Source organism: Lampetra planeri, chromosome 30, assembly GCF_965212315.1.
Source record: "Lampetra planeri chromosome 30, kcLamPlan1.2.h2, whole genome shotgun sequence".
NCBI classification, from domain to species: Eukaryota; Metazoa; Chordata; class Hyperoartia; order Petromyzontiformes; family Petromyzontidae; genus Lampetra; species Lampetra planeri.
The window spans coordinates 6548159-6777337 of record NC_136136.1 but is presented as its reverse complement, the minus strand read 5'-3'; the positions used below and the strand labels follow the sequence as shown (position 1 = coordinate 6777337).

The following is a 229179-nucleotide window of genomic DNA, read 5'->3' as shown; positions in this document are numbered from 1 at the left end:
CCTATTACAGATTTCCTTCGCTGTGTGCGGGTTCAGTTTATGTATATCTCGCGTATGTGAGGCTAAAATTGAAATACAAAATTCACTATGTGCGTTTTGCATTCACCAATATGCGGCACTGCGGTCGGGCGTGGGACAACGTTGTGCTGTGTGCACCATGTGCGTGCTCCCCTCTCTGCCCCCATCCTCTCCTCCTCCCCCACCCCGCGCCTCCTCCCCCTCGCTAGCCCCCCTCCCCCCTCTCCTCCGCCCCTCTCCTATCTTCTCCCCCAGCCGCGCCTCCCCCCCCTCCCCTAGCCCCCCCCTCTCCCCTCCTCTCATCCCTCTCCTCCCCCCGCCCTCCACTCCTCACCCCCTCTCCTCCCCCCTCTCCCCCTCCCCTCCCCCCTCGCCCTCCCCCCCTCCTCCACCACCCTCGCCCCCCCCCTCTCCACCCCCGCCTCCCCCTCCCTCGCCCCGCCCCCTCCTCCCTCGCCCCTCCCTCGCCCCCCCTCCCTCCTTCCCCCCTCCCTCCCCCTCCCTCTTCCCCCTCCCCCCCTCCTCCCACACCCTCGCCCCCCCCTTCTCCACCCCGCCTCCCCCTCCCTCGCCCCTCCCCCCTCCTCCCTCGCCCCTCCCCCCTCCCCCCTCGCCCCTCCCTCGCCCCCCTCCCCGTTCCCCCTCCGCCCCCCCCTCCCCGTTCCCCCTCCCTCCCCCCTCCCTCTTCCCCCTCCCCCTCCTCCCACACCCTCGTCCCTCCCTCTCGAGTTTTGGCGGGAAGGCGCGAAGATGGCGATGAGCGAGGCGAGCGGAGCGGCTGCGGTGGCGGCTGCGGCGCGCACTGTGGCGGCGGCCTTCAAGATGCACGGCCTCATGCTCCGCAGGCGCGTTCCTCTCCCCATTCCTCACCCCTCACTGCTCATCCCTCACTGCTCATCCCTAGCACTCTTCCTTCCCCGTCGTTGTCACCGTTTCGCCCTCGTCTTCTCGCCGTTCAAACTCCCCAGTGCGCTAGTGCTGTATAACGCAACCTGCTTGTAACGCGTGTCTGTGTGTGTGTGTCAGTGTGTGTGTGGCTCAAATGAGATGTGTGGCTCGCAAAGTTGTCTGTGTTGGGCTCACGGACACGTGCGGCTTACTTAAGTTGTCTTTGGTTTGTGTCTCGCTGAGATGTAGGTGTCTGACTCACTCAAATGTCTGGCTCTTTGAGCTGTGTGTGGCCCACTAAGTTGTCTTGTGTGTGAGTTATTGAGTTGTTCATGTGGCTCACTGAGTCGTCTCTGTGGCTCACTGAGTTGTCTGTGGCTCACTGAGTCGTCTGTGTGTGGCTCACTCAGGTGTCTGTTGTCAACCTGTAACTCAGATATCTGTGCGGCTTAGATGTGTATCTCACTAAGGGGCCGTCCATAAATGACGTCACGCACCTAGGCGGGGGGGTCAAGACATTTGTGACGAGGGGGGGGGGGTTGAGAAATGTGACGTCACATCAAAATGCGCAACTTTAAATAAATATAGACAACACGTTCTACTTAATTAAATAGACTTTTTAATAAATGTTTTCTCCTACAACATCAGAGTGCAGCGCCGCATTAAATACGCACTACAATGACAATAGTTTCAAGTTTGAAGCATGTTTTTTTTGGGGGGGGGGGGGCAGAGCTTTGTGACGTCATATTTGAGGGGGGGTCTGACTTTTTGTGACGCCGTGTGACAATGGGGTGGGGTGGGGGGGGGTCAAAAAATCGTCATTTATGGACGACCCCTAAGATGTAGTTGTCTGGTCCACTGAAATTTCGGCTTCAATGAGTTGGGTGTGTCATTGAGGTGTTGGTGTATGGTGAGGAGCGGTGGCGCAGTGGTTAGCGTGCTGTGCTATGAACCCGACGATCAGAGCTCGATTCCCGCTCATGCCCAACACCAGTGATAATTATCTGAACCGGTCCTGGGCCTCCTCTAGGTCGAATCAGCCTCAAATGAATACCTGGTATAGTGTGTAAACGTTGCCACTTGGGAGACGAAGGTGACCGGACGAGGTGATGGCCACCACCCCTTCGTGTGCCGTGCTGGCCTTCATAGGCGCTCACTAACAGCACTTGCCCCAACAGGCTGTGCTTGCTATACGGGGGGGGGGGGGGGTGGGGGTTTTTGTCTTGGTGTGTGGCTCACCAAGATGTCTGGATGTGTGTCTCACTGGGATGTAGGTGTAACTCACTGAGATGTCTGGCTGTGCGGCTCACTGAATTGACTCTCTGCGTGTGTCACTGAGGTGTAAGTGTCTGGCCCACTGAGGTGCCTGGCTCATCGAGATATCCGGGTGTGTGTGACTCAGTGAGGCACGGAAGTTCCTGAGCAATGCCCTGGCAGGAATGGGCTCAGTGGAGTTGGAGAACATGCTGGAGCAGGTGGTGGACGCGGTGCAGAGACAACCACGTATGTGTCGCTCCTCCTCATCGAACCCTGGACTCTTTCCCATCACAGCACCTCCCATGTGGAGCAAATTGCAACTTTCCTGAGCTTATGCCACTTTAAAAACTGTTCATCAGGAAACATTTTTTTACAATGTAGTTTTTAGTATCCACTCTCTCTGGCCTCGCTGTGTGCTGTGAAGAAGGGCCATTACCCAAAACGTCACCTATTATATATGTATTCATTAGTGTTATTGATTAATGTGTTGGGATTTGTGTGACGAGTGACCCTGTATTTGTGCGTTCCAGTGGCGTCCAGCATGGTGGAGCTCGCAGTGGTGGAGGCAGCTGTGCAGGAATGCAGATCATCGAGCCCAGAAGAATCGTAAGAAGCCTCCGCATGTACTGTTTACGTCTTCCACAGCGGCAAGCACCGGCATCACGCTTTGGTGCAGCAGTTCTGAACCCGTCTGTCGCACCACTCCAGGGGGAGGGTTTGAAAGTCTCACAGCCTCTGATGCCTTACTAACCACGTTGACTAGAGCCGTGAACATGTGATCTCTGTGTATGGCAGCCTCAGTAACCTGCTGGGCGGAAGGTGGGGGGTGGGTTTGGGGGACCAGTTGTCTTGATTGGGGAGGGTGGGGGCGCTACCATTCCAAAAGGTTGAGAACCACTGCTTTCGTGGTGGAGAATTGAGGAGGCCTTTGCCCAGCAGTTGAAAGTTACAGGTTGACAACAATGCAATTAAGTGGTTCACCTTCTTTATTCGTTGATTTATGCCGATATTTTTGTGGCACTCATTAAAAAGGCTCAAATTGTTGGTCTTTATGGTTGTCTTTAGTTTTACAGATGTCAAGAACCAGATTTTCTGTTTTTCAGAGAGAATGTTCTTAACATCATCAGTGCATTCGATATCCCGAGGTTCATCTACAACCACGAGAGGAAAAAGTTGATACCGTGAGTAGAGTAGCTAGTTCCTTTGTATTCCTTTGTACCTTTCCTATGCATAAATGTTTTCAACACTCCTCACAATTCGACCATCTACCTGCTGGAATTTAATACCCTATTTCGCCAGTTTCTTACGTGCCAATATGACTACTTGTTGTAGAAAAATGTTCAGTAGACATGTTTCATGCTTTTATACTCAACATTCCTGCATGGCGATACAATGTTAAACATAGCATTGGATATAGATTTGAAGCTTCGTGACTGCAGGAATCCATACTCTTTGGTTCTTTTGGTAAAGTCACGTAGGTATAAAATAAATCACGACGTTTCGGGCGCAACACAAGCGTCCATCAGGTGGTGATGATGATGGACGCTTGTGTTGCGCCCGAAACGTCGTGATGTATTTTATTTTATACCTACGTGACTTTACCGAAAGAACCAAAGAGTATAGCATTGGATATTCATGATTCAATCTATGCCTCATGCAAATTGCGTCGTGTTTTATGTTAAAGCAGCATTTATCATTGTCCTGTGAGTTACATGGGTGTACGCATATGTGCATCCCCACAGGCTGGCCATGACGAACCACCCTCCGCCATGCCTCATAGCCTCCCCTCGAGACAAAGCTGCAGTTTTCCGGGAGCGATACGCCATCCTGCAGCAGGTGACCTCAGTAACAGTCGCTCATTGCTGCATCATTAATCCTCTGAGGCTGTAGTTTACATTCAACTGCAGTAGTCTTTATCACACAAATTTCTGTATGCTGAATGGAATCGGTGATCCAAGTCATTACTTGGATCTGCTCCACCGTCGCATGAATAGAGGCTCTGTGCTGTCCAATGTCGCAGCGGACCCACCGGCATGACCTCTTCACCCCTCCTGTGGTCGGATCAGTCACAGAGGAAGGACGCAACAAGTTTCAGGTGAACTGCTTGAAATCCATCTTTGTACATAGTTTCATGGGATCTGCTTGTGTAACTGCAGTGAAGCAAGAAACACTGAACGTTTAGACTACTGCAGCAAGTGAATTGGTACTCCTAATGTTTTAATACCAAATGGTGCATTGACAAAAAAATAACAGTTTTGCAACAGCCAGAATCCAAATCCTTGTATTGAAAGTAATTGAAATAATGTATGTAAGGTCGTTTACAAGTTGGTCACTGTGTGCCTGCATTGCAGATATGCACCTCTGTACATGAATGACATTGCTTCTCCATAAGAGGTTTTTGGGTTAGATCGCGTAAATATATAAATGTGTCGTTAATGCCCGCCACCACCCGACACAGCCAACTAGTAAGGGTTGGCACTTAAACAGAATATGCCAATTCGTCACTAGTACAGCACAATCTGAGTACGACGTTACTCCAGTAATTAGTTGTAATTACTGGCGAAACGTCGTACTCAGATTGTAGGTTGTGGGATCGCTCTCCAACACACCGGTGTGCTGCACTAGTGACGAATTGGCCACGTTCTGTTTACGTGACAACCCTTACTAGTTGGCTGTGTCGGGTGGTGGCGGGTTTTAACGACACGTTTATATATTTACGCAATCTAACCCAAAAACCTCTATTATGGATGATATTGGTTGCGAAAGCCTACGTGTTAAACTGACATAGCTTCTGTTGTGTACTTGTACGATGCATGTGTGTGTTGCAGCTGAAAACAGTGGAGTTTCTTCAGGGCAGCACTGCCCAGTTGGGAGAGGTCATTGTGCTGGGAATGCTGACCCAGCTCAAAGAGGTTAGTGGTCAAAAGTTGACATCACAGCTGTATCGAGTCCATGTTATTCCGTGGCTCAGTTACTAGTAATTTACGTCTGAAATATTATGTACGTTACAAATTGCATTCTTATTGGTTGAAAGTATAAACCACCCCAGCTACTTTCTCCTCTTTCATTTTACAGGGGAAGTATTACCTGGAAGACCCCACTGGGACTGTGCAGCTTGATCTAAAGAATGCCATATCCTTTTAAAAAATGTAGCCAGTAACGACCCATAAAACTGTTGATGCATAGTCACCCATATTAATTTTAAGCATTCATCTTTGATGATGAATGCTTTATGGTGCCGCGTACTTGAAAGTGCAATTATGTAATTGTTATATTTGCCAGCTAAAGCAAGGATTTGATGTTATCGTTTTGTCACCGCAATAAGACTTGACGTATCACACCAGTTCCACAATGGGCTCTACACGGAGTCCTGCTTTGTGTTGGCTGAGGGTAAGTTCCTTCTTCCTGCCAATCAGAAACTGCACAATCCATTGCAAACTACTGCATTACTATGATGTGTATTTTTCCATTGGAACATTGTCAAATGTTATTAAATCCTTATTGAAGGTACGTGATGTTTTAATACGTGTGCCCTTCAGGTTGGTACGAGGATGAGGTGTTTCACGTCAACGCGGTTGGCTTCCCTCCCACGGAAGCGGCAAAGATATCCAGGTGTGGGAATGGTTGCCACCAGTGTGGGCATGACGTTACGTTTGTGATACGTTCAAGATTTGGATCGGATGAAATTATCACATACTCGATTTAAAGCTTTCGTGACTGCAGGGATTCATCTTCTTGGTTCTTTCGGTAAAGTCATATTTCAGACGCTGTCTTTCCGACAGACCTGTTCTTCACCTAAGGACGGCTGCTTGCGTTGTGGCCGAAACATCGTGAGAATTATTTTATTATGTTTTATTTTTATTATTTTATTCTTTCCCTTCTACGTGACTTTACCGAAAGAACCAAGAAGATGATATCACACACTCCTCGAGATGTATCTTCACCACTACCTGATGTGTGTGTGTCTGCAGGACGTACTTTGGAGATGTGAACCTGTTTGGGGGGCCGTCGCTCACGAGTGTGAAGGCCTCGGCAGTGCTGGCCAACATCGAGGAGCGCAATACTGACGCCATGTTTGTGTTCGTCTCCGACGTGTGGCTCGACCGCACGGACGTCCTTGATCGGCTGAGGCTCATGTTTACTGGTAGGACAGCCCTCGCAACGTGTGGAGAACAGAGCTACAGCAGAAAGCTCTCGGCAGGGCGGCACTTATCCTATTCTCTGGATTATAAGATGGTTTGGAGAGGAAGACACGTCCCAAACTTTAGGAACATTTTTAAATAAAACTTTTATAATCAGGAGAATATAGTATTACGGAGAGCCATCTTCCCGAACGTGCTATCAGATGCAGGCAGTGTGCGCAGCGGCTTTTAATATGAACAAAAAATATTGGTTATCACAAAAAGCTGGCTCTCGTGGGGTATACTCGAGTGACAGTTGTCTTTTGGAAGATTATTCTGAATAGCTGGTGGTATTCTGTGCTCGGGGTAGTAATGTATTGATATAGAGAACCGTCTGAATGAGATTAACATACATATTTGGCAAGACACAATGTCGTCTACAAATTACAAGATGCACACCCCCAAGTTTTTCTTTAAAATACATATAAAAAAATGTATGATCTCGGAGAGTGCCGTACATTTCATAGTCTTCATTGTTATTCATATAAAATATAGTAACTTGTGTAGTTCCTCTGCTAAGGGTTGAATCTACATTGTTGACCATACACAGTTACTGCACATTATTGAATGTTGTATATTGAAAACTATTCTTTGTGCAATCGTAATGCGGCAATTCCAATTGACTAAGTACACTTTTAGCATATCTTGGTGTTGTTTACACTCGAGTCGGATGTACTTTTGTCAAAGTATATCAGCATCTTCATGATGGTGGGGTGTACATTACAGCGGTGACATAATGGAGAGTGATGCCACGGTGGTAATATTATGTTGACTCATCTTGCTGTGTAGACATGCAATTATTGTTTAATTCACTCGACTTGTGTCTTCACTTTCATGCAGGATACTCGGGTGCTCCACCCACTTGCTTCATATTCTGTGGAAACTTCAGCTCGGCTCCTTATGGCCGCAACCATACGTCTGTGCTTATAGGTAGTGCACACTTGTCCAGTATCATTCCCATTGGTAGCACATTCACTTTAACAACGGACCCAAGGGTAAAGCACACACGCATCCAACATCAGATTGGCAGATAATGCACGTCCACGATCATACCCACGGGTAGTGTACATATGTCCAACAACAGACCTTTTTAATATCAAGACTTGGGGTGACACCATGGAAAATATATTGTCTAGGTTCAGCTGACAAAGGTCCTCACTCTGTATTGGCATTGTGCATGAACACACAGCACATACATAGCCACTGAAAGCTACACGTATACACCTACCAAAGCAGATTGATTCTAACTCATTTTTGCCCTGCCCTTCACGTGATGTTCTTTTCTTAACAGATTCGCTGAAATGTTTAGCCGACATCATTTGTGAGTTTCCCTCCATTCTTGAAAGGTAAATCAAACTAATGTGTTGAGTAAGAATTCTCCTAAGTGGCTCGAGTGCCTAGGTTTAATCGTAAGTAAACTAATTACTTAATGCACATGGGCTGGGGGCGCCTGTTTGTCTTGATGTGCAACGTGCCATCTTATAGTAGGTCCGTTCCAACAAACATTTCCCCAGCAGCTTAGCCAGAACAGAGTGGAGCTTGCTTCCTGTGCCCGTGGTATTTTTTTTCAATGAAATGTTTTTACTTGAGCATATTTATCAATATATGTACAAGCAAATATATACGTGCATGCATGCTTTGTTTGTGTGTGTGCAGCAGCCGATTCGTGTTTGTTCCAGGACCAGAAGATCCAGGGCCCGGAGCTATTCTGCCAAGGTACTACTAATGGCACAAGCAACAAGCTTGCCGCCTTGTACAGTGTGCAAGGACTTTAATGAGGTGCTTCTTGGTGCAAGGCTTAATTGGAGGTTTGGGATTGAGCATTATAGTTAAGTTTAAAGAGTTAAGTTTAAATATATAGTTGATTGGGTAAAGTGATGGGAGTTATGGATGGATTTATGAATGCAGACATTACTATGTATGGGTAACATTTAAATTTTTTTTATGAAGGTCTCCGCTTGCCGATCACATTACGGCAGAGTTCAGAAGACGCGTGCCCTCCGCCATCTTTGCCACAAACCCTTGCAGGTGACAACCACTCCCAGTCACACCACAACTCTTGCAAAATTCACCACACTCATTCACATGTGTCCTCACCCTTAGAATGCGTAGTTGGCAGGTGTTCAGTTCAAGCGGGTATGCACGTGTGGTCTCACAGGCTGCAGTACTGCACACAGGAGGTGGTGATATTCCGAGAGGATCTGGTAAACAAGATGTGCCGGAACTGCGTGCGCTTTCCAAATCCTGGCACGGATATCCCCACCCACGTGCGTAACTTTGTCTTTCACCTTTCAATCTATGACCTCCAATCCCTGATCATGATCTTCACACTTAATTGTATTAGCTGTCTGTTGCATTATTTCAATAATGAAATTTCTGACATTTAATTCCTCTTTGCAATGCGTTGCAGTATCTTTGCGACCTTCACGTTTATAATCATTATCTCAGGTCTCCCTTGCAAAGTAAATGTGCTCTCTCAGTGGGCCCTCTCCTGATTGCAGTATTTTTTTGTGTTTGGGTGTCCTTGTTGTAGTTTGTGAAGACACTGGTGAGCCAGGGCCACCTGTCATCATTGCCACTGTTTGTCAGCCCTGTGTTCTGGGGCTACGACTATACCCTGTCCCTCTACCCGCTTCCTGACCTGCTCGTGTGTGCCGACAAGTACGACCCCTTCAGCATCACCAACACCGAGTGCATGTGCATCAACCCGGTATGCTGCCCTATCCACACCCATGGCCACATGGATTTACTTTGGCAAAATATGAATTCCTCTTCATAACCCATATGTGTAATGTGCATTCCAGGGCTCCTTCCCTCGGAGTGAATTCAGCTTTAAAGTTTACTACCCATCCAGCCGGACTGTGGAGGACAGGTGAGAGCTGCAATTATGATACACCTGCCACCTTGCATGCAGTTAACATGTTTGATTGATTTATATGCCACAAATACAGCGGTAGTACTCGCCCCTTGATGGCCATATTTTTAAAAGTATGTTTGCCTTTAAACACAATCCACGTGACATGAGAGAAGAGATAAATAAGAGATATATATGTCGTAGAAATATAGACAAAAATATCCATGAAATAAGAGAACAGTTGTAGAAAAGACTGATAAAATAAATGTATTGGCCTTTGTTGCTTAGCTTATGTTTCTTAGTATTTGAATGTCCTTTGTATGTGATCCCCTATTTTCTCATAAATCCAGGACCTCTTGAGTTACTTGGGGCCCTCGGTTTTTGCTTGGCATGATTATGTCAAGCACCACCGCTGCACATAGGAAATTGAAAATGTCCACTTGTACTATAAAGAATGCTTGTACTCACTGTATGGTGCGTGTGCTCCTCTGTTTTTTGCAGTAAACTACAAGATATGTAGATAAAGCAACAAGGGAGGAGGGAGCATCATGAGGAAACAGAATCGCAACTCCGAATTGCACTGCTGTTGTGTGGACCTGAGCTGTCCCTTGTCCTCAAAAAGCAGTCACTCGTTCTGCATAGCTGTACTTCCACACCTACGATTAGCGCGGTTGGCTGTGTACCAGAGGTCGCAATCGGGTACCCAATACCCGTACCCTACCCGATACCCGGCTACCCATACCCGGCCAGGTATCGGGTGTAGGGTACGGGGTTCCCGTTTGCGACCCTGGTGCGGCCGGGTACGGGTAAGGAATCAAAACCCGTTTGCGACCTCTGCTGTGTACGGTGCGAAATAAGTTCTACATACATATTGTAGGTGGCGCACATTAACATAAAACAGATGCATTTAAATTCACATTTCCAGGATGTGGAAGAATCTGGTAAAAATGAAACCCATACTGCAAGCTGCCAAACACAAGAAAGATTTTGGAAATTAATTTAATATATTATATGGGATGTGCTGCTAAAGCGTACATACATATATTAATATTGAATAAATACATCAAGCCCACACATGTAAACTGTTAATGATTTTCTGGTGTTCTCTATATGCTCTGTATAGATGCTCCTGTAATTTGGTTATTTTTGCATTGTTTTTATTTGCTTAATTTGTTAACTTAATTGTATTTTGCAATCTTGGTGCCCTTTACTTGCACCTGGTTAAATAAATATGCTTAAACCTGTAAAACGCTGCTCGTCTTATAATAATGCGTTGACTCCATATTTGCTGAAGACACCGGTTGAAACTTCATGTTTACTCAAATATGTGGAGCCCAGTTTGAAAGGATCACAATTTTGCCGTCAGCCAGACCTTGTCAGATTACTCAATTCCCAACATCCATTGCTTGTGCTTTGGGTCGATGGCTTCTGTTTGCACTTTGTTGAGTTCGCATTGGTAGTCATGAGGCCGCACTTTGGCTGTTCCACAAGTTCTGCTGCGAAAGAGGGCGAGTCCAATCAGACTCTGGTCCAGGCACTACTTCCTGCAGCCCCCCACACTTTGTGTTCACTTGGGCCATGTGGGACACCCTATTCCCTCTTTTCCACTGCAAGTAAGCTAAGCAGCTGAGAAAGTGCCAGCTTATTTTCCCACGGCAAAACCCAAGTCGTGCAGCTCATGTCAGATGCACTGAATGTGTCGCGATGAAGTTGTGATGTTATGTCCTTGCAGTCTACTGACTGCGTTATTTTCCGCACCCATAGCCCTGCTTAGCCGTAATGTCTCGGGAAGCCAAAGTGTCATGTTTTGGTTCTACAAATACTGAGAGCCCCGCGCCGGCTCGGATATGCCAACTAAGAAAGTCCCTGCGACATCACGAAGAAGGGCCCGATATCTCGCCGGCGAGGAGGGAATAATCGAGGCGAGGCGAGGTGGTGCGATTCTCTTGGCTCAGACAGAGCGCCCAGTCACGGGGGTCAGCCCACCCCCCGTTGAGCCGGGGCCGTACGGCGGCCGCCTCGTTCCTCGAACGGATGGAGAGCGCGGCGGGGAAGAGAGCGCCCTCCATCTGTCGCAAAACGCGCATGGCGTGCGCCCTCTCCTGCTGCACGCCGCACGAGTCGCGGTGGTGGTGCATCCCGCAGCCGCCGCCCGTGTGCAGGACGCGAGGCAGCCGCGTGGCCAGCACCAGCATGGCCCCGCGCGGGACGCAGTCGACGCTGGCGAGCTGCACGCTCCAGTCCCAGTTGTAGTCGTCGCAGGTGCAGAATGCGCGGCCGCACCGCGACAGCTTCTCGTAGCCCGTGCGCATCACGGCCATCCCCGTGTTGTGGCGGCTCGAGTGCCACGGGGCCACGTCCACCGCCTCTGTCCCTGCTGCCGCCGCTGCCGCCCCCCCGACCGCGGGCCCGAGCACGCCCAGGCTCAGCAGGTCGCAGTCGGCGCAGTTGAGGCGGCGCACCTCGCCCATGGACGCGAGTAGGGCCAGGGCGTCGGGCAGCACGAAGTGGTCCTCCTCCAGCAGCAGCACGGGCCCCGGGTGGCCCCGCAGCATCCGTAAGCCACGCCACACGAAGTGCAACTTCCACCACCAGTGGTGCTTTGCCTGCGTGAAGGCCGCCTCTCGGTAGTGGCCGAAGCGGTCAGGGGTCGCGGCGTTGGTGCAGCCCAGGCGCTGCGCTTCGAGAGGACTCGCGTTCCGGGGGCAGTCGCGCGGGTCCGGGCCCGGGAAGGAGGCCGCGTGGAGCTGCGCGCTGAACGGGTAAAAGATCTGCAGCACCTGGCAGAAGCGCACCCCGCGCACCACCGCGTCCACCTCCTCCGACACCTCGTCGTGGCTGAAAACGAGCAGCGCCGTCTCGATGCCCCGAACGGCGCCGAGCGACTCGACGAGCAGGCGCAGGTGCGCGGCGCGGGAGTGGACCTGCACAACCACGACGGGCCCGCCGGGCCGCCACGTCAGGGCGCGACCCGCGTTGCGCGGCCTCTGCTCCGCGTTCATCCGCAGCACCAGGCGACGAATAGCGGCGGCGGGGTCCGGGCTACGGGGAGATTCCTCGGGCGCCACCGGGGCCACGGGGCCCGGCGGGAACGCGGGGGCCTCGGGGCCCTCGGGGCCTCGTTCGACGCGGAGCTCGGGTCGGAGTCGCGCCCTCAGCAGTAACAGCAGCAGCAGCAGCAGCAACGAGGCCCCAGAGGCCACGCGGGCCCACAGCACGGAGACGCGCATGGCCACATGAGGCCGCGCGCTGCCTCTCCCCCCAATAGCCCCCCACCAATAGCACCCCCCTAATAGCCCCTCCCCCATAATAGCCCCTCCCCCCTAATAGCCCCTCCCCCCTAATAGCCCCTCCCCCCTAATAGCCCCTCCCCCCTAATAGCCCCTCCCCCCCAATAGCCCCTCCCCCCTCCAATAGCCCCTCCCCCCCAATAGCCCCTCCCTCACAGCCCGTTACCCCTTCCCCTACCTAAGGCCCCCGCCTCCCATAATGCAATCGGAATGCGGAAGTTGTGCCTTGGCTACTTCTGACCCCACGACCCGGAAGCGCTGTAGCGCGAGGGAGAGCAGCCGTACCGTGAGTCTCGCGTCCCGGGCACGAGGGGGGCACGAGGGGGGCTCGAGGGGGGTTCCAGGGGGGTATTGAAAGTCGCGATGGCTCAGGAGGGAGTACTGGAGCATGTTGTACCCGGGAAGCGGTGGTGGAGTTGTTGGCTAACTGCGTGGTGAATCTGGACCCCCTCCCCCCTTCCGCTCCCCGCGCCCGACCAACTCCCCCCGAGTTGGATTCCCGGCCAGGAGACGCCAGTGGCGAGCGATGTCATAACCCGACCTGGGTGAAGTATGGTCCACTTCACCAGTTCGCACTGACCCCTACGACCGACACGGTGAGGGGAGTACTTGATCCAGCGGTGGATTTACAAAGGGCTATAGAGACATCGAGAGTATGTAGGCGTTGGAGACTATTATGGGGGCGTGTTGTTTTATCGCGGAGAATTAGCGAGCATTGCGTTAGTGGTGTGGGGGGCATTCGGGAGGACCAGGGGGTATACTCTCTCGAGCGCTTGTCTCGTCCCCTCAATCGGCGTCGCATCAATCGTGAAATCCTCGCGGTAACCTCCTCCCACCCCTCCCGTGTCAGGGGGACGCAGCGTGCGCTCTCGTGGGGGTTCGGTTCGCGTCGCGGTGGAGCTCTCAAAGTTGTTCTGTAACCTCCACCCTTCCCCCACGACTCGTGTAGGACTGGAGCTGCCTCGGTCGCCATGTGCGACAGCCAGGGCCTCCGGGCTTCTGGGCCGGCGGGGGAGCTGGAGCACGTGGGGCTGCTGTCTGCGCACCTGGGCGTGCTGTGCGGCCGCGACGAGTACAGCGACGTGGTGTTCGTGGTGGACGGGACGCGCTTCCCCGCGCACCGCGTGCTCCTAGCCGCGCGTTGCCACTACTTCAGGTTCGGGGCCAGCCGAGCCGAAAAGTTAAACAGCAATCCCCAACCCTTCCATCTCTCCCCCCCCCGCCTTGACCACCGTGCATGGCCCGTTAACGTCGGTCTCTTACTCCCGAAACCAATGCTGATTGGGGGCGCCAATGAGCCGGTACACCTGCGATGGCAAACGCTACCGGTTTCCACCGTGAGCAGTATGTTCCATGAGCAGACACCTGAGCGTATGTGGTGTATGTTTTGTTGACGCATTTCGCCGTTTATATTGCGTGAATGTTCATTATCTTTCAAAATCATATCCTATATTAACCTCCCAATTTTCTCGAAAAGAGCGACTACATTGACCTTGCTATCATACATTTTTGTGATCTAGACGTAGTATTCTTTAAAAAAACATTAGCATTTGCCTCCCCGGTTGGTACTGATAAGTCATTTTGGGCCATTGCCTCAAAAGACCACGCTCCCCGTAGTCAAAATGAATGCAATACACCTGTGTGAGTGCTATACACGAACATTACTGCAAGGTTATTGGTCTATGATAGATGGACCTGTCCCCTTATCCAGGCCCCGTGCACGAGTAACCCCATCGCTCAGCCCAGCCTGTGCATGTTGTGTAGCTTGTGGGGGCGTCGGTGCTAACACTGAGCAGTGACATGCGCACCCTGCAAAGGCATCATGCGCTTCTCTGCACCCCTGCGTGCCTCGCTGCGAGCAGAGCACTACTTTACGGCGGCATGAAGGAGTCTCAGCCCGAGGCGGAGGTGCGCCTGGACGACACCACAGCAGAGGCGTTCGCCGTGCTGCTGCGCTACATCTACAGCGGCCGCGTGTCGCTGGGTGATCTGCGGGAGGAGTGCCTGCTGGACCTGCTGAGCCTGGCGCACCGCCTGGGCTTCCCGGAGCTCGAGAACGCGCTGTCAACCTACCTGTGCTCGGTGCTGAGCGTGAGCAATGTGTGCACCGTGTATGACGTGGCCAGCCTCTACTCGCTGTCCACGCTGTGCAACACCTGCGAGGCGTTCGCTGACAAGCATGCGGCCGGCGTGCTGCAGAGCGACGGCTTCTTCTCACTCTCCAAGGTCAGCGGCCTCCGTCGTCGTCATTCGTCGGCTCAATAGAAGGCTCCGTTCGATTGCGAGTCCAGACCACTGCTCTTCAGCTCACCTTTAGAGCCTGCCGTGGCCCCACATGGTCTGCCTCCTCACAGAACCTCACCGTCGCTGTTTGTGCCCAGGGCGCGCTGCTCAGGATTTTGTCGCGGGACTCATTTGCGGCGCCAGAGAGAGACATCTTCAGCGCCGTCGTCGCCTGGTGCGTGTGAGCAGACCACAGCTGTCCTTCCCTGCTTCATTTACACATTGCGGTTTGAGATTTACCTTGAGGTTTTCCGCAAACATGTGCGTAGTGCAGGTGTTGTTGTTGTGGAGTTTGCTGAGAGAGCCTCTGAAAAATAAGGTGTGGATTTGGTAAGAACACCAACTTGGGGGCCTCTGCATGCATGTTCCACCAGGTTTAAATTAATATAAATTAGTACCAGCTAAGCCAACAGTCGTACCGATGTATTTATGGTTAATTCGAGTGAAGTATTTGATTACTTGCAAACATTTTAAATGGCTATCGCATAATTTACTGTAATTGGTCATGTAAATAAATTGGAAGCAAATACATGTATGCCACCTTAGGTGGTACCGACAAGCAAAGCGTCTGGTCTGGGTTCATGGACAACATGGCTCTCGTGTGTTTTATTATTTACACATTGCCTGCAACAATTAGTGATGGGGTGATAATCAAAGACTTTCCAAAATTAAAGTTACCCCGAAGATTGATTTATTATTATGTAACGATAGTAAGAGAGTTAGCGCATTCGCGAAGTCTAAGCAGCGCGCGCTGCGCAGGTGCGGGCACAACCCTGGGGAGGATGCTCGCGAGGCCGTCGCTGCCGTGCGGCTGCCGCTCATGAACCTGTCTGAGCTGCTGGACCGCGTGCGGCCCTCGGGCCTGCTCTCGCCAGACGCCATCCTGGATGCCATCAAGGCGCGCTCGCAGGGACGCGACTCGGAGCTCAACTATCGTGGAGTACTGCGTGAGTCGCCAACCCCATCAACCCCCCATTAAATCAAATAATTAGTACATTTGGTATTCACACCAATGTTATTGCGCGAAGATATCACGAAGGGGATGTTTTACGTACGAGGGTGTGGTGTCACAAGACTCCAGTTTGAATGAGGCTACAGTTCTTGCAGTGGGGGGGGGGGGAGGTTGCATAAAAATGCAGCAAAACAAACTTGCTATTCAGTGCCATTCAGTGGCCAACTCACTGGGGCCAGAGGAAGTTTTTGTTCTTCCAAGTAAACCTCGGCATGTTGTATTTGAGGAACCACTCTAGGAGGGTGCAGATCACACACAGAACGTGACAGGATTTGGAGTGCTGAGGATGGTTGAGTTTCAAGTTTTTGTTAGCGGTGGTCATTTTCTCAACTCGGGTTGTAACAGATGCTCACCGAGGTTGTCGTTGCCCAGTGGCTGAGGAGAATGTGGCGACACTGCGGCATGGGGCCGTGGTGACGCAAGGAGAGCTAAAGGCGGCGCTGCTGGACGGCGACACCACAACGTACGATCTGGATCGCGGTTTCTCCCGTCACCCCATCGAGCCGGACACCTCACGGGGCGGCGCCATCACCGTGCGGCTTGGCACGCCCGCCATCCTCAACCACATCCGTATGCTCCTCTGGGACCGAGACTCGAGGTGGGTTGAGCATGCATGGTGTGGGGGTGCGCGTACTACAACTGCAGGGACACGTTGGGCACACACACACAAACGCACCGCCACGGTTGAGTTAAAACTAAAAGTGATCTTGTGTCTGGCAGATCGTACTCCTACTACATTGAGGTCTCGATGGACGAGCAGGACTGGGTACGCGTGGTCGACCACTCCCGTCACTTCTGTCGCTCTTGGCAGCTGCTGTACTTCCCGGCGCGCGTGTGTCGGTGAGTAACTCCTCCACTCACCTTTGAATGCAGCATGACACTTGCTGTGTCCTGTATTTTCCAGACTGGTATTTTTAAGCAAATGTTGGGCGGGTGTGCATCTTATAATCTGGTAGGTGTGTGTGACCAGATTTGTATAACTTTATTGACACCTGGCACAAATATGGCGGATGTCTTATTTTCCGGAGTATCTTATAATCTGGTGAATATCATCATTGTGGTCACAGCGTCCACGGGTAATCATTAGGCCTCGTTGAGTGTGGGTTTGTGTGTCCGGTGCTGAAGGTCTGTGGTATTGTGTGGGGAGCGGTAGTGTAGCGGTTAGTGCGCTGCGCTGCGAACCTGGCAACCCAGGTTCGATTCCCGCTCATGGCCAACACCAGTGACGATTATCTGAATCGGTCCTGGGCGTCCCCTAGGTCGACTCAGCTTCAAATGAGTACATGGTGTGATGTATTAACATCGACACTTTGGAGACAAAGGCCACCGGGCGTGGTGTTGGCCACCCACCCCCTCCTGTGCCGTGTCGGCCTTCGGTTCTCGCTCACAGTACTTGCCCCAACAGTCTGTTACGGCTATACGGGGGATCTTTCTCTTGTCTTTGTAGGTTCCTAAGGATTGTGGGTACCCACAACACGGTGAACCGGGTCTTCCACGTGGTGGCATTTGAGTGCATGTTTACGAACCGCCCCTTTGTGCTGGACGGTGGCCTTGTCGGTAAGTGGTTCTTCTCACCGTTCCCCTTGCTGTTTTGTTAAGCTGAATGCTGGAGTTGAGTAACATTAGTGGTGTGGCATTGCTATATTAGAGTTGCGTTTGCTGTAATGGTGTCGTGATGCTGTGATATAAAGGCAGTCACTGGATACTGCATTTCAAGCGGGGATGTATGCATTTATATCAACTCTATGCTACCTGCCTGTCTACCGTGGGATCCCCTTGCATGCTTGCGTGTGTAGTTCCCCAGGAGAATGTGGCTACGATCGTGGCCAGTGCCAGCGTAATCGAGGGGGTGAGCCGCAGCCGCAACGCTCTGCTCAACGGGGACACGCGCCACTACGACTGGGACTGTGGCTACACGTGCCACCAGCTTGGCTCCGGGGCCATTGTGGTGCAGCTGGCCCAGCCCTACATCATTGGCTCAATGCGGTGTGTGCAGGCAGTGTCTGCTGGTGGGGTGTGTGTGGCTGACGTGTGGGCATTGCGTGTGGGTTGTGTGTGTGTGCGGTTGGTGTGGGTTGTCGCCTAGCAGTTAGTGTGTTAAACTACGAACCCGGCGACCTGAGTTAGATTCCTGCTCAAGGCCAACACCAGTGACGATTCTCTGAACCAATCCTCGCCCTCCCTTAGGTGGAATCGGCCTCAAATGAGTGCCTGGTGTGGTGTGTAAACATCGCCACTAGGAAGACAAAAGTGGCCGAGTGTGGTACTGCCCACCCACCTCCCCTGTGCCGGCCTTAATAGGTGCTCACGAACAACACTTGTTCCATCAGTCTCTTTTTGGTGTGTGCAGGAATAATGTGCAGGCAACGTGTGCGAGTGGTGAATAGGCAGTGTGTGTAGGCGGTGTGTGGGTAGGGTTGTGTGGTATTGATGATGTGTTACCCGTTACTTTGTTACAGTTGGCCATAGTTACATTGTGCGAGTCCATTTCTACATAACCCATACATGTGTTGATAACATGTGGCTCTTCGTGCTGGCTGCAGGCTGCTGCTCTGGGATTGTGATGATCGAAGTTACAGCTTCTACGTGGAGGTATCGACCGAGCAACAGACCTGGCACCGTGTGGCTGACCGTACCAAGCAGGCGTGCAGGTAACTAGCACGGTGCCAGCACATAACACGGTTCGGGCGCTCTCTCTTGAGAGTGTTCTCTAGCTTACCCGCCAGTCACTGCAGGTACTTTCCCAGGATGCTTCCAGCATTCTTTGTTTTTAGCACTCCCACCTCTGCTTCCACCTGCTAGAAAACTCCAAACGTAACACGTACTCACTAATGCTGTTAATTCTTTACTTAAAGCTTTCGTGACTGCAGGAATTCATACTCTTTTGGTCTTTCAAAAGACACAAAAAGAATGCTGTTAATGTTGTTGCATTGCTAAGACTGAATTGCTCAGGCTTATCTGGTGAAATATTTCTTGTTTTAATTTGTTACTCTTTTTTTGCTCGTGTGCCTTTAGGTCATGGCAAACCATTACCTTTGACAAACGTCCGGTGTCATTCATCCGTATTGTGGGCACCCACAACACTGCCAATGAGGTAATGGTACAGCTGCTCCGTGTAGGAATTTACACTCGCGTTAATACCCTTGTTTCTGTGATGTATCTGCCTCATGTTTTAACAATGGTCATATTGTTTTGTTTACGACCACTATCTTTTCAGTCGTTTTTTTAGAGTAATCATGCCTCTTGTATGCCTTGCTGCGTGTGGTACGCCCGCCGCACCACGTGTCTGTGTCGTGCGTACGTGTGTGTGTGTGGGGCTTCGGGCAGGTATTCCACTGCGTGCACTTTGAGTGCCCTGCAAGCGTCGGTCCCTACGAGGAGGATGGAGTGGGTGACAACTCGGAACACACTGGCGAAGCGGAAGGGTTGAGGGGTTCTTTGGGGAGGGTGCGGGGAGGCGACGGCGGCGCGCAGGGCTTGCCCAACGTGTACTCGGCCCAGCCGGCGCTTCTACCGGACACTTCTCCTCCTGGAGGTCCCGCAGCCCCTGCCCATCCGGCCGCAGATTTAAGCGTATTGGCCAGCTCGGTCTTGCCTGGGGCAGCGCAGGTGGAGAGCAGCGGGGGCAGCCGTCCTTCCTCCCCACTGGGGCATGCCGGGCACCCTGGGCCCCCGGCCTCACTGTCGGGGTCTTCCCAGGCCGGCTCGTCTCACTCGGCACCGTCACGGCGCTGGCGCTACTGAGCAGATGTCCCTGCCTCGCGGTGGCTCGCGCCCACGGTTGGGGAACACGTTGGGCACTTTTAGTCGCTCGCGGGTCAAGTCCAAAGGAAGACGATTATGAAATGAAATATTGTCTGCATGCATTCCTCCTGCATGGTTTCCCCGTTTGCATTCGAATGAAACAGCGTCTCGAATGGTCACCACAGAGTACATATCATTCAGTCAGTATTCTACTACAGAGAAAGCATAAGAATGTTAATATATTTGTTACCCTGAGCATCGCTACCTGAATTTTAGGACGCTGGTAAGCGGATTTGCCTGTCCCTCGGGTTGGCAGCCACGGCAGGTGTGCTTCTCTAGGTTCACGTGCGGTGATTGCGGTTCCCCATGAACGTTGTGGAAAGCCACTCCAAAAGTTTGCACAAGTCCTGCTTTGTTTTATGTTTGGAGTTTAAAGCATAGGCTGAAGGCTGGCCTTTAGAGGTTTGTGTAAACTGTAAAAAAGAAGTGTGAACTATAAAGGTGTTCTTGTGAAGAAGTATAAAAGAGGTTCATGTAGAATATAAAGTCCTCTAGCTGAGCTCGCCGTGTGGCTAGTCTCGCACGACCTGATGCTGCCTCTCCCGGCAGTGGTGGTTCTGCTTGTGCAGGAACACCTTGTGTTGCACAGTGTAAGGTGTGCTGTAGTTTCATAAACGTAATGTCCTCGTCAAAGTTGATATTTTACCATAATTCCCATATCTGTTCAATGTGAATATATAAATGAGGACTGCTTTGAAGAGGTGTGTGCTGTTTGAATCTTTGCTTTAATTAAACAAAAGAGTTGTGTGAATTGTGTGTGTGTGTGTGCACAAGGAGAAATTCACTCCCCTGAAGTTGCTGACAGAGCTCAATGTACATGGGGATTTACAGATGTGACAACCATTCCTCAAAACACGAAAACCCGTGTCAATGTTTTGGGTGGAAGAACACGGGAGACTGCATGGACAGTAGCGAAGTGAGGCCCATCTGCCCCAGCCCTCGACTTTCAAACCTTGTCTGTGCTGATGCGAAGAGGGAGGGGTAATCGACGGAATCTCGGGTGCTGAGTGTACTGGGAAAGCCGGTTTTGGGAGAGAGACCCAGACCCAGCGGACGCGACTGCCACCGCTGCTACTGAGCTGATTGAGGTTACTTTTTTACTGGTAGGAACCTGGTTACACCAGCCCACAGGGGATTATTATGTCCGTCGTGCATCCAAAAATGGGAGGGGTGGAGAGGGGAGGGTGGGGAGGGGCTGGGTGGGTGGGAGGGGTGGGGCTGGGTGGGGAGGGGCTGGGTGGGGAGGGGCTGGGAGGGGCGGGGCTGGGAGAGGCGGGGCTGGGTGGGGAGGGGCGAGGCTGGGAGGGGCTGGGTGGGGCGGGGCTGGGTGGGGAGGGGCTGGGTGGGGAGGGGCTGGGTGGGGAGGGGCGGGGCTGGGTGGGGAGGGGCTGGGTGGGGAGGGGCTGGGTGGGGAGGGGCGGGGCTGGGTGGGGAGGGGCGGGCCTGGGTGGGGAGGGGCTGGTCACCCCGTGGTCACCTTATAAAACTCAACGTTTAACCTACTCACGCCGGCTTGTGCGCGCCCTCACAGTCGGGCATATTTTCGGAATACACCACGCCGCCGTTGACCCTGGCCATTGACCGAGCAACCCAACGTTACTACCAGCTCCCTCCGCAGGAATGTGTTTTATCCATGGAGAGTTGTCGGTTCCTGCTGCATTGGGGTTTTAAGATTTATTCTGCCAAGTTATGAGTGCTTATACAAGTTGGAGCAAACTGGACCCCCCAGACCGCTCCTTATCCCCACCCCCACTTTACCAACTGGCATTGACTAGCATGGTGAAGTATGGTCAAACCTCCATGACACATGCAGTGTCGGGTGATCTTCATCCAGCAGCAGATTTACAAAGGGCTGTACACTATTACGAAAGTACAGACTCATGATGTGAGAAAAGTTTGCATGATCACCCTTTGCTCGGAGTAGCCCGTTGCGAGGGGTAACCCTGCTGCTAAGGGTAACGGGTTGCTAGGGGTAACCCGTTAAAAGGTTAACCCTTTTGAGGGGTAAAACGTCACCTTGGGTAACCCGTTGCCAAAAGGTAACCCGATTTAAAGCTTTCGTGACTGCAGGGATTCATATTCTTGGTTCTTTTGGTAAAGTCACGTAGAAAGGAAATAATAAAATAAAACAATTAAATTCTCACGACGTTTCGATTGCAACACAAGCAATCATCATCCGTTGTGAAACCCACAGCAAGAACATTTTTGTGATTTTTTTTTTAAAACCGCCACGTTTTTTTAAATAAAAAAAATTCCACTTGAAAAAAATATTCTTGCCGTGGTTTTCACACCTGATGATGATTTTATTGTTTCCCTTCTACGTGACTTTACCGAAAGATCCAAGAATATAAAAAGGTAACCCGTTAAGCTTGTAATAACTCGTTACTAGGGGTAACGGGCGTCCGCACGTCACCAGTTGCTATGGGCAACAGGCGCTGCTTCGAGTGGCGCGGCGGCACAGCACCGCGCGCGTGATGACGTCACGGGTCAAAGGCCGCGGGTCAGAGGTCGCGGGAGGCGCCGTTCCAGCCGCACGTAGCGGAGCGAGGAACTATCCCCTCAACAATCCTCACAACAACAACAACAACGACGACGACAACAAGCGGATCAATTAGCCCCTCTGTCGGAGCGAGCGAGCGTGATGGCGGACAGGGGAGACGACAAGAAATTCGCCGAGATCCCGAAGGAGTCTGTGCGCGCCATGGCCGAGGCCGTGGGGCTCGCGGGCCTCAGCGAGGCGGCGGCCGCGGCGCTTGCCGAGGACGCGGGCTACCGCGTGCGGGAGGCGGCGCAGGTAACGCGGGCACGCGGCAAAGACAAAGACCTCCCGTGTAGCCTCTAACAGGCTGTAGGGGCAAGTGCTGGCCAACACCACGCTCGGCCCGCTTTGTCTCCCTAGTGGCGACGTTTACACACCGCAGCAGGTACTTATTTGAGGCTGAGTCGACCTAGGGGAGGCCCAGGACCGGTTCAGATAAGCGTCACCGGTGTTGCCTGTTGAGCGGGAATCGAATTCGGGTGGTTGGGTTCGTAACGCAACGCGCTAACCACTACACCACCGCTCCCCAGACACTGACTGGCACGCACTGGTAGACGTGGGCTTGCACACCTTTTGCCGACCGTGTACCCCTGCCTATGCTTGCAACGCAATGTTCCATCGTGTACAGCGTCTAAATACGATTGGGTCTCACTCACCACGTTGTGCAGAGAACGCTTTTCGTGCAGTTGTCAGGTGTTTAGCACGCGGAATGCACGCGTGGTGTCGTAATGATGATACAATACTCCCGTTTAGCGGGCGGTGGTTGGATTGCACATCGCCTGTAATCCGCCTGTAAGCGCTGCGGAGGCAGCAGCAAGAGGGTTTGTGGATCACCGCGCAAATGTTGTGAAGGTCCCTTCCCCGTGGGCGTCGATGGAGTGCAGTACAGCAAGTGGACTTATCACTGTATGTTTCCATCTGTACGGGGCTAGAGTGTTGCCCCCTCGCACCGCGTGGGTTAGCGCTGGGTGCTCCGGTTTCCTTCCACTTCTATAAGCACTCGTTAATTTGCTGGAAAGCCAAGAATTGCATCAGACGTGTACAAATAAATTATCCAGTAGAGGAATAGAAGTGGTAGCCTTCCGTAGTGTTTGAATGAATCGGTGACGTTTGCATGGTATTGAATTTACCCTTGGGGACGAACATATGAGGTCGAAAAGGGAGCCCCCCCTCTCTCCTATTGCCTTGTGCATTTCGTTTGAGATTGATAATTAAAATGTACCGTTGCACGTGTGTGCGGTTACATCACTTTGCGTTTCAGAAAAGTTGCCAGTTCATGAAGCACGGGAAACGCAAGAAATTGTTGGTGGAGGATTTCAATCGTGCACTTCGGTGGAGCAATGTGGAGGTATGACCACGACACGTTAGAAAGCGTCATAATGGTTGCCAAAACCTTCATGCAATGCGTGCTTAATGAAATTCTCTTGACACTCGAGACGAGCATGGGACGAATGGAGGTGTGTGGGTTCGGTGCGATTGTTTTTCGCAGGCGGTGTGCGGGTTCGGTTCGTCTGAGCCCATGCCCTTCCGCTGTGCACGAGAGGGAGAGGTGTTCTTTGTGGAGGATCGTGAGGTGGCTCTTGCGGAGCTGGTTCTGACCCCACGCCCACCCTTCCCCTGCGCTCCGAAGCACATGCACGGTCAGGATGGGCTCATAGTGTGATCCGTGGTCGCTGTTTATTTCTTTAAATGACTGCTCGCGTCTGTAATTTTCCTCCAATATATTTGCCTAGCATTGGTATGCCCTAACTGGTTTTGCTCTGTTGTGTATTTTCTTGGTTGTGTTTCTTATCATATTTGTTTGATATGGGAAGTTGGCCATGTGTTTTTCATAAATTATCGGTATACTGGTGTTGTTTTTGATGATTGCTTCTGTTATTACTCTTTTTTTTATTGCAGTGCATTCTCTCAATTTTGACTTCAAAAGTCAACAGTGCTTATCCACAGGTGAGAGTCATCAAGAGGCTGATTAGTTTCCTTTTCAAACATAACGTAGTTCAGTGGCTGATTCCATCTATGAATTCACACGTAGCGTACACCACATTGTCAGGCATGGATACGGCTTGTGCGTGTGATTGTATTCGTTTGAACAGCACATGCATTTCCTGGCATTTTACTCTCACTTAAATTTTGATATTAAGTATACTGCGGTGATTTAGTTTTTGCATGCACATTTACAAACCACCATTTATGCTCTGAGGAAAGTTTTGCCTGAGTCCACGAAGCCGTGGCTTCATGCTGTGCCCATTTCCCGATGGTGACGTTGCTGCGTCTCCTGCAGTGTCTGGTGGCCTGTGCGACGACATGAGCCAATACTATCAGCAAGCTGCACGGGCCATCCTGGGCTCCGACTTGCCGCTCATGAAGGTCTGAAGCATCTGCTCCTAACCCTAACCCTTCAACTTTGTAATTCTGACCGAATGAAACTTGTACCTTGAGGCATAAGATCCACAATCTCCCTATAATACCCTACACTCATTCGTAATCATAATTGCCACCAACAGCTGGTATTATGTCCGGCCTTACACATTGTAGCCTGGAACTAGTTTATCTTCATTAAGCGGAATTTACAGTGGTTATACACTCACCACTCTGACATTTGCAATTTATACCAAGTGACGTCATAGTCCTATGATATTAACTATAAAACAACTTAAGTGCGGTCTTCTGGGTTGGGCTGCGTGGAGAGTATTTCATCTGTCAAGATTTTGCCTCATGCTGCTGCGGGCATCTTCAATTCCACTCCTGAAGATGCCTGCTGCAGCGTAATGTCTCGTTGGTTACATATTTTACACACGTGTTCCGTGTCAGTTTTAACACCAATGTATTTTGTGGTTCCGAAGTGGTTATCAGTGCTTAGGGGCATCTTTTTTTTTACTGAACTTTTCAATGGTTTATTTTGTAGATTGCACTGCAGGACCTGCAGAAAAACCCGAAGATTGCAGCACTTCTGCCTTATTTTGTCAACTTTGTCAATAGCGTAAGTATGACGAAAATTGAATGAATGTTTTTAAGTAATATCATAGATTATTAAAATACACTGACGTGTATGTACATAGTTTTATACAGTCGATTAAAACTAGTAAATGTATAACTCCTCCAAATGGAGTGAGATTTATTTTTTAAACTCCGAGCGCAAGCACAAATCCAAAAAATGGAAAAGAAAAGTTTATTTATTTTTCCAAAAGCACACACGGCCGAGTGCCGGAAGCTCCATGCATTGCTTGCGCTCCGTGGACGTGCGCAGGTCAAGTCTGTTTCCCATGACCTGGAGCAGCTGAACCGGCTGATGTTCGTGGCGCGGGGACTTGTGCTGAACCCGTGCGTCTACCTGGGCGCGCACACGCAGAGCCTCGTGTGCAGCGTCATGTACTGCATCTTGGAGCCTCTTGCCGCCTCCATCAACCCCCTCAACGACCACTGGGCCCTGCGAGACCTCGCCGCGCACCTGCTTGCGCACATCATCGCGTAAGAACCGCACTTGCGCACGTCACGCTGCTCTTGTCCCACTCCGGTGCGGTGTATGCTGCGTGCTGTGTTATTAGCTTCGGAATGATGGTATGATGTGGTTGGTGTGTGCGGCGTGCAGGCTGTACAGAGATGTAGTGGTATGCGTGTGTGTGTGCGTGCGTGTGGGAGCGGTAGTGTAGCGGTTAGCGCGCTGCGCTATGAACCCGGTGACCCGGGTTCGATTCCCGCTCACGGCCAGCACCAGTGGCGATTATTTGAACTGGTCCTGGACCTCCCCTAGGTCGACTTAGCCTAAAATGAGTACTTGGTGTGGTGTGTAAACATCACCACTAGGGGAGACAAGGGCGGTCGGGCGTGGTGCTGGCCACCCACCCCCTGGTGTACTGTTCCAGCCTTCATTGGTGCTCGCTAACAGCACTTGCCCCTACAGTCTGTTAATGCTATACTGGGGATCTTTGTCTTTTTGTCTTTGGTGTGCAGGCTGTATGGAGACGTGGTGGCAGGCCTGTACCACCAGGTGTTGCTCACACTGCAGAAGGTCCTTGTTGACCCTGTGCGCCCTCTCTGCTCACATTACGGAGCCGTCGTGGGGCTCAGTGCCCTTGGATGGAAGGTAATTTCTCATGCTCTGATGAATCTACCTGGTCATTATACACAAATGTTTCAGTGCTATACCTCCGATACAAGCACGTACTTCAGGAGAACACGTGCCGCCACGTGATCCCACGACGGAATCTACACGTAATTTTGGAAAGTAGCGGTGTTGGTCGTGTTCAGGTTGTGATAGTTACGAGAATAGATTGTATTATTGTAATCGGTTGTAATGTAATGTAAACACTTATTTAAGCAGCACAAAATCGTGCAAAAAATATTTCTTAATGTGCATTGCTGCCTCGTTGCACTGTGCTCATTAAATTGATATTAAGGTATCTCTTAAAGTGGTGGTTGAACTCGAGGTGTTTGTTCTTGAGTTTGTCCGGTTAGGCATTGCTCCACCCGACAGGGCCCGCATTTTGATTAGCGCAGTCGACTGTAGTTCATAGTCGGGCTCGTGGAACAACAAGATCGCCACCACGAGCAGCAGATCACGAGCGTTTCCGGTCATTGGCAGACAGGCGGGTGTAGCTCCCAACAAGCAGCGGGAAGGTGCCACACCATCAAGGCACTTGTAGACGATTAAGCAGAGTTTATACTCGGTATGTCTCTGTTACGCATGTTGCTGTTGATGTGAATTCACTGGTATACACAATACACGGTTCATATGATGTTTGTACGGCGGTACAACGTGCCTTCGGTGCATGGTGACACGGGCATCTATCGTCCTTGTGTAGGCGGTGGAGAGGGTGTTATTGCCTCACCTGCACACCTACTGGTCCAACCTGCAGCCGGTGCTAGATGACTGCTCTGTCTCCAATGGTCAGGTGAAGGCCGATGCTCACAAGGTCTACGGAGCCATCATGGTGAGCTCTGCCGTGAAAGAAAAGCACTGACTGCAAAGATAAAAATTCCCCATATCGCCGTAACAGACTGTTAGGGCAAGCACTGTTAGTGGGCACCTATGAAGACCAACATGGTACGGGAGTGGGTGGGTGGCCAACACCATGCTTGGCCGCCTTTGTTTCCCCAGTGATAATGTTTACACACCACACCAGGTACTCATTTGAAGCTGAGTCAACCTAATGGATGTTCAGGATCGGTTCAAATATTGGTAACTGTTGTGAGCAGGAATCAAACTTGGATCACCGGGTTTGTAGTGCAGTCTGCTAAACACTACACTACTGCATTCCACCTTGCCAACCGCATGGTACGTAGCCAACCGCAGCACCCACTCCTGTGCCGCAAGGTTGGCTACGTACAGTGCGAAAGCAGTTCAACATACGCACATACATGTCCACTTACTGCATCTCATATATCAGCATGTTCCTGCTTTGTCTTGAATGTTAATTGTAAGATTTAATTGTATACAATTCTCCGCTCAGAAAACCCTGCTTGATTTCTGACAGTTTTTTTAATTAAATTTATATTTTTGTTATCTCTGGTGGCCAGACATTATGCACTGAAAATATAAATAGTGTATTCATAATTAAATTTGCATGTTTTATTTCTGATATTAGTTATCCATAAACAGTAGGGCAATTAGACCAATTCCTTAACAGTACTTGATTCTATCGTGATCAAAACTGTGGTGACAGCTGGACCACTTGTGAAAGCAATTATACATTGCAAGTTGTATTTATAAGGCATCTAAATGCAACTAGCGCACAATGCTGTACCGTCACAGTGGGCATGTTTCTTTTTTAGAACGAGGCAAAGTCAGTCATAGGCAGAGGAAAAAGTATTGTACGAGACCAAGCCACCATCACCTCTTGTGATCCTGTGATGTAATAATCCATCATTGTTCCATCTCCTCAGTGGACATCCTCTTGGACATGTTCCATTCCTGGGCTGCCACTAATTATTTTTGACCATTAGCGACATGTCCTGGCCCAGCCAACTCTTCACAACAGTGTGCATGATGTCATTAGCCTGTGTACATTATGTCACCCATCTGTTCCTCATTCTGGCTCTCAATGCAATTCCAAGTGTGCATCTCTCCGTACTTTATTTTTGTTCCCTATTTCTTTATTGTTAATGACCGCGTTTCTGAATCATGACTTGAAAAAAAAATCCCTGCGTGGATTTAGTGATGATTCGAGTTTCTGTCACGTTCAGGTCGCGGTGGAGAAGCTTGTGAAAAACAAGGTGGCTTTGTGTGAAGCGAGCGAACTGTCATGCGGGAGGGCCGCGACGGCGTGTGAGGTGTCGCCGTGCCAGAGTCCTGTCCCCAGCCTTCAGCCTGACTTCACGTTCGGGCCGGCGAGCCACCTGCTGGGGCGTGGCGGGGGAGGTGGGGGAGAGGGCCTCCTCCCAGCCAGCCTGCCTGCTCACGGTGGCACAGCATCCCTTCCTGCGCTCTACACGCAGCTTTACCACTTGTTTGGCGACGGCCTGGCGCTGCGTTTCGGCACTGGAGCCAGTTCTTCGGTGCCACTGGGCGACGACGGTTTAGTGGAAGAAGCCGCAGCTGCGCAAAAAGCGAGCTGCATGGCTTCTTGTGAAGGTGATAAGGGAAAAAAGAAGATTCTGCTCAATCTATGCTTGCAGGAGATGGCCCGAGAACGTGATGGAGGAAAACTCGAGCCTTCCAAGTCGCCTCCGTTCAGACCAAATATACTACGCAAATCAAAGTCTGGGACGCGGCAGCGGCAAGAGAAGGGAGGCCGGATGCGTGCTGCTTATGGCGTGCGGGATGTGTTTGAACAGCCTCTCCGGCCAATCTACCCTCAGCAAAGGCTACACGTTAAAATAGCTGGAAACCTCGTGTCAGTGAGTGGACGGGGAAGAGTGTTCATGTCAGATTTTCCACCCCACATTGCAAAACAGAGCTCCAAGTATGGCCAGAAACTTTCAGCCATTGGACGATTAAATAGGCCAGTCAAGAAGGCTTGCAGGTCTGATTTCTCCCTTTGGATTCCGTTGTAAGGAGGCTCCGACAAGACGCGTTTCAGTTGTTTGAAGAGAGGCGTGTGAAGAGGATGTAGAGAAGAATAAAGCAGCTCTGGCAGAGATGACACTAATGTTTACTACCCACTTACATTCTGCGGTGATGACTGCAGTGCTTGAAGAAATGCACACTGGCTGCGCGAAAGTGGGGTGACCTGATAAACATGACTTATCCTGCGCTAAATGGGCTGCTGCTGCTGCCTTGATGGGTCATCTTCATATCACATCGATCTTTTCAAAGGCTACTGGGGTAAAGCATATCCGAAATGTCATGGGCACCTAATATTCTACAGTTGATACGTTTATAAATTTGATGTTTACATATTTGACCTTTTTTGAAGTACAGTATGCATACTTGGACACGTGCGGTTTGTGTATTTACTTTCCGTGTGTAATGTGTGAGTGGCACACGACACAAACATTTGAATGTACATACCTTGGTTTTTTTGCCTACTCAATAAACCAACAGAGCAAAGGTCTATAAAGGTCGCTACAGGTGGTAGGGTACGTACAGAGGATGCGGTACGTGGTGGTGGTTCTTTCACAAGCTTGTTTGCTCGTCCTATGATGGAAGCTGTCATTCTTTCATATGGCTGGTGTAGATGCAGAGCAGCAGCAACAACGACAATTTCACATTTAGGTGGTCAAGTCAGATAATCGCGTCAGGAGCAACGGAGTTTATCGCTGTAATGTCTCCTTCGTATTTGTGGATCCGGCATTGCGTCGTTATATAGGGTTGGCTGTTGATGCCTCCTAACATTGTAACGTGGGGGATCGAGCTTTCTTGTTCTGTCCACGGGCCATCATCTGCAGAGGAGACGCTGCTTTTAGGTCGCATTATTTTCCTAGAATAGCACCACATTGAAAATCCTGGTGTAAATTGAACCCTACGAACCCCCGTGGTGAAGTATAGTCAAATCATTTACATGAATTCAAGATTTGAAGGTTTTTTTGGTAAAGTCGCGTAGGTAAAATAATAATAATAAATGAAAACAGCTCAATAAAATCACGACGTTTCGGAGGCAACACAAGTCTCCGTCTTCAGGTGGGACCGTCACAGCCAAATTTACTGTATCAAGTGAAGAGAAATCCAAGAGACAAGATCTTATATACGAGTTAAGGGGAGGGGGGAGGAGCTTATCTAAATGTGGCAGTCAGGGACTGGGAGGGTGGGGGGCAGGGCTAGAAGGGAAGGTGGGCGGGGCTAGAAGGGGAAGGTGGGCGGGGCTAGAAGGGAAGGTGGGCGGGGCTAGAAGGGAAGGTGGGCGGGGCTAGAAGGGAAGGTGGGCGGGGCTAGAAGGGAAGGTGGGCGGGGCTAGAAGGGAGGGTCCAAGTGAAGAACCTCCACAGGGGTTATGGCCGATGTCTGCCAAAATAGCAGCACTGTTAAACGCTGGGGATGTCAACAACTCGGTAAAATAGACTAGTTCCTGTCATTTACATGACAGGTACTACATGACCCGTAGAGTGTGGGGGGCGGGGGGGGTTACTCATCCATCCAGCAGTGGATTAACATAAACAGCTACGACCATTTATAATGGAATACAAAATACATATGCAGACAATACACGTTTGTCTTTCCACATAAAACATAGTTTGTTTACAAACCTATTTTTTTAATACAAATGTAGTGCAGTAGCGCTGGCTGCTGTATATAAAGTGTAACTACAAGATACGGCAGAACATACGTCAAGAGACGACGGTACATACGGGATATCTGGGCAAAGTTCATGGAGGGGGGGGGCATCTGGAAGCCCCGGGAACGTGCTGGTAGGATCCAGAAGGGGGGGCGTGGTGAGCGCGGATCAAGGCCACGCCGGGAGGATAAGAGGGGGGCCCCCTGAGCAAGAGCTCGGGGCTAGACAGCATGCCGACTGTTTAGTTAGTGCCGCCGACAACAGACGGTCGTGCCTGTTGAGATGTATATATTAATACAGGGAAGAACAATGTTCCACACTGCCCACCAGGGATTATTTAGCTGTCTGTCTGACTGACTGTCTGTCGTGCATAAATAAATATATAATACACACAGCTCTTTGATTGGTGGAGACCTTACAAACAGCTCTTTGATTGGTGGAGACCTACTGCCGGGTACGGAGAGGGGAGGTGCCTAAGGGAGGAGGGTTAGGGGAGGGGCCTAAGGAAGGGGGGAGTCAGCAGAGGGGCCTGAGGGGGGGGGGTTCAGGGGAGGGGCCTCTGAGGGGGGGGTCAGCGGAGGGGCCTAAGGTAAGGGGGGTCAGGGGAGGGGCCTGAGGATATGGAGGGGGTGGTCAGGGGAGGGACCTAAGGGAAAGGGGGTCAGGGGAGGGGCCTAAGGGGGGAGGGGCCTAAGGGAGGGGGGGGGGCGATAGTTAACGGGGCTGTCTGCCTAGCTACCTAAAGTCAAGTTATCTTTTATACATACAGGTAGGAACAACAGGTTCCACACTGCCCACCAGGGATTATTTGTCTGTCTGTCGTGCACGAATGCACTGTCCAACCAAGTTCCTACCTGCCCACTCCGAAGGAACGTGTTTCAAGTCAAGAATGTATATAACAGTGTGCACCCACGTAGGGTGCGTGTCGTCCCCATCGTGAGTAAAGAATAGAGATGCCTCCAGGTATTGCTGTCTCCGATCTGCGTCACCACACCAAACTTGTGTTTTGTTTACACATCCCATCAGCTACCACCGGCATTCGGGGAGTGCATTGCAATTTCAAGATTAAGCCTACGCTGTGACGTCATCACGTGTTTCCGTCAAGTTCAAGTTCAAGTTCATTTATTAGGTATAGCCCTGTGAGCCATTCAGCTCTTGAATCGGGTGCAACCGCAACAAACAAAAAACAAAAACATGAACAAAAAAACATCTTAAAGTGAATATGTGACTAAGTGCAAACAGAAAATCCAAGAAAAGACAGCAAAATATTGCAGAAAAAACACCGTACACCAACGCTGTGTGCAAAAATCCCAGTGGGATGCAAGTCAAACAACAACAACCACAAGACAGCTTAAATTAAGGCCATCAGTCTAACTCTGTACTACAACAAACAAACATGGCTAAACCAATACACTTTTCGAAATCACCAAAATAAAGCCATGAAAGCAATGAAAAAGCAATCATAGGAACTGTGACAGAATTTTCACAATAAATGGCATAAACAACATGTACTACCAAAACCCTGCAGCCATAGCTGGCTGCATGAGTCACTCCACCTTTAAGATCAGCACACTAAATCAAAACACAGGTCATACTTTGTAGCGATCATCCGGAGCGAAACATTTTATTTTAGGTCACTGAATAGCACTGGCAGCTAGGGGTGTACAACTCCTCTAGAGCAGTTTTGAGTGAAGATCTCATAGGTAGTGACTCAAGTTTCAATTTATTGGCAACAGCATTCCAGACCCTGGGGGCATCAATAGCAAAGGCCCTTCCTCCAGTATATGTACGGCAATAGGGAATATTAAGCTGGTAAATGAGTGTAGACCTTAGGTCAAATTTGTTCTTTGAAACAGAGATGAGATCCAGCAGGTAATCTGCAGATTCTTTTGCAAGTACATCATCTCGGGCCGCGAGCGGATGGCGTCACTCCACGGGATTCTTTCACTCGCGATGACGTCACACCAGAGGCAGTGGCGGGGGGGGGTGTCCCCCGCGAGGTAACGGCACGCCAGAGTAGGGGGGGGGGTCCCCTGCGTGGTGACGTAACGCTCAAAGCGGGGGGGGGGTTTACCCCACCGCGCGGTGACGTCACGCCAAAGTCGGGTCCTCTGCGTGGTGACGTAACGCTCAAAGGGGGCGGTTATCCCCCGCGCGGTGACGTCACGCCAGAGTCGGGGGTGGGTTCCTCTGCGTGGTGACGTCCGACCAGGAGGCGGAGGGGGGTGACGTCACACCAGGAGGCAGAGGGGGAGGAGTCCCCCAGGATGATGACGTCACACCAAAAGGGGGGGGGGGAGTCCCCCCGCGTGGTGACGTCACACCAGGAGGCGGCGGGGGGGGGGTCCCCCCGCGTGGTGACGTCACACCATGGCGCCGCTCATCTACTTCTGCGGCAGCGTTCGTGGCGGGCGAGGGGACGCGGCGCTGTACGCGGCCCTCATCGGGCACCTGCAGAGCCACGGCCGCGTGCTCACGGCTCACGTCGGCTGCCAGGAGCTGGGGGCGAGCGGTGAGAGGCCGGAGCGACGCGGTGGATTTGATGGTGGCGCTTTGGACTCGGGAGGTGCATCTAGCCTGGCACGAGGCGCCCGCCGCCACTTTGTGTGGGCGAACGGCGGCTGCTGTTGGTGCATCATTGCGTTTTGTGAGAAGGGCGGGCGGTCAGTCCAATGTACTCTACCGCACTTTTTAAGTGTTCAGTCAGTGAAGTGTTGGGTTCTACGTGTGAACTTACACGCCGTGGAATGTATCAAGAAGCGTTTGCGAGCTGCATCGAGCGTAGCACGCCTTAACGTGTAGAGGCCCGCAGAGCTTTGGCAGTGTTGTTGACATGTTTTTAGTCTTTTGTATTAGGTCCATTGTATAAGAAATCGGTCAACTAATTAAATTGTTACAGTAGTTATTTGCTGTGCCGTTATCCTTCGCAGTGGATTTTATTTGAAAATATTTCACCAGGATAAGCCGTTGTGTGAGATAACTAATGTACATTGTTGCAAGTGGCCAGAATCACGCTCACCTGGTCTTGCTTGTGCATTTTGGTGTAAGCCAAAATCAGAATAGGTTTCCCCCTTTTTTTTCTGGCAACAAAACAGGTGTTGAGATGTTAAAACACCAAACTGAAACCTTTTACAAGGAATCACGTCTGCATTAACCACAATACTTGTGGTCAGAATGCAAACAAAAAACATACTCTGATAATATATGCAGTCATCTTCTTGGTTCTTTCGGTAAAGTCACGTAGAAGGGAAGTAATAAAATAATAAAAATAAAACATAATACAATTATTTTATTTGCATTATTTTATTATGTTTTATTTTTATTATTTTATTACTTCCCTTCTACGTGACTTTACCGAAAGAACCAAGAAGATGAATCCCTGCAGTCACGAAAGCTGTAAATCGAAATATAATATATGCAGTCTTTGAAACTGATTGGTCCACACAAGAGACAGCTTTCTTTTGAGCCTAGTCTCAGACGGTGTTAGACCAGAGGTCTCATGATGTAGCTGCCCACCCCGGGCTCTCATTACTCTGATAGTGCTTGTCATTGTGCTGTACGCCTTTTGGCGTCCTCTGGTCGAACACTGTTTGAGACGAGGCTCAAAAGAAAGCTGTCTCTGGTGTGGACCAATCAGTTTCAAAGACAATGCATATATTATCAGAGTACATTTTTTTTGCATTCTGACCACAAGTATTGTGGTTAATGCAGACATGATTCCTTGTAAAAGGTTTCAGTTTGGTGTTATAACATCTCAACACCTATTCTTGGTTCGTTCGGTAAAGTCACGTAGAACGGAAATAATAAAAATAAAACAATAAAATTCTCACGATGTTTCGATTGCAACACAAGCAATTATCATCAGGTGTGAAAACCACAGCAATAACATTAGAAAATTTTCTTGCTGTGGTTTTCACAGAATTGTTTTTATTTTTATTATTTTCCTTCTACGTGACTTTACCGAAAGAACCAAGAATATGAATCCATACAGTCACGAAAGCTTTAAATCGAAAAATCTCAACACCTGTTTTGTTGCCAGAAAAAAAGGGGAAAACCTATTCTCATATTTTGGTACTGACAAAGGAGGTCCCATGATCCAGAACCAGAATCTTTATTTTTCGTGGAGAAATCCGAAGGGCTATGAAGATCTAATTTTCTCCACATATGTCCAGTCCTAAACCGTGTGTCTTGGTGACGATGCTGATGTGCAGGGGAGGCGAATCTGGACGAAGCCTACATCTACAGGCGCGACATGGAGTGGCTTGAACAAGCAGACGGTAAGCTGGATGGAGCCAGTGGCGCCGTGTTGACTGTAATGTCACCTAGCTCCGAAAGAACGTCTATGAACAGAGTGGAACAGAGTAGAACAGCCTGGACGTCCAGAGTAAACGCCTCGTTCAAGACGACAAACATCGGTTCCCCCGGTTCTGACGTTTTCTCGAAGATAACGACGGCACCACCAACGTCAACTCCCATCGTTGTTTTTGTTGTTGCAATATGTTTATACGGTTTCTACATTATTTGCATAGGAAAGATGGGTTAATTAACGTAAGATTTTGAATTTTTAAGGACAGTTTTGTGTCTAGAATTTCAGACCAGTAACGTGCTTTTGTAAAATACGTTTTCCCGCTAACGATAGTGACGTCGCCTCAAGGCATGTCACATCTCCTTTGGCAGGAAATGCGCACACGTGATGTCGTATGAGCACAAGTAAAAACTGAGATCGTGCGAAATTTCAGATTGGATTTGTATTGGATTAATCTGAAAAATCTGGACGGAATCCCTTATCGCTTTACTGCACTTCGCAATAGGATTCATCCCACGATATCCGCAGAATCGGTGACTGATGCTTGCGTGATCGTGTGGTGGTTGAAGTTGTTGTTGCAGAAGTGACGCAGCCATCCCTTGGAGTTGGGTACGAGATTGGCCGCGCTGTCGCCATGAAGAAGAACATTCTTTGCTTGTTCCGACCATCTTCCGGGTGGGGTAAGACATCCGATGTTTGCTTTAACTATTCAACGAGGCATCGGCTCTTCCCCCGTTCAAGGCCTATCTCACAGGTCGCCTCTTGTATATTGATGCCATGCCTCCATCATTATCCCTTGCACATAATTGCCCCCGGCTAAATTTAGCATCCATTGCTGAACATTTTACTCGTATAAGCTTTGTGCCATAGTCGTTACATGCACCTCCGTTGCTTTCCTCATATTTGTCGTTTACTCTGCATTCTGCGCATTGGGAGGTAGCTTATGCACTAAGACCGAGTGCTCTAAACACATTTCTACGTGTTTGAAACCAATTGGTTTTGTGGCCTGCACTGTTATTGTTACCGTGGCTATTTCTCATCATCTACTGATGTGATGTTGGGAGGTAGCCCATTTAAACACTTAATTCCAACGGCACTAGTTTTGCTTGGCTTGCGTCAATACTCACCCGTCTCACCACTCATACCCATCAGCAACTCGCTTGACAATCACCACGTGATTAGTTCGTGGTGTCTGGCAAGTTAGCTCTGCACGACAAACATGACCTGAGTAAATTTTGACAGCCCATCCTATGGATGGATTCATATGCAATGAATACCTCATTCATTGCATACGTTGGCCCCATCCCCCTATCAATCGGCTCCTCCCCCTCCCCAGTTCCATTAGCAGCTTCAGGCACGGTTTTTTTTTAGGCTTGGCTTAAAGGTCTTGTTAGGTTATAAACATCGCAATGCGATGGGTACTTGGATTTTGGTTATAATGAGCCTGAATTGGACTGTGGACGACATTTACTCATGTAAATGCCGACAAAATTCAACTTTATGCAATGCATACAGATGCTGTACAATTCTAAGCAAACCACTGTTGATAAGACAGAAACGTGTTTTCTAGCTCTACATAAAAAAATAATTGTGCACTTTGCTTCTTATTTGTGAACTAGCTGCACATGTAATATTAACACCAAATGTAATTGCAAATGTCATCATCAGCCATGGCCAATCGACTGCGGGATGAAGGCCTCCCCAAATCAGCACCACCTCTCATGATCCACCCGTCATCACATTGTAAATGTGTAGAACTGTTAACCATCCTTTGCGGTGTTGAGCACGATTGACCCACTTTCAAAAAAGGTGGCTGTGTATTTCCTTTGGTTTGTGGGTGACCAGTGTTATTGTCTTATTGCAGCATTGTCAGCCATGATCCGAGGGACACAGGAAAATGAAGGCGTGCAGGTGAAAGATTATTCGGAGGAGAAAGAAGCGTGTGATATTATCACACAGTTTTTAAACACCCTACAACAGCCCACTACTCTACCTTAGCATAACGGAGCCCCCGGGTGTCCTACTGTGGCCTCACTTTTTTTTCATTGAATATGTACACATTAAGACAATCTATGGTTTGTATGATTTTTACGGTTGTAAAATATTCCAAAATTAGCGACGATTAACGTATGATCACTGGTTGAAGGTCACAATGGAGTTTTCTTCTCACGCATCTGCTGTTGTGCAGTGGAAATAGTGAGCACCACTCTTGGTTCTAGTTCACAGTTGGTCCAATGATTTCTATAATCTTGTTGCAATTACACACTTTAGTTGCGATGGGTAAACTTGACTGACACTCGCAACAATTCAATAATTACAATTAAAACATTTTTTGAATACACTGCTGTTTGAGCTCAATTGTTTTATGTATTGACCTTACATTATCCGCACTCAATGATTTCATAAATTTTACACCCCTCATCCTCACTTTATCCTCACTTCTTCACACAATCCTTCCTTGAAACGTCCAACCTGCACTAATCCTCACATTTTCTCACTGCCACACAACGCCATAGCAAACACATGGCTCCCTTCATTACCTATTTTCACAGTAATTAAGTTCCACAGCCCTTGCCTGGTCCGTAAGGTGGAAGTGTTTCCTTTCTTGATCATTTTACAGTTGATCTTGAAAATGTCTTGGCATTGCTGCCAAAAAAACCCACATCTGATCTCCACAAAAGGCAGAGTGGGTCTTTAGCTGTCATAATTACAACCAATATTTCCTTACTCGATGCCCTCAACACTTTCAACAGTAGAATATCTGAAATACACTTGGCTACTGAAAACGCTATCAATATTGCCAAATGTCCTGCACCTAAATATTTAAATTGCTGTTCATTACTAGTGAGCGGCGTCTTTCATGCAATCTTAGCTGGAGTAGGTATGTTATTTTGCACCTTTCGTGGCCAAACGTGCTCATTGGAGTAGACGTCTGTATGAAGATCCCAGCATTTCCCATTGTTCACCACGACTTGCAGATGATCTTTATTATAAAAAAAATGTACACACATTATTCCAGGTAGTCAATGAGGTTTGCACAACGATAGCATTGCATGCAGTCATGTGCCATGTTTGTAGCATAATCGTGTCCATGGTTGTAGCATGCAATGTAATCTTACTTGTACAATATCTACATTGTGTGCATATATACATATATTAAAACAAAAATATCCTATGAATGTTTTAAATGTCAGGTCATACAAAAGCATTTTTTTTGTAAAGGGTACAGTGAAAAGAGTGCACAAAAACACAAACGGTCATCGCTAAGCATCTACCAAAGTGGGAGAACAGGTAAACGCCAATGTTCATCTCTTGAAAGTCATTCCGACAGCAGCACCTGAAGAATGTATTGGGTCACCACTGCCTGCAGCCTTTCCAGACAGTTGCTACCCGCCATTCAAGTGCCGAGTCATGTGCTCACAGGCGACGGAAACCTCGGGTATGGCACGTAGGTCTGGCTGGAGTCGTCCAACGTCTCCATGTTCCAGTCATTCTCCACTGGACTTCCCTTCGGCTGGGCTTGGTGATGACGATGTTTGTGATTGGCTGAGAGTTGACAGCTGGACAGAGTGCATAAAGACAAAGGTCCCCCGATTTAGCCTAAACAGACTGTTGGGGCAAGCACTATTAGCGAGTAGCAATTACGAAGGGCATACGAGGAGGTGGGTAGCCAGCACCACACCTGGTCGCCTTTGCCTCCCCAGTGGCAATATTTACACTGCACCAGATACTGATTTGAAGCCGAGTCGACCTAGGAGAGGCCCAGGACCAGTTTAGATAATCGTCACTGGTGTTTGCTGTGAACGGCAATCGAACACCGGTCACGAGGTTTGTAGCGCAGTGCACCGATCGCTACAATGCCACTCCTCAATAATGCGTGTACACGCACAAAAAACACTTTCATATAAGCACACGTATACGACAATGCCAATGTCATTTTAGTAAAAAGCAGTCTACGAATAAAATAAACCACGTAATTCTCAAGGTGAATAGAAAGTAGCAGTAGCAGTGTTCCCTCATCGGTACAATGCAATTTTACCTGTTGGAATTGCAAAGAGTTTACTGGGATCTGCAGTGCTGTCCCAGAGCTGGTGAGCACCACTTGAGGAATGCCTGTCCCACAGACAGCAGCATCGACACGCAACACCTTAGCATGCTCTAGCACACCGCAACGCAAGCCCAATACAGCACACATCACCTGATAATTGAACATACAGAGGAGTCGTGCTGCTAAACCTACATAATGCACGGGCATAATGACTTTGAAACCCCCCCCACCTACGCATTCCACAAGTAGTGACCTACGCATTCCACAAGTAGTGACTAATCCCATATCTGCATTTTCCATAAATATCCTAAATTCCTCTGTTGATATGCAAATTCCTTTGTCAAGGCGCCCTTCCTCTAACCCAGCTTAAATATACGCTGCCAAGCTTGGTGGTGTTCATTTAGACGCTGTCTTTCCGACAGACCTGTTCTTCACCTGAGGACGGCTGCTTGCGTTGTGGCCGAAACGTCGTGAGAATTGTATTTTATAACGTTTTATTTTTATTATTTTATTATTTCCCTTCTACGTGACTTTACCAAAAGAACCAAGAAGATGAGTCGCGCACAGTTGACGATTTAAGCACCGTGGATGACTGCGAGGGCCTGTGTACACAAATGGTTTTCACTGGTCCGATTATGTGGGCATGGTCGTTACAAAAGATGTTCATTCAACAGCTTTCAAGATCCAAGAAGGTTAGTGACTATATGTATGTTAAGGTTAGATACATTTCAATGCAAACTAAATGCAGCACAAACAACCCTAGAACGTGGAAAACCGATATTCTTTTATATGTAAAATGACACCCGTATACTGTATATCACTTTTCTGTTGTAAAACGATTAAATGCTCTTGCATTAGGACGAAAGCAACAGTGGATGCATTAGTTTAAAAACGAGACGTGGGCACACCAAGCCAACCTGGCTTCTTGGACCCACACTGTAATTGGAATGAGCACCATTGAAGTAAACATTGTATTCCTGTTATAATATATATTAGGAAAACTAGGAGCGTTTTACTTTGCCATTGGTAGTATAAGGTGGGTCCCGACCAGTTCCAATCACAATCCTTCACCTGCAGAAACTCAGAAACTGACAATATTTCATCAGTTACGTCATATCAAACGTCCAGATTTACCACGGCGTTTCAACTAAATCAAAATGCAGATATAATGAGTATGACAATGTGCACTTGGCTACGAAGTGGATTCTGAATATTGTTAAGGCTCCCTTCAGGTGTGTTGCCAGGACACAGCCGTGCATGCTTGTGCAGCGCCTGCCGGGAGGAACCGTGTTCAAGTGTGGGGTGCTCATTCGGACGCTGTCTTCCCGACAGACCTGTTCTTCACCTGAGGACGGCTGCTTGCGTTGTGGCCGAAACGTCGTGAGAATTTTATTTTATTATGTTTTATTTTTAAATTTCGATTTAAAGCTATTGTGACTGCAGGGATTCATCTTCTTGGTTCTTTCGGTAAAGTCACGTAGAAGGGAAATAATAAAAATAAAACATAAAATAATTCTCACGACGTTTCGGCCACAACGCAAGCAGCCGTCCTCAGGTGAAGAACAGGTCTGTCGCTGTCTTCCCGACAGACCTGTTCTTCACCTGAGGACGGCTGCTTGCGTTGTGGCCGAAACTTCGTGAGAATAATTTTATTAGATTGTATTTTTATTATTTTATTATTTTCCCTTCTACGTGACTTTACCGAAAGAACCAAGAAGATGTTTAATTTTTATTATTTTATTATTTCCCTTCTACGTGACTTTACCGAAAGAACCAAGAAGATGTTTAATTTTTATTATTTTATTATTTCCCTTCTACGTGACTTTACCGAAAGAACCAAGAAGATGAATCCCTGCAGTCACGAAAGCTTTAAATCGAAATTTAATGGTGGGGTACCTTGCTCGTGCGTGCCAGCGGAGTGCGCGTTGAACGCGTTGAGAAGGGTGAGCCCTTCGGAAGATGTGGCGTACATCACGCCGTGGGGATACATCACGTGGCCTCCGACCGTCGTGGCACACGTTGTAGGGACCAGGGTTGCCATGGACACTAAAACAGTGACGACCGCGGGGGGGGGGGCAGGCAATGAGCGACGCTCTTCTTTGAATCACATTTTAGATTCCGTTTTCAAGAAAATATTAACAAAGCAAGAATAATATACTGTATTCTTAATAAATCTTGCTCTCAAGGAAAGTATATACTTATGATAGGCAACGTTATGGATAACGGCCCTGCCATTGACAAAATGTGTTTTATTTGTCCTTGCGCATCACTGCCGATGCTGCATCGCATTGAGTTTGGGTAATATTCTTGACACCGCAATTCGAAGTTGTACAATATTGTGCAAGTTCTTTATGGTGGCACACTTTTTTCGATTGCGATGCCAACACACACGACTGTAGACGAAATGTAGCAAAGTCCTTTTCAGCCATGACAGAATAAGAGAGCGGACGAGGTCTCCCCATGCTCCCTGCTACACACCTGTGGGCGGAGACTCCACAACAGTGAAGGTGCTGCTCGATGCTGCTGTCTGACTGGTTGGCTGGAGATTGACATGTCCATTGGTTGGCTGAAGGGTCACATGACCCGGCTGGATCTGAATGGCCTGCAGCGGCATCTGCTGGGCAACTCCATTTGTCTCTGGAGGAGTAAAACCAATCACTTTAAAAGCACGTCGTCACCCAGCACAACACAGTTCACCCTAACACATGGCATCTCGAGGCACAAGCATGTCACCGCATTACAGTGCAACACACTACACCTACGTGGCATCTCGGGGTATACTTCACTTTGGCACTCGGCACCTTCATGGTTGACAAAAGACAAATAGTTCACTGCTTTAGCCCACCGGTGTGTTGAAGCGTGAAACCACAACATTTACAATTTGAGTACGACGTTTCGCTGGTAATTGCATCCAACATCATCGGGCAATTCGCCAGAATGGTGAGGCTCTGCTGTGTCTCCCGTTCTTATATAGAGCAGCAGCAGGGTGACGTCATCATTAACTCATCAGACTTGATTAGTAATCAGACTATTGTTACGATGCGAGTTGTAGATTAGTAATCATTTGGAATGTGTTCTATTGTGATTATGCTACATTAGTAATCAGTTAGTGTTTGTTTATAAGGAATTGTAATGTATCTTATTTAATAATACGCTTCCAGGCCGCACTAAGCCTGTAGCTGTCTGAGCGATTAAAGTTATTTCTGTTTCTCTCAATTTCAATGGATTCTCTAATTAGTCTTTGCCAGTAGTAACTAGTTTTACACAACACTTCAACGTTGTCAAAATCAATTCAGTGTCCCTGTTGGCATGCATGTTCTGCCACTGCCGCCAGTTGTGTTTGCGATAGTTTAATATTTCTCTGGTGTTCTTTTAGTCTTACACTAACGTTACGCCCTGTCTGTCCAATATAGCATCTGCCACATACACAATTAATCCGATATACACCTTCTGTTGATAATTTAGGTAATTCGTCTTTAGTGCACGTTACTAGTTGTTGAATTTTGTGTACTGTACCAAATCTTACTGTAATGTTTTGCTTTTGCAAAACACGGGCTAATTTGTCAGTTACTCCTGAGATAAATGGTATTTTTATTATTTTAATAATCTGATCGCTTTCAGCAGTGTTGCTTTGCGATTGTGATTTGGCATTTAGTGCTCTGTTAATTTGAGCATTATTGTAGCCATTCTGTCTTAGTGCTTCTTTAACATGTTTAATCTCTCTCACTAGACTTTCACCATCTGACACTGTTTTAGCCCGATGTATGAGCGTCTTGATAAGAGAGGATTTCTGAGCTGGGTGATGAATTACCAGCGAAACGTCGTACTCAAATTGTAAATGTTGTGGTTTCACGCTTCAACACACCGGTGGGCTAAAGCAGTGAACTATTTGTCTTTTGTCAACGTGACACTTTTTTACTGATTGGCCGTGTCGGGTGGTGGAGGGTTACGACACATTTATAAATAACGCGATCTAAACCCAAAAACGTTGATTATGAATAATATTGGTCGCGAAAGCCTACGTGTTAAACCTTCATGGTTCTTTGGAGACTTTCTATACTTTGCACGATTAGCTTACAAAATAATGGTGTTTCATTAGGGTTGTACATGCGATACGCCCACAATGCAATACACGTCTCACAACACGGTGGGGCATGAGAGAACAGGAGGGACCGAGCAAGGGAAGGAGAATGGAAGCATTTTATGGGGCCCGAAGACATGGCATTGAAGAGGAAACTTTTGAGGAGAGATCTGACAGCAGAGAGGGGAAGGGAAGTGGTCGAGTTGCCTGGAGCCTGAGCTGTAGAAGGTAACTGGTTTTTATTCATGTGAAAGTCCAGTTTACACAAGCCTGGTGACAATTGTAGGGAATTATTTTTTTTAATCTTCAATGTGTGGTACATTTTTCCTCCAATTGACACCCATGTATTAACATGGTTAAGTGAAAAGATAAACAACTCAAAATGTATCATTGTATAGCTATTGCACTGAAGCACGCAGCCTATGGTCATCCACGAGGGAGGGGGAATAGTGTGAAGGCAAAGCAAACCTATGGAAAGAATTTGTCCTGCAGAGGAGCCTGGAAATCGGAATACAGTGTGCTGTCCGCCACACGATGGAGGCCCAGGAAGGGTCAGCTGCTGTGAGAGGGATCCGATTGGTGTTCCTGGAGGCAAGATAGTACCTACAAATATATCAAATCCAATAATTAGTACATTTTGTATCTGCGCCATGCTTATAGTGATTGTCTATCACGAACGGCGCTATGTTTCACATTCGATTATAGTCTGCAGTAATTTCACAGATGGTAGGGTGATGTTGCTAGATGGTTAGGTAATGTGCCAAATAATTGAAGAAATTTGGACCGTGAAGCTGACACACGTGGCCTACTCTTTTTCGAATACCATCAAAGCCTCTTTAACGTCCACTGTGAAACAGTGGGAGCACATTTTTTGCCGAGTGCACGTGCAGTATTAACCAGGGGCGGCCGCTGGGCTCGAGTCGCGAATCTCTACAACAAGCGGCAATCGTGACATGAACAGAAACGTGCATGCACAAGTGAGGTTACAGCCCCTTTAAGTTCCAGCATGGCATCTTGAAGCCAAAATGGGGTGGCATAGTTGTACTGCGGAGGGTTAGAACAGCTGCATCGCTTGCACTTTATCAGGCAAACCTTTAGCCATACTTAATCTACTCCTATACATCACGACACATTGGGATATAGGCGAGGGCTTTCATCCCTCTCCAAAGCCCTGGAGCTGCTATTGGTGGCGAGGCACTGAAAGGCATAAAGATGCAGGTGGACAGACCGACTCGAGGCAAATGCTGACCGGGCATGAGCGTGATGGCATTGGGTAGCACACTGGAGCTCTGGCAAACTCCTTGGTTGCCTCCTTTGCTGGTGCCGCTGCTGCTGGCACTGCTGCTGGTATGGGTGCCGAGCACAGGCGCCATGTAGCTGGTGATGGGGAAGGCAGTGCTGCTTCCAAACTGCACGCTGGTGGCGGCCCCCCCTGCCGACTGCCCGCTGGTCACCGCTCCCGGGATGTTCGAGATGGTTACCAGGGAGGGCTTGGCCGTGGTTTCGTGCTGGAACGCGCAAGCATCATCGTGAAATGGACAAAGTGTCCCAGCTATGATATAAATAAAATGTAAAAACGTCAACACTTTGCCAATAACGATGCCTTTCAAATAAAATACGTAACATTTTGGGCAATGGGATTTTTTCGTTGAACTATAAGATTATCGCCCGAAACATTGTCTATTACATTTGTAATCTTGATTTGAAGCTTTCGTAACTGCAGGAATCCATACTCTTTGGTTGTTTCGGTAAAGTCACGTGAGAAAGCTGATGATGGACGCTTGTGTTGCGCCCCAAAACGTCGTGATTTATTTTATTTTATACTTACGTGACTTTACCGAAAGAACCAAAGAGTATTACATTTTTGTTGGTGATGCTGCCGCTACGGTGTCAGTGATGCACTGGCAACGTAGCAGCATCACCAAATAATTTGTTCAACTATGATTTTAAAGAAGCGCGCGCGCGTACACAAATGATAGAGGGAGCACCCAGCATTTATCTCCACATTTTCTGAGCTCACTCTCGATTTCTAACACAGAACACAACAAGAAAAAAATGTTCGCAACGCTGCAATGTTAAATATTCTGCGAGTGACGGTCGGTGGGTTTACCTTGACGTCAGACGAGGAAGTTTCCCCGTCTGCCACCTGGTAGATCAGTTCGGTCTCCTCAAAGCCCGTGGCACTCATGCGCTGTTGGGTACCAGAGTCAGTCCTTGGTGGCGAGTCGGGCGAGTTGAGGCAGGTCTGGATGAGCGCCTTGCCACTCTCACTGGTTATCATGGGCTGCAGCTTACGCGTGGCAAACGTGTACACGTGTCCCGTCTCACTTGCCACCAACAGCAGCACCTGCGTGCCTGTCAGAGTTGACAGCTCGTATGCCTTAGGGGGGCAGGACGTGGGTGGGGGGGAGCGAGGATACACAAGAAACGCCGCACGGCTTAAAACTATTTAAAAGACAACCTTGATTATTATTTCACTCTGTAATGCCACTAGGGCCACGAGCTAAGAACATTCCTTCCGTCAGTAGGTGCGCGTCTGTGGGGAACACACCGACAAATGTGTAACATTGCCATTGATCACCGGGCAAGCAGCACTGTATCGGCATGATATGTTGACACAAAATATGTGCGCCCGAGTGGCGTGTTGTTTTTTGCGACGTGCACTTGTGTACGTGTTCTTCTGATTTATGTCTTGCGCTGTGCTGTGCGTTTGTTGTGTGCGGCGTCGATCTGTGTGTACTGTGTCTCGCGTACTGTATTGGGTACTGTGTGTGCCGTATCCTGTGTCTTGTGAAGAGCGTTAGGTGCGTTGTGTCCTGTGCATCAATTACAGTCTTTGGTGTCGTGTCCTGTGGCTTGTGAAGAGCGTTAGGTGCGTTGTGTCCTGTGCATCAATTACAGTCTTTGGTGTCGTGTCCTGTGGCTTGTGAAGATCGTTAGGTGCGTTGTGTCCTGTGCATCAATTACAGTCTTTGGTGTCGTGTCCTGTGGCTTGTGAAGATCGTTAGGTGCGTTGTGTCCTGTGCATCAATTACAGTCTTTGGTGCCGTGTCCTGTGTCTTGTGAAGAGCGTTAGGTGCGTTGTGTCCTGTGCATCAATTACAGTCTTTGGTGTCGTGTCCTGTGTCTTGTGAAGAGCGTTAGGTGCGTTGTGTCCTGTGCATCAATTACAGTCTTTGGTGTCGTGTCCTGTGGCTTGTGAAGAGCGTTAGGTACGTTGTGTCCTGTGCATCAATTACAGTCTTTGGTGTCGTGTCCTGTGGCTTGTGAAGATCGTTAGGTGCGTTGTGTCCTGTGCATCAATTACAGTCTTTGGTGCCGTGTCCTGTGTCTTGTGAAGAGCGTTAGGTGCGTTGTGTCCTTTGCATCAATTACAGTCTTTGTTGTCGTGTCCTGTGTCTTGTGAAGAGCGTTAGGTGCGTTGTGTCCTGTGCATCAATTACAGTCTTTGGTGTCGTGTCCTGTGTCTTGTGAAGAGCGTTAGGTGCGTTGTGTCCTGTGCATCAATTACAATCTTTGGTGTCGTGTCCTGTGTCTTGTGAAGAGCGTTAGGTGCGTTGTGTCCTGTGCATCAATTACAGTCTTTGGTGTCGTGTCCTGTGTCTTGTGAAGAGCGTTAGGTGCGTCGTGTCCTGTGCATCAATTACAGTCTTTGGTGCCGTGTCCTGTGGCTTGTGAAGAGCGTTAGGTGCGTTGTGTCCTGTGCATCAATTACAGTCTTTGGTGTCGTGTCCTGTGTCTTGTGAAGAGCGTTAGGTGCGTCGTGTCCTGTGCATCAATTACAGTCTTTGGTGTCGTGTCCTGTGTCTTGTGAAGAGCGTTAGGTGCGTTGTGTCCTGTGCATCAATTACAGTCTTTGGTGTCGTGTCCTGTGTCTTGTGAAGAGCGTTAGGTGCGTTGTGTCCTGTGCATCAATTACAGTCTTTGGTGTCGTGTCCTGTGTCTTGTGAAGAGCGTTAGGTGCGTTGTGTCCTGTGCATCAATTACAGTCTTTGGTGTCGTGTCCTGTGTCTTGTGAAGAGCGTTAGGTGCGTTGTGTCCTGTACATTAATTACAGTCTTTGGTGTCGTGTGTCTTGTGAAGAGCGTTAGGTGCGTTGTGTCCTGTGCATCAATTACAGTCTTTGGTGCCGTGTCCTGTGGCTTGTGTACTCCGGTATATGTACTGTACGTTGCGTCCTATGGCTTCCGTACTGTTGCACTGTACGCTGTTTCATACGCCTTGTGTAATGAATTGTGTACTGTAGGCTGTGTCATACGGCGTGTGTACTGCTGTGTACTGTTGTGTCCTATGCCTTGTGCACTGTATTCTGTTCGCTGTTATCCTCATGCCTTGTGTGCACGTTCTCTGTGTGTACTGTATGGTGCTGCACGACAGGGTGGGTGTCTCTGGTGAGCTGCCAGTACCCCTTACCTTCTTCATGATGCCCGTCTTACGCTTGCTGAACGTGGTGTATCGCCTGAGCTTGTTGTCTATGAATGCCATCTTGATCTTCACCCGCCCGCGGGTCTTCTTGCCCGGCTTGAGGGCGACCTCTCCCGCCTGGCTCGACCCCGCCACGACCCCGCCGCCCTCGCTCTCCGCGTCGCTGTCTGCGGACATGTCCTGGTCCACGCCGCCCTGCATCGCACCCTCCTCCTCCTGGTCCCCGACGTTTCGGGGACACCCCCTCTTGATTTACCCTCGCTGGGCCTCGGGCTCTCGACTGGTTTCGGCGAGGTGGTCGCCGAGTGTTCTCGGGTCTTGGGTGTCCCTTGGGGTCTTCCGAGTCGTGGGGGTGGGGGTCCCTGCTGAGCAAAGTCCCTGGGGTTCGCAGTCTCGGGCCCCTGGTTGAAGGGGGTCCCCAGGGTATCGCGGGCCCCTGGTTGAGCTGAGATGCCCTGCGCCTCAGGGTACCTGGTTGAGCTGGGTACCTAGTTGAGCGGGGTCCTTGGGTGTCCCCCTGTGTCTCGGGGTCCCCGATTGATCGGGGTCCCTTGCTGAGAGGGGTCCCTGTGTGTCTGGGGGTTCCTCGTTGTGTGGTTCCTGGACCCCGGGTTCACTTCGAAGCGATTTCCTCGCGTCTCAGAAAGGACGCCTCACCACCCCCCAACCACCCCCCTACGCTGTATTCTTGAGCCGCTGAAAATAGTTCGCGCTCGGAAGCCGCCCGCCGTCCCGCGTTCAGGCGGGACGGCATCGCGGCTCGGCTTCGGCTGGTGTGGGGGGGTTAGACAGCGTCGGAGGAGGGCGACATCGACGGAGAATTTCGCGCGAGAAAAAACAGGAAGGTGGCTTACGCGGAGGGATCGTTCAGCGCACTCCGCCCTTCCACCATATAAAGGCACGGGGTTTCCTTTTAAGGGACATCAGGGCCCATATAGGGAGGGTGCGCGCGTGCCACGCCCATTCTCGCGCGCGGTTACCATGGGGACCACGGGGTCCCGGGTGCTGGTTGCTGGGGGGAACCCCGTCCAGGGTTGGGGGGGGGGGCCCTGGTGGCATGGACCCCGTGCAGGGTGGGGGGGGGGGCCCTGGTGGCATGGACCCCGGCAAGTTTTCGAGGGGATCCCGGTAAAGAGAAACACAAGAAGGGGAGAAGGGGACCCCATACCTGACAACCCCTTGTCAGTGCCCTATCTTATTACAGACCGATTCAGAGCTTATTGGTCACCACCGTGCACCTTATACATCTCAACGTTCATTCTACGAAGTCCCATCGCAGGGGAGAAACACAAACAAATAGATAACATTATTATTTTTATTTTAAACTCAATTTCCATGAATTTCGATTTAAAGCTTTCGTGACTGCAGGGATTCATATTATTGGTTCTTTCGGTAAAGTCACGTCGAAGGGAAATAATCAAATATAATTTTATTATAAAAATAATAAAAGATAATAACATTTGATTTTATTATTTCCTTTCGACGTGACTTTACCGAAAGAACCAAGAATATAAATTTCCCTGCACACGAATATGGGTAAGCCGTATTGGGTTGACAGATCTGGACCCCACCTCCCTCCCCCTGCTAAAGGGGATCCACAAACCCCGTTGAGAAGAAGCACAGATGGGGACCTCAACCGCCGATCGAGGCGATACGGAACCCCCCCTGGTGAAGCGGTTTTACTGAGTGGGGGGGTTGAACCCCCTGGTTAAGGGGGGCTCGGTAACCCCTTCAGAGGAAACTCGTCTCAGCTGGTGGGCAGCGCTCTCTGCTGTCCCCCCGGTCAACGCCATCGCCTGGACACAAAGCCGTGAACCGTTCCATTCATTTATACCGAACTTATTCAACGATAACACATTCCTGCGGAGGGAGCTGGTAGGAACGTTGGGTTGCTCGGTCAATGGCCAGGGTCAACGGCGGCGTGGTGTATTCCGCAAATATGCCCGACTGTGAGGGCGGGCACAAGCCGGCGTGAGTAGGTTAAACGTTGAGTTTTATAAGGGCACCACGGGGTGACCAGCCCCTCCCCACCCAGCCCCACCCAGCCCCTCCCTCCCCACCCAGCCTCTCCCCAACCTCCCCACCCAGCCCCTCCCCACCCTCCCCTCCCCACCCAGCCCCTCCCTCCCCACCCAGCCCCTCCCTCCCCACCCAGCCCCTCTCTGCACGACGGACACAATAATCCCCTGTGGGCTGGTGTAACCAGAAAGTTCCTACTAGTATTATAGTATTATTTCACAGCTCAATTCCACTCGTCTATAAATACTGTGCGTGGCCTTAAAAGGGGAATAAAATAAATATACACCAGGCGACGTTTCGGCTGATGGCACTTCATTGCCCGAAACGTCACCGATTATATTTTATTATTTTAAGGCCACGGACGTGTTGACGTTGGTTTAACACTTAGGGTTTCGCGACCATAATATAAGTTTTTTGGGGGGGGGCGAAACCCCACAAAAAACTCTGATGGATAATATTTTTAACGCGATCTAACCCAAAAACCTCTATTACGAATGTGTTGAAGTTGCTTTGTGATTCGTGCTTTGGCCTCCACTTCCGACGCAGCAACATCACCAAATAATGTCCTCATTTGATTTATTGGAAAGAGAAACTAAATACCCCTCACGAGGCCGGGTGGTGTTTACCACACCAGGCGGCTGCTCGATCTGAACCGCTTCCACCTCCACTCCCACCTCAACCTTCGCCTGTGTCAGGATCAAACCACAAACCCCGCTTCAAGGTTTACCATTGATAGGCACCTTACTCGCAAAACAAGAAGACGACTTCTTAATGCCTATGCAGGAAACGTGATCAATGACGCTCACGCGATAGCTGGGAGCAGGGATATTTGGTTTGGTTTATATTTTGGCATAGGTAAACAAACACCCATTGGGTACATACAAAAAGAATAAGGAAATGCTTTAGCATTTCTGACAATAATACAGGTGGCTAATACATTTTTGAGGACATTTTTGCGGGTAATTTTTGTTCCGTCTTTCATGCGAATTCCAAGCATGCATCTACACATGCTTCTTTGCACATCTCTCAGTTGTTGTTCCAGTTCCTTAACATTGTACAACTAACGACTACGAAACTAAACATCTTTTATATTTTACCAGGTAAGGCCCACTGAGCAATACAGCTCTTTGTCCGAAACCACTTGGCCACAAATGATAGCTGAACGAAGTGGCTTATCACGTGGACATATATAGCAGCCAAATACTCTAAACGCACGCTGATTCTAAATGTGGAGGGGAAAATCGAAGGACCCGGAGACAAATCCAAGAGATCACGGGGAGAACATTCAAACTCCCAATATACAACAGGCGTCAAGGAGTTGCGATCAAACCCACGACTCCCTGTACACCAGGAGAGGTAATAAACATCTCGCCACCGTGGCGCCCCCACGCCGTATCAAATAGGTTTTGTGAAGCAGGGCACTTGGGCATTTATGAGGCAAGTGTGAACCACGAGTGCGTTGGAAGCAGCACAGAAGAGCGGGTTCGCTGGATGCGGCAATCGGGCTTGGGGTGGCGTGAAAGGTCGACGAGTTTCCCCATCTCGGCAGAGATCGATGCCGCACCAGGGCTAAGTGTATCTTTTCTCCGATTGAGGGACATTTTTGGAGCTCTGTTACTGAGCCAGGGCTTCGGGGTTAAGGTTTGGGTTAAGGGTCATCCAGCCGTGGATTGATCATGGTCTCATGCTGATCAAAGTTGAAAAGACCACGGAATCGCCTTTGACCTGGGAATACGAGATGGGTTTCATGGTGCAGTTGTAGAGGCAGTGATGGACACGAGGTGGCGCGCACACCGCCCGACTCAAGAAATGAAACTTGAAACGGATGCAGCTGATGTTGCTGCCGATGCTTCTGAGAGTGACAGTGGCCCACAGTCTCCACCTCCACCTTATCCAGCTCCTCCTCCTCGACGTGATCCTATACCACTCCTCACACCTCCCTTCTCCAGTCCCGCAACGATGAAAGCAACATTTTTCTTACCATCGTAAGGGGCCGTCCATAAATAACGTCACGCACCTGGGGGGGGGGGGGGGGGGGTGAGACATTTGTGACGATGTGTGACGAGGGGGGGGGGGGGTGAGAAATGTGATGTCACGTAAAAATGCGCAACAGTAAATAAATATAGACAACACGTTCTACTTAATTAAATAGACTTTTTAATAAATGTGTTCTCCTACAACATCAGAGTGCAGCGCCACATTAAACACGCACTGCAATGACAATAGTTTAAAGCGATTTGAAGCATGTTTTATTTTCAAAATAGAAATATGGTTTTGGGGGGGGGGGCGCAGAGCTTTGTGACGTCACATTTGAGGGGGGGGTCTGACTTTTTGTGACGCCGTGTAACGAGGGGGGGCGTCAAACATAGTCCAAAATCGCGTGACGTCATTTATGGACGGCCCCTAATGAATGTGACAACGCCTATACGGTTGCGTGTCTCGTGAGGTTTTATAATTTCAAAATGTACACACGGAAAACCGGGAGCAGTGGTGCGCTCCGAACCCCGGCGAACGTCAGTGGCGAGTGATACCTGAACAGATCGTGAGTCATCCCGTCGTCACCAACTGGCACCCAAGTATGGTCGATGATGGTCAAGCAATTCCCCATTTTCGACACGGCCTGGGAGAGCCCTTCATCCAGTCGTGCTGGATTGACAAAGGACTGTAAATTATTATTAATATGATAACCAATGGGTCGGGTCGTGGTGCAGTGGTTATCATACTGCGCGATCAGCTCGGTCCACCTAAGGTCGATTCCCAGCTACGACCAAAAATAATTTCCCACGTCCTCAGCCAACCGTGGAAATTCCCCCTTTTTATGACGAGGACCAGTATATCCACATGACCACGACTGCTGGCTTCCTCTTTTGATGATGAGGATTATATTGCTTGCTTCTTTATATCGGTTATGAAAAGGCAGTGGCTCTTGATCACGATACCACGGGGATTCTGGTAAGGAATACAAATCTCAAGTTGAAGAAGCCGTCACTGCCAATGCCCTTGATGACACCATACGCCAGAGGTGGGACAAAGTCATTGTTATGCAAGTCACAAGTAAGTCTCAAGTCTTTGCTCTCGAGTCCCGAGTCGAGTCAAAGATGAGGCAAGTCCAAGTCGAGTCTGAAGTCATCAAAATCATGACTCGAGTCTGACTCGAGTCCAAGTCGCATGACTCGAGTCCACACCTCTGAGGTGGGACAAAGTCATTGTTGTGCAAGTCACAAGTAAGTCTCAAGTCTTTGCTCTCGAGTCCCGAGTCAAGTCGAGTCAAAGATGAGGCAAGTCCAAGTCGAGTCTGAAGTCATCAAAATCATGACTCGAGTCTGACTCGAGTCCAAGTCGCATGACTCGAGTCCACACCTCTGCCATACGCCGCCTTCGCTTCCTTCTGTCTGCAATACCCTTCTGTGCGTTGCATAGCTGTCGCCTGTCCTCAACGGTCAAGGTTTTATTTGGCGCTTTACTATAATAATGGGGCGTCACGCTGGCGAGGAGATGTTAGATACTTCGCCTGTTATGCAGAAGGTCGTGGGATCGACCCCGAACCTGACGCCTGTATATTTGGAGTATGCATGTTCTCCCCGTGGTTGCGTGGATTTTTCTCCGGGTCGTCCGGGTTTAGACGTCCACATTTAGAATCAACACGCGTTTGGAGTATTTGGCTGCTATAAATTTCCACGTGATAAGCCACTTCGTTGAGCTATCATTTGTGACCAGATCGCTTTTGAACAAGAGCTATTCATAGTTCAGAGGGCCTTACCTGGTAAAATAAAATATTTGAGTTTAAATAATAGTTCTCTCTCCCCATTCCCCCCGCTCTCCATATTATTTGTTCAATGCCTGGCTTTTTAAGACTTTGCACCATGAAACATTTGCTGATGTGTGCATGTGCTGTTCGGGTATATTTACTCCATCCAATGTCTCCGCGTACAAAAGAGACGCCTGTTCTCAACGGACTCTTAGTAAATATTTGTGATCATAGCCAGCCATGATCTATCCATTGCTGGATGAAGGCCTCCCGAAGTTGTCACCAACCCTCGCTGTCCCGCGATGCAACAAACCACGTGCAGGTATAGCCGAGAGGCGGTGGCTACGATGCACGTGGCCTGTAGTCCAGCACTGTGGAGGCAGCGGCGAGGAGGGTTGGTGGATCGAACAAAATGACAAAATGTTGCAAGACTCCCCGATTAACACGGTTGCCTACGTACGGTGTGCAAAACATCCTACATACAGAATGCAATACAGCACGGTGTGCACTGAAATAATTTGTCCCTTCTGTATATGATAGAGCGTTGCCCCCTCGCATGTGCAATGACAATCGAGCCTGCATGCGGTGCGAGTGCACTAGTGGCCACGGGAGGTAATGACAGGGGAGTCAGCCAGATTTGCTGTGACGGTCCCACCTGATGACGGAGACTTGTGTTGCCTCCGAAACGTTGTGATTTTTACTTTATTTTATTTTTTAATAATTTTAATTTCATGTTTTACCTACGTGACTTTACCGAAAGAACTAAGAGTATGAATCCTTGCAGTCACGAAAGCTTCAAATCAAGGCTACGGGAATATTCGAGAAGGGAGCGCGGTCAGGTGACGGAAGAGGACGGTGGAGTCTGCCGGTGGAGCGAGTGTCCAGAGTCAGCGAGAAGGTTCGGGAAGGGGGGCGTGGCCTCGGTCGGTATATAAGGGGCTCTTGGAGTGGGGCCTGATTTCGATTTAAAGCTTTCGTGACTGCAGGGATTCATCTTCTTGGTTCTTTCGGTAAAGTCACGTAGAAGGGAGATGATAAAATAATAAAATAAAACATAATAAAATACGCTGTCTTTCCGACAGACCTGTTCTTCACCTGAGGACGGCTGCTTGCGTTGTGGCCGAAACGTCGTGAGAATTGTTTTATTTTATTATGTTTTAGTTTTATTATTTTATTATCTCCCTTCTACGTGACTTTACCGAAAGAACCAAGAAGGTGGGGCATGATGTCAAGTGAACGTGTCTGCAATAAAGTGTCATCTCAAGAGAAGTGCGTTGAGTCGTCATTACACACGAGTGCGGTTTCTCGGGGTGCTCCGCTTTCCTCCCACATGTATCAACACTGACAGAATGCCCGAACACATCTCACGGCGATCATCGGATATGAACATCTGAAACGGTCCTGTACCTCCCCAAGGTGGACGCATCCTTAAATCAGTACCTGGCGCGGTGTGTAAACATTGCCACTAGGAAGACAAAGGCGACCGGGCGTGGTGTTGGCAAACCCAGCCCCTCGTGTGCCGTGCCTGCCTTCATATGTGCTGGCTAACAGCACTTTCCCGGCAGTCTGTTATGACTATACGGGGGTTCTTTGTTTTTGTGTGAAACCCTCTGTTCGTCCTTTGACTTCCATTCTGCCGTTGAGTGTCGAACACCGGCCATCAACCCTTCGTGCAACGTCTTATCCAATATCCCAAATTTGGCGATACGTTCTCTGATGCGTATTTCGCGTTCTGTCTGTCGGCGTAATTTAAATCAAGCAACCACTCCGTGTTCCTTGGCACGCTTTTCAACTTTCGTTTCGCGGTATTTGCCAACGTCCACCCTTCTGACGCGTATGTCATCGCAGGTAACGCACACGCCAATGGAATATTCTATTCTTGAGCTTCGTATTAATTCAGTTTAAATTGTATAATATTAAGTGTATCTAACACAAACAACAATAATGCAACAACAATTCATCATCATCAATATTAGGGGGTGGCTGGGGGGCATAAGTGATGGGTCTGCTTTTGCCTTGAAAATAACGCGCAAGCGTCCGCTATTTATAATTTATATTTAGGACAAGACGGAGTCCCATTGCGTGTTCAAACAAGCGACCATTCGCATATCAAGCGTCCATGAAATATGCATGAGCTTTGTTTAAGGATTGTCAAGTGAGCGTCATTTCGAGACTATAAATTGGACTTCGTGTGTGAAAGGTGAACACGGTCCGGGTGACCACATCATCATTCCGGCGGCGCCCACGGATATCGGTAAATCCACTTAAAACTTGTGAATGTTTTCATCGTTTTCTGAATTTCCTTAACCGTAGGCGGGTCGGCAAGAAGAGGTGGTGTAGATAGTGCTCGCTCTCAGGGGGCATCTGTGTGCCGTAGACAGATGTTGAGACTTTTAATGCAAATTATAGATAAATACATACGGATTCGGGAGATTACTGCGTCGTGTTTAGACACATTTCATAGGACACCCTCATCGTCCGTGGTAAATCCACTGCTGGATGAAGCTCCTCTCCCACCTAATATTGTTGATGCATTGTTATTGTCACGAAAGCTTGTTAGACAGTCACGAAAGCTTCACATCAAGATTTCACTTCATATTGCAAGATGAGTTTATACCAGATCAGAATTGTTTCCCGAAAAAAAGTGACTTTCATTTTTTTCCGCAGTGGAAACCAGGTAACACGGATTTGTCAGCACTGAGGATAAAAACACAGGTGGTGTAATACGATATTCGTGTAAGCCGAAAGACACGTGGAGTTATATGTGACTTTGCACTCTATGTATCCCGCCTCCGAAATGTTCTGCTGTTTGAGCTCCTGAAAGTCACCACCATCATTATGATCAATCGTTGCTCTTCCACTCGCCCCTCCGATTGAGTTTTGCACGGCGACTGTTGTCATCATCGCGGGGAGCGATTAGCGCGCTGCGCTACGAACCCGGCGACCCGAGTTCGATTCCCGCTCACGGCCAACACCCAGTGACGATTATCTTGAACCGCTCCTGGGGCTCCCATAGGTTGACTCAGCTTCAAATGAGTACCTGGCGCGGTGTGTAAACGTCGCCACTATGGAGACAAAGGCGGCCGGGCGGGGTGCTGGCTACCCACCCATGGCCTACATAGGTTTTCGCTAACAGTACTTGCCCCAAATACTGTAGTATGTTAAGGATATGGGGCGATCTTTTTTTTTATCAGCAAGCCTCGGTCTCTGCGCTGGTTGTATACATTTGGCAACTCCACCTTTATATTGTCAACTTTACACCCAACTCCATGGGTCCATCGTTGAAAACACACACACACACCCACCTACCCAGATAAATACTCATCAATCTACCCACACGTACTCACACTGACTCACCCTAGGTAAGCAAAGCCCAACACTCACAGACCTAAATACAAACCTATACACTAAACTGCACACGCACAAGCGCAAAAACGACTACACGCACTTTCTTCCACGTACAGCACCACCTCTACCCAGACATGTAATCATCAACCCACACGCGCACCCACCGATTCAGCAAATTAACCCCACCAGCTCACCAAAACCCTCACACGCACGCACGTACCCGAGCGCATGCACACACATATATCGACTCATCTCGTTAATAACTCACGCACTCCCACGAACGCGTATGCAATCGTGACATTCACTTTGCAGAATAGCTATATTTGCAGTGTTGCGAAATTTTTATTTTCCGTTCACTTTGACTTATTGACCGATTGTATGTGTAAAACGCAGTTAAACTGTCTTTCATGTAGTCTGTACTCATAAAAGTAAAACAATGTGCAATGTTATAATGTAACAAGGTATACCCGATGACATGTGTTTCACCATGGGAGAAGCCTTCAACTTGTTTGTAGAATGTTCCATACCAGGTGAAGTAAGTGTTGGTGAGACAGTGTCTAACCAGGGCTGGTACATCAGCATTCAATCCTTGTTGGACAAAATCTTCAATGATTGCAATGGTGTCAGGCACATGGACTTTGGTAAACAAAGACACCACATCGAAACTGACAAGCAAATCACCTGGAGATAGTGAGATGTCCTTAATTGAAGATATCAAGTGAGCTGAGTTAAGTACAGCTGAGGTGGTCTTACTAGTGAATGGTTGCAAGGTCTCAGACATAAATCGGGCCAGTTTGTAGGTGGGTGAGCCAATGGTGGAGAGGATAGGGCGGAGTGGTGTGCCTTCTTTATGGATTTTTGGTAAGCCATAAAATCTGGGTGGTCTAGCAGCAGAGGGTTTTAAGGCAAGCCGCTTGGTTGGTTCGATTAAAGATGTCGAATCAGTGATGATGTTGTTGGTTTTCGTAACCAGGCGGTTGGTAGGATCTCTATTGATTTTGATATAGCTGCCATCATTAAGTAGGTCCAGTGGCATTGCCCTTGTCGGCTGAGAGGATGCCTATGTTATCTCTCTTTTTTAGTTGAGAGAGTTCAAGGCGCTTATCCTTGCTGATGTTGCTAATAGGTGTCTTAGCGCTTTTGAGGATTGCAGCGATTTCCGATCTTGCTACGTCTGCAGGAATGTGTCAAAAACCCGTCGACCTGGGCAATGATATCATCAGCTGGGATGTGTTTAGGGGTGACTGCGAAATTCAACCCTTTAGCTAGAACCGATTTTAGGCTGTCCGAAATTGGGCTGTTGCTCTGATTGATAACAATCTTGTCACCATCTAACTTTTAGTGTCTGGATCTGGCTTCTTCTTGGAGAAGAGGTTGAACTTGGAAATTAAGTTATCTTTGCATTTAGCTGACATTGAGGCGGCTGAAGAGGCTGTCATGTTATCTACATGGTCCCAATCAGATGTATACATTTTTTCTGTCAATGTTAAGTGTGATTGCAAGAGGGTCTTGTCTAAATTGTCTAGTTCAAATCGGAGCAGTCTCATTATCTCTGAGATCAGATTTCGAAAATCATGAGCAAACATACGATCCAGTTACGATTCAACACAGTACATAAAATTCGTGATTTTATCCCTTCTGTGAAGGATGCGATCCCCGACTTAAGCTGTGTCTGCGACAGCAGTTACATTGGGGAAACTAAGCGACATGTCTCAGACCAGGTCCTTGAACATAAGGCAGATCTGAAACACGGTAGGACCACTACCTCAGCCGTGGCTGATCATTGTTTTAACGCTGTGGACACACACGAAATTGATTTCGCCAAGAGGAAGGTACTCTGCAAACCCACTGGCTATCAACAAAGATTCGTTCATGAAGCCATCCACATATGTCAACACAGACACAATTTCAACCGAGAAGATGGGTACAAACTGAGCAATCATTGGAAGGACGTTATTATAACTGGCTGTTATGTTCCTATCCTCCCTACCTATGTTAGCAGTTATTTCGACTCTCTGAGTTACATTCACTAACACAGCCACCGTTAGCTGTGTTAGTAAATGGCGGCTTGCCATTCTTTTCCACCTCCATGTGGCCACTGCACTGTCCGGGCTCACATTTACAAGCAACTTTCTTACATTGACATGCTAATCTCTCATAATACAATGGCCACCCCCACAGCTCCGTAGTACCTCTCCCACATTGGCATTAGCTGCCCCGCCCATCTCTAAACCATTTGTAAACAGCTCTTTGATTGGTGTAGACCAGGGGTCGGCAACCAAAATAACAAGAAGAGCCATTTCTTTCCAATTCGGTACAAAATTCAGTATTTCAAGAGCCGCAATGCATCTGAGTACATACTGTACATACGTACATATTGTCAAGAAGCAGCCCGTAAAGAGCCGCATGCGGCTCCGGAGCCGTAGGTTGCCGACCCCTGGTGTAGACCTACTGCAGGTTACGGAGACCTCTCCTACATTAACATTAGCTGCCCCACCCATCTCTAAACCTTTATAAACAGCCTGCCTCGGCAGATTTCCCCCTCTTTTTTAACCTGAAGACGATTGCTTGTGTTGCGATCGAAACGTCGTGTTATTGTTATTATTTTGATATTTTTCCATCTATGTGGCTTTACTGAAAAACCCAAAGAATATCAGTAACAAAACCCCGTAATTATTAAACCCGAACAGCGAGGGAAGCACAACAATTTACGAGGTCCGCTGGCGCGCCGTAGCCTACGAGTATCGGGAAGGATCTCAGATCAACTGGAAGCCACAGCCCTGCTCGCGGCGGCGGTCACCCACCGGACGATGTCAGAACATGATGGGAAGGGAGCGGTTCAGCAGACAGAAGCGCTCTTGGAGCGAGTCCTCGACGCCGGTCCCCCATCTCGAGAAGGAACTTGCACGCTGGGGACCCCCGGGACATCATACAAATGGCCTAAAGGGTGCGACCCCTCGCTGGGAGAGGTCGACTGGGCTTCCAGACACGATCCTTCACATGGAGGTACTGTCCGTTAAAAAACAGCCGTCCTGGCTGCCAATACAGCAGCCAAAACTGGTGTACCGGCAAAGCAACCCCCAAACTTGAGGAATACCCCTATCACCGAACCAAACGAACACAAAAGGAAGAGAAATATTATTTTTTACAGTCGTGACTCAACCGCGGTGCCCCCTGCGAACCAACAACACACAGCCCAACGCGGCGCTTCCTGCGAACCGGCAACACACCCACACAACACGGTGCCTCCCACGAACCGGCAACACACCCAACGCAACCCCTTACACAGGCCCTTACCCCAACACCTCCTCTCCCCCCGAGTCTCACCGTGCAAGGGAGAGTCCGGTTTTACCGGAACGTAGCTCGCGTGAGCCGGTTCTTAGCACTGGTCACCCCTGTCTCAGCATAGTCTTACACCCCCAGGACTCTGAGGAATGGGGAGAGATGAAGGAGGAACTTGTGGCCTAAAGAGCGCGGCCCTTCCCTGGATTTTCTGCCGCACCTGTCCGGATCTGGTCTCCAAGAACTCGCACATGGCAGTCTCGAAGGCCTCAGAGACCCGGGTCCGGTGGGGCTTGGGAAGACGTTGCTGGCGGGTCGGAGGATATCGATGACACTGACGGCGCCCTGCTGACACCCCGACACTCAATAGCGATGTGGCCCAACAGGTCACACATAAAACACTTGGCCGTAGGTTCCCAGGGTGGGAGGGACTGACCCCGCCACCAGTCCCCCCGCGGGGACCCTATAGCGCAGGGGTGGGCAAACTTTTTCACTTGCGGGCCACAATGGGTTTTAAAATTTGACAGAGGGGCCGGGCCAGGAACAGATGGATGGAGTGTTTGTGTGAACTAATATAAATGACATGTAAAATCATTACATGAAAGGATTTGGACAGGTAGTAACATTTCTAGTAAGATATTAATTTTGTGATGTAGTCATACCCCTCCCCCTCATTCAAGCCTTAATTTAGAGAGCGAAAGCGCCGAGTACGTAAATCGCTAACATAAGAACCCGTTAATCTCTTCTCGCATCATTCATATGATGATGCGGTGAAGTAAACGTTCATACGATATTACAGTGAATGCTTCCAAAAACAATACTGTACCCAAATATTACTGTTAACTTACTTTCAATAGAAACATGAATTGCTCATGCGAATATTCTCTCTCTCCCGGACAAAGTGCGCCATCTAATGGGGAAATGAGGGCATTACAGGAAGAAGGTAAAATTTAATTTAATAATATTTGGACAAGTTCGGCAGGCCGGATTAAAAAGCCATGTCTGCTATAGCGAGTCCCCCGGCCGCCCAATGCTGCAATCATGTCCTCCATCCGCCATGGCCCAGCCTCCATTCTTGACCAATGCTAGTGGTCCTCGTAGGCTTGACGAGATCTCTGCTCCGGTGGTGGACGGCAGGACGATATTCAACTCCCGCGCCAGCGCCCTCAACCTTTCCGCCACCCAAAAGTCGAACGCCCCCTCGTGGGTATGCCTCCAAGTTTCAGCACCAGCAGCGTCTTCCGGAAAGTGTGCGGCGTCTTGGCCTCCCCTCGCTCTCTCTTGAAGAATCTTGTGCGGGCCTCCTGTGGCAGGTCAAAAGCGGCCCCTTGCAGCGCCTTTGACCTCTGCGCCTCCTCCGCGCGTTCCCGCGCTCGCCTTAAACTGGCGCCCGCTAGCCACGGTAGGTCCTCCAGGGGCAAAATGGCACCCACCATATGCACGGTCTCCTGTCCGGGCCCCTTTACTCCTGCTCCCACGGACGCTCCAGCCGAGATTTCCCCATGACTCCTCTCCGCGCCGTCGCCCACGGTGCGCTCTCCGCGACATCCCGCGCCCCTCTCGACACTGCGGTCCTCCACATTGCCATGTGACTGGCGCGCGACTGCAGAAAATTGTGCCGCTCTCCTCTGCAGCCGCTCTCCCCGCAGATGCACAGCCACTTTCCCAGCAGATGGATAGCAGCTCTCCTGCAGATGCGCAGCCGCTCTCCTCTGCAGCCGCTCTCCCACAAATGCGTAGCCGCTTTCCCGTCGATGTGCAGTGGCTGTCGTGCTGATCCGCGGCGCCTCTCCCACTGCTCCGCAGCCTTTGTAACCGGGGTCCCGGGGCTGCCGGAGGGATGACCGTCCCGCCATCCTTGTCCCAATGACACTATAGGTGGGTTCCTCTTCAGGGTCACTTGGAACCCCACTTCTGACACCAGATGTAGTGTAGCACAAGTCGGAGATGAGGTAGTTGCGGGAGGCACCTTCTTTTATTGTAACACCCTTCGGCCGTTCACACATAGGATCGCCTCTGTTCTCGCTCGCGTTGCCGTACAGCCCAGCCGAGACACAACCGTAACCGCGTTGCACCGATGGCGTCAACCGAGACAGCCAACAACTGTTCGGCCGCACAATTATCGAGTGAAGGCGGCCTGGCTCCAACCTGGCTGCGCCTCCCTTCTCGAACCCACTAGCGGGTTCCAGGGGCTGCCCGATGAGGTCTTTTGTGACTCTTGCCCCAGTTCCTCTGCCCTGCCGGCACACCCGTGTATATGCTCAACGGTGTGTGTGCTAACTGTCCACCGTAGTTGCCGCTGCTGGACAGCAGTCAGTGCTATGTCACTACACTTATAAACTGTATTATTTAACAGCTCAATTCCATTCGTCAATACATACTGTGTGTGGCCTTTAACGGGGAAATTTCTATACATATACACCAGGCAACATTATGGCTAATGGCACTTTATATATGCTGTGAAGAAGGGCCACTGCCCGAAACGTCACTGATTATATTTTTATTTTAAGGCCACGGACGTGTTGATGTTGGTTTAACACGTAGGCTTTCGCGATAGATATTATCCATATATTTTTAAAAAACTATTTTATGGATAATATTTTTCTATGCAATCTAACCCAAAAAACCTATGTTATGGATGTGTTGAAGTTGCTTTGTGATTCGTGCTTTGGGCTCCACTTCCGACATAGCAACATCACCAAATAATATCCTCATTTGATTTATTGGAAAGAGAAAAAAACCATGAGGCCAGGCGGTGTTTACCACACCAGGCGGCTGCTTTATCCGAGCCGCTTTTGCTCCACTCCCCCCTCAACCTTCGCCTGTGTCAGGGCCAAACCACAAACCCCGCTTCAAGGTTTACCATTTACAGGCGCTTTACTCGCAAAACAAATAGACATAGCTGGGAGCAGAGGTATTTGGTTTGGTCTATATTTTGGCATAGGTAAACAAACACCCATTGGGTACATACAAAAGAATAAGCAAATGCTTTACCATTTCTGGCAATAATACAGGTGGCTAATACATTTCTGAGGACATTTTTGCGGGTAATTTTTGTTCCGTCTTTAATGTGAATTCCAAGCACGCATCTACACATGCTTTTTTGCACAGCTTTCAGCTTTTGTCCCAGTTCCTTAACATTTTACAACTAACGACTACGAAACTAGACATCTTTATATTTGACCGGTTAAGGCCCACTGAGCATAAATGCACGTGCTGTATGAGAGAACATGTGCAGGTTAGAGACATCCCTCTGACTGTTAGACTTGTTTCATGTTTAAGTTTTATTTGTTTAACCAGGTTAACACTCTTGGGCAGGCCACACTGTTCGAAATTAGCATCGCAGGGAGTGTAAGGGGTAGCTTGGTTGGCAAGTCCTTCATCCAGCAGTGGATTGATGATGATGGTTGCTGATGTTGATATATGTGACGATGTACGTGTAGCGAACACTTTCCTCACCGGCATGCGGGGACAGGTAAGGGATCCAGACCTTTCATTCCACACACAGCTCCCTCCTTCACCCACAGTCCTCTCCTCTTCATCCACAGCTCTCTCCTCCCCCGTCACTCCTCTCTTATCCTCACGGCGCTCTGTCTCTCATTCAGTCACATCTCCAACCACCAATCCCCTCTCTCTTAATACCTTAGGGTTACTCTCGCGGTCATTCAGATGCAGTGATTTAGGCGCGTAAGGGGCAGAGGAAGGGCATGCCGATATTATGGGGACCGTTATTGAGGACTGTGACATATACCGCGGGTTATATATTGACACGAGCGCTTTGTACCGCAGTGGGTGTGAACGTAACGTGACCATAAATGAACTGTTCAGAGTGCCAAGGTATAACCGTCAATGGCGTAGTGGGGGGTGGGAGGGTGGGGTAGGTGTTGTGGTGGTGGTATAGTGGTAGGGTTGTGGTGATTATGATGATGGTGGTGTTATCACGATGTTGTTTAGATCCGTAGTTTGTGGCGATTTGTTTTTATATTCATGGTGATGATGCCAGGACACTGTGAGTGTGGTAGTTGTGGTATCCTATTCAAAGTAAACTTTTAAACTAGTTTTTTATTGTATCAGGTAAGGCCCACTGAGCTATATAACTTTTTTTTCAGAAGTGACCTGGCCACAAATGATAGGTTAAGAAATTGGCTTTTCATGTGGAAATGTATAGCAGCCAAATAGTCTAAACGCATGTTTCTAAATCCAGTGTTGATAGGGTTGTGGCGGTTCAGAGCGTTACAGTGTGTGGTTCAAGTATATTTGTTTCACCAGGTGAGAACTGAAGAGACCAGATGTCCGAGTACCTTGCAATTTTCGGATATTTTTGCTCAGGTCCTTGGGCTGTGATTTCAGTAAGAACAGAAGTGGTGTTAGAAAAGTACAGGAACAATGAAGGACCCAAGCCAGATCGCAAGTTAATGCTTTTACACGTGACTTTTACACAGTTAGTGCACCAGATATACAGTGAAAAAAGTAACAATTAGAGAGCCACGTGACAGCCTCCTCCTTGCAATGCCTGGTCACTTAAGCGTCGTTGCTAGAGACGATGTGATGATCACTCCCCACTGCAACCAGCCAAGCAAGCTTGCCAGGAGTGTTTGCAGTCGTCGTAAAGCAGTCCGGGTTATTGATTTGAGTGCTACGAAGAAGGAAGATTTCCCGAAAAGTCGCCTATTAGAAGGAATTTTTAACTTTCAATGTCACACAGTGTTATCGACGAATGTGTTGAGTTTCATATTCTTGGTTCTTTCGGTACTTTTACACAGTTCGGTACCGAAAGAACCAAGAATATGAATCCCTGCAGTTACGAAAGCTTTAAATCAAAATGTGCTGATTTTGTTAATTGTCCTTGCGTAGCACTGGAAATGCAGCAGCATGAGCAGATATTTTGTTTAAGGTTGATGATCATGTGCATTCACTAAGTCACTCAAATCACTGATCAGCGGTCAGCCGTCTCCTCATTACTCTATCGCTACAATCATGGTCACTGTTCACTTGAACTTCACTCATTAATTCCTCCACCATCCGTTTAGTCCGATCCACACCTTGTTTAACAATAACCACCACCACCACCGTCAACGAAAAACGTCAATAATAATCTTGAACCGTGACGTTACTCGAAAAGAAAGTTTACCTTTCAACCGTGCGCCTCGTGTGTGTTTGCCCAAGGTCCGGCCCTGCCAATGCCCACCGCGACCTCTGACCACACGTGTGGGGGCGAGTCCCAGGCCATAAGAGTCGGAGCTACCAAGGTGAATTATCAGTCGCTTGAAGAGACCCCGGAGGATAAAGGTAAATATCTGCGTGCGTGCATAACTCATTTGATTTTCTCCTTCGTTCATTCATCCGCTTATTTGCCGATTCATCCACCTATGTGATCATTCATTCGCTCATTCACTCACTTCATCCGCCTATTCGATATTTACATTTTCTCACTCAATTCTAGATTTGAAGCTTTCGTGACTGCAAGGATTCATATTCTTAGGTTTTTCGGTAAAGTCACGTAGGTAAAACATTAAAATTAATTAAAAAATAAAATAAAAATCACGACGTTTCGGAGGCAACACAAGCTTCCGTCTTCAGGTGGAACCGTCACAGCCACGACAGCTGTATCAAGTAAAAGTACTTTTATTAATTTTAATGTTTTACTTACGTGACTTTACCGAAAAAACCTAAGAATATTTTTCTCACTCATTCGGTCAATCATCCACGAATTCCATCATTCATTCATCATTCACACGGTCATTTGCCAATTCCACTTATTTATACGCTCCCTATACACTCGTTTGTCTGTTCACCCATTCGTTCATGCATTTGCCAATTTACTCATTCGCTGTTTGCATTTTTCACGTTGCAATAACTCTACTGTAGCAATACATGTGTATCAATTGCAAGACCAATTGTAATTGTCGATGGTTATCTCCATAAATATAAAAGGCAAAGTTGTGATTATGTGTGTTTGTTCAAAATGTTTAGCATACTTCCCGACATACAACAAACTTGAAATTTGCCATTTGGGTATTTTCTAGACTGTACACCATGCAAAAATTCTTAAACTACACTTTTTTTGTGGGGGGGGAGAGCTCAATAATGCATATATTTTTTACACAGCAAGTGAGCTGTGATGTCAAATCTGTCATGTGACCCGCGCATGTGGAAGCATCACGCATTGTGGTGTAGTGGTTAGCGCGCCGCTGCGCTACGAACCCGGCTACTCGAGTTCAATTCCCGCTCACGGCCACCACCGGTGACGATTATTTTAACCGGTCCTGGGCCTCCCCTAGGTCGACTCAGCCTCAAACGAGTAACTGGTCTGCTGTGTGAACATCGCCACTGGGGGGACAAAGGCGGCTGAGCGTGGTGCTGTCACCCACCCCCTCGTGTGCGGTACCGGCCTTCATAGGTGCTCGCTAACAGCACTTGCCCCAACAGTCTCTTCTGTTTTCTTATCTTCTTTTCTTTTAACCTATAAAAGGCATTCTTTGTCTCTCCCTCTGTCTGTCCGTCTGCGCACGCTCGCTTGCGAGGGATTTGGCTCTCGGACGGTGGGGTTTACGACAAAATAAATTTGCCGGGCGGCACGCCCCGAGCCCCGCGGTGGGAATAGGCTATTCCGTTTTCCCATCCGTCACCTTTAAAGTGGTAAAAAGCGAGTTTTTGGTGCAATTTATCTTTATTTATTTATATTTGCCGACCGGCGCGGGACAAAGCACGCTCTTGCGCATGCGCGAACCGCTGACAGGCAGTTGCCATGGCAACGCGCGTACGCCCCCCTCGCTCGACGCTGATGCCATTTCTCACTCGCGGTAAAAATGCTACAAAATTGACACGCAACGCTGAGGTAATTTCATCACACTGTCACGTCCTCTTCTCTCCCCCCCCCACCCCAATGTGTGCACTTACGATTATAGGCTCGCTACATACTACAATTATAGCGCCTACACACGATTCTTCCAGCGCCGGGGGGGGGGGGGATAGCGGGTCAGGCCCCGGCCTCGGCCGCCCAGGCCATCTAGGCAAGGCCGGGGGCTCTGCACGGGACCAGGCCTCGCCACGCCACTCTGTCACCTGAGGAATTTGTGCTATAGAGTCCAAATATACTGCTACTAACGGAAAATACCCAGCGTTGTCCGGCACAAAATATATGTAAAAACTTCAGAAAACTTTAAAACATTACATTCAAATGAAAATGCAACTAAATATTTCAATATTAAACCAAAGCGCGCGCCGAATCGATTATTTAAATCGCGCTAAGGAATCTAAAGGTCGGAGATTCCTCTGGAATCGCCCTATTCCCGTTTCACTTGCATATCGCCAAGCCAACGCCAAGTATGCTTACCATTTCCAACACACACACACACATTCACACATTTCCCTTTTAGATATAACATACATAGCGTCACCATGTACTATTGTAGTGATAGCAGGTACAAGCACAATATGCACTGCTGTAATCATAGCAGGTACCACCAGCACAGTATGCACTGCTGTTATCATAGCAGGTACCACCACAGCAGTATGCACTGCTGTAATCATAGCGGGTACCACCACAATATCCACTGCTGTAATCATAGCAGGTACCACCACAGTCAGTATGCACTGCTGTACTTATAGCAGATACCACCACAGTATGCACTACTGTGTTAATAGCAGGTACCACCACATTCAGTATGCACTGCTCTCGTGATACCAGGTTACACCACTGTCAGTATGCACTGCCTTTGTGATAGCAGGTTACACCACGGTCACTAGCCACTGCTGTAGTCATACCAGAAACCACCACAGTCCGTGTGCACTGCTGGAGTCAAAGCAGGTACCACCACAGTCGGTATGCATTGCTGTAGTGATAGTGCATACCGTCTATGTGTGTGTGCGTAAGTCCATGTGTGTGTGTGTTAGTCAATATGTGTGTGCGTGTGTAGACAACTAATTTTACATGAAGTTATTTTTCACAATAATAATGCCTGCGTCTAAGTCCATGTGTGTGTGTCGGTCGATGTGCGTGTCTGCGGTGATGTGTGTAAGTCTGTGTGTCTGTGTGTGTGAGTCAATGTGTGTGCGTCACTCCATGTGTGTGTGTGCGTCGATATGTATGTGTGTGCGTAAGTCCCTGTGTGTGTCTCTTAGTCGATATGTCTGTCTTTCTAAGTCCAAATGTGTGTGTGTAGGTCAATGTGTCTGTCAGTCTATGTATGTGTGTGTGAGTCCATATGTGTGTGTAAGTCTACGTGTGTGAGTCCATGTGTGTGTGTAACTCCATGTGTGTGTCTATAGTCGATGTCTGTGTGTGTGAGTCCATATGTGTGTGTGTGCATGTAAGTCGATGTGTTTCTATGTGTATGGGTCGATGTCTGTGTGTAAGTCCATGTGTGTGTTTATAGTCGATGTCTGTGTGTGTGAGTCCATATGTGTGTGTGTGCATGTAAGTCGATGTGTTTCTATGTGTATGGGTCGATGTCTGTGTGTAAGTCCATGTGTGTGTCTGCCCTTTTCGCCCGGGCAACGCCAGGTACTTACCGCTAGTATCATATATGATAAATGTTTCGAGAATCTCTTTCACATTAGTCATGGGTGAAATAAATGTATTTTTTCGGATGGTACAGAGGGGAAAAGAGAGCCATGAAGTGGTATTGTTGCAAATTTTGAGAAGTGTTAACTTTTTTTTTAAAGCACCATGTACTTGAATTTCGCGAGTATCTTGCTCTTCCGCCCTACACCTCACCCAATCCGGTGAGCGCTTGCGATCATCCAAGGGCATGAGTAGAAGGCTAATCTCAGCTCGGCAGACCTGTTCATTAACGCTGACGGCCTAAACGACGGGGAATTAATGGGGTCAAGTTTGGATGACAAAACCGTTCATGTATGTATGTTGAAGTACGTAGCAAACCATGCTAATCGGAGGTGCAGGGGAAGGAGAATAAACTAAAGACAAAAAGCAGTTCTAAATAAATTAGTTTTCAATTTAGATCTAAAAGCGCATCGCCCCAGTGGCTTCCTAACATCGGAAGGGAGAGAATTCCAGATAGCCGCAGAAGCGTATCTGAAAGCGCACGATGTTCAATGGTTCGCCGAAAGCCGGTCTCTGTTGCTAGCAATGACGAATTGTTGAATGAGGTAAGTCTCCCGACGAACTTCAACATACATATATGAACCATAAAGGTGCCTAACTGAGACACCTCGTGCAATGTTCATTTGGCACCGCGTAGCTTAGCCAACAGACACACGAGCCCAGCCATTAGGCTCGCTTCAGGCAAAGAGCACTTTGACCGTAACACTCCTGATAACAGAGGTGCAAATCAGGTGTGGCTGGTCTTTGTGCCGTGTGTGTCTGTGTGTTCTGCTTTTTCCTGCGTGCGCTCAGGCTCAAGTACCTCGTGCAAACCGTCACAGGCGCTCGCTAACAATGACTTCCCTCGACGGTCCATACATTGTAACACGTTGGCGGATTCTCGCGACCGAAAATATTACTTCGTATGAGATCTTTGGGTCAGATTGCAGCGTGTGTAAACATGCGCGTCGTAACCCCGTCCGCCAGAATCGTTTATAAATCGGTCCATAGTAATTAATATTATTATTCTCGAAGGCTCTTCGTCTCTGCGTGCTTATCGTGGTGGGGGTGGATGTTATGTCGTTCAGGTGGTGCAGGTCAAAGAGACATCACAGGAAACTTTCCGCCTGATAAAGACCCAGCCATGGATAATTTCGGTGAGCCGAGCTGTGTCCTGGTGTACACTGCACTCACCTGTACACTGCACTCACCTGTACACTGCACTCACCTGTACACTGCATTCACCTGTACACTGCACTCGCCCGTAATACCGCGCTCGCCCGAGAGCATTAGAGAACCCAGGCCTCAATGCACGCTTCGTCTTCTTCAACGGGCCACTGGCTTGACGAGGATGCTCGCGGCGTGTAAGCCTTGTAGTGCTAGAGACCGAATCGTAGATAGGTCAAAGTAGTGATGTGACTCAGGAAAAATTGCAACAGAATTCAACCATTCGCATTGAAGCTGGAAGGCTGTATTGATTCACGTATACAAAGTCCCCCAAAGTTCCAATGGTGGGAACATTTTACTAATTAGCCATAAAAAAGATTCAATAACTTTCGGTTACATATATTAAGAAGGTTTGTAAAAGGTACGTGAAACATATACTTTCGTGTCATGCATCATCGGAAAACCAATTGCATTCAATTTCGAATGCCGTTTACATTGTGTTGGTAGCATTTTATTTGTCACAGTGATGATAATTTCCGTGTTTAAGTATGACTGTAAAACGCTATCAAACGTTGGTAATAATAATGATTCCTTTCTTGTGTTTCATTCTTGGTTTCGTTATCGTTCATCACTGATGTTATGATACCAGTGCCGGATTAAGCTAGTGCGGGGCCTGTAGCATATGTTATGAAGGGGCGCTAAATTAAACACACATATATAAAAACACATAAATGTTTAACTTGCGGAGTAAAGTAATTGTTTAATTTTCTATACAGACAGATAATACGACAAATCCCTGACCTTAAACACCCAGTCGTTCATGGTAATAGAGCAAGTGCAGAATCACTGCACCGGAATTGATAGCTTGAAAGCATTTAGCGCGGGGCCCTTGAAAGTGCGGGGTCCGGATCATATGCTATTTGTGCTACTAGGATAATCCGGCACTGCATGATACGCTGTACTAATAATTTGTGTGTACGAATACTTTCTTTTTCTAAATTACCTTTCAAGAAAACCGAAAGTTACATTATCAACCCGTTTGTTGAAACGGAGCAGTGTGCATTCTTGCGATGAACAATTCAGGAAATGAAAAGGTCCCAGTGACGGCAGGTCAAAATGGTTACAAACGGCTACACAAGGAGACAATGTGCACATAACACCCGGTCAGCGTGTACGCACAGAATGCCGTCACGGTTATTGTCACCCCCCGTCAAATCCAAAAGGCATGTAGCTAGTAGTAGTCGTCTGTTGATAGAGGAAGGCACCGGCATAACATTTACACTCGGGTCCAAAGAATCAACGTTTTCTTTCAGGGAAGACTGGTTTATTGCGGTAGGCCTGCACAGGTGAACAGTAAAAACTTCAAAAGTAATAATAATAACCATTTGTAAGGTGCATTTCATCCATAGATCCTTATGCGTCGTGTATGGACAGCAGGAAATCAACAGAACCTGTAGGGAAGACGGCCAGAACTCGGGGGTAAAGGCCACATGTTACAATTACACAAACAGTTACAAACGGTTTAATGAGTTATCAAGTTTTACTAACCATTTTATAAATGCTCTATGTGCCCTCCACATGCTGTACGGACAACATCGAAACGATAGTTGAATTCGTCCCAAACGCCTCTCAAAGTATCTTCTTCCACTGAAGTCACCGCTGCCATGATTCTGTTTTTGAGGTCATCCAGATCAGTCGCTAATGGTGGCACAAAAACACGGTCTTTGACGTATCCCCACAAGAAAAAGTTGCAGGGTGTGATGTCTGGGGATCTTGGGGGCCAATAGTGTAGCGCCAAGTCTTGGGGTCCCCATACGTTGAGGCAGTGTGTCTTGCGAATGGCTGAGGCTAGGGGCTCTTTGTGCGCTGGGAGAAGCAGAGATATAGCGATTTTAAATCGGGTCCATCTCTTCGAAACACCCTGTATAGCAATAGATTCTAATCATCTTGATAATTTACCTGTGACAGTAAAATATTTGAATGAGTTTGTAAAGGTAACAGGGGGTCAATAGGGGTCGGTCTATGCTGGGCTGGCACTCACCGCCATAACGATTGTAAAGTGTCCACCACTGGTCAGTCTGGACTTTCCACGGTGCTGGTTCTGGTCCGTTTTTCAAATTGATATTGGTTGATGGTGATGTAGAGATGCTGAATGGAATGACGGTGATTATACATTTGATGATGATGATGAGGAATCCGGGAGAGAGAACGTATTCGGTTCCACCACGGGCAATTTGAACAATTGGATGCAACTCGGAGGAGCATCCGATGCAGAGTTCTTGAGTAAATATCACGGACAGAGCTAAGTGGAAGGGAAGTCCACGATCGCCAATGTCTTTTTAAAATGTTTTTATGACATGCCAGAAAGAGCTCGGTACAGAGCACAAACCGTGACGTGGGGTGGGGGGTACAGCAACTGTGCTGTGCTTATGAGTTAAGAGGAAGAGGGGGTTATTGGGCTCACACGATCGCTGACGTCTTTAAGAAAGGGCACGGCTCACGACACCTTTGATGACACACCAAAAGCTGCTGCCGATGCTGCTCACGATGATGACGATGATGGCGACGATCTCCCGGTCTGTCTCTCGAACGACGACGGTGATTGCGGCGTGTCTCATCGACACACGCAATTGGCGCACGCTAACAATCGCCTTCCTCCCGGGGCAGAGCTGGATGAGTACAACCAGTACGCGATGTGCCTGGCCAAGGCGCTCTGCTACGCGGCCACTCCTATCACCGTGGGGCTGTACGCGCCCTGGGGCAGCGGCGGAGGGCAGATGCTGAAAAAGATTCAAGGTGAGCGTGGTACTTAGATTGTAAATGTTGTGGCTTGGCTCTCCAACACACCGGTGTTGCTGTACGAGTGACGAATTGGCATGTTCTGTTTACGTGACAACCCTTACTAGTGAGTTGTGTCGGGTGGTGGCGGGTTTTAAAGACACATTTATATATTTACGCGATCTAACCAAAAAAAAACTTTATTGTGGATGAGCGTGGTAGTGGACGATGGTTGACGACGATGATGATCATGATGTTGAATGGACGAGTGACAGGCGTGCGTCCACCTGTACTCGCGTGAACGACGCTGACCATATCTGGATTAGCAGATCTGATTGGCAGGGTTGGCTACGCACGGTGCGAAAGAAGATGAACGTACATGCATTAACGAGGTCAATGTTTGGACCTCGCGACCAGCAACGCTATTACAGTCTCCCACCCAATAGAACATTAAAGACACAAGCCACATAAGTGCGATTGCGGCCATGTCAGCGTTCTGGGATACAATTGCACGAATGACGCTATATGAAATTAAATTATGATAGTAACTCGAACTGCGGACCGTGTAATAAACCCACAGAGACTCCCAGAGATACACAGAGACCCACAGAGATACACTGAAGACAAAGCCACTGCTTAGTTTTGCTCATGCCTCTAGAACGACGGCTGTTTGTGTTAACGGTAGGGGGAGCTACGGCACTCAGTAGAGTGAACTACGGAGACAACCACTGTCGTCTGCGCTCCTTCACCGGAGGAATAGAGCAACGGCACGAACTCTCTCCTGAAGCACTCATCGTCGTTCCCAGACCTTGACATTGGCATCGAGTTCTTGAACTGATTGCTGCTGCTGCCATCATCACACTCACGGATGTGTTGTCGCCCTTCCCCCGGCACCTCCGATTGGCACAGATGGCTTTGTACAGTCAGTGCGAAAGAAGTTCAACAAACAGTCTGCATCAGCAGCAGCAGGCCATGCTTTCCCACCTGATGACGGACGCTTGTGTTGCGCCCGAAACGTCGTGATTTATTTAATACAAATTTTATACCTACGTGACTTTACCGAAAGAACCAAAGAGTATACATACAGTAGAATAATGCTGTTGCTTTCCTTTGAACTAGTGCTCTAGATGAGCTGTGCACTGGATGCCTTTTGCCTTACGCGGTGAAATTTAGACTTAGGCACGTTCGCGTGTCGCAGCGTAAAATATATATTTTTTTACACACAATCACAATTTGTACTTATGTAGTAGGTTCAAATTAGGTGCACACACACGCAGCTTGGAGGCAACACTATTTATTAAACGGTAAGTAATATAACACTGTACATAAGGTGGTGACCACCTTCCTCAACTCACTAACACTCTGGAACACGACACAGACTGGACCAGGCAGGCAACGGCCTGCCTGGCCCAGGACGACGACTCGGGACTTGACGACCGAAGATGTCTTCACCTTGGAGTACAGTACAACAGCCCCTCGCTCTGCGTTCACACCACGCTTATATTTGGTTTGGCGTGGCTGGCTCCGCCCCGGCGTGGCTGGCTCTCTTCAGGCCACGCCTCCCTTCCCAGGACACGCCTCACTTCCCCCACCTCTGGGAGGGTCCGGATCCCTCCACCACGTGACCCCCCAGGCACCCCCTTGGGGCCCCCAGCCTTCGTACGGGCCGACACAGTAGTGACCTTTCTCTGTCACTACACTTATACCGGAGGAATCCGATGGGCTATGCAGATCTTTTTCACAGATGTCCAGTAAGGTAGCTACGCTGACCCCGGGCTCGAGATCGCACAATGGTGAGGGCGCGGTTTCATGAGGGGTTTGCTCCTCACTGGAGCGTTTGTTGATTCTGGAATCCAAGAATGCATTCGGTGGAAAGGTAAACTCCTCTGAACGATTCTCGTTGAGACATTTTCTCGGACGCGTCAGAGCAAGGGGTGTATTTGTTGCTTGTTTTGGCACGATAATACCAACTTTTTGTTGTCGGATTGTTCAGAGTAACCTCGCGGTAAAAAAGAAAACTTAGCTTCTGTTTGATCGATACCCCATAAGTAATATGTTTACTCATATCAAGTCTATTCCTGGCTTCAAGGGTTTTGTTTCATTATCCACCCTGAAAGTAAACTTTATGTGCATTGCATCGAAACTGGGAGTGTAAATTTCTCAAAAGACCTAAAATGTTATCAGGAGCACTGCCTATGCCTCGTAAATAACAACAACAACATTGATTGAACCCTCTTCATTACTGTCGCTCAGACTGCTTGATAAAGGGCTCTCAGCGGATCGCGGAAAAGGAATACAGGCGCACACAGACGCGGCCGCGCTCCGCGAACGGGCCGTGCGGCCTCCTCGCCCTCGTCTTCCGCCTGCTGTTCTTCATTCCCGTCGTGAGCCAGCGGCAGCGGGAACAGCTCAACGTCCGCTTCATCTTCGTCTCCTTCAACGCCTGGGAGTTCGCGGGGAGCAACCGGCTGTGGGCCGGCCTGGTGACGGCCCTGTGCGAGCAGGTGCGAAGCCAATTTCGCCCGCTGCCCACGAGCATCTACCGCGCTCTAGGCAGAAAGACGGTGCCGCGATTGGACGATAAGGACGAAGTTTGGAATCCGAAGATGTTCCTGTGCCTCCCTCTGTGGGCGATCACTATCATCTTTGTAATGATGCTCGCGGCGTTCATCGTCGTCATCGTGGGCATTGGGTTTCCCAGCCACTACGGGGGTGACGTGGTGTCGGCCATCGAGGGCATAGCAGGGAGCATGCTGGGCATCTCCACGTTGTTCTTCCTCAAGAGCTCCATGATGGTAGTGCGCAACCTGTTCTGGACGCAGAAAGATCAGGTGGAGAGGCTCATGGACAAAAAGGATTTCAGTGCCGAGCTAGGCTTCATGAACAACGTGAAACAGGAGGTGAACATCATCACCAATTTCCTTCGCTTCATGGAGGTGTTCGAACGCAACAAGATTCGCGTGGTGCTGAATGTGCAAGACCTGGACCGCTGCGACCCAGAGAAGATCGTCGAGGTGCTGGAGGCCATGAGCATCCTCCTGTCCGACAAGGAGGCTCGCTTCATCTCCATCCTCTCCGTGGACCCGAGCGTCGTCGTCGAATCCGTGGAGCAAATTCGTACCAAGGGCGGCGCCAAGGACTTCAATGGCTACGAGCTGCTGAACCGCTTCGTGGACCTGCCATTCAGCATGCCGTCAATCAATAAGGGGATGAAGTCAAAGCTCCTGGACCACATGATAAAGAGCACCAGCGCGAGCGTGATGATGAGGAACCCGGAGAAGGTTGTTTGCGTCGACGACGAGATGGATGTGGCAATCAAGATGGAAGAGTTGACACCTCTCAGAAAGGTCGGCAGCGCCATGGGCAGCACATTCACGCAGTTCCGGAGCCAGACTAAAGAGACCATTGAAGAGGCGCACAGTGCGCTCAGGGCACCGAATGGTAACCTTTGCAATTACGTGGACGAGAACATTTTCACGATGCGCCGGATCATAAACACGGTTCCCGTGTTCATTAACCTACTCTTGGCCAACCAGGTCACCATGGGAACAAACATAACTCCTGAGAAGCTGTCGGCTTGGACTGTGCTGTCCACCCAGTGGCCTGGGAGATTCAGCTGGCTAATACAATGTCTGGACGATAAAGAGGACAGGCAGGACATTGATGAGCAGGGCATCGTCAAGAAGGCGCAAAGTCCATGCAGAATCACAGATGCGACCCCTCTTTGGGACATCTTCGAGGACTCTCTGCACGAGATGTGCGACCTCTTGAGCCAGATGGAGCGTCTCCTGAAGATGGATGGTGACCCCGATCAGTTTGAGAAATTCCTGTCCAAGGATTATCGCTTCACCGTGGGCGATTTTCGAATTCTGAACATCTGCACCATCAATCTGGACAGATCGCTGCAACGGAAGATGGAGCTGCTGCGTGGGAATTACAGCATCAAAATGCACCGTAATACGAAGGGAGCAGAGTGCAGGCAGCTGGGACGACTGGTCTCCGAATTCACGCGGATCCACAGCATGAGCCCCGAGGACGTGTGCAAGGAGGTGAGTTGGCACAGCTGAAAGAGCACTCCGCCGTCAGTGCGGCGTCTCTGATCGGAATCGGATTGTTTATTTATACTGGAGGAATCCGATGAGCTGTAAAGCTCTTTTTATTTAACACAGTTGTCCAGAAGGGGCACGGGGTCAGGACGTTACAACAACAAACGATGCGAAAAACACGACAGTGGTGCACAGTATAGGTATGGTAAACAAATCACTTAATATATTTACAAATAAAACTAAACTATTTTATCTGATTAGGTAAAGCCCACTGAGCTTTTATCTTATTTTTCAGAAGCGACCTGGCTACAAATGATCGCTCCACGAAGTGGCTTATCATGTGGACATTTATAGCAGCATGACCATTGGGAAGCAAGTTGGCCTGAAATTGGTAGGTGGTCTCCGCCTGGATTCTTGCGGCAGCCTGATCAGTTCGACCCGTAGAAACGGTCTGACCCAAGCTGTGGTTACAATAGTGTGACCAGTTCACAACAGCGAAGACACTGCCAAAACAAATGAACACCTCTTATCTTGTACATACTTTTTGGTTTCTGGGAATTTACTTAGGGGGCCGTCCATAAATGACGTCACGCACCTGGGGGGGGTCAGACATCTGTGACGATGTGTGACGAGTGGGGGGGGGGGGTTTGAGAAATGTAATGTCACATCAAAATGCGCAACTTTAAATAAATATAGACATGTTCTACTTAATTAAATATACTTTTTAATTAATGTTTTCTCCTACAACATCAGAGTGCAGTCGCACATTAAATATGCACTACAATGACAATAGTTTAAAGCGATTTGAAGCATGTTTTATTTTTTTTGGGGGGGGGGCAGAGCTTTGTGACGTCATATTTGAGGGGTGGTCTGACTTTTTGTGACGCCGTGTGACGATGGGGTGGGGGGGGGGGCAAAAATCGTCAAAAATCGCGTGACGTCATTTATGGACGGCCCCTTATCTATCTAGGAGAACCATACTGAGTCGAATTACTTTTTTATAGGAGGTCCCTGCATTGGGTTTAAAAAAAATAAAAAAATATATTCAACTAATTAATGCGTGTTTATACAAGTGGGAGGAAACCAGAGCACCCGGAGAAAACCCACGCGAGCGAGGGTGCAACGCTCTATCCCCGTACAAATGGAAACAGTGCACTTTACCGCCCTCTCCTGGCGAGCCAGGGTACGGCATCTCTTCGACGCCCACGGGAAAGGAGTTTCGCAACATCTGTCCGGTGATCCAGCAACCCTCGCTGCTGTTCGCACAACATTGGCTCACAGGCAGCCACGCGCCAGAATAGCCACCAAGCCCGGCTAACATACCTCGGATGTCTCCCAGGCTGTCTGATATGAGTGTTGCAGCCGTGTTAATGAGACACAAAGAAAAAACAATTGTTTGTTTAACACGTAGGCTGTGTCTGTTTGTGTAATACGTAAACGGTTGTCACGCGTTCATTCTGCAATGCCCTCGAAGGGGGGGGGGGATGGGGGAATATTTGCACATTCCGACCGTAATCGGGCAACATCGTCCCCCGCCCGCAGATGGAGGCGCTGGAGCTGAGCTCGGAGCGGCTGGCCGACTACCGGAGCCGCGCCGTGGAGCACGGCGTGAGCGGCCGCGCTCTGCTCCACGGCACGGAGGAGGAGGTCAGGAGGGCGCTGGGGATGGAGGCGCTGGGCGACTGGGCCACCTTCCGGGACCACTTCCTGCGCCTCTTGGCCGACCACCAAGAGACGTCCCAAGACGCGTGGCACCGCGAGCTGCGCGACGTCTGGATGGCGCGGTGGCTCAAGTGAAGGGGGGGGGGGGGGGACAGCACGGTGGTTGAGTTGCTGCTACGGCTCTACCCGCCCGCCCTGTCTTTGCACCCTTGGCAGTTGATGAGTGGGTGGAAATACGTGGGAAGCTTTGTAATCCACAGGGAGGGGGGGTCCACAATGGCCTGTTGCCGCATCTTATAAGTAATACATGTTGGTTAATATATATACAAAATCTAATAATTATTTATATAGACTTGAGTCGTTCATGCAAATTGCACCCCACAATCACTGAGGAACCACAGACCAAGTTAGAAGGCTGGTGAGCTGGTGCCAGAAATAGCTCTGAAGTTCTCTATATATTAAGATGTTTTCAGCCAATTCGTGTTCTACATGTGGAAGGAACCCGGAGGGCCTGGAGGAAACCTACGCATGCGAGGGGGCAACACACTATTCCCACGCGAAGAGTTTCACAACATCTGTGTGAGCGATCCACCCAACCCTAGTTCCCATCAGTCAGCCGGATGACAGGCCACGTGCTTAGCAGAGGTCGCAATCGGGTACCCGATACCCGTACCCTACCCGATACCCGGCTGCCCGTACCCAGCCGGGTACGGGTACGGGTACTCGTTTGCGACCCTGGTGCGGCCGGGTACGGGTAGGCCGTGAGTCACTGGTGAGTAACCGTTTGTTACTCATTTCCCAACGTCTTGTCTCTTCCCACAATTTAAGTTCCTAGAATCAACCCACCCGTGCCTGCAACATGGCTTCATCCCAGAGGTCGCAATCGGGTACCTGATATCCGTACCCTACCCGATACCCGGCTACCCGTACCCGGCCGGGTACGTGTACCCGTTTGCGACCCTGGTGCGGCCGGGTACGGGTACGGGTAAGGAATCAAAACCCGTTTGCGATCTTTGGTGCTTACCAACACCACCCGGCCAGATGTGTGATGTAGGACCATTACCCGAAACGTCAAATGCAGTGTATAGTTTTAAGGCGACGATGTTATTAAATAAAGTCGCGAAAAATAACAAAAAACAGAGTGCAGCTCGTTATTGGCCGTAAAAAACCCATCTCAATGCTGAATGGTTCCCTGCAAATTACTGAATTTGGATCACACGTTGCAACATCGCCTGAAAAAGAGTTGAGACTCGGTCAGACTCTCCTGGGCAAACAAGTGGAGCAGTAGATAACACAAACAATGACAATGATACGTCTTCTTGGTTCTTTCGGTAAAGTCACGTAGAATGGAAATAATAAAATAATAAAAACTAAAACATAACAGGTCTGTCGAGAAGACAGACTCTGCCTTCTCGACAGACCTGTTCTCCACCTGAGGACGGCTGCTTGCGTTGTGGCCGAAACGTCGTGAAAATTATTTTATGGTTTATTTAAATTTTTTATTATTTTATTATTTCCATTCTACGTGACTTTACCGAAAGAACCAAGAAGATGAATCCCTGCAGTCACGAAAGCTTTAAATCGAAAAATGAAATGATAATTCAAACACGTACCTTTTCTTTTTCGTGCGCACAAATGTGTGTTTAATTTAATGGTAAAAACAAATACTCATTCATAAATAAGCACATTCCAATAGAACAACACTGTCGAAATATATCTGATTATACGTACACATACTGTGCGGATAGCAATTATATGACTGTGTGATGCCCAATACTGGCAAATGGTAATGTTTAAAAAAAAACTCCTTCAATTAACAGTGATATAACATTAATTAAAGCAACGTTAAATCTAGATTTGAAGCTTTCGTGACTGCAGGAATCCATACTCTTTGGTTCTTTCGGTAAAGTCACGTAGGAAAAAATAAAATAAATCACGACGTTTCGATTGCAACACAAGCAATCATCATCAGGTGGGAACACCACAGCAAAAAACAACATTTTTCACTTTTTTTTTTCACACTTCAGCAAACAATGTTTTCTTGCTGTGGTTTTCCCACCTGATGATGATTGCTTGTGTTGCAATCGGGACGTCGTGATTTATTTTGTTTTATACCGACGTGACTTTACCGAAAGAACCAAAGAGTACGTATAACGTTAATCGCGTTCGTTTCCTTCACACTAACGAAGCGGGCACCGGGCGAAGTGCGATTCGGGTTCACGTGGTTACGTGTCTCCATCTCGAGACACCGACATCAAGGTCGTGTCACGGTGGCAAGGAGATGTTCACTGCCTCGCCTGGTATACAGGAGGTCGTGGGTTCGATCCCAACCCTGAGGCCTGTTGTATATTGGGAGTTATTGAATGTTCTCCCCGTGATCTCTTGGATTTTTCTCCAGGTCCTTCGGTTTTCCCCTCCACATTTAGAATCGGCGTTCGTGTGGAGTATTTGGCTGCTATAAACGACCAAGCGATAAGCCACTTTATTGAGATATAATTTGCGGTCGCTTCTGAAAAAGAGCTATATAGCTCAGTGGGCCTTACCTGGTAAAATAAAAACAAATAGTTTACAGGGGAATCTCTCTCGCTGTGAAAACACGAAACATCACATTAAACTACTTCAACAGGGTCGAGCCATTGGACGCGTGCGTAATGCCGGTCAAGCTATTCGGACGCAAGCTGTAATGTGGCGTGTTCACCGTGTCAGGTTCAGTGACCATCCCTCCTCCACTGTGGAGCAAGAGATGTACGTATGGATGTGCATTGAACTTCTTTCATACCGTACGTAGCCAACCGTGCTAATCGGAGGTGCGGCGGAAAGATAACAAAGTAAACACAAAAAAAAACTGTTCTAAAGAAATGAGTTTTCCATCTAGATTATTTAAAAGTGCATAGCTCCAGTGGCTTCCTAATATCGGAAGGAAGAGCGTTCCAGACGGCCGCAAAAGCGCCACTCCATTGGAAGAGACAAAGAGCGGTAGTCTCCGATCAATATTCTACTGCGGTCCTATTCGCATTGTTTTCTCGCTGAGAGATCGTGCTTACCTACGAAAGTATATTTTATACGTTTAATTCACCGCTCGCTGTCTCTTCCCACAGAGCTGCGACTCTGCAGCTCCACGGTGATGGAGGCTCGCACAACCTGAACCACAGGAACACTCCACAGTGTACGTCGCGTGTGGGGATTTCGCAATAGCTTTTACGAGTCATTGTTTTTTGGGTCAGTTCGCCTGCGTAAGTAAAACGTTGCATCGTAAACCCTCCACCACCTGACACAGCCAATTAATAAAGTTGTCACGTGGTGAATAAACGACCCATTTATTACTGAATAGGGGGTTTACGGCACGGAATTACGTCGTGATTTGAAGTAAATTGTGAGTCGTCATAATTGCGTCTGGTAGAAGCTTGACCTCGATTTGGCTACTATAAATTTCCACGTGAGGAGCCACTTCGTTGAGCTATCATTTGTGGCCATGTCACTTACGAGAATCAAGCTGATCGCTCGGTGGGCTTTATCTGGTAAAATAAAAATAAAATTTGATTTAAAGCTTTCGTGACTGCAGGGATTTTACCGAAAGAAGCAAGAATAAAATAAAAAATAGTTTAGTTTTTTTTTGGTGGTTTTCGATACTTTTCACTTTTATCGTGTTTTTGTACTGTTTGCTATTGTGACTTTTCGTCCCACTCCAACTGGACATCTCTGAAAAAGAGCTTCATAGCTCATCGGATTCATCCAGTATAAATAAAGATTCTAATTCTGAAAACCTCGTATGTTTTTATTTTTAGCGTGCGTGTGCGGTGTAATGCGTCACTGCAACTTCCAACACCAGGTCTCTTCCACAGAAACGTGGCACTATTATACATTGGGCATGTGTGATGAATCACACCTCCCCCCCACCACAGTGTCTGTGTGCGGTGATCCACCAACCCCTCACTGCTGCCTCCACAGCGGTGGTTCGCAGGCAGCAGTCGCGTGCAGCAGCAGCAGCGCCACCGCCCAGAAAGCAGTCGGCTTTTGTTGAGTGGCAGGCGGATGAAGGGGTGATGCGAGTGAATTGTTAAGTTCATTGTGCCGCGATATGTGGAGAGATGCCCGAATAAAAAACTTCATATGGACACGGTAAAAAGTTGATTGTAAAGTGTTCCAATTAAGCTCGCGTGGAATATCTTTCAAAGAGAAATACATATGCGGCTTATGGACTTTCTGTTTATCAATGTATGTATGTTGAACGCCTTTTGCACCAACTGTGCTAATCAGAGCTATGAGAAACTATACCTTTCAATTCGGAATTGTGCGTCAGTAAAATAACCAAACATTTTTTGCGTAGTTTTTACCTCCCCGTTTGCATTGTTTCGCATTGGCTGCAGGCCTCGCATGAAGAATTCCGTTCACTCCACCATCTTCCACGTTAACATTTCGCGCCATTTTTCATTTGCATCTCATTTGCATAAACCGCACGTGATCGATCCTTGCAGAGCACGGTTCGGTGCACGCACGTATCACAAAATTGATCATTATCGATCGATCGTGACCTTCCCACAGACGCACCATTAAAGTAACAACAATAACAATATGCAGGGTGCTTCAAAAATATGTTAACACTTATATGGGACTATCTTATTTTAATGGCAAAAGAACGGATAATAAATACACTGTAAGATGATAACACATGTATGATGTTAATAGCTTCAAGAAGTCAAAGAGTCTCCACTTCTTTGCCATCATTGTCAAGACACGCCTGGAATCTTCTCCAGGTAGTTTCCCAGAGCACATGCCTTGTATTGTTGCAAATTTTCAGAAGTGTTAACATGTTTTTGAAGCACCCTGTATTTACAGGAAATGTATTAATCCACTGCTAGATGAAGAAAGCTCCCCCCTGTGCCGTGTCGGGAAAATGAGTTTTTCGGCCATACTTCTCCACGCTGGTCACTGCCCGTTGGTAAAGGCGCCGTCGCATGCCCACTGATTGAATATCGCGCCAAGTTGAGCCGTCGATCTTAAATAATCAAGGCCAGCTTGAGAGAGAGGACAATGTTGCGGTGGACAAATGAGTCAGGCCCTGCGAGGGACATCTCGCCAAGATGATCATGGTTGATGAAGAGACACGGACCAGATCAGAGACTCAGTTTCTTCAATAAATAATTTCCAGTTTGCTGGTAGAACGAAGTAGTCATGGGACTGGTAGGGGACATATCGCTACAGCGGGAGATACACAGATGTCCTACTGGACATCTGTATACCTACTGGACATCTGTGAAGAAGACCTTCATAGCTCATCGGATTCCTTCAGTCTTAATAAAGATTTTGATTCTGGATGTTGCGTGCCTGGTGCAGAAGTATTATTTTCTGGATCGCTGAAAATGGAGTCCACGCACCGGCTGAAATAAAGCCCTGGTCCCGGAGTGGAACTCGCGCTCTCGACGAATTAGGGGTGAGCGTGGAGGATGTAGTCGAGCAGCCTCTGCGGCAGGGGCAGGGTGCGCAGCTGTCGCAGGCGGTGAGAGCCGACGGAGGCTCGCACGCTCACACGGCACAGGTGAGCGAGGGTGCGCGGGTTGTCTGAAACGAGAGGAAGTTCAGCGGACTGTGATCATCGTCGTCGTCATCAGCAGCAGCATCATCATTGGCAGCAGAAGAATTGCCATCAGTAGAAGCGTCATCATAATGATTGCCAAGAGCTGAAGCCATCAGCACTACCAATCACGAGCACTGTATCATCATGTATGTATGTCGAACTTCTTTCGCACTGTACGTAGCCAACCGTGCTAATCGGGAAATTAGCGGAAGTAGATGCATAATTTTCAACAACAGCAGCAGCAGTATCAATATTACCAACCACTCGTATCATAATTATCAGCAGAAGCATATAACCAGTGTTAAACAACCAATATGGCTTGGGGAGGCCTTCATTCAGCTGTAGATAGATCACGGTCGACAATGATGATGATGGTGGTGGTGACGAATGACGAAAACCGCATTTCTGTGCTGGATGGATGCTACGGCGCCGGAAGCGAATTGCCGGTGACGGCTTGGGAGAGGCAGCGAGTCGAGCCGCACCGCAGGCAGGGAACCTCACCCGTAGCCTGAACGATGCTCGCCCACTCGTCCCGATCGCTCAGCGACTTGCGGAGGTGGTGGCAGAGGCGGACGCTGCCCACGTAGTCGAGCAGGGCGGCCACGACCGAGGCCCCCTCGCTCGCTCCCTCGCCCCCGCCAGAGAACATCTCGCAGAACTGGGGGCAGCGACAGCGGCGGCGGCGGCGAAGACACCGACAGTGACGACGACGTCGACAACGACGACAATTTAGGATTCACGTGGACAACGCCAGAGTGTGGATTTTGTGAACGAAATTAGCGACGAAAACTCTATCGACAGCGTCATCAACTCACGACGCAGAGACTCTAATTACGATGCGTCTTCCGTCACGACTCTGAACGCAATTCGAATGGGGTCGGTCTGGTCCACGACGCGACTTTGGCGTGGATCTTGTGATTATTCTCGAGTATTTTTTGTGGATGTTCACCGATGAAACCCTATTCAATGCGGCCGATAAAAGGATCAAAACACATCGACAAGTGACGTGTCTTACCTTTTCTACTGCCTACGGGAAAAGATGGTCAGATTTACGACGACACATTTCACTACGACGGGGTTTCCAGGAACGCATTGTAACGTCGTAAAAGCGGGGACTGCCTGTACTGTATTATCAGGCCGACTAGACTGACTGCGAGAGAGACTCAATGACATCCCAAGGCTGGGACTCGACAGAAACTCCACGGGCTGTCCACCGCTAAGTCTGTTGCTAAAATATAAAATGTGGATTCAATTATTAAGACAGTTCGGGGGGGGGGGGGGGCAGGGGTGGAGGAGGGGTGGGAGGCCCCAGCGCGTCCACTTGGCTCACCTGCAGGGGTCGCGCCCCTTCACGGCGGGGGTTCGCGACCGGCTCCAGGCGGCACCTGAAGCAAGCGGCGGCGTCGCATCCGGCATCCAGGAACATCTGCGCGGCACACGACGACCCACGTTCGATCATTCTCAGGATGGATTTTCAGCCGGAGCTCAAGAACATATGCCCTTACCAACCCCACCCCCTCCACTGCTAATTCCTAAAATAAGTAGAGAGTGGAGGGGAGGGGGAGTTAGGGGTTTGTGGGGGAGAGTCTGTTATAATATTCCATGAGTTATTAAGATCCAACCACGTGTGTCTTGAATTAAACGCCACTATAGACACACGGGGAAGAGATGGGGGGGGATGGAGGAGTTCTAAAGCGAGCAACGGAGAACCGCTGATGACAGCTCTGGAACTTTAGAGCAAGAGACGACGGTGGGGCAGGGGGAGCAGGAGAGGGAGGGCGCCGTTGCGTTACGCGGTGTGCGAGACAGAACACAGCGGTGGAATCCGTCCTTGACATGGGCAGAGGCAAACACGACGGGAAGTTCGCGAGCGCCAATAGCAGGCAGGGGCAGGAGCGATGCATGAGCCACTCGGAGGCGACCGGGTGATAAATGTGAGAGGGTGGTCGGAATGAGTCGGTGCAGTGGCTTCACTATTGAGTGTGCAGTTGCACAAATACTGGGGGGGGGCGCCTTACTGGACTGGCTACGAAGAGGGCTGAAACTGGACAAGGTGGGTGGAGAAAGGTGGGGTAGGGGGATGGATTCTTTGTGGGGAGGGGACTGAATTCCTAGCACCAGGGCCCATGCCAGCCACGCTGAGCCGCGGGGGGGGGGGGGGGGAGGCTCGGATCAGCCGAGCCTCTCCGTCTTCAGCGGGACCTTCTCGCTGCACGTGCCTTGAGCATGGCCGGGTGGCCTCTCGCCAGCGCCACCACCACCGGGAAGGCGCAGGAACCTCCTCCACCTCCTCCACCTCCTCCACGCCCGCAACCCCCCGCTCGGGCCCCGGCCCCCCAGTCCGCGCCACCCTCCAACAACAGCCGCACGGCGCCGGCGTCGCCGAGACGCGCGGCCGTCACGACGGGCGGCTCGGGGTCCCCGTGGGGGTCTCCGTTGGGGTCCGCCCCGCCGGCCAGCAGCAGCCGAACGCAGTCCTCGCGCCGGGCGGAGACGGCGGCGTGCAGGGGGCTCCGAGCCGTGGCACCCCCACTGCTTCCGCCGGCCCCGTTCCCTGGCCCCCCGGCCCGGCCGTCGCCGTTGGGGCGGTAGCCGGCGGAAAGGAGCCGGCGCAGGGCCCCCGCGTGGCCCCCCAGGGCCGCGGGGAGCAGGGGGCTCGAGGGGGTCCGGCGCACGCACGCTCGCGATGTGGCTGGCAGCAGCAGGTCCAGCAGCCTGGCCGGACATGGGGGACAATCATCGCCATCATTGGCAGCAGCAACTCAAGAAGAAGAATCAGCAGCAGCATCATTGTTAGCATCATCATCGTCACAATCACCCAGAGCCGGCCCAGCCACTAAGCGACCCTTGCAATTGCAAAGGGCCCCGTGGCCAGCAGAGGGCCCCCTAGAGTCACTGCTAGCTAGTGGGTGAAAAAAAATCATACATCAAAGAGGCCTCCAACCAAATATTGCTTAGGGCCCCAAAGGTCTAGGGCCGGCTCTGCAATCACCATCAGCAGCAGTTGCAACACATTATCAGTCAGGCTCCCACCATTTGAGTTTATCATCATCATTATTATCGGCCATGAGATCTCCACTGCTGGATGAAGACCTGCCCAAGAAGTTGCCATCTCTCACCACGGCCTCGCGCTGTAACGATCCGTCCATGATGTCGGCACACGAGCATTGCGTCGCTTCCATCTCCTCGGCAGAGGTGGAGCGATGGGCAACGGCAGAGAGTGAGGGGGACAACGACCGTGGCAGTAGCAACGGAGTGACAGGGAGCTGACTCAGCGATGGCGGGCGAGGGAGCGGCTGGAGAGTGTAGAGCCAGTGGCGCTGTGGTTCGCACGCTTGCGCTACGAACCGGGGCAGCCCGCTTGTGATTCCGACGCACTGCTGCTACTGGCCGGCATCGTGAAGTATGACCGTAACAGCGCCACGTTTCACTCTCCACTCACTCGACGCAGCCCTGCCCGGCCGCTTCGTGCAGGGGCAAGACGCGCTGCATTGCGTCTTTGCCGGCTGTGCCCACTCCACGTTCCCGTGCCGGGGCCCGGACGTCCGCGGGGATGTTGGCGTCGGCCTCTCCGCGGATCAGCAGCATCCGGGCAGCGTCCACGTGGCCTCCGCGAACGGCCTCGAGCAGCGGCGTGCCCCCGTCGCTGGCCTGCGCGTTCACGGCGGAGCCTGTGGCCACCACGCAGAGGAGGAGGGCGGTGGTAGTGGTGGTGCAGCGGTTAGCGCGCTGCGCTACAAATACAGTCACCCGAGTTTAATTCCGGCTCATGGCCAACACCGGGGACGAATATTTGAACCGGTTTTGGGCCTCCCCTAGGTCGACTCAGCCTCAAACGAGTACCCGGTGCGGTGTGTGAATGTCGCCACAAAGGCGGCCGGCATGGTGCTGGCCACCCACCCCCTCGTGTGCCGTGCGGGCCTTCATAGGTGCTCGCTAACAGCACTTGTCCCAACATTCTGTTACAGGCTATACGGGGGATCGTTGTATTTGGTGTCGCCAGTGGCAGTGGAAGAAGTAGGAGCAGCAGCACAAGGCAGTATCAGAAACATCGTCATCATCATCATCATCAAGCAAGCATCATTGTCGTCAGTCAAAGCAGTATCAGTGGCAGCAGAGGAAACAACGTGATGAAATGTCACCATCAGTCATTATTAGTAGAAGCAAGAGCAGTGGAGGAGCAGTAGTGGAAATATTATCATCATCATCATCAGCAGCAGAAAGAGCATCATCAGCAGCAGAAACACCGTCAATAGCAGCAGCGGCAGAGACATCGTCACTCGTGATAGTGGCGGTGACCGGGAATGGAACTCAAAACTGAGGTTCGCAAACGTTCCTGCATAAACCCTGCACTGCCTCTAGTTCGAAATACAACATGGACATCGACATAGCATCTGTAGACACCGTACAGAAACAGCGGGCATATTTATTTGCAGGAAACAGAGAGGGAGAGAGAAGGCGGCCAGTCTTGAGGCTGAAGAGGAGGTTACGGGGAGGCGACGCTCTGGGGGAACAAGGACCCAGCTCCTGTCAACTCCCAGTGGCGAGCCACTCCTCGTGACTCCGGATTGAGTCGGCTACCGAATCCGTTTCGGATCGAGTTCGTTTTCCAGTTGCGTGTGGGAGATTGGGATCGCGCAGGACAGACCAGACCAAACGCCTCGAACATCAGCAGGCGGCGATTTTCGTTAAGGCTGATGGAAAGGTGGCGAGATGTTAACTACCTCGCCTGATTTACAGGAGGTCGTGGTTTTGATCCCGACCCTGACGCCTGTATATTTGGATTTTCCATGTTCTCCCCATGGTCGTGTGTAATTTTTTCCGGATTTTACCTCCACATCTAGATACATTCGTTTCGAAATTTTGCCTGCGATACATTTCCACGTTAAAAGCCACTTCGTTGAGCTATCATTTGTGGCTGGGTCGCGTCTGAAAAGAGCTATAAAGCAAAGTGGACCTTACCTGGTAAAATAACATAGCTTAGTTTAAATCCGCGACTGAAAAAAGAATTCGTATATTTAAAAAAAGACGTGTGCTCGATTACAAACGTCACCGCTATTTGTCGCGTGAAAAAACAATAACGGATCCGCTGACGTTCCGTCGCCTCCTGGTGGCCACCCACGGAGGTGTAAGCAACATGGCCGCCGTTTTCACGGACTCAACTTCTTTTCGATTTAAAGCTTTCGTGACTGCAGGGATTCATCTTCTTGGTTCTTTCGGTAAAGTCACGTCTTCACCTGAGGACGGCTGCTTGCGTTGTGGCCGAAACGTCGTGAGAATTATTTTATTATGTTTTATTTTCATTATTTTATTACTTCCCTTCTACGTGACTTTACCGAAAGGACTCAACTTCGTCAGCTGCATCCAACCCACCGGCATCGATGAGACACCTCACCGCCTCCACGTGGCCGCGCTGCGCCGCGTAGTGCAGCGCCGTGAGGCCGCGGCAGCAGCCGGAGGCCAGCAGCGGCATGCGGGACCCGGGACCCGGCCTGGGCTGGGGCTGGAGCCGAAGGAGGAGGGCGAGGAGCTCCGTGGAGCCGCGTGCCGACGCGGCGTGGAGCGCAGTGGAGCCGCGCGCGCAGCGCTGCGCCGGGTCGGCGCCAAATTCGAGGAGCAGCGAGGCGGCCGAGAGGTCCCCGCGCTCGCACGCTGCGCACACGACACGCGCGCGTGTGTGCGGCACGGTTTAGCTCGTTCGGTGCGGTGGAGGAGGCGGAGGGGGGTGGCGGGGGGGGCGCAGGTTGGGGCGTGGATACCGTACAGGACATATTTGGGACATCAGCGGTGCTTTGCGGCAACAAAACGCAGCACACGCAACGTGAGACACGTGCCTTACGGACACCGCTTTGGCCAGACGTTTAGTTTCATTCGGTTATCATCTGGTTATTAATAATTTATATAACTGTAGATACTTTAGCAATAACCAGGCGGAGTCCTTTCATCCTAGCGGCACCTTAGTCTGATCTAATGAGGCCCAGGCATTGATTCGGCAACCCAGCGATTGTGTGCTGTCCCCTCCCCCAATGTTACCCTGGATTGCGCATCTATCGTTGTCATGGGACGAGATGATAAATCCATTAGAAACTCTGAGACAGCAGCTCCAACCACCTCCCCGCGTGAGAGAACGGCGCGCGCGGAAGCGGGCATCACAGAACTGTTTCCGAGATCCCTTTAAAAGCGACGTCTGAATCGACGCCGTAGAGGGCAGCACCTCCCCAGCCACACTGGGAGTCATGTTCGTTGCATGGCAGTCAAACCTTACCCCCCTCCTCACCCTGCCCCCGCTTACCCCCCACCTCTTCGCACCCCCGCCCTCCGCTACACACCCGAGTAGAGCGGGGTCTCCCGGTTGTTCGCGCAGATGTCCGGGTTCGCGCCCCCCTCCTCCAGCAGCAGGCGCATGCAGGCCACGTGACCTCGGCGAGTGGCGAGCAAGAGTCCCGTCTCCTCGTTGAGCGTGCGGCGATCCACCCAGCCTGGGAACTCTGGGAAAGGGGAGTGGGCGGGGCCACAGAGGAGGAGAACGGGCGAGTTGCAGGGGGGGGGGCATTGGTGGTGTTTTGATAGTACAGAGGTAGACTGATGGCCTTAATCTAAGTTGTCTTGTGGTTGTTGTTGTTGTTTGACTTGCATCCCACTGGGATATTTGCACAGGGTTGGTGTACGGTGATTTTTCTGCAATATTTTGCTGTCTTTTCTTGGATTTTCTGTTTGCACATAGTCACTTTAAGATGTTTTCTTGTTCATGTTTTTTTGTTTGTTGCGGTTGCACCCGATTCAAGAGCCGAATGACTCACAGGGCTATACCTAATAAATGAACTTTGAAACTTTGATAGCAGCGAAATGAATGTGCGGAGTGATACGCGAGTTGCACCGCCCTCTGCTAGGTAAGCATGAGCCCGCTCCTCCCTTGGCGTTGCCCTAGTTAGTTGATTAAGTTTGTTGAGCCATCTGGCCAGGATTGGGCCAAACCCGAGCGCGCTTTTCACCCAGGCGACTGGAGGGCCCAGAACAAGGTGTTCGTGACCAACATTCAAATTAGCACGGACATATTTAAGAATCATAATTAAAGCAGGGACGAGTGCAAAAATAATAATAATTGTTTACACCATTGGTACCTCATTTGCGTCATCTGGTCCAACCCATGTGAGACTAGGCTCTAAGGAAAGCTGTCTCGGGTGTGGACCAATCAACTTCAAGGACAGTGCATACATTATCAGAGTTATGTTTTTTGTTTGCATTCCGACTGCAGGTATTGTGGTCTATGCAAACATGACTCCTCGTAAAAAAGGTGTCAGTTTCGTTGCCAGATAAAAGGGTAAAAAACCAGTTATTATAATAATAATTGGTTTTACCCTGCTAACAATACAACAGAAGGTGTTAAGATGTTCAAACACCAAATAGATAGCTACTGCAGGGCGCCAAGTGTGCATTAACCACACGTTCTTGTGGCAATACATGCAAACAGACGTGCTCTGATAACAATGGACTACAGCCAAAATGCTTACGAAATAAATGTCGTCCAAGTTGACTAATTCTGGGTCACTGAGAATGAAAACGATGCTTAAAATTGTTGATTGGCTCTAGTTTTCAAGACATGCTACTGGGCCAGTATATACGACCCTTGACTTGGGAATGGCGGAGGATAAGTGAGTTATAAAGGGAAGAGATCTCAATTTAAACCAGAAATTACTCAAATCCATCTTTGACTGGATCTATGAATAAATCTACGACTGGGTTTGAACAGTACTTGCTTTTTGAGCAAAACAATGAATGATGCAATCTGAAACCGGTATTGCATCATACATGATATGAAATGATGCATATAACAAAATATATGCATCATTACAATTTGTATCAATTCTGACTTGTGAACACCTGACTTATTGTAAGAGAGGGTACAGCCTATTCTTATTTTTTTCTATAATTATTTTGACGGTGGAAAAAAGGTTCCATAGATAGTAGGGCTGGGTGCGATCCTCCATTTTTTCCCTCCACATTTTTTAGATTCCACATCACGCGTTTAGACTATCTCTTGATTGCTATGAATGTCCACGTGATGATATAGTCCCTTGGTTGAGCTATCATTTTGTGACCAGGTCTATTATGAAAAAACAACAACAACTATATAGCTCAGTGGGCCTTAGCCCACTGAGCTATATAGTTTAGAGTGCGTTCGGCATGCGGTTGGGGACGTCACAGGACAACGCAAGGCTCGCTGGGAGAACCGATCATGGGAGCCCACAACAGCGGCTTCCTCACTCCTCGCCGCGTGGACTTCTCTGGATCATGGGATTTCTCACGATTGACGCAAAACGTGCGTTAGAATTTGCGTATCTTTCATCATCATTATAATTATCAGCAGTGGCAGCCATGGTCAGTCAAATGCTGCGATGTCATACTGATCCACCCAGCACACCTGCACACGAGCTGAGTTAATTGATCCATTTCCTTAAATCCATCTGTGCGGATATTTTGAGTGCTTTACCCCCCCCCCTCGTATTCTCGCTTTCTGCTTCCGCACGCACGCACGCATCACTCGTGAATGAAAAAGAAAAAACATCCAAATTTAGCAGGACCGGTCAAATAAGAGCCTTGAGACTTCGTGAGTGTTTCCAGGACCAAGGTCATTACGATTGTTGTTCATGTTGACTTTTGTTTACGAAATCGGTGATAACCCTTTAACATGAGCGCAACCTGAGCCGAGCCAACAATAGGAGTGTTATTTTCCCTGCTGGCTCCTTTCAATGGTGATCGTACACCAAACCGTGACTTACTTTACTGGCCTTGCAAAATATATGAATCTGGCTCGGGGCCAGATCAGGGCCAGGGGGAGCGAGGTCACGGTGACACGACTCGTTCATCGCGCGCGACGTCAGCGGCACGGTTCACCTTCTGCAGTGGAAAAATCAACCCGGCGCGTCTTGAGCCGCACCAGCCTGGCTCGGCATCGCCGCAGCGTGGCTCGGTTGTGCAGTGGAAAAAGAGGTACGAGCCAACAAATAATTTTGTTTTCTGTTCCGTTACCGTTGAGGAGCAGTCGTAGGCATTGAGTCTCTCCTCGCCACGCCGCCACGTGAAGACTCATCCAGCCTGAGGCCTCCTCCGGCCCCTGGTCTTTGCTGCCGAGGTTCGGTTCCAGGTCTCGGCCCAGGTCCCTCTCCACCCTGAGCAGTCCTCTCAGGGCCTCCGCGTCTCCCGCCTCTATCGCAAGCAGGAGAGGGTCACTGCGCCTGCAGCCGCAGCGGGTAGTGAGGTCAAGTTAATATGGTTCTAGGCACGGTCCCCACCAGAGCTCGGAAGATGTGTCGATGAAGTCAAATAATCGACGAGGAATTGCAGCTATATTTGTCATCGATTACGTAGACGCTCAACCCCCCCCCCTTTAAAGATGGGGGGGGGGGGGACACAGACATCCGACCTCCGAATGCGGGAAACCCCCAACAAGTCACGCCCAGCAGAGCTCCACAGGGGTGCGGTCACGTGGCAGGCATAGCGGTTTGAGGAGCTTATCATAACCATTAGCAGTCATGATCCATCCACTGCTGGATTAAGGCAGGTGCGTGTGTTGTGGATGCATTAGGCTGCAGCGTAGTGTTGAGTGCACTCTGCTATGAACCTGGCAACCCGAGTTCGGTTCCCGCTCACGGCCACCAGCACCAATGAGGATGATCTGAACCGGTCCTTTGGCATCCCCGAAGAGGACTCACCTTAAATAAGCACCTGGTGCAGTGTGTGTAAGCATCAGCAACGGGGGGAGACAAAGACGGCCGGGCGTGGTGCTGGCCACCCACCCCCTCGTGTGCCGTACCGGCCTTCATAGGTGCTAACAGCACTTGCTCCGACAGTCCGTTGAGGCTGTACGGGGGTTCTTTGTGTTGTAGGTGGCCGCTCACAGCGCCAATGGGTCAAATGTTTACATCCCAGTGGTAAACACGAGAATCCACTGGAATGCACATGCGTGTTGGATGAATGTCACAGTGGTGACGTCTGTTGCTACATCGTGTATCGCACGTCACCACCCCCCGGTGCTCTGTACACAAATACACAGACATGGAGCCCGCTCATGGCGTTGTTCCTTTGTGTGTGTATGCACGTATGCCGTGCATCGATGTGTCACACACGTTATCGAGATATAGAAAAGTGCAGAGGGAAACAGACACACAGACACGCTCCATTTCCTCTTGCCCCACGTGCCACGCTGACAATGAAGCCAAGTGCCCTCAAAGGCAAGATAAAGACAAAGATCCCCCGTATAGCCTTAACAGACTGTTGGGGCAAGCGCTGTTAGCGAGCACCTATGAAGGCCGGCACGGCACACGAGGGGGTGGGTGGCCAACACCACGCCCGGCCGTCTTTGTCTCCCCGGTGGTGTTTACACACCACACCAGGTACTCATTTGAGGCCGAGTCTACCTAGGGGAGGCCCACTACCGATTCAGATAATCGTCAATGGTGTTGGTCGTGAGCGGGAGTCGAACTCGAGTCGCCGGCTTCGAGGCGCAGCGCGCGCTAACCACCACGCTACCGGTCCCCACACTCATCACTCACGCGCACACACACACACATTACTCACACACACACATCACTCACACATCACTCACACACACACATCACCCACACACACACATCACTCAGGCACAGACACACTCATCACTCACACACACACATAACTCACGCACACACACACATCACTCACACACACACACATCACTCAGGTACACACACACATCAATCACGCACACCACTCACGCACACACACACCACTCACGCACACACACACATTACTCAGGCACACACACACACATCACTCACGCACACACACACATCACTCACGCACACACACACCATTCACTCACGCACACACACACATCACTCACACACACACACCACTCACGCACACACACACACACATCACTCAGGCACACACACACATCACTCACGCACACACACACTCATCACTCAAGCACACACACACACAGTCGCATTGTTACGCTTACATCACCCCAACGAAATCTTGTCCAGATTACTATGGCATGGTATTAGTTTTGTTTATATACCGTACGTTCAAAAATCGACAATATATGTACTAACAAACGTAATATTTTCAATTCTTGAAAATGTTTGAATGTGTGGCCGACAAAGGAGGTAGTAATACAGTTATTTAAGATGTTATAGATGTTTGAACGTGTATAAAGCATCAAACATAGCAACAAACATTGTACAACACGGCACTTCCGACTACGTTATATGGGGAGTCGTTTGGCATTCCGTGGGTGTTCGGGGTTGTGATGCATTGCTCTAAGATGTGTTTTCGGGTTTGCACGATGTCCCGACGTTTCGCTGCACGCCCTGGGAGCCTTATCAAGGACTCAAAGTTCTTGCTTATATATTATACACACACACACACGCGCTTCTACTCATCACGCTACACAAGCGTAGGATGCTGGCCACCCACCCCCTCGTGTGCCGTGCCGGCCTTCATAGGTGCTCGCTAACAGCACTTGCACCTACAGTCTGTTAAAGGCTATTCGGGGGATCCTTGTCTTTGTGTGCTGGTGGCGGGGGGGGGCTCGACAGAATAAGTGGGGGGGGGGGGGGGTCACTCGGGGTCACACATCCTCTCGGGAGATGGGATCAGCTGGTGGAGATGTCATCTCAACCAGAACACGCCGAGGATGTATTGTTTAATTTAAAAATGCAGCAGCGGCAGCTGCAGCAGTAACAGCGGCATCACTCTCTCGCCTCGTCCGTGGCTTTCGCCTCTCAAATGCAAAGCAAGTGTATGGTACATGGCACTGTGTTTTGTTTGATTCTTTACATGACGTTCAAACATCAAACGTCGCAACAAATTCTAATGCCACATGGAAGAATTCATTATAAGCCTAAAAGCCCGTTCTCTATTTTGACAAAATTAAACCGAATGTAGAGGAAATTCTAGATTTGAAGTTTTCGTGACTGCAAGGGTCCATACTTTTTGTTTCTTTCGGTAAAGTCACGTAGGTGAAAAATAAAAATAAAAAATAATAAAAAATAATAAAATGAAAATAACTAAATTAAATCACGACGTTTCGGAGGCAACACAAGCTGTGGCTTGTGTTGCTTCCGAAACGTGATTTAATTTAGTTATTTTCATTTTATTATTATTATTATATTTTTTATTTTTCATCTACGTAACTTTACCGAAAGAACCAAAGAGTACGAATGTTGAGCTGTAGTCCACCGGCCTCGTCTGGGCTCTCCGGACCGATACCCAGCACGACGGTCCGCAGTTCGGATGGCCAATATGCCGACGGATTATAATGTTATAACTCCTCTATTATGATTTACATGCGGAGATATGCATCGAGGACTTCTGCTTTAAGTAAACACGCGTTAGCTGGCGCTGCTGCTCCTGCTGCTGCTGCGCTAACAACAACACTCAAAACACTCGTCAATAACACTTTAATCCTTAAAAGGAAACATGTCATAAACAGTCGACGTTTCGGGCAATGGCTCTTCTTCATAGCACGTATGTTTCCTCTTCCCCTAGCACATTTGCTATGAAGAAGGGCCATTGCGCAAAACGTCGCCTATTATTATTTCTCTTAAATATACACTGTATAAATATATATATTTACATGTATATATTTGTTTCCTTTTAAGGGCCACAGTGTTATTGACGAACGTGCTGAGATGTTAGCGTACACACACACACACATCGGCGCGCTCGGTGTTGCAGGGTTAGCGATGAAGAGGCGAGCAAGCGCCTTTCAGCGGCGACTGTCACTCAATCATTATGAATTGTTGTAATTGAGGGGGCGGCACGAACATTCTTGACAACCCCCGAGATCTCCATTGTCCAGAAACTAGGGATCGGTATTGATTCGGCCATGCGCGCGCGCGAGACGGAGTGTGGCATCGTCAGACCCGTACGGCATCACGTCGGCCTGGAGGGAACAAGTCTTCATCCAGCAGTGGCTAGATGATGGCCAACGAGGATACGCAACGGCGAAATATTGTCTCGCTACTTGAGAAACAATGCTGCACTCATGACGTCAACTTGTAACACGCAGCCGCGATGTTCGCTCGCTCTCGGAGAGGGATGGAGTGAGTGGACGACTCAGAGGGGCGTCCTCTCTCCACCTTCCCTCCACAGATCGGCGGGAAAGGCAGCCAGCCGCGCGGTGTTTTCGGCCAATTACCGAGTGCTCACACGTGGGAGGAAACCGGGGCACCCGGAGGAAGAAAAAAACCCCCACGCGTGCGAGGGTGAAACGCGTTATCCCAGAACAGAGCGAACAGGTGGAGCCCGCATTTGGCTGTCCTGTCGTCTCGCGGCGAGCCCAGGGTGACGGCTCCTCATCGACGCTCGCGCACGGGAAGGGAATTCCGCGACATCACCGTGCGGTGATCCACCAACCCTTGCTTGCTGCCTTCATTTTGGTCATTTGCCGATGCGAGTCACCACGTGACCCAGGCGTGCAGGGGACCCGCGTGTGTATGTCCCGTCGCACAGGCCCGCTGTGTATGGACGCGTACACAACAATCTAATTACATAATGGGCCTGAAAACGCCACGCGTTACGTGCCCGTCAATGACGGCGTGACAAAGATACCCCCGATGTAGCTTTTAACAGACTGTTGGGGCAAGTGCTGTAAGCGAGCACCCTTGAAAGCCGACACTGCACACGGAAGGGCGAGCGGGCCAAACACTTACGACCGCCCGCCTTTTGTACCCCGAATGGCAATGTTCACACAATCGTAGCAGGTACTCGTTTGCGGCTGGGTCGACCTAGGGGAGGCCTGGAACCAATTCGGATAACTGTCGCTGGTGTTGGTGGTGGCCTCGAGTAGGGTATCGAACTCGGGCCCCAGGGGTTCGTAGCGCATTGCGCTTGCCCGCTTCCTGTGCATGCGCACGAGGACTTGACGGCGCGTGCACAGTTTGGTGAGCTTGTTCATCCCAAATGCCTCTCGCATGCAACGAGTGTTGAGCTTCATGCGGGGCAACTGCGGTCTTACTCGAGGACCTAAGCACTTATCAAAAACATCGGCCGGCACTAACATCAGACATCAGCAGCAGTAGCAGCAGCCAGTCGGCACCAACATCAGACATCAGCAGCAGCCGGCAACAACATCATCAGCAGCAGCCGCTGGCAACGCGATATACAACACTGCTTGCTCAATACAGTCCCTTAAAGACGCTCACGTGGAGCTCGTGGCGCAAAGCGTCGGACATCATGCCGAACATCACGCGGTACAACCCGACAAAAGCACATTCTGGGAGCGACAACGCCGCTTCTTCACTCACCCACAAGACTCGGCCGACGCGGGCGAGGTACATTCACCACCAGCCGCCTTGTCGCTTGGGAAGGCAACCTTCATCCTTCCGTTCATCACCATCACCTCCACCTCCTCCTCGCGTCCCCTGACCGATCGTCGCTCCTCGCTGCCCGTCACCGCCGCAGCGGCCGAAGGATGAGCCGCCTCGCCGCCGCCGTCGTCGTCGTCACCCTGTCCTCGGCCCCCTGGGTTCGCTCCCGATGAGCGGCGGAAGAGCGCGAGGTAGTGAGTGTAGGTCATGCCGCTCACGCGGAGCGCAGGGCGCATCGCCTGGAGGGCGGGAGTCGGGGGAGGCGACGGTGGGAGCGCAGATGGATTGATGACGGTGGTAGTCGATGTGTGTCTTTGTGTACGTGTAGCTGTCTCGGTGTCTGTGTCTGAGTACCTGCCTTTGTCTTTGTGTCGGGGTGTCTTTATTTGTGTGTGTCACTTTGCTTGGGTGTGTGTCTATTTGTGTCTGTCTCTCTGTCTGTCTGTCTATGCGTGTGTGACTGCGTATTTCCCTTTGTGTCTATGTGTGGGTGGGTCTCTGTACGTGTCTTTGTATCTATATGTGTGTCTGCATGTGTGTGTGTATCTCTGCGCGTCTCTGTATCTCTGTATGTGTGCGTGTATTTATCTCCATCTATTATTACGCTATCTGCGTGCGTGTGTGTGTATCTCCCCCTCTCTCTGTGTATTTTTGGCTCAGCGCAAGCTGGTTCATGCCGACAGGCGCTTCGAGGTATTGTAGCGTGTCACGGATTTCAGTTTCCATATAAAGGCAGCGAGCGAGCGAGTGTGTGTGAGTGAGCGCGTGTGTGAGTGGGCGCGTGTGTGTGTGTTTGGGGAGCGGTGGCGCAATGGTTAGCGCGCGCCGTTGCGGACCCGGCAACCCGCGTTCTGATTTCTGCTCTTGACCAACATCTGTGACGAAATATCTGAACGATGTCACGAGTCTCTCCCAGGTCGCCTCAGCCTCAAATGAGTACCTGGTGCGGTGCATTAACATCGCCACTCGGGAGACAAAGGCGGCCGTGCGTGGTGCTGGCCACCCATCGCCTCGTGTTGCCGTGTCGGCCTTCATGGGTGTTTACGGCTTTACGGTGGATCTTTGTGTCTGTGTGCGAAGCCTCACAAAGGGAGAATCAGTCCGTCCTCTAGGCTACGCGTGACAAACCGAGTTGTGCGCTATACTGTATATGGATCGGTACGACCATCTATAGATATACAGAAAGAAGACAAAGAACCTCCCGGATCGCCTTTATTAACAGAATATTGGGTCCATACTCTTTGGTTCTTTCGGTAAAGTCACGTAGGTGAAAAAATAAAAAATAAGAATAAAAAAATAGAAATAACTAAATCTCTTTCTTTTTCCATTCTTATTTTTTTCGCCTACGTGGACACTGACAATAACAGCAACAAAAAGGCTCGAAGCTTTCGAGATGTGGCTGTATCGAAGAATGCTGAAAATCCCATGGACAGCCAAAACCACCAATACACAAGTTCTGCAAGATATGGGCACTGACAGGCAACTGCTGAAGACCGTCATTAGCAGGAAGTGTTACTACCTAGGCCACATTGCCCGAAACGACCACAAATACCAGCTATTAAAGCTAATCCTGGAAGGAAAAATCGAAGGGAAAAAACGACCAGGACGGCCAAAAACGACATGGCTCAGTAACATCAAAACATGGCTACAATTAACAACAGCAGCACAAACTCTACACGCCGTGCTAGACCGGGACCAATATCATCGTGAAGTCGCACACGCCGTTAGGCAGCACTAAAGAAGAAGAAGACTTTACCGAAAGAACCAAAGAGTGTGGATCCTTGCAGTCACGAAAACTTCAAATCTAAAAAGAATATTGGGTGTAAGTGCTGTTGGCGAGCACCTACGACGGTCGCTACGGGCACACGACGACGGGATGGTGTGGCCGGCACAGCTCCCCTGCCGTCTTTGTCTCTCTCCAGTGCTCATATCTACACCGCACCCCCCGAAAACTCTGGATTCACGTGTATTTGTATGAATACCTCGTGAGACGACAGCATAGATAGAGAGGAGTAGACGCACATGTCGTCCTCGTGAGGACGGTAACGACAGAGAGAGAAAGAGAGACCGGCGATGCAGATGCGAGCGAGATGGAGTGGGATTGAGAGGAGCAGGAACCCTCGGCACGGTGCGTGAGAAGTGCCACGTGCATACAGGGATGCAGTTCGAGAGAGGAGAGAGAGCGACGCGTCGGGCATGATTAAGACGAGCAGAGATTGCAATCGGTTTGTTGTCGTAATTAGATTGTCACGATTAGAGGCATATCGCATGATTTTATTTTGAGCTGATATTTGATGCACCCCCCCCACCCCCCAGGGCCACTGACCGTCTTGGGCCCTAAGCTTTTCGCTTAGTTTTGCTGGCGTCTCTCGAACCACGGATGTTAGGTCTGGATCGTGTGAACAGTAGGGGAGCAACGATATGCAGTAATGTAAACTATCGAGAAACCCTCTTTAGTCTGCGCTCCTTCAACGGAGGGAATAGCAAAACGACACGAACTCTCTCCCAAACCCATCTCGTGGCCATCAGAGCTCGACATTGGTTATTTGGCAAGAATAGAGTGGGTGGGTGGAAGAGTGACTTGGGTGGATGGGTAGGTGAGTGGGTGAGTGAGTGGGCGAGTGGGGGAGCTGGAGAGTGACATGGGTGGGTGAGTGAGAGAGTGAGGTGGGTGGGTGAGTGAGAGAGTGACATGGGTGGGTGAGTGAGTGGGTGAGTGGGTGGGTAGGTGGGTGGGTGAGTGGGGGAGCTGGAGAGTAACTTTGGTGGGTGGGTGAGTGGGTGGGTGAGTGAGAGAGTGCATGGGTGGGTGAGTGAGTGAGTGGGGGAGCTGGAGAGTAACTTGGGCAAGCGAGGGAGCGGGAGTGCGCCTTGCGTGCGCGTTGAGCGATGCCGCGCTACGCCCAGCGGAGGTCGTCGCATGAGTGTTGGTAAGCGCGGCTGCCATTGGCTGACGCTTCTGGTTCGATGAAAAGGCGAGCGAACGAAACGGCCTCGGAGTCGCACCGCTCCCATACCAACGGGGAGTCGCACCGCTCCCATACCAACCGCCAACAACGGGGGGACGCGGGACGCACGGGAGCGAGAGAGGAGGAGAGGGAGAGACGGACGCCGACGAGCAGAAGACAAAACGACCCCAGCAGGTTGTCAATCGGCAGCATCTTCGGTCGGCATACGTGGAGCGCGCGCATCTTTTTTGTGTGTTTGTTCGCGTCGCGAGAAGCGCTCACGGCGCGAGAGGGTACGAGACGTGCAGCGGCGTCGACTGCGCATTGATGAATTAAGTCAGCAGCAGCAACAACAAGGCACCGCTGTCGGACACAGGACAAAGATACCCCGGATAGCCTGAGCAGACTTGCGGGGAAAGTTGCTGTTAGCGAGCACACGAGGGAAGGGAGGGGGGGGGGAGGTCCCACACGACGTGGATGGGTGGCCACCAGCGCGGACGACCGCCTTTGTCTTCCGAGTGGCACCAGGTACACATTTGAGGCTGAGTCGACCTAGGGGCGGCCCAGGACCGGTTTGGATAATCGTCACTCGTGAATCTATCTGTGCGGAGCTTGCGTGCTATCTTCTCGACAGCGTTCTCCGTGTATACCACGGACTTGCGTGTGTAGTTGTACAGAACGCGTCCTAGACTCATGGGTTCAACTCCATAGAGGCAACGGCGCCTTTACCGATGTTGATTCAGGGTAGACTTTAGTGCTGTTTTCAGGCTCGTTGTGAAGATATATGGGGCTGTGGCAGCGTTCGTCACTAACTTTTAGAGGGGACACTTTCGCCAATAAGACATCATCAGTGTGTGAGGGCCGTCACGCATTTCAAAACCATTGGGGGTTTGACAACATGATGATGATGATGACGGGGGGTGTTTTCACATTTGTGTATCGTCGCGGGCCTTGCAATGAAGAACACTGGGGGGGTAGAGGCTATGGCCGAATAACCTCCCCGACTGCGTCCGGATCTCGGAAGCTCAGCAGGTTTTTAGCCTGGTTAGTAATTGGATGGATGGCCACTACTACCGCCACCACCACCAGAGCTTTGCTGGGTGCTGGTGTAGACCGTGGGCCTGCGAGATGTGCACAGGGATATGGCAGTGCTGAGTGTCACTCCCCTCGTACGCAGTGCGTGGGGGTTATGTGCGGTGTCTCCGGGTTTTCCTCGACACACGAAGCCAAAAGTTAAACTAAAACTAGAAACTAATAAAAAAAAATATTTTACCAGTTAAGGTCATCACAAATGATAACTCAGCGAAGTCGCTTATCAAGCGGACATCTGTAGCAGACACATCTTGAAAACGGACGTTGATTCTAAATGTGAGTGGGGGGGGGGAGGACCGGGAGAAAACTCCACGCGGTCACGGGGAGAACACGCAAACTCCAAATATGCGGGCGTCAGGGTTGGAATCGAACGCACAACCTCCTGTAAACCAGACGAGGTAGTTAACTTCATTAGTCATAATCAGAATATTTATTTAATAGCCTTTTGCCCGTCCTAGGACGGAAGCTGTAATATTGAAGATGTACATTTACGTGTTTTTGTGTGATTGTAAATGTTTTTGAGGAATTGTTATACGTAAATAAATGTTTCTTAACTTAAAAAATGAAAATAAGGACTTTGGAATATTTCTGGGTCTATGATATTTCGTGTGAATCTCTTATCACTATTCCAAAGGTTTCCCTGCAGTTGGCTATCCTTGATGAACACTTTGATCCGCTGAGGATTTTTAGATCTAGACAGAGCCACGTACAACTGTCCATGGGAAAATACGGGTCCATAGAGATAAATACCCACATTTTCAAAAGTCTGACCCTGGCACTTGTTGATCGTCATCGCTTACGCAGGAATTATCAGAATTTGTCGTCGTTTCAGTATGAAAGGAGGAGTGACATCACCTGGAGCTAGGTCGAGTCTCGGGATGAAGACGATTTCACCTCGGTTGCATTCCGATACAATCTCTGCGGTGATGAAGTTCTTTTGTAATGATTTTACCATCAAACGCGTTCCATTGCAAAGACCGTTCTTCTTCGGGTTCAGATTTCGTAAGCAGCATGATGATAACGCCCGTTATCATCAGTGCCAATGTGTGTGGCGGCATTCCTGAAGGCGTTTGATCGTGAAGAAATTCTGGAGGGTGATTCAATGCGTCCGCAGGATCTTCCGACACGATCGAGTCAGAGCTGTAATAAATTCGGAGATCTCCCTACAGCTGTGTGATGATGTTTCGGTTCATTTCGAGAGTGTCCCTGTTTGATAGGTGGCAAAATTGCTCCTTTCGCAAGCTCTTCGGCAGGAATGTTGCAAGTTCTGACCGTAAATTGCGGTGACCAGATCATCAACCGTTTTCATTCGAGGTGGAATTTCAATGGAACCTAACGGCACTCCAGATATCTCGGGCAAAGTTCCCAAGCCAACTTTCAGCAGCCAATTGTTACGCTCATTTTGACCATCACTCCGAAGGTTTGCCGTGAAAGTCAATTTGGTAAAAAGCTGCCATAATATTACGCTGGATTTGATGCAGCACTCGGTGACATCAACACGGGTGCCTTTTGATACGACCGGCAAAGTTTGTATGAAGTCGCCACCGATTACGACGACTTTTGCACCAAACGGCCGTAGAATCTGCATGATTTTCGCGCAACAGCTGATCGATGCATCGAAGGCCATGCTTTGTCAGCATCGTCATTTCGTCAATGATGATGAGCGAATCTTGTCGTAGCGTTTCGCCTTCTGGCGAATTCGGTCCCATCGACGAAGAAGATGTGTCGAGGAGGGGAATTGGAAGCTTGAATCCGCCGTGCACAGTTCGTCCGCCTTTTAGTAAAGTCGCTGCGATTCCAGTGGTCGCAAAAGGAAGCGCGATTTGACCTTTAACACGAACAAATGAGAGCAGCGTGGAGTACCAAAAAGTCTTTCCAGAGCCGCCAGGACCATCTAAGTAGAAACGTCTCTTGTGGGCATGCTCATCGTCGACAGCTCTCATTATTGCTGTGAAAGCTTCAAACTATTGCCCATTAAGGGAGCGAATTCTCGTTTCAGCTTATTGTTGTTCTTGCACTGCGCCGTACAGCTGAACTTCGATTGGATGTCCTATCGGTTGTGGAATATCAATTGATGCGTGCAGAGCCATGTTCAATGCAGCAGTTTCGTCATGACGCCGTAGATAATCCAGCGACATGTCAAGAGAATGCTTGTTCCACAACTCGCCAGCGTTTGTTTAGTTTAACCATAATTTAGAAGCAAAAAATTGACTCACCTTTTGTTTCAAGTGCTGAAGAAATAAATAAAGACACGAAAAGCACTTTGTTGCTGCGTATAATTATTTATTTGAGAAAATTTCAATACAGAAACGTAAACTTTAAAGAGAATTTGCGTAACAAAAATGTTTCTCCGCTCGACCTGGGGGAGTGTAAAAATCCACCCGCTCATGATTATTTTATTATTAATGACGGGGGGGGGGGGGGGGGTGCAGCGTGTGGAATGACGTCACACGCGTTACACACATTTCTATTATAGTAGTAATACTGGATGCATCCGAAGACCCACAAAGCTCTTTTTGTCACAGATGTCATTGTTCCTCTATACATTCACCCACGTCGCAATTACACGGATGCATACACGTAAGGGAATGTTTTCTTTTTTCAAATTGACCCAAACGTTGGGGGGTGGGGAGGAGGGGTGCGTCTTACTTTCCGGTGCGTCTTATAATTCGGAGAAAACGGTGTTCCCGCAGAGCACGGAGCGCCGCGTCCGTGGCTGGCAGCCATGGACGCCGTGAGACGCGAGGAGGAGGAGGAGCGGGGTGAGAAGAGGGCCGATGTGGAGCCAGTGAAATTCCAGATCAGGAGGATCGAGCGACGGAACATCTTCGTGACGCAGCTCGGGGAAGGAAGGTGCCCGCGTCGCGTGTACCGTGCTGTGTGCCGAGGTCGGTGCTCAGCCAACAGCACTTGCCCCAACATGCTGTTAAGGCTCTACGGGGGATCTTTGTCTTTGTAGTGCGCCGTACCGTGCACCCCCCCCTCCACCGTGTTATCACAAAGCAAGAGTTGGGGGAGGGGGGTTCACGATTTAACCCGATCGATATGTTACCCTATTTTCATGGCTTTATTGACACCGTGCACAAGTTTGTGGTGCGTATTACTTTCTGCGGCGTCTTATAATGCGGACAAAACGGCAATAGGCGCTCGCTAACAGCACTTTATTCTGGGGTGGGGGGGGGGGAGGGAGTCGTTTGACGGTATTCCTGGGCTTGATGCACACCGCCCCTGACAAGCGATGTATGAAAGTATTATGGTGCCTGCTATTAACCCACTCAGCCACAAACGAGCACCTCGGCACGACGTTCGAATATTGGCGCAACCGTGCGTGGTTCTGACCGCCGCTCTTCCCTTCACGTGATGTGTGCAAGCCTTAATAGGTGCTCGCGAACATCACTTGCCACTTGCTCGGTCTGTAAGCCTGAACGCGGGGTCTTTGCCTCTATAAAGCTCCACGGGGGGGGGACTTTTGTCTTTATTTTTTGTACGTATGTGGAAATTGTCAGCCAGTATAAGGATGTCATCATCATCGGCAGCATCCTTCCTTCCTTCGCTTGACACACGAGGCCCATACATAGACGCGCGAGGGCTTCTAAATTCAATGACATAATCACTAAGTTCCTATTCGCGACTTCCCATGAGGAAGAATGTATGTGCAGCAACGCTCTAGAATTAATCACGTTCGCCATGACGTAATGAGAGAGGCTGTCATTTACTAAAGCTATTACTGTTTTATTTTTTATTTGACCAGGTAAGGCGCATTGAGCTATTGTAGCTCTTTTTCAGAAGTAACCTGGCCACAAAGAATAGCCCAACGAAGTGGCTCTAAACGCGTGATGTCGATTCTACATGTGGAAGGAAAAACCGGGCAACCCGGAGAAAAATTCACGCGACCAAGGGGAGAACATGCAAACTCCAAATATACAAGAGTCAGAGTCGGGATTAGACCTATGACCTCCTGTATCGCAGGCAAGGTAGTTAACATCTAAGCCACCGCGGCGTCATTGATGCAGTCACGTGATGACTCAACCAATAACGTCTCTTATTTTATAACATTACAGTTGTTAATGTAACTCTTATTTTATAGCATGTGGTAGCATCAAATACGACATGATTCCTTGTAAGAGGTGTCAGTTTGATGTTTTAACATCTTAACACCTGTTTTGTTGCCAGAAAAAAGGGGGAAATATTATTATAATAACATACATTTCTTATCATGTTACAGTATGTTATCGTTCTTTTTCCATTAAAAACGATAGTCCCATATAAGTGTTCATATTTTTTGGAAGCACCCTTTATATCACTTTTCTCCAACAGTCTATGAACTACACGGTTGATCTTTGCTCTGTTTATGGATATAGTTATGTTGATCGTTTTTTTTGCAGAGATGAAGATGAAAACATCAAACGATTTCCAGTCGTCAAGGAGGTAAAAATCATCTATCCACCTCCATCATCTCCACCATCATCATCAACATCTCAACATCAACATCGTCGTCTCTATGCGGCAGTTACAATGAGCATCGCGTGGTGAGGGGTGCACCAATCGTGGTTGGCTTATGGAAATACTGGTTCCCGACAAAGGAATGTGGACTTTCCAACATTGGCACGGGCGAGTACCGACGGCATTATTTGTGCAGGAAATCACTTTTTTGTACAGGAAATCACTTTTGGCTTGCATACCAAATGGACACACGATCTGATTAATGCTCAGCTTATCAGTTATTTTATTGCGTACTTCCCATTATTTTTTCACCATCTGCCTCCCCCCTCTCTCCCCCCTCTATCCCCCCCCCGCTACCTCCCCAGGGCCCCTCCCGCCTACTCGAGGCCCCTGGGGCTGCACCCCAGGAGACCCTGCTCCTGCGACGGGAGGTGGAACGGCGGCGCATCGACGCGGAGCTGGAGGAGGCTCGCGGGAGGTTTCGCCGGCGCATGGAGGAGTGCGGGGCGCGCGGGCGCCAGCTGCAGCAGCGGCGCAGAGAGGTCAGCGAACGTCGGCTAATATGGGTTCGATTCCCGGCCGTGGTTTAACGTCGGCAGGCGGATGGTATCCAGAACTAGTCGTCGGTCAACTGATGCGGCGTGCAAAAATATCGGCACTGGAAAGACAAGCTTGGCGTTCACCAACTCACCACCCTTGTGTGGCCGTGCCAGCCTTAATAGGCGCTCACTAACTGCACTTGCCCCAACAGTCTGTTAAGGGTACATTGGGGATCTTTTTTTTTGTCTTTGAGGGCACGCGGCTTCATTAAGGCACGTGGGACGTGGGGCAAGAGGAAATAGAGTGTGCCCATGTTAGTGTGGGGAGCGGTAGTGTAGCGGTTAGCGCGCTGCGCTATAATTCTGGCGACCCGGGTTCGATTGCAGCTCACGGCCAACACCGGTGACGATTATCTGAACCGGTCCGGGGCCTCCCCTAGGTCGACTCAGCCTCAAATAAATACCTGGTGCGGTGTTTAAACATCGCCACTAGGGAGAGAAAGGCGGTCGGGCGTGGTGCTGGCCACCCACCCCCTCTGGCCTTCATAGGTGCTCGCTAACAGCACTTGCCCCTACAGTCTATTGAGGCTATATGGGGGATCTTTGTTATCTTTGTGTCCGCTAAGGCTCTACGGGGATCTTTGTCGGTGTGTATACACACGTGCATCTATGCGTGTGTACGTGTATCATCGTGTACGCGCGTGCGTGTGTGCGTGTGCACACGTGCAGGAAGAGGACCGCGCGCTGCAGCTGCAGCAGGTTCTGCGTGAGCAGGACGCGCGCACGCGGCGTGCGCTCGCGCGCCAGCGGAAGGAGCGCGCGGAGACGGAGGCGGCGCGAGGAGAAGCGGAGCGGCTGCGCGAGCTCCTGATGCAGCTGCAGCGCAGGTGACGCCTCCTCCTCCTCCTGCTGCAGCTGCAGCTGCTGCAGGTGGTGACCCCTGAGCCCATGAATCCTCTGATCTGACTCCTGCTGCAGGTGAACCCTCATCTGAAGCATCAGCTGTAGGTGACCTCTTACCTCCAGCCGACCTGTCCACTGATGAAGGTGACCCCTTGTCTGAAGTCTACCTGTCTACGAAGCAAGGTGACTGCTTATCTGGAGAATAAAAAAGATACAATACGTCGTGGATTCATATCGCAATGTCTAAATGCGTCCACATCTGACAATGCTGCACAGCAACAGTGGGCATGTGCGAATTGACAAGGCACTTTAACTTAATTTCAAGCGGTGGCAGCAGCTGTCACGTGCGTTATTTCATCTGGAATTGATTTTACCTGCAACAGCGGCACTGGCTCGGCACAGAACTACAAGCGATGGGACGTCCCTCTGGTGAAACTCCACATGTGGCCCAATGTCGACCGAGTGTAGGATGCAGTGTGGTTACTCCGCAGTAGCCCACAGGAGGCTACCGAGCCCTTGATTAGTAATTTCTTCTGCATGGTACCCATTCTGCAGCTCTGTGCCCCCTGAGCGGCGATTCACGGGTTGTGAGCCGCTGGATTAAACGTTGACGTTTATCTGTTCCCTCCGCCGGGTTGCAGGTGCCAGAAGCTTCAGAGGGCCACGGGCAGGTGCAAGGTGTACGAGGATTTCCTCAAAGATGCTCTCGATCGCTTCCCCGAAGGTCTGCAGCTCCCTCCAGCTGCCAATGTCCATCGCCATAATCACCATCACCGTCATCAGCCATGATCAGTGCACTATTGGATGAAGGTCTTTGCCAAGTGGTCGCCATCTCCTGATAGGCCCACAATGCCTCGGGTGAGCGCCCACCTGGGCAGAGGCGGCAGGTGCTCATGTGAATTATTAATTGTGAAGTCATGGGAGCCAACCGACAACGTGGGTGGTCGTGGCGCATCGTCTTTCATCGAGTCCCGTTGCGCTCGCTGATGCGACGCACCAACGTGTACGATCCTTGTGCAGTGCCGTCTCGGGACACTGCAGTCATCTGGCACAATAGCACGCAACCACCTACGTTCAGAAACGGCAATACAGTATTTTCAACAAATTATTTCTGCAGTGGCTCTCGTTCGGAATTAACTCCACCCTGCCATTCTAAACGCGGAATTTCCACCGGCTGTCACTGGAACGATGGTTGATTGGGTGCTTTGTAAATTAACGAGTTGATGAAATGTTTTTTTGATTCATGAAATTTAGAACTGAGTTGGCCCGTGGCCACATTTGTGGCAGTAAAGATTTGCTGCCTGCTGCAGGTCATGCTTGATGGTTGTAGGCAGATCGTGTGCATGGTTTCTGCTGGAGGGGGGCGAGGGGACGCACCTGGGTGCGGTGGTGCTGGCGCAGGGCAAGGAGCCGCTCCTCGGCAGCGCGGCAGCCTATCTCGGCCCCTCTCCTTCCTTCTAGATTTGAAGCTTTCGTGACTGCAAGGATTCATACTCTTAGTTCTTTCGGTAAAGTCACGTAGGTAAAAAATGAAATTAAAATTAATAAAAATAAAACAATAAAATCACGACGTTTCGGAGGCAACACAAGTTGCTGTGACGGTCCCACCTGATGACGGAGACTTGTGTTGCCTCCGAAACGCCGTGATTTTATTGTTTTATTTGTATTAATTTAAATTTCATCTTTTACCTACGTGACATTATCGAAAGAACTAAGAGTACCTCTCCTTCCTCTCTATGCCCCGCCCCTTTTCTCTTTAGGCTCCTCCCCCTTCTTCTTTAGGCCCCGCCTCTTTCTGTGTCGGCCCCGCCCCTTCCTCCAGGACACAGACTTCAGCTTGTTTGGGCAGTCGTGGGAGTTAGGGAAGGTGGGGGGGGTATGCACCCAGTAGTAGGTAGTGGTGTGTGTGTTGGGACAGCAGAGATGAATTCACCACCACAACCAAAATTGCTCTGAAAGTAGCGATATGCATGTTGAACTTCTTTCGCACCATACGTAGCCAACCATGCTAATCGTAGGTGAGGGGTAAGGACAACTATATAACAACATATTTGATTGTTTGACCGCATCGTGGTGGCGCAGGGGATGTGGGCGGCGATGGCCACGACACCTCCGGCCTCATCCGTCGCCACACGGGGCTAGAGGCGGCGAGGGTGGCTCTGCTCGGCCGCCTGGGAGACCTGGGACGTGATCTGGAGCAGGCTCAGCTCCAACTCGCGCAGCTCACACGCGGCTTCAGCCACACAAGCATGGTGGGGCCACGGGGGTGGGGTCACTGTGGGTCAAAGTGGGGTGAGGGTGGGATCACAGTGGAGTGATGAGGGTGATGGTAGGGTGGGGTCACGGTGGGGTCACACGGGTGGGGTCACGTGGGTGGGGTCATGGTGGGGGTGACTGTGAAAGTGGGATGAGGGTAGCGTCATGGTGGGGTTCTCGTCACACACAAATGTACCATCTCTCTCGCCCACTCATGCTCTTCCTCCGTCTCGCTCTCTCTCTCTGTCTCTCACTCATGCTCTTCCTCCGTCTCTCTCTCTCTGTCTCTGTCTCTCACTCATGCAGATGACCCACGGGGAGATGTCTGAGCTGCGCTCTCGGAGGGAGCGAGCGCAGGAGCGCTGCCGCGCTGCCGAGGAGCGGCTCCTTGCCCTGCGCCAGCACCACCGCACCCAGGTGCGTCCCCTCGCCCCCCTCCAGCAGAAACCATGCACACGATCTGCCTACAACCATCAAGCATGACCTCTCCACTGCTGATTATGATGCTGCCGATGTCGAGAATTAACACTGATGTACGTCCTGGATCTGCACAACAGGGCCAGGAGTTGGGCGCAATGCTGATGGCGATTGATAACCTGGCGGAGAGCTGCTACCTACGTCAATATGGCTCATTGCAGGACATGGACTCCTTCTCCAAGCTAGACATGGTCCAGGTGAGATCACACGATCACAGGTGTGTGTGAGTGGACGATGCAGGCGTATTGAGGTGCAGGTGTGATCACGTGATCCAGATGTGTTTAGACACAGGTGTGTGCCCACATGGTACAGGTTTGAGCAAACGATGCAGGTGTGTATGCGATAACGTAATCCTGGTGGACTCACAAGCTACAGTTATGTCGATACACAGGTGTGGTCACATGATGCAGCTATAATTACATTGTGATTTATTTCTTGGTTTTAGATTTCGAAAAGGAATCACGAACAAAATAATCAGCAGTGGGACAATGGGACAGATCGGCAGGCTTCTGCTCGTGATGACCGTCCAGGAGGAGTTATTATGAAACGCTATTTAACGAGACACAAACCCTTAAATTAGGGCGTGGGCACAAAAACAGTTTTTAGCAGAGTTCTGCAAAAATAACATGGCCCTGAAACAAACGTCTGGGAGGAAGGAGTAAAAAAAAATAATCCTTGAAAATACCGAAACGACCCGCGCGGTTGATTGTAAATGTGCGTTCAATGATAATTAATAAAGTCAGTAAAACCCCTGGGCCCTTCTATTCGTGGCATTTCCTCCACTGGCCAAGGGTCCCCAGTGGAGGTGAGTACCATCATCATTGCCAGCCATGATCAATCCACTGCTGGATGAAGGCCTCCCCAAGTTGTCGCCATTCCTCCATTACTCGTGAGCCTGCGATGTAACATTCCCTATTGCTTGTGCGCAAACTGACTTCATCACTCCATCTCTGCGGGCGCGGAGAGGGGGTAAGGACATCCGCTTTGGCGATAAATATTCCTTCCCTTGGCTACCCCTCCATCTCTTGCTCACAGGCCACCATCGCTTCTCTAGCAAGGTGTCCGGGCTCGTGGGCTATCTCAGCGGTCGCCGGCTCAGTGCGCCTGACCCTCTGCGTCCACCCGCCTGCCCGCTTCCACTGAAGTTGTCGTTGGCCTCTTTCGCGTAACGCAGGAGTGCCTGCTCGAGAGGATGGAGGTGCTGCGCGCCGTGCGCTCCGTCCGCCACGCCGCACCGTCGGCGTCCAGCGACCGCTCCCGCAAGACGGAGCCGTGGGGACCCCGGGCCCCCCGGAGCTCGGCCCCCGCGGGGAGCCTCCCTCGCCCGCCACTGCCCCCCGTGTCAGGCCAGGGAGGACGGTCAGGCAGGCAGGGGAGCACGCGGGCGTTGGTGAAGTTAACTATTCCTGCTGTGAAATAGGGCCTTGCCCTTGCGCGGTTACGCTCGCTGATCCTTCTGGGTGGGTTATCGTGGTTGTGCCACGTGGCTCTCCGATGTGTTATTGAGTTGTTCCGCGTGTGGTTTGGCACGATATTTAATTTCCTAAGAACGTGGAGCAAAACGTCAGATGATCGAGCCCGAAAGAAACTTCATATGTCACTGAGCAGTAGACATAGAATTGTCAGTTCAGTGTTTTTTTTACATTTCAGAACTCTTAAGAGGTAACCGCGTGGCTGAGCGGTCAGAGGGCTGAGCTGGCACATCCAAACAAGAGCCACGATAGAAATAAATATTTTATACATTTCACTGTTTCTCAGTATAGATGTGTGTGTGTTTGCGCGATGTGTTTCGTGATTCGAGAAGGTATTGGAATTGCAGAGATCGGCTATTTAGCATTTCCCGTAATATTTATGAGAATGTGTTGTTGAGTTTGAGAATGGTCATGAACATTAAAGTGATCAGCATTATTGTGCCTCTGACAAGAACACTGTAAATCTCATCAGATCTCAGAAGTTTAGCAGCCTGGAGCATGGTTTTCTTTTTCACCTGGATTGGTCACTACCCACCAGGGCTTCTTCCCAGGTGCTGTAGGTGCGAGGCTGCGAGGTGTGACCAGTACTGAGTGTCTTCTCCTCTTATGCAGTGTAAGTGTTCTCCGGTTTCGAAGTGAAACTCGTCACGAGTGGAATTTTGCTAAACTGGCCCAGTCCGGCGAAGAACCCGCACAGAATAAGAGCGCACAACCTCCTGTAAACCAGGCGAGGTGGTTAACATCATTAGTCATCATCAGAATATGTATTTATTCTGGAGGAATCCGATGAGCTATAAAGCTCTTTTTAACAGATGGCTCTACTTTTGAAAGTAATAAAAAAAATCAATGATCATTATCAAATATAATGCACGTGTTGTCATTTACTCTTGAGTCGGAGTTGATGAGGAATTATCAGGAAATAAACGCGCGAGATATAACGAACAGCAGAGAGATGTCAATGTTCGTGGATGAAGATGAAAAGCACACGACGCTGACGATACGGCGATAGACCGTCGTCGGATCACGGCGCGAAACCTGAAAAACGGCGACACAAACTCAGGACCCACGGATCTTCCCGTGGAAGATAAGCCGGGCAAACCGGATCGTCCCGGTGTAACAAATCAAACTCACGCTCACTCACCCACCGATCATTTGCGGTAAAAAAAAACACAAGTTAGCTATGAAATAACAAAAATATTATCGTAAAACAAAACAACAATATAGATTTATATCATGGGACCTCCTTTGCCTGTACCAAAACATGATAGGTGTTCCCCTTTATTCTGACAACAAAACAGGTGTTAAGATGTTAAAACACCAAACTGAAACCTTTTACAAGGAATCATGTCTGCATTAACCACAATGCTTTTGGTTAGAGTGCAAACAAAAACATACTCTGATAATATATATGGCATTGTCCTTGAAACTGATTGGTCCACACCAGAGACAGCTTTCTTTTGAGCCTCGTCTCAAACGGTGTTAGACCAGAGGACGCCAAAATATACAGTTTCAGTTTGGTGTTTTAACATCTTAACACCTAAAACTAGATTCAAAGCTTTCGTGACTGCAAGAATTACTCTTTGGTTCTTTCGGTAACATAGAAATAAATTATTATTATCTTAACACCTGTTTTGTTGCCATAAAAAAGCGGAAAAACCTATTATCATTCTAATATAGATTTAAAAAGTAAACGCGATAAAAAAAAAAAGTACGGTTGTAAAGACATTTGCTAAAAAATATAAAAGTGTGTAATATAATACAAATTAATATATGAAATAATCTCCCCCGCCCCCCACCGGTGAATCGTGCACACTCAGAGCCCCCCCCCCTACAGTCTCTCGACCAATTGGCGCACGCTCACACCCCCACCCCCCAGAGCGCGCCTCCTCTCATTGGCTGAGCGAGGCTTAGTGGGCGTGTCCCGCCCCACCCCCCCCACCCACCAACTCAGAGCCGAGGCCACGCGCGGGGCGGTGAGTTTGCCGCTCGCTACCTTGCCTCTCTCTTATCACATTTTAACTCCCTCTCCTCAGACAACATCTCATCGTTCATTGTTTAGAATCCATTTTAAAGAGCGTCTTCAATATTTGTGCCCTCCCTATCCACATCCCCTATCCATCTCCCACCCCACCCCCGATAACGCGGTTGTTTGAGACCCGTTCCCCCCCCCCCTGTCGCGGTCTGAGGCCTTTCATTCGCCGGGCCCCGACCTCTCTCTTCCCTCCCCAAACCAACCGACCCACCCAGCCCCCACCTCTTGCCTGGCGCCTCGGCCGGGCTACGAGGCGATGGAGGCGGTAGAGCCGCTATCCGAGACGCGGTCGAGGGTTTGCGGGCCCGATTCCCCGGGGGTAGTTGCTGCGGATGGACGCTTTTGGCCCCCGGGAAAATAAAATCCCTTGCAACCCTTTAAACCAACTTTCCTCTGTTTGCCGACCGACGTTTTGATGATTTTATTTGTTGATTGTATTTGTACTCGCACGAAAAAAAACCTGTTTGTTGGGACCAGTTGCTGTTGGTGAATAAGCTGTGGAGTTCGGCGCGTTACACACGCGGACGCGCACGGACACACGTGGGCACAAAGAGACTGAGACGTTTGTGAAGGCAATGTTTTATAAACTGTTCCAGGTGATGTGGTGTGTGATGTACACGTGCGTGCTCGTGCACGTTTCGGCGTAAAGATCTCCCGCGGCGGCCTGCAGACTGCGGGCGAGCACATTATATACAGTGTACTGTGCACTCGTACGTACCAGTGTGGTGAAGTATAGTCGAATAACCCCCCACGATCCAAGGTGTGGAGAGGCCCTCGTCCGGCAGATGCTTGACAAAACGACTACATGTACACACAGACAAAGATCCCTCCTATAGCTTTTCACAGACTGCTGGGACAAGTGCTGTTAGCGAGCACCTATGAAGGCCGGCACGGCACACGATGGAGTAGGTGGCCAGCACCACGTCCGACCGCCTTTGTCTCCCGAGTGACGATGTTTACAGACCGCACCGGGTACTCATTTGAGGCTGAGTCGACTTCGGGGAGGCTCAGGACCGGTTCAGATCATCGTCACTGGTTTTGGCCGTGAGTGGGAATCGAACTCCGGTCACCGGGTTCGTAGCGCAGCGCGCTCACCGCTACACTACCGCTCCTCACACACACAGACATGCATACAACCGAAGATATTCCATGTCTCGTGTTATAGATGATTGGAGCAAGTGCTGTTAGCGAGCACCTATTAAAGACGGAACGCTCAATCGCCTTTGTTTCGGTTGGTGATGTTTTCACGCAAGCGTCAGATATTTGTTTAAGGCCGAGTAGACCTCGGAGAGATCTATGGGAGGTTCAGATACCAAGCCTGGGAATCGAACTCTATGGGCCCTTCTGAAGCACTGCCACCAAGGCCGCCGTCATTCGCCACTAGGTGACGGTGACGTCGCCTCGACGGACCTGGTTTTCACCTGAGGACGGCTGCTTGCGTTGTGGCCGAAACGTCGTGAGAATAATTTTATTATGTTTTATTTTTATTATTTTATTACTTCCCTTCTACGTGACTTTACCGAAAGAACCAAGAAGACTGTTGTTGAATTTGAACAAAAAGCAGATGGATTTGGGTCAGGCGTGTTGCTAGCAGACGCGGGGGGGGGGGGATTAATGCTGGTGGTATGAGAGAAGAAACATGTAGTGGAAGAGCGAACCAAGCAGAGATGGATCGATGAACAGCGTGGTGGTGGTGGAATGTACAGTATTGTGAGTGACCGGTCGTATATGATGTACAATATGTAAACTTTTTGGTCCAGGGTTTAAAGAAGACGAGATGGGGCATTTATGTCTGAATTGGACCGTGCTGGATAGCTGCAGATGAAGCAGACATTTCCAGTCCAGTTATCTCAAACATCTTTATGGAAATAATATAATACCCCATTTATGTGTTGTTATGGAAAATGTTTAACGTGAAATATAGCGGTCAGCCATTGTGATGTTTAAAAAAACACATTTAAAATGTAGTTTGTGTATGTGGTTTTACAGCTGTCGTAAAAATAATATTGGCATTTGCGCTAAGTGGGGGTCTGTGCCTATTAAAATCCGCTGACAGTTTAACTGCATCGTAAATGGACAGTATCAACCTCAAGATATGTGTGCAGAGTTTGAAGTCAGCTCGCCACCAGCACGTACATTGTGTAGTTTGGTCCTGTACTTATACAACGATCCTCTTTGTGTGGGACAGAAATTAAAGGGTTGTACTGACAGTAGTACAAGCACAAAACAAAAACAATCAAATTTGTCAAGAGCACTGCCTTGCAACACAATGTTATACCGCATTCTCTACACCACTGGTTCCCCAACCTGTGGCTCGCGGACCCCTGGTGGTCTGCGAGGCTACTCTAGGGGGTCAACGGAATAGAAACAGAATAACATCCTCGCCAAGGAAATGTACAATTTCAAATAACTACGAGTAGCGTGTGATGGTCCGCAAAATGTTTGGAGGTTGAAAAGGAGTACGGGACACTCGAAAAGGTTGGGAACCGCTGCTCTAGATTATAAGATGCTCTTTTACCTGACGCCCTGTATGTGAAAGCAAGAGTTGGTGGTTTCCCATACAATCCGGTAGGTGTTTACGTATGACCGGATTTGCATAGCTTTATTGACACCGGGCACTAGTTAGTGGTGCATTTTACTTTCCGGAGCGTCTTATAATCCAGATAATACGACAGTAGCCTGGCTTCAGGCAGTGGCCCTTCTCCCGGCAGAGAGAGGGGGAGAGGTCAGAGACCGTGGTATTTTAACCATTTAGTTGGATTTGGACTTTCCAGTGTGATACTGAAACACAACAGTTTGCCATTAATATACACTGGGTGTCAAACGTGATCTCGTAAAAATAAGATGAAAATATGCAATTTAATTTAAATTGACGGTAAAATTACATAACCCTACTGCAAAACTCTCCCTTCGGAAGTGCGATGCAGATGCAAAATCCATTATTTGATGAAAGGAGCCATTTCATATCATGGGCTCCTCTAAATGGGAGACACAATTAAGCTGTGTCCATCGTGGCTGGGGTGCAAGACTGGTTATAATTTTGTCTCATCTTGGCATTCCACTGAGCTCGATATGATGGTGTGGTTACAAGCTACTGATGACCAAGTGAATCCCCGGGTGCTCCTGTTTGAGAGCAGCTGCATCGACTGGGGAAACAGTGTCCGTTATGCTGGCGGAGCAGCTGATATTGACTGCGGTTAAACGCCGATTGCCGGGGTAACGTGGCGTTTGAACGTAGGCATGTCGCTGCGTGTTATCAATTACAACTCCGGCACAACTGGTCGCATTGCCGGATCTGCAGCAGAATGCTTCCCAGCATTGTCATCACTCTAAAGTCATCAAAAGCAACAGGCTATAACTGTATTTTGTAATATGTAAGCCGGGGTAACTTAATGGAGTCCGTTTGTTCCACCAGAATACACGTGATGCATTGGGTAGGCTTCAGTGATATCCGCCCAATGGTTTGCACCTCGCTGCTTTCACAGTTTGGTGAGGCATTGATCTTCCATTTATGGAGGAAATCTTCCATGCTTTGAACACAGTCGGGAGCAGTTCCCACTGTCACTGTATGCAGTAGTGGACGGTTTGAACTCACGCCAAGGATTGTATGCCTTGTATGGTGCTCCCGTAGCAGTACCCAAGGGTTGTTTTGGCTCCATCTAAGTGTGTGATTTATTATCGGGTTATGTCCCTTGTGGCATCTTGATCTTGACCATCATTTTGATCATTATTGTCTTCTTCCTGCTGCTGCTGCTGCTGCTGTGTGATAAGGTGTTCAGCTGCAATTGTGCCGGGGGAGGACGGACGCGCAAAGACGAGACCTCATGGGGCCACAGACCCTCGGGCAGCGGCGGTGGCGGCTTCGAGGAGCGTGACGCCGGCGGGTGCACGACGATTGGTGGCGCTGCGCGAGCCACTGCGAGCCTCCGCGCACTATGGCCGGCCTGCAGCTGGTCACGCCGGGGCCCTCGGCGGGGCCCCTGCTGGGCCTGCCCTGGCAGCAGGACACGGTCCACGACAACATATTCACCCCGAGGAAGTACCAGGTGATGTCTTGAGGCTAGTGGCGTAACTTAAGGGGGATAGGTCTTGGGCTTGCGAGGGAAGAGACCGCAACACCGTGACATGGCCTAGGGCTAATGAGACCAAGTATGGGGGCGATGATGCAACTGGGGGCCCAAAGTGTCTCGGGGCAGTCCGCAGAAGATCCAGAGCCCTTCTCGAATGAATCCCAAGGGGGCAGCCGTAGCAGCACAGTAACTACCAGCGCAGTCGCACCTCTAATTTCTGATCCTCCCCCGTGTTGTGTTGACACTCGTCGGGAAGCCAGAGGCCAAGCGGAGAGACAGAGAGAGTGTGGCACCGCGTTTATTTGAACGATCGTCCTGCCGTCTCCTTCGGGCGCATGACAGGTGGAGTTACTGGAGGCCGCTCTTGAGCGCAACACGGTCGTGTGCCTCAACACGGGCTCGGGGAAGACCTTCATCGCCGTGCTGCTCATCAAGGAGCTCGCTCACGCCACCAGGGGCGAGGATGGCTCGCAAGCCAAGCGCACCGTCTTCCTCGTCAGCACGGGTAGGAGGGGGGCGGATGTCGCATGAGTAGCGATGAAGGGTAATTGTTAAACACTATGGTGGTTTGTCAGGACTGCGGTAAAAAAAAAACCCAGCTCTATATGGAAGGGTAAGCATCTTGGAAATTCAGAATAGGATGCCACAGGTTGAAGGCGGGGATCATTTATGTTGGAGCATGGTTACAGTACTGCCCTCTGCTGACAGCCGAGCTCCCCCAGCAGCCTACAGACACCCGCGTTGTGCACTCTCCAGACTCGAATCCGCTTAGCGTCCGAGAGCCGATGAGGTTCCGGCAGACTCTTCAGTAATTAGGTTATAGGCAAATGATCATATAATTCATGATTGAAAAGAAGTGGTTCTTGGGCACCTAATTTGGTGCATGTATTGTCAGCTTAATTTTTCTGAAATCGAACGAGGACCCATGTTGTAAACAGAGAAGGTCCTTGCCTGTAATATTGGCAGTTCGCCAGCATTGATCCAAGCAAGCCTGGCTCTGCTGATGAGACACTGGGTGTCAAAGCTGGTCCACAGTTGCTTGTCTTGAATCAATGCTGCTGAATTATGAACTTAAAATGTGGAGAGATGGATATGTGAGGAGACCTATTTGTTGCTTTTTTATATCGACGGATCGGCGATCATTTCATCTGGCGAATGGAGAGCGACTTTTAGGGATCAGTTCTGAGTGCTTTAACCATTCGGTTGCTTCGTCGGAGTGTTGGGGAAACTTCTGATTCAACCGCTGTCAAATGTACATTTGGGGCAGCGCGAAGTTACGTGGGTCCGTGGTTTGATGGTGCGGCGTTTTCGTGCCTGCCGTGCGCCGCTGATCTTCAGAAGCGTGCATGGCGGAGCAGGCGGCGGCCATCCGCACGCACTCGGACCTGACCGTGGGGGAGTGCACGAGCCACGACTGCCTGGATGCCTGGGATGACTCGAGGTGGCGCAAGGAGCTTGCGTTGCACCAGGTTTGTCGTCATCATCGTCATCCAAATCATCATCATTAGCCACTATCTATTTGACCAAGTCGTAATGAAGTTTGGCGCATGCATTCCACGTGATTTCTTCATGGGCCAATCAGCGCAATTGAACAATAAATGGCGGGGAGAATTTAGATCAAAGACTAAACCTGAGCGATTCAATTTCTCTTGGTTCATTGCCCGCGATGCATCGTTTTACCGAGTCGAGAAGTCCGTGACCGCGTGGCGTTGGCACCGCGCTCTTCCACCGCAGGTTCTGGTGATGACGTGCACCGTGTTTCTGGAGGCCCTCCACTGCCAGTTGGTGCCGTTTTCCCGCATCAACCTGCTGGTGATCGACGAGTGCCACCACGCCCTCACCGAGCATCCCTACAGGCACATCATGCAGGTGCGGACACTGTCATCATAATCATTATCATCATCATCATCACCACCACCATTGTCATCGTTGTTGTCTCTGTCATCATCATCATTATCAGCCGTGATCAGTCCACTGCTAAATTTACATAGCAGTTTCCTGAGTGGTGATATTTACACACCGCACCAGGTACCTATTTAAAGGCTGAGTCAACTTAGGGGAGGCCCAGGACCGGTTCAGATAACTGTCACTGGTGTTGGCCATGAGCGGGAATCGAACTCGTGTCGCCTGGTTTGTTGTAGTGCAGCTCGCTAACCGCTACACTACTGCTCCACAGTCGCAGTCTCACTTACAAACCTCCCAACCTCCCCCGTGAGTTTTTCCCCTTTACGCTGCCGACCATGACGATGCTCCCTCCCCTCCCTCCCCTCCCTCGCTCCCTCCCCTCCCTCGCTCCCTCGCTCCCTCGCTCCCTCGCTCCCTCGCTCCCTCCTTCCCTCCCTATCGCCGCCGCCGACAGCTCTACTGTGCGCAGCCTGAGTCGGAGCGGCCTCGCATCCTGGGCCTGACGGCCGCCATCTTGGACGGCGAGTGCCGCCCCGGTAGCCTCCAGCGCCGCATCCAGCAGCTGGAGCGGACCCTGCAGAGCAGCGCCGAGACAGCCACCGACCTCGTGGTGCTCGACCGGTGAGTGCCACCGTCGCCATGACCGCCTGCGAACGAACCTCGCCCACTGTGGCTACGAGGGTCCCTGCGCTCTGTATCGCACCAGCCCCCAACCCTCTACTGCTGCTACCCATGCTTGTCGTTCCTCCATGTTCTTACTATTGTGTCACATGTACTGATTAGTGATTAGCATGGTTGGCTACGTACGGTGCGAAAGAAGTTCCACATACTGCCCTCCCCCCACCCTCCTTCCACCCTCTCCCCACCATGGTTGTCCTGCTTACTGCCCTGCCCCCCTTTGATAAATTTACGTACATAGGGCAAGTCCCTAAAAGGGACGCAACTTTACGTTAAAATTTCATTTAGATTGGTTGAACTTTATAAATGCTAATTCGGGACCCCATGTTACAGACGGACACACGGACAAACAGACAAGCAGGCAAGCGTTAAAAATACTTCCAAAGTCGCAGTCAAGCATGCCGCCTTTGCTACGCGGGGGGCTGTAACGTGTGGTTGCCGGCGCCCGCCCGTCCTAGGTACTCATCGCAGCCCCACGAGGTGGTGCTGGAGTGTGAGGAGTACGCGGACGCCATCGGGCTCTACGCAGACCTGCGCCGCCAGCTGGAAGATGCCATCGCCTTCGTCACAGACTGCGCCACCAGCGAACAAGGCGAGCGGGACCCCCGGGCGCTACCGCTGCAGGTGGGGGTCGTTGGCCTCCACTCCGATGGGGGAGGGGGGTGGGGGATGGGGGGGGGGGTCTGGCGGCGAGCTGTGGAGGCGCGCCGTGGAATTTTGTCCCCGGTGCCAGCGTGCGTGAGATGGTTGCGATCGGACGTCAAGCTGTTGCGTGGTACAGGTGACCCCCAACTTACGACGGCTCGAATTGCGACCGCCCCGCTTTTACGACCTTACACTAACGACTGCTATCGAACCCTGATGTGTAACATTGCGCCTATGATAAATAAGGGTTTGACTTACGTCGTTGGTGTGGGGGTCACCTGTAGTTGGCGACAAACCCAGCGTGTGACCTCCCTTCCATGCGCACAGATCCTGTCGGAGTGCCACACGGTGCTCACGCTGTTGGGCCCCTGGTGCGCCGACAAGGCCGCTGGCCTCATGGTGCGCGAGCTGCAACGGCAGGCGCGGCACGACACCTCCTCCATCACCGCCGTCTCGCCCGACGGCTCCGCGCTGGAGTCCTTGCCATGCCTCGGCGACGGCAGCCCGCCCGCGCCGCCCGCTCAGGGTGCGCAGCAGCAGCTGCGGCGCCGCCTCATCCTGCTGGCCGACACGCAGCTGCGCCGGCTGCACGCCATGTGCGAGGGTCGTCTGCCCGCCGCCGCCGGAGGGGCGGGCTCCCTGCCGGCGCCGCTGGGACCACCGTACGTCACACCGAAGGTGGTGCGGCTCCTGGAGGTGCTGCGCGAGTACCGGCCGCTGGAGAGGCCGCAGGCCGTCGGGGTACGAGGTTCACGGCCGCGTTCAGTGTTGTTGTTGTTGGGGAAATTTGCGACGGTAATGATGGCCAACCCTTCCGCTTCTTGCCACTCCCGCTCTGCCACACCTCTGTTTTCTCTCTTAGTCAGCGATGACAAAGTGAACTCTGGACGAAAATCATGGAGGGCGACGATGGCTACGACTGTCACCCACCAGAGACCAGGGCGCGACTGACCGTGACGAGATTAACCAAGTCTAAATGTAGACGCAGACTCGGATAATTTAGCAACGTTATGAGAGGTTGCAAACATGGGAGTTGACTATATATACATATTAATAGATTTATTTAATTCACTGGCCTGTTAATCATGAGGAGGGGATATGTTTGCCACTCGCACCAATATTTAATATTTATCGACTAAAGGTTCGACTGCTTCGACTGCTTAATCAACTTGACTTAGAGAAAGACCAGACTAATGACTAAAAGTCCACAGGTGGTCATCGATTCCTAGAGCTGGAGCTCGTGGAGTGCAGTCACCGCTGGTTGGAAATTTATCCGAGGTCTGCTTCTGCTTCTTGGTCCCACGCAGGCCCAGGGCTACTGCTACCAGAGTGACGAGTGGTACAACAACCGCGGGCAGGCCACCTATGTGTCGTGGAGCGACTCGTCGGAGGATGAGGAGGAGGAGGAAGAAGAGGAGGAGGAGGAAGTGGGGCGGCCGGACGAGGACGCCGGCGGTGCTGACGAGCGAGATGCCGGCGACTCCAACTTCCCATCGCCGTTCACTAACATCCTGTGTGGCATCGTGTTCGTGGAGCGGCGCTACATGGCGGTGGTGCTCAACCGGTGAGCTGCGACGTGTGGTTCAGCAACGTGTCGAGTCAGGAGACTGAGCTCAGTCGGTCACTCTTTCAGCGAGCTGTTTGATCGCACGACTCGGCAGGTAACGCGAAAATATTTAGACCAAACAGTCGCGCTTCCTCTCCCACGTGTGCCACTGGAGGTGACCAACGGTGCTTGCGGACGTCATTATCATCAGCCGCATCACACTGGGCATGGGTTGCCGGGAGGTTTCCTGCCTTGGAGGGAGGCGGGATGTCATTGTGGCCGTCGTGATTTTCGATCCCGGGCGCAGGCTGATCAAGGAGGCGGGCAAGCAGGACCCCGAGCTGGCGTACATCAGCAGTAACTTCATCACGGGGCACGGCATCGGCAAGAACCAGCCGCGCAGCCGGCACAACGAGGCCGAGTTCCGCAAGCAGGAGGAGGTGAGCGCTGCTGGGTGAGCGCCTCGCTCGGCGCAGCACCCGTGCCCTTTCGGCTGCATGACGGCACCTCGTCGTGATCATCCCACTGCCCGGGTGAAAGCCTCCCCAAACCAATTCCGTCTCACGGTCCTGCGATAACAACAACCCACCGAGCACCTGCACATGAGCTGATTTTGTTGCGCGTTCCCTCCGTCGGCTGCCGCTCCGACATCCGTCGAGACCACCGGCCATCGTCCCTTCTTTAAGTGACACATCCTTCTTGACGGTTTAAATCATACTTTTAATCCGCACGTGTAATCTCTGTAGTCCACGTGTTCCTTTTCCTGATTGATTGGGAGGAGGCGTTCCTCTGCCAGTGGCCAGATGGGTTGATCGTTCTTGTAGATGATCGCGATGGATTGTTTACACCCTGCCCCGAGCACGACCGAGCGAAGCGGCAGTTGGCGCGGCATTGGCGCTACATCATCTGGCGTTCCGTCATGGAGTTCGGCGCCGACACGTCCCGTTTGCTCGCTGTTCCCCCGCGCAAGCAGGTGCTGCGCAAGTTCCGCGCGCACGAGACGAACCTGCTGGTGGCGACGAGCGCGGTGGAGGAGGGCGTGGACCTGCCCAAGTGCAACCTGGTGGTGCGATTTGATCCGCCCGCCGACTACCGCTCATACGTTCAGTCCAAGGGCCGTGCCCAGGCACCCGTCTCCAACTATGTCATGCTGGCCGATGCCCAGAGGATGCCTGCCTTCCACCGCGAACTGTGCACCTACAAGGCCATCGAGAAGGTTTGCAAACCGCGCGTTCCACAGCCTGGCTCCCACGCCCGAGCCATCGCTTTCACGCGGCCAAAGCCTTGCATCTGCGCCATCCACATCATGAGCGAGTAGTGGCGCCGCAAGGACCTAGTGTCTGGCGTGGCTAAAGCATCGCCCTGGCGTTTACACGGTGGGGTTAATAGGTGTTGCACAGCCTCGCTTTAACGCGTGGTGTTCACGCAACGCTTTTTCGCTACGACGCGGTTCTTCCTTGAGGGAATACTTTTCCGCACAACACGGAACACGCACCGTTATTAACGCAGAGCGTGCACTGTTATAATGCAGAACTCGCATCTTTTTTTTACTTGGAAGGTGCCCGTTATAATGCAGTTTCTGAGTGGTCGATGACGAACTACTTTCTTGAGCTGCGTGGCTGAGTGGTACGGTACAGTACACGGAATGATACAGTAACGCGGTGGCGTACCTTCAGTTATTTTTCCTACCATCTTACTGCGTGTACGTAGTACATCGTATCTCACCAAACTTTATCGTAACATTATTTGTGTTTGCTTAACGTGGAATTTTTCGGAACGCATCTACCGTGTTCAACGCAAAATTACTGTTCGAGTCTCAATATGACCTCTGTTATTGACTTCCCCCGCAGCCTGACCTTCGTGCTCTCTGCACATGCTTGTGTGGGCCCCACTAGTCTGTTTGTAAATATGCCAATTTTTATTGTTAATATTGTATGTTTACGTTCTTTGGACTGCACCTCGCATTGTTTTCCAACTTAGCCTGTCCCTCTGTATGGGCCACTTGGATGTCGTCGTCGTCGTCGATAGCGCGCATCTCCCTTGCAAACTCGCTGGGCAATTGGCTAAAACGGGTTTTTCTGTGTCATGCTGAATTGATCGGTGTGCTTCCGCAGATCCTGCGCAGCAAGTGTTCCAAGTGCCCCGAGGCAGTGGAATGCGGTGGTGGCGGCATTGGCGGCGGCAGTGGCGAGGTAGACGCCTTGGTGGTGAGCTGCCAGGAGGACCTGCTGCCCGCCTATGCACCGCGGCAGGACGAGAGCGGCGCTTCCGTGACCCTCAACTCGGCCATCGGACTCGTCAACCGGTGGGCGACTACACTGCCCGCAGTGTCACCAACCTTCCGTTGTTGCGTCTGTGCGCAACAACGTGTCCCGTGTGTGTGTGCATGTGTCTATCCCCCAACGTGTGCGTTTCACGTTCATTTTCTCGTGAATTAACGGCTCGGATTCCCTGTTGTGTCGCTCGCAATTCCAGCTACTGTGCCAAACTGCCAAGCGACCCCTTCACCCACCTGGCGCCCAAATGCAAGACGTTGGAGCTGCTGGACGGAACGTTCTGCTCCATGCTGCACCTGCCAATCAACTGCCCGCTCAGGGACCCCGTGGTGGTGCGTTCCCCCCCCCCACACCAGGGTTCAACATCCTCACTAAACGTTAGCGTGGGACGTAGTTGGTTGCGGTTACGATTTAGGGGATTTATTTCTTTCACAGGTAAAAGTTTCTGAAGTCTCGTCTAGAGAGGAGCTCTCTAGAGCCCCTTCGAGTTGAGGCCCTGCCACCAGCAGTGGCGCGAGCGAGCAATTGCAGGGCTGCACCTTGACTTTATTTACAGTTCATATTATCTTGGCCTTCTCACTTTATAAAATAACAATTACGGCAATGCTTGCGCGAGTACAAAGCGTCGTGCGCTCGTGCGTGCTTGCGTGTGTGAGCCGTGGGTGTGCATGTGACGGCCTTCATAGTTGTCCGCTAACAGCACTTGCCCCAAAAGTGTTGTTGATGTTATACGGTGGGGATCCGTCTTTTTTCGTAGGGACCCTGCATGTCCACCAGGAGGCTGGCGGAGAAGGCCGTGGCGTTGCTGTGTTGCGAGCGGCTGCACAAAGCAGGTAGCTGCACCACGCACACTGCGTCTGGTACTTGTCGTCGTGTTTATATCATTGATCATGAGCTCTGTATCATCAGCGATCTGCTGGACGAGGGCCTCCCCACGCTCTGTCGATCATTGGGGTTCTTTGACTATACTTCACGCTGGTCAGTACGGATTTATGAAGGACGGGGGATACCGAGGGCCCATTCAGAGATCACTCGCCACTGATGTTAGGAATGGCGTGGAATTTAATTCAGATGGCTGGGTGTGTAGCTCGGTATGCTTACCATTGCCCCGCTGCTCCGGCCACTGTTCTACATACGTAGAACAGTGGCGTAGCTGCCAGGTATGCAGGCGGTGCAACTGCACTGGGGTCCACAACCCAGAGGGGGGTCCAGGCACCAGGATAACAGACGGGGAAGCCTCATTTCAGTTTTTGCAGCAGGAAGCCGCTGACACAGATGCAGCAGAACGTTGAGTAGGAATAGGAGCCGCGCTTGCGACGGTCGCGGCAGCGTCCCGGTGCGTCTCCCCGTCCGCGCGTACTTCCAGGTGAGTTGGACGACCACCTGCTTCCCGTCGGCAAGGAGACGGTGAAGTACGAGGAGGAGCTGGACTTGCACGACGAGGAGGAGACGGGGGTCCCTGGCCGGCCTGGCTCCACCAAGCGCCGCCAGTGTTACACCAAGACGGTACGTGCCGCGTCGGTGCTCAGGGCCTCGGTTGCGCTCGTCGGGCGGCATACGCGGTTCAGATTTGCGGCGAAGGTGAACTCGGGTAATCCGGCATACCGGGGAAAGCCAGACGGCTACCTGAATTGTTTTTAATACAAAATAAATGAATCCCCCAAAAATCGGCAGTGAAGCTGTGTGCGCAAGGATGCGGCGTGCGTGCGCACTAAACGTTCTAAAGCTTTCTCTTCGATGCCATTTGCTCTGCGAGGTGCTCTCATTTTCTCGCATCAACATTTGTTTTGCAAGCCTATCGCAGGTCTCATCGGCCATCCGCCTCCAGTGGGATTATATGGACCGCCAATAAGTGCAACGCGAGTTATTAAAATCGCATGAGCTGTTCGAGAAAGCGATGGGCTTGGCCAGGACACGTCGTGGCTGGAAGGGGGACTTGCTGGCGGTGGTCTCAACTGATCATTGCAGCTCATGATGTTTGGGTAGAGCAGGGTGGTTCAGTGGTAACGCTTGTGCCTCAAAGCAAGAAGCACCTGGGTTCAATTCCCTACTTGGCTGCCTTACTGTGCAGAGTTTGTACGTTCTTCCCCTGTTTTGCGTGGGTTTCTTCCGGGTTCTTCCATTTCATTCCATAGCTAATGATACATAACGATGAAGCTGGTATTGGCCAAACATCCCAATTCTGAAAAAAAAATTACTCAACTGGCATTACACGTAGCAAGATCACCCCCAGACTGCCACAACTTGGCACGACCCTCATGATGACCAGTCTTGAGACTCAGTGCAGCTCTCTTGGGTTAACGTGCATAACAACCTAAAATAATAATACTACTACTACGCGGCCACCCACAGATCCCGGAGTGTCTGAACAGCAGCTACCCACGTCCTGGCAGCCCCTGCTTCCTGTACGTGGTGGGCATGGTGCTGAGCACACCGCTACCGGATGAGCTCAACTTCCGCCGCCGGAGGCTGTACCCGCCCGAGGACACGGCACGCTGCTTCGGCATACTCACCGCCAAGCGCATTCCGCAGGTAGCGCCGCAGGGCACGCAAGGCGGGGTGGGGACGCGCGGGCATCGCTCGCGTGCCCTCCGATTCGCCTGCTTGACTGTTACGCGACGATCGTTACTTAAGGTGGCACGGAGCCGGGGGGGGGGAAAGTGCTACCGTGTGCCCACCTTTTCCCGTTGCTGTGCGAGTACATTCGAAGGGATCTCGGAAGTAGTTCTGTGATATACGTTTGTCTTCAAAAGAAGCGGCTTATCGCAAACGTCTTGTGGCTTCTCTCGCGTGGCCCCTTCTCCCTGGCGTGCCTCCTCGTCCCACAGATCCCGTGCTTCCCCGTGTACACGCGCTCGGGAGAGGTGACGGTGGACATCCGCCTCTGCCGCTCGTGCTTCCAGCTGACGGAGGAGCAGCTGGCGCTGGTGACGCGCTTCCACCAGTATATCTTCTCGCACATCCTGCGCCTTGAGAAGCCCGACCTGGAGTTCCAGCCGGCGCTCGCCGAGGCGGCGTACTGCGTGCTGCCCCTCGACACCGGTACCCGCTCGCTCTCTCTACCGCCATCGTCACGTGTTCATCGTAGTTGTGCGTGGGTTATCACTGTCATCGTCACGATCATCGTCGTCATTGTGCCAGCATTGTCGTCGTGATCGTCATCGCCATCGTTGCGTGTTAATCATCGTCCTTGATGATCTTGTTATCGTCGACGTCATCCTGTATAATCGTACTCTCCGGGATTATAAGATACTCTGAAGAGTTAGACGCACCCCAAACTGTTGGTCATTGTCAACAGAGTTATGCCGAACTGTGTCGCATGTACACACCTACGGGGTGGACATCCTGTTGGGAACTCTTCCTCTAGCCGACACTTTTCACCATTATCTAGAAATATTATTGTCCGCCTGTAAATTAACATACAACTAGAAGCGATCGGTAATCGTGTAAATGGACAGACTGTGGTGGGGGACCGCGTGGACTGGTGCTGAGAAACATTGACATCAAGGCGTGAGACCACTGGGTGTGTGTGGGTGGAGGCTAGTGGGGGGAGGTGGTAGTCATCGCTTCTTAGCGCGCAGCACTACAAACTCAATTCCTGCTCATGACCTAATAACGGTGGTGGATATGTGATTCTGTCCTGGGTCTTGTCTAAGTCAACTCGGCCTCAAAATGTGTACTGGGTGCGACGTGTAAACATTCCCACTGGGGAGATGGAGGGGACCGGGCGTGGTGCTGGCCACTCACTCCCACGTGTGACGTGCCAGCCACCCACCTTCTCGTGTGCCGTGCCGGCCTTCATAGGTGCTACTCACTAGCAGCACCTGTCCAAAAAGTCTGTTCAAGCTATATGGGGAAACCTTAGGCCTGGTCTCTATCCTCTCCTGCCCTGCCGCTAGTGGACGCAGGCGGTGACCTGGACATCGACTTTGGGTTCATGGAGGAGATCGAGCTGTCGGAGGCGCGGACCGGGATCCCCGCCAAGCAGTACTCGCACGAGCACCCCTTCTCGTTCCTGCTGCCCGACTACCAGGACGCCGTCATCATCCCGCGGTAACCGCCACCCGCCGACGTCGCCGACGCTGCTTAACTTTTCCCTTCCCGCTTTGCTTTGTATGTGCGTATGTCGAACTTCTTTCGCACCGTAAGCAGCCAACCGCGCTAATCGGAGGTGCGGCGGAAGGACAAACAAACTCAAACGCAAAGCAGTTCTAAAGGAATCAGTTTTCAATCTTGATTTAAAGGTTCATAGCTCCGGTGGCTTCCAATTAAGTGGCTTTGGCTGTGATCACAGCACGAGCGCTGGTTTTCTGCAGTGCTTTAAACGTTCAAGTGACTTTGTTTGGCTGTGCTGAATGTCCCCGTGCCTGCTACACCAACACAGCTGTTTTAGCTGGAGGGGGTTCCGATTTTGAGATTCATTGGGGGGAAAAAAAAATCGAAAATGAGGCCTAGATCACCATAATTTCACTTTGGTTTTGCACGATCCGTAAATAAAACATTCACCACATTCGTTATGATCACTGTCGCGGGCCACAGTGTTAATGGTCATTTGCTGCCAAATATGAGATGTTGCTGTATGTAGCTTATAACTTCTGGATTTGAAGTTTTCGTGACTGCAAGGATCCATACTTTTAGTTTTTTTCGGTAAAGTCACGTAGGTAAAAAATTAAATAAAGTAAAATGAAAACAACTAAATTAAATCACGACGTTTCGGGCGCAACACAAGCGTCCGTCTTCAGGTGGGCACAAACACAGCGAAAGAACGACCGCTCAAGTGTGCGTACTTAAGCGGTTATAGGCATACTTAGCGGTTGTTCTTTCGCTGTGTTTGTCCCCACCTGAAGACGGACGCTTGTGTTGCGCCCGAAACGTCGTGATTTAATTGAGTTGTTTTCATTTTAATTTATTTTATTTTTTACCTACTTGTACGATCAAAATTGGACAATGAAAGGGAGACATTTTTTATTGTCGCTTCTACAGATACCGGAACTTCGACCAGCCGCACCGCTTCTACGTTGCGGACGTGTACACGGACCTTACGCCGCTCAGCAAGTTCCCCTCGCCCGAGTACCAGACCTTCGCCGAGTACTACAAGACCAAGTACAACCTGGACCTCACCAACCTGAACCAGCCGCTGCTCGACGTCGACCACACGTCCTCCAGGTGCACCCCCGAGTGTGATTTTAGCACCTTGTATATATGGAAGTTCATCTTCTTGGTTCTTTCGGTAAAGTCATGTAGAAGGGAAATAATAAAATAATAAAAATAAAACATAATAAAATACAATTCTCACGACGTTTCGGCCACAACGCAAGCAGCCGTCCTCAGGTGAAGAACAGGTCTGTCGGAAAGACAGTGTCTGAATGAACACCACCAGGTTAGAGGGGGAAGGGGTGCCTTGATAAAGGAATTTGCATATTGTGAGAATTGTATTTTATTATGTTTTATTTTTATTATTTTATTATTTCCCTTCTAAGTGACTTTACCGAAAGAACCAAGAAGATGAATCCCTGCAGTCACGAAAGCCTTAAATCGAAATATATGGAAGTTGTTGTTGCTGCCCAACCCGGTGTGCTCTCGGTCGATCTTTCCCACTGCCACGTCCGAGCTTTGCTAGCGCGGGACCCTCAATGGCATGGCTGGTTATCTGCTGGCTTTTTTCCATGCTGATCCGAAAACCAGACCGTTGATAATACTGGCACGACTCGTTCAGCGGCACGGTTCAGGTTCTGCAGTGGACAAGTTTTTTTATTTTTATTTTGGCCATGTGTCGAGCCTGAGAGGATATGACTGCGAACCTCTGGCCTCACGAGACATGTGAATCTGGCGTGGTGCCATGCAGGGCCATGGATGGGGGTTCGGCATTTTCATCTAACGTGTCGCGTCAGTCGGGACGCTTGAATGTGCGACGTCGACTTGTTTGCACTTTTTTTACTTGTGGCATCGCTGGCACGACTCCGGTTCTGCAGTGGAAAAAGAACCTGGTGCTTCTTTGAGCTGCAAGGGACTGGCTCGGCAAGGTGCCGGTGTGGCTCGGTTGTACAGTGGAAAAGTTGAATAATCCTGGAGGTGGCTGGGTAGCTTACGCGCTCTTCCTCTCTCCCTCTCTCCCTCATGCTTGCCAGTGACACATTCAAACAGCTTGGTGCTTTTGCTTCCCCGTTTGTACAGGCTGAACCTGCTCACGCCCCGACACTTGAACCAGAAGGGGAAGGCTTTGCCCTTGAGCAGTGCGGAAAAACGCAAGGCCAAGTGGGAGAGCCTGCAGAACAAGCAGGTACGCTCGCCGGAGACATCCACACTGCAGCGAACGGTGACATTCACTTAGAACGTTGGCCTTGGTGATGCGCTGACATACAACTCGGTGTTGTAATGCTGTTTGACGTCTAGTAGCATGCGGTGTGCGTTGTGAGTGAGTGAGCAACGAATGAATGTCGTCTTATTCCTCTATGCCAGCGGTGGGGAAGCTATAGGCCGTGCGTGCGCTCCAGATACGGCACGAGACTTTGTGTCAAATGGCTCCGCGCCCATGCGAGGCCTACCACTTAGTCGCCGCGATCATCTTAGCTGCACTTATCGTGTGGTGTATTGTAGCTGTCGTTTTCATCATCACCATAATCATACTCGGCCGTGATCTATCTACTACGCAGCAGCAGAAGCAGCAGCAGCAGCATCATCATGAGCTGTCTCACTCTGCTTTGTGCCTCGTGCTCTCCAGATCCTGGTGCCGGAGCTGTGCGCCATCCACCCGATCCCGGCGTCCATGTGGCGCAAGGCAGTGTGCCTGCCGAGCATCTTGTACCGCCTGCACTGCCTGCTCACGGCCGAGGAGCTGAGGGCGCTCATCGCCAGCGAGACGGGCGTGGGGCTGCACGCTCTGCCCACCTCCTTCAGGTGACGCCACTAAATTATTGTTTACACCCATATTCCGTCGTACAAGGTGCCAGCAGGATAAGGATTTGTGTTGATTGTAGCAGCCTTTAGTGGCGAGGGCGGAGGTGGTCGGGGGACGCATGAAACCATTACTGCGACTTTTCTATTTGTGCCTTCCTCCCAATGCGGTTATCATACTTTTATTTTTGTTTTACCCGGATAAGTTATGGGATTTAATGCTTACAATCGTACGCATCATCGCCTGTCTTTCCCCCACCGGCACGTCATCGTGCAGTTCCCGTTTGTTCCTCCGCCGCTCGCGCAATGCCCACCATGCTGTGAACAGCGCGGAGCCTCGCCCCGTTCACGCGTTAACGATCGCCGCTGTGCTGCCCCCCGCGCCATGTCGCGCAGGTACCCGAACCTGGACTTCGGGTGGCGGAAATCCATCGACGTGAAAAAGCCGAACGCCGCTGCGACCGTCACCGACGAGGACGAAACGGACAGCGACGAAGGCGACGCGGCACGCGACCCGCGACACGACCTTTGCACTTCACCGGCGGCGGGAGCCGGGCTTGAGGCGAGCGACGCAGCTAGCGCGCCCGCGGGGCAACTTGCACTAAACGTATTGAAACAAGAACGTGGGTCTGCGGAAAACTGTAATGGCCAGAAAACGTCACTGCCAGCGTTCGATGCCAATAAGAATGCAGTACTGCAATCTACCTCAGCACCTCCCCCCTCTCCTCGTGGTGCGAACGCCGTGCAGCCGCCTAGCACCACGCCAGAGATGAATAATTCGCTGGAGAGCGCCGGTCATTCGGATGGCACAAACGACTGTCTCGCTACCTCTCGACCTGCGCCCCCGCCCGGCTCCTCCGGTCGGAAGAGCCCGGACGCGGCTGTGGGAGAACGGGGAGACCTTGAGCGCACGGAGGGCGGCCGCTCGCCGTCCGACAGCCCGATTTTCGTCGGTTCGCAACGATCGGAAGCGACGATAGAATTGATCGAACGAGACCTGCGTCGCGCCGCGCTTAACGTCAAATCGGAGGCGGCAGAGTCGCAGGGCAACAATAGCCTCGCGGCGGCGGAAACCGCTATCCGCAATCTCAACAAACTCAACGTTACTTTCGACCCAGCGTTGTCCAACAGCCTCGGGAAGCAGCCACCGGACACTACAAATCACAGAAGAAACGAAAACCAGATTACCGCCATCATTGCGAGAGAAGCCCCGAGCAACAACGTCGCGGCGGTAACTCGGGCAGGCAAGGTTTTGGGCTGCGAGGGTAACGGCGGCGGCGGCAACAGCAGCAGCAGCAGCATCCACGAGGAGGAGGAGCACGGCAGCTCTGGCTCGGGCTGTGGCGAGGCCGGCGAGCTGGCCGGCGAGCTGGCCGGCGAGCTGGCCGGCGAGCTGGCCGGCGAGCTGGCCGGCGAGCTACCGCCCTCCTCGGTGGTGGCGTCAGCCGTGGGGCCGAACCCGGGGCTGGTGCTGCAGGCGCTCACGCTGTCCAACGCCAGCGACGGGTTCAACCTGGAGCGGCTGGAGATGCTGGGAGACTCGTTCCTGAAGCACGCCATCACCACGTACCTCTTCTGCACCTACCCGGACGCGCACGAGGGCCGCCTCTCCTACATGCGCAGCAAGAAGGTGCCTCGGCGTGTGGAGCCAACTGAGCTTCTGCACGCACACGCGCGCGCACGGTCGGTGGGATAAAAGGTAGTGGGTACTTCCATGACGTCTGGCCAGTGTGGACGAGTTGACTACAGATGTCTACTGGACCATCTGTGGAAAAAGAGCTTCATAGCTCATTGTATTCCTCCAGTCTAAATAAATATTCTGATTCTGACCATAAATATCCTCCAAAGGGGGGTTGGGGAGGGGGAGTGTGCTTTAGAGCTCCCTTTAATCGGAAGCACCCCCGCAACCCCTGCTCTGCAAGCAAGCTGTTGCGTCTGTACCTCACCGCTTGCCGAGACGTTGGCCCTGCTTCCTCGGTGACCTCGTGGGCCCCGCGTGCGTGTCCACAGGTGAGCAACTGCAACCTGTACCGTCTGGGCAAGAAGAAGGGCCTGCCCAACAGGATGGTGGTGTCCATCTTCGACCCGCCCGTCAACTGGCTTCCGCCGGGCTACGTCGTGAACCAGGAGAAGAGCCACCTGGGGGACGGCGACACGGCCAACGACTCTGCTGACGTCGCCCAGGTCCGAGAGAGGCTTTTTTTTTTGTTTTGTTATAAGTTGCGCGAAATAACGTTTGGTAAAATGTACGGCCCTTTTTGTCTATCCGCTGCTGGATGAACGGGCCTGCGACCCGTGCGTTTCGGATACGGGGTCGCTCCCCGAAAAAAAAATATTTTGGATGACGTTCGCACGCTGGTCAGGGTGTGCGGGATGGTGAAGTGGGTTGCCCAGAACCAGTTCAGATATTGCTCTCCGCTGGCATTGGCTGCAGCCAGGAATCGAACTCAGGTTGGCTGGTTCGTAGCATATTGCACTGACAGCCGTGGTGCACAGGCCTTCGAAGCAGCACTTTGCGGCGGCAGGAGGTGATAAATCTCGTAGATAGTTTTGTAAAACCCAAACTTGCCGGGTTAGAAACTATAAAACTTTATTTTACCAATGAAGGCCCACTGAGCACATGCAAACTCCAAATATACAGCAGGCGTCAGGGTCTGGGTCGAACCCACGACCTCCTGTGTACCAGGCGAGGTAGTTAACATCTCGCCACCGTGGCCGAGAGGTGACTCATGACGGTAACCTATGTGCATACGTTGCGCACGTCACGCATGTCGCGCATGCACGTCGCGCATGCCACGCATGTCGCGCATGCCCGTCACACGTGCATGTGTTGGCCCTTCTGCCCGCAGACCGGCAGTACCAGCAGCAGCAAGAACTCGGCGGCCGACAAAACGGACCCCTCGTCGGGCGACGAGGACGACCCGGAGTTCAACGAGGCCCTCGTGTGGAGGCCGCCCTCGGACGACGACTCCCTTCCCGATGCCGCCGTGCCCGCCGCCGCCGCCGCCGTCGTCGTGGACGACTCGGAGAACGACTCGGACGAGTTCGACCAGGAGCAGATCCGCTTCATCGACAGCATGCTCATCGGTTCGGGCGCCTTCAAGAAGAAGATCGCCGGTGTGGGAACCAGCGGCTCGGTCCCGTGGGCCGCGAATCGCATCGGGGCCCTCCCTCGCGATGCCGGCGCCGGCTTCACCGGCGGCGGCGGCCGCGGCGGTGTCGGCGGCGGCTGCGGTCACGACGCCACGATGACGCCGTCTGGCGGCGAGTGGACCGACTATAGCTCGTGGGACGCCATGTGCTACCTCGACCCGAGCAAGGCGGCGGGCAACGGCGACGACGACTTCGTGGTGGGCGTGTGGAACCCGGCGGAGGAAAGCGGGGGGGCTGGCGCGGCCGGCGGAACAGGCCCCGCGGGGGAAGGACAACCGGCCTCTGCCGGGGCCGTCGGCGGGGCCCTGGGCAGGCCGTCGATCTCATACGACCTGCACACGGAGCAGTGCATCGCCGACAAGAGCGTTGCCGACTGTGTCGAGGCGCTGCTGGGCTGCTACCTGACGAGCTGCGGAGAGAGGGCGGCGCAGCTCTTCCTCTGCTCCATGGGCCTCCGAGTGCTGCCGCCGAAGAACAAGGGTGAGACGGGCCTCTCCGTCGTGGCCCGCCGCGGACGGGGCGTCGACCCGCCGTGGCCGGTGGCAGTCGTGGGAGCCTCTGGCAGAATCGGCTTTGGCTCGGAAGCGCAGCCGGAGAAATCCGTCGTTCGGGCACTGTCCAGCTTGTCTCTTACCAACAACGCCGATGCGAGTTTAGCTCCAGACTCCCCCGCATGTGACAATAACAACAAGGCGATGGCAGGAGTTGTTGAAACGCCGCGGAAAGCGGAGCCGAACCCGGCAGTCGGTGAACGCGATGTGGCGGCGGCGGCGGCTCCTGCTGATGACCGGCGCAGCACCGGCGCAGATTGCGATGCGGCGGTGCCCGGCGAAGGTGCCGGTACGGCGGTGCCGAGCGAATGTGCCGGTGCGACCGCGGAGAGAACGAAAGAGGAAACCGCTGATTGCGAGAGGAAGCAGGAGTACAGCTTTCTTGCCATCCCGCCACGCTGCATGTTCCACAGGCCCGACGCGATGCAGATCCTCCAGCGTCTCATCTCCGGGTATTCCGGCTTCGAGTCGAAGATAAGCTACTGCTTTTCCAACAAGGCCTATTTGCTGCAGGCCTTCACGCACGCTTCCTACTACTACAACACCATCACAGGTACGGGGACCGTTCTCCTCCGGCTGGCATACTTTTACACTTTTCTGGGTTAAATTTGTACGATTCTTTCTCTCCCCCCCCCCGCTCCACCCCATCCTGATTGTGGTGCGATCGTTGTCACGAAGCGTAGGTACCACTTGGCTCATAGAGCATTGGAACACTTGCATGTCGCGCAACATCCCACGGAGCCACCTCTTTCCCAACTGCTCTGTCGGAGGAGCATCAAAACAAATATTTTGTTAATTCTCACGGCTGTAAGTCTGCCAGAGTTACGTGCGGCATGAAACTTAATGTGACGATTTTTGCGTGCGTTCGTTTGAGACCCATCAACTCGTTTGCACTTGAGAAGCCGGTTTAATCACGGGGCGACTTAAACGCCGAATCTGACCCAGGTTCTTGGCGGTGCCGGCTCCAGCACTCCTTCCCCCCATCCGTCGACCGCTTCTCCTCGCTCCGATTGGATAAACGGGGGGGGGGGGGGGTGTTTCTCCAATCCACGAATCCGAGTCGTGACAATTGTAAACGGCCGGAATTGTTGCGTGCCGCGTGTCCGCCCCCCCAGACTGCTACCAGCGTCTGGAGTTCCTGGGCGACGCGATCCTCGACTACCTGATCACGAAGCACTTGTACGAGGACCCACGGCAGCACTCGCCGGGAGTGCTCACCGACCTGCGCTCGGCGCTCGTCAACAACACCATCTTCGCCTCGCTCGCCGTCAAGCACGACTTCCACAAGTTCTTCAAGGCCGTGTCGCCGGAGCTCTTCCTTGTCATCGACGACTTTGTCCGCTTCCAGGCCGAGAAGGACGAGATGCAGGGCATGGACTCGACGGTAACGCGCCCTTGCTTGGCTCGGCTCGATCGATCGATCATTCGCTTTGCAGGCTTTTGAGGTTAAATATCCGCATCAGAATGAGAATTATTATTGAGACTGGAGGAATCCGATGAGCTATGAAGCTCTTTTTCACGCATGTTCAGTAGGGGCAGGTGAGTGATTTACGTCAACAAACAATACAAAGGATGATATGGAGATTGGGAAAATAGAGAAAAGGTAAGCAAGTCGCTAAAAACATATAAATATAAATAAAGTATTTAAGTACAAATTTCACATGCACATAAGATTTCTGCCGATTCGGCAACACCAAATGCAAGCTTCGTCAAGATGGTAAAGCGCAGACCACACAAGGACAACACAGTCCCTCATTACGTTGCACATTATGAAATCATTAAAATATCATCATTAAATCTTGACTTAAAGCTTTCGTCACTGCAGGAATTAATGAACTGGTGACTGCGGCCAATAGCAGCGATTTTTGTTATACCGTGCGTCCTACGCAGTGCGTCTCGGGGTACCGGCACAAAGCGGTGTTTGAGATAACAGCTCGGTGAGAAATTGATTGCAGATCAAGTACAACGTTGAGCACGTTACCGTATGGAACGCGTACGCAACAGATGTGAAAGCTAAACTGTGCTCGAGAGCTCGTGCTCGTGATGAACAACGCCTTTCTTAGCGTTCGATAGGAAAGGGACGCAACTGATGATGAAAGATACGAGGCGTTAATGGGGACCCGCGACGTGCGCTCCGTCTCCCGCAGCTTCGGCGCTCGGAGGAGGACGATGACGAGAAGGAGGAGGACATCGAGGTGCCAAAGGCCATGGGCGACATCTTTGAGTCGCTCGCTGGAGCCATCTACATGGACAGCGGCATGTCGCTGGAGACCGTGTGGCGTGTCTACTACCCCATGATGCGGCCGCTCATCGGTACACCCACCCACCCGCCCCCCACCCCGCCTGCCCGTCCGCCCCCCACCTCGCTCGCCCATCCCCCGCTCGCCCACACCCCCTTCCACCTCTCTTGGCCGCACTCCTACCGCACCGCAGTTCTTGCCGATCGCCGTTGATCCAGCCTGCTGACGTGTCGTCTAGGAGCGGGTGGAGGCAGGGTTGTAGAGGAGCCTATAAACTGGGCCCTGGGATGCCCAGTTTTGCGTGATGTGTGCGGATGGTTTCGTTTTGTCATCGTTGTTATCGTCGTCATCATTGTAAACTTCGTCGTCGTCAAAAATCATTGCGACTGTCATTGTCACCACTTGTTGCCATCGCAATTCCAATCGTCAACGAATCCATCTGCACGCGTCACCTGAGGTTGGAAAGCCTAAGGTAGAGGTTTGTTGTAGACTCCTCAACCTCGGGTATCAGCCACCCATAGCCACAAACGTTGCGGTACAATGGGTTTTTCGCAGCATATATAACTGTGCTCCCTTGACAAGAAAGCTGCAGAATCTAAGCTGCGTTGAACCCGGTTATTATTGTTATTGCTGTTTGCTGAACGCTTTCCCATTGTAGTTTCTCATGCCGTACTTGGTGCTTCCGTTTTTGTTTCCTGTTGTTCGTACTTGCAGAGAAGTTTTCGGCGAATGTCCCACGTTCCCCAGTGCGGGAGCTCCTGGAGATGGAGCCTGAGACGGCCAAATTCAGGTTTGTGTGCACGCGCGCCCACTGGCATCATCAGTATTGATCCGTACAAAACCCAACGTTTTAATATGCACGTATATGTTGAATTTCTTTCGCACCATACTTAGCCAACCGTGCTAACTGGCGGTGCGGGGGAAGGACAACAACTAAACACAAAAATCAGTTCTTAAGAAACGAGTTTTCAATCTAGTTTTAAAAGTGCATAGTTCAAGTGGCTTCCTAATATCGGAAGGAATGGCATTCCAGACGGCCGCAGAATCGCATCTGAAAGCGCGCGCTGCAATGACCGTCTTTGTTCGATGGCTTGCAGCCAAAAGCCACTGCAAGGATGACCGAAGTTTGCGTGATGCTTTATGTAATAATAATGCATTGCACTCCAAAGGAACTTATTCAAGATCTTGTTGCACACCTAATATTTACCGTTTCATTCCTCGCCGCTAAACTGAACGTCGTCCGTGTTTGTTTCCCTGTTTCCCCCCCCGCGCGCCGAGCAGCCCGGCGGAGCGGACCTTCGACGGGAAGGTGCGCGTCACAGTTGAGGTCGTGGGCAAGGGCAAGTTCAAAGGCGTCGGCCGAAGCTACCGCATCGCCAAGTCCGCGGCGGCACGCCGCGCGCTGCGCAGCCTCAAGGCCAACCTCCCGCAAGGGCAGCCAGCCTTCTGATTCCCCACCAGCCACCTGTCATCCATCCAGGCTCTCACTGCCTCCTCGTTCCCCCTCCCCCCATGCCCAAGTTGATGGAGGTTTCCTGCTCCCCACTTGCCAGGTTAAAGGGAGTCACTGCCAGCTAGCTGCCCGCTCGCCAAAACAGACGAGTTGCGGCGGTCGTCCTTGAGCTGTGTGCCTAAGCCGTGTGTTTTGAGCTGTCCTCCAGAGTGAGTTTGTGAAGCTTCGTCAATTGGTGGCTGGCCCCTGCTGGCCGAGGTTTCCGAACCGGCCGAGGCCGATTGTGCAGCAAAGTCTGCAACAGGTGGAGCTTGCGCGACGACCAGATCTGTCGTCGTGGTTACAGCTCGGGTTGTCATGAGCAAGCCAAGCGGTGGTTCCGAGGACGGGCCCCGCTGCCCGGCTTGGCGCAAATGCACAATGCTAAATAAGTAAATAATCGGGTGTAACGGCAGCATTCGTCCCATACTTTTGAATGCAATTTCACTGCAGTGACGTCACTGGAGCATCCCCCGATTTGTGATTTTCTATCGTATTTTTTGTACTCCTTAACGAAGCTTCTGGCTTGTCAGTCAGCCAGGAACGCACAGCTTAAAGTGGTTATCTTCAACACCAGATTTATTTTGATTGTCGGTAGAGTTGCAAGTCTTCTCTCACCAAGTCTCCTGTTTGCTGATGCCCGGGCAGTTGATCTGCAATTTTGTGAAAAGCAGAACAGCTCCTGAGCCTCTAGGTATGTTATTTTTTTACGGTGCTGGCTTGACTCCAGACTCCACGTCATCTAGACTGGAGGGGACATCCTTCAACTGCTTAGTCTACCCTCATTAAGGCCAACGCGTCCTTCCCACGTCCATGCCACTTTCCCGTCATCTCGGTAGCGGTGGCAAGAGCGGTCGCTCGTGTTGGATCAAAGGTTAAAACCGGCGTGCACGTGCACACTTTGTGGGTCCTACAGAAACGGAGAGGGACGCGGGTGAAGTGCCGAGCGACGGCGTACGATGCGGAACTGCGCCCGGTGCGTCGTGCTGTGTCGCGATCGTGTCCGTGTTCCGGTCGAGTGGAGAATGCTAGGCCTGGCCAGTGTGACGTCGCGACAGGGGTGGACGGCGGCACCACATGCAGGAGTTGGTGGTGGACATTGAGGGGCGGCGGTGGTTGGAATTGGGGAAATGGGGATGAGGGGGAAGGGGGCTAAAGAGACGATGTTTCTTGAGATTCACACACACGGGGGGGCGACAGTCCTATCTTATTTTTCTCCTTGCCAAACGATAACGGTGGCCCCGTGAGTGCCGTCACGCGAATGGTTTTCAATCCCGAGGTTCTTTGGCATCAGGTGTCATCCTCGTTCCTCGGTGACCCATTGCACTTGCATTTGACATAGTGGCGGCGCTGGGAAGTCGACATTCCACAATTCGGGGGGGGCGGGGGCGGGGGGAGGCCTCTGAGAAGTTTCGCTTTGAAACCCCCTCGGTCTTCAGGCGTTCGCAAGGCAGGTTCGTCGGGCTCCCGTGTGTGGCTACGCATGGCCATGGGGAGGCACTGAAGTTCGCTTTTTCGCTTTTGTGTTCCGATTGGTTTGTTAACGCATAATGTCCTGCAACTGATTTTGGGAAGGACCGCAACTTGTAATGCAAGCTGGCTCGTACGCAGCGACGGGGCATGACCTGGGCCCAGACCAATGCTCCCTTTTACGCCCTGGTGTAAAAGTACCGTGCGTGCAATATGTTATGGGGAAAACAATACGGCGCTTTTGTTAAAATGTTTTCACTTTTATCAGGCGACTCAATTTGTACAATATGCTACACTGATTTTGTTAAAAACAAAAAATCTTTCTCGTAATTTAAAGTTAATATATGCATTTTTTTCTTTCTCAAACTGAAATATACTGTAATTGGAAATCTGTGTGCACGTAAACAATTTATTTTCGCATGCGCGAAAGTAATTTTTATTTTCTCACCGATTTATTGTCAACTTAATGGGCTGCTCGGTAAATCTGTTAGCTCTGCTCCACGAGCCGTTGAATTGTTAGCGAGTAACGAGCCCGCAACGAGGTCAAACAAGGTCACCGGAAAATCGGCCTCCGCACGTGCACGCGGCTTGCGCATCTCCAAATCGCTCGTTTTTATTTTTCCTACGTTCTTAAATTCACTTAGAGGGGGGGAAAAAAATTATCCCCCTTTGGAATTTTATCACCACCCACCTCGGGGCACGGTCGGGAAAGAAATGCCTTAGTAACGACACTTCAAACAAAACTAGAGCAGCGCAAGCTTTACACGATTTAAGTTTTTGCACTCATTGCGCGTGTTGTGTTTGTTTCGTCTATTATTATTTAATGGGCTTTTGCGTTTCGCTGTCCGTTGTTCCGTTTCGACAGTGGCAGGTAGACGGGGCCCGGTGTGGTGGGACAGTTTTTTTTTTCTGTCAGCTCCATCGCCGGCGCGGAGCTGCCACTGCTGCCCCTGCGCTGGATGTTGCCGGCGCTCCACCCCCTCACCCCCCCCCCCCGCCCCCCCGCGGTCGATGGCCGATAAGGCACCTTTGCCCTGCGTCCTGCGCGACAGTGAGGTCCGAGCTGTCGACATATCGCGTCGGTGCGTGGGTGGGCCGGTTAGGTGGGGCGGGGGGGGGTACCTGAGGGAGGGAGGCATTGATGGTTTCCAACATTTACTACCTCATTGCAGTGATTCCTTTCGCCGGAGTGCGCGTGAACCGCCCAGTTTGTGGTGTCTCCGCAGCTGTGCCGCTCTCACCTGGAGCCGAGCGGCCGAAGCGAAGCTCATTTACGCACGAATCGGGCCGTCCTCGGTATCGTGGGTTCGAACCATGTCCGCCGGGGATCCCGAGATGGCGGCTGCAGGACTGGTCTGGCGAGCTCACGGTCGTCGCTCGCTTTTTTTACGCCGTCGTGGCGGACGGGCCTGCGTCGTCCTGAGATGTCTTTTTCCAATCTTAACAACAAGAAGTCTTCACAAAAACATTCACCGATCTTGAACGTTCTTAGCACTGGAGGACAATGTGGCGGCGGCGACGATAATGATGATGTATACTTATTTAAGAATGCCCCATTGGGCCTCGTGGCATCTTTATACCTCAGCAGGTGCAGAAGCAGATCTCGCAGGAGTGGAATGCTGCTGGTGAGAAGCCTGGTCGATGCGCTGTCCATTTACCAGCTGGTCGCCCGTAGATGTCGGGGGGGGGGGGCGTGTGGACTAAGTTCTTGGTCCTCTCTAAGATTCGGGAATTCACATCACCAGCGTATATTCTCTTTATCGTGACAGACTTCTTAGAATCATCTCACCCCCAGTTTGGCACTCGTGCCCTTTGAGTGCCAAACCCCCCCCCCCCACTCTTAAGAGGGTGGCTGGTGGTGAGCTTTTCTTGGTCAGATTTCAGGCTTACACACTGCGTTCGACAGATTACCTTTAATGTATGTATGTATGTACATAGCTCTATATATAGTGATATTATTGAAATCACTCGTGCACACACGCGGGCCCATAAGATGCTGCATTCTGTGTCCAGACGATGCTCCGAACGATATTTTTGCGAGGTTTTTTGTTGTTGTTGAAATGTTCGGGGTCGGGCCTGGTGCTTGTGGTTCACCCTCTGTCAAATGCTGCATTGAAACACATCTACCTATTTTTTAGACACGTATCGTTTTTCTATTACTGAATAACTGGATGCAAGCGTGTGTGTGCGCGCGCGTTTGTAGGGGGGAGGGGGTTATGGAACTGGGAGACGGAGTGGGGGGGGGGGGCGAGCCAGCGGTGGGGGGGGGGGGGTGAAATCCCAAGTATTTTAAACAAATAGGGCAGACTCGGGGAATGGGAAGCGTTTTGCAGAAACGGCTCGAGCAGCCCCCGGATGAAACTGATGAATAACAAACGCTTTGTCCCGGGTGACAGAAAACTTAGCAGAAGACAAAAAAAAAATACAAATGACAACAGCAACAACAATTGCACTATGTATTTCAGAATGTGTGTGGTTTTTTTTTTGTTGGGGTCAGGTTTCGCCGATAAGTTCTTATTTAATAACGGCAGTCGTTCGTGTCTCGGCTCGGTTCTTCCTTGAGCCGCTCTTGCCTCCGGGAGATGGCGCTACGATGCAGGGGCGTGAGGGACGGGTGGCGGGATGGGGGACGTGGGACGTTGTCCCGGTCCCAGTGTTTACGATCAAGGCCCCCCCCGGTGCCAGCGACCACACAGCTCTGACCGCCGCGTGTCGGGCGTGTAGGGCAGGACGCCCGCAGCAACAGCAGTATCGGTCAAGCGCCGTGCGCGCAAACTCGTCGCGGCTGTCTCGCGTCTAACCCATTCCCCAACCACTGCCGCGCGCAGCTTCTCGTGTACCGCAGTGGGACCATGCGTCGTTCCGTCGTGGATTTGAGTTGACGCCGTTTATAATCTCGTGGGGAGGTGGGGGGGTGGATGATGGGTGCACGGACCTCGGGCTGTGCGGTGTGTCGCCCGGGGTGCTTCCGCCCAGGTTGCCCGCGACGCTTCCTGGGGGTTTCCGTGAGGAGGTACAAAAGAACGGCGAGGTAGCTCTTATGTTGTGGACGCGAACCGAGGATAAGTGGTCCCCCGGCCTGTCCGAAAACAAACACACACACGAGTTTGAAGCTTCGTTATCGGCCAAAATGCCTGCGGTCAGACAAGTGACGAATATCGCCTGGAATTATGCCCGATCTCGTAACGTCTCAGGAGCTAAGCAGATTGTTGAGCCTGCATAGTGCTTCGAAGGGCGACCTGCATTCACAAAGACAAGTGTCGCAGGCTGCAGAGGGCAATGCAGCGATTTCCGGTGTTGTACTGTAGTATGCTCCCAGCACCTACATCCCCTGCCTTCAACCCGCACCGACAAGTGTGGGTTGACGGCACATGGGGCTGTACGCTGAGGAAAAATGAATTTTTTTCGAGTGACTTTTATGTGCGCGCTCCGGTGTCATCACCGACTGACTTGATTTCCATTCAATTTTAATTCATCCGATACTCTCGCATCACGAGGGCTATTTGATTATTATTCAATAACGAAGCTTCTGACTTGCGTTGGGACAGCCACAGGTGGTTGAACGTAGATGTGTGTAACTGCAATACGAGAGTTGTTGCGTCCTTTTAATCGACGTTCTGGATTTTTTTTCGGAGCCGTTTTCCCGATGCTGGGAATTTTCACCCCTGGCTTAGTTGACGGTCGTTCTGGACCTGCAGGTGTTAAACCCTGACCACAGCTTCGGTTTGTGGGGGGGGGGTGGGTTGGTCGGTCCTCTTGTACCTCTTTTTCCATTGCACAATCAAGCCATGCCGCGGCCGAACCGAGCCAGCCTGGCGCCAGGTTGTTTTTTTCCACTGCATAACCCGAGCCGTGTTGCTGACGTTGCACGCAACAGGAAAACTGAATAGCCTTGCCCCTGGACCCTTGGGAACTCGAGCCAGATTCAGGTATCTAAGCGAGGCCGGGCATTTGCACGGATTGAGTTCTGACTTGGCTCTGCAAATTGCCAGTGGGGAAAACCATCCCCTACCCGCGGAGGGCATCGCACTGTGACCGGCGCGCATCGTTCAGATGTTCCAGTGGAAAAATTGCGTGGTTTTATTTTGGCACTCATTCTTTTTCAAATACCTCAATACTATTATTGATTTGCATGCACATTGCATCTGGTGCTGTTTTGTTATTTTTGTTCTATTTTTGTTTTGTTACATGCTTGAATTCTTTTTTTGCACTGCCCTCTCTTGAGTGATACCTCGACAGGCGCTGTTCACGATCCTAATCAAAGCAACTTCTCTGTTTCCTCTGCAGAGCCCAGCAAAACCATTGCCCCTTGGCTATAATCATTGTTATTATTTTGTATCATTACTACTATATTATTAATGCATATATTAACTTGTTTTGTGAAACCCATTTACCACTTGGTGGAAAATAATAAAAAAAAATGCAGCTTATCAAAAAGTTAGAAATTTTCTCGGTGCATTCCCACGGCAGAAAATAGCCGGACGTATTGAAATGTTCTGCGGTAATTTCGTTACTTTTGCTCTGAACGATTCGAGATGCAGCTGATGGTGAAAAATGCAAGATTCTTTCAACGCAGTCGTTTGGAATGTGAAAAACTGGTGCTCGGCAATGTATCATTGCTCCACGTTCGGTTAAGTGCACTGCTGGTATGTGTGTATACTAACAGACACAGACACACGTTTGTTTTTATATATCTACGTGTTTAGTTTCGAGCACATGTATGTATTTGACACGGGACAAGGCTTTGGTTGGGGGAAGGGGGTTACATTGCCTCTGTTCAGCAGCCGTTCTTCGCACGTGAATGGTCTTTGGTTCACTCTCCCGTTGGACGCATGGTGGGGTGGCTCGGTGGGTCTATCGCCTCACTTACTTGAAGGTCGAGAGGGGGGGCGGGCGAGAGGAGTGGGGGGGGTTGTGGGTGTGGGGGTGCCGTGTGTGTGTGTGTCTTTTGGAGTGAGAGACGAGGGTTGAGTGCCACGTGCGTGCAGAGAGATTGTCAGAGGCAGTTTGGAGCGAGGTGTTAAGGGGGTCTCGATGTCGGTTGCTCATTGCTGCTTTGTGGATGTTCTAGATGGGGTTATCGATTATCGAGTGTTTTTTTTTGTAATGTTTAAATAATTAGTTGTTCTACAAGAAGAAGAACAAAAACTCTGCACGGAATCGATAGCCGAATCCGGTTGGGCGTCGGGTAGCGATCGTTTAATGGAGCATTCGCACCGCCGCCGCGGATTCCAACCCTAATTAGTCCACTTGGCAACCAAACCCATGGGATGCAGAACTTGTATATTGAAACTTACCGCACTTTGTCGGTCCACTGCTGGATGAGGGCGTCATCACACCGCCGTTTCGGAAATGTGGGGTGGGTGTGGGGGGCTTCGTTGACCATACTTGAGCAGTCTGCTCAGTACCGAATGTCTGGAGGTTTGTGAACCGATACATTTTGTCGATTTTTTTTCTCCCCATTTGGCATCGTCTTTGTTTGCATGTGATTATCGACATCGCTTAGTTCAGGGGTAGGGAACGTCCGGCCCGCGGGCCGTATTAGGTCCGCGAAATCATTTGGTGTGGCCCTGCCAAGGCAACCGCAGGCGGGACTCGAAATTCAATAAATCTCGGAGCAAACCTGGAAAAGCAGTTGCGAGTAGCAACATCATCAATACCAGCTAACATCACACGCCTCACCAAAGAGAAGCAGTTCCAGCCATCATCACATTAGGGGCGAGTTAATGAAATGTTTGACCGAATATAAAAGGTACATTTTTAAGTTGACCATTTTGTATGGCCCGCGAATGATGTTATAAGTATCCAAATGGACCTTGGCAGAAAAAAGGTTCCCTACCCCTGCCTTAGTTGAACACTGATTACGAACATCCCTACGTCGAGACCTAGAGCGAGCAAACTGGACAGCTCCCAAACAATAACGACGACGGGATGTCTACGCATCAGTCTGCCTTTTACACGTCATGAACAAGCCAAGTGTCGTGTGTGTGTGTACTGGTGTAATGTTTTGCTTTGGTGGCGGCTGTGAATTTTGCATTTCCGCGTCGCCAATCCCGCGACCCCCTTTCCTTCTCCCCCCCGTGCACGTTTCGTTCGCGCTACGGCGGGGGGGGGTCATCGGCCCCCCAGCAGTCGAACGTGGGAGGTGGGGGGGGGGTGAGAGGCAGAGGTCGCAAACGGGTTTTGATTCCTTACCCGTACCCGGCCGCACCAGGGTCGCAAATGGGAACCCGTACCCGGCCGGGTACGGGTTCCCGTTCCCTACCCGTACCCTACCCGAAATGAGTGACAAACGGTTACTCACCAGTGACTCACGGCCTACCCGTTCCCGGCCGCACCAGGGTCGCAAACAGGTACCCGTACCCGGCCGGGTACGGGTAGCCGGGTATCGGGTAGGGTACGGGTATCGGGTACCCGGTTGCGACCTCTGGTGAGAGGGCCTGGTGGGGTTCTTGTGGTGTGCAACCTCGTTGCTCTCGCCCGTGTGATCGCCGTTCGTCCGCGTCAAGTCTGGTGGGGTTGTCCGTCGAGATGATTGTGCCTTTGCGTCATTTGGTCGTGGAGAAATTAGCGTCTCTCAAAAATCATCACTTTTGACGAGACGTGTAGCTCTGCCCTCCCCCAACCCGCCCCCCCCGTTCCTAAGGTATTAAATTACTTGTTAAGTGTTTTTTTAGGAGATGCTATCATTATTATTCCTATTAATATCACCGTTTTAAATCGAATCGTTTGGAATGCAGGTTTTAGGGCTAAATTGTGGGCGTTGCGCGGTCATTTTAGTCACAAATGTCACGTTTTTAGGGTCATCTACGTATCGAGTGTCATAGCGTCGCAATGTTACTCTGCTTTACTGCTTTCGACTTCACCATTCTTTTCCACTGCTGCTCCACGTGTGCCGGTGTGATTGAGCGTGTGGGCAGCGGTGAGCGCACTGCGGCGACCCGAGTTCGATACCCGCTCGTAGCCAACGTCGGTGACGAACATCTGAACATCAGCAGTTGGGGGGGGGGGGGGTGGGGGAGGAGACAAAGGCGGCCGGGAGTGGCGCCGGCCAACCACCCCCTCGTGTGCCGTGTTGGCCTTCATAGGTGCTCGCAAATAGCACTTGCCCCAACGGTCTGATGAAGCTATACGGGGATCTTTGTCTTTGTGGATGTTGAGACCAGTCAAAGTAAATTCTTTATTGGCTTAAAATAAAACAAAGGCGTTTGGACAATTCTGACGTGCAGCTCTCGCTAAGGTAGAAAAAAAATCATGCGTGTGTCTTAATAATAAAATAATCCCCACCCTCGTATCGACTGTAACATGTTTATATTCTGTGTTTGTACGCCTTCAATTACTTGTTTTGATATATACTTACGTATATTAAACTCTGTTTGAAATGTAAGACGTTACACTCGGTGACGGAAGTGCATTCTTGTGAAAGAGATGCGAAAATGTGCCGGTTCAACCTCATCCATTGCCATCTGCCATTGGGGTGGGGGGAGGCCAGCAATGGGGAGTGGCTTACTGAGGGTGGGGCGGGGCTTATTATGCAAATTTGAAACTAGACCCCACCCCCTAATGAGCCCAGACAACCGTTCATGCTGGCATTCGGTCGTTGAGGGGCCGTCCATAAATGACGTCACGCACCTAGGGGGGGGGGGGGTCAGACATTTGTGACGAGGGGGGCGGGGGGTTGAGAAATGTGACGTCACATCAAAATGCGCAACTTTAAATAAATATAGACACAACACGTTCTACTTAATTAAATAGACTTTTTAATAAATGTTTTCTCCTACAACATCAGAGTGCAGCGCCACATTAAATACGCACTACAAGGACAATAGTTTAAAGCGATTTGAAGCGTATTTTTTTTTTGGGGGGGGGGGCAGAGCTTTGTGACGTCATATTTGAGGGGGGAGGGGTTTGACTTTTTGTGACGCCGTGTGACGAGGGGTGGGGGGTCAATAATCGTCAAAAATCGCGTGACGTCATTTATGGACGGCCCCTGATGAGAATATCACGATGCAACACACGCATCGCTCTCAACCGAGAAAGTTTCTCGTTCGTATTGCGTGAAGTGTTCACGCGACCTCCTGCTGCCGCTAGAGGCCGCTGCATTCTCAGTGTCACCACTGCCCGTTGTTGTATCGCAACAACAGCAGGGTGGCGACGGTGTCGGAGTCGGTGGGAGGAGAGTGGGTGACACGCTGCGTCTACATCGACGTTCATGGCTGGGGGTGGTCGTGGGTGGTGGGCAGAAATTGGTTACCAGCCCCCTGGGCTTGACCCGCAGCGGTTATTATTTGTTTGTTTTTGAACACGGTGATTTAGAGTGGATCAAAGTGATGAGCGCACTCACGTCAAACGGTTATCGCGTACTTCAATCGTCATTTGGCCACATGGAGAACATGGGGACGCCACCACCGATGTGTTGTGTTGCTTTATTCGGGTTAGGGGTGTTCGAGAAGATACCAGGAAGTTACGTCTCATTAGCAAATTGTAAGCCGTTTGGGGTGGGGGGGCATTAGTCTGCCAGTAGTAGGGGGTGGGGGGGGGGGCATTAGTCTGCCAGTAGTAGGGGGTGGGGTGGGGGGCATTAGTCTGCCAGTAGTAGGGTCTGGGGTGGGGGGGGCATTCATCTGCCAGTAGTAGGGTCTGGGGGGTGGGGGGGGCATTAGTCTGCCAGTAGTAGGGTCTGGGGGGGGGCATTAGTCTGCCAGTAGTAGGGTCTGGGGGTGGGGGGGGCATTAGTCTGCCAGTAGTAGGGTCTGGGGGGGGGGCATTAGTCTGCCAGTAGTAGGGTCTGGGGGGGGGCATTAGTCTGCCAGTAGTAGGGTCTGGGGGGGGGGCATTAGTCTGCCAGTAGTAGGGTCTGGGGGGGGCATTAGTCTGCCAGTAGTAGGGTCTGGGGGGTGGGGGGGGGGCATTAGTCTGCCAGTAGTAGGGTCTGGGGAGGGGGCATTAGTCTGCCAGTAGTAGGGTCTGGGGTGGGGGGGGGGGGGCATTCGTCTGCCAGTAGTAGGGTCTGGGGGGTGGGGGGGGGCATTAGTCTGCCAGTAGTAGGGTCTGGGGTGGGGGGGGGCATTCGTCTGCCAGTAGTAGGGTCTGGGGTGGGGGGGGGGGCATTAGTCTGCCAGTAGTAGGGTCTGGGGTGGGGGGGGCATTAGTCTGCCAGTAGTAGGGTCTGGGGTGGGGGGGGGGGGCATTAGTCTGCCAGTAGTAGGGTCTGGGGTGGGGGGGGGCATTCGTCTGCCAGTAGTAGGGTCTGGGGGGGGGGGGGCATTAGTCTGCCAGTAGTAGGGTCTGGGGGGTGGGGGGGGCATTAGTCTGCCAGTAGTAGGGTCTGGGGGGTGGGGGGGGCATTAGTCTGCCAGTAGTCGGGTCTGGGGGGTGGGGGGGGCATTAGTCTGCCAGTAGTAGGGTCTGGGGGGGGGGCATTAGTCTGCCAGTAGTAGGGTCTGGGGGTGGGGGGGGGGCATTCGTCTGCCAGTAGTAGGGTCTGGGGGGTGGGGGGGGCATTAGTCTGCCAGTAGTAGGGTCTGGGGGTGGGGGGGGGCATTCGTCTGCCAGTAGTAGGGTCTGGGGGGTGGGGGGGGCATTAGTCTGCCAGTAGTAGGGTCTGGGGGGGGGGCATTAGTCTGCCAGTAGTAGGGTCTGGGGGGTGGGGGGGGGGCATTAGTCTGCCAGTAGTAGGGTCTGGGGGGTGGGGGGGGGCATTAGTCTGCCAGTAGTAGGGTCTGGGGGGGGGGCATTAGTCTGCCAGTAGTAGGGGGTGGGGTGGGGGGGGCATTAGTCTGCCAGTAGTAGGGTCTGGGGGGGGGGCATTAGTCTGCCAGTAGTAGGGGGTGGGGTGGGGGGGGGCATTAGTCTGCCAGTAGTAGGGTCTGGGGGGGGGCATTAGTCTGCCAGTAGTAGGGTCTGGGGGGGGGGCATTAGTCTGCCAGTAGTAGGGTCTGGGGGGGGCATTAGTCTGCCAGTAGTAGGGTCTGGGGGGGGGCATTAGTCTGCCAGTAGTAGGGTCTGGGGGGTGGGGGGGGGCATTAGTCTGCCAGTAGTAGGACCTGGGGTGGGGTGGGGGGGGGGCATTAGTCTGCCAGTAGTAGGGTCTGGGGTGGGGGGGGGGGCATTAGTCTGTCAGTAGTAGGGTCTGGGGTGGGGGGGGGCATTAGTCTGCCAGTAGTAGGGTCTGGGGGGTGGGGGGGGGCATTAGTCTGCCAGTAGTAGGGTCTGGGGGGGGGGCATTAGTCTGCCAGTAGTAGGGTCTGGGGGGGGGCATTAGTCTGCCAGTAGTAGGGTCTGGGGGGTGGGGGGGCATTAGTCTGCCAGTAGTAGGGTCTGGGGGGGGGGGCATTAGTCTGCCAGTAGTAGGGTCTGGGGGGTGGGGGGGGGGGCATTAGTCTGCCAGTAGTAGGGTCTGGGGTGGGGGGGGGGCAATGATTGCTTTGGCAATGGGGTGGTGGAATCGACGAGTGGACTGGTGGAATGCTGCCGACTCGTGGGCCCGTGGCACTTGCTGCTGACCCTCTCTGCCAGCGCTAATGTCCACCCACCCCGGTACTTGGAACAGAGTTTGAGATTGTGTGCTCGTGGTTCCCTGATCTCACTCGCTCGCACGCTCGCGTTGTGTACTGATTTGCAAGAGGTTGCGGAGAAACACTGAACATTGCTGTTACGTTTTTGGTTGGTACCAATACTGTAATGTTTTTATATAATACTGGTAGGAACCTCCTGGTTACACCAGCCCACAGGGGATTATTGTGTCCGTTCGTCCGTCGTGCATCCAAAAATGGGAGGGGTGGGGCTGGGTGGAGAGGGGAGGGTGGGGAGGGGTTGGGTGGGTAGGGTGGGACTGGGTGGGGAGGGGAGGGTGGGGAGGGGCTGGGTGGGGGGGGCTGGGTGGGGAGGGGCTGGTCACCCCGTGGTGCCCTTATAAAACTCAACGTTTAACCTACTCACGCCGACTTGTACCCGCCCTCACAGTCGACCATATTTGCGGAATACACCACGCCGCCGTTGACCCTGGCCATTGACCGAGCAACCCAACGTTCCTACCAGCTCCCTCCGCAGCAGGAATGTGTTATATCGCACCCACACACGTGAATATAAAGAAAAACAACGCACGATGTTTTATTGCGCACAGTTTTCACAAGTGGCACTCACGTTTGTAAATTGTAAACGGCGCCTTTCCGTGAAAACTATTCCAAGACACACACAAAAAAAGCTCTGCAGGCTCAACGTTATTAAAATGACGCTTCCACCTTGCGTTCATCCCCTGCCTGCCGCGTGCTGGGCGGTACGCACAGGTTCCACAAACGTTCCTCAAACGTTCCACACGCGTCGCATTTTAAACGGTGTCTACCCCCTCGCAATCCCGCAACCTCCCCACCCGTATCCCCAACTAATGAGGGCTCGGAGGAGCGGCAAACTACGGAGCCACGGCACCAACCTCGTCATCACAAACTCCACGGTGCCACCCTCGTCAACACAAACTCCACGGCACCATCCTCGCCACCGAGCGACAGCTGGAGTTGATGCGAGTGTCGACGGGGACGGGACACGCGAAGTTTCGTGATTAAATACCCGGCCCGCGCAACTGACGGCGCGAACAATGGCTCGGCAGGAGGATGATAAATTGAGCAAGGGTACAGAAAGGCCTCCTCCATCCAGCAGTGGATCTCGGTTGATGATCGGGACATTTGGTGCTCGACAATCGTTGTTAAAAAACCCCAAAACAGAATTACAACAGAGAGTGAGAGGCATGTACATGTGATGATGGCCACACCATCCCCTTGTGTGCCGTACCGGCCTTGATAGGTGCTCTTTAAACGGTACTTGTCCCAAAAGTCTGTTCAAGCTAAATAGGAGGGGGGGGGGGGGATCTTTGTCTGGGCAGTTGAGTCTCACGATCACAAACATCACAAAACGATTCACATTGCAGCTGTCACTTCGCTTTGCCATACGCAGCTCATGCGCGAGTGCACGCGTGTGCCCGTGTGTGCGCGCGTGTGCACGGATGCGCGCTTGTGTGCACGTGCCCGCGCGTGTATGTTACCACTTACTGACAAAACGAACATCGAAAGCCGAACACATGTTGCGCATAATCCTGCCCGTGTGCTTGCCTCTCCTCCTCCCTCCCTCCCTCCCCTCTCGCCCGCTCACGTAACGGACTATTCCCTCGTTACACGCGCGTGGCCAGAATTTGACGGCAGTCGTCTTTTGCTCTTCAAGCCGCCCGGCGCGTTCCCACGTGGATGGCTTTTTCGCGAGGCGTCTTAACGGGGCCCAAGTTCCGAACCGCCACCCCCCAACCACCCATGGGAAGCCAAACTATGGTTGTCTTATAACATTATTGGGCTCTCCGTCATGATAATGTGGAATGGCCACCACGACGACGACGTAGATGATTAATCTTTTTCTTCCATTTGTTTATATCTCACAAGTTTGCAATGTATTGTATAGGACACGTACGGATTATTTTTCTTCTCAATCCACTGCTGGATGAGAAGCCTCCCCACAGCGGCCAGTGCCGGTCTTCTTCTTCTCCCTCCGTATGGCCGCTGATGTAGATGCAGAGCAACTACTAAAATTTTACATTCTGGCGGTCAAGTCGACCGCCAATCGGTGCACGCACGGTGATGGTCTCTCATCCAGGCAAGATGCAGGCTCCAATTCCCGCTGAGCTTGTGAGATCGGGGCGCATTCGGAGTGGTTTTGGTTATCGGTTGTGCGGTGAACATTGATAAGCGTGGGTTTATTTTTGTCCAGGATACACCCCCCCCCCACTGAAGTGTAATAGGATGTACAGCGATCGATAGGTATAGGAGACGTTATATAAATGACTCAATATATGGGTCAGTCTTGGGTGTATTGACTGCGTCGGCACCGCCAGTCTTGAATTTTAGCCGGAACACTCCACAACGATGGTCCTGATTTTATTTTGGCCGCATCCATCTAGATTTATATCGTCATAATCTTGCGCATATGATTACACGAACATAACGTACAAGGCTAGTATTATTATTCATTGGCGATACGCTGTAGTCTAGTGGTAGTGCCTTACGCGGATCATCTTTCCTCAAAGCCATCCGCTATGGCAGCGTGAGAATTTAAGCCCTGGGTACAACACTCTCACCATCCCTCTTCTCCCATCTCTCTCGTTGCTCACCCCCCCCCCAGCTCCCAGACTCCACGTGTGTGTATGTGTGTGATAGAAAGCAGCCTCCCTCCACCCACCTCCTCACCCAGCACCTCCTCCACCACCACTTTCTTCCACACAGAGCAAGCTTGCGCTTGGGATCAAGAAAACCAAAATCAGGTGCCAATGCGACTGGGAGCCGAGCGCTTGGAGAGATATTTTTCCCTCTCTACTTATAATTCGATTCACTTCCTTCGTCCGTTTCTGAGTGTGTTTTTCGCTCTCTCTCTCTTTCCCTTTCACATTCTCCCCCCCCATCCACCCCCGCGTTTTGTTTCATGTTATTTTATTACCCGCGCCTGGCAAGCACAGCGCTCCACGCAGAGCAGGGCCGGATCCCGGAGAGACCCGCAGATTGGCAAAGGAGATGATGCCCTGGCAGAGTGAGCGGTGGTGCCGGGGGGGGGTAGGGTGGGTGGGGGGGCAGATGGATCAGCCAATATCGATGCAGACAAGACCCCGTGACGAATGGCCCAGCAACTCAGACTAACGATTATTCGCACGTGCAGCAGAAACGGCAGCAGCAGTAATTACTCATTAGCAGGTGTCCTGCCCCTGAAGGAACCGAGCCAAATTCAAAACGCCACGCGTGTCTCATGCGCACGAGACAAAAGTGGCAATTATTCTCACAGGGTAAAGCCTCGCCGTGAGTCTCGAGACCGATTTGCCAAGAGGCTGCTGCCGCTGCTAAATATTGAGAAAGATTGCCCGTTTTCACCAATGAGTTTTTGTTTCTTTACACTTTCTTTGCGGAGTGGGTGAGGAGGGTGGGGGAGAAAACCCCTCCAACGTGTCAACAACACACGATGGGGGGTACAACACTCAGCACCGTCATCTCCCGGTCACACCTTGCACCACCCCCAACCCCAACGCCTGAAAGAGCTGGCAGAGTTCTGGTGATGGTCGCCCATCCAAGGACGCAGCAGGGCTCGGTCAGCCCTGCTGCGAATTCGAGATGCGATCGGACTGGGCACGCTGGAGGTGATTTGGCCGCGGGGTTCGATTAGCAGCATCACTCTGGCACAACTTTGCGTAACCCCTCCCCCCCCCACATAGCGACCACGAATGTGACCATTGAAAACAGTGTGCCTCAGCAGCAGACTATGCTTTCCCACCTGATGACGGACGCTTGTGTGCGCGCCTGAAACGTGATTTATTTTCTTTTCTACCTACGTGATTTTACCGAAAGAACCAAAGAGTAGGGATTTCTTGCAGTCACGAAATCTTCAAATCAAGATTGAAAACAGAGTGTTTTGCATTTAGCTCTTCCAAGATGTCTGGTCAGAGTGAAAGAGTTTAAGCAACGCTGGGCTCCAGAGCTCCTTCTCGTGGAGGCCCTTCCGCAAGCAGTGGCGTGTGCAAGCAATTGCAGGGCTGCGCCTTTACCTTTATGTATACTTCTGTATGTTTACATATATATAGCTATATATTTAACAAGATGCAAAACAAAACTCGACGATTCGATGGGGAAATCATTCATTGTAACCGTCAGGAGCTTCGCTCCCTGGATAATGTGTGGGCGTGATGATTGTGATGTTAATGATGATGGGCGAAGGGGGAAGATGGTAACGGAGGTGATGATGTTGATGATAGGTGGCGATGATGTTGGCGATGACGGAGAGGGGGGTGATGATGATGGTTACGATGTGGTGGTTGGAAATGAAGATGACCAAACGTATCTTGTGATGCTGCAGCTGCTGCTGCATTGATTCAACAACACAAACTCCACAACTCCACACTCGTCAACAACACAAACTCCACAACTCCACACTCGTCAACAACACAAACACCACAACACCACAACTCCACACTCGTCAACAACACAAACACCACAACACCACACTCGTCAACAACACAAACTCCACAACACCACACTCGTCAACAACACAAACACCACAACACAAACACCACCACGCTCGTCAACAACACAAACACCACCACGCTCGTCAACAACACAAACACCACAACACCACACTCGTCAACAACACAAACACCACAACACCACACTCGTCAACAACACAAACACCACAACACCACACTCGTCAACAACACAAACACCACAACACCACACTCGTCAACAACACAAACACCACCACGCTCGTCAACAACACAAACACCACAACACCACACTCGTCAACAACACAAACACCACAACACCACACTCGTCAACAACACAAACACCACAACACCACACTCGTCAACAACACAAACACCACAACAACACACTCGTCAACAACACAAACACCACAACACCACACTCGTCAACAACACAAACACCACAACACAAACACCACCACACTCGTCAACAAAACAAACTCCACAACACCACACTCGTCAACAACACAAACACCACAACACCACACTCGTCAACAACACAAACACCACAACACCACACTCGTCAACAACACAAACACCACAACACCACACTCGTCAACAACACAAACTCCACAACACCACACTCGTCAACAACACAAACACCACAACACCACACTCGTCAACAACACAAACACCACAACACCACACTCGTCAACAACACAAACTCCACAACACCACACTCGTCAACAACACAAACACCACAACACCACACTCGTCAACAACACAAACACCACCACGCTCGTCAACAACACAAACACCACAACACCACACTCGTCAACAACACAAACACCACAACACCACACTCGTCAACAACACAAACACCACAACACCACACTCGTCAACAACACAAACACCACAACACCACACTCGTCAACAACACAAACACCACAACACCACACTCGTCAACAACACAAACACCACAACACCACACTCGTCAACAACACAAACACCACAACACCACACTCGTCAACAACACAAACACCACAACAACACACTCGTCAACAACACAAACACCACAACACCACACTCGTCAACAACACAAACACCACCACACTCGTCAACAACACAAACTCCACAACACCACACTCGTCAACAACACAAACACCACCACACTCGTCAACAACACAAACTCCACAACACCACGCTCGTCAACAACACAAACACCACCACACTCGTCAACAACACAAACACCACAACACCACACTCGTCAACAACACAAACACCACCACACTCGTCAACAACACAAACTCCACAACACCACACTCGTCAACAACACAAACACCACCACACTCGTCAACAACACAAACACCACCACACTCGTCAACAACACAAACTCCACAACACCACACTCGTCAACAACACAAACACCACCACACTCGTCAACAACACAAACTCCACAACACCACACTCGTCAACAACACAAACACCACCACACTCGTCAACAACACAAACACCACCACACTCGTCAACAACACAAACTCCACAACACCACACTCGTCAACAACACAAACACCACCACACTCGTCAACAACACAAACACCACCACACTCGTCAACAACACAAACTCCACAACACCACGCTCGTCAACAACACAAACACCACCACACTCGTCAACAACAAAAACTCCACAACACCACACTCGTCAACAACACAAACACCACCACACTCGTCAACAACACAAACTCCACAACACCACACTCGTCAACAACACAAACACCACCACACTCGTCAACAACACAAACTCCACAACACCACACTCAACAACACAAACTCCACAACACCACACTCGTCAACACCACAAACACCACCACACTCGTCAACAACACAAACTCCACAACACCACGCTCGTCAACAACACAAACACCACCACACTCGTCAACAACACAAACTCCACAACACCACACTCGTCAACAACACAAACACCACCACACTCGTCAACAACACAAACACCACAACACCACACTCGTCAACAACACAAACACCACAACTCCACACTCGTCAACAACACAAACACCACCACACTCGTCAACAACACAAACTCCACAACACCACACTCGTCAACAACACAAACACCACAACACCACACTCGTCAACAACACAAACTCCACAACACCACACTCGTCAACAACACAAACACCACCACACTCGTCAACAACACAAACTCCACAACACCACACTCGTCAACAACACAAACACCACCACACTCGTCAACAACACAAACACCACCACACTCGTCAACAACACAAACTCCACAACACCACACTCGTCAACAACACAAACACCACCACACTCGTCAACAACACAAACTCCACAACACCACACTCGTCAACAACACAAACACCACAACACCACACTCGTCAACAACACAAACACCACAACACCACACTCGTCAACAACACAAACACCACAACACCACACTCGTCAACAACACAAACTCCACAACACCACACTCGTCAACAACACAAACACCACCACACTCGTCAACAACACAAACACCACCACACTCGTCAACAACACAAACTCCACAACACCACACTCGTCAACAACACAAACACCACCACACTCGTCAACAACACAAACTCCACAACACCACACTCGTCAACAACACAAACTCCACAACACCACACTCGTCAACAACACAAACACCACCACGCTCGTCAACAACACAAACACCACAACACCACACTCGTCAACAACACAAACTCCACAACACCACACTCGTCAACAACACAAACACCACCACACTCGTCAACAACACAAACTCCACAACATCACACTCGTCAACAACACAAACACCACCACACTCGTCAACAACACAAACACCACAACACCACACTCGTCAACAACACAAACACCACCACACTCGTCAACAACACAAACTCCACAACACCACGCTCGTCAACAACACAAACACCACCACACTCGTCAACAACACAAACTCCACAACACCACACTCGTCAACAACACAAACACCACCACACTCGTCAACAACACAAACACCACAACACCACGCTCGTCAACAACACAAACACCACCACACTCGTCAACAACACAAACTCCACAACACCACACTCGTCAACAACACAAACACCACAACACCACACTCGTCAACAACACAAACTCCACAACACCACACTCGTCAACAACACAAACACCACCACACTCGTCAACAACACAAACTCCACAACACCACACTCGTCAACAACACAAACACCACCACACTCGTCAACAACACAAACACCACCACACTCGTCAACAACACAAACTCCACAACACCACACTCGTCAACAACACAAACACCACCACACTCGTCAACAACACAAACTCCACAACACCACACTCGTCAACAACACAAACACCACAACACCACACTCGTCAACAACACAAACACCACCACACTCGTCAACAACACAAACTCCACAACACCACACTCGTCAACAACACAAACACCACCACACTCGTCAACAACACAAACTCCACAACACCACACTCGTCAACAACACAAACACCACAACACCACACTCGTCAACAACACAAACACCACAACACCACACTCGTCAACAACACAAACACCACAACACCACACTCGTCAACAACACAAACTCCACAACACCACACTCGTCAACAACACAAACACCACCACACTCGTCAACAACACAAACACCACCACACTCGTCAACAACACAAACTCCACAACACCACACTCGTCAACAACACAAACACCACCACACTCGTCAACAACACAAACTCCACAACACCACACTCGTCAACAACACAAACTCCACAACACCACACTCGTCAACAACACAAACACCACCACGCTCGTCAACAACACAAACACCACAACACCACACTCGTCAACAACACAAACTCCACAACACCACACTCGTCAACAACACAAACACCACCACACTCGTCAACAACACAAACTCCACAACACCACACTCGTCAACAACACAAACACCACCACACTCGTCAACAACACAAACTCCACAACACCACACTCGTCAACAACACAAACACCACAACACCACACTCGTCAACAACACAAACACCACCACACTCGTCAACAACACAAACTCCACAACACCACGCTCGTCAACAACACAAACACCACCACACTCGTCAACAACACAAACTCCACAACACCACACTCGTCAACAACACAAACACCACCACACTCGTCAACAACACAAACACCACAACACCACGCTCGTCAACAACACAAACACCACCACACTCGTCAACAACACAAACTCCACAACACCACACTCGTCAACAACACAAACACCACAACACCACACTCGTCAACAACACAAACACCACCACACTCGTCAACAACACAAACTCCACAACACCACGCTCGTCAACAACACAAACACCACCACACTCGTCAACAACACAAACTCCACAACACCACACTCGTCAACAACACAAACACCACCACACTCGTCAACAACACAAACTCCACAACACCACGCTCGTCAACAACACAAACACCACCACACTCGTCAACAACACAAACTCCACAACACCACACTCGTCAACAACACAAACACCACCACACTCGTCAACAACACAAACACCAAAACACCACACTCGTCAACAACACAAATGTAGTGGTGGTGTTGACGTGCGCCGACTGTGACAGTGATGGATCACGGGGCGGCGCGGGGTTCGGGGTTGGGCACGCGTTGGGGGCGTGGTGTGGACGCGCGCGCCGGGAGTGACAGATGACGGGGCGGCGCGGCGTGGGTGGTGAGGCACGCTGAGATGTGGGAAAACAGGATCGTAGCCAGCGCCCAGTGATTGGTCGAATAGGATGGGTGCTCGCAGCGACGTCCGCAGGTGGGGTATAAAGGGGGACGCGCGAGAGCACTCGGGGAGAGTTACCCAGTTGAAGACCAGAAGACGGAGTTGAAGACCTAGTGCCCCGAGACCCCTAGTCCCGCCGTCCTTGTAGGGACCGGGGCCCTGTGTGGCTCGGAGGCGAGACTGTGGGACCCGGGGTCCGACGCCCACGTGGGTCGGGCTGGGGACCCACAGTCAAGACGGACACCCCGGGCAGGGAGTGTCCAGAGTAGCTCAGTGGGCGTTAGTCGCCAGGGTAGCTAAGTGGGTGTTGGTCACCCGAGTAGCTCAGTGGGCGTTAGTCGCCAGGGTAGCTAAGTGGGTGTTGGTCACCCGAGTAGCTCAGTGGGCGTTAGTCGCCGAGTAGCTAAGTGGGTGTTGGTCACCCGAGTAGCTCAGTGGGCGTTAGTCGCCGAGTAGCTAAGTGGGTGTTGGTCACCCGAGTAGCTCAGTGGGCGTTAGTCGCCAGGGTAGCTAAGTGGGTGTTTGTCACCCGAGATACTAAGTGGGTGTTAGTCACCTGTGAACGAGTTTGGTAAAATAAAGAGTGTGCTACCCGTGAAGTCGTCTCCCGCCGAGTTACTACATTACAACTGGCGTCAGAAGTAAACCTGTCTTCAAGAAGAATGGACACGAGGAAGACTACCCGTACCCACGAGCGAGGTCGGGACGACGACGGCGTACCGGGGACACCAACCTCGGGAGGAGAGGACGAGGAGTTGCCGCCGATGCAGCACTTCGCGGTGATGGCCGACGCTCCGCTCGCCTCCGACACCAGCCTCCAAGACGCACACTCCCGGTTGGCGGAGTTGCTACTCGCCGCCGCCGCTGTCTTGGCGGACATCTCCGTTCCGGCGAGCGAAAAAACGGCTGCGGGGTTGGTGGAGAAAGCGAGGTTGGAGGGACCCCGCCAAAAGGCGCTTCGCGCCAAAAGTCTGGAAGTTGCCGCCGTTTTTGAGGGGCCGCCATCGATTGGCGGGAAGCACGGACACCACGTGGCCGGAGACCTCCGCTCAGCGCAGCCCACGTCATCAGCGCGCGCCGGAGCTCTCCATTTTGCGCCTGACGACCGAGCCGACATTTTACACAACTACAGCGGAGCGCGGGAAAATCTCTCCGACGTCGACGACGATCGGGTCCTCCAGCAAAGATTGCCCGCGCTGTCGGCGTTCAAGGCGGATGGGGGCGACTGGGGAGCCTTCCAACGAAGGTTTCTCGCTCATCAGGAAATGTCGGGGTGGTCCGACACCACTGCCCTGCGTGCGTTGCCAGCGATGCTCGACGACGACGCGCTTGCAGCCTTCACATCTGCTGCAAGGTCGTCCCGCTCTACGCTCCAAGCCGCACTACACCTGATGGCGAAGGTGTTCGGACCGCCCTCCACCTGTCGCCACCAGTTCTACGATCGGCGGAAGGTGGCTGGAGAAACGACGCTTGCCTATCGCACGGCGCTGCTCGCCTTGGCGGACACAGCTTTTCCCCGCATGGACAAGGAGGGGAAGGACGCCATGGTGACGGAGCAGCTGCTGGCGTTGGCCCACGAGTTGGGGGTCCCCATCAATGTGGCGGACGAAATGGATATCTGCTCCCTGGCGATCGCCACGAGCATTCACGCGTACGAGGTCCTCAAACGCAAGCCGGGGGTCGTCTGCAAAGGGGCGGGGAACGCGGCACTGGCCGCCACGATCGCCAAACCTCAGCCAGCTGCGGATCAGGAGCAGGCCTTCGCTGCATCGCGTCCGGGGGAGTGGAGAACGGGAGGTCGTTCGCCCACACGTTCATCCCGCAAGCTGGAGCAACCGAAACCTACGACGTCCCTCGTCGTCTGCTACAACTGCGGCCTTCGGGGTCACGTCGCAGCCGGGTGCCGGGCCCCGCGTCAGCGCGCCACAGGACCACGTCGGGACGACGACCAGGCCCACAAGTCATCCCAACAAAACCCGGCAAGTCGCGGCACCTCACACGCTCGGTCCACAAACACGGCACATTCGGGTCGCCGCTTGGCGGTGGGGGGTTCGCGGCTGGGTGCCGGGGGTTCACTTCGGCGAGGGGGGTCCGTACACGGCCCGCAAGCAGTCGAGTGGTCCGAATTGGCCCACAGGATAGTGGCTGCGTCGGCCGGGTCGTCCGTGGTAACGGGGTTTATTGACGGGGTTGAGGTCCGGGTGCTTGTGGACACGGGTGCGTCGGCCACTATCATTTCGGACCTTATTTATAACATTCTTCCCGTCCAAAGTAGACCCCTTCTGCCAGTGGACGTGCCATTTTATGCGGCGAATGGGGGATCCCTGGGGATCATCGGCCAGATTCGGGCGACTATTTGCATTGGTGACATCAAATTGGCGGGCCCTATTTTTTGTATCATCATCGCTGGCCGTTCCCTGTTTGCTAGGTACGGACTTTTTGTCCAAAATGCCCATCAAAATTCTCATAGATCAGGCCTGCATTGAGCTTCCGTCAGGTCGGCGGGTTGCGTTCTTGACGAGCCCTACCAAAATACGCACGGTTTGTGCGACGGTGCAGGCGCTGGCAACTCAGACTGTACGGGTGCCCCCGGGATCGCAAATGTTGGTACCCCTTCGGTTGAGGAAACCACTCGAGGTGGGTGCGGAGGCACAGGGGGTGCTGTTGGGGCCGTCTAACAGGGCCAGAAGGGGCCTCGACTTAGCGGTTGCTCAAACCATGGTGAGAGGGGACAGTGAGCCGTTCGTAATGGTCCTGAATACGGGGTCGCGGCCGGCCGTAATTGCGCAGGGAACGGTGCTGGCTCACGCCGCGCCGCTACCCGTTGAGGAACGGCTCGTGGCTCAAGCAGATTTCACTGTCGAGTCGCATCCCCCAAGTGATGAGGGGACAGAGTGGTTGGACTCGTTGTGTGCCGGTTCTGCTAACTTGTCCAAAGTGCAATTGGGAGCATTGAGGGGTTTGCTACTCGAGTTTGCTGACGTGTTCAGCAAACATAAGTACGATATCGGCTGCACGGACCTGTTGCGCCACCACATAGCTACAGGGGACGCGGCCCCTATTCGACAGAATCCCTTCCGGCTCAGCCCAGCCGAGAAGGAGCATGTGCAATCGGCGGTTAATGATATGTTGGCAGCCGATATCATTTCGCCCTCTTCTAGTCCGTGGGGTGCTCCTATTGTCCTAGTTAAAAAACAGGACGGGTCCTTGCGGTTTTGTGTCGATTTCCGCCGCTTAAACAAAATCTCGATGGCGGATGCGTATCCGCTCCCCAGGATGGATGAGTCGCTGGATGCCTTGGCGGGAGCACAGTTTTTTTCCACACTCGATCTGCTTTCCGGATTTTGGCAATTGCCACTCGATAACGAGTCTAAACCTAAAACCGCTTTCCGGACACCTGGGGGCCTATTTGAATTCAACCGTTTGCCCATGGGCTTACATTCCGCTCCCGCCACGTTCCAGAGACTCATGGAATTGGTTTTGTCGGGCCTCCAATGGGATACCTGTTTGATTTATCTCGACGATATCATCGTCTTCAGTCGGACTTTTGAGGAGCACCTCCAGCGACTGAGAGCGGTGTTCCTCAGGATGCGTTCCGCTAAGCTTAAATTTAAACCGGCTAAATGTTTTCTGCTTCGGGAATCGGTCAGGTATTTGGGCCATATCGTGAGTCGTTCAGGGATCTCGACAGACCCTGCTAAGACGCACTGCGTCAGCTCATGGCCAACGCCAACCTCGGTCACGGAGGTTCGCAGTTTTATTGGTTTCGCCTCCTATTACCGTCGTTTCGTCAAGCAGTTTGCCACCATAGCCAGGCCCCTGCACGCTTTGACGGCTAAGGGTGTGCGGTTTCACTGGGGGGCGGAAGAGGAGGCTGCGTTCTGCTCCCTTCGTGACGCCTTGGTGCAGGCTCCCCCCTTGTGTTACCCCGATTTCACACAACCGTTTTTGCTTGACACAGATGCCAGCAACACGGGTATCGGGGGGGTGCTCTCACAGGTGGTCGGGGGGGTTGAACGGGTGGTCGCCTACGGTAGTAGAGTTCTTTCCCCCGCCGAACAACTCTATTGCGTGACTCGTCGTGAATTGTTAGCGATTGTGTTTTTTACACAGCAATTCAGGCCGTATCTTTACGGCCGTCATTTTACGGTCCGTACGGACCATGCGGCTCTACAATACGCTATGCGCGTGGCACAGCCATCGGGCCAATTGTCCCGATGGTTGGAGGTCCTTCAGGACTACCAATTCACGACGATTTACCGCAAGGGATTGCGACACTCAAATGTGGACGCCTTGTCGCGGTTGCCACCGTGCACGGACTGCACATGTTTGTTGGGATCGGCGCGGTGCAAACCCCTGGTCGCCGACACCCTGGGAGTTGCGCTCGCCGCCACTGACACCCCGGGAGTCGACGCCCCCACGGGGAGGGATTCGCTGTTGTCGTTGCCCCTCATTGAGTGGGGCCGTCTCCAAATGTCCGACAGCTCCCTACTTACGCTACGTCGAAAAGTTGGCGCTCCCGAGGTAGGGGATGCGCGGGTCGGTTCCTGGGTGTGCAGACAGGGCCTTTTGATGAAGTGGGACAACATGTCCCGGCATCACGTGCTCGTTGTGCCTGTTGCTATGTGGGGTAGGGTCGTTCTGGCAGCTCATGAACGGCTCATGCATCTGGGTTTTCACAAAACGCTCGCCCTAATCCAGCGAGACTATTATTGGCCGGGGATGGGTAACGACGTGGCGAATATTCTTAAGGGATGCGTAGGGTGCGCCAAAAGAAAACCGCCACCATTGGCAGCTAATCCACCGCTGCAATCCATTCAAGTTTCACGCACAAACGAATTGGTTGCGTTGGACATCTTGGGGGCCCTTTCCTGCTACACCGAGGGGAAATAGGTTCCTGCTGGTTGGCGTAGAATACTTCACCCGATGGCCCATGGCATGGCCACTCGCCAACCAGTCGGCTGCAGCGGTGGCGGACGCCTTCGTCCAGGGTTATGTTTTGGACAAGGGCGCCCCCCGAACGCTTGCTGACGGATCAAGGAAAGAGTTTTTCGAGCGTTTTGTTGCGCGAGGTGTGCGACCTGTTGGGTACAAAGAAAGTGCGTACTTCCCCCTACCACCCGCAGACTGACGGGATGGTTGAGCGTCTGAACAGGACGATTACGTCTATGTTGTGCCAACAGGTCTGCGACGATCAGGTTGATTGGGACTTACAGGTGCCGGGGGGTACTCGTGGCCTATCGAATGGCCCCTCATGCGGCGACGGGGTTTTCCCCATTTTTTCTTATGTATGGGCGGGAGGCCGATCCGGCCATGGACGTCCAACTGGGGATTTCCCAGCCACGTGCAAAATCAAAATTGGCAGACCACATCAAATTTAATATCGCCAAATTGACTGAAGCGCGGGAGGCGGCGAGGTTGAATTCGCGGTCTCGGCAAATCGCGAACGAGAGATTGCATGGGCGGAGGGTGCATACGCATGATTGGAAACCAGGCGATAAGGCCTGGCTGCATTGTCCACATGCACCGTTGGCTACGTCCCCCAAATTGTTGAGACCTTGGAGGGGACCGGTGGAAATTGTGCGGGTTGCACGACCCCAGAGTATACAGATTAAATGGGAAAAAACGCCGTTGGTACGTGCACCCCTCCCGACTGAAGCCCTATGCGGCACCGTGTGACCCCGTTCTGTGCCGTAACGACCGGGCGTGTGATGTGACCGTCGACTTGGGGAGGGAGGTGTCGCAGGCTGATCCTCACGTGTCTCCACCTGACCCACCCCCAGGTGCCTCGGGCTTGACGGCTGCTGACCGTCGGGAACCTGAACCCCGCGGCACGCACGGGTCCTCGATGCCTGGCCAATGTCTTCCTGAACTGCCGGCACCACCGGACGTTCAACCGCGTCTGGTGCCGTACGACGGACCGGCAAGGCGGACTCGGGCTAGGGCACAACAATTTTCATGAAGACATTTTTTTTTCGACACCGAGCTCGCCCGGTGTTCCCCTCTGCCGGGGTAATGTCCCATTGTAGGGACGCTCGGAAAGAATGGGACGCTGCACGAGTCGAGAGAGAAAAAAAAAAAAAATTCCATTTATTTTTCTTTCTGCATACACATTGCTATTGTCACTCGCCGGATTGTATATATTGTTCTGTTGTCGCGGTGGCATTGGTTGATGGTTGCGGATGGTAGTGTTCGCGTTGTGTTGTGTTGTTTCGTTAGTTGTTGTTCTTGTTGTTGTGTTGTGTTACGGGGCACACAGGGGGGTTTGTATATTTTTATAGCAGCCGGGTCGGCTGCGAGCTATGTGGTAGGGGGTGATGTAGTGGTGGTGTTGACGTGCGCCGACTGTGACAGTGATGGATCACGGGGCGGCGCGGGGTGCGGGGTTGGGCACGCGTTGTGGGCGTGGTGTGGACGCGCGCGCCGGGAGTGACAGATGACGGGGCGGCGCGGCGTGGGTGGTGAGGCACGCTGAGATGTGGGAAAACAGGATCGTAGCCAGCGCCCAGTGATTGGTCGAATAGGATGGGTGCTCGCAGCGACGTCCGCAGGTGGGGTATAAAGGGGGACGCGCGAGAGCACTCGGGGAGAGTTACCCAGTTGAAGACCAGAAGACGGAGTTGAAGACCTAGTGCCCCGAGACCCCTAGTCCCGCCGTCCTTGTAGGGACCGGGGCCCTGTGTGGCTCGGAGGCGAGACTGTGGGACCCGGGGTCCGACGCCCACGTGGGTCGGGCTGGGGACCCACAGTCAAGACGGACACCCCGGGCAGGGAGTGTCCAGAGTAGCTCAGTGGGCGTTAGTCGCCAGGGTAGCTAAGTGGGTGTTGGTCACCCGAGTAGCTCAGTGGGCGTTAGTCGCCAGGGTAGCTAAGTGGGTGTTGGTCACCCGAGTAGCTCAGTGGGCGTTAGTCGCCGAGTAGCTAAGTGGGTGTTGGTCACCCGAGTAGCTCAGTGGGCGTTAGTCGCCGAGTAGCTAAGTGGGTGTTGGTCACCCGAGTAGCTCAGTGGGCGTTAGTCGCCAGGGTAGCTAAGTGGGTGTTGGTCACCCGAGTAGCTCAGTGGGCGTTAGTCGCCAGGGTAGCTAAGTGGGTGTTAGTCACCTGTGAACGAGTTTGGTAAAATAAAGAGTGTGCTACCCGTGAAGTCGTCTTCCGCCGAGTTACTACATTACACAAACACCACAACACAAACACCACCACACTCGTCAACAACACAAACACCACAACACAAACACCACCACACTCGTCAACAACACAAACTCCACAACACCACGCTCGTCAACAACACAAACACCACCACACTCGTCAACAACACAAACTCCACAACACCACACTCGTCAACAACACAAACACCACCACACTCGTCAACAACACAAACTCCACAACACCACACTCGTCAACAACACAAACACCACCACACTCGTCAACAACACAAACACCACCACACTCGTCAACAACACAAACACCACCACACTCGTCAACAACACAAACACCACAACACCACACTCGTCAACAACACAAACACCACAACACCACACTCGTCAACAACACAAACACCACCACACTCGTCAACAACACAAACTCCACAACACCACACTCGTCAACAACACAAACACCACAACACAAACACCACCACACTCGTCAACAACACAAACACCACCACACTCGTCAACAACACAAACACCACAACACAAACACCACCACACTCGTCAACAACACAAACACCACAACACCACACTCGTCAACAACACAAACACCACCACACTCGTCAACAACACAAACTCCACAACACCACACTCGTCAACAACACAAACACCACAACACAAACACCACCACACTCGTCAACAACACAAACACCACCACACTCGTCAACAACACAAACACCACAACACAAACACCACCACACTCGTCAACAACACAAACACCACCACACTCGTCAACAACACAAACACCACCACACTCGTCAACAACACAAACACCACAACACAAACACCACCACGCTCGTCAACAACACAAACACCACCACGCTCGTCAACAACACAAACACCACCACACTCGTCAACAACACCGTGTCGCCTTAAAAGACAACACACAGTCGGCGACGTTTCAGGCAACCCTCCTTCGTTCGCGCGTGCGGCTGATGTCGAGACGCAGAGGCAATTGCAGTCGCTTGTTGCATGTTGCGGTGGTCAAGGAAGAGATACCGGCGTCAGGAGGAGCAGCGGAGTGGTGTCCCGCTGTGATGTCTCCTTCGTATTTGTGGATCGGGGCATTGCTCCGTTCTGCGTCGTTACGGTCTGCTCTGGATGGCCACAGTCGCACGCGATCGGAGAGTTTTTCATTTTCCGTTTGGGCATCGTCTACTTGCCGTGGATTGTGCAGCGGATGCGGTTTAGGGGGTGGACCATGAGCTTCGTGGAAGGTCAAACTCCAGAGGGATCTTTCTGCGTGGGCAATGAAGAAGGGCCATCGCCTAAAACGTCGCCGTTATATTTGTGAACATCCAGAGACTGCACAAGTGCGGCACGTGATGCGCAGATGATGCGCCGTGCGTGAAAGCGTCACGGTACCACACTAAACGGGTTTTTTATATATATTTGATTTACAAAGGGAATTTATATCGCAAACACGCATTTATTTTCCTTTGGGAAAATATTTCTACGAGATGGAATTTAGATATTTTTTTTTGTCATGGCTTGACCGCTGAAAATGCGAAGCACATGTGCTTTGTGTTCTTAGCGAATTCTCCTGGCGATGAAAACTTCTGCTTTGAAATAAAAGAATTACTTCGCAACTCAACGGCTGTGCCGAAATCGGCGTTGAAATATACCGCTCTAGGCCGAATCGCACCGTGGGTTTATTTTTCCCTCCGTCCGGCGGAACTCGCGATTCGCAGCGAACCCGTTGTGCTCTGCCGAACGTTTGCATGTGTCCGGGGTACCTCCGTGGAAGCGCGGCCGTTAAACCTACAGGGGAATCTACTCTTAGTTTTTTCGGTAAAGTCACGTAGGTAAAAAATGAAAAAAAAAAAAAAATAATAATAAATCACGACGTTTCGGAGGCAACACAAGTCTACGTCGTGATTTTTTTATGATTTTATTTTTATTAATTTTAATTTCATTTTTTACCTACATGGTGACTTTACCGAAAAAACTAAGAGTATGAATCCTTGCAGTCACGAAAGCTTCAAATCTAGAACCCATAGGGGAAGCCAATTTGGCGCTTTTGCAAAGTGCACCCAAATTGGAATTATCTGAGCACGCCCCTCTCGCGTGTGATTGGCCTGCGGACGCACTCAGCCACGCCCCCCTCACCACCCCCCGCCCCCCGTCCACGCCACGCTCCGCCCCCATCATCGGGTACTTTTTAGTGCCCGTCGAAAATTAATGTCAAGTTTCAAGTTGATTCTGGATAACCAGATAAGGACTCACTCGAGAGACCAGTACGGCATGGTATTTGTTGCTACGTTTGATTCTTTATACATGTTGGGTTTTCAACAACAAGTTTATTAAATATATGTTGTCGAACATCGAACGTGTATCAAGAATCAAACAACACGTATCCTGCCATTCCGTTTAAGTTTTTTATTTACTAGGTATAACCCTGTGAGCCATGTGGCTCTTGACTCGGGTGCAACCGCAACAAAACAAAACATGAACAAGAAACATACTAAGAACCAGGATAAGAGTTTACTTTGCATCTGGGGCATCAACAACTCAAGAACAAAGTTCGGCCGCCGTGTTTGTGAAGCCACTGTCAGATGAAGGCCTCCCCCGCACCGTGTGGGTCATGGGGGTCACCTGACCATACTTCACCACGCTGGTCAGTGCGGGTTAATGAAGGGAGTGGGAGGAGGGGCCGGTTCAGATTTCACTCGCCACTCCCATCAGCTGTAGCCGGGGACTGAACCTCAACTTGGCAAGGTTCATTGGGCGGTCCGCCACCGCCCAACCCCGGAATGGATCAAGGATATTGAAATAGCGCGCGCCAAATTAACTCCCACGGGACCGGGACCCCCCTCCCACCTCCCCACCACCGTCTACCCCCCCCCCTCACTACCACCTCTCCCCCCACCCATCGACATTTCCCAGAGCACGGAGCGCCCCCCCCCACCTCCTTCCCAAGGGAGAAGGAAGGCGGCTGAGTGGAACAGGGCCCCGGGGGGGGGGGGTGAGAGAGGTGGAGGAGATCCCGGACTCGGAGAGAATCGCGGGACGGGGATGGGGAGGGAGGGGGTAAGGTGGGAGGGGGAGGGAGGAAGGGGGGTAAGGTGGGAGGGGGGAGGGAGGGGTGTAAGGTGGGAGGGGGAGGGAGGAAAGGGGGTAAGGTGGGAGGGGGAGGGAGGGAGGGGGGTAAGGTGGGAGGGGGATGGAGGGAAGGGGGGTAAGGTGGGAGGGGGAGGGAGGGGGGTAAGGTGGGAGGGGGAGGGAGGAAGGGGGGGTAAGGTGGGAGGGGGAGGGAGGGAGGGGGGTAAGGTGGGAGGGGGATGGAGGGAAGGGGGGTAAGGTGGGAGGGGGATGGAGGGAGGGGGGTAAGGTGGGAGGGAGGAAGGGGGGTAAGGTGGGAGGGGGAGGGAGGGGGGTAAGGTGGGAGGCGGAGGGAGGGGGGTAAGGTGGGAGGCGGAGGGAGGCAGGGGGGTAAGGTGGGAGGGGGATGGAGGGAAGGGGGGTAAGGTGGGAGGGGGACGGAGGGGTGTAAGGTGAGAGGGGGAGGGAGGAAGGGGGGTAAGGTGGGAGGGGGAGGGAGGGAGGGGGGTAAGGTGGGAGGGGGAGGGAGGGAGGGGGGTAAGGTGGGAGGGGGAGGGAGGGGGGTAAGGTGGGAGGGGGAGGGAGGGGGGTAAGGTGGGAAGCGGAGGGAGGGGGGTAAGGTGGGAGGCGGAGGGAGGCATGGGGGTAAGGTGGGAGGGGGATGGAGGGAAGGGGGGTAAGGTGGGAGGGGGAGGGAGGGAGGGGGGTAAGGTGGGAGGGGGAGGGAGGGGGTAAGGAGGGAGGGGGAGAGAGGGGGGGTAAGGTGGGAGGAGGAGGGAGGGGGGTAAGGTGGGAGGGGGAGGGAGGGGGTAAAGTGGGAGGGGGGTAAGGTTGGAGGGGGAGGGGGTAAGGTGGGAGGGGGAGGGAGGGGGGTAAGGTGGGAGGGGGGAGGGAGGGGGGAAAGGTGGGAGGGGGAGGGAGTGAGGGGGGTAAGGTGGGAGGGGGAGGGAGGGGGGTAAGGTGTGAGGGGGAGGGAGTGAGGGGGGTAAGGTGGGAGGGGGAGGGAGGGGGGTAAGGTGGGAGGGGGAGGGAGGGGGATAAGGTGGGATGGTGAGGGAGGGGGGTAAGGTGGGAGGGGGAGGGAGGGGGGTAAGGTGGGAGGGGGAGGGAGGGGGATAAGGTGGGATGGTGAGGGAGGGAGGGGGAGGGAGGGGGGGTTAAAATGGGCAGCCTTGTTTCTAAATGGGCAGGGTTGGCAAATGTGTATTGGTATTTTATGATTCGTCTGTGCCGTCACTGTGGCAATACCTCTGGTTTTTAATTATGGTGACGTTGGAGGAGATGGTGATGACTGGCAGTAGTGGTGGAGGAGGAGGCAGGGCGAGTGGGTGAGGTTCAGGACGGGAGGGTGAGGTGCAGGGCGAGGGGGTGAGGTGCAGGGCGAGGGGGTGAGGTTCAGGACGGGAGGGTGAGGTGCAGGGCGAGGGGGTGAGGTGCAGGACGAGGGGGGTGAGGTTCAGGACGGGAGGGTGAGGTGCAGGGCGAGGGGGTGAGGTGCAGGACGAGGGGGTGAGGTGCAGGACGAGGGGGTGAGGTGCAGGACGAGGGGGTGAGGTGCAGGACGAGGGGGTGAGGTGCAGGACGGGGGGGGGGGTCAGGTGCATTAGGAGGAGGGAGTCAGGTGCAGGAGGGAGGTGAGGGGTGCAGGAGGACTGGATCAGCTCCCCATCGCTCCGTGTCAAATCCACGACTCGCCGTCTCGCGGCGTTTCTCTCCCCGTGGCTCCGCCGGGCCCCGCCGTTTGGCTTGAGATCCGTCTCGGCGCTTTGCCTTGTGTCGCCCCTAGCGAGCGCTGACAGCGCCTCTGCCGAGCGTGACTGCGCGGTCCCTCTAGCAGTGGAGAGCGAGAGATCTGAGGCTTAAGGTCTGAGAGGCTCATTCACTCTGTCCGTGTAACTCTCTCTCTCTCTCTCCCTCTGTCTCCTCTCACATTGGTGATGTGCGCGTCTTCTTCGAACGCTGGGGAGCCGGAAAAGCCACCCTCTGTACCAGCGTGGACGGCACCCTCGTGTTCACCTTCTGAAGCGCTCGCTCGTCACCGTGGCGTGCGCGATGACCACCACAACCACCACCACCACGTGACTTTTCTTTCGTGTTGTGCGCGGTGCTTTTAGCGCCACAGCGCGTCGATTTGTAGCGTTCATTTTCATTTGTTTCCTGGTGACTTCGTGTATTTCACATCGAAATCGCCCCCAGTGCTTTTGCTGCTGGCGGCAATAAAAGTTGTTTAGAAGTCAAAGTCTGTGGCTCTCTCTCTCTCCCTCTCTTTTAATTCGTCCGACCTTGCGGCCCCGCTCGCTCTCGAGACTCCCGGACACCGCCCCGGGCACCGCCCCTCTCGCTCCGTCGCACGCGGAATTCCCCCCCTCAACCCCCCAGAGCAACCCCCCCCCCCAGTTCCAGTCTCCAAATCTAGCCAAGCCATGGGGATGATACGACCCCCCCCCCCTTCTTCTCCTTCTTCCATAGACTTCACAGAGAGTTAACAGAGAGACCCGTAGACTTACACAGAGATCCATAGACTTGCAGAGAGACCCGTAGACTTACACAGAGATCCATAGACTTGCAGAGAGACCCGTAGACTTACACAAAGATCCATAGACTTGCAGAGAGACCCGTAGACTTACACAGAGATCCATAGACTTGCAGAGAGACCCGTAGACTTACACAGAGATCCATAGACTTGCAGAGAGACCCGTAGACTTACACAGAGATCCATAGACTTGCAGAGAGGCCCGTAGACTTACACAGAGATCCATAGACTTGCAGAGAGACCCGTAGACTTACACAGAGATCCATAGACTTGCAGAGAGACCCGTAGACTTACACAGAGATCCATAGACTTGCAGAGAGACCCGTAGACTTACACAGAGATCCATAGACTTGCAGAGAGACCCGTAGACTTACACAGAGATCCATAGACTTGCAGAGAGACCCGTAGACTTACACAGAGATCCATAGACTTGCAGAGAGGCCCGTAGACTTACACAGAGATCCATAGACTTGCAGAGAGACCCGTAGACTTACACAGATATCCATAGACTTGCAGAGAGACCTGTAGACTTACACAGAGATCCATAGACTTGCAGAGAGACCCGTAGACTTACACAGAGATCCATAGACTTGCAGAGAGACCCGTAGACTTACACAGAGATCCATAGACTTGCAGAGAGGCCCGTAGACTTACACAGAGATCCATAGACTTGCAGAGAGACCCGTAGACTTACACAGAGATCCATAGACTTGCAGAGAGGCCCGTAGACTTACACAGAGATCCATAGACTTGCAGAGAGACCCGTAGACTTACACAGAGATCCATAGACTTGCAGAGAGACCCGTAGACTTACACAGAGATCCATAGACTTGCAGAGAGACCCGTAGACTTACACAGAGATCCATAGACTTGCAGAGAGACCCGTAGACTTACACAGAGATCCATAGACTTGCAGAGAGACCCGTAGACTTACACAGAGATCCATAGACTTGCAGAGAGGCCCGTAGACTTACACAGAGATCCATAGACTTGCAGAGAGACCCGTAGACTTACACATATATCCATAGACTTGCAGAGAGACCTGTAGACTTACACAGAGATCCATAGACTTGCAGAGAGACCCGTAGACTTACACAGAGATCCATAGACTTGCAGAGAGACCCGTAGACTTACACAGAGATCCATAGACTTGCAGAGAGGCCCGTAGACTTACACAGAGATCCATAGACTTGCAGAGAGACCCGTAGACTTACACAGAGATCCATAGACTTGCAGAGAGGCCCGTAGACTTACACAGAGATCCATAGACTTGCAGAGAGACCCGTAGACTTACACAGAGATCCATAGACTTGCAGAGAGACCCGTAGACTTACACAGAGATCCATAGACTTGCAGAGAGACCCGTAGACTTACACAGAGATCCATAGACTTGCAGAGAGACCCAAAGGCTCACGCGTTCCAAGTGTGCCTCTTCTCTGGTCACATCCTCTGTGCTCACATCTCGTTCCCCACATCCCCCTCACCCTCGGTCTCCGTATCCTCCTGTCCTGGGTATATGTGCCAGTCTATGGGTCTCTATGTGAGTCTATGTGTCTCTGTGTGACTTTGTGGATCTCTGTGTGAGTCTATGGGTCTCCGTGTAACTCTGTGGTTCTACGTGTGAGTCTTTGGGTCCCTGTGTGATTCTGTGGATCTCTGTGTGAGTCTATTCGTTTCCGTGTGAGTCTGTGGATCTCTGCGTGAGTTTATGGGTCTCCGTGTGACTTTGTGGATCTCAGCGTGAGTCTATTGGTCTCCATGTGACTCTGTGGTTCTACGTGTGAGTCTTTGGGTCTCCGTGTGACTCTGTGTGTCTCTGTGTGAGTATATGGGTCTCTGTGTGACTCCGTGTATCTCGGTATGAGTCTATGGGTGTCCATGTCACTCTGTGTAGCTCTGAGTGAGTCTACGGGCCTCCGCGTGACTCTCTGTATCTCTGTGTGAGTCTATGGGTCTCCGTGTGATTCTGTGTATCTCTGTGTGAGTCTATGGGTGTCCGTGTCACTCTGTGTATCTCTGTGTGAGTCTATGGGTCTCCGTGTGATTCTGTGTGTCTCTGTGTGAGTCTATGGGTCTCCGTGTGACTCTATGGGTTTTGTATGAGTCTATGGGTCTCTGTAGGACTCTGTGGATCTCTGTGTGAGTCTATGGGTCTCCATGTGACTCTGTGGATCTCTGTGTGGGTCTATGGGTCTCCGTGTCACTTTGTGGATCTCTGTGTGAGTCTTTGGGTCTCCGTGCGTCACGTTGACCCGTAGGAAGGGGGCTCGATGGGGGTGGTGGTGGGGGGGGGGACTTGACCGAGGAGGATCCCCTAGGGGTCGGCCCCTGAGCCTGGATGGCGCTGTAGGAAGCTCCTGACGAGTGAGTCTTGAGACTCAGCCAGGGACCCCTCTCCCCCCGGATTAATGAAGAGCTCCACCACCACGGACATCTCCTCACCCCCCACCTCCCTCCCTCCAACTCCGAGTGGGGGACACCCGAACCGCGCGAGGGGGCAGCGAGAAGACGAACGGCCGCGCGTTTCTGCTGATGGCAACACAAAAAAAACGCGCCGTGCCGTGAACGACGTTTTAATGCAGTTAACGTCCTCGCCCCTTTGTAAAAAAAACGTATTTATTTTAGAACTCGGCTCAATAGCGGGTGTAACGATTCGACGAGATAAAAAAAAAATAAACACAAACCCCCACGTATTTATATATATTTTTTCGCGCGACGATTGGATTTAAGAGTCGGGTTATTGCTTCCACCTCCATTGGGAGCGCGCGCGTCCACTGACATGGACTTTCACACGCTCGACTCGGCGCTCGCTTGTAACCCGAGTCGATTAATAATCGATTCATAACGGTCGATGGAGCATTGCGCACTCGAGGCCATAACCATCTAATTTAATCGTAACCGCCCTCAACCGCCACCTCCCCCCCCCCTCGCTTATCGCGTAGATGGAACATCCTTCGTCGGTGACATGCCCTCACATGGAACTGGCTCCGCTATGGAATGTTCCATTCCCTGTGGAGGGGCGGTGGCGGCGGGGTGGAGGGGGTGAGTTGATGAATAGTTCCACTGAACTTTTTTCTCTCTGTGACGGCAGAAGAGCGCGTTCCCCGGGCCCCTATTCATGCTGGGCCCGTAAACAGTCGGGTTGATGATGGTGGCGGTGATGGTGGTGATGGTGATACAATGAAAAAAAATATTCACACTTGACGCCATTAACTCCTGCATGTGTTGAGACGTAAATCGATGACGTGCATCGATTTACTCGTTTGTTATCGATGCGTAGGTTGCGATATATACGCCTCGAATTCCGTGTGGACGAATTGATCTCTTACATTGGCTATAAATATTAAACACGTGTCCTGGTGATGCTGCTGCGTTGGCAGTGGTGTTACAAGCACAACCAACAACATCAACAACTCAACACACTCCGAGTCAACAACAACAACAACTCACCACGCTCCAAGTCAACATCATCAACATCATCAACAACAACAACTCACCACGCTCCGAGTGAACAACAACAACAACTCAACACACTCCGAGTCAACAACAACAACTCACCACGCTCCAAGTCAACATCATCAACATCATCAACAACAACTCACCACGCTCCAAGTAAACATCATCAACATCATCAACAACAACTCAACACGCTTCGAGTCAACAACAACAACAACAACTCACCACGCTCCGAGTAAACAACAACACCGTGTGGCCTTACAAGGAAAATTATATTATGGACGACGTTTAGGGCAATGACCCTTCTTCATAGTACCACGAGTGCGATAAATGATAGCAGTGCCGTGAAGATGAGCCATTGCCCGAACCGTCGCCTATAATAGTTTTGTTTCCTTGAAAGGCCACACAGTGTTCTTGACGAATAATCATTAGCAACGTTTACTGCTTTGGATGTAACCGACCGTCCGTCTGTCCCTCCAGCCAGCAAAAAAAAAACAACACAATATATATACACACACAATATACAGCGATTCCTCTACTTACGAACATTCGACTTTCAGAGATACGAACAAACCTGTCCGTATGTCCAGTTGCCTGTTCGGACCGAGAGTCGTAAGTTCAACTGCGGCGCAATAGATGGCGGTGGTGGCATCTACATTTGCAGAACGTGAGAAACCAGTGGCATCTACATCTACAGAACGTGAAGAACCAGTGGCATATACATCTACAGAACGTGAAGAACCAGTGGCATTTACATCTACAGAACATGAAGAACCAGTGGCATCTACATCTACAGAACGTGAAGAACCAGTGACATCTACATCTACAGAACGTGAAGAACCAGTGGCATCTACATCTACAGAACGTGAAGAACCAGTGGCATATACATCTACAGAACGTGAAGAACCAGTGTCATCTACATCTACAGAACATGAAGAACCAGTGGCATCTACATCTGCAGAACGTGAAGAACCAGTGGCATCTACATCTACAGAACGTGAAGAACCAGTGACATCTACATCTACAGAACGTGAAGAACCAGTGGCATCTACATCTACAGAACGTGAAGAACCAGTGGCATATACATCTACAGAACGTGAAGAACCAGTGGCATTTACATCTACAGAACGTGAAGAACCAGTGACATCTACATCTACAGAACGTGAAGAACCAGTGGCATTTACATCTACAGAACGTGAAGAACCAGTGGCATATACATCTACAGAACATGAAGAACCAGTGGCATCTACATCTACAGAACGTGAAGAACCAGTGACATCTACATCTACAGAACGTGAAGAACCAGTGACATCTACATCTACAGAACGTGAAGAACCAGTGGCATATACATCTACAGAACGTGAAGAACCAGTGTCATCTACATCTACAGAACATGAAGAACCAGTGGCATCTACATCTGCAGAACGTGAAGAACCAGTGGCATCTACATCTACAGAACGTGAAGAACCAGTGGCATCTACATCTACAGAACGTGAAGAACCAGTGGCATCTACATTTACAGGAGATTATACAACTTTGCAAGCTATTCCTCCGTGTTTAGTGTACAACATGTTTGGAATCGACGGGAGTAAAGTTGGACTTGTGAACAAATCGACTTACGAACAGACCTCTGGAACCTAACTCGTTCGTAAGTAGAGGAGTCCCTGAAACAAGTGTGGAATATGTTGTTTGTTTGACGTTCACGTGACCCCCCTCCTCCAGCCAATGGGTGCGTTACGTTCACCGCATTACCGTACTGTCTTGTATATATATTTTTTTAATAATCGATTTTTGAATCATATGGCGACAATTGATCTAATCGTCAAGTGGGCTGGGGTTGGCTGAATATTGCGACTTTAATACGTCACTCGCACCCCGGCCGTCAGTCGCCTCCTCGTAACTACTACTACTACTACCGTGGTGGCTGTTCAAGTGTTGTTTGTAAATGTGGAGGAGGGCAAACACCGGAGGGACCCGGATCAACACAAATGAACGCGACCACCCCGTGGAGAGAGAGAGAGAGATCGAGCGGGGCGCTTCTCACGACAAAGGGGGGGGAGGAGAGGGGCGAGCGGGGGATCTGCCGCGGAATTGTTGTAAGCGAGCAAGCGGTCGAGGCTGGTGGCTCAGTTTGTTGTTGGTGGTGGGGCGATGCCCGGCGCCGCGGTGCTGGGGATGAGGGTGGGGGTGGGGGGTTTGGGGGCGCGGAAAGAGGATAGCATCTTATGCATGAACGCCGATGTCGAAAAATAACAACAACAATAATTCAAACATTCCCGATTTATCCAGGAAATGACTCTTTTTTTCCAGGAAGGTTCTGCGAGGTGGTGGTGCTGGCCACCCAACCCCCTCGGGTGACGTGTCTGCATTCATATAGGTGCTCGCGAACGGCACTTTTTTTCCACCCCAAGTGTCTTTTAAAGACTATACGGAGGGATATCTTTGTCTTTTACGTGCAGTGAACCCAGTATGAAACCCCGTGTGTTCAGGGGCTCGGGCCGCTATAGTTTGCCCCCGCCCGCCCGCCCCCCACCGTTCTCTGCTGCGCGTACACAATTCACATCTTGCGAACGTTCAAATCACATCAATGCGGGGTGCATTCTTTGCGCCGACGCGCTCGATATTTCATGGAAATGGCATTTGCGAATTTATTTAAAGCAGGAGCCGATGACGCGTGAGTTGTCTTCCAAAACACGCGCACGTGACCGCACCGTGAACACGCGCACGCGCGCGCACACACGCACGCGCACGCACGCGCACAGGCGTACGCTACCCGCAAACACAGATGCATCCCACAGACAGACGCAGTTACACAAAGACGAAAAATTACTCCCCCCCCCTACAACACCACCACCACCACCACCGAATCGGCTTAACAGACTTTCGGGGCAAGTACTGTTAGCGAGCATCTGTGGAGGCCGGCACAGCAAGCGAGTTGAGTGCGTGGCCAGAACCACGCCCGGTCGTCTTTGTCTCTCTAGCGGCGATGTTTACACACCGCACCAGGTACTCATTTACGAGCGAGTCGACTTGGGGGGGGGGGGGGGGTGGGAGCGGAGGCCCAGGACCGGTTCAAATATTCGCCACTCTTATTCGTCGTGAGCGGGATTCCAACTGGGGTCGCCGGGTTCGTAGCGCAGTGGGCTAACCACTGCGCTACTCCCCCCCACTTCCAAACTTAAACCACTGCGCACACACACGCGCACACGCAGACACGCACACGCGCACGCAAGCACACACGCACGCAGACACGCGCATGCACGCAGACACGCGCACGCACACGCACGCACGCGCACACACGCACACGCACACACACACACACGCACACACACGCACACACGCACACACACACACGCGCGCACACGCGCACACACGCACGCACACGCACGCACACGCGCGCAAATTCACGCGAAAACTCTCACGCGTGCACGCGCGAGCGCGCACAGAAACACGTGCAGCCTCCGGGGATTGCGACTACCCAGCCCCCACCTACAAGCCAAAGCCCCCCCGCCCTTAGCCCCCCCCCCCACCTAGCCCCTCCCTACCCCTCAACCCTCAAACCCCCGGCGGGCCTCGGCTTTTGATGCGCGGCCCCGAGGGCTAATTGTGAGTGATTGCCCAGAGCGCAGCGCGTGCGCCCGCGCCTTTTATTTGAACCGAATGTGAACGCAGCCGCTTTCCCAGCGCATGCACAACCAGTGTGTGTCTGTGTGAGTCTGTGTGTGTGTGTGAGTCTGTGTGCGTGTGTCTGGGTCATGGAGCCCGCATGCCCAGCCACCGCATGCCTAGACAGCTTTTGTTCGGCCGGATCGAGGGGGCTAAACGGGCGCGGCACGGGCTAGAGAAGAGATGGAGTGATGTGGTACAGGAGGACGTGGAGCTGAGTGGACTTGTCGATGACTGGTACCAGCGGTGTCAAGATCGGCCTCTGTGGAGGAGGCTCGTGAAGGACGCTACTGGGCAGTTGGAGGGAGTTGCCATCCGACAACAACGGAGGGCGGAGGAGCGACGCTCACAACAACGAGCGAAGCGCCGGGTGGCTAAAGCACAGCAAGTTGGCATAGTAGGGGGCACAGGTGGTGCATCAGCCAGTCATCTCGGTCATCTCAGTCAGTCGACCCGTGGCACCTGCTGGGTCTGCCCCGTGACCTCCTGCCAGCGGGCATTCGACACTTCACGTGGCCTCAAGGTGCACCTAGCCTGGCACAAGCGTCGTGGTGACGTCACCGCCACTTAGTGGCGAATGGCGGTTGTTGTTGTGTGTTGTTGTGTGAGTCTGCGTTGGGGCAGCGCAGCCCTCCTTAGTATAAATACATGTTAATTTTGATTCTTGTTTTTTTCTTTCTGACTTTATATGAACGACAAAGCGCAAATTCGCCCGTTTTTTCATTGAAAATAGGTAAATTTCAAAATATCACTGTCCTGGTCACAAAAGCAAAGTTTGTGGGGAATAATAGCCATTTTCTATACTTTTGAGGCATAAGCAATTACGAAACAACACTTACTACACAGGAGCAAAAATTGTGTTACATAGTGTTATTATTACGTCTGGTGGCGAGCGCTGTTCTTTAAAATATATTATTTGGTGATGCTGTGTCGGCAGTGTTGCACGACCACAAATTCCACTCTGTCTCTCTGGCCTATGTTTCAGTGTCAGTTTCATTTATTAGGTATAGCCATGTGAGCCATTCGGCTCTTGAATCGGGTGCAACCGCAACAAACAAAAAACAAAGACATGAACAAGAAAACATCTTCAAGTGACTATGTGACTATGCGCAAACAGAAAAATCCAGGAAAAAACTGCAAAGTCTTCCAGAAAAAAGCACCATACACCAACGCTGTGCAAAAATCCCAGTGGGATGCAAGTCAAACAACAACAACTACCACAAGACAACTTAGATTAAAGCCATAATTCTAACTCCGTACTACAACAAACAAACATGGCCAAACCAAAATTTTTTTTCGAAATCACCAAAATAAATCCATAAGGAATGTAACAGTTATCACAGGAACTGTGACCGAAGTTTCACAATAAACGACATAAACAACATGTTCCACCAAACCATGTAGCCATAGCTGGCTGCATGAGTCACTCCACAACAGCAGGACCATTGCCCGAAACGTCGTCTATGATATATATTAATGTTTAAGGCCACACACTTTTGCTACGAATGGCGAGTGGGCGACGTTTTTGTCTACCTCTTCCCGTGGAACCAACGCTCGCCCGCGTCACGACGTCAGGCTGCGTTGTTTATCCACCATCAGATTTGAAGCTTTCGTGATTGCAAGGATTCATACTCTTAAGTTTTTTTCGGTAAAGTCACGTAGGTGAAAATAAATAATAAAAATAATAGAAATAATAATAGAAATAAAATAATATATCACGACGTTTCGGAGGCAACACAAGTCTCCGTCATCGGGTGGGACGTTCACAGCTAATTTTACTGTATCAAGTGAGGCAAAATTCCAAGAGACAAGATCTTATATATTGGTTAAATACATTCAGATAAGCCCCTCCCCCCCTCCCCTTAACTTGTATTTAAGATTCCGATTTAAAGCTTTCGTGACTGCAGGGATTCATCTTCTTGGTTCTTTCGGTAAAGTCATGTAGAAGGGAAATAATAAAATAATAAAAATTAAACATAATTAAATACAATTCTCACGACGTTTCGGACGGCTGCTTGTGTTGTGGCCGAAACGTCGTGAGAATTGTATTTTATTATGTTTAAATTTTATTATTTTATTATTTCCCTTCTACGTGACTTTACCGAAAGAACCAAGAAGTTGTATTTAAGATCTTGTCTCTTGGAATTTTGCCTCACTTGAAACAGTAAATTTGGCTGTGACGGTCCCACCTGATGACGGAGACTTGTGTTGCCTCCGAAACGTCGTGATTTATTATTTTATTTCTATTATTACTTTTATTATTTCTATTATTTATTTTTACCTACGTGACTTTACGGAAAAAAAAACCGAAGAGTAACCACCATCAGGCTCGTGAAGCGCGCAATGACCTCATTTTTGCATTTGCGCTGAGACGAGTTGTCCGAACGTTCACAGGCGGAAGCGGGGTGGATACCAACCACTGGAGTTTGGTGAGAATCCACGATTAGGACAATGATTATGTTTTGGAATCCACGTCTTGAGGTTATCCCCTCGGCCACAGCTCCCCGCAGAGGGATGATAAACGCTCCGAGCGCTTATCACGCAAATCCATTTCCATGGAATCGCTGTTGTTTGCCTGCTCCTCCTGGCTCAAGTTCTCCCTCTCGCGGGACGCGAGGATACGAGCGAGGAGAATTGGCTGTTGGGAAACCGGGCGACTTGACTCCGAGCGACGCTCGCGAGCGCGCATCTCTGCTCATCGTCACGGTCATCACAACAATAATTCATCGATGTTTTTTAAAAAAAGTATTCTTCCTTTTCTAGCCGCTGCAGCGGTTCTCAAACCCTGGCCGGGTGGCAGGGGTGGGGTGGGGTGGGTGCGGCATGGATACCGTGCAGGAGACATTTCGAATGTGCGTGAGCGCCACGTTATCCGGCGACGCACCGCACGCGAAGACGCGGCATGATAGAGACGCCTTCAAACCAACGCCGCGTCGCCTCGACGAGTGACAGGAGGTCACGGCACGAGACCCCCCGGGGGGTTTGCGGGTTAACTGCCCGACCGACCGGCCGACCGACCACGCCTCGACGTGCGGGTGTACAAGTAGCCACAGACTGCGAAACTCGGGGACGACGTTGATCCGAGTCGCGAACACTCAGCAATGACTCGGAAACGGCCGTAAGTAACGCTTAGTCACGGCCGAGGGCGACTGGGTCTGTGTGTGTGTGTGCCCCCCCACTCCTCGTGTAACCTATGCCCGTAACCCCACTCAGCCCCCCCCCTCCCCACCAACGACCCCAACGGCCACACGAACACCTCGCGCCGCCGCCGCGGGTCTCTGCCGGCACGAGGCAGGGCGAGAGGCGCTAATTGAGTCGCGTAGCGCGGGCGACGGAGAGGCGAAGTCGTGATCCTGCTGGGCGCAATTAGGAGCCGAGAGACGGTGGGTGGGTGTGTGTGTGTGTGTCGGAGTATGGTGTGTGTGTGTCGGTGTGGGTGTGTGTCGGAGTGTGGGTGTGTGTGGGTCGGTGGGTGTGTGGGTGTGTGTTTGGGTGTGTGTGGGTCGGTGTGTGTGTGGGTGTGTGTGTGTGGGGGTGTGTGGGTCGGTGGGTGTGTGGGTGTGTGTGTGGGTATGTGTGGGTGTGTGTGGGTGGGTGTGTGTGTGTGGGTCGGTGGGTGTGTGTGGGTGTGTGTGTGTGGGTCGGTGGGTGTGTGTGGGTGTGTGTGTGGGGGTGTGTGTGGGTGTGTGTGTCGGTGTGTGGGTGTGTGGGTGTGTGTGGGTGTGTGTGTGGGTGTGTGTGTGTGGGTGTGTGTGTGTGGGTGTGTGTGTGTCTGTGCGTGTGGTATGCATGAGGGGAGCGGTGGTGCAGCGGTTAGCGCGCTGCGCTACGAACCAGGCGACCGGGTTCGATTTCCGCTCACGGCCAACACCAGTGACGATTATCTAAACCGGTCCTGGGCCTCACCTAGGTCGACTCAGCCTCAAATGAGTACCTGATGCGATGTGTAAACATCGCCACTGGGGAGACAAAGATGGTCGGGCGTGGTGTTGGCCACCCACCCTCTCGTGTGCCGTGCCGGCCTTCATAGGTGCTCGCTAACAGCACTTGCCCCAACAGTCTGTCAAGGCTATACGGGGGATCTTTGTCTTTGTGAGTGGCGGGGTTTTTTAGTTGTTTTTGCGGCCCGGAAAATAATAAAAACCAGTGGGATAAAATAATCACCGTCATCATCATTGTCATCCTCGTGTCTAAAACGTGCGTCTGCGTGGGGTTTGGAGCGGTGGCGCAGTGGTTAGCGCGGCTGCTGGGCCTCTGGGCTCAATGCCCGCTCGCGACAAGCACGAAGAATGGAGGGATATTTGACACCGGTGCTGTATGTTGAACTTCTTTCGCACCGTACGTAGCCACCCGTGCTAATCAGAATGATTATTTTTCTTGACCGTCCGCCTTCAATTATATGAAGGTATTGATCTCATGCTATAAGTAACATGATGTAATTATATGAAGGTACAATTAATTGTAGCGCGTTACTCATAGCACATCAGTAATATACTGTATAGTGATGTAAGAATACATAATTGTAATATTTAAAATGATAATCAACGAACATCACAGGACCGCGAAACAGTACCCTGTCTGGACGTTGAACTTCTTTCGCAGCGCACGTAGCCAACCGCAGTAATCGGAGGTGCGGCTTGCTTGGTATGGGAGGCCCTCATCCAGCAGTGGATTGACCATGGCTGTGTGACGATGCAGCAGAAGCCACGTTCCCGTCGTGACCCCACGAGAGGTCACAGGGTCAAAGCTCCAGAGCTGCCCGGCCCAGTCGCGTGACCTTCAACAGTTACAGCGCGTGACGGCATATGCGAAACAAAGTAAATCAAAAATAACATCAGCAACAACTACAGCGCTCGTGCCAGGCTAGGTGCACTTTGAGGCAATCGTGTGAAGTGTCGGAATGCTCGCTGGCAGGAGGTCATAGGACAGACGCAGCAGGTGCCATGGGTTGACTGACTGAGATGACTGGCAGATATCACCGCCTGTGCCAACTTGCCGTGTTTTATCCGCCCGGCGCTCCGCTCGTTGTTGTGAGCGGTCGCTGCTCTCTGTCCTCCGCTGTTTTGGGAGGGCGACTGCGTCCAACTGCCCAGCAGCGTCCTTCACGAGCCTCATCCACAGGCTCGTACATGCACGCACACGCACGTGCTATGAAAGTGCGTGGAATATTACGCAGACCATTCGCAACTTGTATCGTGACTCGCGCGTCGCAGTAAAGCCTTCGTTAATGAACACTTTAATAAGATATTACATGTTTAGTTTAGTTTTTTTACAAACTGCTCCCCTACCACCGAGTTGTTAATTAATCTGGTGACTCGGCTCATTCAATGCGGACTGCTCTGTGTGCCACACGACCCAAGGGTTGCCCTGATGAGTAAAGAGGGTGGCTGCAACGATTCGCATCGACTCATCGATTGACCTCTCACCTTGAAGCTCCGAACCACGCGCGCATCGATCCAACGGATTCGTCATTAACACCGTGGCCTTGCCGATAACACGACATTTTTTACGTGTATGTGATTGGCGACGTTTCGAGTAACGGCCCCTCCATTCTTCCCAGTGCGTGGAGGGTTTCCAAAGATGTTGAGCGAGTGCGATGCTGCCGACTGCAAACGTCGCTCGATGGCAAATCATCATCATCATCAAGGTGGTGCACTGCTCGCTGCTCGCGGAAATGTCTCCGTGTCATAACGACACAGAATACAGACACACACGAGAGAGAGAGGGGGGGTCATAATGCGGGTGTTCGTAATTGTGATGATGGGTGTGGGTGAGTGAGTGAGTGGTGACCGCGAGTTACGAGGCGAGAAAGAAAGCAACATTCATTGTAAGTACAGACAAATTAGAGATCTCTCTCTCTTAAAGCTAAGAGCGCGCGTGTCTGTGTGTGTGTGTGTCTCTCTCTCTCTCTGCACATCTCATTTTGACACTTCGGCAGATTATATGGAAACACTGCAAATATTGTAAAGTTATCCACCGGCGTGGGTGATTGAGATGAAGATTACACCACAAGGGATCTTCAGCTCCGGGCTAGTGTGGTGGCGGTGGTGGCAGTGCTAATTTAAGACCCCCCCCTCTTCACTCACTCCCCCCCCCCCTCCTGCCTCATCTCCCATCCATGCTATACAGCTCCTTTGATTTTTTTGAGTAACTTAAACAATCTCTGCATATGACGACCAACCCTGACATTATCACGGCCCTGACAGCAATTGTTATCGTGTCTGTTTCTGCTTCTCTCTCTCTCGGCAAATATGCCGAGAACTGCTCTGCAATTTTCCAACTGGGGCCCTTTCTTGCCGGCTTGAATATTTATTTATATATTATATATATATTTTTTTACCGTTGACCGGAGACGAGCTTAATAGCCTGGTGGCAGTCACGGAGACAGCGGCGTCTACAATCCGAGGGTCTCGCTAGAGGAGCGCTTCAATGAAATTCGAGAGTTGAAACTTTTTTTTTAAATTCATCCGCCCGCACTTGGCTGGGAGACGACGTTCCGCGCAATGGCGCCCTTCGCAGTAGCACGTGGAGAGGGCCGGAGAGGTCGAGTTGCAGACGTGCCGTGACGTAGGGGAGGGGGGGGTCCATTGCCTGAAACGTCGCCTATTTTATATATATTTGTTATAACATCACGCACACATGCGATGTTGTTGTTATTATTGACATGGGAAGTGTCGAGTTATTGTTGTTGTTGTTGTTTGTCCTTTTTCACTGCCGCTACTAACGCAGTTGCAGCAGCATCGCCGCTATCACCGGAAACATGATGATACATTTGCTGCACGCGGATTGGAGTTTGGCGTTTTAGGGATTTAGCTAATGAGATGCGATTGGTATGCCGATGTTTGCTTGTGACTATGAGCGTGTGGGTGAGGGGGGGGTAATCAACGTTGTCGTTGACATTCAAGATTAGAGCGGTGCAGTGTGGGAAAAAAGTAGCAAAAGCGCAGCCCTGCAATTTCTCACTCACGTCACTGCTGGCGCAAGGGCTCCCGCACCCCCACCGCTCGAAGGAGCGTTAGAGGGTTGTGGTTTGGCCTTCTCCACCACGGTGACCAGACGCATTGGAAGGGGTGCTCCACAGTGTCGTCATCATCATCATCAGCATAATTATTATCATCATCATCATCAGGATAGTCATCGTTCTCATGAGCCACGGTAATTCCACTGCTGGATGAATGCCTCCGCGGGAATCCGACGCCACCCCTCATGATTCCTACGATGCCAACGACAACATTCCACCCACCCACCCCGCACCTCCGATTAGCACGGTTGGCTACGTACGGTGCGAAAGAAGTTCAGGATACATACATACATACAACTGGTTCCATTGCTCCGTCTCTTCGGCCGACGCCCTCTCGGACGCGTTCCATTACTTGGCTCTCATTCGGTTATTTTGTTATAAACAAATTTTTTTTTATTTTACTAGCAAAGGCCCATTGAGTTATATAGTTCTTTTTTCAGAAGCGACCTGTCCACAAAATGATAGCTCAACGAAGTGGCTGATCACGTGGGAATTTATAGCAGCCAAATACTCTAAACGCGTGTTTCTAAATGTGGAGGAGAAAAAAACCCGGAGCACCCTGAGACAAATTCACGCGACCACAGGGGAGAGAGTGAGTCTTGCAAACGACGTCGTCAGGGTCAGGATCGAACCCACGACCTCCTGTATACCCGGCGAGGTAGTCACCATCTCGCCACCCTTATAATTCTCGACCATCGTCCCTTCCAACGACGCGTTCCTGCCCAAACCCACTCACTGGCTCTTCTGAACGCTTTTGAGAGATGACATTCACCCGCATGTGTTCTCACGATCCACGTTTGTCACTCGCTGTCTCTCATTCTTCATCCCACGCGTGCTTCATTGAGCATTTTCAACGCAGCAGTGGCAGCGCCACCATCACAAAGAAATTCGTTTTGTTGATCACCCATCCAAGCACTGTCCAGGCTCGACTGCTGCTTAGCTTGCGAGCTCTGACCGGATCGGACGCGTGCGGTGCTGTTTTGCTAACGGGCAAACGAACCACAACGTGAATTAGGAAGACATCGCCACAAGACACGTTCAACTTCTTTCGCAGCGTACGTAGCCAACCGCGCTAATCTGAGGTGCGGCTTCATTAGGGCGGGGGGGGGGGGCTTCATCCAGCAGTGGATTGACCATGGCTGTGTGACGATGCAGCAGAAGCCACGTTCCCGTCGTGACCTCACGAGAGGTCACAGGTCAAAGCTCCAGAGCTGCCCGGTCCAGTCGCGTGACCTCAACAGTTACTGTGCAGTCACGCGGAACGGCGGCCGCTAATACAAATACAAATACATGATTATTTATCACCACGGCGCTTGTGCCAGGCGAGGTGCACTCCGAGGCCACGCGAAGTGTCGAAGGTTCGCTGACAGGAGGTCACGGGGCAGAGCCAGGTGGTGCCGTGGGTCGACTGACTGAGATGACTGGCTGATGCACCACATATGCCCCCTACTGTGCCAACTTGCTGTGCTTTAGCCACCCGGCGGCTCCGCTCGTTGTTGTTAGCGTCGCTCCTCCGCTCTCCGTTGTTGTTGGAAGGCGACTGCCTCCAACTACCCAGTAGCGTCCTTCACGAGCCTCCTCCACAGTGGCCGATCTTGACACCGCTGGTACCAGTCATCGGCAAGCCCACTCAGCTCCACGTCCTCCTGTACCACACCACTCCATCTCTTCTCTAGCCCGTGCCGCGCCCATTTAGCCCCCTCGATCCGGCCGAACAAAAGCTGTTTAGGCATGCGGTGGCTGGGCATGCGGGATACATGACCCAGCCAAAGCAGCCTTGCCTGCCGGAGAAGCTCACCGATGGGACTTTGTCCAGATCTTTCAAGGATTTGTGAGCTCCTCACACAATCCAGCCTGGTTAAACCCAGGATGGATCGTAGGCAGGCCAGCCTAAATGTTCTAACCGGCGAAGATGTTCCATTAGGGGGGTCCACCTTTCGCAAGCGTAGAGAAGGGAGGGAATGGCCGTGGCCGAGAAGACCTGAAGCTTCGTGTGGAGTTTTTGGCCAGGTAGCACAAACAACAAAGATCCCCCGTATAGCCTTCACAGACTATAGGGGCAAGTGCTGTTAGCGAGCACCTATGAAGGCCGGAACGGTACACGATGGGGTGGGTGGCCAGCACCACGCCCGACCGCCTTTTGTCTCCCCAGTGGCGATGTTTACACACCGCACCAGGTACTCATTTAAGGCTGAATCGACCTAGGGGAGGCCCAGGACCGGTTCAGATAATCGTCACTGGTGTTGGCCGTGAGCGGGAATCGAACCCGGGTCGCCAGGTTTATAGCGCAACGCGCTAACCGCTACACTACCGCTCCCCAGCACAAACACACACGCACACACGCACTTCTTCCGTGAGATGAATCTGAATGGCCTCGTTCGTAACTTCCACTGGGCCGTAGCGCGCGGGACGAGACGGACACCCGCGCGAACGGACGGCGCTAGCATCGCACTCTTTTATTATGTATTCATTCATTAATTCATTCAATATACATATTTTACGTGCGCGCTCTCCCGAGCACCGTGAAAGGTGGTGATTACTACACTGCGGAGGGGGGACACTTTCACGTGTTGACGTTTTGAGAGCGCCAAATTAAAATGCAGAGTGTGCTCAAATTGCGGGCTCACGCTGCCTGCTCATCCTCCCTCCTCCTCATCTTCCTCCTCCTCCTCCTCCGCCCCCCCCTCCTCCTTCCTCCTCTGTCGGCCCAGAGTGCTGCTCGTGGCAATCGCTGCTGACCGCCGCTGAGTTTGGCCGTCGAGTTTTAAACTCCGGCGCGATCGACGCTTCGCGCAATTTTCGCCGCGGCGTCGGCGCGTCGCATTTGCGCGCCTAATCCCCTTGAGTCTTGTAATTCCATTAATTTGCATGAATGTTCCACTAATTCTCCGCCTCCCACTCCCCTCCTCCCTCCACCTACTCGCTTTGTTGATCTGCCTCCTTCCTCCCTTCGCCTCCTCCTCCTCGTCCTCCTCGATGCACCTCAGATTGGCACGGTTGGCTACGTACGGCGCGAAAGAAGTTTAACATGCAAAGAATAATCTCATCTCGTTCCTTCTCTCGTTCTTCCGCCAGTCATCCTCCTCCTCCTCGCTCGTCTCCTCTCTGTCCTGTTCCTGCTTCTCCTGTTCATCCACCGCACCACCTCCTCCTCGGCCACCTCCTCGTCCCATTCCTCCTACTGCTCTTCCTCCGCCACCACCTCTTCCCCCTCGCTCTACTCCCCCGTCCCTCCTCCTCCTTCTCCTCCATCCCTCCTGCTCCTCTGCTCCCGCCCCCCCCCTCCTGCGCGCCTGTGTGTGTGTGTGCCCGTGTGGGCGATGTGATTAATTGGCTTTTTTTGCTAATGAGATTAACCAAACGAGACGGGGGTCTGCACAGAGCGCCAATCGTCGTCCCAACGATAACGACGCGCGCGCTCGGCCTCTTGCTGTCGATCCGCTGCGGCACGAAGGCCCTCCCCACGCCGTGCGAGTCAGGGGGGGGGGGAGGAGGGTGAAGAGGTGAGAGCATAGAAGTACAGTACAAGAATAGATTTCGCTGCACTGCCCTCTGTTGCGCGCGCCACTTAACCCCGCAGCTTATTAGAACATAGACAAAGATCCCCCGCATCGCATTTACATACTTTTGGGAGCAAGTGCTGTTAGCGAGCACCTATGACAGCTTACAAACAATGTGTGTGACACACGTGCGCACACACACTGGAGTTTCCCTGCATCTAAACGCTATCCAGGTTCAACCTTGCTCAGCATTCGGGAGAAGCCTCGCTGAGTCTCAGCATGATTGATTGGGCAGGCTCCCGCTACATTGGGAAGGTTAGTTTAACACGTGTTGGCTTTCGCGACCAATATTAATCATAATCAACGTTTTTGGGTTTAGATCGCGTTATTTATAAATGTGTCGTAACCCTCCACCACCCGACACGGCCAATCAGTTAAAAAAAGTGTCACGTTGACAAAAGACAAATAGTTCACTGCTTTAGCCCACCGGTGTGTTGCAGCATAAAACAACAACATTTACAATTTTTGAGTACGACGTTTCGCTGGTAATTGCATCCAACATCAACACACCGGTGGGCTAAAGCAGTGAACTATTTGTCTTTTGTCAACGTGACACTTTTTTAACTGATTGGCCGTGTCGGGTGGTGGAGGGTTACGACACATTTATAAATAACGCGATCTAAACCCAAAAACGTTGATTATTAATTGTGAAGGTTGTGGTGGCGACGCTGCTGCACGTGGCCTGTGATCCAGCACGGCGGACGTAGCAGCAGCGAGGGTCGGTGGGTCACACGGAGATGCCGTGAAACGCCCTTCCCGCCGTGGCCGTCGGTGAAGCAGTCATGCCCCTGGCTCGCCAGGAGACAGTGGCACAGCATCAGCGTGGATTCCACTTGTTCCATCTGGATAGAAACAAGCGCCCCCCCCCCCCCCCCCCTTACGTATGCGCCGGTTTTTTTTAATTCTCCGGATGCTCTGGTTTCGTCTCACACGTAAAAAAAAGTTTTTGGCTGATTACGCCTTCATAAGTAGAGGACCGCAGATCTTGGGCAATTGTTGGTGGCGCCGGCTCCCCAACGCGCAGCTGCTGCTGCTGCCTTCCCGCTCGTCTGGGGTTCCTCCTCCTCCCGGTGTCTCCAAGTCGCTCGTTCTCTCTCTCTCTCTACGACAGCGAGCGAACGCTGTGCGGCAGCCGCCGTTCTTCCAGCCACTCGAAGCTGCTACAACACCCCCTCCCCCTGCCCCACAATGTTATAAAATTAACCGTCATTGATAGAAGGGATGACAGTCGGTGGTCGTGCCACCCAAGGAGGGCACTGGCCTGGAATTTCTTCGTTTGAGTTGAGTCACGTGTTGGTCGCTTTGAGCGTTGTGATGAGAGTCAGAGAGAACTAGACACAGTGGTTACAGAAGCATTGTCTAAGACACTTCTAAATACACATCTGTATTTAATCAATATTCCTGGCCGCCTAATATATATCATCATCATCACGACAAGCCTATATATACATATTTAAAAATGATATTGATGTCAGCAGACACAGCTGTAGACACACTTTTAATTTGAAAGCGCAAAGTTTCCCCCGTGTAGCTTTAAGAAACTGCTGGGGCAAGTACTCTTTGGTTTTTCGGTAAAGTCGCGTAGTTAAACATAAAATAAATGAAAAAACAACTGAATTAAAGCACGACGTTTCAGAGGCAACACAAGCTTCCGTCTTCAGGTGGAACCGTCACAGCAAAATTACTGCATCAAGATACAGTAATTCAGTAGTTTTTCATTTTTTTTACCTACGTGACTTTACCGAAAAAAACCTCAAAGAGTATGAATCCTTGCAGTCACGAAAACTTCAAATCTAGAATGTTGGGGCAAGCGCTGTTTGCGAGAGCCTATTAACGGGGGCCGGCACTGCGTAACGAGTGGGGGGCGAGTGTAACCGGCGTCGTGAGCCCGTCAATCTTTGTGTCCGCCGGCACGAATTGTACCCACCGCACCAAGTACTCATTTCAGGATGAGCAGTCGTCTCCTAGGAGCGGTCGAGTTTTCAAATCGCCGCTGATGTTATCGGGAATCGAACTCGGCCCGCCGGGCACGTGGCGCGAGTAGCTGCAAACTTATGAGCGCGGGTTGGACAGAGACCGAGTGAGTGATGGAAAAATTTCGAACGATGCTCTGGGATGGTTGGACACATGGGACGCCGCGAGACCCGGCGATTGCGACTGAGTGAGTCCAACGATGAACCAGGTTGACAAGGATTTAGAAAACCGAGATCTGACACAAACACAAATACAGCAGCAACAACAACTCAACACGATCGCCAATAACAACGTGGCCTTAATACGAAACTAAATATAATGCTGGACGACGTTTCGGGCGCGTGCCCTCCTTTCTGGGACATGGATAAAATGTGCACATGAATACGGGCCATTGCCTAAAACGTCGGCTATTATTCGCATACGTTTCCATCTTGAGACTTCGCAGTGTCAATGACACGGCACGTTCTGAGTGTGTCTGTGTGTGGTGTGTGTCTGTGTGTGGTGTGTGTCTGTGTGTTGAGTGTGTGTGTTGAGTGTGTCTGTGTGTTGAGTGTGTCTGTGTGTGGTGTGTGTCTGTGTGTTGAGTGTGTGTGTGTGTTGAGTGTGTCTGTGTGTTGAGTGTGTCTGTGTGTTGAGTGTGTCTGTGTGTTGAGTGTGTCTGTGTGTTGAGTGTGCCTGTGTATTGAGTGTGAGTGTGTGTCGAGTGTGTGTGTGTGTTGATTGTGTGTGAGTTGAGTGTGCGTTGAGTGTGTCTGTGTGTGGATTTGTCTGTGTGTTGAGTGTGTCTGTGTGTTGAGTGTGTCTGTGTGCTGAGTGTGTCTGTGTGTTAAGATAAGAGGGCTCGAATCTGAAACTGGTGAATGCCTCCGCGAGAATCCGACGCCACCTCTCATGATTCCCGCGATGCCAACGACAACTTTCCACCCACCCACCCCGCACCTCCGATTATCACGGTTGGCTACGTACGGTGCGAAAGAAGTTCAACATACATTCAACTGGTTCCATCGCTCCGTCTCGTCGGCAGACGTCCTCTCGAACACGTTACAATCCTTGCCTTTCATTAAGTATTTTTTTTACTATAAACAACTTTTTAGTTTACCAGGTGCGGCCCACTGAGCCATATGTCGGCCTTTTTCAGAAGCCATCACGAATGATAGCTCAACGAAGTGGCTTTAATCGTCATTTGGAAATGTTCAAGCAGTCAAATACTCTAAACGCACGTGGATTCTAAATGTGCAGGCAAAACCCAGAGGACCCGGAGATAAAAATCCACGCGAACACGGGGAGAGAGAGACACCCACACTCCAAATGTACAACAGGTGTCCAGGTCGGGATCGATCCCACGACCTCCTGCACTCCGGGCGAGGGAGTTAACATCTCGCCACCGTGACAGAAGCAAGTCCTGGGGTCACCGCTACTAACTAAAAAAACTAATTCAGAAAATCAGAATCGGGTCAAAAAACACACGGCGTGGCGGGCGTTGTTTGGTTTCACTTAGAGGGCAGACTCAGCCTGGGACTCTCCGCTGCAAGTCAAGTCCCGCACGAGACACTTTGCAAAATGCAGTATTCCCATGATCGGTGAACCGAGTAATTCGCCTCCCGCGGAGTGTGCCCCGAAAGCCGGCGAATGCCCGTCACGTGTTGCTCGTACAAGATTATTGCATCCAGCTGAGCGCAGCAGCTGGGAGGAGGGTGCCTGTGATTGATTGCGCTGTGAGAGCGGAAGAGGAACGCGCGGATTATGGAGCATGAACTGCGCAGAGACAGCAGCTTGAGCGTTCAGAACGTGCCCGTTGATGGCCGATGGTCGAGACTAACAATCGATTGGCAGTCAAAGGAGGGAACACATTTCCGTGGGAGGAGAGGAGGGGGGTGCTGGAACGTCGATCTAGGAAATGGAGCGATGAAATATCAACCTGTAGGCGCGATGTGCATCGTTGGGAGAAGGCGACGACTTGGGGAGAGCCTTGGTCCAGCAGTGGATCAATCATGGGTGGCGATGAGTGACATCTGAAGGAGATCGTGTCTCCGGGTTGGATAGAATTGCAATCACTTTGTGCGGAAGTCGACTGTTCGGTTGTCCTTTGGATGTCACGGTCACCTGCCAAACTAATGTGGAATTTCCACCACGGGCTCAGGGCTATAACCCTCACTTCTTGTTGAACATTTCCGTCCAATTGTTTGAACGACTCTGACCCATTACATAACATACCACGTGCGCTCACGCATTATCGTCAAATGAGGAACACGTGGATTAGAGAACATACACCATATACACACAAGCTATGACAAAGACCGCTGTATAGCCTTAACAGACTACAAGGGAAAAGTGCTGAGCACCGATGAACGGTACACGAGGGGGTTGGTGGCCAGCACCAAGCACGGCCGCCTTTGTATTTCTCGTGGCGATGCTTACACACCGCACCGGGTGCTCATATGAGGCTGAGTCGACCTAGGGGAGGCCCAGGACTGGTTCAGATAATCGTCACCGGGTTCGTAGCGTAGCGCGCTAACCGCTACACTACCAATTCCCGACACACACACACACATGCACACACACACACACACGCTCGTACATACGTGTATGATTTCGCTTAGGTCTGCAGTGATGATCCGAACGCGCTAGGCAAGGGGGGGGGGGGGAGGCGATGGCGGGAGGGGGAGGGCATTCGTCTTGACCTGGTGTCGAACTCGGGTCTGTACTCAATGGAGCAGCTCACTCGCTCGCTCGCACCGCCGTTCGCCATCGGCGCGCCGACATCACGGGGCGGTGACGCCTCGCCAGGAGGATTTACAAACGGCGCGCTCGAGTGCTGCCCGGCACGAGTTAGCGAGGGGGGAGAGCGAGGAGCGAGCGAGGGAGGGGGTGAGAGCGAGGAGAGAGTGGGATTCACTGGGGCTGCGTTCGTTTAGCCCCCCCTCGCCACCCCCCCCACCGAACCCACCACCCCAGTGTCGAACTTCACTCGAGCGGTATTCGCATTCGCGCGTGCGTCTCTGCGCGCGCGCACGCGCGTGTCGTCTGCGCGTCGATTTGTCGAGCGCATCGCGTGATAATTGGTGCATTGATGTATTATACTCCTGGAGGTATAGATTATTTATGTACAGTACTTATTGATTTGGCGACGTGCGTGTGTGTAAAACAGTGGCCAATATTTGAACCGTTCCCCGGCCCTCCCCTAGGTCGACTCAGCATTTAAATGAGTACCTGGAGCGGTGCGTTAAAAAAAAACCCCATCAACAACTTCAAGAAAGAGAGAGACAGACAAATGCGGCCGAGCGTGGTGCTGACCACCCACCCACCTGCGAATCGTGTGCCATGCCGGCCTTCATAGGTGATTTCTAAACAACACTTGACCGAGCAGTTTGTTTAAAAAAAAATCAGCAGCTATACTAGGCAATCTTTGTCTTTGTGCACGTGAAGAATCCGATTCTTCCGCGACTGCCGGCACCATGAGTTTCAGCATTGAGAGCATCTTGTCTCGTCGTTCGCGGTGCGCCCTCGCTGGCTACGGATTCCTGGGATCGATCATCCCCGCCGGAGGTCCGGCCTTCTCCTGCACCTCCTCAATATCATCATCATCAGCAGCAGCAGCATTGTCCTCATCACAATCATCGTCGTCGTCCTATCCACTCGGCGCGCAGGCGGCGGCGGCCGTCATCGAGATGCTGCCCGCGCCGAGCGTCGCTCTGCCGCAGAGTTTCCCCGCCGGGTTCGCATCTGCGACCGGGGCCCCCTTCTGCCCCGCGGGCTACAGGCGGGCGGTCGCTGCCCCTGGGGCGCTGTGCTGCCCTCCGGGCCTGAACCCGCTCGCGCACCTGCCCTTCTCGAAATGCACGTGCGGCATCTCGACAGGTACCACCACCGCTAGCTACACACCCGTGCACACACACACACACACGTATAGACAAAGACATAGACACGCACACATACAGAGACACACGTAGACACGCACACATACAGAGACGCGCACAAACACACTTAGACACACAAAGACAAAGATCCTCCGTATAACCTTAACAGACGGTTGGAGCAAGTGTTGTTAACGAGCACCTATGAAGGCCCGAACGGCACACGAGGGGGTGGGTGGCCAGCACCACGCCCGACCGCCTTTGTCTCCCCAGTGGCGATGTTTACACCGGGCACCGGGCGGTCATTGGAGGCTGAGTCCACCTAGGGGAGGCCCAAGACCGGTTCACATAATCGTGACTGGCGCTGGCCGTGAGAGGAAATTGAACTCGTGTCGCCGGGTTCGTAGCGCGGCGCTATAACCGCTACACTACCACTCCCAACACACACACGCGTACACGCGTTCACACACACACACGCGCGTTCACACACACACATAAAATAATAACACCCGACATTCGCCACTAAGTAACGGCGATGTCACCACGGCGCCTGTGTCAGGCCAGGTGCACTTTGAGGCCACGTGACGTGTCGAAGGCTCTCTGCTGGCAGGAGGTCACGGGACAGACCCTGCAGGTGCCACGGGTCGACTGACTGAGCTGACTGGCAGATGCGCCAGCTGCCAAGTTGCTGTATTTTATCCGTCCGGCGCTCCGCTCGTTGTTGTGAGCATCGCTCTTCTGCCCTCCGTTGTTGTTGGAGGGCCACTGCCTCCAACTGCCAAGTAGCGTCCTGCACGAGCCTCCTCCACAGAGGCCGATCTTGACACCGCTGGTACCAGTCGTGGGCAAGTCCACTCAGCTCCACGTCGTTCTTCTCCAGGCCGTGTCGCGCCCGTTTAGCCCCCCCCCCCTCTATTGCGGGCTACGTGACCCACAAAGACAAAGATCCCCCGTATAAACTGAACAAGCTGTTGGGGCAAGTGCTGTTAGCGAGCACCTATAAAGGCCGGCACGGTACAGGGAGAGGGGGGGTCAGCACCACGCCCGACCGCCTTTGTCTCTCCAGTGGGGATGTTTACACATCACACCAGGTACTAATTTGAGGCTGAGTTGACCTAGGGGAGGCCCAGGACTGCTTCAGATCATTGTCACTGGTGTTCGCCCTTAGAGGGAATCGAACTCGTGTCGCCGAATTAGTAGCGCAGTGCGCTAACCGCTATGCCACCGCTCCCTTAACACACACAATATACACACACACACACGTGCAGACACGTGTGCTCGTGTGTGTGCTGACACACAGGAGCACACATACATATACTATAACGGTAAAGGCGAATTTCCCCGTGTGATCTAAGTAGAGTGTTGGAGCAAGTGTTCTCTGTGGGGCAGCCCCTAGTCTTACACACACGTAACTACTTAATCCCCATGTGTTGCAGAGGTTGTGTTGTTTGTATATGCGGGTGGCTTTCTTATTGTATGTCTCTTTGTGTCTATGTGTGTGTTTATGTATTTGTATGAGTGTTTCTGTGTCTGTGTGTCTCGCTGTGTGTGTATATATCTGTGGTCGTGTGTATTTCCGTATTGTGTCTCTCTGTCGTCGTTTTTTTGTTTGTCTTTGTGTTCATTTGTGTGCGAATTTGACTCAAACATCCTCCTCGCAGACACCGGTCTAACCAGCAACCGCATCCGGGACACCATCAACACACATCCCCTTCGTGAATGGAACATCAAAGCCAAGCCACAGTAGCGCTACTCGGGCGATGCAACCAAAATCTACGGCCAATGGAGTAGCGTTAACCCACAGAGACTCATGGCTATACGGAGAGACTCGTGGTGACGCGCAGAGACACATAGACACACAAATATACATTTCGACTCTGCGCAGGAAACATTGAGATACATTCAAGACACGAGCCACAGCAGTGCGAGTGTGGCCATGCAACTCGACCTATGAACGGCGCAGTAAACCCGTAGAGAACACAGAGACTCATCGACATACACGTAGACCAACATTGAGATACATTCAAGACACGAGCCACAGCAGTGCGAGTGTGGCCATGCAACTCAAACGACGATGGACTGCGCAGTAAACCCGCTGTGGTCTGCGCGCTCCTTCAACGGTGGAGGCGGAGTATCTATGCGTGTCACTGTGTGTCACTGTGTATGTGTCTTGCGTGTGTCTCATTGTTTGTATATGCGTCTGTGTGTCCGTCAATGTGATTGTCTGGGTTTGTCTGCATCTGTTTGCGTGTGTCTCTGTGTGTTCCTGTACGGGCGTTGGTGCTGGCCACCCACCCCCTCGTGTACCGTTCCGACTTTCATAGATGCTCGCTAACAGCACTTGCCCCCAACAGTCTGTTAAGGCTATACGGGGAATCTTTGTCTTTGGCTGTATGGGGAGCGGTCGTGTAGCGGTTAGTGCGCTCCGCTGCGAAGCTGGCGACCCGGGTTCGATTTCCGCTCACGATCAACACCAGTGACGATTATCTGAACCGATCCTGGGCCTCCCTTAGGTCGACTCAGCCTCAAGTGAGTACCTGGGGGGGGGGGGAGTCTCTGAGGCGACGGAGATGACGCGCTGTCGCGTGCGTCACAAAGGCACCACGTGACGGTTGACCGCGGCGCGTGCGGCGCGCGACCGCGTGCCACGTCGCGGCGGACCGCGAAGCCACGGTTGTTGGTCACGTACGGCGCGAAAGAAGTTCAACGCTCGGTACGTGCGTGCGCGTGCGTGCGCGTGCGTGCGTACGCGTGCACGTGCGTGCGCGTGACTTCAATGCCACCGCGCGCGGGCTCACGGACAGCCGGGCCAGACAAAGGCGCGTGTGCGAACGCAATGTCCCGCGGATGCTACGGGTGGGCAGAGACAACGTACACGATCGTCAGGGTAGACACAGAACACACATGAAGGCAGGCACGGCACACGAGGGTCTGGGTGGCCAACACAACGCCCGGCCGCCTTTGTCTCCCCACTGATGATGTTTAACACGCGGCACCAGGTATGAATTTTAAAGCTGAGTCTACCTAGGGTGACGATATTCGGCACCGATGTTGGCCGTGAGCGGGAATTGAACTTCAAAAAGGCAAAGATCCCCCGTATGCCCTGAACAGATTGTTGGGGAAAGTATTGTTAGCGAGCACCTATTAAGCCCGGCAGGGGGAGCGATGGTGTGACCAGTGCCACACCAGACCGCCAACGCTTCCGAGTGCCAACTTTCACACCTCACCAAATACCAATTTAAGTCCGAGCCCACCGAGGGGAGATCCAGGACCGGTTCAAATATAGCTCGCCGTGGATTCCTCGCCGCGTCCGGGAATCGAACTCGGGTGGACAGGTTCACGACGCAATCTGTTTCCCTCTCAGCTGTCAGACGCCTCCATCAGCTTGCAGCCCGTTGTCACTCCACTGCTGGACGAAGGCTTCCCCCCAATCGCCACGTCGTCCGGGCGTTACTTCACTACGTGGGTCAGTGCTGGCTCGTGGAGGGTAAGGTTGTGGCTCCGTTAACGCCTCACGGACTAATCGTCACTGGTGCTGCCCGCAGCGGAGAATCGGACTCAGGTGGCGGGGTGTTTGGTTCATCGCGACGCGCTCTCACCGCTGCGCCAACGCTCCACCACTATTCAGCGTCGCGGGTTGAACAATGACTGAGTGGTTTGGAGGTGACACGTGGTTCAGAGACACGGGGAGCAATGAACAAAATCGACGGAACGAGTACTGCAAAGTGCGCAAAGAAGCCGGCGGAGAATCTCTCCTGGAATGACATTGAGGGGCAGGAAGAGGAGCCGCGTGGGTTCGAGAAGGACGCGGGCTGGTGAATGACGTCGCTGTGGGTCGGGGGTGGGAAACCTGAGGCTCTTGAAGGACTGCAGTCCCTGAAAACAAGCGGCTCTTCTTGTTGTTATCTTGGTTGCCGAGCCCTGAGCATGGAAGTCCAGTTCACCATGGACGTCAAGTTCACCGTGGAAGTCCAGTTCACCATGCAAGTTCAGTTTACCAATGAAGTCCAGTTTGCCATGGAAGTCCAGTTTACCAATGAAGTCCAGTTTACCATGGAATTCCAGTTCACCATGGAAGTCAAGTTCACCATGGAATTCCAATTCACCATGGAAGTACAGTTTACCATGAAAGTCCAGTTCACCATGGAAGTCTAGTTCACCATGGAAGTCCAGTTCACCATGGAAGTCCAGTTCACCTTGGAAGTCCAGTTCACCATGGAGGTCCAGTTCACCATGGAAGTGCAGTTCACCATGGAAGTGCAGTTCACCACGGAAGTCAAGTTACCACGGAAGTCCAGTTCACCATGGAAGTACAGTTCACCATGGAAGTCCAGTTCACCATGGGCAGGGGTCGGCAACCTGCGGTTCTAGAGCCGCACGCGGCTCACCAATGACCGTTTCGTGACGCCATTTATTGAGAACCATCGTCTCGTACTCACGCTGCATTGCGGCTCTTGAAATATTGACCCTTTCTTTTTAAAATACCGAATTCTAACAAAAAAGCATGGCTCTTGTTGTTGTTGTTGTTTTGGTTGCTGATACCCTGCGCTAGCTGCGTCGCGGCTGGGTACGCGCGGATGGCCGATGATCAAGAATCACAACAACAACAACAAACAAAACCGAGCCGTCACCATTGGAACCTCCTTTGCCAGTAGCAAAACAAGATAATTGTTTTTTTACCCTTTTATCTGGCAACAAAACTGACAACTTTTTTTACAAGGAGTCATGTTTGCATTGACCACAATACCTGCGGTCGGAATGCAAACAAAAAACACAACTCTGATAATGTATGCATTGTCCTTGAAATTGATTGGTCCACACCCGAGAGCTTTTCTTAGAGCCTCGTCTCACATAGCGGTCGCAAAGGGATGGAACGCGTCCAAGAGGACGCGCACCGCGAGACGGAGCGATGAAATCGGTTCTGGGGTGGATTGTTGCATTGTAGGGACCGAGGGATGCGGTGGTGACGGCGGCATGACGTAGGCCTTCATCCAGCAACAGATTGACCACGGCTCTTAATGATGGTGATTAATAAGTGAGACGGGAGATCATGAAAATCGTCCGGAGTTCGTGAGCGTCTGTGGGCGTGTGTGGTTAGCGGGCAGCGTGATGCACTTGGAAATCGGCGACCCGAGTTCGATTCCCGCTTTCTGTGTGTTCCTGTACGGCCGTGGTGCTGGCCACCCACTCCCTCGTGTACCGCTCCGGCCTTCATAGGTGCTCGCTAACAGCACTTGACCCCAACAGTCTGTTAAGGATATATGGGGGATCTTTTGTCTTTGCCTGTATGGGGAGCAGTAGTGTAGCGGTTGGCGCGCTGCGCTACGAAGCTGGCAACTTGGGTTCGATTCCCGCTCACGGCCAACATCAGTGGCGATTATCTCAACCGGATCTGGGCATCCTCTAGGTCGACTCAGCTTCAAGTGGGTACCTGGTGCTGTGTGTAAACATCAGCACTCTGGAGTCAAAAGCGGCCGAGCGTTACTTTGGCCACCCCTTCGTGTGCCGTTTCAGCCTTCATAGGTGCATGCCCCAGCAGTATTTTGCAGGTTATACGGGGGGTCTTTGTCTTTGTGTGTAGCCGGTGGTCGCAACAGGAGGCTGGCGATGATTTTTATTTTATAAAATGAGATCGCCCCTTGATGACAGGGCGTCCGATTTACAAAAAAAAATATTTAACACAATTTGGGCCAAGTGTGAACGATTTAAGCACGCACATTAAATAAGATAAGCTGCTACATTTGCCTGATTAATTGGCCACCTTTTTTTATTTCAGCCCTTCTTGATTCACTCTCCCTCCCGTCCTAAAGAATATATATTTTTAGATCATTTTAACATTTCTCTATTTTCTCCAAGCTGCCGTTACAGCGTGGTGTTGGCAGTTGATAGCGAAATAAATGCCGGTCCTAATGGTAGCAATTGTTCACATTACCGATTCAAATCGCTTCTCGTTTAAATCAGTCGCGGCTCCATTGGCGAGGAGGGGTCTGATGTTTAACACACAGGCTTGTGTGATGTGCGGCTCTTTCACTCGCCGCGTGCTTTTTAGTTTTTTGTATTACCGGCCAATGGTCGATTATTCAAAATACGACTAAAAACAACAGCAGCAGCAGCAGCAGCAGCAACAACACACTCGTCGACAACGCGTCGACCCACATCATATGAACGGCGACTTTTCTGGCGAATGGGGCAATTGCCTGAAACGTCGCTGTTGAGTTTGTGTTGATTGTGCTTGTGCACCAACCACCGTTGACGCAACAACAACAGCAGCAGCATCATCACGATGCAACACTTCGATCAAAATGTTGAATTATTACCACGAAGGCTTTCGCGACCAATATCATCCATAACAGAGTTTTTAAAAATATATATTATGTTGAATTATTATTGACTTCCGATTCGAGGCGGACACGAAACGCACCTGGACAGAGCATTCGAGCGCAGGATCGCCTGATACGGATGTCAGGAATTTGGTGCGTTGCAAAAAAAAACTGAATTCAATGGGGAAAGTCCAGAGCAGTGATCGTGCCAGGTGAGTGGTGTAAATACAGAATGAGGATGAGGTCTATACGCTTGTGCTGGGTGGGACTCGTGCGTGCGCGCGCGTGTGTGTGTGGGATGGGGGGTGTGGGGGTGGTGGGGGGGTGCGAGGCAGGCAATGCAGTGGCCACTACGAGCCCTGCCGCCAAGGAGGGAGAGAGAGAAGACCTGTGAGGCGGGATGGTGGCAGAGTCTTCCGGGGCGGATGATGTCGGAGGTAGCTGTGTGTCCTGGATGTTTCTGTTTGCGCATAGTCACTTTAAGATGTTTTCTTGTTCATGTTTTTGTTTTTTGTTTGTTGCGGTTGCACCCGATTCAAGAGCCGAATGGCTCACAGGGCTACACCTAATACATGATACATTAAACTGAAAACTGAAACTGCCTCCTGCACAGCAGCGGCTGCGGGATCTGGCGGAGGGTGCAGCGCGTTTGGCGATGAGGTGTGGTGGTGGTGGTGGTGGCGGTGGCGGTGGTGGTGGTGGTGGTGGCGGTGGTGGCGGTGGTGGTGGTGGTGGCGGCGGTGGTGGTGGTGGCGGCGGTGGTGGTGGTGGTGGTGGTGGCGGCGGTGGTCGTATCCCCGGCTTCGGCCACCTTGACGCGTGCATCTGACGTGAAATAGTCGTCAAGTGACGTTAGATAAGGGGGGGGAGAGATTGTGTCGCTTGACGGGTTCACAATGGTCGTGTCAGAGACATCGATCCAGCACGCTTCTACGGTATTTGATTTCATTGCTGAGTTATCCCGTGCGTTAAATAACATCAACTTGCAACTGGAGCCGCTGAGAAACCACGTTGGGCTCAAATCCCGGTTTGAGCCGCGTGTGATTTCGAGTGCAGTGGCGTTCGAATTGAGCGCGGTCGCTCTCGCGGCTTCATTGAAACATCCGTACGATGTAAAAAAACAAAAACACGAAGTCTTCTCAATTATTGAGGCTTGGTTTAATTGTCACGTGGCAAGCACGTGTTTGCAAGGCGTGCATGCGTTATGGATTAATGGGGAATATTTTTAGTGATTACTTAATTAGTGACTTGAATTAGTGACTTTTAAAATATTGATTTCTGAATTCGTTCAATGAGTGACTTCTGAATTAGTTAAATTAGTGGTGTCTGAATTAGTGACTAGAATGATTGGCTTCTGAATTAGTTAAGTTAATGGCTTTTGAATTAGTGACTTGAACAAGTGACTTCTGAATTAGTGACTTGAATTAGCGGTCTTTGAATTAGTTAAATTATTTAACTCTGAATTAGTGACTTCTGTATTAGTTCAAATAGTGATTTCTGAATTAGTGACTTCTGAATTAGTTAAATTAGAGACTTCTGAATTAGTGACTTTAATTAGTGACTTGAATTATTCACTTCTGAATAAGTTACATTTGTGACTTCTGAATGAGTGACTTGAATGAGTGGCTTTTGAATTAGTTCAATGAGTGACTTTTTGAATGAGTGACTTCTGAATTAGTGACTTAAATGAGTGACTTCGGAATTAGTGACTTAATTAGTGACTTTTAAATTCGTTGACCATTTTATTCGGCGATGCTTGGCGTTGGCAGTTGTGCACAAAGCACAAATAAAGTAAAAAAACAACAACACTCAACGCGTTCGTCAACAACACCGCGGCCTGAAATTTTAAAACACATGTATACTAATCGACGTTTCGGGCAATGACCCGAATTCCTCACACCACATACGTAGAGATGCTACGAGTAGGGAACTGCACTGTTACGCGAGCCGCCGTAGACACCACGTGTAGAGCAGCAAAGACAAAGATCCCCCGCATAGCCTTTAACAGACTGTTGGGGCAAGAGCAGTTCGCGAGCACCTTTGGAGTCCTGCACGGCATACGGAGGGGGGGGGTGGAGGGTGTCCAACACCACACCCAGCCGTCTTTGTCTCTTCATTGCTGTAAATCAGCAGCCAGTGTATCAGCAACATTATATATGTAGGTTTACATTTAATAAAATGTAGTTTATTTAATGACAATGTTTTGCGGTTATTACAGGGATTTGTCTGGTCGTGAATAGCTACGAATAGTGTAACTATTTATATGCCCAATTTAAAAACTGTTCCATCAGGAAACAATTTAAAAATTGCAATATTTATGAAGCCCCCCCCCCCCCACCGTCCCCCACAAGTGCAGCAGTCTCCAACTGCTTCTTTAATTATAATTGTATTATTATCCACTACAGCTCTCTCCACTGCACTCTTCATGAATGTCATAACCCCCCACCCGCCTTGCTTAAGGGGGCAACGCCGCGTTATTGAAACGCCGCGTGGCGCACTGCTCGCCGGCGAGAGACTTTGCGATGTTCCCGCTGCCGTGAGCTTCGTGAAACGACGACGCCCATCGACCAGCGCTGCTTGTGGGAATGTAATTAAGGGGTGGGGGGGGATAGCAGTTAAAGATTCCTTCAGGCCGCGCGGTCCCTGAGCCTCATGATGAAGTTAACCGCTGCGTTTCGTTTTCGCAACCTCAAAAGTTTAGAAAAATGTATTATTTGTCTGTAACAAAAACTAAATCACGAGAATAATTAGTTGGACGAGGGATAATTTTGGAACGCCCCGCCCCCACCCCCACCCCCGTGTGCGTTCGTGCGTTCTGCCGAAACAAAATGCAAAGATACCCCGTATAGCCTTCGATGGAGTGTTGGGGCAAGGGCTGTTAGCGGGGCCGACAGGGCACACGTGTTGGGTGGCGTGGCCAGGACCACGCCGGATCTCAGGAACGGTTCCGAGCGCACCGCGTTAACTACTGCGCCACCGCTCTGTCACGCTACACACACACACCGCATTATAAGACGCGCCTTTACCACCTCCATCAGCAACCCGCATGATGGTGAAGTATGCCGAGAGAAGCACCCTCTCCCTAACTGTAGCTACAATAATGCCCGCGCCTGGTCGGTGTGAAAATACAAAAACACACACGCGCCCACACGCGCGCGCACACACAGAAAGAGACAAAGTTCCCCCGTGTAGCCTTTAACAGACCGTTGGGACAAGTGCTCTCAGCGAGCACCTCTCAATGCCAGCTACGGCTCACGCGCGGGCGCTGTGGCCAGTACCTCGCCCGACCGCCTTTGTCTCCCCAATGACGACGTTTACGCGCCGCATCAGGTGGAGTTCTCGTGCTTGAGGCTGAGTCGACCTAGGGTATGCCCAGGACGGGTTCTGATAATCGTCACCGGTGTTGGTCATGAGCGCGATAACCACTACGCTACCGCTCCCGACACACAGATAATTCACATAGACACACATACACACATAGACACACATAGACACACACACATAGACACACACACATAGACACGCACACATAGACACGGACATGCACACATACATAGACGCGCACACACACATAGACACGCACACACACACTTAGACACACACATAGACACACACATAGACACACACATAGACACGCCCACACACATAGACACACACACACATAGATGCACACACACACACTTAGACACACACACACACACACTTAGACACACACATAAACACAAACATAGACGCACATACACATAGACACGCACACACACACACTTAGACACGCACACACACTTAGACACACACACACATAGACGCACACACACACACTTAGACACACACATAGACACACGTAACGTCAGTACGTACGGACGCGTGCAAACGCCACTGCTTCCCATGCAGTCGCGCTCTGCCCAACCTCGACAACGCAGTCGCGTGCCGGCGAACGCGGCATCATTTGTGAGAATAAATATATTTTATTTTTGTTGTATTTATTTGAACGCGAGAAAAACGCAATACGAGCTGAGAAAATTGCAAACCGAGTTACAGCAACACCATTACAGCCGAGAACGCGCCACGGGGAGGCGTCTCACCGTCACTGTTTTAAATATATAACATCAGCGGCGTGTTAAGTCTGCTAAGTACACGCGGATATATAAAAAACAATATTCATCTTCCATTTCCACGCGCGTGCATGTGTGTGTGGTGGTGGTGGGGGGGGGGGGTGGTGGCGCAGTGGTTAGCGCGTTGCGCGCCACGATCCCGACAGACACCCGAGTTCGACTCCGGCTCACGGACAGCGTCGCTGCAAAATATCTGAACGTGTCCCGGGACTCTCCGAGCTCGATTTCGGCCTTAATCGTGTGACCGGTGCGGTGCGTAAAAACGTCGCCACCGGGGAGACAAAGGCGGCCGGACGTGGTGCTGGTCACGCACCCCCCCCCCCCCACGTGCGGCGTTGCGGCCTTCATAGGCGCTCACCAACTGCACTCTGCCCCAACAGTTCGCGTGCGTGCGGCCGTGAGACGTTCACGCGTTCACGCGCCGCGCACATGGTGAGCAATCGTCAACGGCGTCTCCGTCTCTCTTGGTGTCGTTGTTGTTGTCGTTGTTGTTGTTGTTTGCGGTTTACCACGGCCGTCCCAGTAACCGTCTAGGCACATGGGAGCTCTTTGCTCAATCGTCGTCTTCGCCGTTATTATTATTATTGTTGTTATCATGAACAATAATTTCATGATCGTTATGATTTGAACGTCGTTATTAATATCGTCCTTGACGTCGTCATTTTTATTGTAATCATCATCATTACCATCGTCATCTTTCACGGCAATATTATCGTCATCAACACAATCTTACTTATCGTCGTTATTGTCATAATCGTAATCATCATCGTCACCACCATCGTCATCATCAAAGTCACGATGAAAACAAACTCACGTTTGATCATTTCATCGTCGTTATCGTCATGAAGGTATTAATGCGCCACGTGGCTCCACGTTCAGAGCAAAGCGTTACCCGCGCGCCCAATCTTCGACATTTTAAACGCACAGAGAGCCGCAAAGTTCCACTCCCTCGCCTCCCCTCGCCCTCCTCCCGTATCCGTATTGACAAGCGATAGTGAAGAATGATCAAACATCCCCCATGAACTACGCGGCGTGGTTGGTGGGTCATCATCCAAAACAGTGGGTTGACAGCGAGCTGTTATATTACAACTAAAGAAAGCCAGACGGCGCTTTCATCAAACGCACAGCGTGGTGTCGTGTGTGTGTGTGTACACTCACCTCGCAGGTTCTCATACGAAACAAAACATCAGCGTGTCACGGCGCACAGAAACCACTGACCATCGAAGAGAGAGAGAGAGAGAAGGAACCGCAGACAAACGGGAAGGCGGCAGCAGCAGCGGCAGCAGCCACGCGACAATCCGACGCCAAGCTCTGCGGCCCTCTACATATTAAGATGTTACCGGTCAATGAGTGGTTGTGCGGGAGAACACCCGAAGGACGCGCACAAAGACCGACGCGTGCGACGTGGGAACGGCACCGACTCGATACGCTCCACGGGAAGGGAGTTTCACAATCCATCGGTGCCCGGTGCTCCACCAAGCCTCCACAGATGCGGCACTAACAGGCAGCCACGTGTAGCAGCGTAGCCGCGCAGCGATGTCACTTAAAGCGACAATGTCAGCGCAATTTGCCTGTAGCGTCAAAGTCCGAACACGTCTGGAACGTTTCGCCACTCATGTTCGACGTAAAATTAGAACTCTGGTCGCCGGATACATGGATTCGCAGCGCAGTGCGCTAACCATCGCGCCACCCCTCCTCCACAGGTGGAAACAGGGTGCTTCAAAAAAATGTTAACACTTACATGGGATTATAGTTTTTAATGTGAAAATTTACGGATAACAATACACTGTAGCATGATAACAAATGTATGTTAATAGCTTCAAAAAGTCAAAGAGTCCTCAACTTGTTCGCCATCATTGTCAACACGTGCTTGGAATTCATATTATTGGGTCTTTCGGTAAAGTCACGTAGATAAGTTCAAAGAAAATAACAAAAAATTACAAAAAAAACTACGACGTTTCGATCGCAACGCCAGCAGTCGTCATCAGGAAAAGGGGGCTTAGCTTCTAAAGGCAAACTATTTATGAGGAGTTTGAAACGAGCGTAGCCCAAATGTCAGCAGCCAATGGCTGCCAGCTGAGAATGAGCACGTTAAAGAGAGATCAGCGTCATCATGGGACCTCCTTTGCCAGTACCAAAATATGAGAATAGGTTTTCTCCTTTTTTTCTGGCAACAAAACAGCTGTGTTAAGATGTTTCAGTTTGGTGTTTTAACATCTTACACCTGTTTTGTTGCCAGAATAAAAGGGGGAAAACCTATTCTCAGAGATCAGCATGTTAATGGGAGATTAGCATGTTAATGGGAGATTAGCATGTTAATGGGAGATTAGCATGTTAATGGGAGATCAGCATGTTAATGGGAGATCAGCGTGTTAATGGGAGATTAGCATGTTAATGGGAGATCGCAGAGTCGCAACCAAGGGGTCGGCATGCGAAGTGGCTGTGTGATCCCTGTGAAAACGCAAGTTTGAAATGGGCATGAAGCACAACTCACATCCGAAGGTGGTAGGATGGGAACATCATAGCCAATTATGACTTAAACTGGTTGATAACGTCCTTCCAATGATTGCTCAGTTTGTACCCATCTTCTCGGATGAAATTGTGTCAAAATATATGGATGGCTTCATGAACGAATCTTTGTTGATAGCCAGGAATTGGTTCAGAGCTGGTCGGCCATGTGGCCAGATGACAAACGTGTCGGACGTAGAGTGGATGCCTGGATGGCATCTGTCTCCAAATGTTCCATGAAAGCATTGGCTACAACTGGAGATAAGGGTGAACCCATTGGGGTACCATGCTTGGAATCTTCTCCAGGTAGTTTCCAGAGTCCGGAGGCACATTTCTTGTGGTGTTGTTGCAAATTCTCAGACGTGTTAAACATGTTTTTGAAGCACCCTGTATATGTAGAGGCATATACGAGTATGTACATGTGCGGTGCACATTCAGACTGTTCGAGAGTGCTTTTCGTGAAAGTACAAAATAAAACCGAATTCATGTTCCGATGCTGCTGCGGCGTTGGCAGTGGTGCACAAGTACCATGAAGAACGGCAGCAACAAGCTCGACTCAATCGTCATAAAACACCGTGGGTCTTAAGAGAACAAATATATAACAGGCGACGTTTCGGGCAACGATCCTTCTTAATAGCACGTAAATAGGAGCGATGGTGTGGCTGTGGTGGTCATTTACGTGCTTTGAAAAAGGGTCAATACCCGAAGCGTCGCCTATCATATATATTTTTATTATTTTAAGACCACGGTGTTATTGTTTTGTTGGCAAACGTTCAGTACATGACTCGCTTCTGTTCACAGCGGGAGCACTGTGATGCATTTTCCACGTGCAGTGTTGAAACGAGCGATGTTGATATCGGAGCGCTGTGAGCACTCAAAGTGTAAAACTAAGGGGTGTGGAGGAAGCTTACCACCAAACGTGGATAACCCCCTTCACTACCTCGCCTCCAGTGGGCATTGATTCTTAAAAGCATTCATTAGGGCATTTGGGCACTCCCCACCCCTTTCACCCACCTCACTTTTCTTCCTCTAGGGCAGGGGTGGGGAACGTCCAGCCCACGGGCCGTAGTAGGCCCGACGAAATCAGGCAAATTTTTAAGTTGATAACTTTGTATGGCCCGCGAATGATGTTATAAATATCCAAATGTCCCTTGGCAGAAAAAAGGTTCCCCACCCCTGCTCTAAGGGTATCGGAGCTTCGGAAGGCACCAGGATTGCAAAGTTTAATTAAACAGTTTATTGAAACAGTTTATTGAAACAGTTTATTGAAACAGTTTATTGAAACATGCCGTATAGACCAGTTTCCAATAGCACCGTAAATCCATAATGTGCTGTTTGTGCTGGTGTCAAACCCCATGTCATATCCTCTGCGGTGTGTGCCTGATATCGTTCCGATAATAAAATACTTTCAGAGAGAAAACAAAAATATTGGAGCGCTGCAAAGATCTGCGCGTTAAATTATCAACACCTCCTCGTCCCCCATCACCTCCACATCCTCCTCCCCAATCACCTCCCTCATCATCTCCTCCCCCATCACCTTTACCTCCTCGTCCCCCATCACCTCCACCTCCTCCTCCCCAATCACCTCCCCCATCACCTCCTCCACCTCCTCCTCTAGGCCGAGTCCACTGAGGGCCACCCACTGCCACTCTTCCTAAGTCGAATTCAAGTTCCACTTTTATGTTTGGCATTGAGCACCTTCACGCACGGCGCTTGACCTGAAGCTTACAAAGATGGTGCCACAGAACAATGAGACGATCGGCGTGGCAGGAGGCGAGCTGCGAAGGTATTGAGGACTGAGTAACAGCGACAGAGGGACCGCTTCGGGGGTGGGGGGGGTCACAAAAGGGTTAAGGGGAGGCACGGGAAGGAGTGGAGATGAAAGTCGTCATACATTGGAATTCTTACAACGACCCTCCTAAAAACACAAGTCTTTAGACTCCCGTAAGATCCTCTTGAATAAAAAATAACATATAAACAACAGCATACCTATCAACCCATACGGATTACCCCGTATTCTTGTACCGGGAAGTTGAGTTTTAAGGTACATACAGCGTCCAGCCGTTTCAACACGGGCAATCTTTTTTCTGTATTCGTGTTTCTCCCTTGCGATGGAACTTTGTAGGATGACTGCTGAGATGTACAAGGGGCACGGGGTGACTAATAAGGCCTGAATTGGTCTGTGATAAGGTCGGGCACTGATAAGGGGTTGACAGGTACGCAGCATGCACTGCATCATAGTCAACCCGCTCCGCTGCTGGATGAAGGCTTCTTCGTGCCGCCGTGTCGGTCACAGGGGTGGGGGGGGGGGGGGGTTTGTGTGACCACACTTCCACCACGCTGGTCAGCATGGTGCTCCCTGCTCGTGATATCGCTCGCCGCTGATGTCTCGCCCTGGCCGAGGCGCGATGCGCTGCCAGAGCCACGGGCTCCGGGATATCGACGAGGGCAGGGGGGCGTCCACTTGCGGCTATGGAAACCGCATGCGGCTCTTGAAGGAACCGCTTCGTGGCCCGTTATTGATTAAGGACCGCCAGCGTCTCTCGCGTTCACCGCGCAGTGCATTGCGGCTCTTGAGATATTGCGGAGTTTTTTTTGTTTGTTTGTTAGGAAATTCGAAAAAAAAATACTGCAAACACCGCGAGTCACATTATTCACTCCGTCAAATTGCGTCGCTTGCCACCCTCCCCCCTTCCTCCCGCCCAACTTGCGTCGCAGGCTTCTCCTCGGCGGGTTCTCTGTGCCCCGTGGGCTCCTCCACCGTGCTGCCCGGGTGCCACCTGGACGTGGAGACCCTCTCGCGCCTGGAGCTCACCCTCCTGGGGCAGCTGCATCGGCGCAAGCGACGCCACCGCACCATCTTCACGGGCGAGCAGCTCGGCGCCCTGGAGGAGCTCTTCCAGCAGACGCAGTACCCGGACGTGAACCTGCGCGAGCAGCTCGCGAGGCGCGTTCACCTGCGGGAGGAGCGAGTCGAGGTGCGGCGCGAGTTGAGGACGCGAGCGATGCGACGCGACACCGAATATATTGGCGTGTGGATTTACAACAACAAAAAAATCTCCGCGACTTTCCGCTTTGTTGAAGGAGGAGCAGGAGGAGCAGCGGCAAATGTAATAATAACAATAATACGGGTAGGAAGCTGCTGGTTACACCAGCCCACAGGGGATTATTGTGTCCGTCGTGCAGGGAGGGGCTGGGTGGGGAGGGGAGGGTGGGGAGGGACTGGGTGGGGAGGGTGGGGAGGATGGGAAGGGGCTGGGTGGGGAGGGTGGGGCTGGGTAGGGGGTGGGAGGGGTGGGGCTGGGTGGGGAGGGGCTGGTTACCCCGTGGTGCCCTTATAAAACTCAACGTTTAACCTACTCACGCCGGCTTGTGCCCGCCCTCACAGTCGGGCATATTTGCGGAATACACCACGCCGCCGTTGACCCTGGCCATTGACCGAGAAACCCAACGTTCCTACCAGCTCCCTCCGCAGCAGGAATGTGTTAATACATCGCGTCGTGTTTTGTTGTTCACGTGTCAACTTTATGGGTAGGCTGCGTCGGGTGCAGGCAGCGTCGTAGTGACGACGTTATCAGCTCAGGTTGGGGGCCACAATAATATTTAATTTGTCTCGCACGGCCGCACCGAGGCTGTTATATATCGCGACTCGCCTTGCCTGGTCACGGCATGACGCTCACGGTCTCGGACATTGAACGCTGTATGGGGCGCTCCGTAGTATGGTGGTTGTCAAGGAGGGCACAAACTCGTAGCTTTGGTCACCCGGGGGGGGGGGGTAGAGGTGGGGGCGGGGGGCAAGGCACCCCGTGCCCCCACGCTAGTTACCCTACTGGGTGGCGGAGGGTGCACCGCACACAATTACGCACAGGCTGACGACGACGGGAAAAAGATTCGCGAAGTTGCGGCGCGCGAGTGATGCGTTACCATCTCGGCCGGACACGGCGGAGGGGAGGAGGGGAGGAGGGAGGGGGGGTCAGCGGCTCGGATGCACGTGTCAGCAGCAGTGTGCGGCGAGGTTGGTGGGTCACATGCAGATGCTGTGAAACTCCCGTCACCGTGGGTGGCCGTGCTGAGGTCCCATGCCCCCCCCTGGCTCGCCAGGTGAAGGCGGCACGGCAAGTGGACCAATCACAATTCTGTTGCCATCTGTACGGGGATGGAGTGATGTTGCCCACGCGCAGGGCGTGATGGGTCCCCTCCCCCCCACTGATGTTCCGCTTTCATTCCACACATTAAATAGTATGAATAATAATCATGAAAAACTCAGCGTTCATTGGCTGAAAACATCTTAAAATCTAACCCAATATAGCAGCGGCAGGAGCCTCGTGTAAATGACTCATACGCATCAATGCGTCTCTCCTGGATAACAAGTACCTTTGTCATACTACAGGTTTTTTTGGGGGGGTTAGATCGCGCGAATATGAATGTGTCGTTAAACCCGCCACCACCCGACACAGCCAATGAGTAAGGTTTGCCACGTCAACAGAACGTGGCCAATTCGTTACGAGTACAGCATACCGGTGTGTTGGAGAGCAAATCCACAACATTTACAATCTGAGTACGACGTTTCGCCAGTAATTACAACGAGCATCATCAGGCGGCAGTCAGCTGCCGCCAGATTGTAAATGTTGTGGATTTGCTCTACAACACACCGGTGTGGTGTACTCGTAACGAATTGGCACGTTCTGTTTACGTGATAATCCTTACAGATTGGCTGTCATATGGTGGCGGGTTTAACGACACATTTATCTCGATTTGAAGCTTTCGTGACTGCAGGAATCCATACTCTTTGGTTCTTTCGGTAAAGTCACGTAGGTAGCAAAACAATTCTAGATCACGACGTTTCGATCGCAACACAAGCAGCCGTCTTCAGGTGACACATTTATATTGACGCGATCTAACCCAAATAATAAAGAACACCCCTCTATTATGGATGATATCGGTCGTGTTGAAGTAAATTGTCATCATTATTGTTTCGATTTAAAGCTTTCGTGACTGCAGGGATTCATCTTCTTGGTTCTTTCGGTAAAGTCACGTAGAAGGAAAATTATAAAATAATAAAAATAAAACATCATAAAATAATTCTCACGACGTTTCGGCCAGGTGGAGAACAGACCTGTTCTCCACCTGAAGACGGCTGCTTGCGTTGTGGCCGAAACGTCGTGAGAATTATTTTATTATGTTTCATTTTTATTATTTTATTATTTTCCTTCTACGTGACTTTACCGAAAGAACCAAGAAGATCATTATTGTTGTTATTATTTTTTTTTAAATACATTCCCATTCTGACGGCGGGCAGGTGTGGTTCAAGAACCGGCGCGCCAAGTGGAGGAGGCAGAAGCGCGCGTCCTCAGCGTCCTCCGCAGAACCGCCGCCGCCACCACCGCCGCTGCAGCTGCAGCAGCAACAGCAGCAGCCACAGCAGCAGCAACAGCAGCAGCAGCAGCGGGCGAGCGGCGAGGGCCCCGAGGCGACGCTGCTGGACGCGGTCGCGGCGACGAAGGCGGCCGCGGTCAGAGAGAGCGACAGCGACAGCGACAGCCTCTGAGCCAGAGCCGCGGCTAAGACACTGCGGGGTTCCCCAAGCGACCTCGACTACCGACCAGCAACATCGCCAACCTCCACCACCAACAACAACCACCACCACCAACCACCACCACCACCGACCCCCACCACCACCAACCCCCACCACCACCACCACCAACCCCCACCACCACCCACTCCCACCACCACCACCAACCCCCACCACCACCCCCACCACCAACCCCCACCACCACCACCACCAACCCCCACCACCACCACCAACCCCCACCACCACCACCAACCCCCACCACCACCACCACCACCAACCCCCACCACCACCACCCCCACCACCACCACCACCCTCGCACCGCCTGCTGCTGCTGTTGAGCCGACACCGACCCCACCACAAGTTGATGTAACGGTGGCTGCTCCTGGCGGCCCGGTCATCTCTTCCCGCACCTCCCGCTCCTTCGTGCCGGGGGGCTCCTTCGAGGGGGGGGGGGGGCCCGGGTCTGCGGGTCAGCCCGGCCCCCCTGCCCCTTGCCACGGAGCGCCCTGACGCCTCGTGGGACGTGGGATGCTTCAATTCCTGTCTCGTCGTCGTCGAGCGTGGGAACGGGATTTTAAAAAATAAAATTGATCACCACCACCATCATCATCATCATGAACAGCAGCAGAATCAGCGTCATCAATAATCGTCATGACGAGCAATGACAGCAGCAGCAGGGGCTGAAACAGCAACAGTAGCAGCAGTAGAATTAATCGACGGCATCATCATCAGCAGCAGCAGTTGCAGCGACTCCAGCAGCAGCAGCGGCGGCCGTATTAATAGCGGAAGCATCAGCAGCAACAGTGACGGTTGCAATAGCATCAGTAGAAACAACATTTACAGCAATATCATCAGCATCAGCAGCAGCATCAGCAGCAACAGCAGCAGCACTAGAATCGCCATCGTCATCATTTTGAGAAACGATCGCATTGAGACGCTCTTAAAATGCAGATTGTAAACGGCAACTAGCATCGTAGTCGTCATCATCATCACGTTCATCATCGTCGTCAGCATTATCATGAAGCGCTATCGGTTACGCAACGGATTATAACCTCGTGTTCATCACCACACCGCACAACTCACGGGCACAATCGCTCCGGGCACTCATTGAACACGTGTGTGTGTGGCTCATAACGACGCTCACAACAACGAGCGGAGCGCCGGGCGGTTAAAACACATCGAGGTAGCGCTGTTGGGGAGCACACGTGGTGCATCTGCCAGTCATCTCAGTCAGTCATTGCACTTGGGTCTGTCTCGTGACCTCCTGCCAGCGAGCCTTTCACATCACCGCCACTTAGTGGCGACTCGCGGCCGCTGGCAACGATGATAACACCACGCACATCCTCGCACGCGTCTGCAGACGACGGCGAGCGACAAGGCTTTCATTTTAGCCGGCACACCACGTTCAGTAAACCTACCACTGTGGATGTGGCTGCTCGTCACGGTGCCACCTTCCCCGTCTAAAACCAGCGGAACTTACTCAGTGATAATTCAATTCTTGCTGCGGTCCAAGCAACTAAATTGCTAAAAACTAAACCGTTTTTAATTTTACTACATAAGGCCCCTTGAGCTATGGAGCTCCTTGTCACAAGCGATCTGGCCACAACTGATATCTCAACGAAGTGGCTTATCACGTGGACATTGATAGTTGCCAAATACTTTAAAGGCGTGATGTTTATTCTAAATAAGGAGGGAAACCCCCAGAGGACCTGGAGAAAAATCCACACGACCACGGGGAGAACACGCACACTCCAAATATACAGCAGGCGTCAGGGTCGGGTTTGAACTCATGTCCAGGCGAGGTAGTTAACATCTCGCTGCCGTGTTGCCGGCACCATAACTAATGGTACAACACTACCGCGTTGTCATTGGGGCACAAACAACAACAACATCAACAACAACAACACCACTCAACACGTCCGTCAATAACCCCGTGTGTGGCCTTCAAAGGAAAACAAATACATGGTTGGCGGCGATTGGGGTAGTTACATAAAACGTGGTCCTTCCAACTGCAGACCTTAACATCAACTCTGCCTCTCCACTGTACTGACATCGACTATATTTTCTTGGTTCTTTCGGTAAAGTCACGTAGAATGGAAATAATAAAATAATACAAATAAAACATAATAAAATAATTCTCACGACTCTGTCTTCTCGACAGACCTATTCTTCACCTGAGGACGGCTGCTTGCGTTGTGGCCGAAACGTCGTGAGAATTATTTTATTATGTTTTATTTTTATTATTTTATTATTTCCATTCTACGTGACTTTACCGAAAGAACCAAGAAGATGAATCCCTGCAGTCACGAAAGCTTTAGATCGAAATCTACTATATTGTTTGTGGCCATGAAGAATTAGGGCCATTGACTCGAACCGTCGCTTATCAAACAGTTGTCTCTCTTCCCCTGAAGGTCACACCGACTGTTGTTGACGAACGCACCGGGCTGTTTGGACGACACCCGCAGGGTACACACACACGGACGCCGAACGACCCCTTCAATGTCCCGTCTTCTCCGACGACAGCCGTCTTGTGAGACTCGTCATCTCGTGACTGACGACAACCGTCAAAGGCTTCGGCGCAGTTCGCGAGGCCACTCACGCCCCCCCGCCCCCTACACCTCCGTCCTCCCCGGTTCGATCCCGGGTGCTGTTGTACTGAACTCAGCTCGCGCGCGCAGTCGCGGCTCGTATCCTCAGCTCCACCGGCGGTAGGAAGAGGCTCGAAGGGCGCGTTGATGAGACACTTTCCCCTCTCGATGCGGTCGTCTCTGGCACCGCTGTCAAGGCGCGTTCTGGAGAGCACGCGACGAAGACTCGCGCACGGAGATGCGTCAAGGCGCACCGCCGCCTGGCGAAGATTCGTGCCAATTAAAACTGCCGCGCGTTGATTTAAAAACGTTGTCAAGGTGAACGTGTGTATGGCTGTATGTGTGTGTATATATATGTGTGTGTGAAGGAGCGGTGGCGCAGTTGTTCGAGAACCGCGTTGCACACCCGGCGACCCGGGGAATTCGATTACAAGCTCACGACCGGTAACGGTGACAGCGAATAATTTGGACCGCTCCCGGGCCGCCCCCCCTCCTAGGTCGACTCAGCCTCAAATGAGCGAGTAGCTTGCGCGGTGCTTAGTGAACCTCAGCGCTGGGGAGACAAAGGCGGTCGGGCTTGGTGTTGGTTGGCCACTCACCGTCCTCGTGTTCCGTGGCGGCCTACATAGGCACACACTATTAGCACTTGCCCCAACAGTCTTTTGAAGGCTATACCGTGGGGAATCTTTGTATTTGTTTTGTGTGTGTATATGCAGTTCGTGTTGTATATTGCGACGATATTTTCGTTTGTGTACAGATACACTTCGATGTTGGAACGGATCGCATTTCCACGCCTCTTTGTGCTCACGTGTTTATTAAAATGCGCTCGCTTGATGATGCCGCCCTCCTGCTGTGATGGGCCCCCGTGTGCGTCCACACGCGCGCTTCGTCTGAGACCTAAACAGGAGGATTTCCCCCACAATCCTTGGCTGTCGTCTGATGATGCTCGCTGTAATTACTGGCGAAACGTCGTACTCGAATTGTAAACGTCGTGGGTTTACTCGTAAAATACAAAGTCAATATAGCAGCGGCAGGAGCCTCGTGAAAAGGCTTGTTCGAATCAATGCGTCTCTCCTGGATAACAAGTACATTATTCATACTACAGGTTTTTGGGGGGTGTTAGATCGCGTAAATATGAATGTGTCGTTAAACCCACCACCACCCGACACAGCCAATTAGCAAGATTTGTCACGTAAACAAAACATGCCCAATTCGTCACTAGTACAGCACACCGGTGTGTTGGAGAGCCAAGCCACAACATTTACAATATGAGTACGAAGTTTCCCCAGCAATTACAGCTAGCTTCATCAGGCGACAGACAGCTTCCGCCAGATTGTAAATGTTGTGGATGTACTCTCTAACACATCGGTGTGCTGCACTGGTAACGAATTGACAATGTTTTGTTTACGTGACAAACCTTACTAATTGGCCGTTTCGGGTGTTGGCGAATCTAACGACGCATTTCTATTTACGCGATCTAACCCAAAACAACCCCCCCCCCTCTATTATGGATAATATTGGTCGCGAAAGCGCTGTACTGCCACGTGTTCAACTGACGTTTCGTTTATTCAAGAACAGAGAGGACACCGCGTTGATCCGTGCGTCGCCTCTCGCACGACGACCGCGTTGGCTGTTGGCGAGCACCTCAACGAAGCCGGCACGGGAGCATGACGAACGCTGAGTGTGGTCGCAATCCCCGCAGAGCCACCTCGCCCAAGAAGAAGAAGAAAAAGGAATCCCCCCCCCCCCACGAGACTTTGAAAAATGCAAATGACACCGCAGATTCTACTCCGCTTGTGATCGCGCAGCATTAGCAGCATCAGCAGCATCAGCAGCATCAGCAGCATCATCAGCAGCATCAGCAGCATCAGCATCAGCAGCATCAGCATCAGCAGCATCAGCAGAAGCATCAGCAGCAGCAGCATCAGCAGCATCAGCAGCAGCATCAGCAGCATCAGCAGTAGCATCAGCATCAGCAGCATCAGCAGCAGCATCAGCAGCAGCAGCATCAGCAGCAGGACCATCAGCAGCATCAGCAGCAGCATCAGCAGCAGCATCAGCAGCATCAGCAGCATCAGCAGCAGCAGCATCAGCAGCAGCAGCATCAGCAGCAGCACCATCAGCAGCAGCACCATCAGCAGCATCAGCAGCATCAGCATCAGCAGCATCAGCATCAGCAGCATCAGCAGCATCAGCATCAGCAGCATCAGCATCAGCAGCATCAGCAGCAGCATCAGCAGCAGCATCAGCAGCATCAGCATCAGCAGCATCAGCAGCAGCATCAGCAGCAGCATCAGCAGCAGCATCGTGCTGCTGCTGTGACACGACTGCGGTCTGTGGAACACAGCCGCGTCTCCCTTCGTGATGATGATGTGGTGGTGGTGGTGGAGTAGGTAGTGTAGGTGGTGGTGATGGTGGAGTAGGTGGTGGTGGAGTAGGTGGTGTAGGTGGTGGTGGTGATGGTGGAGTAGGTGGTGATGGTGGAGTAGGTGGTGGTGGAGTAGGTGGTGGTGGTGTAGGTGATGGTGGTGGTGATGGTGGTGGTGGTGTAGGTGGTGGTGATGGTGGTGGTGATGGTGGTGGTTGTGGTGATGGTGGTGGTGATAGTGGTGGTGATGGTGGTGATGGTGGTGGTGCGCACACTCTCGATTTTTACTCATTCTCTCTCCTAACCATCTTTTGCCAAAGTTAGTTCACCGCACAGCGCCTTGGTGAAGGCGCTATCTAATTGTATGCACGATGGGAATTGAGCGAATGCCAAATGTACTGTGGAATTATTGCGCTTTGATGGCACGAGCAGCAGCACTGTCGAGGCCGGTCAGCCACGATGAGAGGCCTTCACATGCTGCTCCGCGACGCGACTTGGGTTCGAGGTTATTTGATTTGTGACACGGACGATCCCGTCTAGCCGGTTTGCCCGGCTATTTTACGCGGGAGATCCGTGTTGTCGCGTGACCACAGCGATGACAACAACAACAACAACACAAACAACAACAAGAAGAGAGACACAAAGATCGATATTGCAGAGAATGAGTGCAGGGTCCTTCGGGAATATTTCCCAGCGTGCACACGACACGGTATCTTACGACGTCCTGAATGACCACGTCTCACTTAAAGTTCCCCGCTTCGGGTGAATGGTTGTCACTTTCAATACATTTCCCATCAAGTTATTTGAGAGGGCGCTATAAAGAATGCACCACATTGACAATGAACGTCGCTGTTATGTTGCATTGTTAACTTCAGTCGTATTAATTAACAAGTGTCTTTAACAATGAAATACGATTGTTAAAATGACAACAACTCTATGAACGTGAATAGACATGAACTTAACTTGAATATATCTGTATCAGAATAAACTAATGTAGCTCTCTATACTATTCTTGGTTCTTTCGGTAAAGTCACGTAGGTAAAAAAAAAAATAATAAGTGAAAATAAATCAAATAAATCACGACGTTTTGGAGGCAACACAAGCTTCCTTCATCAGGTGTATAAAAAGGCACAGCAAAATAAATTTTTACACCTCATGAAGGAAGCTTGTGTTACCTCCGAAACGTCGTGATTTATTTTTTTTCATTTATTATTATTTTATTTTATTATTATTTTTTTACCTACGTGACCGAAAAAACCTAAGAGTATGAATCCTTGCAGTCAAACCTAAAATTAATGTAGCTCTATTTAACGTATCTCTATGAGAGTGAATGAAGGTCGTGAATGATTCTTGGTTCGGCAAATCAACACTCGTGAATCCGAACATTTATGTATACTGGAGAAATCCGAAATGCTATAAAGCTCTTTTTCACAAATGTCCAGCCGAGAGGCGTGCTCACGCCAGCCTAGATCGCCGTCTGTCGCGCTCCTGGACACCGACTCGCGAACCCGCCCAATCATCGCTCCATCTCCACGACCGCCTGTTGCTGAACCAGCGTTAGAAACTCGCAGAGACCACGATGAGTCGAAATCTACCGGAGTGGTATGGGGCATTAGCCTGCTGCCGCCAGTAGAGGGGTTTGTGAGCCTCGTTTTTACCTCCTCCACCTCTCCGGCACCACGAGTCTCTGTGGAAGTCCCCGACACCAACCAGAAGATCCGTGGACTCGAACTTTCGCGAAGCTTCTGGCCCACCCACAACCCCCCTAAACCAGGGCAGCAGCAGATGCGGTACTGTCAATGGGGAATACACAAAACCAACAACAACGCTCCGGTCCATTGGAATCTCATTTGCCAGAAGAAAAAATAGGATAATTGGTTTTTTACCCTTTTATTTGGCAACAAAACTGACACTTTTTTTTTACAAGGAGTCATGTTTGCATAAACCACAATACCTGCAGTCTTAATGCAAACAAAAAACATAACTCTGATAATGTATGCACTGTCCTTGAAGTTGATTGGTCCACACCCGAGACAGCTTTCCTTAGAGCCTAGCCTTTTGGCGTCATCTGGTCCAACACCCCCCATCGTCACACGGCGCCACAAAAAGTCAGACCCCCCCTCAAATATGACGTCACAAAGCTCTGCCACCCCCCCCCCCCCAAAAAAAAACATGCTTCAAATCGCTTTAAACTATTGTCATTGTAGTGCGTATTTAATGTTGTAGGAGAAAACATTTATTACAAAGTTTATTTAATTAAGTAGAACGTGTTGTCTTTATTTATTTAAAGTTGCGCATTTTGTTGTCACGTCACATTTCTCAACCCCCCCCCCCTCGTCACACATCGTCACAAATGTCTGACCCCCCCCCCCTAGGTGCGTGACGTCATTTATGAACGGCCTCCTAAGCCGCCTCGTTGAGCCGTCATTTGTGGCCAGATCGCTTGTGAAAAACGAGCTCCATAGCTCAGTGGGCCTTTTTTCGTTAGAATTTTTTAAAAAATAGTTGACTGGTTTATCTCGCCTTTGAATCGTCCTCTCCCTCGACGCCAGCGTGGAGCGAATACTGTCAGGCTGCGGCGATTACAAGTCGAGATGATTATTGTATAGATGTATATATATATGTACTCTTTGGTTCTTTCGGTAAAGTCACGTATAAAGAGAAAATAATAAATTAAATACTAGCATACGACGTTTCGATTGCAACACAAGCAATCATCATCAGGTATAAATGAAATAGAAACACAAATCTAGTATACTATTACATTTATACCTGATGATGATGATTGCTTGTGTTTCAATCGAAACGTCGTATGCTAGTATTTAATTTATTATCTTCTCTTAATACGTGACTTTGCCGAAATAACCAAAGAGTAATTCCTGCAGTCACGAAAGCTCCAAATTAAGTATACGTATGTTTGTTGAACTTCTTTCAAACCGTACGTAGCCAAGGAGGTGTGGCTGAAGGTCAACAAACCAAACACGAACGAAATCAGCTGTAAAGAAATGACACGATTCAATGTACATCTTATCGCTCACCGAGAACCTGGTGTTTCTTTTTCATATAACGGAACATCGGAGACGGCTGTCGGTTTCCCAACTAGTTTCGGTGGTAACCGCGCGCATCCACGAACAAACAGAGCCATTGTTCGTCATAGCGGTTTCAATTTGGGTCGCGTAAATGTATAAATATCTCGTTAAAACCCGCCACCACCCGACACAGCCAACTAGCAAGGGTTGTCACGTAAACAGAACGTGGCCAATTCGTCACTAGTACAGCATTAGTGTGTAGTGTAGTGTATAGTGTAGTATACTAGTACAGCACTAGTGTGTAGTGTATAGTGGAGTGTATAGTGTAGTATACTAGTACAGCACTAGTGTGTAGTGTATAGTGTAGTGTATAGTGTAGTATACTAGTACAGCACTAGTGTGTAGTGTATAGTGTAGTGTATAGTGTAGTATACTAGTACAGCACTAGTGTGTAGTGTATAGTGTAGTGTATAGTGTAGTATACTAGTACAGCAACACCGGTGTGTTGGGGAGCCAAGCCACAACATTTACAAATGTGTCGGGTGGTGGCGGGTTTTAACGACACATTTATATATTTACGCGATCTAACCCCCCCTCTCTATTATGGATGATATTGGTCGCGAACGTTTGCCACGTGTTAAAGAGCCATTGTCGCGGTGCGGATGAGCTCAGCCAGCAGCCAGCCGGGAAAATCGCGGTGACATTTGTCCGGTTTCCCGATGGCACTCTTGGCGGTGTCTGAGAACGGCGCCGTCGGCTGTTCTTCGCCTCCACGCCACGTGCAGCGGAGACCGCGATTGCGTGCAGGCGAGAGGTCGCTGCGATTGTTGTTTTGCTCACGACGACGAGGAGGAGGATGGAGGAGGAGGAGAGGATGTGAAAGCAGGAAGAGCGTGGTCTGCTCAGATTGCCCGCGGGCGATGCGTGTTCGCGCAACCGTGCTCAACGGGGGCGCCGGGGTAGGACAACGAACTAACAGGCACAAAAAAGCCGTTCTATATACTGTCTGGTTCTTTCGGTAAAGTCACTTACGTAGAAAGATTAAATAAAACAAAAAATAAAGGTGATATATTATATTCTTGGTTCTTTCGGTAAAGTCACGTAGAAGGGAAAATGTTTTTTAAATATTATTTTATTATTTCCTTTGTACGTGACTTTATGGATAAGAATTTTTATTATTTTATTATTTCCCTTCTACGTGACTTTACCGACAGAACCAAAGAGTATGGATTCCTGCAGTCACGAAAGCTTCAAATCTAGATTTTAAAAAAGCCGTTCTAAAGAAACGGGGCCTTCAACTTAATCCGCCGCTTCCGCGTGCGCGCCACGGGCGAGTGCGCAGGCGGTGCAACTGCGCCCGAGGCTCCTGTGAATATTGTGATCCCGTTGAACCCCTTGCCGACCACGTGGTCCCCGCTCACACCGACTCCGCTCGGCCGCTGGTTTCCACCGTCGACCCGCTCGGCCCGCTCACTCCTCCTCCTCCCCCGCGTGGTGCCCAAATTGCCTTGGAACTCCCATTCCCCTTCCCCGCACCACCCACCAGGCACCCGTGTTGTTGTTTTTTGTTTTTCTAATGACGATCGCTTGTGTTGTGATCAAAACGCCGTAGCTTTGATGTTATTTGCTTTAATTTCTTTCGGTCTACGTGACTTTACCGAAAGAACCAAAGAATAGGCCCCCGTGCTGTTTTTTTGTTTTTCTAATGACGATCGCTTGTGTTGTGATCGAAACGCCGTAGCTTTGATTTTATTTGCTTTTATTTTTTTCTGTCTACGTGACTTTACCGAAAGAACCAAACAATAGGCCCCCGTGCTGTCGACTCAGTGCCCCTGGTCGAGTTCAGGGTCAAGGCCCTCTCCTGTTTTTTTTCTCGGTCATTGACCAACTTGAATCTTTACGTTACACAAAACAAACGTCAACGTGTGTTTTCTGTCCAGCGTTGTCGAGATGCGGTGTTGGCATTTATGTCCCATTATGTAAATGCGCGGCGTTTTTGTATGGACTTCATCATATTGAATACATACAGGCGCAAAGGTTCCATAGATATGCATGGAATCGCGCAGAGACTTGCATCGAGACTCCATAAACTCGCGTCATGATCCTTCGACTTACATTTAGAAGCAACGGCTCGCACAGAGACTCATGGACTCGGGTGGCTGAGCGATGTTTGGTTCGTGGTTACATTTGGCACGTTTACAGGATTGCAACATCCGCTGGATTGCCTTATAACCGGGCGACTCAATAATATCAGGGCCTGGGAGAAGGAACAGCGCCACCTCGTGTTGATGAGGCAATTCATGGACCCTCGGAACTAGTTCTGCGATGGCATCTTCTCGGGATCTTTCTCGAGCGCGACTCGACGATGCACTGCCCTCTCGGAGTTTCGAGTGGAACCTTTCGACTTGGTGATGCTGCTGCGTTGGGGAGTCGGTACACAAGCACAAATCGCAAACGACACCCAACAACAATCGTCAATAGCACCGTGCGTGGCCTTCAAATGGGAAAAAACAACTATTTTCTGCGACGTTTCGGGCAATGACCCTACTTCAGAGCACATAAAATAATCGTAAAGATGTTTTTAATAAGTTGTGTATTTGTGCGGTAAAGAAGGGCCACTGCCCGAAACGTCGCCTGTTATATGTTTCCTTGTAAGGCCACACACGCGCACAGTTCTATTGGCGAAGTGTTCTGAGAGGATCATTGTTCGCCGCGTCTCGACAAGCCACCGATAGCGCAACCGGAATTTTTTAAAATATAAATATAGTTACATACTTTTTTAAAGGGGGGGGGGGGGGGCGCGGGGGGGGCAAGGAGGGGGTGGGCGAGGGGGGAGCGAGGGTGGGGGGCTAAAAGAGAACAGTTGGTGCATCTTGTTGATGTTTTACCCGATGTTGGTTGACAATCCAAATACAACAAAGGAGAGGAGAGTGCTGTTAAACGCTGGGGATGTCAACACTCGGTAAAGTAGAATAGTACCTGTCAAATAAGATGGTCCAAACATGTGTAGTAAAATATTTTTTGCATGGTTAATAACATATTTCCAATGATTCGTGTCTGTATGTTGCTGTACTGTATGAGGGTCTGCTGCAGTAGGGTACTGTAGCTGTGTGTGTAACTCTTCTTTTGCATTTGGGCTGTGCCCGGCAAGCTAAGGCCTGCAGCGATAGCCATTATACGCCTCCGATTTAGCACGGTTTGGCTACGTACGGCGCAAAAGAAGTTCAACATATCGGGGCTGTTTGACTTACATGTGGCACTTGAACGCCTGTGGACATATGGGAGAGGAGGGAGGAGGGTGAGGGGAAGCGAGCAGGTGCTGGGGTGGAGGAGGAGGTGGAGGTGGTGGTGACGACTTCCCCTCGTCGTGTCCGCGTCTCGCTCATCGCAAGAAAGACAAATCACACCTCGCCCGCCCGCTTCCCCAAGACTCGCGCGCCGCAGCCGCGAAAACCTCGGAAAGTTCGTGCGCAGCGCCGCCACCACCAGCCCCCCTACCCCCCCCCGACTTGCGGTGTCACGCGACGGCGTGGGGGGTGGTGGGGGTGGACGAGGCAGCAGAGGATGCGGACTCCCCCGACTCTGTATTGGGTGTGTGTGGTGTGGGTGGTGTGTGTATAGTGTGTGTGGTGTGTGTGGTGTGTGTATAGTGTGTGTGGTGTATGTGGTGTGTGTGGTGTGTGTGGTGTGTGTATAGTATGTGTGGTGTGTGTGGTGTGTGTGTTGTGTGTATAGTGTGTGTGGTGTGTGTGGTGTGTGGTGTGTGTGTTATGTGTGGTGTGTGTATAGTATGTGTGGTGTGTGTGGTGTGTGTGTGGTGTGTGTGTTGTGTGTGTATAGTGTGTGTGGTGTGTGTATAGTGTGTGTGGTGTGTGTATAGTGTGTGGTGTGTGTGGTGTGTGTGTGGTGTGTGTGAGGTGTGTGTATAGTGTATGTGGTGTGTGTGGTGTATTTGGTGTGTGTATAGTGTGTGTGGTTTGTGTATAGTGTGTGTGGTGTGTGTGTGTGGTGTGTGTGGTGTGTGTGGTGTGTGTGGTGTGTGTGTGGCGTGTGTGGTGTGTGTGGTGTGTGTATAGTGTGTGTGGTGTGTGTGTGGCGTGTGTGTGGGGTGTGTGTGGTGTGTGTGGCGTGTGTGTGTGGTGTGTGTGTGGTGTGTGTATAGTGTGTGTGGTGTGTGTGGTGTGTTTGGTGTGTGTGTGGCGTGTGTGGTGTGTGTGTGGTGTGTGTATAGTGTGTGTGGTGTGTGTGTGGCGTGTGTGTGGGGTGTGTGTGGTGTGTGTGGCGTGTGTGTGTGGTGTGTGTGTGGTGTGTGTATAGTGTGTGTGGTGTGTGTGGTGTGTTTGGTGTGTGTATAGTGTGTGTGTGGTGTGTGTGGCGTGTGTGTGGTGTGTTTATGTGATGTGTGTATAGTGTGTGTGGTGTGTGTATAGTGTGTGTGGTGTGTGTATAGTGTGTGGTGTGTGTGGTGTGTGTGGTGTGTGTGTGGTGTGTGTGGTGTGTGTGTGGTGTGTGTGGTGTGTGTATAGTGTGTGTGGTGTGTGTATAGTGTGTTGTGTGTGTGGTGTGTGTATGGTGTGTGTGAGGTGTGTGTATAGTGTGTGTGGTGTGTTTGGTGTGTATATAGTGTGTGTGGTGTGTGTGTGGTGTGTGTGTGGTGTGTGTGTGGTGTGTGTATAGTGTGTGTGGTGTGTGTATAGTGTGTGTGGTGTGTGTATAGTGTGTGGTGTGTGTGTGTGGTGTGTGTGGTGTGTGAGTGGTGTGTGGTGTGTGTGGTGTGTGAGTGGTGTGTGTGGTGTGTGTGTGGTGTGTGTGGTGTGTGTATAGTGTGTGTGGTGTGTGTATAGTGTGTGTGGTGTGTGCATAGTGTGTGGTGTGTGTGTGTGGTGTGTGGTGTGTGAGTGGTGTGTGGTGTGTGTGGTGTGTGAGTGGTGTGTGTGGTGTGTGTGTGGTGTGTGTGGTGTGTGTATAGTGTGTGAGGTGTGTGTATAGTGTGTGTGGTGTGTGTGGTGTGTTTGGTGTGTGTATTGTGTGTGTGGTGTGTGTGTGGTGTGTGTGTGGTGTGTGTGTGTGTGGTGTGTGTATAGTGTGTGTGGTGTGTGTGGTGTGTGTATAGTGTGTGTGGTGTGTGTGTATAGTGTGTGGTGTGTGTGTGTGGTGTGTGTGGTGTGTGAGTGGTGTGTGGTGTGTGTGTGGTGTGTGAGTGGTGTGTGTGGTGTGTGTATAGTGTGTGTGGTGTGTGTATAGTGTGTTGTGTG

At 51.2% G+C, this 229179-nt stretch overlaps 10 protein-coding genes across 19 annotated transcripts; 7 read left to right on the top strand and 3 right to left on the bottom strand.

Annotated features, from left to right (window-relative positions):
• Positions 1 to 740: 740 nt before the first annotated feature.
• Positions 741 to 10447, top strand: POLE2 (DNA polymerase epsilon 2, accessory subunit). Its single transcript, XM_078608580.1, has 19 exons — positions 741 to 863; positions 2309 to 2409; positions 2694 to 2769; positions 3267 to 3344; positions 3906 to 3999; positions 4184 to 4258; positions 4992 to 5075; positions 5239 to 5295; positions 5505 to 5553; positions 5703 to 5775; positions 6135 to 6307; positions 7185 to 7274; positions 7636 to 7690; positions 8001 to 8060; positions 8295 to 8372; positions 8503 to 8611; positions 8878 to 9054; positions 9149 to 9216; positions 9700 to 10447. The coding sequence occupies exons 1-19, from the start codon at positions 769 to 771 to the stop codon at positions 9716 to 9718; spliced, it is 1611 nt and encodes a 536-aa protein (XP_078464706.1). The 5' UTR covers positions 741 to 768; the 3' UTR covers positions 9719 to 10447.
• On the bottom strand, positions 10180 to 12456 carry LOC144728876 (alpha-1,6-mannosyl-glycoprotein 2-beta-N-acetylglucosaminyltransferase-like). Its single transcript, XM_078608582.1, has one exon. It carries the CDS (start codon positions 12426 to 12428, stop codon positions 11073 to 11075), a length of 1356 nt encoding a protein of 451 aa, XP_078464708.1. The 5' UTR covers positions 12429 to 12456; the 3' UTR covers positions 10180 to 11072.
• Positions 12457 to 12674: 218 nt separating this feature from the next.
• Positions 12675 to 20285, top strand: BTBD9 (BTB domain containing 9). 5 transcript variants are annotated; one of them, XM_078608577.1, is made up of 12 exons: positions 12675 to 12774; positions 13438 to 13644; positions 14351 to 14714; positions 14870 to 14946; positions 15531 to 15718; positions 16156 to 16381; positions 16504 to 16623; positions 17231 to 17340; positions 17580 to 17769; positions 18327 to 18434; positions 18799 to 18878; positions 19100 to 20285. In XM_078608577.1, exons 2-12 carry the CDS (start codon positions 13460 to 13462, stop codon positions 19525 to 19527), a joined length of 2076 nt encoding a protein of 691 aa, XP_078464703.1. In that variant the 5' UTR covers positions 12675 to 12774; positions 13438 to 13459; the 3' UTR covers positions 19528 to 20285. The 5 variants fall into 5 exon arrangements, with proteins under 5 accessions (XP_078464703.1, XP_078464700.1, XP_078464704.1 ...); XM_078608574.1 differs by having other exon boundaries at positions 13438 to 13668; XM_078608578.1 differs by having other exon boundaries at positions 12676 to 12774; positions 18799 to 18877; positions 19111 to 20285.
• Positions 20286 to 22057: 1772 nt separating this feature from the next.
• TAF6L (TATA-box binding protein associated factor 6 like) lies at positions 22058 to 29625 on the top strand. The gene is made up of 10 exons (XM_078608579.1): positions 22058 to 22381; positions 23388 to 23474; positions 23616 to 23766; positions 24026 to 24073; positions 24408 to 24493; positions 25032 to 25106; positions 25374 to 25594; positions 26078 to 26210; positions 26929 to 27057; positions 28310 to 29625. Exons 1-10 carry the CDS (start codon positions 22229 to 22231, stop codon positions 29117 to 29119), a joined length of 1893 nt encoding a protein of 630 aa, XP_078464705.1. The 5' UTR covers positions 22058 to 22228; the 3' UTR covers positions 29120 to 29625.
• Positions 29626 to 33080: 3455 nt separating this feature from the next.
• DNPH1 (2'-deoxynucleoside 5'-phosphate N-hydrolase 1) lies at positions 33081 to 37424 on the top strand. The gene is made up of 4 exons (XM_078608573.1): positions 33081 to 33289; positions 34989 to 35054; positions 35653 to 35763; positions 36948 to 37424. Exons 1-4 carry the CDS (start codon positions 33148 to 33150, stop codon positions 37079 to 37081), a joined length of 453 nt encoding a protein of 150 aa, XP_078464699.1. The 5' UTR covers positions 33081 to 33147; the 3' UTR covers positions 37082 to 37424.
• Positions 37425 to 38055: 631 nt separating this feature from the next.
• LOC144728871 (serum response factor-like) lies at positions 38056 to 47981 on the bottom strand. Of its 4 annotated transcripts, none has more exons than XM_078608568.1 (8): positions 47626 to 47981; positions 45323 to 45592; positions 44462 to 44720; positions 43681 to 43815; positions 41610 to 41768; positions 41028 to 41177; positions 39123 to 39196; positions 38056 to 38643 (listed from the first exon to the last, which is right to left on the bottom strand). In XM_078608568.1, exons 1-8 carry the CDS (start codon positions 47836 to 47838, stop codon positions 38572 to 38574), a joined length of 1332 nt encoding a protein of 443 aa, XP_078464694.1. In that variant the 5' UTR covers positions 47839 to 47981; the 3' UTR covers positions 38056 to 38571. The 4 variants fall into 4 exon arrangements, with proteins under 4 accessions (XP_078464694.1, XP_078464695.1, XP_078464697.1 ...); XM_078608569.1 differs by having other exon boundaries at positions 43681 to 43797; XM_078608571.1 differs by lacking the exon at positions 41610 to 41768.
• A 16905-nt stretch (positions 47982 to 64886) lies between these two features.
• Positions 64887 to 81995, top strand: LOC144728869 (NTPase KAP family P-loop domain-containing protein 1-like). Of its 3 annotated transcripts, none has more exons than XM_078608565.1 (5): positions 64887 to 65323; positions 69668 to 69736; positions 72414 to 72542; positions 74778 to 76573; positions 78113 to 81995. In XM_078608565.1, the coding sequence occupies exons 1-5, from the start codon at positions 65215 to 65217 to the stop codon at positions 78365 to 78367; spliced, it is 2358 nt and encodes a 785-aa protein (XP_078464691.1). In that variant the 5' UTR covers positions 64887 to 65214; the 3' UTR covers positions 78368 to 81995. The 3 variants fall into 3 exon arrangements, with proteins under 3 accessions (XP_078464691.1, XP_078464693.1, XP_078464692.1); XM_078608567.1 differs by lacking the exon at positions 64887 to 65323 and adding an exon at positions 65335 to 66872; XM_078608566.1 differs by lacking the exon at positions 64887 to 65323 and adding an exon at positions 67069 to 69450.
• LOC144728744 (uncharacterized) lies at positions 79847 to 98846 on the bottom strand. The gene is made up of 9 exons (XM_078608352.1): positions 98102 to 98846; positions 92838 to 93043; positions 90137 to 90295; positions 89144 to 89459; positions 87250 to 87525; positions 86010 to 86522; positions 85138 to 85267; positions 84309 to 84465; positions 79847 to 83791 (listed from the first exon to the last, which is right to left on the bottom strand). Exons 1-9 carry the CDS (start codon positions 98398 to 98400, stop codon positions 83658 to 83660), a joined length of 2190 nt encoding a protein of 729 aa, XP_078464478.1. The 5' UTR covers positions 98401 to 98846; the 3' UTR covers positions 79847 to 83657.
• A 2284-nt stretch (positions 98847 to 101130) lies between these two features.
• On the top strand, positions 101131 to 113155 carry CCDC197 (coiled-coil domain containing 197). The gene is made up of 10 exons (XM_078608564.1): positions 101131 to 101307; positions 104898 to 105057; positions 106590 to 106632; positions 107013 to 107189; positions 107916 to 108073; positions 108731 to 108813; positions 110172 to 110341; positions 110652 to 110762; positions 110903 to 111019; positions 111997 to 113155. Exons 2-10 carry the CDS (start codon positions 104930 to 104932, stop codon positions 112240 to 112242), a joined length of 1233 nt encoding a protein of 410 aa, XP_078464690.1. The 5' UTR covers positions 101131 to 101307; positions 104898 to 104929; the 3' UTR covers positions 112243 to 113155.
• A 1079-nt stretch (positions 113156 to 114234) lies between these two features.
• Positions 114235 to 139875, top strand: LOC144728867 (endoribonuclease Dicer-like). Its single transcript, XM_078608563.1, has 28 exons — positions 114235 to 114267; positions 118098 to 118372; positions 118739 to 118901; positions 119735 to 119865; positions 120131 to 120265; positions 120756 to 120922; positions 121438 to 121603; positions 121952 to 122365; positions 122932 to 123188; positions 123478 to 123610; positions 124144 to 124386; positions 125285 to 125475; positions 125646 to 125778; positions 126204 to 126279; positions 126813 to 126952; positions 127799 to 127978; positions 128275 to 128488; positions 129346 to 129499; positions 130430 to 130612; positions 131621 to 131726; positions 132168 to 132343; positions 132737 to 133970; positions 134351 to 134524; positions 135190 to 136597; positions 137160 to 137428; positions 138192 to 138357; positions 138999 to 139074; positions 139566 to 139875. The coding sequence occupies exons 2-28, from the start codon at positions 118262 to 118264 to the stop codon at positions 139732 to 139734; spliced, it is 6969 nt and encodes a 2322-aa protein (XP_078464689.1). The 5' UTR covers positions 114235 to 114267; positions 118098 to 118261; the 3' UTR covers positions 139735 to 139875.
• Positions 139876 to 229179: the final 89304 nt, after the last annotated feature.

Coding starts and splice junctions, on each gene's coding strand:
- POLE2 (XM_078608580.1), top strand. CDS start 769: ATGGCGATGAGCGAGGCGAGCGGAGCGGCTGCGGTGGCGGCTGCGGCG. Junction 5,554..5,702: donor CTGCTTTGTGTTGGCTGAGG/GTAAGTTCCTTC, acceptor TGTGCCCTTCAG/GTTGGTACGAGGATGAGGTG. Junction 9,055..9,148: donor AGTGCATGTGCATCAACCCG/GTATGCTGCCCT, acceptor TGTGCATTCCAG/GGCTCCTTCCCTCGGAGTGA.
- LOC144728876 (XM_078608582.1), bottom strand. CDS start 12,428: ATGCGCGTCTCCGTGCTGTGGGCCCGCGTGGCCTCTGGGGCCTCGTTG.
- BTBD9 (XM_078608574.1), top strand. CDS start 13,460: ATGTGCGACAGCCAGGGCCTCCGGGCTTCTGGGCCGGCGGGGGAGCTG. Junction 14,947..15,530: donor TTCAGCGCCGTCGTCGCCTG/GTGCGTGTGAGC, acceptor CGCGCTGCGCAG/GTGCGGGCACAACCCTGGGG. Junction 16,624..17,230: donor TTCCCGGCGCGCGTGTGTCG/GTGAGTAACTCC, acceptor TTGTCTTTGTAG/GTTCCTAAGGATTGTGGGTA.
- TAF6L (XM_078608579.1), top strand. CDS start 22,229: ATGGCGGACAGGGGAGACGACAAGAAATTCGCCGAGATCCCGAAGGAG. Junction 24,074..24,407: donor TCAACAGTGCTTATCCACAG/GTGAGAGTCATC, acceptor CGTCTCCTGCAG/TGTCTGGTGGCCTGTGCGAC. Junction 25,107..25,373: donor TTGTCAACTTTGTCAATAGC/GTAAGTATGACG, acceptor GGACGTGCGCAG/GTCAAGTCTGTTTCCCATGA.
- DNPH1 (XM_078608573.1), top strand. CDS start 33,148: ATGGCGCCGCTCATCTACTTCTGCGGCAGCGTTCGTGGCGGGCGAGGG. Junction 33,290..34,988: donor CCAGGAGCTGGGGGCGAGCG/GTGAGAGGCCGG, acceptor GCTGATGTGCAG/GGGAGGCGAATCTGGACGAA. Junction 35,055..35,652: donor GTGGCTTGAACAAGCAGACG/GTAAGCTGGATG, acceptor TGGTGGTTGAAG/TTGTTGTTGCAGAAGTGACG.
- LOC144728871 (XM_078608568.1), bottom strand. CDS start 47,838: ATGCAGGGCGGCGTGGACCAGGACATGTCCGCAGACAGCGACGCGGAG. Junction 45,593..47,625: donor AGACGGGCATCATGAAGAAG/GTAAGGGGTACT, acceptor TGCCCCCCTAAG/GCATACGAGCTGTCAACTCT. Junction 44,721..45,322: donor CTTCCTCGTCTGACGTCAAG/GTAAACCCACCG, acceptor TGCGCGTTCCAG/CACGAAACCACGGCCAAGCC.
- LOC144728869 (XM_078608565.1), top strand. CDS start 65,215: ATGCCCACCGCGACCTCTGACCACACGTGTGGGGGCGAGTCCCAGGCC. Junction 65,324..69,667: donor AGAGACCCCGGAGGATAAAG/GTAAATATCTGC, acceptor TATGTCGTTCAG/GTGGTGCAGGTCAAAGAGAC. Junction 72,543..74,777: donor GATGCTGAAAAAGATTCAAG/GTGAGCGTGGTA, acceptor ACTGTCGCTCAG/ACTGCTTGATAAAGGGCTCT.
- LOC144728744 (XM_078608352.1), bottom strand. CDS start 98,400: ATGCGCCCTGCGCTCCGCGTGAGCGGCATGACCTACACTCACTACCTC. Junction 87,526..89,143: donor GACGAAGTTGAGTCCTTTCG/GTAAAGTCACGT, acceptor GCGCGCTAACCG/CTGCACCACCACTACCACCG. Junction 84,466..85,137: donor AAGGGGCGCGACCCCTGCAG/GTGAGCCAAGTG, acceptor CGCTGCCCCCAG/TTCTGCGAGATGTTCTCTGG.
- CCDC197 (XM_078608564.1), top strand. CDS start 104,930: ATGGACGCCGTGAGACGCGAGGAGGAGGAGGAGCGGGGTGAGAAGAGG. Junction 106,633..107,012: donor GATTTCCAGTCGTCAAGGAG/GTAAAAATCATC, acceptor CTACCTCCCCAG/GGCCCCTCCCGCCTACTCGA. Junction 108,074..108,730: donor CTGATGCAGCTGCAGCGCAG/GTGACGCCTCCT, acceptor GCCGGGTTGCAG/GTGCCAGAAGCTTCAGAGGG.
- LOC144728867 (XM_078608563.1), top strand. CDS start 118,262: ATGGCCGGCCTGCAGCTGGTCACGCCGGGGCCCTCGGCGGGGCCCCTG. Junction 126,280..126,812: donor CGAGCGGCTGCACAAAGCAG/GTAGCTGCACCA, acceptor GCGTACTTCCAG/GTGAGTTGGACGACCACCTG. Junction 132,344..132,736: donor GCTCTGCCCACCTCCTTCAG/GTGACGCCACTA, acceptor CATGTCGCGCAG/GTACCCGAACCTGGACTTCG.